The 288,358-nt window shown below is 38.3% G+C and overlaps 12 protein-coding genes across 28 annotated transcripts in view; 9 read left to right on the top strand and 3 right to left on the bottom strand.

The window, feature by feature from the left end:
- Positions 1-83,709, bottom strand: part of myt1b (myelin transcription factor 1b) — a 178,875-nt gene extending 95,166 nt beyond the window's left edge. For 4 of the 6 annotated variants that reach the window (XM_035957356.2, XM_035957359.2, XM_035957358.2 and 1 more), the window contains exon 1: positions 83,581-83,709. In XM_035957356.2, coding sequence (XP_035813249.2) covers positions 83,581-83,692 — 112 coding nt within the window. In that variant the 5' untranslated portion in view covers positions 83,693-83,709. The remainder of the gene's footprint in view (positions 1-83,580) is intronic. The other 2 variants (XM_035957355.2, XM_035957357.2) reach the window with 1 other exon arrangement.
- A 4,153-nt stretch (positions 83,710-87,862) lies between these two features.
- On the top strand, positions 87,863-113,376 carry tbc1d22b (TBC1 domain family, member 22B). 5 transcript variants are annotated; one of them, XM_055013253.1, is made up of 14 exons: positions 87,863-88,173; positions 93,231-93,287; positions 94,429-94,606; positions 94,713-94,884; positions 97,125-97,292; positions 98,611-98,681; positions 99,766-99,894; positions 99,983-100,048; positions 103,531-103,645; positions 103,762-103,868; positions 105,172-105,247; positions 105,340-105,467; positions 107,830-107,925; positions 108,317-113,376. In XM_055013253.1, the coding sequence occupies exons 1-14, from the start codon at positions 88,118-88,120 to the stop codon at positions 108,443-108,445; spliced, it is 1,548 nt and encodes a 515-aa protein (XP_054869228.1). In that variant the 5' UTR covers positions 87,863-88,117; the 3' UTR covers positions 108,446-113,376. The 5 variants fall into 5 exon arrangements, with proteins under 5 accessions (XP_054869228.1, XP_054869227.1, XP_035813256.2 ...); XM_055013252.1 differs by having other exon boundaries at positions 94,710-94,884; XM_035957363.2 differs by having other exon boundaries at positions 94,704-94,884.
- Positions 113,377-115,383: 2,007 nt separating this feature from the next.
- si:ch211-148l7.4 (uncharacterized protein LOC563603 homolog) lies at positions 115,384-120,883 on the top strand. 2 transcript variants are annotated; one of them, XM_023290488.3, is made up of 2 exons: positions 115,384-115,555; positions 117,573-120,883. In XM_023290488.3, the coding sequence occupies exon 2, from the start codon at positions 117,595-117,597 to the stop codon at positions 119,203-119,205; it is 1,611 nt and encodes a 536-aa protein (XP_023146256.2). In that variant the 5' UTR covers positions 115,384-115,555; positions 117,573-117,594; the 3' UTR covers positions 119,206-120,883. The 2 variants fall into 2 exon arrangements, with proteins under 2 accessions (XP_023146256.2, XP_023146257.2); XM_023290489.3 differs by having other exon boundaries at positions 117,570-120,883.
- A 1,352-nt stretch (positions 120,884-122,235) lies between these two features.
- Positions 122,236-128,896, top strand: snrpg (small nuclear ribonucleoprotein polypeptide G). The gene is made up of 4 exons (XM_023290490.3): positions 122,236-122,371; positions 122,569-122,591; positions 125,912-126,036; positions 128,660-128,896. The coding sequence occupies exons 1-4, from the start codon at positions 122,340-122,342 to the stop codon at positions 128,708-128,710; spliced, it is 231 nt and encodes a 76-aa protein (XP_023146258.1). The 5' UTR covers positions 122,236-122,339; the 3' UTR covers positions 128,711-128,896.
- A 1,425-nt stretch (positions 128,897-130,321) lies between these two features.
- Positions 130,322-140,139, top strand: plpbp (pyridoxal phosphate binding protein). The gene is made up of 8 exons (XM_023290481.3): positions 130,322-130,483; positions 133,649-133,756; positions 133,852-133,887; positions 133,974-134,049; positions 134,989-135,129; positions 135,208-135,350; positions 137,004-137,102; positions 139,386-140,139. The coding sequence occupies exons 1-8, from the start codon at positions 130,394-130,396 to the stop codon at positions 139,587-139,589; spliced, it is 897 nt and encodes a 298-aa protein (XP_023146249.2). The 5' UTR covers positions 130,322-130,393; the 3' UTR covers positions 139,590-140,139.
- A 466-nt stretch (positions 140,140-140,605) lies between these two features.
- tmed4 (transmembrane p24 trafficking protein 4) lies at positions 140,606-148,294 on the bottom strand. The gene is made up of 5 exons (XM_023290482.3): positions 148,100-148,294; positions 146,331-146,431; positions 146,115-146,240; positions 144,789-144,935; positions 140,606-144,677 (listed from the first exon to the last, which is right to left on the bottom strand). The coding sequence occupies exons 1-5, from the start codon at positions 148,236-148,238 to the stop codon at positions 144,528-144,530; spliced, it is 663 nt and encodes a 220-aa protein (XP_023146250.2). The 5' UTR covers positions 148,239-148,294; the 3' UTR covers positions 140,606-144,527.
- Positions 148,295-152,354: 4,060 nt separating this feature from the next.
- Positions 152,355-179,109, top strand: ikbkg (inhibitor of nuclear factor kappa B kinase regulatory subunit gamma). Of its 5 annotated transcripts, XM_023290476.3 has the most exons (16): positions 152,355-152,698; positions 155,364-155,504; positions 156,281-156,558; positions 158,716-158,790; positions 158,876-158,953; positions 161,388-161,573; positions 163,125-163,186; positions 163,424-163,471; positions 166,165-166,267; positions 166,363-166,478; positions 170,044-170,196; positions 171,774-171,846; positions 171,931-172,065; positions 173,827-173,963; positions 174,242-174,318; positions 177,935-179,109. In XM_023290476.3, exons 2-16 carry the CDS (start codon positions 155,366-155,368, stop codon positions 178,123-178,125), a joined length of 1,851 nt encoding a protein of 616 aa, XP_023146244.2. In that variant the 5' UTR covers positions 152,355-152,698; positions 155,364-155,365; the 3' UTR covers positions 178,126-179,109. The 5 variants fall into 5 exon arrangements, with proteins under 5 accessions (XP_023146244.2, XP_054868962.1, XP_023146245.2 ...); XM_055012987.1 differs by lacking the exon at positions 163,424-163,471 and having other exon boundaries at positions 156,281-156,549; XM_023290477.3 differs by lacking the exon at positions 163,424-163,471.
- Positions 179,110-179,635: 526 nt separating this feature from the next.
- Positions 179,636-193,655, top strand: sephs3 (selenophosphate synthetase 3). Its single transcript, XM_023290474.3, has 8 exons — positions 179,636-180,023; positions 184,088-184,191; positions 186,272-186,379; positions 186,524-186,678; positions 188,572-188,662; positions 190,010-190,109; positions 190,368-190,580; positions 192,605-193,655. Exons 1-8 carry the CDS (start codon positions 179,747-179,749, stop codon positions 192,853-192,855), a joined length of 1,299 nt encoding a protein of 432 aa, XP_023146242.2. The 5' UTR covers positions 179,636-179,746; the 3' UTR covers positions 192,856-193,655.
- A 3,130-nt stretch (positions 193,656-196,785) lies between these two features.
- On the top strand, positions 196,786-228,682 carry ap4b1 (adaptor related protein complex 4 subunit beta 1). Of its 2 annotated transcripts, none has more exons than XM_023290475.3 (14): positions 196,786-196,918; positions 197,087-197,221; positions 200,241-200,465; positions 200,540-200,670; positions 202,775-202,922; positions 208,634-208,919; positions 210,884-210,982; positions 212,844-212,955; positions 215,350-215,433; positions 216,677-216,780; positions 221,509-221,716; positions 222,379-222,693; positions 224,827-224,973; positions 226,598-228,682. In XM_023290475.3, the coding sequence occupies exons 2-14, from the start codon at positions 197,109-197,111 to the stop codon at positions 227,053-227,055; spliced, it is 2,430 nt and encodes an 809-aa protein (XP_023146243.2). In that variant the 5' UTR covers positions 196,786-196,918; positions 197,087-197,108; the 3' UTR covers positions 227,056-228,682. The 2 variants fall into 2 exon arrangements, with proteins under 2 accessions (XP_023146243.2, XP_054868738.1); XM_055012763.1 differs by having other exon boundaries at positions 224,827-225,099.
- A 135-nt stretch (positions 228,683-228,817) lies between these two features.
- zgc:101663 (alpha-1,3-mannosyl-glycoprotein 4-beta-N-acetylglucosaminyltransferase C) lies at positions 228,818-246,283 on the top strand. Of its 2 annotated transcripts, none has more exons than XM_023290485.3 (5): positions 228,818-228,925; positions 238,550-238,648; positions 238,936-239,086; positions 242,609-242,863; positions 242,950-246,283. In XM_023290485.3, exons 2-5 carry the CDS (start codon positions 238,553-238,555, stop codon positions 243,849-243,851), a joined length of 1,404 nt encoding a protein of 467 aa, XP_023146253.1. In that variant the 5' UTR covers positions 228,818-228,925; positions 238,550-238,552; the 3' UTR covers positions 243,852-246,283. The 2 variants fall into 2 exon arrangements, with proteins under 2 accessions (XP_023146253.1, XP_023146252.1); XM_023290484.3 differs by lacking the exon at positions 228,818-228,925 and adding an exon at positions 232,709-232,862.
- On the bottom strand, positions 245,467-259,291 carry cfap126 (cilia and flagella associated protein 126). The gene is made up of 5 exons (XM_023290487.3): positions 259,197-259,291; positions 255,561-255,623; positions 255,368-255,439; positions 255,076-255,279; positions 245,467-245,723 (listed from the first exon to the last, which is right to left on the bottom strand). Exons 1-5 carry the CDS (start codon positions 259,221-259,223, stop codon positions 245,529-245,531), a joined length of 561 nt encoding a protein of 186 aa, XP_023146255.1. The 5' UTR covers positions 259,224-259,291; the 3' UTR covers positions 245,467-245,528.
- Positions 259,292-260,418: 1,127 nt separating this feature from the next.
- Positions 260,419-272,908, top strand: ccnq (cyclin Q). Its single transcript, XM_023290483.3, has 5 exons — positions 260,419-260,731; positions 262,974-263,157; positions 264,701-264,833; positions 267,147-267,365; positions 271,346-272,908. Exons 1-5 carry the CDS (start codon positions 260,584-260,586, stop codon positions 271,433-271,435), a joined length of 774 nt encoding a protein of 257 aa, XP_023146251.1. The 5' UTR covers positions 260,419-260,583; the 3' UTR covers positions 271,436-272,908.
- The last annotated feature ends 15,450 nt before the right edge of the window (positions 272,909-288,358 follow it).

Here is a 288,358-nt window from a genome sequence, read left to right as displayed (position 1 = left end):
TTAATATAACTCCGCCGCATTCCTTGACAGAGTAATAATGCCAAAATATCCAGTACTGCACTCTTGGATTTTATTGTTTTTGCTGTTAAGCAAATCTCAGATTCTATTCTGAGAAAAAAAACAAAAAAACCCAAAGTGACTTCAAACATTTAACTAAAAACGTTGTGTTTTTGTTCTTTATTGAGAGAGTCTGTATGTGAACGCTGGTCTACGGTGTTAAAGCTGAGCGTTTCATGTGCCCACCCTCCACCTCAACCACCTCCTGCTGATTCTGTTCACAAATTCAGTTCTTAGATGTGTAGATGCATTCGTAAACATGATCCAGCCAGCAATCAGCACCTAAATGTCACCACAGTTCAACAGTAAATCAATATTAAATCAATTCCTGCTGTTTGCTGGGAACAGTCAGGTACAGATATGGATTCTCATTGAATGCTGCTATTTAATGATTTTTTTCCTGATGTGATATAGACAACAGACAAAATCCACGGTCATCCTGTGGAAAGAAAAAGCTTTATCAACACACAAGCTCAGTACCTTCTTATTTTGATTCTTTTCGCTGCACAATTTCCAAGTTATGTTGCTTTACTTCAGCTCAGCCTGTAAAAACTGTCTGTAGAAGCACAAATAGGGATTTTGACACCAAAGAAACAAGAATTTTTTATCATAACTGATAAATTTGCCTAAATGAGATTGTCTCATATCTTTTCAGGCTGAACTTGGACTGCATTTTAGCACAGAAAGAGCTCTGGGGGTTTTGTACCACACATCACATGCCTTTATTAATAAACAAAACCACTATCACAAGTTCAAATGGCATGTTGTGATTTTTTAAAAATCACCAAAAGTAGACAGTTTATCAGAGCCAGGAACTGTTGAAACAGAAATAATTGTTGGATTTTTCAACTTTCTGGAAGAAACTTTTGGACAGTTTACCCAAATTTAAGTCTAAAATTGGGATATTTCATAAAAATCACATTTTTTCTGATTGTTTTGTTTTAGAAATTGGCAAAAACATGTACTTTGCAACACATTCTGCACAAAAAGTAAGTAAATTCTGTGCTCCTCAGCTGTGACCAACAAGCACATAATGACTATTCAGAGGCTTTAGTTTGAACTGCAGGCTGTGTTTAAACAGAGGAGACAGGACACATGCATTTAGACAAATTAAGAATATATGTAGTTTGTATTTTTTCCATTATTGGTAACGCTTGTGGGAATTTGGGGATTGTTGTACATGCTGATTCCAGTTGTTTTTCCAGTTTTGTAAAACAGATAATGAAACAAATCAAACTTTTCTTCATTTTTTACTTCATTTTAAACGATTATTGATATTATAGCATTGTTATACTACATCTTGTCATCCAATTTATTAATTTATTTAAACTTTTTTTTTTTTTTTAAAGTCTCCCTAAACATTCAACTATTCTATTAAAGCTACTTTAAGGGCCTCTGAAGCTTCCTGACACAAAGTATCATTCAGGTAGTGGTATTTTTTGGGGGGAAATGGCACAGATTTCTAATGTAGTTTCCCCAATTTAAAATTCATATTTTAAGGTTTATCTGAAGTTTTTTTTTTGTAGATTTGGCAAAGGTACATCTATCTATCTATCTATCTATCTATCTATCTATCTATCTATCTATCTATCTATCTATCTATCTATCTATCTATCTATCTATCTATCTATCTATCTATATATATATATATATATATATATATAGATAGATAGATAGATAGATAGATATAAAAAAGTATATACAAGTATATATAAGTTTGGGGTCATTCATACGATTTCATGTTTTCATAACTGCACAAGGGTTTTCTAATCATCAATGAGCCTTTCAACACCATTAGCTAACACAATGTAGCACTAGAACACAGGAGTGATGGTTGCTGGAAATGTTCCTCTGTACCTCTATGGAGATATTCCATTAAAAATCAGCTGTTTCCAGCTGGAATAGTCATTTACCACATTAACAATATCTAGACTGGATTTATGACGCATTTAATGTTATATTCATTGGGAAAAAAACTGCTTTTCTTTCAAAATAAGGCCATTTCTAAGTGACCTCAAACTTTTGAACGGTAGTTTCTGTACATGCAGTAGCTTTATTTATATATATATATATATATATATATATATATATATATATATGTTTAGAAACACATGCATGTGTGCGTGTTTACATATCTGCAGATCCACTCGGTGTGCAGAGGGGGGTTGTGCGCTTGCAGACTGTAGTGTTCCTTATTAAGAGACACAAAGCCGTCGGCAGGTGCTCCCTCGCTGCCTTTGTCTCTCGTGCTCTCTGCTGTTTATTTGTTCAACTCTTAGAGAGAAGTCCCCTTTTGCTCAGCCCTCGGGGAAAACAAAGAGCCGAGACGCACAAAGACAGCGCTGCCCCTGAGTCCTGGCAGCAACAAAGCACAGATAGGCTTCAGGGATGGCATGGCATGGAATGGCAGGTGTTCTGTGGACGGAAGAACTGGGAGCCAACTTTTCTTTTTTTTGTTTGGTTTTTTCTTCCCTTTCTCTCGATGATGACGTAGAGAAGCAGTCGGTGCAGAGGTGTAACCATTAACCAGCACTGATAGATAAGGTGAAGAATGTGCAAGCATGCGCAGACGCATGTCACCGTGCACACATGCAGCAGCTGACTTATGTATTAGCTTTGGCACCTGTCCGGGCCTGTATTTATCAAACTGGGACAGGTACAAGCTTCACTCCTGCTTTCAAATATAGGAGTGAATTTAACCCTCTGAACCCCAAACCCTGCAGACAGGTTTGAAAAGCATGTTGTCTTCTTAACAAAATAGCAAAATGTAACTGTTTATCAGCCACAAACTATAAAGACAGAAAGAACAGTCAGATTTTCAATTTTTTTGACAGTCCTTAAATGAGTCATTTCTGTTAGCCAAATGCAAGTTTACAGGTTTGATATTTTATCAAAATCACCTTATTCTAGGTTTCATTTTAAAAAAATCATCAAAATACATAATTCGCACAACCCAGATTCCCAAAAAACCAAAAAATTCTGTGCTTTTCTGTCAAACCAAGAAACCACAACTGACTCTGCTGCGATGGACACTTAAGTAACAAGAATTCTGAGATTATTTACCTGAACTGGGCTGAACTGCAGGCTGTGTGCACACAGAACAAATTACAATGCAAGTGTTAAAATATCTCTGAAAAGGAGAGTTGGATTTTAAATTTTTGACAGTCCTTGAATGAGTTGAATGGCCTTTCTGTTAGCCAAATGTAAGCTTACAAGTTTGTGTTTTCTTGTTTTTTTTTTACTTTGAAACACTTTGGCCACCCTTTGGGCTGTTGTAAAGGGCTATAGAAATAATCTTTGATTGATTGATCAGCTGTGACCAACACTTCAGTAATAAGAATTCTGAGATTATTCACCTGAACTGAGCTGAACTGCAGGCTGTGTACACACAGACACAGAGCAAATTATAATGTAAGTAGTAAAATATCTACAGTATATAGAGCAAACATTTGTTTTTTCCCCAATATTGCTTAATCTTTATGTGAGAAAGAGTTGCAAAATGATAACAGAGACACAAAACATCCCAAGATGACACAAAAACACCACAAAAGTGCCACAGTGATATAAAATTACCACTGTTGACTTCTACAAACGCCAGGTGCTTTGCTTCAGCCACAGATATATGAATAGAAAATAAGAGGGAGACCTGTTTCGGTAGAGTTTTATACGCCATAAATAGAACATTATGCTGAATTCTTGGCATTGGTAGAGAGAAGTGTGTGTGTGTGTGTGTGTGTGTGTCAGTGTGTACCTAGTAAGGGTGGTGAGACAGAAATTGGCATGAATCTGTGTGTTTATATGTGATTTTGACTTTTGTGTTTGTTTGCTCTGCCTTTCCTGTGAGACGTGCAGATTGCGAACACAGATTTCTTATCCTTGGATGAGGAAGTCAGTCTGTCGGCTAACTCTCTATGAAAGAAAACACAAGGTAGAGCTCAGATAAACAGAGGAAAGTCGATGCATGGATTAAGCAGCCAAAGTAACTTTATGCAAGTATTTTACTATAAAATAACAGCTTCAAAAACATTTTAATGGTGCCTTGACTTGCAATAGAAGTTATCAGATTCATGTAATTGCACAAGTTAATTTGGATTGCAGACTGGTTTTAGTTGGTGGTGAGAGTTTTACAAAATAAAAAGCTGCAAGACACTGAGCTCGCTGTCTGACTGCTGTAAGTAATCTAAACCGGCTCGCTATGTCCTGTGACGCTTCATTTGCTTTTAGGTTTGTATTTGTTAAATTGTTGGCTGGCCAAATCAGCCAACTCTGACAGAGGTTAACCACCAGCTGGACTTCTCTGTGGGAAAACTGGCAGCTGCTTTACTCATCTGGCAATACAGCATGTAGCAGTGGCTAAATGCTGGTAAACTGTGTTCATTGCTGTGATTGAGTATCCTGAAGTTAGGAGGACAAATTATATAAAGTACACTCATTTTCTGTAAACCAATGAGTTTTATTCAGCTGAAGCACCCGTGGAGAGTAAAATATGTAGTTTGTATTGGGATGGTTATGCTGATTGTCCATGTTTTTGTCACCCCTCAGGAATTTAATCCACCAGAATCCTGTATTTACCACTTTTGGCCACAGAGGCCGCTGCTGTCATGTGCTTGGCAAAAAGTGACATTGTGCTTAGATAAAATCCTTTTTTGTTGTGTTGTGTGGTTGATATAAACCTAGAGGTGTAAAGTAAAAGCCCTTAAGATATGAGACGTTTACAAGGAACACGGTGGAGTTATGTGATGATCAGTGTTGGTTTGTCCGTCTGTCTGTCTGTCTGTCTGTCAGCAACATTACTCCAAAACAGACTAACGGATTTGGATGAAATTTTCAGGGAAGGTCAGAAATGACACAAGGACCAAGTGATTAGATTTTGGCAGTGATGCGGCTTATAGTTTGGATCCATACATTTGTTAAATATTTCTGTATCACTGCGAGATAGCGGCATGACGTCACTGTAACCATGACAAGTGAACACTATGTCAGCTGCCTGCTGATGATCACATGATTGTGATCCTACTACAAATCCACCGCTGCAGACTTATCGGAACTATTCCATTGGAAATGATAGGAGGAACAATTGATTAAATTGTGGGGGTTTTTCTGAGTCCCATCGATTCCCACCACCTGCTACATATTTAGGTCACATGATCCAGTATCCGTACATAACGTACACATGCATAACACACACCTGTGCTCAGCGCAAGGTCATTTTGTTTGTGGATACATCTATATTAAATGGCCACATTCTATGTTGCCGTGATTTCTGATTATCAATAACTAATAAACAAATGCTGCATTTAGGAAATAAACAATATAAATGCTGCATTTCTGACAATGCCATATGGGGAATGAACAGCCTTGGTGGAGTACTGTGCTCTCTGAGTGCTCTTCTTGTTTACTATATATTATCATTAAACTGTACTGGTATATTCAGTATCAACGTATTTGTGACTTGCCAAGTAGGTTAACTAACAATATTTATTTATTCCATCGACAGAAAAAGTAATCCAGTTAAAATTGTGTCTGTTGCTTTCAAAATATGGGATGGTATGGGAACTTAATGTCTCAGTTTCAATGTTATTTAGCAGAAATTTATTGAAGTAGTCCAAAAAAGGCACCAGTCAGTAACAGAAAATGGATGTAAAAGCAGTCCTGGATACAAAAATATTCAAAAATAAATATCAAAAGTGATATATCTGACCTGATGAAACCACACATAGCATCCCCATCATGTATGTTTCCTCAAACTACAAAAAAAGGATCTCTGGAGAGTTTTAACCTTCATGGAATGAATGTCTGCTAGTTCGCTGGTTCAGCCTCTTTAGTATATATTCACACTTGTTTAAACACTAAAGATTAGTTTGGCTGCAGATATGCTGTGTTGTAGTTTTGTTCCTATATTGTGCTTTTAGGCATTAGTTTTATATTTGATTTTGTACATTAAAAGAGGAGTTTAACTCTTTGAAAAATAGAACTCGCTAGTAGGTTTGAAAGACATGATTTTTTTTCAAAACATCACCAAAATTACACAATTTATCAGAGCCAGAAACTGTAAAACAGAAAAAACTTGAATTTTTAACTTTAAAACAGTCCATGAACTACTCATCTGTCACTTGAAAAAATTGGGATATTTCATCCAAATCATTTTATTCTACAGGCATCTAACCACATTCTGTAAAAAACAAAAAAGTTGTGTTCTTCTCGGTACAACTGGTAAACCATCAGTGAGCCAGATGGGAGCAATAATCCCCTGACAAAAATTCTGGAAGTTTTTGGCTGAACTGCACAGATTGCTCACAGAGCAGGGAAGTCAGATGTATAGAAACTAAATAAAAACGCAAACATCTATTGCACCTTTTTTCACCAGTATTGGAAACACCTGACCACACCTGAAAAAATTCTCATCACTTACAAATTCAACTTTCGCTCTTCTTTCTCGGTCATTATAAAATGGTAAGTGGTCCACACTTCTATAGCACCTTTTCATCCTTAGCTAGGTTCTAGGTTCTGCAAAGAGCTTTACATGGTTTTTCTCATTCACACATTCACACCCTAATGGCAGCAAAACTGCAATGGAAAATGCAGAATGGGGTTCAGTTTCTTCTCCAAGGACACTTTGGTGTCAACCACCTGATACCACTCCATTAGACGTAAAAAAGAGATTTCTCCGTACTTCTAGTCATGGTTTTGCTGTTTACATCGAAGATCTGGACTTTATATTTCAGTGTGTTTGTCTGATGCAGCTACAGAAAGTCACATGTTCTCTTTCTGCTTCTGTGTGTTTGAATATGTGCACGTTCTAACACATAGAGGAAGGCGGTATAGTTTTATGGCTGGATGGGACTGTCAGTCGTAAAAGTGTGGCAGCACTCATGTGAGACACATAAATGGAGATGGTCTCCTTCTCTGACATGTTCTTTATGGTGGCCCCTGAGGGCCAAGGCCACGCTAACACTGCCGTACCTGGAGAGCAGCAACGTGGGGACAGTCTGCCTTCATCTCATTCAGAGGGTGAAACAAAAGATTTATTGTGCGACGGTCGAGGAGGGAGGTAAGGAAACAGACAAATGAAGAAAGGAAAAAAGGTAAACAATAGAACAAAGCAGGGCATCGTGTTCATGGCCTGCACTGATCAAAATCCAAGAAAAGGATGTTTCTACTGAGGTGGAAACTTAACTCAAACTACGATTCTTAACACCCGAGGTGCAATTTTTCACACAGCTCCTATAGTCTTCCTTTCACACGCAGATGGAGCTCACATGTGTGAACAGAAGCTTCACGGGTGATCCTGAATAGCCGTAACATTACAGATAGAGCAAGCAGTGAGGATTTCTTCAATTACCAGCCCAGAGGTTCCACAAAGCTCAGATCAAATCTAAAGATATTTGGTATTAGATATTTAGATATTAACTGATTGGTAAAATTGATCCTCTGCATCAGGGGTGTCAAATATATGGCCCATGGGTCAAAACCGGCCCGCCAGAGGGTTCAATCCGGCCCGCGGGATGACTTAACTACAGAGATGACATCAACTGCAATCTTTCAATAAAAGTCACTGCTAATTTAAATTTGTCCACTGCACTGCCATAATTTTTATGTATATTTTTTGTACAAATTAGGGTTGGGACTTTAATGCATTAATTTCCATTAATTAGCTACAGAAAAAATAAAGCATTTAATCGCACCTGTCTCAGTTCCCTAATTTCTGGCACACCGGTAACACTGATGCACACTCCAGCCCAATAGGTGGCGGTAATGAACCTGAAGTCTGTTTTCCTGCCACAAAGAAGATAAACAGGAAGCACTGAGTGACGTCAGCACACAAGAAAGTTTGGTGAACGGTGAAGGAAAACAAAACTGCACTGAGTTTATTGGGTGGAAACTTTTCAAGCCGACGGTATCACCTCAATGCAAAACATGATGCTGTTAGCACGAGAGCTAACGTTAGCTACGATGGTCCTGGTGCCAGCACACAGTGTAGCCATCCCATAATAGACCACTTTTCAAGACACTGAAAGTGCTTGAGTTTACAAAAAGTCTTAAAATGTTGAATATAATCACTTTAATTGCACTTTGAGTTTACAGTAATCTGTGAATGTAGCAGACAGATGAAATATGCAGATAAACAGAAATGAAACATGAACATTTTTGTTGTTTAAGTTCACGTATATGTCTATTCATTGATTCTATCAAAATTTATTTGAATTGAAAAACTTTGCTTATTGTGTAAAACATTGCTATTGCTCATCACGATTAATTTATTAGAAAGCCTCTAATTGGATCAATTTTTTGAATCACAGCCCACCACTATTATAAATGTAATATATTTGCAAGGCAGGATGATAACTTAACCTTCTTCCTTAACAGTTCCCATTTAGTTTGTGTGGTGTGTCAGTTCAGGTGGTCAGAATTACTACACAGATGTGGAAATGAATGTAAATTTAAAATCATTTTAGATCTTAACAAGTTACTTTGATCATTCCAGATACCTGTGACTGAATGTTTTGTGCCTTTGTAGACATATCTCACCATGATCTTTAAGCTGTAGTGTGTAAATGATAAACTGAGGCATACTGTTGTTGAAACTGCACTTATTTTTCTTAAGAAATTTCAGTTTGTTCATAATGTCTTGCAAAAAAGATGGTCCATTAAGTGCGAACATTTTCAGAATGTACTTTGTTGCACTAAAACAAAGGAAAAATCTGGAGTTGTGGTTATTTAAAGGTTGCTATGTTCTGATTTTACTGGTCACTTGAGATCAAATTGGGCTGAATGTGGCCCCTGAACTAAAATGAGTTTGACACCTCTGGTCAGCATTCAATAGGCTCACTGATAGTTCCTCCTCTCACCACTGAACGTAATCTGGAGTTTTTCTCGAACATCGCCTCCTGAAGTGGTGCTTGTTGCTTCCAGCTGTTTGTATGTCGGATGAGTTTGTGCGAAGGATAAATCCCTGCAGCCATCACACAGCTGCATGTGAGTCTCTAAAGTGAGGGATGAGCTGTGTGCATTAACACACGTGGCCCCGCATCTGCTGCCTTATTAATTATTTATAATAATTAATTATCTGAACATGATGTGACCAGTGAGGACGTAGCGTAGCTGAACCTGTACTTATTTAGATATTTAGGTTTACGCTGCAGACAGATTCATTTTGATCTTAGTAAAATTCTAGAAAAACTGTGGTGTGTTGTGATTTTTCGAACTGTAGCTCACCTTAGAGCCGGTTAAATATGCAGCGCTCCTTTAAAACGCATCCATGTTTCTTGTCAGCACCTCAGACAGCTAACATTTAGAGGCTCTTAACCGTGTTCGCATGCACTCGCTCTTAATTGCTGTTTTGGGAAATGTGTGTGGAAATTTAAGAGCAATCGTAGAAAAGCTTGTAGAAAACCAAAATCAATTGTTATGGAGGAACCGAAAGCTGAGCAACTGAGCTGCACAACGAGGTCTGACCGCATGGCAACAAAAAACTACAGCGGACATGATTAAATAAATAAAAACAAAGCACTAAACGCAAGAATATAATGCAGGTCAAAAATCCATATCATAATCATTAAAAACACAACAAATCTGGTAGAGGAAGTGGACGTAATATTACAAAATATTAGATTTTTAAATACTGATGAGGGGGGAAAAGGAGCAAATCTGCAAGATTCTTTTGAGTCTGTTATAACAAGTGTCTAATATACTGTAGTTCTGATAAAAATTGGAGTTAAAAGAAAAAGGCTTTCCTCATTTCGTTCAAATTAGCAGTCTTGAAACGTGTTAAACAGGTCAAGGATTACGTTCTATTATTATCCTCAACTGGCCAGAGTATTTGGGAGCCTTATGGGAAATCCATATGTTATCATTTGACACAGTTTGTGAAGCAGTTTTCTTTCACAAGAAGGGATACTGGATGGTCCAGTCCCCAAAATATGTGTGTAAAGTTAGTAGTATTTGTTTTATATTTAAAGACAAGCTCTAGTCATTCATTAAAACTGCTAAAAATTCCTCTCTGTGCATCAAAGTTACACATTTAAAGCTATTTACATGGAAAACGCTGCATTAAATGGTGTAGAAGTAACTGTACGCCATTGTCTCTCCATTAAGTTCCTTAAGTTTGTCATGTACTAAACCCTGGAAGTCAGCCATGGCGTTAAGTTAAAAAAAAAAAAAAAAAAAACACCATATAGGATGTGTTAAGGTAAAAATACAAAAAAAAGCACAGATTTTCACTGGAAGCTCTTTAAGGCACAACAAAGACCCGGTGCTCCACAATTTACACTAAGATCTTTATGCTACTGGTATTATTCCAGAAATCATCCCACTAATCCTCTGTAGTCCTTACGCCCAGGCTCCTTTCTTAGATCTGCCCCCGCTATCGAGCACCACATGGAAGAAGCTGGTGTGTACATCGCTGATTAATGTGTGTCTAACCGTACAAAGGATCTGCTTTTAACATAACACACACTAAAACCAGTTAACAGAAAGAAACTGAAAGGTCGGACAGATCTGTTTGAAGGCTGCAGGTAACTCACTGAAGCCCCAACATTTGAAAACTGGATGTAAAATACTTCGGGGTTAACAACTGAAGTAATAGTGGATGTTGTTATAGATCTGTTATGGGCGACTGAAAGAATCTTTACCTTCTAATCTGATCCATTTTCTGATTTTACATCCCTACCAGCAGCAGGGTGAAAAAAAATACATATATTTTCACCTCTGAAAAATACCTTGGTTATGCTTGGATTACCAAAAACACCTGGTTAGGTCTACAGCGAGATCACAGCTTGGTTTAAAATAGACCACATGGTTGAGGTTATGGGACAGTAGGATTAAAAGAAACATTAGTCTGAAGCTACAAATGAACAGTAGTCTCTGCTGTTACAGTCCAATGTTTCGTTGACCCAGAAATCCACCCCAACCTCCTCCTGTGCTAATTTTGAGGCTCTAAAACAATAACATGGGTTCTAATAAGCCGCTTGCACAAACAATGGGGTTGTTTTGTTTATGGGAGGACAGTTGAAACAGATTTAGTTATTGTATTGTAATGTATTGCATTGTATTGTAATGTACTGTATTATAATGTACTGTCTATCGGTCTGTCTGTCTATCTATCTATCTAGATAATTAACTCTCTAATACCATATGTCATATATATCATACACTAGATCATATCTCACACACACACACACATATATATCAAATATCATATAATATCTCATACCATATCTCATATCGCATCATATCTCATGTCATATCATGCCATATCATATCATATCATATCATATCATATCATATCATATCATATCATATCATATCATATCATATCATATCATATATCATCTCATATCATATATTGTATCGCATCATATCGTATCATATCGTTTCATATCGTTTCATATTGTATCGTATCATATCGTATCATTTCATTGGATTTTTACCGTTCGGTTCTTGAACTACTCATCTGTAACATCCACTTCCAACAGGAAAGTTCATCAAATCTGAGCTTCACATTGCAATATTTCATCACAATCACTACATCTATATGCCTCCTTTAAAAATGTGCCAAAAATGAACCATTAGCTGGATCCATATTCTGCCTCTTGGTGCAACTGTGTGGTCATTAGTGAATCATCTGTAAATGACAGTCATGTAATAAAAATTCAGGGACTTTTCAGTTGAACTGAAAGGATGATATGTCTATAACTATGTAGACCAACATTTTTTTTCTAGCATTAATAATGCATATGTGCACTTGGAGAAACAGTTGCAAAGATTTTCTTCATGGTTGTTCTGCTTCCGCGGAGGTGCAGGACTTGAAAAATGAGCCGGCAGTGAGTAAAAATGTAACTTAAACAAAAAATGGCTTGGAGTTGAGAGGGTTAATAAAAAATTGTGGATAAAGACACTGACTAAATGTTGTCTTGTGACTGATTGGTGAACTATATGCATGCCAAACTTCCTGTCTGGCACTATACTGTTTACAATAAATGATAAATATGAAATTAGCCTGAATAGCGGCACATTTTACAGTTGCTCAATTGATGGATATGAGTCAATGAGAGTTGTAAACTTTGAATTTGGAGATTGTGGTGCATTTTAAACACACTCAGCAAGCACTCAATTTGCATCAAAGTAAGAATTGAAGACCGTATAATACATGTAGAAGAATTCAGCAGTATCTCCAAAATCAGCGAGTGTAACCCATCTCTGGATCCCATCAGCAGAACACCTCATAACTCGTCGGCCCTTTAGGCCTTCTCTCCTGCGAGGCTGTAAACTTGCGACACTATATGAATTCTTTACAGGAAAAGCCGAGCCAGAAGCCACAGATTAATAATGCAATTTTCTATCTAAATTCTTATTTATGTGAAGCAAAAAGTTCCCCTGAGATCACTGTATTATGAATAAGCATCAGAGACGAGGAGGAGGAGGAGGAGGAGGAAACAAATCATTTAGCACAACGTGAACATCCAAGTAAAAAGGAAAGTAAAGCGGCGTCGTGTGTGTCCCCCACATTGTAAAGGGATGAGCTTTAAATATGTGCATTTTTTTTTTCTGTGCATCTCCAAGAATGCTTTTGCCTCGTGTTTGCCGTGTTTGTGATATCTGTAGCCGCTGTGAGATTGAAGGGGAATTTGCATCTGTTTATGTGTGAATGCATGTATGTTTGTGCATTCAAGTGATTATCTGAGAGGGGAGGTATGTGTGAGCATGAATGTTAATACGGGTGTTGGTGAGTGACAAGCAGTCGGGTAATGGAATCAGGATGTATGTGTGCGCGATTGTGAGTAAGTGTCGCGTGCTTGTGGGGTGATTTGCGCGCGCCGCCTGCATGCACATACTGTACACGGCTATATGTTGCGTGCTCATACGAACATGCAGAACCACTTGGTATTCTGTGCAGCTCGTCTCTTGTCTGTCAAGTACGCGCAAAGGGATCGCAACTGGAGAGATTGAAAGTTTGAGGAGCTGGAAGGCCTGCATGCAAATGAGACAAATATACTTGTTTTCTCCTTCCAAATCCCCATCAGCCCTTCTTTCTTTTTTTTTATTGTCCACCCAATCATCTTCATCTGTATTTTCCTCCTGACCAGGTTGGAAGCCTCGCTGGAAACTTAGCATGTATGCAGAAGGATTTTTTTTCTTTTTTCAATGGTTCTGCTGCTCATCAAACCCTAAAAGCATCTGTGGGGTGAGGCGATGATTTCCATCTGTGATATAGTATTAATGGAAGTGTTAATAGGGGTGGTGGCTGCATGTGGAAGGACTGGGAGAGAAAAATCGCCAGAAGCGCTGGAAGCTCCTCTAAACCATCAACAAGACTGGCAAGATAAACAACCACTCAGAATACAGATACTGATCTCAGGATGCACACATGACCTGCAAAACACGTGCACACGAGGAGTTTGGCGCATATATGAACATATGCAGGGCGCACAGACACATAAATCTATAATATGCGTTCACAATTAAAGCTAAAGGCTTGAAATAATAATAATAATAATAATAATAAACAGCACAAACACATTTAAATTTCATGGCAATATACAAATTGCAGATGTAACATACATCATGTGCACTCAAACAATCACACGTGAACATATGCATATGTTACACAAACAGACACACCCCAGGGAGCGACAAATAAACAACATTACACTCGGAGCACTTGTAAACGGAAACAGATTTCACACACAAAGCACACACAGATGTACACACAGCGCGAGCATGCACAAACACAGATATGTGGGGGAATTACGGAGAAACTTAATTGCATGCTAAGAGGACACTAAATTGACATGCTTTCAGAATCTTGTGTGCGCATCTGCACAAAGCAAACATATAAACAGCAAACATATGATGCATGCCAATATTTAGACAACCATACAAGGCATGAAAAGAGAAAAGAAAGAAATCAGCTTATAAAGTAAATTACGCATGTGTGGCCAAGACTGCATATATGATTCAATATCTGGCCTTAATTTAGTCTTCAAAAAGCTCAGAAATATGTAGTTTTGACCAACTAATTGCCTAAAACAACTGGTTTAAACACAAGGGGATAATGAATTTAAGGAGGACTACTTTTAGCTGCGCATTAATTCACATTTTGTTGTTTTAGGGAGTTTTCCTAGCAGCAGGTTGAGGTATGTGGCATCAAGTCAAAACAAACTACAGCATGTACAACGATCAGCCACAACATTATGACCACTGACAGGTGAAGTGAAAAACATTGACCATATTGGTACTATGTGGTGTTCCGTGGATTTTGGGATCCATGTTGATGAGACTGGAACGTGTCCACCTGATCCGTCAATTTCCCGCATCCCATTCATTGTCTATGCAAAACGCACCGCGTTACGTGCTGGTTCCATTGCGGTGCGTTTCAAGCTGCGATCCGGTGTGTCTCTCTAGAGTAGGACGCAGCTCATTTGCATAAAATAGACTTGACTTCTACTTTATCCAAGTTCAATCGTGAAACTTTCGTCAAACGTCGGAACCAACTGTCGAACTAAAAAAAGGATAGATTTAGCAACTGCACAGCTTATTTCTCGCCTCAAATGCTTTCAAGAATACTTTTCACCGAAAGTTTGCGACCGAGCCGCCACATTGGTCCGACTCATCTGCCGGACTCAAGCTGAAAGCGCTGTCATGTGACCACGTAATGGACCACCCACATCGCAGATGCGATGTGTTTACATGCAAATGGAAATCCCAAATGTCACTGGCCTACCCCTGCAGGAAAATGCACCCCACCACATCGCAGAAACATCAAACAATCAGGAACATCTCGAGGAACATGACAATCACCCAAGATGCTGATTTGACCTCCAAACTTACTAGAGCCCATTCTGATCAAGCATCGACAGGATGCAGTGGAACAAGTTTGATTCCCAGAGGCCCCACTGTACAACCCAGAGTACCCAAAGGATCCACTGCCAACGTCCTGGTCCAGACCATATAAGACACCCTGAGAGGTCCTCATGTCCATGTCCAATGGTTCAGAGCATTTTGGACCACAGAAGGGGGACCAGCACAATATTAAGCATGTTGTATTGTTGTTGGTATATGTGTGTTTAAGGTAATAAAGAAACGTGTAACCCATTATCACATTGGTCTGGTTTACCGTTAGAGTGCAACCTAACGCTTCGTATTACAAGAGACTAACTCTGTGGGGTTACATTCAGAGTTTCCATTGACGCTTCTAATCATTAAATCAGAGATCAATCAATGTAAAACTTTTTGGGATTTATGGAAGTTTAAGTGAGATTATTTTGTTTAAGAAGATGTGTCTCATGGTTGTCATCTAAGGGTCACCTCCAACTTCCTTGGTGCTCCAAGAACTGACGTGCTGAACTCCGGATTGGAAGATCTAGTACTACTGGTGAATCTAAACTTATCAGGCTCATCCTCAATTATTGTGTTTGTGCAAGTGAAACAATCTCCCTTCCATTTTCTCCAGTTCCTCCAGGGGATCCCAAGGTGTTCCCAGGTCAGATGAGATAAATAATCCCTCCAGCAAGCTTGGGACCTCTCCCTCCTAATTGGACATTGCCGAAAAACCTCCAAAGGAAGTTGCTCAGGAGGCATCCGGATTAGATGACTGAATCTTCTGGGCTGGATTCTTTCGATGCACCTCTACTCCGAGCTTACTTCGGATGTCCGAGCTCCTCACGCTATCTCTAAACTAATTTTAGTCACTTGTATGCGTGATTTCATTCTTTCAGTCACTACCCAGAGATCATTACTACATGTGAGGGTTTTTAACATGGATCAACTGGTAAATCAGGAGTCCAGTTCAACATCTGGATTCCTGCTGATGTTGCACCAGTCTGTCTGTCCATCTCATGCTCAGTTTTCCCATCACTCATGAATAAGATCATGAGATATTTAAACTCCGTTGCTGGGGGAAGCAACTCAACCCCAACCCACAGGGATCAATCCACCAGTTTCCGGCAGAGAACTTTGGACTGCCGACACTGAACTAGGCTGCCTCGCATTCAGCTTAAAACCGAGAGAAAATACTTATGAAATCTAAAGGGGATTATATTAAAAAGAAATAACAATTGGATATTACTTTTTCCTTTATTATACTGTATTGCAACACAAAAAAATCCATGTTTTATCAATTGGTAAAGATGCTTATTAAAGACCAATCTGTACGGTTTTCAGTAAAGTGGAGACAGATGATAAAATATATGCGTCATTCCATCTTAAATCAACATCACATCTTTAGAACAATTTCTACTCAACCATCTCTGATTGCTTGTAAAATATGGATATTCATGAATATGTTTGTGAAGATTTAGATTCATATATTAAGTATTTTCCAAGATAAAATTGTTAAAAAACTTCCCACTTCTGTTGTTCACATTGAGAATTATTGCTGTGTTTAAACTACAATATCTCAAGAATGATTACAGATAAAAGCCTGAAATTTTCAGTGTTTACTAGAAAAACATGCACACATTAAAAACTGATTTTCATAGCTATGTTTGGAGACTGTATACCAATATTGATGTTTTTATGGTACAACTCATCATACCTGAAAATTCAAAAAAATCATTTTTGTGACCAAGTATTTCAAATTAAAAAGTATTTAATATGTTTTGTTTTGTACTATTGTGATCTGCTGCTACATATGGTTCAGAAAATATCACTCGTTGACTTCTGCTTTATCAATTTGATTTTGTTAATGTGCTTAATGATGATTTTTTCTGACAGATTTCAACTCATCCATAATTGTTTATAGAGATTATTTGATTAGTTCTTGGGATATTGTTGTTCCAACAGACTCAAATTTCAATGTACAAAAAAATGGTGCTGAAAGTGGTTTAACAGGCAATAAATAAAAATCCTTGAAAGTAATTGATATGTGAATCTGAAATCTCACAGACACCATTTTAAAACATCTGTAGTTTATGATAAAGAAGTTTTAAGCAAATCAGAGATGGTCTAACAGAAGAGCATTGATGATTTGAGATGGAAAATAATAATAATAATAATAATAAAATACACTTACTATGTTGACTGTGGTCATTGTAAAATGATAAACTCCATGTTAAATGATAAATCGGCAGCTTTTATCATATTTCACCACCTACGTAAAGTGCAGGATGTACTTCTAAAAGAGTCAGTTATTAAAACGCTAAATGCTAAAAAGCTTGCTAATTTGTTCATTTACAATCAGGAGAATTAAAAAATACTCAACGTGCTGATTTAAACCGACAAGTTCCCATAAAGTTGGTTCACTTACGTACAGTATGGTTTGTTTAAAGCGCGACAATCCTGCTGTTTGCATGGTGTGTTATTGTTTGTAGAAAATACAGCAGAAAGAAGCCTAAGTTTTAGTCAAACTGAAGTCTGACAGGTATGACAGGGGAGTAGATGTAAGATGATTTTCTACTGAGTGCTCGCCTTCAAGAATTTCTCTTCATATATAATTCATGCATTCAAAAACACCGGGCTTTGAGCGGCTGAGAAACGTTCGACACTAACCAGCACGCTGCACAGCAACCTGTTCACTAGCTGCAGGCTGATCCACATTTCTCCACATCCTCCTCTCAGTGCTTTGCATTTGTTGCTCGAGAGATCACAAGAACATCATCAGCAGTTTGCATGTTGCCGAGTGTCAGAGTCTTTTTAGAGCCCTCGTCGTTGTGAAGACGGAACTGGAATTAAAAATTAAATGAACTGACTGACGTGATGAAAGACAACAAAGGTGAAAGTGTGCTCTGCATCTTCCACCGCCTGCTCCCAAACCCACAGCGTACGACCCAGAGTCGGGGCTTTGCTCGGCCCTGAGCTGCAGAGTAAACACAGCAAGATGTTTTCCTCCACAGTGAAAATAAAGTTTAAAGTATTGAGTCAAACTTTGGTGGTGAAGCAAAAGATTCACAGCGGTCAAGCTCAAAACAAGCAAGAAAATATGGACACACACACTAATATTTGATTTTTACCCAACAACAGTGACGTCCAAACACACTATTCCCCTGATTATCACTGGTGACTATATGCTGTTAATTCAGTCCTGACTTGGCGCCGGGCTCCTCAGTTAAACCAAGATCAACAGCAGATGCACCGTCGAGGCAGCAGAACGTGGCACTGTGATATGACATCACACCCCCGCTAAGAGCGTGGCACAAACACGGCCGTCCGCTGCCAAACCGAGGGAGAAACATGGCACCGGCACAAACACAACGTAATGAGTAATGAGTGTTCCTGGCGATACGAGAAGGGGCCAAGAACAGGCGGGATTCAGGATCTCTCTGCTGAGACGAGTCATTGTCTCAACAAATTTCATTTCCTGATATTTAAATGTGTGCAAACATGTGAGATTAAGTAGAAAAACAAAAGGACCTAGGAGGATGCCAGTGACATCTCCAATTTATAAATTCTAGACACAGACTTGCTTTGCATTAAAAGAACCGCAGCTGATCCAGAACACTGCTGCGAAAATCCTCACCAAGACTGAAAAAGTCGATCACATAACTCCAGTTTTGAGGTCTTTGCACTGGCTTCCGCTCTCTCAGAGGAGACTTTAAAATATTGTTGTTAGTTTATAAAGCTCTGAATGGTTTAAGTATATCAGTGGCCATCTTTTACCATATAAACCATCCAGATCGCTGGTACAGGTCTGCTCTCTGTCCCCAGAGACAGAACCAAAAATGGAGAAGCAGCCTTCAGTTTCTATGCTCCACATATCTGGAACAAACTTCCAGAAAACTGCAGGTCTGCTGAAGCACATAGTTCATTTAAATCAAGGTTAAAGACTTATCTATTCACTGTTGCATTTGATTAATGACTGTCTTAATACCAGCACTGCACTGTTGCTCCTAACACGGCACTGATTCTTTTTATCTGAGTTTTAATTTCTTTGTTTTTACGATCATAAAATTTCATGTTGATTTGAATGCTTAAATTATGTTTTATTTCCATAATTTTAATTCATGCTTTTAATGCCTACCTTTTACATCATCTTTGTTATTTATTTTCTTTGCCATTGTAAAGCGTTTTGAATTGCCTTGTGCATGAAATGCGCTATATAAATAAACTAGCCTTGCCTTGCCATTATTTGCATTATTTTTAGATCAGGCGGGACATTATGACCACTGGCAGGTGAAGGTAATAACACTGATTATCTCTTCATCATGGCTCCTGTTAGTGGGTTGGATATAATAGGCAGCAGCTAAACATATTGTCCTCAAAGTTGATGTCAGAAGCAGGAAAAATGGGCAAACGTAAGGACTGAGGCCAGTTTGACAAGAGCCACATTGTGATGGCTAAATTAACGGTCTCCAACCTTTTTTGCACAACGGACTGGTTTGAAGCAAGACAATTTTCTGCAGACCGGTCATCATGCACATAATAAATAATAATCCTTTTTTCTTTTTTTAATAAAAAAGTGTCCTATGTTTTTGTTTGTTTTAAACTATCTCTTTATTTATTGATTTCTATTCTGAATTATTATTGTGGTTCTTACTGATCATTGTTTTTTTTTGTTCTTTTGCCTATATCTGTCTATACTTCTGTATATTTTATTATTCTCATGATTTAATATATAATATACATTTCATACGAGGAGACAGTCAATGGCGGTGCAGCAGACGAGCTGTAGGGACGGATGCGGGAACGAGGAGTGAGGGAAGGGAATAACAAAGGTTGACTACTGACTATCTCAGGACTTTGGATATGTATATTCTGTATATCTGTATATTTCACATGAGTCCATGGATATTGTCTGTTAAAACAATAAAAGCTTTTAAAACTAAAAAAGTGTCCTAAAAAATGAACATTACTTTTTATCGCTAAATATGCATGTACTTATTACTCAGTCTCTCCCTCTTTTCAAACAAGCGCTCCAGAGACGTTTGTTTTTTATTAATTTGGCAGGGGATAGATTGATGGATTCTTTTAACAGCCAGGCATGAAAACTGACAGAGTCAAGTGCAGAAAACAAGCACTGACGTATGTGACGGGATGACCTAGTCATTTTTAAAAAATCAAACGCCGTGTAGACTCCGCATGAACTAAAATGAAAAATAGTACGTTTTTATTCTTTCTATGCGGCCCTTTACCGGTCTGTCACCCGGTGGTTGGGGACCGCTGAGCTAGACGACTGGATCAGAGCATCTCAAAACTGCAGCTCTACGGGGCGCCCGTATAGCTCAACGCGTTAAGTGGGTGACCCATGTACAGGGGCTGGTCCCCAACGCAGCTGGCCCAGGTTCGATTCCCGCTTGCGGCCCTTTGCTGCATGTCTTCCCCGACTCTTCTCCCATTTCCTGTCTCTCTCTCTCACTGCACCTATCCAATAAAGCTGATAAAAGGCCAAAAAAGTAACTTTATAAAAAAAAAAAAAAAAAAAAAAAAAAAACTGCAGCTCTTGTTGGGTGTTCCTGGTCTGTAGTGGTCAGTATCTATCAAAAGTGGTCCAAGGAAATCACAGCGGTGAACTGGCGACAGGGTCATGGGCGGTCAAGGCTCCAGTAAAAGCTGCTGTTGCTTCTCTTGATGGTAGCTGCTGACCCACCTCTCATAAACCAGTGATGATCTCCCCCATATAGAGGGTGGATCAACTCAGTTGTTGACTGATACAGAGTGTGATGTTTGCTTCTTCTCCAGTTTAAAATTCATGAAGAAATCACAAATGTGCAACTACTAACTGTTATAAGAATATGTTAACACTAGTGGTGGGATGTGATTTAAAAAATGTATCTAATTAATTAGAGGCTTTGTAATTAATCAATCGTGATTAATCGCACTTTGTCAAATTGTAATATTTGACACAATAAGCAAAGTTTTTCAATTCAAATAAATTTTGGTTGATGACTGAATCGATGAATCGACATATACATGAACTTTAACAACAGAAATGTTTGCTTCATTTATATTTATCTGCATATTTCATCTGTCTGCTACATTCACAGATTACTGCAAACTCAAAGGCCAATTATAGCGATTATATTCAACATTTTAAGGCTTTTCGTAAACTTAAGCACTTTCATTGTCTTGAAAAGTGGTCTATTATGGGATGGTTACACTGTTTGCTGGTACCAGGACTATTGTAGCTAATGTTAGCTCTGGTGCTAACATCAACATGTTTTGCAATGAGGTGATACCATCGGCTTGAAAATTCTTTGTCGCACACTTTTCACACAATCACGCTTTTATCCAAGCTGCCATCAGGAAGATTTTAAAAAGAAAACTTCCCACCCAACAAGCTCAATGTGGTCTCATTTTCCATCACTGTTCACCAAACTTTCTTGTGTGCTGACATCATTTAGTGCATCCTGTGTATCTTCTTCACAGCTGGAAAACAGACTTTAGGTTCATTAGCACCACCTACTGGGCTGGAGTGTGCATCAGTGTTACTGGTGTGCCAGAAATTAGGGAACTGAAAAACGTGCGATGAAATGAGTTTGTTTTTTTAACGCGTTATTTTTTCTGTAATTAATTTACCAAAATTAATGCGTTAAAGTCGCAGCTTTAGTTAAAACCACTCCTGATGTTGAGAGGGCAATGTCACACAAGACCCTGACCAATGACAGCTACTGCTCACACATGTTGAAACACTGTCTGAATTTATCAGCTGTTAAAGGAAGCTGCACTAAAACCTGGAGGCACATGAAGATATGGTGTCAACTTCACTCAATCGTATGTCACTTTTTTGAACATGAACACCACTAAAGTATTATGTTTTTGAAACTGAATTCTTGCTTTGGTTAAGCAAAAGCATCCAGAATCAACTAGACAGAAGTCATCTTCATTCCAAAGTGTGTCAAGTGTCCACCTCATCATTATTTAACCAAAACAAAAGCAGCAGGAACGTGAAGCAGCACTCAGTGGAAACGTCAGCTGTAGGAACGGTATCCATTTGATTCAGTGCATATTTTTACTGTGTATAAAAGCATTGCGTGGATGTGAAAGTGTACTCAGGTACGGGCACGGATTAATTGGACCTAATCTGGAGGCGCACTAAGTGATATAATTGCCTTTGCATGCTTCTGGTCATTAAAAATGGAAAATGTAAATTGATGTTCATGATTGTATTAGGTCTCTTTATGGAAGAAGGACCGAAATGCCAAAATGTCACGACTTGCTGGAAGCAATTATTAACGTTGTTAGTAACATCTGGAAGTCAAAACATCAGCTATAGAAAGCCCTATTAGCTTAGCTTAGCATAAATAAAGGATTGCATGTGTTACTAATAGCTGACAGGCAGGAAGACAGATATAGCTCTAATAGCTTCTACTGAGTATGAAGCGACAGCCAGGAGACAAATAGTTTAACATAAAGACTGGGAGCAGAAGAAACGGGCGAGCCTGCGGCATTCCTGAAGCTAAGTGTGATGTTTGTTGTTGTACCTTCTTGGAATGAGCCAGAGGGACGTAATAAGCAGCACAACTAGTCAGTTAGTGAGTTATGTTGAGCCTAAAGTCAGAGTTTTCAGTGTTTACGTTCTCTAGAGGCAGTTCTGTTCAGAGTTTGGGATTTAAATCAGCTGCAAGAAGCACCATCTTTTATATATAGTATAAGCGATACAGATCCTCAGCTGAGGGAGTATGTTATATCTTTACATTTGCTGAGCTGTACACTGATAATCCCACTGAACAAAGCAGCGCAGCTACAGAGGCGCGATTGTATGTGACGGGAATTTACAAGCATTGAGTTGGTGGTGAACAAAACGCAAAAATATGCTTTCATGCTTGTTTCTGATTTGCTGCCAAGTCCTGTTTCATACTGCTGGTACTGCAGCTAATAATCATTGATCCCAGAAGGGAAACCAATTACAATACAGTTATTTCCATTCAAAGTCTTATAAGACTTTAAAATATAAGCTAAAAATAAGCATAAAAATATGTCCTAAAAATATAAACCTAAGTACAAAAATACAAGCATGTAATGTAAAAATGTCAAATGTGCAAAAATAGAAGTATACAGTGTAATAAATAATAACGGAATTATAATTGCACAGAGATGTAGTTAAATTAGTTAACACTTGTGTTGTCCTGTGAGTCAAAATTGACCCGTTTTAAAGTTTGAAAATGTGGAAAAAATATATATTTTCGCAGTGAAACTTCTGATTTCCACATTTTCAACATTTTTGGGAAATCTTTGAACATTTTTTGGTGGAAAAAAGAAATGTTAAAAATGTGTCTTAAGAACATTCACAAAAAATTCAACCAAAAACTAACGAATTTCACTGGATTTTGGTAGATTTTTTTTCTGATATATATGTAATCAGTTTGGATATTTTCAGGATTTTTTGGAAGATTTTTACTCATTTTTTGAAAATATTTACAAGAATTTTCTTGCCAAATTTGGGGGATTTTTTTTTATTTTTTTAAATAAAACATTTAATGGAAACTTTTAAGGAATTTTTGGAATTTTCTTCCTGAAGGTTTTGCAAATTTTTAGAAATTTGGGGAATTTTTTGCAGAATTTTAGGATTTTTTCCAGACAAGGAAACAATATTTTTTGGTGCCTGTAAATGAGGACAACAGGAGGGTTATCAGAACACAGTTTAGAAAATGGATTAGGTTATTGGTATTTATCTTAGAGAATACTCACTCACTGACATTAATTTCATTTTGATTTGGCCAAAAACTAAAATGAGTTCCTCATATTTTTTATTATGGGAAAATGCAGGATGTAAATGCACCTTTTGATTATTTAAATGTATGAAGTTTAAAGCTTAATGTCATGTTAGAAATAAACGGCTGCATTGAGAATGTATTGAGCAGTAAAATAATACATATTAACTTACAGGATTAACAATTATCTACCAGCATTCCTCTCTTGCATTAATTGCAATAACACTGCTTTTTACCATAATATTTTTTAAATATTCTTCATAGCTCTCAAGTATAACAGCCTGTTCATCTTGACTGAAGTGGGTTGTATGCGATCTGTACATTTTGTGCAGAAACAGTCAAATGACGCATCAAAAGCCCCTTTTTACGGGAGTGCATGCAGAATCTAATGACGAAAACCTGCTTAACAAAGAAACCAGCATCATCATAAGTATTATCTCTAAACTGAGGTTTTAGGTTTTGTTGATCCAGCTAACACAAAGTCTGACTATGTCTAAAATCCCTCTGTCTTCTAACTGACTGCCTACCTGTGGCCAAATCCAAACCACAAAGGCAGCATTTACAGCTCTATTCTTATTGAGTCCACATGTCTGCACAAGTAAAAGTCTGTGCAGCATAAGCGGACAACATTCAGCAACTGTTTGCACTTGATAATGGTGTCACTGATTGTATCCTGCCAGGTGGAGACTGAGTGTATATAGCAGGAGGCTGTATCTGATGAAGTGTTTTAAAGATCAACAAAACTGTATAATCAAAAGGGCTTAGTGTGCAATCAGCAATTTTTCCCCAAATTTACAAATATGTCAATCACCACATGATCTTAGATTGTAAATTTCCCTACTGTGGGAATAATGAAGGATTATCTACTCTTAGATTACAACTGCAGTTTCAGAAACAAGCAAAAGCGACACAATACGATACAATAAGATACGATAAGATACAAAAATGTACAATAAGATACGATAAGATAAGATACGATAAGATATGATAAGATACAATACAATGAGATACAATAAGATACGATAAGATGCGACACAATAAGATACCATACAACACGATAAGATACGAGAAGATACGACAAGATATGATACGATACGATACAGTAAGATACAATAAGATATAAGATACAATACAATAAAATAGGAGAAGATACGATAAGATACAATAAGATAAGATACAACAAGATAAGATACAACAAGACATGATACAGTATGATGTGATAACAAAAGATAACATATGATACAATAATATATGATAAGAAGCAATAAGACAAGATACAATACAATATGGTAAGATACGACAAGATATAATATGATACGACAAGACGAGATATGATAAGACACGATAAGGTAAGATATGATACAACTTTATAAATCTTTATAAGCCCCCAATAAGACTAATGACATAACATGAGAAATGCAGAGTGTAAAAGAAGGAAGCAATAATCACAATGTAAGTATGATACACAACTGAAATAAAAGAAGCTAAAACTAATAATAATGAGCTAAAATGAGGCTGGAACAGAACAGCAAAAAGTAATGCTGGCATTTATACTGAGGTTATCATGGCACCATTTGACAAATGATTTCTGGGAAAATCTGCAGTATGAAATGCTCCATAGCAAAGATGTTACAGCAGTAAAAAAAGAAAGAAAGAAAGAAAAGCAAATTAAAAAAATAACCAGATCAAGACATTGCAGTGCACCTAGCTTCAGAGCAACCCTGCTGAGCACCTGATAGTAAACGTGCATCTGTAGCATCTTCCTCTACTTTAAAGAAAAACATGACGAAGCTTCAGAGTGATGCATTGCTGCTGCTGCCACATACTGTTGGTTATAGAGCGGTGTGCAGTGATAATATGCCCCAGCAGTAGATCACACCACCTTAAAGTCTCTTTGTCTGCAGGCCTCCTCCACTCACTCCCCCACGTCCAGGCCCATTATCCCAGGCAGCTGGTTTCGGGGCCGGCTGGCCGGAGAGGAAGCTGAAAGTGGAGTCTAATTCACTTATTGATTCTTGTCCTGTGTTGCAGGATACTACTCAGCTTTAGTCAGTGGGTGGCTTTGGGCAACGAACGGGGGTGAAAATAAGGCTATGGGGCTACCAGATGCGGTGTTTGCAGGTGGGTCAAAATGAGTTTGCATTGTTTTCCTAGAGCCCAGCTGCTATAACTGATCACATGGTGTGCTGCAGTGAACACTTCAGAGGAATTACTAAACTGTGAAGTAATGTCAGCTGTGATGTTCTGGTTAGAAGATGAGGGAGGATGTTCCTTATAATTCTTCTCATGCAAGTGATGCAACAAATGTCAAAACAGAGAGAAAAAGATATGACTGGAGCTTTTTTTTGATAACTGTCCAAAAAAGACTGAACCAATAATGTGTTAAGACTTGGCCACTTCAATTCAAAATTAAAAAATAATCATTTAAGGGCAAAGTAAATCTTCGCTATGTTGCACCTTTCTCTCTTAACCCTATAAAACCCACTGTTGTGAAAATACATAATTTATACCATATATATATATATATATATACACACACACACATACACACACATAGGCATTGTGATTAATTAATCACAGTTAATTGCATTTTTGTCAAACAGCAATATTTGTCACAATAAGCAAAGTTCTTCAACTCAAATAAATTTTGGTTTACCACTGAATCGATGAATAGACAAATATGTAAACTTAAACAACAAAATGTTTTTCATTTATATTTATCATCGTTTTTAATCTGTCTACTACATTTACAGATTACTGCAAGCTCAAAGTGCAATTACAGCCATTATATTCAATATTTTAAGACTTTCTGAAAACTCAAGCACTTTCAATGTCTTGAAAAGTGGTCTATTATGGGCTGCCTACATCATTTGCCTGTACCAGCAATGCTGTAGCTAACGTACGGTGTGTCGCCCCAGAGCTCATTTGCATAAAGTAGTTTCATTTATGCAGAGCAGCGCAGAAGTCCGACGCATCGCGAAACTTTCGTTAAATATTGAAACTAGCCGTTGTTGAACTACGAGGACAGATTCAGCAGCATATTTCTCACTTCAAATGCTTTCAGAAATATTTTTACGACAAAAACAAGACAAAATACTGCAAAACCGGGGCACAAAAGAACAATGAACAATGTAGTATTTTACTTTGTGATCCAAACAACTTGTCATGGTCTATAAACTATTTTAAATTTACGGTTTTACAAATTTACAATTTGCAGCTAATGTCTTCTCTGTAATTCTTACACTTCACAAAGTCGTCCCTCGGACCGGATCGGACCCTCTGGTGGGCCTCTTTTGGCCGCGTGTCGCATGTTTGAACCCCTGATCTAGAGCAACACGACGTTGTATGAAGGACTGGATCAGAAAAACAGTGTGGCTCATTGATGTGTTTATAATAGTTTTTGGACATCAACTGTGATAATAAAATCCGAGGATATCACCAGATGTATCCCTTAAGGCTTCTGCATTCACCTCAGGCCCAACATTTGACTGAGACCAGAGCCAGAGATTACGAGTCAGTGCTGAATAATCTCGGCTATTTACTGTTCACTCAGTGCAGGACTCATGCTTCTATTAATCTTCAATTACAATGCTGAGAGGATGACAGAAAAAAAATAAAAAGGAAGAGCAGGAAACCGAAAGTAACATGCTGTGCAGCTACCGGATAAGAGACACAGCTGGGGAAATCACCTGGGAACATCAACACGACACTGCCTTGTGATTTTTTTTGCGATGTTGCACTCCAGATTCAAAAGCTGTGTGATGTGCCTCTCTAATCGCGGCGCTGAGATCAGAACCTAAGTCTCTGCTATTTGTTCGCATTTGATACAGCTTTACCTACGGATTTCTGAATGCATGACCCGCCGCTGCTTTGCCTTTCAAAGTAGCAGATTAGATTATTAGGTTATTAACGCGCATAAACACAGATGGTCGCAAATGTCCATTCATTAAAGGAATAAAAACACACTCCTCCTCACACACCCCTGCCAGCTTCTCTCTACTGACTTCAATCTATTCCCATCTGGCAGGTCTTTTTTAAAGAAACAGGAACAAAGAATATTTTACCCTCACAGCCACTTATCGCTGAAACTAAAAATCTGAAATTTGACATGCATTTTAAATACTGAATTCATTTGTGCAGAGGCTTTATGTGGATTCCCAGGATATGCAGTATCATGCTTCCATGTTTGTATTATGTATTTATTTTTACATACATTATATTCAGTTCTGCCTTAAACAAATGTTTCTTATGTGGTAATTTGCTGGCATGTTTTGAAGGTATGCTGTATGTTTTTAAAAATGACAAAATGATACAATTTGTCAGAGAAAAACAGAAAGAACTGTCAGATTGTCTATTTTCTAAAAAAAACACCTCAGAGTTCTGTCAGGGAACTTTTCAAAAAATCATTAATATCACTTTATTCTACATGTCTCATTCAACAAAAACACACCTGTTGTACAGATGGAAGTAAGTATTTTATTCTGCATGTCTCATTTAAAAATTCACCAAAAATGAACCACTTGCTCTAAACATCCAGCCATCCATTATCTATACACCGCTCAGTCCTCATTAAGGTGCTGGAGTCTATCCCAGCTGACTTCAGGTGAAGGCAGGGGACCCCCTGGACAGGTCACCAGTCTATCGTAGGGCTACATAAACAGACAAACAATCACACTGGCACTCACACCTATGGGCAATTTAGAATAATCAATTAACTGCAGCATATTTTTGGACTGTGAGAGGAAGCCGGAGAAAACCCATGCACAGGGGGAACATGCAAACTCCATGCAGAAAGATCCCAGGAAGGCCAGGACGTGGACTGGGGCTCTTCTAGCTGCAAAGTGAAAGTACTAACCACTGAGCCACTGTGCAGCCCCACTTGCTCTAAACAGATTCTTTGATATACAAAAGATTTTATGCTCCTTGCTGCAAGCGGGAAGCTATTAATAATCTAGCCGCGACCAACAGTCATGTGATAAAAATTCAGAGAATTTTCACCTGGAATGGGTTGAACTGCAGGCAGTGTTTAATAAAAGGCATGCATGGAGACAAGAAATGGAGTCAAATATCCATTTGTATGCACACTACCGTTCAAAAGTTTGGGGTCACTTACAATTGCCCTTATTTTTGAAAGAAAAGCATTTTTTATCAATGAAGACAGCATGAAATGAATCAGAAACACAATCTAGACATTGTTAATGTGGTAAATGACTGTTCTAGCTGGAAACAGCTGATTTTTAATGGAATATCTCCATAGGGACACAGAGGAACATTTCCAGCAACCATCACTCCTGTGTTCTGATGCTACATTGTGTTAGCTAATGGTGTTGAAAGGCTCATTGATGATTAGAAAACCCTTGTGCAATTATGTTAACACATGAATAAAAGTGTGAGTTTTCATGGAAAAGATAAAATTGTCTGGGTGACCCCAAACTTTTGAATGGTAGTGTAGATTCACAAAATGTTTTCTAGATTTGGTAACGCCTTTGCAAATGTGCTAATTCACCTGAAAAAGTAGCTAAATCTAAGCCTAAAATTGTGATATTTCATTTAAATTCCTCTATTCTACTCGTTTCATTTTTTTAAATGCCAAAAATATAATATATATACAAACCGTGAAGCTATTAGTGATTCAACTGCAACCAACAGACACATAATAAAAATTTAGGAACTTTTCAGCTGAACTGCAGGCAGTGTAGTGTAGCGTACAGAGTTAGCATTTTTTCCAGTATTGGTAACATTTGTAGGCACTTGTAAAATGTTCTACATGCTGATCCCAGTTTTTTTTCAATTATTGTATAATTTTTTATGATTTATGGCAGAGGTGTCAAACTCATTTTAGTTCAGGGGCCAATTTGATCTCAGGTAGGCTGGACAAGTAAAATCATAACATAATAACCAATGAATTACCACAATTTCAATTTTTTCCCTTTGTTTTAGTGCAAAAAAGTACATTTTGAAAATGTTCACATTTAAGGAACTATCTTTTTGCAAAACATTACGAACAACCTGAAATTTCTTCAGAAAAATAAGTCCAACTTAAAAAACCTTATGCCTCAGTGTATCATTTATACAACTTCCAGATCACAGACTGTCTACAAAGGCACAAAACATTTAGTCACAGCTATCTGGAAGGGAACGAAAGAGTATTTTACTTTATGATCAAATGACAAAGTCAGACAAAAAAAAGACAAAAAACAGCAAAAACAAGACACAAACAAAAATGGACACACGACACACGCCAGACAATAAAAAAGACACAAAACCAGACAAAAAACACAAAACATAAAATGATAAAAAATAAGACAAAAAACACAAACTAGACAAAAAGGAAAAATAAAACAACAAACGCGAGAAACAAAATGACAAAAGTCTGACAAAAAACAAGACAAAATACTACACAAATGAGACACAAAACAATATAAGAACAATGAGCAATCTATTATTTTACTTTATGATCAAAACAACTTGTCAAGGTCTACAAATTACTTTAAATTTATAGTTTTACAAATTTACAATTTCCAGTTAATGTCTGTAATTTTTACACTTTACTAAGTTGTCCCACAGGCCGGATTGGACCCCACGGCGGGCCGCTCTTGGCACGCGGGCCACATGTTTGACACCCCTGGTTAATGGCATCATAACTTCATCTTATTGCACAGAGGACCTCTGGGACTTTGTGTTGCAGTGAAAAATACTCACAGTGAATAAAATTGTAACAGGAGGAAGAAACTCTAAGAAACTCTAAACTGAGCACTTTAACACTGATGAAACTGCAGCAACTTCAAGAGCTAAAATGAAAAAGTAGCACGAGTTGTTTGGACTGGGAGCAACTATATACTATATATACTATACTATACTATACTATACTAATCCTGCCGGAAGCTGAGATGTAATTCCTGTTTAGGAGTTTAATCTCAGATTAAGTGACCCCACATGTCATCCGGAAATTGACAACTCCGCTGTTTGCCTGTGTGGAAGCTCTAAATAAAAGGTACCCAGGTCGACCTCCAGCAGGACGAGGTCAGGCACCCGATGACCTCTGAACCCGGCGACCTCTGACCTCCAACGCTTCAACAGTCGTCAGGTTATTGATCAAACACGTGCCGAAAAAGCCCGATTGTCAGGAGAAGAAGAAATTAGAAAAGAACAAAGTAGAATACACATTATGAAGAACTGCATTTGTTGTAGTCATTTTGAAATAATAGTTTTGTTTTATTCCCCTTGACAGCAAATCTCTGTGGGATGAAAAAAAAACGACCAAAGTGACAGTTTGGTTCAAAAGGAAATCAACAAATCAACCACAAACAAAACAGAAGAGCAGATGAGAAGAAACGATGGAAGAGGAGAGAAAAGAAAAGAACTGAGGCAGGAAACTGGCACATCACTTCAAGTCAGTTAAATATGTATCTGAATGGAAACAGATCTACACACACACACACATAGAGAGAGAAAAGTGGCACAATATATTCACATACATGAAATCACGATGCAAATCCTCTCCCCCATCAAACACAACAATTGCCGCCCCCCTCCCGCCTTCGCCTTTAGTTTTCTGCATGCAAAGTATTTTGACCGCGGCTCAATCTTCACACCTCTCCGACTGCCTCTCATTGATTTCCACGGTGTTAGATGGAGTGGCAGGCCCTGCGCAGGCCAATGAAAAGAAGGGGGCACATGTGGAAGACTTGTTATGGCAAAGATTATCTTCCACGTGCACATTCACATGCAAAGGGAAAAAACAAGCCCAGCTGGAGATGAGCCTCGGCTATAACGGCACCTGAATCCATAATACACATGCATTAAGACACAGATGTACACCTGTGACTCACTTTCTCCAGTAATAGTTCTCACAAGCTCCACCTATTACACACACACACACACACACACACACACGAGTGAGTGAGCAATCAAAGAAATGCAAATCTGATTGTGTGAAAAGCTAACAGCTATATGCAGGTGCACAAATACCGTCATATACTTGACAAACAGCGACACACTTGCGGCCGGAACGCACTTTTTTTCTGCAACACACGGCGTCTCGCGAACTAACAGGTTACAGCTTGCCCCGTGCATTTCAGTAAAGTGTGTTATTTTATCGCCTCTTTTCATCCTCTCCTCTCCCATTCTGCTCGGTGACAGGGGGGATATGTGCACCCTACTTTGTTGCCATGGATACCACAAACACCCCACATAGAAAATTCTACACAGAATAATAAGTGGCCAATTGCGTCTGTTTGCTCTCCAACAAACCTCAGGATTAGAGGCATTTTCTTGTCAGAGGCATAAACTATTTTTATGTTTGCAGGGGAAGAGAAGGAGGGGGAGGAAGGAAAAAAAGAAGAAGGAGGGAGAAAAAAGAGAGAGGCAAGAGGCACAAATATGAAAAGAGCATACTAATGCTGTGTGGTGACAGGTTTCTCCCTGCTCGGTGAGATGAGAGAGGTTGAGAACAGAGGAGGGAGAAAAAAGGAGGGGAAAAGAGATGCTCTTAAAAAGAAATCTCAGGTGCTCAGGGCACCCTTAACAAATGAAGGAGAACATGACAGAGAGAGGCAGGAGGAAGACGGGGGCAGATCATTTTAAGTCCAGTTAACTGGGAGCGCTGACATTTTTAACAGCTGAGCAGGCGAGGTGAAAAGTGAGGTGGCGTTTAGTGGAACAAACTGAAGCTAAATATTTTGAAAAGCTCTCTGGGTTTTTTTTTCTTTTCTCCACCCCGAGTCTCTTTTTAGATTAATTGACAAACACTCAACTGATGCCTCCTCCTAATTTCTTCCTCCTGCTCCCAGCCTCGGAGAACATAACCCTAGTGTGCAATGATGTCATTATGATACCATCTGTTTACCGCAATGGCAGACGCACACATTTACAGACACATGCACGAGATAGCCGCGGATCAGATAACACATGGAGGGAGAGAGAACCTATGACATTTACACAGCGCTCCGTACATCAGACCGCACATGTCAGATTCTTGCTGCATGTTTAATAGAATGAAGGTGATCGTCGACACGCTATAGGCAGCTTATGCGTCCAAGTCCAGACTCCTGTCGTCCCCCAGGACACAATGGGTTTCATTTTCTTGTCCAAAGACTTACATGTTGGCTGTAAGTACCGGGCTACACCACCATGCCTGTCAAGGTCACGAGGGGAGATGCTTGATGCGGATGACTGTCAATCCCATCCCCCATCAAGACAAGGACATGCTGCTTCACCCCCCCACTACAATTTTTACACCTTTATCATTTATTGTTGGGCGAGATCCAATATAAGTCAGAGGAGAATGAAAGTTATGACCAGTCAGCTGATACTAGTTGATGCGGCCTGTGCTCAGATTACAACGCAGGTTTGGTTTGAACACCAGTGGGGACATTTTTTTGTCTTTGTCAGATGCAAGGAAATACATACAAAGAAAGAAACAAAATACACAGAAAAAACGGACAATAAGAACAGAGACATAATCACCATTCCATATATCCGAGGGATAATGGAACTTATTAAACGAATAATGAACAAACACAACATCAACACAGCAGTAAAACCACATACAAAACTCCGACAGCTACTAGTACACATCAAAGAAACAACTGGACGACTCACAAGGACGCAAAAAGACAAAGTCGAAGAAGAAAACTCAGCCATCACAGACCACTGCAAAAGAAACAACCGCATTATGGACTGGGACAAGGGGGATATCATGACATCGGAGACTAGCAAATACAAACAGTGGACTAACGAGGCCATAGAGATCAGGAAGCGGGTGAGCAATTCCATGAACCAGGACGAGGAGACCGACACTCTCTCAGTCTCAGATTCTGACAGATCTGTCAGGCCGGCCACCTGATAAAAACGACACATAACCACACATCAGATGATGCTCTGAGGAAGGCTGCAGGTTCAAACATGTCAGCAAATAAAGATATAGAATAGAGCTACTTTTTAACCGACAACCGAGTAAGGAGTACATATATACATATATATATATATATATATATATATATATATATATATATATATATATATATATATAGATAGATAGATAGATAGATAGATAGATAGATAGATAGATAGATAGATAGATAGATAGATAGATAGATAGATAGATAGATAGATAGATAGATAGATAGATAGATAGATAGATGGATGGTTGGTTAAAAAGTAGCTCTACTCTATATCTCTATTTCAATTTTTTTTTCAATTTCTTTTAAAGAAACAAAACAGTTCCTTAATGCAGTATCTATTTACTTAATGCAGTGGTGGATGATGTTTGGTTAGCACTTTCTCCTTACAGCTACAAGATTCCTGGTTTGCGTACCAGCTTTTCCGGGATCTTTCTGCATGGAGTTTGCATGTTTTCCCTGTTTATGTGTGCATCTGGCTTCCTCCCACAGTCCAAAAACAAGCTGAGGTTAACTGGTGATTCTAAATTGTCTGTAGGTGTGAATGTGAGTGTGATTGTCTGTATAGCCCTGCGATAGACTAGTGACCTGTCCAAGGTGTCCCCTGCCTTCACCCTAAAGCTTGTTTGATGCTTGATGCATCTGTGAGGTCTGTGCGGCTCAGTGCGGATGTATTACGTAATTTAGGCAGCCACACTTCTAGAGAATTTCTCTATTAAACTCTTGTGTTCAAAATCTTACATAAATACCAGCAAGGACTTTTGATACCTAGAAGTGCACTTCAAGATATCAAAAGTCAATCTGCTCAATGATTCAGTGGAACTACATGTCGAGACCTCTTCATGAGGCCAGAAAGTGTTTCAGAGCATTCTCTACATCTTTATACCTTTCTGAAACCAGCAGGCAGGTTTGAAAGGCATATTATCTTTAAAAATCTATCAGAGTCAGAAACTATAAAAACAGAAATAATGGCTGGATTTTCAACTTTTCAATAGTCCTTGAACTGTTTTACGTGTGAAGTTCTATTCTACTTGACAACTTAACCAAGTCTAAGCTTAACATTGTGACATTTCATCAAAAAGAATGCATGAATGACAGTTTTTATTTTGGACATGTGGGGGGGGAAAAAGCCAAAAACAGTTTTGTGGGATGTGTATCGGACTATTTCTTAGTTGTCAAGTGAAGTCAACTTTATTTATATAGCACATCTTGTTTTCTTCTTTGTTTCAAAATAGAAAAAAAAGACCTAATCTGTAAGGCAGTACACAGAGCAAGATGAACAATGAAATGTATCACGGTGTCAGCGCTCAGCTACAATTAAAAGCCAGAGACTACATATATGTCTTCAGTAGGCACTTGAAGGTATTAAGACTCCGGGCAGTTCTAATTTGAACAGGTAAGCAATTCCACAGACTGGGTGCAGCCACAGAAAAGGCTAGGTCGCCTCTGTTTCTAAGTCTGGATCTGGGAACTTTAAGGGCCATCTGACTGGCTGACCTCAGAGCTAAAACAGGAGCATTAACATGAAAAGCCCAGATAAATAAGAAGGTGCCAACCTATTTAAAACCTTAAAAACAAGCAATAAAATCTTAAAAACAATTCTGACATAGACATGAAGCCAGCAGACTGAGGCTAAAACTGGAGTAATGTGCGCCTGTTTCTTTGTTCCTGTTAGAAGTCGGGCAGCAGAATGTTGCACCAGCTGGAGCCGACGAAGAGACATCTGATCACGAACGATATACAGAGTTACAATAATCTAGCCTAGATGTGATAAAGGTTGCTGTGGCAAAGATAGGGCTTTACTTTGGCCAACAGCCTCAACTGAAAGAATCCAGATTTGACAACAGAACAGATATGTTTGTCAAATTTAAAAGTGCTGTCAAAAATCATACCCAGATTTTTTAAGGAGGGTCGATTATAGATTTCCAGAGTGCCGAGAGCACCAACAGTCAACTAATTGATCTGGACGACTAAAAACAACAATCTCTGTTTTGGCTCCATTGAGAGAAAGAAAATTAATGTCCAACCATGATTTTAGATCCTCTAGGCAGTTAAGTAATGGATTGGATGAACCTGCAGTTTTGGGTGTAATTGGTAAGTAAACCTGGACATCATCTGCAAAACAGTGAAAGGAAATATTATGTTTCTTAAAAATGGACCCCGGAAATGTATGAATGCCACAGGCTCTTATCTTCGTCTTTTGTGGGATTGTCCTCTGGTCTTCCCTGTTCGGCAACAAGTCATTAAAACTATTGGAGATTGGTTAACCACACCACTACCAGAGTCTCCCCAGTTATGTCTAATTGGAGATAGAGCCCTGCTACCACCAGGGGTGTCTAAAGCAGAGTCTGCCCTGGCACTAGCTGGGTTTATCACTGCAGTAAGAATTATTCTTAGACACTGGAAGAGCCAAGTAAGGCCCAGTTTTACAGACTGGCTGAAGTTAATGACAGACACAGCCTCTTTTGAAGAGCTTGTTGCAAGACTAAATGATGGTAGGTGTAAATTTGACCAGGTTTGGTGTCACTTTCTACAGTTTATTCAATATGAACTGACTAGTGTCCCATAATTATTATTATTATTATTATTATTCTCATCATCGTTACTTGATCTAAATGCCCACCCCCACCCCCCTTATATATTTTGCTGTTTATTTGCTTTATTTTTGTTACTGTTGTATTTTTATTGTAGCAAAATGTTAGCATTACCTGGTAAATGGCTGTTGTATGTATTGTTGTGGTTGTTTCTGAATTAAAAATTCAGATAAAAAACTTTGATTACAAAAAAAAGGACCCCAGGGGTAGCATGTACAAAGAAAATAGTAAGGGGCCTAGAACAGACCCCAGTTGTAACTTGCAGGAGTCCCCACTGGTTGAGTCGCAAGAAATACTATGGTACATTGCATAAGTTTTCATGTTAAAAGTTCTCAGAGGTTTCTACATATCACTGCTACACCTGTAGTATCACAAAACTAAAGAAAAACACGTGGAAGTAACACATACCAGCTGATGTAAAGTCACATAAAGTCCCCTTGCTTCTGATTTCGATAATCAGATGCAGGTGCGCCAACATGTGTATTTGTGCGCGTTGCCGTGTCAGACTCGCCGTTTTGGCGTATGCATTAGACGTGGACTAACAGCAGGTACAAGCGGAGCCACATGGGCAGGGCTGGCGTGCGGCGCATGCATGAACAGGCAGAACCGACGTAGCAAATGAATTTGGAGGGGCGTAATGAGAGCCGGCGCTGGGCTCCGGCCTGATTTCACAGCCACATCATTAGGGCGAGGCGGCCCCAACCCTCCAACGAACACACACACGAACACACTCAGCGCAGCGGCCTGACGAAAGACGACCAAGGTCAGTCGCCATGCCGCAGTCTAATGAGAGGTGACAGGTGAGAAGAGGCGCTCCAGACTTTACCCATTAAACTTACATTTTTAGGTAGTGTTTGTGTGTTTCCCTGTGCGTGTGTGTGTGTGTGTTTTTGAATCACAACCAAATCCGTGCAGGACAGCGACTGTATGAACACACACGGACACAATACCCTCCCCGTGACCTTCTTGTGCTTCCTGGCAGGCAGGTGTTATGGCTGTAGGGGCTGAGTTGAGTGGCCAACAGGAGATGGTGCTGCGTTATTTATCAGCATGTACAGGCATCGTAAATGACTCTGTTCACTGCAGGTAACTCAACATGTGAACACACACGCACACACGCACGCACGCACGCACGCACGCACGCACACACACATGCTGTTGTGACTTCAGCTGTGTTGTTGTAGTACAGATAGTGGTGCCATGTGATCTGCTCTATGGTTCAATAAAATTACATGTTGTAATCCCCTCACGAGGCCAGAAAGTGTTTCAGAGCAGTTTCTACGTCTATTAACGCTCTGAATACCCAAAAACAGCAGGCAGGTTGGACGGGCATTTGATCTTTAAGAAAATGGACACAATTAGACCATTTATCAGTCAGAAGCTGTAAAAACATAATTGGATTTTCAACTTTTGAGCTTGAACTACTCACTTGCAAAGTACCATGCCACCTGACAACTTAACTAAATTTAAACTTACAATTATGATATTTTATCAAAATCACTTCATTCTACATGTCTCATTTGGAAATTTACCAAAAAACAACTGTTTGCTTTAAAGAGATTCTGTAAAAAACTAAAAATTCTGCACTACTAACTGGACCTGAGAAGCCATTAATGACTCATGTATGACAAAGAGTCCCATGACAAAAATTCAAGGACTTTTCAGCTAAACCAGGTAGATTTTGTGTTTACACAGAGCACATATGAGACAAATATGAAAACAAACTAAAAATGCAACTGGTAAAATGTCTACAGCAGGTACTTGGAAAAATGTGGTACATGTTGATTCGAGATTTCAGATAATTTTTTATAAGATTAAATTAAGACAGAAATTTAACTTTCATTTTTCCTTTTTGCATAGTGAGAAAAAAATGTATGATGTATCGTCTTGTTTAACAGCTTTGCTAAATCTACATTTAAAATTGTGATATTTCATCTGAAACATTCCAAAAATGAACTATTAGATCTAATTCTGTAAAAAATAAAAAATTCTGTGCTCCTTAGTGGAACCGAGAAGCCGTTAATGACTCGGCTACAACAAACAGTGACAAAAATTCAAGGATTTTTGAGCCAAAAGTGGCTGATTCTGTGTTTACACAGAGCACATACAAGACAAATATGAAAAAAAATTAAATTCAAGTAGTATAACTGAGCATTTTTTTTCCAGTGTTTGTAACACCTGTGGGCACTTGGAAAAATGTTGTGCTTGTTAATTTCAAGTTTGTAGAATTTTCTTACATTAAATAAACAAAACAAATTCAACTCTCATTTTTCTTTTTTAATGATTTATGGCAACATAATTGATATATAGCAAATAATTCTCTGAAGAGATTCAGTGAAAAAAAAAAATCTGCAATCATGAAACCAATAGTGACTGCGACCAATGTGACAAAGATTCAGAGATGTTTCGGCTGAACTGCAGGCTGTGTTTTACAAAGCAGAGAGGGGAAACAAATAGCAATAAATTAAAAATAATATAAGTACAGGGGGGTCTCAACTTACATCAGAATTCTGTTCCTATGGCCTGACGTAATGCGATTCTTGCTGGAACTCACATATGTACACAAGTACCTATGTCACTCACCTATGCTAACATAGCGGTAAAATCATAATCTAGGACATTAAAACACTGTACAGTAAAAAAAAAAAAAAAAAAAAATTAAAAAAGAGAACAATTGCCGATGATCATCGAGACAGTTGTGCAACTTAGGCCAAGCAACCAGCTGATGTTTGTCGGTGTTTTGCCCTTTTCCAAGCATTTTATGACATCTAATTTCACTTCCATGGAGATGGCTTTCCTTATCTTCAAAGCACTGCCATCAGAAGAGTCTGACCTACGCTTGGGAGCCATAATGAAGGGTAACAAGTTTCCAAAAAAAACAACACAAATGAAAGAAAGTGAATGTAGCACTATCCAATGTGGCGTATAACCAGCCAATGAAAAAAAGCCGTCTCCCTCATATAGCAGCAAGTGACGATGTATTCGTCCGCTCCGCTCACCAAATAGCTCCCACACAAAATTTGTTTGAACGTCGCAAATGCTGTATGTTGGAATGACAGGACAAGACATTCTTATTAAATTTATGTGAGATGACGACGTAACCACAAAACGCCGTAGGTTGAGAACGTTGTAAACTGAGGACCTGGTGTAGTAAAATATGTAAGTAAGTATTGGTAACACCTGTAACATAAACAAGCAACCTTTTTTATGATTTATGGCATTAGCACTTTGCCATGGCTGTGCTGTTTCCATAGAGGTGCAGGAGTATAATGCAGTGAAAAATGAGCCCACAGGTAGCAAAAATACCCAGAAACTCCTCAAGGTGTAGAGTCCAGAAAGCATTTGGCAGTTTTTGTATAAAAAAATGTAGAGCTGTGTCTATACAGAAGGCGTTTCTGCAGTAATTTTCAGTCTCAAAAACACAACAAATACTCAATCCAGGCTCCATCTTGAAACATTCAAGGATGTTCTTCAGTTCATCCTCTGAAGCAAATATTGTTTAAAGGGATAAACCGCACTTATTAACAGAAAAAAACATTTTGATCTGATGATGAACGATGTTAAAAGCCATCCTGAATGATAAGATTTATAAATTCTTGGACCCAAAGTGAGTCATAGTGTGTTATTGGTGCGAGAGCACTCAGAAGGCCAGAGCTACATCCAAAAGCTGCTTTGGCTTTCCATTCTGAAAGGGTAGATTATCAGGATTTACACAGAGCAGTTGAGCTTTAGGTGTACGGAGATGAAGCAGGTGGAGGATTTTAACTACATAGGGTCCAGAACAATGGAAAGTGTGGAAAAGAGGTGAAGAAACAAGCAGGTTGGAACGGGTGGAGAAAGGTGTCAGGTGTGATGTGCGATAAAAGAGTATCAGCAAGAATGACAGGAAAGGTGTAGAAAATGGTGGTGAGAACAGCAATGTGGTACGGTTTCTAGACACTGAGGGAAAGACAGGAGGCAGAGCTGGAGGTAGCAGAGGTTAAAATGTTGAGGTTCTCTCTGGGACTGACCAGGATGGATAGGATCAGGAATGAGGACATCAGAGGGACATCAGAGGGACATCAGAGGGACAGCGCATGGTAGATGTTTTGGAGATAAAGCTAGAGAGGTCAGACTGAGATGGTCTGAACGTGTAGAGAGGAGGGACAGTGAATATATCGGTAGAAGGACGCTAAGTTTTGACCCAGAGGAAGGCCAAGGAGGAGGTTTATGGATGTAGTGAAAGAGGACATGAAGACATGAAGGATGTACAGGACAGGGTTAGATGGAGGCAGATGATTCGCTGTGGTGACCCCTGAAGGGAAATGTCGAAAGGGAAAGAGGAAGAATTTGGGCTTCAGGTGTACTGCTCATACACATTAGGCTTTTAAACTCAAAGGAGTAACCCCCAGGGATACTTCTGGACAATTTTTCTTTTGGTCATACATGGGACAGTGCAGTACCAGAGTGTGTCTCAATGCCTCATTAATGTCAGAGGTCAGAGGAGAATGGACAGACTGGTTGGAGATGATAGAAAGGCAACAGTAACTCAAATAACCAAGGAATGCAGAATAACATCTCTGAACCACAACGCGTCCAACCTTGAAGAAGGCTACAGCAGCAGAAGACCACACCGGGTGCCACTCCTATCAGCTAAGAACAGGAAACCGACGCTACAAGTGGCACAGGGTCACCAAAACTTGACAACAGAAGATTGGAAAAATGTTGTCTGGTCTGATGAGTCTCCATTTCAGCTGCGACACACTGCATATTTGGGGCAGCACAGTGACTCGGTGGTTAGCACTGTGGCCTTGCAGCTAGAAGATCCCCGGGATCTTTCTGCATGGAGTTTACATGTTCTCCCTGTGCATGCGTGGGTCCCAGATCTCCAGCTTCCTCCCACAGTCCAAAAACATGCTGAGGTTAATTGGTGATTCTAAATTGACTGTAGGTGTGAATGTGAGTGTGTCTGTTTGTCTCTATATATAGCACTGTGATAGACTGGTGATCTGTCCAGGTGTCTCCTGCCTTCACCCTAAGTCAGCTGGGAGTCGAGGCAGCAAACATTTAATTAAAAAATAAGACATCATCATCTTACATCTGTTGTTTTAAAGCCACGTCAGTTAAATATGACGCTTATCGAAGCTGCGTCACTGTTCCATAGTTTTGTTATAACCTGTCACTGTGTTCTATGACTTCTGTCGGATGAGCAGAACAGAGTTATGAGAACTTACAGTATATATTTACTGACACTACCAGTCAAAAGTTTGGACACACCTTCTCATTTAATAGTTTTTATTTTCATGACTATTTACATGGTAGATTCTCACTGAAGACATTGGCAGTTGTCAAATAGGGCTGTCAACTGTGTACCAACCTGACCTCTGCACAACACAACTGATGGTCCCAACCCCATTTAGAAGGCAAGAAATTCCACAAATTAACCTCAAAAAGGCACAGCTGTGAAATGGAAACCATTTCAGGAGACTACCTCATGAAGTTCATCCAGAGAATGCCAAGAGTGTACAAAGCAGTAATCAAAGGGTGGCTGTTCAGAAGAATCAAAAATATAAAACGTGATTTGACTTATTTCACACTTTTTTGTTTCCTACATAATTCCATATGTGTTCATCCATAGTTGTGATGCCTTCAGTGAGAATCTACAATGTAAATAGTCATGAAAATAAAGAAAACCCATTAAATGAGAATGTGTGTCCAAACTTTTGACTGGTAGTGTCTAAATCAATAAACAGGCAGAATGTGACAATATCCAGGTGCCAATCATGTTTTTTTCTTTTGTTTTTCCAGCCCCCTGCGACCCTATTGTGGATGAAGTGGTGTATAGACAATGGATGGGTGGATATTGTAGATTTGTACTTTTTATGTGCATGACACGAAGATGATCCCACTAATTTTTGGGTACAATGACAATAAAGGCTATCCTATTCTATATCTGATTGTGTCTCGTTTTTTTTATCGTCGAGTCGCTTGATCTCACCTGGGTTTGATTGTAATTTGTCTCGTATCGTTAGCAGGCAGAGCGACTTGTTCCGCGTCCAGATGGCTAACCTGAAACACAGCAGTCTACAGCTGTCCTCTCCGCTGTAACTCTCCTGATAACTAGTAACACGGGGTGCATCTGACATTTCTGGTGACAGCCTCGAGCTTGACGAAGAAGCGGGGAATGCTTGATAATCGCCACAGTGACACCATTAAGGCGACGTTTAGGGACCTCCCTCAGACATATATCTGAAGATGAAAGAGATGAGTGAAAAGCCCACATCAGTGTTTCATCTCTGCAGCTAACAGACACTGTAAAGACGCCTCCATCGTGGTCATTGACAGCGTGTTGGCTGCAGCAGCATCACTCTGTTCCCAAACAAGACACTGACTAACACTTGTGATTGTCACTGTGAGTTATCTCGGTCTGAGCAGAACATTCTTGAGTGACTTCATCCACTCCTTTGCTCATATGTTACTCACCTCACATGTTTCTCTTTACTCACAAAGCATCATCCCAGAATAGACTTATTGTGGATGCATGCTTCATAGTCTCTCAAGAGCTTTTGTTATGTGACATTCTCACTTTCAGCGCTGAAAAAAAAAAGAACACTGTCCTGGAATAATGATACCATATGCAGTGTCCTTGAGGCTCTATGTGATCTGAAATCCAGCACAAAATCATTCTTTCTTCATCATTCCTGCCTTCCTCTTTTTTATTGGCAGTCTAGTAAAGTAGAGATGCAGTAAAAATAATCTTTAAAAAAATAATGAGAAATCGCATGGAGGTTTTTTAAAAGGGAAGAGCGAGGCAGTAATATAACTCTTTTATTTATTTATTTTTACCAGAGGTGCCCCTGAGTGACTTTCTTATCCTGTTAGTCTCCGTTGTAACATCATGTTCCCTTACTAAATGAAATTAAATCAATCACAACATGATCATCAGCTGCCTTAGTGTTTTCAGCCGTCCACTTTTCTATTTCCAACTGAGCCCCAAACTATATTAATAACTTATTAAATCGGATAATTGCATTACGGGCCTGCGTGCATTTATATATGTGAGCACATCATCTTCTCTCCGATGGATTTGCCCTGCAAATCAAGTTAATCACAGCATTGAAAGCAATAATGAGTGTGGCATGCTACTCAACAAACTAACAAACCCATTAGCTAGTCTGCCTGTCTCCAAATCCAAAACCTTATATTCATTAGACAGTAATTCAGAGCAGAAAATGAGATTGAGATCCTTGATGCTACAGAAAAACACATCCCCACCCGCATATGAAAAAACACAAGAAAACAAAACTGCGACGGACGAGACAAGATCGAAAAACAAATTTCTAATTTTGTCCATGAAGTGAAATAGGAGTTGATAATTAGTCTGGGATAAGAGGAGGACGTTACAGACGCAGCGGAATCAGTTTTCAATCCATTCCTCTGGCTGTCCAATCTAACGCAGCAGCTTCAGCCTACAGTACTGTATGTGCTTATGTAACTCCAGGAAGCACGGGTGTGAAAAATGGTGTCATGAATCTATTTTGCAGGTTTCCACACTTTGCTTTGGGGATTTAGCGGACTCCTGCCACGCAGTACCTCATGATGATCCAATTCATGCCGGTTCCTTCAGGTACAAAAGGCTGCTGGGTTAAAGCCACAACGGTGTCGAGCATCTCTATAAACCTGTCTTTCTACGAACATTCGCCTATATCCGCCGTATAAACAACACCAATATCTCTGCTGCTCTCCCTCCTTCGCCAACCAGACGTCAAGAATCAACAACCACCATCTCATCTCGGCACTCCATCACTGGCTCCACAGCACTCAACCCCCACCACAACCAATATCGTCTCCATCTCCCACTCTGTCATTTTAACTGTCAATCCATCTCCGCATCAACCCGCCACCCCAAGCCTCCATCACTCAGTATCTCCACTAGCAAACTTTTCAAGCCCTCTAGTCATCTGGCTTTTTCATGGTACCACATTTCTACATCTTTGTTAAGCGTAACCTGCGCTCGGCTCCACGGGGCCGGCCAGGGCAGCTGGTGGAGGAGGTTTAAGAGAGGATGGAAAGAGGTACAACGGCGGGCAAGGGGGTGAGCCCACAATGGCCGTGGGTTACGGCCGTTTTTCAACTCATTCAATTTTGTGAAATGTGGGTAATGTCGGAGGAGCTGCATGCGCTCGAATGGCGAGGAGCTAACTGGACTTAAAAAGGGGGAATTGAAGCAACGAAATAAATAACGGTAATGGTAATAATCATCAGCGTTAATGTCAGCGTAATGAGCATCATTCTCATCACCATCAAATTATCTCGAGTTATAAAGTATTCTAATGGAAGGCTGGGATGTAATTTAAACATATTTAACCACTATTCCAGGCACCGGACACCTCCAAGTGTGACGGTTTGTTTTTGACTTATCAGAGCAGCAACTGCACCTCTTAGATACACTGTAATAATTTGAATTTTCATAAGTAATTTCATTTTGAAGTCCTTTACTTTGAACAATAGAAGCCACTAAATTATAGCATCTCAATACAATCCTGTTTTCACAAAATGGCATTCCTGTGCAACCAAGACTGCATTCTCATTTACCTTTTGAGGGAAATATAAATTTCCTTTTGAAACCTTTCTCACCTGTGATGTGGTAGAAAAGGCTTCCAGTTTGTGAAAAGCTACAGAGTCTGTGTAAGGAGGTAGGAGACACGACTATAGTCCAAGATACCAGATTTAAGCATTATTTTCAGTCATTGTTTACTTTCAGTTTTTGTTTTTTACTTTCCCGACTTTTCCCCAGGAGACCAGGATTTGATTGACCTTTAGTAAGTTTCATGTTCACTCATTGTTTACTTTCAGTTTTCACTTGCCGTTTGTTAGTTTTAGGGAGATATCACACTATAACAATAACAACTATGTGTTAAAAGCTTGGTTAAGTTAAGGCACCAAAATCAGTTGGCTGGGTTTAGAAAATATTATGATTTAGGTTAAAATACAATAATTTTCCTCCATCTTCTGGGTTAATAAAGTGGCACGTCCTGCTCCATCTTATATATGATAGGCTGGCTATAAAGGAGTGTCATAAAAGCAATAAAAGAAACTGAAAAAATGAAAAGTATTTGAGATACCTTATAAATGTAGAGAACATATATTTTTAATTTAATTTAATTTAATTTAATTAAAAGGTAATTGAGAATAAACCTTAGCTGAGTAGGAACATAAGTTTGTGGAGACTGGGATGTACTGTTTTTGCTGATGTCAGAAATGTGTAAATTCAATTATATTCAATTAGCTAGGATGAAATGCAGTGAGTGTAAATGATAAAATAGTGGACTGATATTCAGATTAATTTCTTTTTAACTTTTTGTCCTTACTAGTTTGAGTTGAACCCAAAGTTACATATCCAAAAAATACTATATATATTTTAATTTATTATATATTATCATATGCTAAATATTAATTTGCAGTGAATTCTTAAATTTAAAGCTAAGTTATTTTACTAATTGGTCTCTTCTGGCTGGAAATGACTAAACAAGCCACAAAAGACACAAAGACATCGTGTTAGAGACATCAAAAATGATTCATGCCTTTTTTTGTATCACACAATACAAAAAATGAAAATACAACTATTTTTATCCGATCACTTGAAAAATTTTGCTAAGAATTCATCATTCTAGAATGATTGGGGGTGATTTTGTAGAAAGTGAGACTGCAAAGAATATTAAAAATGATTTCAAAAACGCTGAAAAGAAGTCTATTTGGAAGCTTTCACATATGGTCTAGCATAGATGCCAGCTAGGCGGCTGCGCACAGAAAAGCTTCTAGTCTCCACTTAGTTACTGCTAGACAGAAGTTTGATGAAAACTTATTTTGAAAAGAACAAAGTAAGGTGTTCTGATATCATATATATCCAAACTAAATGATGAGCGGAGCATGTTAAGTGTCTAAATCAAGGTCGATCGTGTTCATTTAATTGTGAGAAACCAAAATAATCATAATTGTGATCAATATTCCATTGATTGTGCAGCCCTCCAACCAAGGCTTCTCTTTTGAAAACAACAAACATGCATGTCAACAAACTCTGTGTGTGCTTCTTGTAAATAAAGCAAAGAAAACCCCACATAAAACATAAGTGTATCCAAAAACCCTTACATTGAAGTAAATTGTGTTTTGTCAGACAAACTTTTTTCTGTACATTTTGTAGTATGGATATTCAATAAGACAACACAGAATATTAGGGTATAAAACAAAGGTAAAGTAAAATAAGATTAAATAAAACTAGAAAAGCACTCCGAGAGCTCAGTACTCCGCCAAGGCTGTTCATTCCCCCATATGGCATAGTCAGAAATGCAGCTTTTTTCTTTGTTTTTTAGAAATGCAGCATTTGTTTATTAGTTATTAATGACCAGAAATCACGGCAACATCGAATGTGGCCATTTAATATAGATGTACCCACAAACAAAATGACCTTGCGCTGAGCACAGGCATGTGTTATGCATGTGCATATTATGTACGGATACCGTCTCGTGCGACCTAATTGATGGGACTCAGAAACACCCCCACAATTTAATCAATTGTTTCTTGCACGATTTCGACCGGTTTGTAGTTGGACCGCAATCATGTGATCGTCAGCAGGCAGCTGATGTAGTGTTCACTTATAGTCACAGTTACAGTGATGCCGCGCCGCTATCTCGCAATGATACAGAAATCTTTAACAAATCCCTGGATCCAGACCATATGCCACATCACTGCCATAATCTAATCAGGTGGTCCCTGTGTCATTTTGGACCTTCCCCGAAAATTCCATCCAAGTCCGTCAGTCCTTTTTTGTGTGATGTTGACAAAAGACAGACAGCCAGACAGACAAACCAACGCCGATCGTCACATAAGCCCACCTTGTTCCTTGGCAGAGTAATAAAGTAAAACAAAATAAAATATGATACGATAAAAATATCCTACATATAATATAGAGAAAAATCAAGAGTGTGCAAATGAGAATGTACAAATGACATAAGAAGGTGCAGATAAGTTTACAGATATAATTAATGACGTTTAGAATATAAAGCAAGCTTCTTTGCCATTTAAGAGGGTCCTGGTAGCTTCTTGGATGTTTTTGGAGCATTGTAATATGCTACAAATGGACAAGAGCTGATGCAGAAGCTCACGAGTTTTTAACTTGTCCCTTGCAAGTCGTGGCTAAAACCAAAACAGCTCAGTGAGAGAGACAGCGGCACATTTTATATAAACATTTCCAACCTATAAACTCAGTGTTATTTGATTTGTAACCGTAAGTATTCATTATTGGTTAAATTTCACAAACCAGTGCAGCTGTCTTCTTTCTTATTTTTATGTTTTCTTGTTTATATACACTTTTTTTTTCTCCTCCGGTCAGAAGAAGCTCCATCTTCATTGTACCGTTCACACTCTCCCATCACTGACATTCTGCTTGACATTCAGGTAGCATAGCAACATGACAACATGCCCCTACAGCCTGGTGTGAGAATATAGATGCTTTTTGAAAAGGTTGACAAGAGAGAGAGAGCGAGATGAAGAGGAGGAGGAGGAGGAGGAGGAGGAGGAGGAGGAGGATGGGTGGAGAGTGGTGTGAAGCCCTCCACAGATTTGCTTCTTCTTCTTCTCCTTTTCAACCCTTCCTCCACAATCCCATTTGAAATTTAAAGCAACTCTTTTTTGTGTCTGAAAACACCTTTACTGCCATAAATACCGCCCAAAGGGAGACGACTTCACTTCCCGCTGCCGACTTGCATGATTCAACAGGGGCGGCCGATTATAATGGAAGTCACACGTATGTATACATACTGCATGTGTATAAAACAACATTCATACATTATACAGCAAATATTTCCCCTCACAGCGCGCGCACAGTTTCTACAAATGTATGTATCACTCGTGCATTGTGAGCGGTTTCTGTGTTTTCTCTACTGTATATTTGAATACTACATAAAAACTCAGTGTCCACACTTTGTATTGATTCCGTATGCATAAGGGGAGAAATGTAAATTAACGCTTGAAAAATGATTCCCGTTGTAAAATGTGGTGAAGAAACACTACGCACATAAAACATGAAGCGCTGGTCAGAGGGGTTATGTAAATGTGGGTTTTTTCTTCTTCTTTTTTTTCTCTCCTTCCAACTACAGAATTCAATTCATAATTCATAAAGATTAAAGATGAATTTCATATGAGGCAGTGCAGCGTTCGATTGGCCCTTTCTCCCCGGTAGAAATACTATAACCCAAAGAGCTTCTCATTTCTCAGTGATTAGAAAGAGATCAGATCCTGTCCCTCCTGACCGAATCAATACATCTCCTGATTTGATACTGCCCGTTAGCCTCCAGTAGGTCGGAGGAAAATCAGCTCACTATGGAATTTCATAGCCTCCAATCACAGTCGGCTTCACTCTCTACTTGTAAGGGCGGATGAGGAGCAACTCTACGTTATTTCACTTTTCGGTGCATGGTATTTTACACACTGCAAAGAATTCGTTACCATTTTTGTAATGCAGTTTTGTGCATTCAGACGGCACAATATCAACTGAATAATAGCCTGACCTGAAAGACTCACTGTATGTTTGCACTAGACTCTCACTCTAGCAACTGTCATTTTCTTATTCTTATAATATTTCCCGCAAATATGAAAACAGACAAAGTTATTCCATTATATAAAAATGAAGATAAACATGTGTTTTGCAACTACAGGCCAGCATCCTTGACCGCAAGAATTTGTAGAAAAAATATCTGTTACCAGGTTGGAAATTCATAGACAGATACAATATTTTAAGCAATAGTCAGTACGGTTTTAGAAGCAATCACTCCACATCAATGGTACTTAAGCAGTTAACTGAAACATTATTTTGTAAGCATCTTTGTTGACCTTAAAAAGGCTTTCAATACAATAGATCACATTATACTTTTGAACAAACTGAGCAAATATGGCATCAGAGTGGTGGCCCATCAGTGGATTTCTAGTTACTTAGAAAAAAGGAAGCAGTACATGCAGATAGATAATGTCAAATCTGAATTATATCATATAAAATGTGGTGTGCCTCAGGGGTCGGACCAAAACTATTTATTTTATAGATCCATGACTTTATTTTTGTGTTGAAACGGCTCAAATGTATTCTCTTTGCAGATGATATACCTTTAATTTATTCTGGGGCTAATTTAACACAGGTGTTTAATGTGGTCAAAAAATTATTTAGTAAATTAAAAACATGGTTTGATGTCAATAAGTTGTCACTAAATATGGGAAAAACTAACTTTGTGATATTTAGTAACAGATGGAAATACATTGCTTGTTTAATTAATATAGAGCAGGGGTGTCATTTTAGTTCAGGTTCCACATTCAGCCCAATTTGATCTCCAGTGGTCCAGACCAGTTAAATCAGAGCATAATAACCGATAAATAACCACAACTCCAAATTTTTCCCTTTGCTTTAGTGCAAAAAAGTACATTCTGAAAATGTTCACAATCAAGAAATTATCTCTATACAAAACATCATGAAGAACCTGAAATTTCTTAAGAAAAATAAGTTCAATTTCAAAACCATTATGCTTCAGTTTATCATTTATACATTACAACTTCCAGATCACAGAGCGTCTACAAAGACACAAACATTTAGTCACAGGTATCTGGAACTCAGCAATATAGTATTTCACTTTATGATCAAAACAACGAGTCAGACAAAAAAACAAAAAAAAGAACAAAAAAAGACAAAATATTACAAAAAAGAGACACAAAGCAACAAAAAATAGACAAACAACACAAGCAAGACAAAAAGCAAACACAAACTGACAAAAATATGAGAAACAAAATGACAAAAGACAAAAAAGACAACAAATAACAAAAACAAGACAAAACATTACAAAAAAGAGACACAAAGCGACAAAAACTAGATAAACAACACAAGCAAGACAAAAAAGACATAAAACGACAAAAACAACAAATAAAGTGAAACACAAAATGACAAAAATAAGACAAAAAACACAAGTGAGACAAAAAGGAAACACAAAATGACAACAACATGAGAAACAAAACGACAAAAGTCAAACAAAAAAAGACCGAAAACAACGAAAACAAGACAAAAAAACCCAAAAATGAGATACAAAATGACAAAAACAACAATGTGTATTTTACTTTGCGATCAAAACAATTTGTCACGGTCTAGAAGTTATTTTAAATTTATAGCTTTACAAATTTACAATTTACAATTTACAGGGCCAGACTGGACCCTCTGGCGGGCCAGTTTTGGCCCGCGGGCCGCATGTTTGACTCCCCTGATATAGACAGTATTGAAATTAATAAAGTGAGGAAACCTCAGTTTTTGGGTGTCATGGTTGATGAGAATTTGAACTGGAAATCACATATAAATTATACAAAAGTACAAATATCAAAAACAATTGCTGTATTGCTTTGATAACAAAGCAGTGTACATGTTCTATAATTCTCTGAGTGTTCCATATCTGACCAACTGTGTCAAAGTTTGGGGAAATGCCTGTAAGACAAACATCCAGTCAATTTTTATTTTACAGAAAAGAGCCATAAGAAAAATCTGTCCAAAATACATAGAGAGATCCAGCAAACCCATTATTCCTTCAGTTGAAACTGCTGAAATTTCGCAACATAGTAGATTATAGGATTCTTCACATTATAAAGCTCATGAAGAAGCTTTACCAGTCAATGTCCAGAACAAATTTGCAAAATAAAGAGAAAGGAAGAAAAAAGAACAGAGATCTTCATAAAGCTAAGACTTACGACCAAATTAATCGAACGTTTCTGTAAAAGGGGTCAATTTATGGAACAATCTAAACAAGGAATCAAAAGAATCTAAATCACACACAAGATAATAAAATGAAATTAAAACCAGCATATTATTAAAATACAAATAAATGAATTTAAATTATTATAGTGTTTGTTATGAGAGAAAACTCTGATAGGACTGAGAGTGGCTGTGCTGGACTCTCAGGCTTTATATCATGTTGTTTGTTGTTTGTTTTTAGTGCTCATTTTAAACTGACTGTTTGCTACAAAGGGGCAGATTACATAAGTTTGTTGTTCTATCTGCTCCCTTTCATTCAGAAGTCTGGAAACTTTTGTTTTTGTATTGTATTGAATAGTTTTTTTTTCTTTGTTCAATGAATGAAATAAAAAATAAAACTAAACTAATCTGAAGTGTATTGGACGATCTGTGTGTTGAAAAAACAGCTTGTCAGATGTTTTCTTTTCAGATTCAGAAAACTTTATTTGTCCCCAGTGGGCAATTAAAAAGGCACATAGAGCAGGCAGTGCAACAATTTTTTGCATGCGTGACAACTTTCACCACAACCTTAAACATCCAGCGTACACAGGTTAACCCCACACATGGGCACACGGTCATTTTGGTCATATTTGTCAGGCTTTTTTTCTCGTATCACACAAATAGATCCAGACAGTAATTCCGTCTGTGACACTTCTTTCCCGGACGTTCTGTCTGTTGTGTCTCTCAGTGAGAATATGCGATTCCTCGAGCTCCTAATCTAATACAGCAACCATTTTATCAGACAAAAATGTTGTGTAGTCTGAGCTCGGCATGACTGCTGCCTGTAAATTCAATAAATAAATAAACACAACAACATATGCTCAAGTTAAATGCAGGGTTTTCCATTACTGGTTTCAGAAAAACTGACATTTTGGAGGTACATTGTGTTTCCATCTGCATTTGTATGTTCGAATATTAAATCTTTTGCAAATAAAAATTCTCATCTAAATCAAAAATCCATCCATCATCTAATGAAACTAATTTATCATGTTTTTACCAGCAACCGTCACAGATGTATAGTGAAGTACAGTAGCTTTAGAATCAGCTATATGACTTTACATTTATATTTAGACTGTTCAAACTTTAACAGTGTCCTCAACAGGCTGCATACCATGGGACTGTAACGTTGTTGCAGTTAAAACTCCAGAATTTAGATGGTTTGGCAGCTATACACCCATATCCAAACTCCTCGTTATTTATACCCTTGAAATAAAATTGAGCAGCATTGAGGGTACTTCAGCACAAGTTTGAGGTACTTGTACTTTACTGTTTTTAATTTTGCTACTTTAAATTAATTATAGTGCATGTCTGATTACATTTTTGTGCTTGTATCTATAGGACAGCTACAAATTCAAGACCTCTCCGGAGAAAATTAAGCTTTTTACCTTGCTAATGCGTCCATATGATATTTTAATGCGATCTAAGACAGATAAATAGTGAAATGAGAAGTTAATGCCATGGTTAAGCTCTCAAAAACACAGATTTGGACTTCCAGGGTGACAATCGAAGGACAAATCCTTTGAACTTAATGAGTTTTTACGGTTTAAATCACTGACTGTAGTGGGACCTTAACAAAAAACACCAAGTCAACGACATTCATCAGAACCAGAATCCCTGGATGTTAAAAGGGTTGAGAGCCTGAAGAAACAAAACATATGAGCACTTAAGATTAAATGAAATTACACTTAATTAAACTACCCAACAGTACATAAATCAGCTCCAACTGAGAAATACTGCTGAGAAAGTACAGTGTCAGTAATAATAAAAGAGTGAAATAAATTACGCCAAAATTAACAATCTGCAGTAAGTAGATTCTTTAAAAATAAAAAAAATATGTAATTATATAAGGTATAGCATAATATACAATCAAGCACTTTATTAGGGAGATGTAATTTAATCTAACAGCTCTGCCATAAATACTACTTTTACTAAACTTATATATTTTACTGTTGTGGTTTTTGTAAGAATGGTGATCATTTTAATTCATGTTTAATATTCAGGAAATGGGGGGTGACGGTGTCTCTAATATATTCTATTTGTTTTTATTTGACTTCTACCTGTAAAGTGTCTTTGAGTGTCCAGAAAAGTATAAAATGCATTATTATTACTGTTATTATGCAGTACATCATCACACCAGACTTAAAGCTCAATAAGAAATAGAGTTTCGTTCAACAAAAACTGAAAATGAATCAGCCTCGTAAAAGCAGAATTTATGGCAGAGCTGTTGTACTGGACTGCAGGGGACTTTTTGTTTGGATAAGTTTCACTTTCAGTCCATTTTTTCTGAGGTTTTTACAGTTTTCCTCAGTTATCAAATGAAAGTCACTGTATAAATAGCAGATCCCAACTGGAGAAGCCGCCTGTAAGCTAAGTCAAGTTTAACATCAATCCTGTGAGCACATCATTCGACCGTCTATACTCCAAACACACGCCATACTTTCCTCTCTACTGAGCCCGACCCTCTTTTTACATTGACTGTAAACCCATTAATGGCTTTCTCGTCAAACTTTAAGATGCAAAAAAAAAAAAAAAGACAAAAAGCTAAAAGGCCACAAAAAGTGCCTCATCTTTCCCAGAATGGAACAGCAGGCCACTCCAGACTTTATCACTGACTCCATGATGCAATTAGCCATCATGGTGGTGCAGCTGTGGTTCTGCTGATTGTATTAGAGAATCAGTGATGTCTTTCTGGACAAAACCCCAGAGACTGGAAGAGGGACGCTCGCGCAGCCCTAAAACACAATAAAGGCGAGTGGCAAAAGCCCGCAGCTCTCTGAGGATCTGCTCTTGTTGGTGCTAACCCTGAAAAATGAGAAAGTTTTATTTCTTCTTGTTGTGGTGGGTAGTTTTTTTGTGCTTTTTTGTGTGTTCTTGCTGTGGTTTTATGGCCCGGGGGTCGTTATCTCTCAAACACAGAGAGAGTCGACTCCAAACAATGCACACACGCATGCACCGCTGCACACACTAAACTTCCAGAAGGACGCCGCTGCGAGGAAGCCCCCCGGGGATGAAGTGACTTTTGACACGGACGGCAACATATCAAACCCCCCCTGAACACACCACACAGGGATCGAACGTCACAATCCTCACCCACCCCTGGGGGACGGTGAAAGAGTCCAGCGAAGGGAGATAAGCGGCCTGGCTTTTACCCCACCACTACCTTTCAGTTGGAAACCCACCCCTCCACTTCCTCCAAGAGTGTGTGCGTGTGTGTGTGTGTGTGTGTGTGTGTGTGTGTGTGTGTGTGTGTGTGTGTGTGCTCTATCTGATCAATCTGTGGCCGTGACACACACAGAGGTAAAAGCTATTACTGCCCCTGAAAGCCACTCCATCCAGGGACAACAGCCCCCCTCCGAGAGGCCACCGCTGAAGTTTTTACAACAATGGGCTCGGAGTAATTAGAAGGGAACTTGCCTTCTGGAGGAAATGCGGGGGGTTGGGGGGTTGGGGAGGAAGATGTAGGCTGACAAAGAGAGTGGCAGCAAAGTTGGAGAGAATAAATCCGAGGCAGAGAAGAAGGAAAAAAAGAAGATAGAGGAGGAGAGGAGGCCCCTGAGAGTCCGGCTATAACCCCGGCTTTTCACCGCGGAGGTTGTAAAGATGGAGGAACAATCAAGGTGCAGATACACTGAAAAAGATGGCCGGAGGGCAGTGAGAGATCAACTGCACGGCCAAGACACGCGAGAGGAAAGGTTTACTGCTACATCAGAATATTAGGGTCATTCCAGAACTGGAAGGCATTATACGTCCCACCCATCAAATTTCAAATAATTCATGTACAAAATACTAAAACATGCAGTGGTTGTGTAAATTTACTTGTCCTGAGACCAAATCTAAAAAAAAACAAATAGGAGAAAAGAATGTTTGAATATCCATCCATCCATCCATTATCTATACACCACTTAATCCTCACTAGGGTCATGGGGGGGGCTGGAGCCTATCCCAGCTGACTCAGGTGAAGGCAGGGGACACCCTAGACAGGTCACCAGTCTGTCACAGGGCTACATACAGAGACAAACAATCACTCTCACATTCACACCTACGGGCAATTTAGAATAATCAATTAACCTCAGCATATTTTTGGACTGTGGGAGGAAGCCGGAGTACCCGGAGAGAACCCACGCATGCACAGGGAGAACATGCAAACTCCATGCAGAAAGATCCCGGGAAAGCCGGGACGCGAACCAGGGATCTTCTAGCTGCAAGGCGAAAGTGCTAACCACTACGCCACTGTGCAGCCCTATGTTTGAATATAATATAGATAATAATATCAAACAAAATATATATATTAAAAAATTATGCAATATAAAAATATCTTTAAAAGTACCAAACAAGTCTGGAGTTCCCTCTAAAATGCCATTTTTTCTCTTGTCCCACTCCTAATGACCAAACTGAATCTCAAATAAAACTGTTTTCCATCAGTCAGTTTGTCCTCTTGGTCAGCAGTAACAGCAGCTAAATATCTAGCTTCTACTGCTGAGAAAAAGATCACATTAGCATGTATTAGCAACCCTGTTACTGTGATTAGAGTAGGGTTAGCAAACAGCACATAAAACATCTAATAAAAATTGTACCACTGATGTTTAGGCTAAGCCAATCAAGCCTTTGATAGTTTATAACCTATTACTGATGAATATGAAGCAGAAAACTGTAAAAGAGAAGGTGTATGTATCAAACATTTTGAAGCCCAAATGTGCTCCAATTAAATCAGAGAGACAGAGCTCTCCAAAGGCTCTGTAGGTCAATACTCGCCCTGAAAGATGCTGCTGAAACAAAGGATTTATCTGAATTCACTTTAGCTTTCACTTGATATTTTTGGATGCTTTTGCGGTGACAATTTCCCCCCAAAAAAACGGCTAAAATGTGTTTAAATTCATCTCCTCTCAATGTGACCAGGAAGCCGAAGATCAGATCTAATTACCGTAGTTGATCCCGGTGCTGTCAGCAGGACGAGGCTCAGATTAGAACCGGACCATATGGCTGGTTGGGCGATCGCAAGCTAGCATGTAGCACACACACACACACACACACACACACACACACACACTGACAGGAACTCTGGCTTAGCCACACCACACCAGGAGAACCAAGTTAACCCATGCTGTCAGTCCAATATGTCCACACGATAATGCCATAAGGAGGCGTTTTAAATTGACACACTTTTAAATCTGAATGTATGTTCACATACAAGAGGCCAGAATGAGTTGTTTTAATGGGATAAATAGGAATGAAGCTCCTTTTAAAGACTAAATTTTCATGAAAAATCCATCAGTGCTTCCTGTCTGACCTCCTCAGAATCAGCTGATTATTTATATGCAATATTTGTTGCGGTCATGCTAAAGTTTATCATTGTACTATGAATATTTTCCAAGTTACAGGCTGTTGAAGTGCATACATGCTACCGTTCAAAAGTTTGGGGTCACTCAGACAATTCCATGTTTTCCATGGAAACTCTCACTTTTATCTATGTGCTAACATAACTGCACAAGTGTTTTCTAATCATCAATTAGCCTTTCAACACCATTAGCTAACACAATGTAGCATTAGAACACAGGAGTGATGGTTGCTGGAAATGTTCCTCTGTATCCCTATGGAGATATTCCATTAAAAATCAGCTGTTTCCAGCTACAATAGTCATTTACCACATTAACAATGTCTACACTGGATTTTTGATTAATTTCATGTTGTCTTCATTGAAAAAAAAATTTTCTTTTAAAAATAAGGACATTTCCAATGGACCTCAAACTTTTGAAGGGTAGTGTTTAAGTGCGTTGAAAATGTGAATTTTTGAGCCTCAAAACTTCAACAGTACATTAGATTGTCACATGACATTTTTAGGGATGAAGAACACATTTGAGCTCTGTTAAAATATGTAGTCAAATCAATTTTACATTTAAAATTAGAGTTGCAATTAGACTGAGAAGCTCTACTGTGTGAGACAGCGAGGCACTCCCTGATCTACAAGAAGCCTTGCAAAATGTCTTTAAAGAGGAATTTACATATTCTAGGTGTCACAATCTGTTGTTTTTGTTCAGCACGATTTTTTCTATAAGCAGCCTCCAGCATCGATATCATTGTTTCAACAGCTAAACTGCAGCAGTTTAATATCTATGGCACAGAGTCACAAGATTTGTTTTCTGATAATCCACTGGAGAAATCGATCAAAAAAATGCAACTTTCAAGACATATATCAGCTTTTGTAATAGGTTGTTGGTTAAAACAAGCTATAGTGAATTAAAGGTCTAAAATTTACCTACATTTGATGCCAGACTCATTTTTTGATGATAAGAAAACAAGTAAGACATCCAGGATAGCGATGCCTGCTTCTATGATTCCATTTCATTAAATTGGCGAAGATTTCCTGTTTAAACTATATTCTCCATAATATTGATGCTCAAAGTTTGTCACATGAAAACTAGTCCTAAAAAGTCTTTAGATTGTGACACCTGAAGGGGATGTAAGGTTGATTTGGTTGCAGTTATTCACAGAACTTAAATGTTGTTTTTCAGCCCTGAAAATTCCATCCGTTTATCTCCTGCACTCATAAATCAAAAATGATGAAAAAACTAATGTGAATTGAAAAGTGTGACATTGCAAACCCACCTCTGTGTACCTCAATGGCTTGTAATTCTGAAAATATTCAGAGTATGAAGGTCAAACTTTGCATGGAGTCATTAAAAGTACCGAAGTTATTGTACAGAAAAATTCTACTGATTCTGAGGGGGTCAGGTGTGAACTCCTTCAGATTTGGTTGGTTTTATAAGGAATGACCCACGCATTTGTTTTCGCATTAACGACTGGATTGAATGAGCATATTGTAAAAGGCGTCACTCGTAGTAACAGACTCAAAGAATTTTTACCCAACTCTCGCTTTCACCGCTCTCATTATTTGCCATTTTTAGTCAAAACAAACCGTCGATTCCAGCATTTAAGGACGAAGCTAGCAAAAAGCTAGCCAGGTGTGTTTCTCAGGAGCTGACAAAGAATCAAAACAAAGGTGATGAGAGCAAAGGTTGAACTTCTGTCTAACAGAAGGGCATAAAAGCGCCTCAGAATGAACATTAGTGATTCTTTGTGTGAGCTCAATGTGCAAATAAGCCACAGTTTGTGAGCACATTTGCAATCATAGCTTTCTAAGGTGGCATTAATATGTTAGTCTTGTTTACAGCTCGTGCTGCCCCTTAGTGACCGAATTATCTATTCATGAAGCTCCGTTCTTTGGAAAGTAAGAAAATAAAATCACATTGAAGAAAACATGAATTAACCAACATAAAGCTAATCAGACAGTTTTCATGCCTCTGCTGTAAAAACATTATTTTTTTTGCCTTTCAGCTCTCGAAGGAGTAGAAATCAATGAAAACTGACCAGCTGTCTGTCTCGCTCTATTTAAAATTTTCATCCAAGACAATGGCACATAATATTTGCAAAGACAACTTTAAAGGTGAGTTCATGAAAGTCCTGCTAGGTTCAAGGCTGTGTTTCAACGTTCAACTACCATTTTATAGTAGGGGAGACTGAGGTAAGATGAGTCTGTGGGTTTGCTGAGCCATGTCTTGTTTCTAGAAAACCATGGAATAAATTGGTCGTGTGACCAAATATTTCTAAAGAGGTATCCATTATATCTTGTAGTGAAGAGAAGGAGCACATGGAGTATGAGGTGAGCACATTTTAGTTAACAAAACAAAGTCGACTTTTCATGTTTATGGTTTTATGAGTGTTGTGTCTGAACAATTATCGAAGCGTCTGAAACTCTTTCACACGTGTTAGTGCATCACTGAGCTACAATGTGAGGCTAAACTGTTAGCATTAAGTTAGTTCTGAACTGCCTTCTGTTAAAATCTCTCTTCATCATCGCCTTTGTTGCCACATTGCTATGTTTTACTGCCGAGACCTCTAGATTTGTAAAAAAAAAGAATGAAACCAGCATTAGGAATGTGCTACCAGTGTGCATCATTGTACGTGTCTATGATACAACCAAAACGAATACTTGTAAAAACTTTGCCCTGCAGCGTTCCACAGAAGACCGACCTAAGCCACTGTTGTGCTCAGGAAGGTCATTAATTAAACACAAAATAAGATGTGAAAATCCACCACTGATGCAAGTTGTGAGACTGAAAGCATCCCTTCTCTTTCATATGACTACTTTTCATACCAGGTGCCTGATGTCAGGCATTTCTTGAGTCGTGTCGTGTCTGAATGAAGCCATAATGAATGTTTTCCTCGCCGACACACACGTCTGAATGACAAAAAAGCCATTACCCTAACATACATGTCAGAGATGTTATACACCCACTGTCTGGAACCAAAGAGAATCTATGTGTTAGTATTGATTGTGTGAACAATCAGCTATCACATCAGGATTTGTCTACAAGTCACTAAGCTTTTAAGTAAGTCTAGACAACCTTGAAAGAACCTTGGCAGATCTTTTTCCTCCCCGCAGGTTCAAGTTGTTTTTTGATTGTGTTTACACCTGCACCAGAACTGAACAAGAGTTTGCCATGGTCCAACTGATAAATCATCTCCTTCGGCAAAAAGATATGGCAAGGCAGAAATATTGTTTTGCAGGAAAAGTTAGTGGCATAAATAATGAGTAAACCCCGGCTACGCCTGTTTGGCCCTGCAGTTGCAACAAGGCTAATTAGTCCTTAAGGGAGAAAAACACATTTTGAGGAAGAAAATGAATGATCCTGAACTAATACAATGCAGTGATAACAGAGAGAAGAGGGGGAGAAGAAAAAAAAACCTAGAGTGAAATGATCCAAACAACAAAAGACTGATGCAACAGTAGCTAATGCACTTCAGAGAGAGAACCCGGAGAAAAACTAAAGAACGGTAAAGTCCTCTTCATTTGCCAGATTTGTGTTATTGACGGGCAGCGTTTATGTCAAAGAGGAAGCAACGAGAAACAGATGCAGAGAGGAGAGATGGGGAATCCAGATCAATAGTAGGAGAGGGGTCGCACTCGCACACAAACACAGCCCCATTAATAATGTCTTTAAGGCCAGGAAGGAGCTGTTGAATTCTGCCACGACTTGACTCTTCAAACATATGCAGCCACATTAGTGAAAACTGGCACATAGACTGAAGCAAAGAGGTTCATTTCTGTTCACATTACAGATTACTAATCAGTATTTTGATTAAAACTGTGAGCAAATCAGCCCTAAATAGCATGTAATTGAATCAGTCTGGTTTTTCTGCTATATTCGATCTCAAATCATTAGTTTTTTCCAACGATTCCTGCTTGACTGTCTCTGATTTGCCTTAAATTTTATAACATAAAATATGATTATTAATCAAGATACATGTGGCACTTTTAATCGACATGTTAAATAATTTCTGAGAAAAAAAAGCCTCTCGACCCACTTTCAGCACATTTTTTTACATATCAAAATTTGAGGCAGTTTGAACAACAACATCTCAGGAACTATTAAAGATAAAAGTCTGAATATTTAAACGTTAATTTAAGTTATTTCTCATTGTGTAATTGATTCAGAATCTGGAATATTGAAGAGCAAACCATCTCTGATTATGAGTTGAAATATGGAGAAAAAAAATCAAGCTGCCACATAAAGTCCCATCTTTGAGCACATATTAACAAAAATAAATAAATGTAAAATACATAGAATACTTTATAACATGAAATATTCGGTCAGGTTATTTTTGTTTAACTTAATAACTAATTGTGCAGGTGAAACAAGCAATGCCATAAAAAAACTAAAATATTGCTAGATTTTCCGAACGATGTAGAGAATTTAGGTTGGCAGGCATTAACCATCACAGGAAACTTTGCCATAGTAGTAATTGAATTGCAACACTCCGCCAGTTCTCTCTGTTTGACAAAACAGGACTGCTGGTAGTCCAAGTGACCTCCTACATCCTCCTCTATCTATATATTCAAATATTACCTATATATTCTAGGCCTGGGACTTTAATACGTTAATTACGACTAATTAGTTACAGAAAAAATAACATGTTGAAAAAAGATAACACATTAAATCACACGGGTAACACTGATGCCCACTCCAGGCCAGTAGGTGGCGGTAATAAACCTAAAGTCTAAAGGAAAGCCTAAAGGAAAGTTGGACCCATACGGCGGCTCGGTCGCAAACTTTCTCTTTTATTACGAAAACTGTTCAGCAAAAAGTATTTCTGAAAGCATTTGAGGTGAGAAATAAGCTGCTGAATCTGTCCTCGTTTTAGTTCAACGACATTTAGTTTAGACGTCTAACGAAAGTTTTGCGATGCATTGGGCCTCCACTCCCCACACCACATTTGCAAAAATGAAACTACTTTATGCAAATAAGGTCTGGGGCGACACACCATATGTTAGCTATGACGGTCTTGGTACCGGCAAATGGTGTAGCCAGCCCATAATAGATCATTTTTCCAATTTTCAAGACATTGAAAGTGCTTGAGTCTTAAAAAAAGTTTTTAAAAAGCCTTAAAATGTTGAATATAATCAATATAATTGCACTTTGAGTTTGCAGTAATCTGTGAATGTAGTAGACAGACGAAAAATGCAGATAAATATAAATGAAACATAAACATTGTTGTTAAGATCACATATGATCAACCAAAATTTATTTGAATTGAAAAACTTATTGAGTCAATATTTCTATTTGACAAAAACGCCATTAATCATGATTAATTAATTACAAAGCCTCTAATTAATTTGATTAATTTTTTTAATCTAATATATTCATATATTAGTGTGTTCATATTAGTGTGTTCATAGCGCCCTGTCCATACTGTTTATACTGTAACATAACGTAAATAATGCACTTTACTGGTTGGATGCTAAACAGCATTTTGTTGTCTTAGTACTTGCACTGTGCAGTGACAATAATAAAGTTGAATCTAATCTAATCTGCAGGTCGTTATGGTATTAAATAGTAACAGTTTCCACCTGGTGGAACAAGCAGGTACTGCGGCTAATATATATTTTCTGACATGCATGTCCTTCATTGGGTAATATATTTTTAATCAGTTAAATTATTAATGCAGATTAACTGATTAATAAATCAATAACATCTGGAGTTTGTATATATGAAGGATTTAAATGGATACATATTGTAAACAATGAAAAAGTGAGAAACTAATTTTTTCCCGTCAAAAATGAAACTTAAAACATTGCTTGACGACATCATCCAAAGTTGGTTTATTCTAATTGCTGAGAGGCCTCTATTCATAGCGACCGTGCTCTGAGCCTTTTCGATATATGTGATAATAGGATTCATTGTTTCCCCCACCGCTTCCTTTATTCTCCACTCCCTCCTCCTGTCCTGCACGCCATCCATTTGAAAAGGAAGGCACTGCATTTAAATTACGTCGGCAGTTTACTGTAAGAGTCCACCGGGGATACCGAGACAGGCCGAGAGAGAGAGGGAGAGTGAAGGGGGGAGGGTATTAAACAGAGTTATGGGAAATAGCCGAGGCGATCTAAAGATGGGGAAAGATAGTGACGGAGATGTTGGGAAGAGGCTGAGTGGGCAGATGGGGAAGAAGCGACACAGTGAGTGACGTGGAGCAATAACGGAAGAAGTCAAGAAGGGCAAAAGGTCAAAGAAAAAAATGTAAATTTGAATGGAGAGGTGAGAGGCGGAGGTGTATAAACAGTCAGAGGTGCAGGAAGTGAGTTTAATGTCCGTCCTGTCCTTGATCTGTGCTGCTGAGGAAGGAGAGTCTATTTGTTCCTTTTCTCTCTCGCGTTGTTTACGTTGACCACGATGACCGCCGTCCTCTCCTCCTCATCACTGATGGATGACAAACAAGCCCAGGCAATTCCGCGATGCTCTTTGTCATCCCTGCAGCGGAGGACTGGTGTGTTTGGCTATTTACATGCAAATAGAGGCTGACCAACACACACGGCGCAAAACACACAGCCGCCACCCTCTGACTCTTATTCCTTCTGTCCTGCATTGTGTTCACTTTATTCCAGAGGTGTACTCACTGTGGTGCTCGTGTCACACATTGTTATTATGATTGCACTGCAACATGCTTAATTACACTTACACAAAGCCTTTTTTACGCTGTGCACACTTAACCATGTTATATATTTAACTTCAAAACCGTTTTTTATCAATTAATTCTACAGATTATAACAGCTAAAGCTAATAGTAATGCTAACTTATCAAAAAGCAGACACGGAGCTTTAATCCTTTCAAAGGTCAGACATGTTGAAAATCTGTTTTCATTATGTTTTGTATGTTTAATAACCTTAAAATGCTGTGAAAATGTAAAAATGCTTGAAGGCCATCAACTCGATGGCTTGTCATCTGTGTAATCAGTGGTCACTGATTAAAAATAACAATAAAAATTTGCTTTATACTATATTACTAAATTATAGAGGCTGTATTTTTAACTAATAAAGCCTAAATAGATACATAAATATTCTGTATTAGTAAATGAAATATGCTATATTGATAAATGATATAGCCCATATGCTATACTAGGTATTAAGACATCTCTATTAGTAAATAAAATGTCCTATATGACTAAATAATATAAAAATATTAGTGAACGATATGGGTTAATCCATCTCAAAAACAACAGGGGCCTTCTGCTTGTTCATTTCTGATTTTCCCGCAACGTTACTGGCACAAAAAATGGATAATTGTAAAGATATATGCAAAAAAAATGTAACTTGATATGTCGCATATTTTCTAGATAAAACATTTTTTCAGCAGGGTTATTCACACATTAAAGAGGACAATATCTGAGGACCTCCTAAAAATAAAAGTCAAAACTTTTCAGTCATTTTCACCTGAAAAACAAAAATATGGTTTTTTTTTTGTTTTTTTTTTTATCTATTTTGAAATTCAAGAACTTTTCTACTAGGATTAGACTCTCCCGTAATATTACAGTGTTAATTAACCCTCATGCAACCATAAGGGCATTTTTTCCATTTTCATATTAGATTTTATTAATTATTATTATCATTATTTTTGAAAACTCTGACTGTGTTAATGCATGAATATTTGGTAGTTGATTAAAAAATCCAACTCAGTTAAGGTGGAATCAACATTAATATTTATTTTTATAGCAGTTTTTGAGACAAGGACTTTTTTTTGTAACTTTTTAAAATGAACGCCTGAAGGTTAATGACTAACGACAAAATTATACAACTGTAACCATTAAAAAAAACTTCTAACCTTGATGGAATGTTTTTTCATATTTTACACATTTTTAAAGAAATATATTTAGTACTTACACTGATGTTCAAGAGTTTGGGGTCACTTGGAAATGTCCTTATTTTTGAAAGAAAAGCATTTTTTGAATGAAGATAACATTAAATGAATCAGAAATCCAGTGTAGATATAGTTAATGTGGTAAATGACTATTGTAGCTGGAAACAGCTGATTTTTAATGGAATATCTCCATAGAGGTACAGAGGAACATTTCCAGCAACCATCACTCCTGTGTTCTAATGCTACATTGTGTTAGCTAATGGTGTTGAAAGGCTCATTGATGATTAGAAAACCCTTGTGCAGTTATGTTAGCACATGGATAAAAGTGTGAGTTTTAATGGAAAACATGAAATTGTGTGGGTAACCCCAAACTTTTGAATGACAGTGTATTTATTTATGAATGCTTGTAATAATACAGGTTTATGAATGATTTAGACTCATGTATAAACAGGTAATAAAGGCTTTACAAGGATTTATGCTTGTGTATATTCATATATGATTGAACATGTTCTTATCCATTTATTAAATGTTAATACACTAGTTAGGGATGTAAGTTGACAAGTTACAAGTGCTGACAAATATGCTAAAACTTAAATGATCTGATGTATGCTTATATAGTGATTTTACACCATTTATTTAGTGTTAATTTACTGTTTATTGATGCTGAACAAGTGTAAAATTTTGCCCTGAAGGTGGGAAAAAAACTGGTGCACCACTGGATTCAACCCTTGTTGGTATTTACGTGCCAGTAGGCAGTGAAAGGAGGAAAGGTAGAAAGCTGCATTCACAGAAATCATAAATGATTCACACCGAGGAGTCCATTTCTACTCCAACAGTCCAGCCTGGGCCTCATAAAAGATTCGATCTCAGGAAACTAGCAGCAGCACTTCAGAGAGCGAGCAGAGAAAAGCGTGTGAACAGGCCTCTCTGGCATCGTACTTTACTCTACGTCCTACTTTTGCACACTGATAGTACTTAACTTGTAATTAGATTGTTTACCCCCTAAAACCCCAAAACACGTGTGGGGTTTAGAAAGTTTACTATCTTTAAAAAGTCACCAAAACTACACAATTTATCACAGCCAGACACTGTAAAAACAAGAAAAGCACCCAGAGAGACCAGTGTGGCGCCAAGGCTGCTCAGTCATCTGATTTCCAATTGAAATCTTTAAACAATTCGTAGTCCGCAGCGGTCCATTTGTAGTAGGATCATAATCATGTGATCGTCAGCAGGCAGCTGACGTAGTGTGTCACTTGTTGTCATAGTTACAGTGACGCTATCTCACAATGATACAGAAATCTTTAACAAATCTGTGGATCCAGACTATAAGCCGCATCACTGCTAAAATCTAATCACTTGGTCCTTGTCTCATTTCTGACCTTCTCTGAAAATTTCGTCCAAATCCATTAGTTTGTTTTTGAGTAATGTTGCGCACAGACAGACAGACAGACAAACCAATGCCAATCATCATATAACTCCGCCGCATTCCTTGTCAGAGTAACAAATGCAAAAGATCACATTTGACACTGATTTTACTTCTTCACTTACTACTTTCCACCCAACCAATCAGGACTCAAAAAATGGAGGAGAAGCTTCAAATTGTGTTGTCAAAAGTTGTATTTTCACCATAAGCAAGTATTATTTTAATTTGGTGCCAAAGCTTAGCCAAGTTTCTAACATGTAAAGTTGTGTAACGAAGCCTGACATGTTCCGAAATCTAACCACGTCTTTTCTGCACCTAAACCGAACAAGGAAGTGAGTGAAAACATATGATGAAAATCAGTTTTTATTATGTTTTGTATGTTTAATGACCTTAAAATGCTGTGGAAAATATGAAAATGCTTGAAACCCATCAACTAGATGGCTTGTCATCTGTGTAACTAGTGGTCACTGATTAAAAATTACATTAAAAAATTTGCATTATACTATATTAGTAAATTATAGAGGGTGTATTTTTAAATAATAAAGCCTATATAGATGCATAAGTGGGTCAAAAATGACCCGGTGAGGTTGTTTTCTGACAATATCTTTGTAATAATCATTTCATATTTCAGCTATTCCTCAAAAAACATGTTTTTGATACCATCCCATTTACATTTTGAAGTTACCCTTTATATTTTTGAATAAATTTTAATATTCGTATTACTACCCCAAGCTCTTTATCACTGATAATACATATAAGAGGTGATGAAGTGCACAAACTTGGAGGCATGGAGAGCAGCAACAGCTGGAGGAAAAGAGTGGAAAAATGTCTACAAAATGGACGTTGACATTCTTCTACTGCTGTTATGTGTAATATTATTCTTTTTCAATTATCAAAATGTTCAAAATCTGTTATACAGTGGAAAAAAACATATTTCAAATATTAAATCATTCTTGTGTGGACAGAAATATTATAAAAACAATAATACAAATGATTATTATTAATTAAAATGACAAAAATTGAATAAAAACACATTGATTCTTCACTGAGTAATTTTTGACCCACTTGTGGAAGAGTGTAGGGTCCAATCACTCATGCATCGAAGGGTTAAAGAGGATATACTACCATTCAAAAGTTTTGGGTCACACAGACAATTTTATCTTTTCCATGAAAATTCACATTTTTATTCATGTGCTAACATAACTGCACAAGGGTTTTCTAATCATTAATTAGCCTTTCAACACCATTAGCTAACATGATGTAGCATTAGAACACAGGAGTGATGGTTGCTGGAAATGTTCCTCTGTACCTCTATGGAGATATTCCATTAAAAATCAGCTGACATTTCTAAGTGATCGCAAACTTTTGAACGGTAGTGTATATTTTTAAATAACGAAACCTACATAAATATTCACAAATATTCTATATTAGTAAATGAAATATGCTAGGTTAGTAAATTATGAAGCTTATATTCTATATCAGCTATTAAGACAGCTATATTACTGAATAAAATATTAGATATGAGTAAAAATATAGGAATATTAGTGAACGATATGGGTTAATCCATTTCAAATCAACAAGGGCTTTCTGCTTGATCATCTGTTATTTCCCTGCAATGTTAATAGCATAAAAAATGAACATCAAAAACATAAAAACGAAACTTAATCCTAGGATTCGTGATGTACCTCTGGCCTTCTTTCAAGCCACATCACAGGTGACAAATTGTGTTCATTTGAAAACAAAATTAAGCTGCTTTAAAAATCCATTTTAGGGTGCAGTTTAGTTGTTTAGAAGCGTAATTTTGTGGAGACTATCGATTGCCAATGTGGTGGACTATTGATTTGAAAAGCGAGCTGTTAATGTTTTTTTACTGTACTTTCCAACAAGAGAGCGTGTTTTTCCAGAATGTCACACTATTCCTTTAAAGCTGAAAAAACGAACACTTGCACACGCCGTAACAGTAGTTTTTTTCTTCACTCTGCTGCTCCTTGTCTTTGCCTTTTCTCTCCTCCTTCCTTCAAACCATTACAGGAGCACAAACAGGCCATTATGCCAGACAGGCAGACATGATTCCTCTCTATCTGCCTCCCCCCTTCTCTCTCTCTCCCCCTTTTCTCTCACCCATGCAAGCACACAGCACCGCCGCTTCCTCTCCTGCTGAATGAAAGAGGAAGTGCAGAGCAGACTGAAGTGTAAAGAGTCCTCTGTCTCCTCCGTCTCTCTCAGACAGAAGTGACACCACAGCCGACAACAACAACAACAAGGACAGTGACAAGCGGCGCTTCCGAATTATTCATGAGGGCTGAAGAATGCAACCGCAAAGGAGCTCAGTGTCTGCAAAAAAAAAACTCCCTCACTCAGCAGCCTTCTTTCAAAGCCGTCCCGTTCATGAGTTACAACCCCAAACTTACGCCCTCCAAGAAGACATTTCCCTCTCAATGGCGCCCACCTGGTCCGAGAAAGGAAAAGAGGCTTCCAGTATCAAAGTGCCTATTCTCCAACTTGGTTGAAAAGTTTGCAGTTTTGTCACAAGCGGTGCTCTGTTGTGAAACAAGACAACTCTGTGTGACACCTGAGCCCGGCACAAAGAGTCTGTTAAAACGCTGCGAGCTGGTGGGAGATGCGCTTCACATCCGTAATGAGGTGATAAACAAACTTTGTCTCGAGTCACTTTTGACTCAGCGAGACTTTGGGAAAAGTTTGGAAACAACAGCCTCTCCCAGAAACTGCATTTTCATAAAAGGTGAGCCTGTGCTTGTGCAGAGAAAACACCCATTATCTCTCATCTTTAAAAGGCAACTGTGAATCCCTTATCGTAAAGCTGCATTTAAATGACTTGTTATTGCTCTCATTATGCTCCCCTGGTTTATTTGTTGGTTAAAGAAAGGTTTTTTGTGTTTTGCTGATGGGGGTTTTAAAAGCTACGGGCCTCAGCGGAGTCAGCAGGGCAAACTCTTTATTGCTGAAAGTATGTTTGTTTTGTTCTTTTTCACGTCGCCAGATAACAAACATCACAACCACCGCACATCCCTCCGCTGTAAAGTATCTAATCAAAGCAGCATCCCAAAATAATCTTAAAAAATTATCTTTACATTACTCCACCAGAGCAGACAAATAAATCACTCATATATACACACAGAACAATGTATTTATGTATTGATTCATTCCCACTTGACTCCTAGTGGTGCTTAGGAGGCACAGCAGCTCTATAGAACACACACTGTGCATTATTAAAAGGAGAAGTTTCTTTCAAGCATCAAACCCCATTCAAACGGGATTTACATCTCTGTGGAGGGAGGATTTCAACAATACCTGTACTGATCAGTTCATATATGTCAGCAGACAAACTACAGCTCCAGTTACCTGCTGTAATCGCGTTAGATCCCGTCTGGAAAGACACTTTGCAGGTTATAGTCATGATTGTTGGCCAGTCGACTGAAATTAGGTGCAGAAGTTCATCATTTCCACATAATAGTGTTGATTCCCTGACCTTTAATCCAACACATTAGTCTGGGTTTTACTGAATAATCCAATATTCATTTGTAAAAATTGTCTAAAAACAAAAAGATAAAAAAAAACATATTTTAGTTCTTTGTTTTCAAAACCAACAATGGATGTAGATGTCAAAATATTTAAAAAGTACAACAGCCTATTTTGGCTTTTTCTCTTAACCAACACTGTAGCATTTTTTTTTTTTTTTTTAAAGGTTTTGTTTGTTTTTGATTGAAACTGGTTTAGTTTTTCATCTCTGGCTTAAAATTAAAGCACAAAAGGACTTCTGTTTGTGCCTTCCAAACAAACTGTGTTTTTGTAATTGTGACATCTGAACAGTTTTTCTCCATTTTTTGTTTTGAAATAAAGAACAGAAACAAGTTGTCAGTTTTTGAATCACAGATAAATTACAGATCCACAGTCATCAGGCCACGGTTTAACTGACCAGAACTTTAATTCCAGACCGAACACTGGATTTTCATTGTAACTAGTGCAGCACCTGCAAAACATCCATGTTAGCATGCTAAAGTTAGCATGTAGCAACCCTCAGTCCCAAAAGTATGATGTTTGACATATCAATGGACTAAAACGTGTTGCCCGACAAGACACACAATTCAAAGCACCAAAGTAGGGAAATTCTTCATGTTAAAACGTTTAAACAGACAAATTAAATAATCTGTAATTGTTAGTTGTCTAAGTTTTTTTTTTTTTTTAAGTTATACTTTTTTATTCAGCCTTTATTTATACAGGTAATCTCATTGAGACACTGGTTCTCATTCTCAAGAGAGACCTGTCCTCAAATAACAGACCTGTCCTCAAATAAATAAACGCTGAAAAAAAAATGTTTACTGTGTTTTTGTTATCCCTCTAGAATATAGAATAATGGGATACAAATGCTTTATTGATCCAAGTGGGAAATTCTGTAAAAACAACACAAAAAAAATATTATTTTAAATTCTCTGATTAGATTCTCCAAGTGAGTACAAAAAACAGATTCTGTTTTTAAAAACAGGCAAAATAACACTATTTGTTAGAGTTAGTGAGGATCAATTCAAGGATTTTCAGAACTTGCTCGTCCAACCACGTCAGAAATCAACTGTGTTGATTAAAACAAGTCCAAGGAGGAGTGAAAAGTCAGCCGTGACAGACACAGAGGGACAACGTGTCTTTCAAACCCACCAGTGGGTTTTGGGGTTCAGAGGGTTGAAGGACACTTACTGTAAAAGTAGAACCTGCAAATGTTTGCAAGTATCTGTGCAAATATCTTTTGATATGTACACTACCGGTCAAAAGTTTGGGGTCTTAGGAATGTATTTATTTTTGAAAGAAAAGCAGCTTTTTTTTCAATGAAGGCCTTCATTAGTTTGTATTGTGCTAAAAGAAAAAATCCCCTTTAAATACACTACTGTTTAAAAGTTCGAGGTCACTTGGAAATGTCCTTATTTTTGAAAGAAAAGCAACTTTTTCAATGAATATAACATTAAATTAATCAGAAATCCAGTCTAGACATTGTTAATGTAGTAAATGACTATTGTAGCTGGAAACAGCTGATTTTTAATGGAATATCTCCATAGGGGTACAGAGGAACATTTCCAGCAACCATCACTCCTGTGTTCTAATGCTACATTGTGTTAGCTAATGGTGTTGAAAGGCTCATTGATGATTAGAAAACCCTTGTGCAGTTATGTTAGCATAAAAGTGTGATTTTTCATGGAAAACATGAAATTGTGTCGATGACTCCAAACTTTGGAATGGTAGTGTATGTGTTACAGGTGGACTACAGTTCGTTCGCAGTTCATTCTGACTAAAAACATTCATCCATCACCTATACACCGCTTAGTCCTCATTAGGGCCCCGGTGGGCTGAAGCCTATCCCAGCTGATTTAGGGTGAAGGCAAGGGACACCTGGACACCTCAGCATGTTCTTGGACTGTGGGAGGAAGCTGGAGAACCTGGAGAAAACCCACACATGCACAGGGACAACATGCAAACTCCATGCAGAAAGATCCCAGGTCCAGGCCAGGACATGAGATCTTCTAGCTGTGAGGCGACAGTGCTAACCACCAAGCCACTGTGCAGCCCCTCACTAAAAACAGTTAATTAAAAATGTTTGTGACAAAAATTCAAATCAATGAATAATATTAAACCAAAAACATGTAAGCTGATAAAACATTGTCACAGCTAATGACAGAAAACAGGCTCCAGATGTTTGGATCACAGCAGCTCTGATGCAGATGTGTTCAGTCAACCCCACCACTCCCTGATCTCATCGTCTCAATGGCAGCCTCCGTCAAAAGTGGAGCAGCAGGCATTGATAACTGCAGTCCCCCCGGACAGGATGGAAGCTCCGGGGTTCACATACCGCATATCTCAGAGTCAAGGCCTCACCACGGTGCACCACGCTGGGGGCACGACTCCCCTGAAGCTCCCCGGAGGCCCCACGGGGCTGGATCTGATGAATGTGGGTCACAGGGAGCTCCCTTCATATGTGTGTGTGTGTGTGTGTGTGTGTGTGGGTTTCAGTCCACTCTCAGACTGCCTTTGGGGTGATAATGAAGAATGGGCCTATTTCTCAGAGCAGGCAGCGGAGCGTAAAGACGACGCATACAAACACATCAACACACACACACACACAGAGGAGCATGTGTGCATAAAGACACGTTTATATTAAAAAAAAAACCTGAATCCTTAAATATGAAAATGATCTACACTTTGGGGAAAAGAAGCCGTTTCACTTCACAGGCCATGCAGCAAGCACAAAAACACACAGCGGATCTACGGTGCGTATTGTGTAACACTAACAGTGCCCCCGCTGAGCTGCTCGCAGCGCACTTCCACCGTGTTTGCCGTTTCTGCCATCCTGCCTCGCGGATCCCCGTGACTGAGCCATGAATACTGCATGGCTTTCCTGAAAGCACGAGGCCCTGTGGAACTAGCAGGCAAAGTGTGCGGGTTCCTCTGCAGGTCACTGTGCCACGCTGTCTCCGTTCTATATTTACTCTACATGAACCTGACTGCGAGTGTTTACGTGTGTGTGTGTGTGTGTGTGTGTGTGTGTGTGTGTGTGTGTGTGTGTGTGTGTGTGTGTGTGTGTGTGTGTGTGTGTGCGCGTATGGGTGGGTGGGTTCGTTCGAGTGGGTGGATGGGTGGCGAAACAGTGTTTATGTTTGCATGCAGGGAGGTGATGTTTGTGTGTATGCGCATATTGATGTGTTCATATGAGGAATCTTGTGTGCATTTGTGCACTCGTGAAGGTGCATGCAATTATAGGTGTGTTTATGGTTGTTTTATGAAGCTGGGAATTGGAGAGAGAGTGTGTGTGTGTGTGTGTGTGTGTGTGTGTGTGTGTGTGTGTGTGGGTGTGTGTGTGTGTGTCTGTGCTGGAAGGTGAAATAATGCTCTTTTCCTGGTAATGTCACATGTTTGCCTGCATGGACTTCAATGCTCAGACTGCATGGAGAATGTATTCAGTGTACCAGAAGAATCATGATGTCTCACACTGGGCAGGGGTGGGGGAAGGGTGTGTGTGTGTGTGTGTGTGTGTGTGTGCGTGCATACATGTGAGAAAGACAAAGATGACCAAACACTCGCTACAGACAATATGTGCAGCACATTTCCCATTTCCTTGTTGTTGGAAGGGGGGGGCTGCAGCTCTTTTGGTGATAATAGCAGGGAATACAGACAATGGTGAAGGTGATTCAATAAACAACCCAGATGCTTCATTTTGAAACAGAAAACACGCACACTCATCTACACACACACACACACACACACACACACACACACACACACACACACACACACACACACACACACACACACACACACACACACAATATAGGTGCACAATGAAAACCTCCTTTGCAGAACTTGACATATGGCGCGCACAATTTCCCTCTCAATTTCAGATCCAACTCCCACAGACGTCCTCACACGCCAGCAAATTGCCACACCCCCCCACCCCCACTCCATCCCTCCCCCCCGCCTCCCTCATCTCCCCCGTCTCTTCATCCCTTCCCTCCCAATTCGCTCCTCTTTCTGAAAGTCATCTGCTCACTAAGCAGTAAGCAACATCGCGGGCCGCTCGCAGAAATGAGAGTATACAAATGATTTGTGGCACAGGCGTCCCACCGGCGCCAGCCTCGATGGCTGTGAGGAGGAAAGGGGGGAGTCCAGGGTGGGGTTGTGAGTGTGGTGGTGGGTGAGGTGGAGTGGGGGGTAATGTCACTTTCACCTTGTGTTTCTGCAGCAGGCCCATGATGATCATTTTTCCCCATTTTCATCGCAAATTTGTTTCGGGCAAGGGGCTAGCGGGGGAAGAGAGAGAGAGCCCGAGAAAGGGGGAGATCGTGGGGGAGAGAGAGGGGTAAACAGAAGAGAAATGGGAGGAGGAGGGTATGTATAAGGGGGGATGGAGCAAAGAGGAAAGAGGTGGGGGGGCGCATCTGCACAGTGACCTTTTTCTGATCCAATCTCACTGATGAATCCTAATGAAGGATTTAATAAAATCACAGTTTACAATCTGTCTCTGCATCAAAGCGTGCAATCCAATTCAAAACACAGGCCCATCTACATTTCCAATATTGTTGCAAACCCATCAACCCCACCAAGCCCTTCCCAGAAAAAAAAAATAAGTGAGGCACATGTGTGTGTGTGTGTGTGTGTGTGTGTGTGTGTGTGTGTGTGTGTGTGTGTGTGTGTGTGTGTGTGTGTGTGTGTGTGTGTGTGTGTGTGTGTGTGTGTGTGTGCGTGCGCGAGAAATGGAGGGAGGAAAAATTGGCCGGGCTGGAGAGCGAGCGGCTGGCGCATTTGTTCCAGCTGTAGCCTAATGTCACAACTCGTCATATTCATTTGGCCTTCTAATGAGGCTAAAGTCAACAAGGAGCAGCATACATGAGTGGAATGGCTGCACCGCTAAATGAACAGAGACGAATAGACAAGAGAGTAAAAAGGCACAAAGGACGCGACGGTGAGAGAGAGCAGAACATGGGGAATCATTTCAAACTTGATAACGTACAGGCCCTGCCATGAGTTCACACAAACACACTCCTCACACACGTCGTCATCTGACATTTTCCCCGAAATCAAAAGGGCACACCTGTTACACTGTCAGTGAGTCGGAGTCTGCAGAGCAAACAAGACAGATGGATAGATCAATGCAGCCGTTTGAATGTCTGTAAGTTGATGCAGTGAAGTGAAGGAGAGGAGGCATTTAAAAAAAAATACTGAGGCCTCCAAAGCTTCGAGCTCCGGAAACACTCTGCAACAGTGACATCTGCTGGACTAATATTATTATAACAGGATCTACAGCCTGAACAAACCAATAAATCTACCAAACAAGTCTAAGTACGTGAAGACAATGTCATGTTTGATCTTCATGAGTCGATTTAATCAGTGTTATGCTTTCTGTGGTCCGGAGTTGGAAAAAAAATAAGCTTTTTTCTGAAACGTGCTTGATATTTGAAAATTTACCAGAGGTTTATCCTAAGAAACTGAAAGTATGGGGTTTGGTATATCGAGATTTTGATGTTGCACCCAACTAGAGAAATTTGTCTCATTTAAAACTTTAATTAAACAAATGAAATACAGTAATGTGTAATTGTTAGCTTCCTAAGATTAACTCAAATTAAATAAATTTTATAAATTTATAAGGCAGGGGGACAACTTAATCTTTTCCTTAGTAGTTTTAGTTTGTGGTCAGGATTACTACATAGATGTGGAAATGAATGTAAATTTTAAAAACTTTTTGTTTCTTAAGAAATCTCAGTTTGTTCATAATGTTCTGTAAAAAGATAGTTTATTAAATGTGAACATTGTCAGACTGTACTTTTTGCACTAAAACAAAGGAAAAAAATGGAATTGATGTTATTTATAGGTTATTATGTTCTGATTTTACTGATCCAGCCCACTTGAGATCAGATTGAGCTGAATGTGGCCCTTGAACTAAAATGAGTTTGACACTCCTGATCTAGAGTATAGAATAATAGAATAAAAAAAAGAAATACTTTTATTTTTAAAAAATAAAAAAAACTTTTAATTTCTCAGAGAAAAGTATGCAAAATTACACTATTTATTAGAGAGATTCTATAAAAACAGATTTAATCTTTCAACTGTGTGCGAGGATATGATGATCATCGATCTGTATTGGTGTTGCTCTAACTGGCACAGGCAGCTACTGTGTTAACAACAGTGGTGAAACGCAGTACTTTTAAACCTTCTGCGTACTGCGGGATTTATGCTTAAAAATGCGATCTTCTCGTGGAATGTGGAGGACACCTGCATGTGCTGTTCTGGAGTCCTGCAAATCTGTTCTTAAATTACAATGTTTAATCAATAATCTCTTTATTCTATCTGCCTCATTTTACAAAAGGCAAATACATACAAATATATAAGTACTTTTATATATTTTTTTCACCAAAACCAATAAGCCGGTTCCAGTTTAGCTGCAATCAACAACCTCGACAAAAATTCAGGAACCTTTCAGCTAAACTGTAGCTGTCTTTACACAGAGTGGAGAGAAGACAAGTATGGAAACACATCAAAAACTGAAGTAGTAAAATGTCAGCAGCACATTACCTGTAAAACATGTGGGCACTCGGGGAAAAAATGCTTTGTAACATAAATAACCAAAGAAATTCATCTTCGTTTTCATAATTAATGGCTTGACAACTGTGTCATTCTGCACAAAACACATTTCTGAGTTCTCTCTACTTCTTGTTGCTGTTTCCATGGAGGTGCAGGATTTCATATTGCAGTGATAAACAAACCCACAGTGAGTCAAAATGTAAGCAGAAGCCATCATGAAAAACTCACCAGCTGCCACTGGATCTAATAAAGGACACTTTGAAGCTGCATTATGGAAAATCTGTTAAGAGCTTGAGCCACGCTAGAGAGTAAAACTGAGAATATCTGTTGCTTAGGGTTTGACCATTAGTTTTAGGGGAAAGCACTTCTTTAAAACTGACAAAACAGTTTATTTGTGTGGCTTTTAAAAGTTATTTAAAGCAAACAGGAAGCTAGTTGGCTGGTTCTGTCTCAACAGGCAGAAATAAAGTGCAATAAATCTTCATTATCTCTTTAGTCTGTCAACCAACCACAATGTGTATCTGAACCACATATTCTTAAAGAGGAAGGAAGTATTTTCCAAGTTGACGTATCACACAAATTAAGGAGGTAACAGTGCAGACTTACTTCTAAGTCACTTTCTAGCATGAGGGGATTATTTTTCTTTGTAAAAAAAAAATACAGAAAATGTGTAACTTTGATACACAGAGATGAGCTTTTAGGAGCGTCATCAATGCAAGGAGAGGAAGTTTACAATGACAGAAAATCTCTGAAAGTTTGGCAAGTTGTAGAATTAACCCTTTGAGTAGTTTCTGGTCATTTTCTGGTCCTGTTTTTACTCACTGTGGGCTCATTTTAGACTGCAATATAAAGTCCTGCAGCACTATTGAAACAGCAGAACCATGGTTAGAAGCACAAAGAATTCAAAAATGTGTTTTTTACAGAATGAAAAAGTTATATCACCAAAAAGGAAAGCTGAATTTCTTTGATTAATGCTTTCACAATAGCAATTAACTAGGGCTGGCCCGAATAGCAGTTTCTGGGCTCCAGTTGCGTCAAGCAGTAGAGAATTTAAATTTTTTACATAATCTGGTTGGAGCAAACGGTTAATTTTTGGAAAAGTTTAAAAATGAGACATGTGGAACAAGAAAAGCACTCAGAGAGCGCAGTACTCCGCCAAGACTGCTCAATCATTGTATCATTTCTGACAAATAAGTCCCAATAAGTCCGCAGCGGTCTATTTGTAGTAGGATCGCAATCATGTGATCGTCAGCAGGCAGCTGACGTAGTGTTCACTTGTTGTCATAGTTACAGTGACGCTGTGCCGCTATCTCGCAATGATACAGAAATCTTTATCACTGCCAAAATCTAATCACTTGATCCTTGTGCCATTTCTGACCTTCCCTGAAAATTTCATCCAAATCCTTTTGTCTGTTTTTGAGTAATGTTGCAACAGACAAACAAACAGATGGACAAATGCATGCTGATCGTCAAATAACTCCGCCGCATGCCTTGGCAGAGTTATAAAGTTATTTGGATGAAATACCTCAATTGTACACCCAGATTTGGTTGACTTTTTCCAACAGAAGGGTGCATCACAAATTCTTTTGATTTCTGATAAATAGTGTGATTAGTGACGTAGTGAAACCCAGGGCTTAGGTTCAGAGAGTTCAAAGCTTATAATTTACCTTGTTATCACACATTAAACACTGTCAGCTCTTTCAGCAGTTAACAAAACGAAAGTTCTTCATGACCGAGACTAAACCTGCTCCAGATCCTGCACTCAGGCGAGGATTAAATTACCGAGCTTGCAATGCTTCACTGTTGTGATATGTTATTGATCCGCCATAGTCAAAATGGTTTTCCATTTCCCCATCCTCCCCCAACACCAAGAGTGCAGGTTGAGCTATAGAAGCTTTCAGCAGGACGGATGGCTTGGAAACAAGGAGGTTAGTTCTCTGGTTGCAACTTCCTGCTCCACCCTGACGCATCGAAGAGGACAACTCCATCTGCACTGTGTCCACAAAAAGAGGATCAAAGCCATACTACCGATAGCAGGTAATAGATCAGTGCTATCTCTGAGGAATAGGTGTATTGATTGGATATCAGATCTAATGTATGACCGCTGCCTGCATCTGAACAGCTGTAATTTCTGTCTGATTAGACTTCAGATTGCAATTACTTTCCGTATCGACAACACATTTTAATGAGACTGTTTGTGCCAGAATCCCAATCTACATGAACCGCACCGCGAGCGTATATGGTTTTAATACGGATGTTTTGGTGTGAGGTATGTGCTGGGCGTTTGCTAATTTTGTCCGTGCGTGTGTGTGTTTATGTGTGTGTGTGTGTGTGTGTGTGCCTGCAGAAGGCTCCAGAGCTGATCAGAGTGTGGAGCGACAGCTGTGCTACAAATCAGCGCCCATTTACTGGTGACAGAGTCATTAAAGCCGACTCATCTCATAAAACACAATGCACATGGTCAAATACCATTCACTCCATTCACGCTCATAACTCAGTTTACTGGGCGCAAACACACACGGGCCCCATGCACGCACACACTCGCAGATGCACATGCGAACACACAAACCCTCGCTAAGCTAAACCAAGTGTGTCAATTGGAATGAGTGCAGGGGGTGCGTTTTCCTACGTGTGTGTGTGTGTGTGTGTGTGTGTGTGTGTGTGTGTGTGTGTGTGTGTGTGTGTGTGTGTGTGTTGTTTGTGAATCCATAATAAGTAGGGTGATAACGACACAGAGGTATAGATGGAGATTTGCTAAAAGCACAGCAGCAGTAAACACCGTCACACTTTGTCTGAGGGTTATTTTACGATAAGTGCAACATACATGCAGCATCCTCCCTTCCTCTTCTCCCTCTCGGTTTGGCGCAATTACACAAATTACACAAAATACATGTACATTTATGCAAATCTGCGGTGCATTTCTGTGCAGCTATATCCTCCCACCACTGCCGAACAACCTGATTCAGGTACTATTAAACAGATTCATGAATCACTTATCACAAAGGTGACATTAGAGTGCCTTTGTGAAGACAGAAGCTGTATACTGAGTTCTACTTGCTACTATAGGAAAGTGTGGGTCAGCTTTCCCCTTTACAGATTTATATGCCGCGTTACAAAGTGCTTTCTGTGGATTAATGTGCCATAGGCAGGCAGTGAGGTGTAAAATGTCGCTAACCTCAATCTAATCTGGGGTCAGTTGCAAGACTGAGAAGGTCACTGCAACACCTGGGCCAACTCAATGCAGCCGGTATGGATGGAAATTTGCGTCAATAGTTGTGAGAAATGTGTGTTTCACTAGAAATAGAAACTATTTTAAAAATCTGTATCACTGTTTGAGCAGAGAATTGGCCCTTTAAGATCTACCATTGTGCAAGTCCACCATGATATATTTTTACATTTTCACATACTGTAGTGCAATTTGTTGGAGTATGTGTTTTTTTTTTGGCTTTACATCAATACAACCCTTATATCCCAAGTTCTAATATGTATTGACTTTTGTCTTAACTACTACAATAAATTGCTTAAAAGTGCAATAAACCTACAAAAATTCAAATCGTTTTTGTTTTTTTCCTATATATTTCAAAATACAGAAATAGCATAGCTGTATCTCTGAAATTTGTAAATGTAATAAAGTTGCACAATATGCCATGGTCTCGTTTGTTATGTGCACTTTATTGTGTATTTTTACAAACCCATCACTGCAACGAAAAAGCGCTCTGAGACACGGTGACTGTGTGAAATATTAGTCTAACTCCCCAGAATTTATATGCAAAGAGAATGATCGATCTATCTTATCTGGTTTTAAATCTACCGCCAATCAAAAATGAATATGCAATCATTGCGCCGGCACTACGCTGGCCTGTACAGGGTTAACAAATGTGCCTCACTACTCACAAACAAAGCACCTAATTTGAATAAAGTTAAACAGGTCTCGACATAAACAAAGCCAAGCATCAATAACTGTTTACATATTGTGACTTGAGGTTCACCAATCTAATAACATCTACTTTTGAAATGCTTCACAGTGTTTCCTCTAGGATTTTTTTCAGCAGCGCCGGCAGGCCGCTGCTGAATGAATGTAGAGGAAACCCTGCTTCATGTAGATAAAGTAGTCTTAGAATATTTGAGACATTTGTATGTTGAGTTTTCTGACATCCTGCTGCCTTTAGGTACTGATGGATTACTGGGACATCCAACCATTCAGCCATGTGTGGATTGGAAAATACATCCATGAGCACCATAATTTATTCTTAAGCCACAACAGCATCTAAACCTGCAAAATCAATTTTTTTTTTTTGCAATTTATTAACGCTTGTGGACAGTTGGTGGAGCAGCTGCTGCATCACTTTGCCTCCATTACAATCAATAAAAGCGGCTGAAGCAGACATGAGAGCAGTGTGTAAGTGGTGCTGCAAATGCATAAAGAGAAACTACTATTTATAGTTGTTTTATATGAAGTATGCATGTCGCTTTAATACAGAAACGGGGCATTTATTTGCCTGTAAAAGCTGACACTTGCTCAGATAATAGCATTGTTCTTTAGCAGGAAAGTGAAAAGAGCTGCAAGAACTGGTGTTTGTCTGAGATGTAGAACTGATATCCTATTCAAACCCAACTGAATTTATGACTCATTGGCTGGCCTGATGTCAATAAGACTGATAGAAGTCTCTGTCACAGTGCTTCTTTAATGACGCTCTCTGTTTTCTAACACAGAAATGCCCATCTTCTCTGGTTGTTGGAGTATTTAACAGTAAGAGGCTCCACCTGGTGGCACAATCAGGTAATACAGCTAATTTGCAATTCTTGAAGTGTATATTATCAAGGAAAATGGTTTCAGCGGAACCATTTTCCGCTAAATATTAAATGAAAACTAAAAAAAATGTTTGAGCTGGACATCCCTACTTAGTAACATGAGCCCTTACAGAGTCTACTGTAATTTATAGATGTTAACTGTTTATGCTAATTTAATGTGTTATTTGCAGATGATGGTTCATGCATTTGGCTGCACAGTGGCGTAGTGGTTAGCACTTTCGCCTTGCAGCAAGAAGGTCCCTGGTTCACGTCCCGGCTTTCCCGGGATCTTTCTGCATGGAGTTTGCATGTTCTCCCTGTGCATGTGTGGGTTTTCTCCGGGTACTCCGGCTTCCTCCCACAGTCCAAAAATATGCTGAGGTTAATTGATTATTCTAAATTGCCCGTAGGTGTGAATGTGAGAGTGATTGTTTGTCTCTATGTAGCCCTGTGACAGACTGGCGACCTGTCTAGGGTGTCCCCTGCCTTCGCCCGAGTCAGCTGGGATAGGCTCCAGCACCCCCCGCGACCCTAGTGAGGATTAAGCGGTGTATAGATAATGGATGGATGGATGGATGGTTCATGCATTTGAAGTTACTGCGCACATTAATCTGTGTGGCATATCATGACTTTACAGGATGATCCTGAATAGTTACAAGAGCTGCTGGGAGTAGTCGGCACACTCAGTGACTTATGCAAAAGACCACAGAATTTTTGTTCTTTGATTAAAGTATAGGGTATATTCTTGGATAATTTCTAAATGAAGCACATTAATGCTTAGAGTTAGCTTACAAGATGTCTGTTCATAAATATGAAGCTACAGCCAGTAGCAGTTTAGCTTAGCATGAACGCTGCAAACAACAATTCTGGCTATTTTAAAAGAAGTGCTAGCTGCCTTCTAGCCTTCATGCTAAGCTAAGTGAACTAGCTGATGGCTAGCTTCATGCTTACATAGAAGTAGAATCAATCTTTTCATCTAACCTTTGGGAAGAATGCAAATAATTTTGCTCAGAACACCAAACCATTTTTGAATCTTTCTTGCGGAGCCTTTAGCAAACCTAAAGCAACTTGGCAACGTTTCCTTTTTTCAAAAATGTTCAGTTTAAAATGGTTCTATTTCAATCGTATGTGATTCCAGCAGCTATCAGCAGCTTTCTTTAAGTGCCTTATGTTACATAATGGTCAAATGAACATGTGAAGGAAAGAACAAGTTAAAGGGGAAACCAAAATACTTAAATCTAATCATCTATGGTTGAATGTTGTGTTATTTGCAGATGATGGTTCATGCATTTGAAGTTACTGCTCACATTAATTTGTGTGGCATACCATGACTTTACAGGATGATCCTGAATAGTTACAAGAGCTGCTGGAAGTAGTCGGCACACTCAGCGACTTACGCAAAAGAGCGCATAGGTAGGTCCTCAACCTATGGCGTTTCGTCATTATGTCGGAACTGGTTACCTAGAACTAGTTGGCGAGTGTAAAAGCAGTGCAACATATTCTGTTATCTTCTTGTAAAATGACTTGTACATGCATGAAAGTGATTGGTATTCATGACTTTTCTGAAGAACTGATCAATATATCTTGATGCACGTAACGGCTTTGTTTGCATTTTTGCCGGAGTTCTGACTTAGTAGGAACGGAACTCCAAAGTAAGACGAGGACCCCCTGTTTAGAGTATATTCTTTAATCATTTGTAAATGAAGCACATAAAGTTATGTGACTTCATGAAATATCACAATTTTAAGCCTAAATTTGGATAATTTCCACGACAGAACAACACGTCAAGGATGATAAATTCAAAATTGAAAAATTGGACAGTTCTTCCTGTGCAATTTTGGTGATTCATAAACAACTAGAATGCCATTCAACCCCCTCCAGCAGGTTCTGGGGTTCAGAAGGTTAAATGGCGACGTGCTGTTTCCAGGCAACATGTGATGTCACAATATTGTGCCTCATTTCTCCTTCGTGAACTCACACAATCAGCCATTTCAGCTGCACATAGGTTTCATCAGTAAAGCCTGAAAGACTTCAGCAATTCTGCCTGAGTGTGCTCCAATGCCCATACTTCCATACTATATAGTACGTCATAAAAAGATTTAGTACATCACAGTACATACTATGTCAACTGTAGTATGCCAAAAACACCCAGATGCCCTTCTACACCTGATCAGATTGTGTAGTTTTGCGAGCCAGCTTACATTTCTGGCCATTCCAGCCCACAATCCTCAGTGCAGTTATGTCACATACGTCACCGTGATAGCACACAAACACATGACAGCTCATTTCACACTACAGGTCAAAGTTTAAGTTGCAATATTAGGGCGAAGTAGTATGTCCCAGTTGTACACACACTACACCTAAATACCTAAAGTACAAAGAAAAAGCATGCATTTGCAACGCAGCAAACCTTTTGTTGGATTCTACAACCGAAGTCACTTCCTCTGAAATCAACACAAAACAAACATTCTGCCTTAATATCACACACAACCTCCACTACAGACACAGATTGATGAATACTCCATCCCATTGGGGAAACTCAAGGAATCCAGTAGCTCAGATGCATTACTTGTCAAGAAAAATATGCAAATCAGGTGCAAATTGGATTAGTAGAGGAAGAAAGGTGTAAACAAAAAAGTGATGGCACAATTTATAAAAAAGGGTATTAAGAAAGATAAATACAGAATAACAGTAAAAATGATGAACATATATGGCGTGTTTAAGCCCTGGATTTTTGCATAGTTATTATATACAGTGTGTGTATGGGTTGTATTGAGCAAAACAAAACATCAAACATAATACTGCTGAATGAAAAGTTGTTTCAGACTTTATCTTTAGTCCCTATCATCTATTCCACTATGTTAGTCATCACTACCTTGTCCTTAACAGGTACTATTTGAACAGAAATCGCACTTGTACATCATAAACTCATAAGACATTGACTGAGGCTGTTTTCTGTTACCATGAAGCTCATTACATTTGACAACTATTTACTGGGGAAATGCGTAAGTGCCAGATGATCTGTAACTTGTGGTTCCACAATAATACACTGTTGTTTAAAGGTAACGATAGGAAAAGGGAAGATTGAAGCTTGTTTGGATAACGTGTGCTTGCACAAACATACAACCCTGCAAACACACACACACTTCCTCATATTAAGGCGTCTGTCTTACCTTTCTCAAAGAATTCACAGTCTTTCATGGCCTGGTCGCAGTCAGAGCGTCTGAGCACAGCTGTCGATGACCCACTGACCTTCAGATGAAGAACGTGGCTAAACATCACCATGTGCCTCAAGAGGAAATAAAAAAAAATTAGGGCCGGCGCTGTGTTGGCATTTCCCTCCACAAATCAAAATACATTTCATGGTCAGTTGTGTAAGCAAAGCATGGTAGAAGTGGGTGTGTTTTCTCCTATTCACACCAACAAAACAATGATCCTGAGTCACTTTAACAGCTGAACATTGAATTTAATTGTTTTGTGTGAAGGAAAAATGAATAAACTCACCTCTGCTGAGTAAGATCCCACTTTAAAGCTCCTTAAAAACCTCTCCAGTGGTTGAGTTTGTTCAGATACTTGTGGGTATAACTCCCTGACAGATCTCTAAACTTTGAAAATAACAGCACAGCTGAACACCACGCCACAATGACAGGACAACAAAAGAGGGGGGAAAAAAGTTCCTCTTTTCTTTAAAGAATGCTGTCGGGGTGGTTTTGTTGCCACTTAAGCATTCAGGAAGAGAAAGAGTCACAATGCTGTCCTTTCAGGGGTGAGAGAGAGCAAAACAAGGGGGTCACACAAAACAAAATATAGCTGGGGGCTTAAACTCCACTGAGCATGTGCCATGGAAAAGTAGATTATACATATATTCCAAAAAATATATCATCAGTGTTCTCTGGAGGAGCAGAAATAGCACTAAAGTGATTTATAGGGTTTGTAGTTGAACTTCTGGTTAGAAAAGAAACGTCTCCCATCTAAATGAAATTAAAAAGGCATCGTGGTCTGACAGGGAGAAGTTCAAAGTAAAAGCAGAGTGTCGTTTTGCCTCCAGCAGTCCTGCACACAGCTCCCCATTGTCCTGCCTTGTGACTCTATAAGTGTATCTCCTCTCAGCCTTCACGCCACTGTTTTCGGCCACAATGCAGCGCAACGCAATGGCAAAAAAGTCACAAGACTCCCTTGAGACAAAGTGTGAAATCCCTCCCTTAAAATATATTTTTTAAAAATATTACAAATGGTTAATCCTGGAAGATGTGTTAACTACGCCACTCTTTGTGTAATGACACGACACACGTTTGTTCCCAGCCTGTAAAAAAAAAAAAACCACAAAGGCACAGAGAGATCAACCCAAATTACAAACTCCCACCTGGATTTTGTCAGTTGAAGTCCGTTGGAGGCTGGAGGAGGTGAGGGCAGGTGGGTGGGGGTTGCAGTGATTTCCCTAAACAAACAGACAGACGAGAGCACCTGCGATTCAAATAAAAACCGGCTTGTAGAACGAGACCAAGTCCTCTCCACAAAACCTGCATTTGCTTGCATTTGAATACAGAAAAAGGCAACGTGATCTATATGTGAGTCACCGGGGCCCCATGAACAATGATGAAAATATGAAGACTTTTCATTTCATTTCCCACATCATTTAAGCAAGACAGGGCTGCTCTGTCATCTGCTGGTGATGTGGTATGTCATAAGCAGCCTAAATGGAAAACTCACTTTTCACACATTTACAGTAAATATGGGGTGGTTGAACTGGTTTCATTTTGATCAAAAAACTGTCACTGGAGCAGAAAATGTCTGCCCTCGTGTGGACAGAAGCTAAACATGCAGCATCTGGGGAAAGGAGAAGTATCACTGAGTATCAAATGAGGGTCAATCTGCAGAGGAAGTATTATGATTTGCGGTTTCTTGCAAGAACTAAAATACTTCAGCGGGTTACTAGTTCTGACTTCTCCATTGTCCTCTTCTTTTAAATCCTATCATGGTTGTGATTAGACGGGTGTACATCTGGATGTCTCCACTTAATTCAACGCATGATAGTGATGTATAGTCTTTTTACTTCCACATTGTACAACAAAATCTATAAATTTCTGGATTCCATGAGGATCACAACTATGGAAACATGAAAGGGTGAACCAAATATTCACAAGCCTTACTAATTTATAACCCACTCTTGGAGCCCCAAAACCATCAGTTCTACTCTATATCCTTTGTGACTACATAGTCTGACTCACCAGATTTAGACTTTGGTGTGTTACCATTTTCACAATCCCTGTCGCTATGGGAAACAACAACAACAACAACAACAACATCCAGGCAGCAACCTACCACAATGAAAATGTGAAGTTTTGCCGAGGATGTGAAATGTGTAATTATGCATCAGAATGACTAAGAATCAACTTTATACTCCCTCTGACCTTTTGAAAAATACAGATTGCGCATTGTTAAGGTGTGATGCCTTCATTATGTCAAAATGGGACACTTTTCCTTGTCTTTCTGAAAGGAAAAAAAATTTGACAACCACAAAATACATGCTGTGTCAAAAGAAAATACATTTCTGAGTTGAATCAAATGTAATTTCTATAAAATATGTTATCAGACAGCTTGCTGGACATAAGCTGAGAAGAGCTTACTTTAGCTATTTAGAAAAGAATTACCACAGCAATGACAGCTAGCTAGCAATTTGTAGCTATTATACACCTTCTCCTAACACGGATACAATAATATAAATTAATTTTAAAAATATTAGTGAGTGAATAAGTAGGTCTATGTGCCATGATCAAAATAATTTTGAAAAGCCCTGAAAAAAGAAAAACCCCAGAAAGGCAACAAAACTACTAACTACTTGTTTAAATTGTTCACATAAGTATTTATATGGTGCTGTTGTATTTGTATGGTTATTTGAAGACACTGAAATGTTTATATTACTTTTATCTTCTTTACATTCTCTTTTTATACAAAAAAATGTGTGTCCTATTTTAACAATGAAGGTGTCATATTTTGCCAGTAGTGCCTGTAAAATACAAAAGTGGACTTAGACAGTGAATTGATTATTGTTATTTTTTCTGTAACATGTGAAAAAATAAGAGTAGGGCTTTCAAGGTAAGAAGCCACTCATGGAAATCAAAGATTTTGAAAACTCTAGCCTTGCGAATATTAGATGAATGCTAAAATATGTACACAACCACCTAATATAAATAAAATTTAACCAGCACAAAAACATATCTGTCTCAAAGGCTAACTAGCATATTTATGGCTAAGTTAAAAAGGTTATGCTATATTAGCTTGCTTTAGTGCTAGCTAACTAGCTGACATTATGTTAAGCTAATAATGTTATGCTAAATTAGTTTTCTGTAGCACTAGTTAACCAGGCTCACTGTATGTTAAGCTAATAATGTAACACTGTATTAGCACTAGCTGACTAGCTGGCTTTGGGTTAAGCTAATAATGTTATACTATATTAGAAGTAGCCAACTAGCAGACTTTATATTAAGCTAATAATGTTATACTATACTAGCTTGCCGTAGCACTAGCTAATTCAGCTGAACGTATGTTAAGCTAGTAATGTTATACTATATTAGCTTACCATAGCACTAGCTAACTAGGCTGGCTTTATGTAAAACTAATTACGTTATGCTATATTAGCTTGCCAAAGCATTAACTATCTAGCTGACTGTATGTTAAGCTAATAATGTTATGCTATATTAGCTTGCCGCAGCACTAGCTAACTAGGCTGACTAAGTTAGCTAATAACGTTATACTATATTCGCTTGTTGTAGCACTAGCTAACTAGCTAACTTCAGGTTAAGCTAAAAATGCTAAGCTATATTAGCCTGCCGTAGCACTAGCTAACCTTCGGTTAATAATGTTTTGCTAAATTAGCTTGCCGTAGCGCAAAGAACTAGACAGCTTACTGTCGGCTAAGCATTCCTGCTGATTTGACATTATTTTTGTGTCGTGAATTTAAACATTAATGATATAAAGTTAAGTTATAACTTTTGCCTGACACCTCTGAATTAATTGTAAATTAAGGCGCTTCTTTACAAGATTTCACATTTAGCTTTACAATAACAAAGGGTAGTCTGGTAAGCATACTTCTTGAGTGCATATTATGTTGATATTTATGTTTTACATATATTTTTTAAAAGAGAATACACATTGTGCTTAAGGTGTGTGTCTAAGTCAGGTAACCGAATGTCATAGGGTGAAGAATTCAGTGTATAACCTCTGAGGGTTAAATTCATGCCCTGTGGCCATTTCAACGTTTAAGAGGTCAACGAAAACAAACTAACAACCTGCAGGCGTCAACATGGCTGTACTCCCAACAGCAGTGTTTCAGAGCCACAACAAACTTTCTCCTACCAGCATCAACTTCCCTTCTGTTCCCCCAGGTCTCGTTCGCCGGCGAGCATCCCTGACAGTCGCCGGCTCGTCCGATTGGCCGCCCGCCCTGCACCTGTTCTGCCCCGCCGCCAATCACACGCTGCGGTCGGTGCGCTCCAAGATGGCGGCTTCCAGGGATCTGTATCGCACATCAGCGCGTTCAAGAGCTGAGTATCTCTACCTCCCGACGGTTTAAACTCCCGGCGAGGCGGCCCAGGAACAACCGAGCGGGCTTGAATTGTCGCCGGTGAAACGCGGAAGCGGTTCCCCCCGCCTTCCATGGTTGGTTCGTGCGAGGAGCCGGTAATGGTGTAGGGGGTTGTGTTATCGAGTATGGCCACCGACAACCGGATCAATTTTTGGAGGAGAAACGTAAAGGTTCCCGGAAGGTGGGTACTTTTGTACTTTGATAAAGGACCACAATCCTTTAGTGACTGTTTTGGTGCCGTGGAAGCACCGTTAAAGATATTAAAATTCAATGCAGAAACATATTAGTTACAGCCTATTGTTGCTTGTGTTAACTCAGAGCTAAGTACAAACATTAGCTTACTGCTCCGCTCTATAGCTTAGTTTTATAGTTGTCATCAGCCGATTATGGTGTATTTGTGGTTTTTAATTCATTCATTTGGCCGCTTCTCTCGTGTCGTTTGAGTGTGTTATAACAATAGCCTCCAGTTGAGAGAGACACACCAACGTCTCCTTCGTCTCTGCGGTTTCCAGGCATCAAAGTGGGGGTGTCAGCTGTCACAGTGCGTCCATCAACCGCCATATGCTTTCTGTGTCTGTGCTCAGAAACAATGCACAGGGTAATGTAGGGAGAAGAAGGCTGCACTGTCATAACGAGGCCCACTGCAGATGGAGGTTGAAGTTAAATGTATACAAATCCTCCTTCTTTGGCAGTTTTATTACACCAATGATAGTATTGTGTTTTTAAAGTGGAAGAAAGCATGTAAAGCACGACTTTTCAAGGTTCCATGTGGTGAAAATCCATTTTTGTGTGTTTTTTGTCTGTTTTTGAAGCTGTGTTGCTGATTTCCCTTTAGCTAGATAGCCTCCCAGCAAAGTTTTATTCAGATTCAATGCAGAAGCTAAGTTACGAGGTTAGTGATCAAGCTCAAAGTTTGTATAATCCTGTCTCATCACTGTTTCAGGCGAGTCATTCAGTCTACCAGTTTTATTTACCTAAAGAGCTGCTTCTGCTAACTCTAAAATGACTCACCCGATGGCAAAACACAAAATAATCTGCTGTTGGAGTGAACACAATAATCTTCAAGCACTACCAGCATCTGAGGAACTGAACACCCAGTGGATTTGCATTTATTTACCAGAAACTAGGTAACCAGGTTAGTCATCTAGCTCAAACTTTACATAATCCCGCCCCATCCCCGCTTAAGATGAATCACTCAGTCCACCAGGTTTATTGACTTTCTACGTCTGCTAGCGCTAAAATGACTCAGCCAGCAGCAAAACACTAAATAACTTGCTGTTGGCAGCAAGAGTGAACACAGCAGTCTTCATGCACTACCAGAATCTGAAGAACTGAACATCCAGTGGATTACTTTTTTGTAGAAACTAGGTTACCAATAGTCTTCTAGCTCAAACTTTGCATAATCCTGCCCCGTCACCGCTTCAGATGAATCACTCAATCTGTCAGTTTTGTTTACCTAAAGAGCCGCTTCTGCTCACTCTAAAATGACTCAGCCAACAGGACAATACTAAATAATCTGTTGATGAAGTGAACACAATAGTCTTCATGCACTACCAGCATCCGAGGAACTAAAAAAATCAGCTGATTCTTTTTTTATTTTTGATGGTAATATAACCACAGTAATAGGAAGCTGTTTTTTGTTGGCACATTGTGTGGCCAATGTGGCTAACATTAGCATTAGCATTTGGCCTCGCATACATCATACGTTTGTCTTGTCAACTGTTTTGCTTTGTGGCATCAATAACAGATGCAGAGAGAGTTTTCTTCCTGTATTTAGCTACAGACACTGAAAAGTTTGTTTAGAACAAAAAGCATCATTGAAATATTTTCAGCTAAAAAAAATGTAAGACACAATCTAGAAACATGTGAGACGTTAGTTAATTTGCTAAATAAGGGTCACAAGATGGAACCTTTATTTTAGGCCTGAGAACAATGGTGCTCTGTATAACCATTCAGTACATGTGAGTCACAGCCGCAAAAAGCAGTCAATTGTTCTGAAAAATAAATACACAGGAAACCCTTATTTACTTATCTCTGTTTCGAGGGTATTTCTATACTGCTCAGTCTTCTAAAATTTTGATGTAAAGATATCTGATTCTCTGCACACAAAAAAAAACATCCTAACTCATAATACACTCTTAATGCTGGCAGTTTTAAACGATATATGTCACAACAAAAATGTACACATTCCTTTGCCTAGAAAATGTGAAAATATGTCAACGTGTCATTTCCAGCTGTTATCTGTCTTTGAATGAGGTCACTTGGTAAACAAAGTTAAAAATTTCTTGTTCAGCAAACAGTTGTCTGGGTTTTTCACACACTGCTGGGTAATTATTAGTAGAATGTCGGGGGAAAATATTGAAGCACCAACTGGGACTGGGCTCATCCTGGACTATAGTTTGCTCAATAGGCATCATGGTAATGGATTTTAATGGGCTCTGAGGCCTTCCAGGTGTTCTTGCACTCCTCTTATCTTCTAATCTTCTCTCCCTGCACACTTGTAGAAAAAGAAAACTCATCATTACTCATCGATAATACGTGACTGTTACATGTTTATATCTTTATTGACCCTGGGTGCTTTTATGACCATTACGACTGATAATCTTAGCAGTTGTCCTTCTCCGGCTCTGTGAAACTACCGGAGGGTGGAGCAGCAAAGGATGGGCTCGGTCTGTTTGGGAAATCTGAGAAGAGAGGATCTCCAAGGAGAGGGCGTTGCTGTCTTTGTCACATTCGCTGATCTTTCTCAAACAGTGGTGGGCGGAAGGCTGGAAACCCAAAACACAAACAGACGTTTGAGCAGGAAGCTAAGCAACTAGTCTTACTGCCCGTCCTTGAATCTCTCCTGATAAAAGAAGTGTGAGGCTGATAAACGAGAGACTCTGGCACTGGCAGATAATCAGCAGGCCCCGTTCTCAGCCACAAGGCTCACTGTCAGTTTTTTTTTTTTCATTCAGTCGACATAAATCAGGGTGGCGTCTTTTAGTCTTGAGCGTGAGAAGCCACGGTTTGACAGAATCCACAGACGACTCGTCATAAGTGTTGCTTTGTGACATACAAGCCTCTCAAATTCTTCGAATGAGGAGCTTTTCATGACTGACTGACAATACTTTGGATGAAAAGTGATATTACATTTACTGTGAGAATGCAACTGTGGGAAAAAAAAAGAAGTAATAAATAAAAAAGAATACTATAGCAAAGTGTTTATCCACTGCTATAGTTTTCTGATGTGCCCCACACTGTGTAACCTCAATTATACTCTCAAGCTGGACCGTTGAGTATTCAGTACTTAATCCAACAATTATTTATTTTAGAAAAGCCCAGGAGTTAGAACGATTCGGCTCTCTGGGAAGCGAAAGAAATAAAGAAAGGAGCTTTTTGGGCAATTGTGAGTCTGGCCCGGATCCCGTCCTACGTCTCTCTCTCCTCCAGGTCGCCAGAGAGTTGGACTGAAGCTGAGCATTAAGATTCTCGCATCCGCTGAACATACTGCCCACCACGGGGAGGCGGAGGACACGGGAGCTCTGCAAGCTGTTCGCTCACTACTAAAAACAGTCCGCTCTCTAAATAAGACTGAATGAAACGGACAAACTGTCATCTGTCAGTGGAAAGCAGAACGTGATGCTAAAGCTCCCCACTGAGTTTCAGGGAGCACAGAATCATTCAAAAACACTATAATTTCATTGACGAAATAAAAGCACATTCATAGGGATACTCCAGATATCAAGGAGACGTCAGCACTCAACCATCAGGGATTGTAGCTGACTGTACAAGTATTTTAGTGTTTCTCATACAGACTGAAGTAAATCTGTACATGTGATCAGCTGCAGAACCATTCGTGTCATTTATGTTCTTCTCTGCTACTGCGGTTACTGATAAGTCAAGGCTGATGCACCAACAGAACAAAACTGAGTGCAGCGCCACAGAAGGCTACTTACAGATTTGGTTGTTCTCAGTTTGTAATTTAATAAATGCATATCTATTTACCATACTGTATGCCTGGACCAAGGTTTCATTTCCATATACACAACCATTCAAAAGGTTGAGGTCACCCAGACAATTTCATGTTTTCCATGAAAACTCCTACTTTTATTCGTGTACTAACATAATTGCACAAGGGTTTTCTAATCATCAATGAGCCTTTCAACACCATTAGCTAACACAATGTAGCATTAGAACACAGGAGTGATGGTTGCTGGAAATGTTCCTCTGTATCCCTATGTAGTTATTCCATTAAAAATCAGCCATTTCCTGCTAGAATAGCCATTTACCGTTGACCATTATCAACCATTTTTATTTCTTTTGGATGTATTTTAGTGCTGTTTTATTGTATATTTTACAGGCTGCACAGTGGCATGGTGGTTAGCACTTTCGCCTTGCAGCTAGAAGATCGTTGTTTCACGGGGTCTTTCTTCGTAGAGTTGGCATGTTCTCCCTGTACATGCGTGGGTTTCCTCCGGGTACTCCGGTTTCCTCCCACGGTCCAAAAATGTGCTGAGGTTGATTGATTATTCTAAATTTGCCCAAAGGTGTGAGTGTGATTGATTGTTCTGTTTAAAGTTACTGTATTGTTTTTAACTTAATCTCTTGTTTTTCACCGTGAAACACTTTGGTCACCCTTTGGGCTGTTGTAAAGGGCTATAGAAATAAACTTTGATTGATTGATTGATTGATTGATTGATTTACCACATTAACAATGTCTAGAATGTATTTCTGATTCATTTGATTTTATCTACATTGAAAAAAGCTGCTTTTAAAACATTTCTAAGTGACTCCAATTAGTTAAAGTTGCTCGAACGGAGTTAAAGTTGGTCTGCACTGGTCAAGGTTGCTCCATATTAATTCATGTTGCTCTGTATTTTATAGATTTTATTATGTAGATATTCAATTACAAATCAGCCGTTTCCAGCTAGAATAGTCATTTACCACATTAACAAGGTCTACACTTGATTTCTGATTAATTTAATGTTATCCTCATTGAAAAAAATGTTTTTTTCAAAATTAAGCACACTTCTAAGTGACTCTAAACTTTTGAACGGTAGTGTGTGTTGTTTTTTTGTTTGATAAATGAACTGAATCTATACCATCTTACTGAAACTAGAGACACATACAAGGAGTTTTTGATGTTTCCCAACATTACAAACTGTGTGTCTTTGCCTGTTATGTGGGTCAAAGACGGGGAGCTGCATGTGTTTCTCTGCACAGAGGTGACAGCATTTCACATGTTATCTTCTGCAGCGTACAACCAGTTTATGGAGCACAGCATCCGCCTCTCGACCCCCGATTGCGACGCACGTAAGTGCTAAGTACCAGCTGGACTGCATGGACGCATTTTATTTGTCGCTGCCATTTTTAAACAGCTGCTCCTTGCTTCGAGCACTGAACATGTGTTAAATGCATGCACCAGTGCTGTACAAGTGTGACCAAAAATTTTCAGTATGTTGTGTCAGAACTGCATTTTTTTGTTTGTTTGTTTTGCTGTTGCTGCTGTTGTTGTTTCTTTGATATTGATGTTATCTCCTAAAGTTCTGTGTATGTTATCACTCTGAACCCCAGAACTCACTGGCAAGTTTGAAAAGCATGTTGTCTTTAAAAAATAACCCAAATCTAACCATTCACCAGCGCTAGAAATTCTAAACGTAGAAAGAATCGTCAACCATTCAACCATCCGACAGCTTCTCAACTGCTAATCTGTGACGTGCTGTTTTGTTGAAAAACTGAACCAAATCTAAGCCTGAAATTGTGAAATTCAATGAAAATCACTTCAAGCCATGTCTCATTTAAAACTCTCCTAAAAATACAACCTTTACAACAGGTTCTGTTAACAAAATGAAGGACTGTGAAGTTATTATTGACTCAACCAAGACCAACGGTCACTTGACAGAAATTCAGGAACTAAACAAGCCTGGAAGCAAATTCAATCACCATTTTACCTTTTTTTTCTTCCAGTGTTGGTAGCACCTCTGGGCACTGTGAAAAAAGTTGTACATGTTGATTCCAGGTTTTTCCATTTTTGTGATATAGTTTTTGTTTATGGTTTGTGACAGTACAGCTGGTCACGACTTGTTCCTGTGCAGCTTTTCAAACCCTAAAGATTTGTATCTTTATCTGTATATTTACTGGAAAGCTATGACAAGCTGTAGACACAGTAGGTAGATAACTTGTCTTTAATACATATCTGTTTTCCGGTTTATATTGCATTTTATTACTGCAAAAGGGCATTGAGTTCTGTCTACTTCTAGTCATGGTTGTTCTTTTCCCCAAGCGGTGCAGGACTTTATATTGCTGTTAAAGATGAGCCCACAGTGAGTAACAATGTGACAGAAGCTATAAAAAAGACACATAAAACCTGCTTGGGGTTCAGAGGGTTAGGTCCCAGTGCTGTGAGAAGTGAGATCATTCAGTTGTTGCATTTTCTTTTAATCCCCTTTTGCAGGTATCCCAAAGACACGAAGCCCAAGTTCAACAACCTGAAGTCTAAAAAGGCGTCTAGCTTCCACGAGTTTGCTCGCAGCACCAACGACGCCTGGGACATCGACGATGAGGAGGATGAGGACTTCCTCAGGAATCCCTCCCCGACTCCATTGGGCCTGCACTCGTCCACACAGAACCAGGTAGCTGCAAGACATCATTCATATCACTGAGCAGTTATCAGCTTTGAGCTGAAATAAAAGGAGATGTTCTCATGTATTTTTTTTGTCCACTCAGCAGCAGCAGCAGCAGCAGAACGAGGCAGGACACACAGAATCTGCAGTATCACACAAACCTTCATCACCCGTGACACAAGCCGGAAACCTCCAAAATGTGCAGGAGGAGGAGGATGCAGAGTGTGAGCATGTCAACGGGAAGGTTATCAAATCCAGCAGTGACGCGTACCTCAGCACGTCCTCAGGTATGTGGTGGATATGCTGCAGTCGTTGGTTCTGCTTTAAGAGCTACTGAGCAGCTTATCGGCTGATTCATAGTGAAGCTAATTACAGACTTTGTCAGGAGAGACTTCACACTGCAGTCGGGGCTGCTGGGATTACATCAGGCCTTTAGCACGTGCTTGTCAGGACACGTTACTCTACTGAAAATGTTATCCTAAATGCTCTCGTGGGTTTTTAGTGATACTGACAACATCGTAGTTGTGTGTGGAAATGATCGACGTCACCGCAGTTAAGGCCTTAAAGCGGTGGAATTAAAACTTACTCCTCCATAACATCTCTGTTTGATTCTGCATTTCACAACAGGCACTGAGCACTTGAAAGATCATTTTATTGATGACTATTTTGCATAATTTTAAAAACTTTATGGAAAATTCATCACTTTGTTTGGGTTTTTTGTTTTTTGTGGGGTTTTTTTAGGTTTTTTTTTATTGGGTTTTTCTTTCTTTTTTGTGGGGTTTTTGTTTAGATTTTTTTTCTTGTTGTGTTTTGGGTTTTTGTTAGTTTTTTGTTGTTTTTTTGTTTTGTTTTTGCATTCCTTTTTCAAAAGAACTCACTCCTTTTTTGTTTAGATTTTTTTGTTGTTTTTTGGGTTTTTTTGTTTTGTTTGGTTGATTTATAATTTTTGGGGTTTTTTGTTTAGATTTTTGGGGGGTTTTGAAGTTTTTGTTTAGATTTTTTTGCTTGTTTTTTGAAGTTTTTGTTTAGATTTTTTTGCTTGTTTTTTGAAGTTTTTGTTTAGATTTTTTTGCTTATTTTTTGGGGGCGGAGGGATTTGTTTTTGCATTTCATTTTCAAAAATGCTCGCTCTGTTTTTTTGTTTTCTTGCTTTTTGGGGGGGGGGTTTGATTGCTTTGTATTGTTTTTTTGGTTTGCTTTTTTTGTTCATTTTTGTTTTTATTTTTTTGTGTGTTCGTCACACCAAACACCCATTTTTATGCGCAGTCTGGACACTTTCTTCACTCTCAGATACCAAATTTCCCAGAAAAACCTTATAAGAACACGGCTTTCTTAGTTAAAACCCAAAGGCTTAGTGTCTGCTATCGACTGTAAGGTAGCAGCTGTAAGACTTGCCCCATCTCTGCAGAATTAAAACAGCCTGTGAGCAGAATTTAAACCTTACACTGTCGGACAATGTGTGGAATTCAGTCTTCAGTCTGGTTGGTTTATCTCCAAACTATCTTGTATTTATCCAAATGTAATCCCAGCAGATATCTTCTCCACATATTGGATGAAAAACAATGCATGAGCTGGAAGAACATCAGCGATAATTTCTTTTACACTGCAAAAATATACGTGGCTGCAGGTTTGAATAGTCCTCAGTGAATGTTTTCTCAGATCTTCGGTTTGGGTTTCTGGCTGTTCATACCTGTCTTGTGAATAGTCATGATGTTCATCAATCACCTGGATCTTTTATTCAGAAGTCACCTGGCTGCTGAATATTCAGCCTGTTGATAATTCACCCACACAATGTCAGGACAGAGTCAGACCAAATTAAACCAAATCAAACCGGCTCTTTTATTATAATAATACTACTGAGGAATACTGAGAAACACTGGGAATAGTGGAGCCTACTCATATGTATACACTGTATATTTCACTGTTTTATATTAGATTTTTGTTTTATTCTCTTTTACCCTTAATTTACCTATATATGGATTTATTTTATTTTTAATAAATTCAATAAATGTTATTTATTCATTTATTTATTCATTAAGTTACCTTATTATTATTATTTACTAATACATTATTTTTTTCATTTATTTATTCATTATTATTATTAATATTAAGAATAAGAACAGCAATTATAATATTACTATTAGTATTCTTGTTCTGTGACTTTACACTCTATTTTCTTTTATTCCGCTTGTTCTTTTCTTTTGGATTGGATATGACGTGTTTTTTGCATTTATTATTTTATCTGGTGTTGTTGTATTGATTTATTTTGTAAATCTTATAAATGTTACTATTTTTATTTATCTCTGGGAATTTTTGGCAAATATATTTCATCTGGTATGATAAGAATCAGCAACATGGCAAGTCTTAGGTTAAAGGTTTTATTATCTATTAAAAGTTAAATTAAACATTTCAATTGGAGACATTATTAAAAACGATCATGCGATGTGCACCTTTTTGGCCTGACTGTGAAGTCGTAGTTTTTCCTGCTACATCATTGAATTTTCTAATTTTTTTTCCTCCTCTGCAGTTCGCTCCACGTTGCAGAAGCAGCAGTCTCTCCCGGTTCGTCCCATCATCCCACTGGTGGCTCGTATCTCGGACCAGAACGCTTCCGGAGCTCCACCCATGACGGTGCGCGAGAAAAGCCGGCTGGACAAATTCAGGCAGCTGCTGGCGAGTCCCAACACTGACCTCGGTACGGCAGAATATTAAACCACACAAACACACATTTTGTTTCATTATTTACTTCTTTTGCAATTAATAAAAACAAACAAGATATGATAAGATAAAACTTTATTAAACCCAAAAGAAATTAATAATGCCAGATATTGCTGGAAAAAAAACAAATGGCGTAACATAAGAAATGCAGTATGTAAAAGTAAAAAGCGGTAAGATAGTGGAGTAGATTATTGAAATCAAATAAGTGAGCTAAACTGAGGCTAGAATAGAAGAGTAAAAGTAATACTGGCAATTATAAGGTGGTAATAAGAAATAATACACATGATAATGAAAAATTTAAATATCATATTGCACCTGAAAAATGAAATGAAAATGAAATATTTCTCAAAAGAGGATGTTAGAAAAAGCTGAATATTTTCTATCAGGTATTAAAGAAAATTAAAATGAAAAATATTCCTAGTTCATTAAATGCGAAGTGAAATATTTCAAGCCTTTATTTATTTTAATTTTGATGCTTATGGCTTATATCCCATTATAATTACAAATGGTATATCTCAAATTATTAGAATACTTTCTTATCTCAATCACAGAATTTACAACACAGAAATGTCCAGCTTCTGAAAAGAATGAAAGGTAAACCTAATAAGTAACTGGTTTTTCTAATTTTGAGATGCACCTGTTTATACTAAGGCACTATGAGAACATAGAGTCAAATGGAGTTTATTGTTAGACTTGATTACAAACATTTTCTGAAGTCAGAGCTCCCAAATGAAGTGTCTCCAATCGAAATAAAATATCAACTTGGAGAACTGTTATTGCAAAACTTTAAAGATCACAGAACTATTTGTGCATCTGTTCCATGAAACAGGCTTTCAATCAGACACTCACACTGTTTTAAGTTGCAAAAATGTATTTATTTGTAAAAACTTCAGTCTTGTCAAGATTTTAATGAAGCAGTAGTAGAGTTTTCAGTTACTAGGAAACCATAAATAAGTTACACTTTTAGTTATTTGGGCAGTTTGACAAGTTTATCAGTGCATTTTTATGTGTAATGCAACACTTCATGTTCAGTTTCGTGTGTAAATGAAGCTGTGAGAAACATTAGCATCGCAGTGACCTACGTGTGAATGACAGAATGGCGTCCTTTGAACAGATTGATGAAGCAGCGATGTTGCGTATCTCTGCTATGTCTGCTCAGGGCTTCACAGTGTTATATGATACAGAGTGTCGCTGACGCCTCAGTCTGGGCTGCAGCCAGCTGATATGTCTGTCTCTGTGTCTGTACAGGGCAGAAACAGTGTTGACTTTGGGTGTTTGTATCTGTGTTTTTACAGAAGAACTCCGGAAACACAGCTGGTCAGGGATACCGAGAGAAGTCCGGCCGATCACGTGGAGGCTTCTATCTGTAAGGCTTTGCACTCGTTCTTCCCTTTATTGTGGCTCTTTTTACACAGCGTTCTGTCTCTGTAATCTCAGCTGCATTTTTAGCCTCTGCACAGCTACATTCTACAATTCTACAGTTTCACTTTATCCAAAGTGATGTACGTCTTAGAGTAGATTCAGTGCAAACAAGGATGTAGTCAGGAGAAAACCTGGATAAGAGCCATAAAACAAGTTCAGTGTGATCATATTTAGATAGTATTTTTTTATTGCTTTTTTTGTTTAGTTTTTCTTCTTGTTTTTTTTGTGACTTTTTTGTTTAGATTGTTTTTGTTTTTTTTGTGGAGTTTTTTATTAGATTTTTTTGTATTTTGTTTGTTTTTTTTTCTTGTATTTGTTTTTGGTTGTTTTTTGTTGCTTTTTTGTTTGTTTTGGTTTAGTTTTTGTTTTGATTTTTTTTGCTTGTTTTGTTTTGATTTTTTGTTGTTTTTGGTTTTTGCATTACTTTTTCGAAACTTTTTCACTGTCTTTTTGTTTTGATTTTTTTTCTTTGTTTTGACTTTTTTGTATAGATTATTTTTTGGTTGTTTTTTGTTTTGTTTGTTTTTTTTTGTTGGATTTTTTGTTAGATTTTTTTTTGCTTTTTTATTTTTTTTTTATCTGTTTGTTTTTTCCCTTATTTGTTTTGTTTTATTTTTTGGTTGGGTTTTTTGGGGGGGTTTTGGTTTAGATTTTTTTTTTTTTGCTTTTTTTTCTTAGTTTTTTCATTGTTGGTTTATTTTTGTTTTGTTGTTCCATTCCTTTTTGAAAACACTCAGTCTCTTTTTTGTTTTGTTTTTTTTGTTTTTTTGGTTTTTTTTGGCTTTGTCTCATTTTGTTGTTGGTTTTTTGTTATTGTTTTTGTTTTTTTTGGGTTGGTTGGTTGTTTTTTTGGTTTTTTTTGTTTTGATTTTTTTGCATTCCTTTTTCAAAAACACTCGCATAATATCAAAAGCCTCATCTTCACAGCCAACCTTATCTCTTCTAGTTTTTCTTATCTCAAACGGCCAGTCCTCTGAAAATGTGATCTAAAAATAAGGAGTCCTTCTTCTGTGTTTCCACTCCTCCAGGGCTACCTGCCGGCCAACAAAGAGCGCAGAGAGCTGGTGTTAAAAAGAAAGCGAGACGAGTATTTCGGGTTCATAGAGCAGTATTACCACTCCAGAACAGATGAGCACTATAAAGACACGTACAGACAGGTACAAAAAACCCACAGGAAACACACAATCCAGTTATCTGCTCTAATTATCACTGCAGTAACATCTGTGTCATATTTGTTCTTGTTAGATTCACATCGACATTCCAAGAACCAACCCTCTGATTCCCTTGTTCCAGCAGCCGGCAGTACAAGAGGTAAGATTTGAACTACTGGAGCATGTGGGTAATTTTCTTTGAGGTTGCAGCACTAACTTTGTTGCATTTTTTAGTTTGTTTTGGCTCATCTGTTGTATTAAAAATGAAGCAGGAGTCTGCATCAGAGATTGTCCTGCTGCCTTTAGCTCAGTGAAGGCATCATGGAGCTGATTTAGTTCTAACCAGGTGATCACAAAGATCATCAGAGCCTGTTAAACCTGACTTCTGACCACTGAACTCACTGCAAAAACAATAGATTTAATTCCTGCAGAACTTATAGCAAACAGAGGCATTATAGTTTATCATACAGACCAGTGAGCGGTGATCATACGGCTGCAAATCATTCATGCAAATCAATTTTTGAAACATTGTAAACTGTATTTTTTCTTTACTGAGGCCTTTCCAGCTCCATTTTTACAACAGAAAAAGCCTGGCTGCAGAAAAAAAACCTAAATATTCAGTATCCACTGTGGAATTTAAGTGCTAATCTGGTGTTTTTATTGCTCACACTGGACTATTGAACATGATGAAAAGGACTCTGTCATGTTTAAAATGCCCTTTGGGTCATTCCAGCTCAAATCATCAAGTTACTAAACATTTCTGCTTCACCTCCTTGGTATGCTTGATAGTTTCATAGCATAAAAAAATGAATATATGTAGCTTTACCTTGGCATATCAAATATTTTGCAAGATAAGATTATGTTTTCGATGCACTTTCAGCAGTTGAAATTTGAGGCCGTTTGAACAATATCTCAGGAATTAATTAAGATAGAAGCCTGAAAGCGAGAGTGGGAGCCTGAAATTTTCAGTTATTTCTCATCATGTCATTAATTCATGTTATTGCAATATTGGACAAGTAGATCAAATAGTTATGGGTGAGTTTGAATCTGTAAAAAAAAAATTTGGAAGTTGTCATGAAAAGTCCCATCATAGAGCTCACATTGACTAAAAAGCTGATAATACAGAAGACAACTACTGGTGTAGCTTTATGTCACAATAATACAAAACATATAGAATACTTAATAATATGAAAGTTACTTTTGCTGAATTTTCATAACTGACTGAGCAGGAATGATAAGTTGTAACACTAAAAACAAAAACATTGCAGAGAGACAAAATCTGCAGTTTTCTGTGTAGTATAATAATAATCAATAATAGCTCAATAATTTTATTTATATAGCACCCTTAAGAACAGAATTCACAAGTTGCTTTGACAGTTAAAACATACAACACAGACAATGAAGCAAGACATAAGGAGACAAGTCAGAGCAGTCAATTAAACAAATGGTAAAAATAATAAGTTAAATGAATAGTTACATAGATTAGCATCAAAGAAGGAAATTAGGCAGTTTAAAAATGAAAGAATGAGATGGAGGATTAAAAGTCAGAAATTAAAAATAAAAAATTTAGAGAGTTAAAGACGACACCAAAGAGCCAGGCAAAAAGAAAAAGCAGAACTTGAATTTATCTGATTATTAATTTTACAAACAAGTAACTGACTGGCTGTGGATAGCACAGTGTTTTACTGTTTCATATTCAGCAGTCACTGAGGAAGAAGTTGCATCAGATTACTTCACTATGGAGGAACTTTGCAGTTAAAACGGAACTCGACAAAATACAGCTTGTTCCTCAAACATTGTGATTCTGGTTTTAAAACCTCAAAGACTTGTGTCCAGATTGACTGGAAACCTGTGACAAGATTTCATCACAGTATATGGATAATTAGTCTTTATCACTGCTTCTTTTTTTCATGATTTATGCATTAAAGCTGTGTCATACTGCACATAAGACATATTTGAATTCTCTCGACTTCTAGTTATAGATGTGCTGTTGCCATAGAGGTGCAGGAGTTTATATTTCAGTGAAAAATTAGCCCACAGTGAGTAAAAATGTGCCGAGATCACATTGGGTTTGGGGTTCAATATGTTGCAAGATTCATTTCATTTTCCTTCTCTGCTGCCACACATTCCAGGTGTATTACAGTAAAGGTGACGTAATTAACACTTACTTTGAACTCTTCGCCACCACAACAAACTCAAACTGGTGTGCACACGTAGTAATGAAACACTTTTTCGTTTTTTTGCGACTTTTTTGTTTAGATTTTTTTGTTCGTTTGGTTGGTTGGTTTTGATCGAAGGGTCGGTGGTTTGATTCCCTCTCTGTCCTAGTCATGTGCTGTTGTGTCCTTGGGCAAGACCCTTTACCCACCTGGCCTCCAGTGCTGCCACTCACACTGGAGTATGAATGTGTGTGAATGTTGGTGGTGGTCAGAGGTGTGGATTGTCAGCCACGCTTCCATCAGTCTGCCCCAGGCAGCTGTGGCTACAAATGTAGTTTACCACCACCAGAGTGAGAATGTGTGAGTGAATGAATAATGGATTTATTGTGAAGCGCTTTGAGTGCCTTGAAAAGCGCATTATAAATCTAATCCATTATTATTATTATTATTGGCTTTTTGGGGTTTTTGTGTTAGTTTTTTTGTTGCTTTTTTGTTTGTTTGTTTGTTTATTTTCTTTAATTTATTTTTGGCTTTTTTTGTTTTGTTTTTTTCTTGTATTCCTTTTGTAAAAACACCCACTCCATTTTGGTTAAGTTTTTTTTAATTTTTTTTTGCTTTTTGTTTTTTTGTTGTGTTTAGTTTAGTTTTTAGTTTAGATTGTTTGTTTTTGTTAGTTTATTTGTTGTTTTTTGTGGGGGGCATTGGGTTTTTTTGCTTTTTTGTTTGATTTTTTTTCTTGTATTTGTTTTGGGTTTTTTGGGTTGATTTTTTTTAGTTTTTGTGGCTTTTTTGTTTTTATATTTTTGCTGTTTTTGTGTTTTGTTTATTGTTAGTATTTTTCTTGTATTTTTTTTGTTTTGTTTTGTGGTTTTTATTTGGTTGGATTTTTTGTTTTTTGTAGGGGTTTTGTTTTGAATTTTTGGCTTGTTTTGTTTTGGGGTTTTTTTGGGGGGGTTTTGTGACAAGATTTCATCACGGTAGATAGATAAGTAGTCTTTATTACTTCTTTTTTTTATGATTCATGCAATTAAACTGTCATACTGCACATAAGACATATTTGAATTCTCTCTACTTCTAGCTATAGATGTGCTGTTGCCATAGAGGTGCAGGAGTTTATATTTCAGTGAAAAATTAGCCCACAGTGAGTACAAATCTTCCAAAAACACATGGGGATTGGGGTTCAATATGTTGCAAGATTCATTTCATTTTCCTTCTCTACTGCCACACATTCCAGGTGTATTACAGTAAAGGTGACAGAATTAGCACTTATTTTGAAATCCTCACCACAACAACAAACTCAAACTGCTGTGCACACGTAGTAATGAAACACGCTGAAAACCAGGGGAACTTACGGTGTCTGTATTCTTAGAATTGTGGTTTTGATTTTGTGTTTTGCTTGTTAAAGATAGGAATCTATGTACTTGCATCTTCGTTGTAAAATATTCAACAATCCGCTGCTTTGTTGCCGTCTTTCTCTCTTCAGGTGTTTGAGCGGATTCTCTTTATCTGGGCCATCCGTCACCCAGCTAGCGGTTACGTCCAGGGAATCAATGATCTGGTCACACCGTTTTTTGTCGTCTTCCTGTCCGAGTTTGTCAGTAAGTTGCCTGTGTGTTTGTTGAAAATGTCGTTGCAAGGCCTTAAACATGTCTTTAACCAGCCCCAGTTAAGCTCTTCATCCAGAAGTGTTGATGGAATGTATTTGTCATTCCAGCGGAGGATGTGGAGAACTTCGAGGTGGCAGCGCTGCCTCTGGACACCCAGAGAAACATCGAAGCCGACAGCTTCTGGTGCATGAGCAAGCTGCTGGACGGAATTCAGGTCTGACCTCATGTGCACATCTCAAGTTAACATTCATTACTACGCCACGGAAAATGGCGGAGTTATGTGATGATCGGTGGTGGTTTGTCCATCTGTGCAACATTGCTCAAAAACAGACCAAGTGATTAAATTTTGGCAGTGGTGCGGCTTTCAGTCTGGATCCACAGATTTGTTAAAGATTTCTGTATCATTGCTAGATAGCGGCACTGCGTCATTGTAACTATGACAACAAGTGAACACTACATCAGCTGCCTGCTGACAGTCACGACTGTGATCCTGCAACAAATGGACCACTGCGGACTTATCAGGACTTATCCGTCGGAAATCATACAACGACTGAGCAGCCTTGGCGGAGTACTGCACTCTCTGAGTGCTTTTCTTCTTGTATATGCAGTCAGTGTGTGCAGTGCGAACAGTCTGCAGTTAATTTTCTTGTCTAAGTTAGGAAATGAGAAATTTACAGTCTGGACTGTCACAAATTTTAGATTGCAGACCATCACAGGCTTTGGTTTAATGATGAGCTTTTTACCTAGACTTGTGCTTAGACTGACTTTATAAATCCCCAGAGTGAAATTCAGTTATTAGAGCAGCACGGATATTTAACAATGGGGTAAACAATAAGACAACACAGAATATTAGGGTAGGGTATAAAGTGAAGGTAAAAAATAAAATAAGACAAGATGATCACATGATTGTGATCCTACTACAAATCCACCACTGAGGACTTATCAGGACTTATCTGTCAGAAATGATACAACAACTGATTAAATTGTGGGGGTGTTTCTGAGTCCCATCAATTTCCACCACCCGCTACATATTTAGGTCACGTGATTCAGTACCTGTACATAACGTACACATGCATAACACACACCTGTGCTCAGCACAAGTTGTTGTGTTTGTGGGTACATCTATATTAAATGGTCACATTCTATGGTGCCATGATTTCTGATCATCAGTAACTAATAAACGAACACTGCATTTCTTTTAAAGTTTTGAGTTAGTTTTTTTTGGCCTTATTAGATAGGTTAGTGGAGAAGCAGACAGGAAAGTAGGGAGAAGAATGGGACGACGACCTGCAGTAAAAAGCTGTGAGCTGGAATTGAACCCAGGCTTCTGCATCGGGGACTATAGCCTCCGTTTATGGGTCGCATGCTTAACCAGTTGAGCTAACCCAACAAATGCTGCATTTCTGACAATGCCATATGGAGGAATGAACAGCCTTGGCGGAGTACTGCGCTCTCTGAGTGCTTTTCTGGTTTAAAACTGTAATTGTTCCAGTTTACTGAGTTGTATCTCGTTTCAGGACAACTACACCTTTGCTCAGCCTGGAATTCAGAACAAAGTGAAAGCTTTAGAGGAGCTGGTCAGCAGGATAGATGGTGAGTTTGTTCATGCATGTGGATGGAGAGACAAGCTAACAGCAGGAAATTTGCAGTTTTAACATGTCTTTTTATGTGTTGTTTGTGTACAGAGGACATTCACAATCATTTCAAGAGGTATGAAGTGGAGTACCTGCAGTTTGCCTTCCGGTGGATGAACAATCTTCTGATGAGGGAGCTGCCGCTTCGTTGCACTATTCGTCTCTGGGACACCTACCAGGTAGATCAGAGTGTCCACCATCATCTGTTTTGTAGTCAGTATAGACTGAAGTATCTCTTGTCTTGTTCATCTCTTATTCATTAGTAAAATGAAGTCATAGTAAGTCAGTGCAGCAGTGCAGTGAAAATGGAGGCAAAGCTGTACATTCACCAGTCCATCTACGTTCCAGGAGTCTGATTAGGATGACTCTTTGGAGCCCTACTTTGGAGGTTTTCCAGGTTTGTCCACCTTTGAGGCAACCCCAGAATCAAGTCAAGATTTTTTATTTTTTTTTTGCTATTTGTGCACAAACAGGGACACTGGACACATAGGAATTCTTGAGCAAGGCTCTCTGGGAGTTGAGTACAAAATAAAATAAACATCAGTCAAAATAGGAAATACAAAAATGTCCAAAACAAAACACACTATAAGAACCATAAAAGACAAAATACAAAAATCTGTTAAATATATCTGAATGCTAAAATCAGAACTCTTGGGATGGATTACTCATCTGACCTGGGAACACCTCAGGATCCCTCAGAAGGAGCTCAAAGACATTGTTGGCGAGAGATGTCTGGAAAGTAAAAAATAACATTTTTGAACATTAAAGCAGGGTAAAGAATTGTAAAAAATACCACTGGAAAAGTTTGCATGAGCAGAATATCAGCTCTTTAAGATAATCTTGTGACCCAGCGCCTGAAAAAAACCTGAAAGGTGGTTTTATATCATCACCCAATAATACTGTAATGCAAAGTCCAGTTGATTGTGCTGATTAATGCTCACTAGCAGTTGAATCAAGAGCAGGTGAGTCAAACATGCTGCCAGCGGGACGACTTTGTAAAGTGTAACAACTACAGAGAAGACATTCACTGCAAATTGTAAATTTGTAAAACTGTAAATTTAAAATATTTTCTAGACCATGACAAGTTGTTTTGACCATAAAGTAAAATACTAGATTGTTCATTGTTCTTTTGTCATATTTTTAGAATATTTTGTCTTGTTTTTGTTGGTTTTTGTCTGACTTTTGTCATTTGTCTCATGTTTTTGTTGTTTTGTTTCTCGCTTTTGTCACTTTTGGTTTCTTTTGTGTCATTTGTGTATTTACTTGTCTCGTTTTTGTCTTTCGTCCATTTTTTTGTCACTTTGTAACTTTTTTGTCTAATTTTTTGTCTTTTTTTTGTTTTGCTTTGCGTCGTTTGTGCCTCATTTTTATTTTTGGTGTTTTTTGTCTTCTTTTGTCTGACTTTTTGTTGTTTTGATCAGAAAGTAAAATATTACATCGTTCAGCTCCAGATGCCTGTGACTAAATGTTTTGTGCCTTTGTAGAAGTTGTAATGTGTAAATGATAAATTACGGCATAATGTTGCTGAAATTGAACTTGTTTTTCTTCGGAAATTGAGGTTGTTCATGATATTTTGTAAAAAGATAATTTCTTAAATGTGAATATTTTCAGAATGTACTTGTTTGCACTAAAACAAAGGGAAAATTTGGAGGTGTGGTTGTTTATCGGTTATTATGATCTGATTTTACTGCTCACTTGAGATCAAATTGGGCTGAATGTGGCCCATGAACTAAAATGAGTTTGACACCAATGACCTAGAGAGTGGTCCAGTGTGACTCCACAGAGTGCACGATATGTTCAATGTATTTGAAGGCAAAGTTTTTTTATTGTCAGTGTGAAGCTACCCAGCGTTTTTCACTGGTCTTTGAAGCAAAAGCTGTAATGATGAGGCTGAAATAGAACAAAACAAGTCGAAATATTCTTATTTAATAATCAACCGTTTGTCAGATTTGAGTTTGGAGGAGACGAATGTCTACCATTTTGCTAGTGAGACAACTTTTCTTCCTCTTTCTCATGCTAAAAACACACAATTCTTCTGTGCAGAGCCTCCCCAAAAGCCAGATCTTTAATTTAGTGTTGCACCCGACTGTGTTTCAAGGATTTCCTCCGTCCTTATATTTGTGAAGGTCACATTCCTCTTTCGCAGTCTGTGATTGTTCTCTAGCTCCCTGCTCCTCCTCCCAGCTGAAAGGGTCGGTGTTATCTGATGGAAGAGTCAGGTCATTTTGTTTGCTTTACCTCCCATCAGAAGTCAACTTGAAGTCAACATTGATTTATAAACATGGATGACAAGACTCGAAAGATAACACAAAAAAAGATGTACAATAAACTGTCTCAGCTTGAAGATGCTCCACATCTGGATATGAAAACTACAGCAAGAAAATGAGGTGTTTCAATAGAAAGTGATTCAAGGTGCAGAGAATCACAAACTGGTTCTACATTCCATAGGATTTGCTGTCAGTGCTGGAATCGACTTTCTTCTCTGCGTTGATTTACACTGCTGTCTTTTCATTGGCTGCGATATTGTTTGGTTTTCCACAGGCTGAAGCTGAGGGATTCTCCCACTTCCACCTGTACGTCTGTGCTGCTTTCCTCATAGAATGGCGCAAAGAAATCCTGTCCATGATCGACTTTCAGGTACCTGCACCTGTGTCGTTATTCACTCTCACCTGAGAAAGAACTCAGTAAATATTTATGGTTTTATGAAAGCAAAAAGATGTGATTATTTTACCATTTGACCCTCTGAACCAGTAAAATACATTAGGATCAAAATGTAGAAAATATAACATATAAAGAAAAAATCAACAAAATATACAAGTGTGATACAGAAATGTGCAAATGACATCAGTAGGTGCAGATGAGTTTACAGATAAAATGAGTGATGTTAGAATGTAAAGTGGTTTCATCAGACGCGTCACACACACTCAAGCATGAATTGTCCACTCTGTCTATGCTGGTGAGTTCTGTACACTCCCTCTTTTTAAAACATGGTGTCAGGCTCTGTAAGTGAATTCCTCTTCCTCTTCAGGGCCTCCTCATGCTACTGCAGAACCTTCCCACGATCCACTGGGGCAACGAGGAAGTGGGTCTCCTCCTGGCTGAAGCTTATAGACTCAAGTACATGTTTGCGGACGCACCGAGCCACTACAAGAGGTAGAGCTGAGGCTCAACGCTGTACGTTTAGACATTTACACTTAGACTGGAAGAAACCACAACGTCGGAGACTGTTGACTTTCTGCTGTGAAAATGAAGTCCAGTGAATGGATTTTGGCTTCGTGGTTCGACCCGTAGAGCTCAGTGATTACGGGACTCTCTGTATTAATGGACTGCTGCAGTATAACTAACCATAGCTGCGCCATCTTGGTTCACTTATGCTGTCTTTAAACGTCCATGCTGTGATACGAAAAGGGATGATGAATGTTTGTGAGATCATCCTTTTAGTGAAATGTGGAATCTACAGATTATATTTTTTGCAGATTTGTTTTAGCAGCTGTCTTACAAGGGAAGAAAAAGTATAAAAATATTAGATAATATAAACCAGGCAACTATAATGCTTTTTTTTCCCTTTAAAAACTAAAGGTAGTCTGACACTGTTTTTGCTGTTATAAATAATATCGGCTTTAGTCCTCTCCTCCTTGTTTGGGATTAAAGAGCTGATGCGTGAGTAGACTTACAGTTTAGTTCAGGCTCGATGAATCTGCACTGTACAATCAACTCCTTAAAGCCCGTAGTTTGAGGTTTAACTGGTGACTGTGGGTTGTATTTAGATCTAAGAGTAGCAAATAGTCGGTACTGTGATTCATTTCAGGTTGTGTTTAATATTGAAGGCGGAGGAACTGATTCCTTCTTTGGCGTTTTTTAAATCACTCCCAAATACAGACGGGTGACAAATTAAAGGAAAAACCAAGATTCAGTGTCTTGACAAGATACAAAACAGCCTCAGTGCTCTTTGGGATTAATTCTTCAAGTCTCTAGAACTCGAAACACCATTCTTTCAAAAGATATTCCCTCATTTGTTGTTTTGATGACGATACAGGTCCAAAATCTTTCATAAATGTTCAGTTGGGTTGAGATTTGTTAAGACTATAACGTAAAATTCACGTAGTTTTCATTATTCAGCGTGCCCTGAAGATGGAGATGATGTCGTTCTAGAACAGACGACGTAAATGTTGATCAGTCTGAACAACTTCCTATTGATTTGCAGCATCTCTTCCCTCTACAGGGAACAAAGCCGACCTTTATTCACTGGAGACATTTCATCTTTAGCAATCAAAAACAACAGTTCTACTAGAAAGTCCCTGAAACTCCCGACACAGATCATAGTAGATACTCCAAAACCATCAGTAATTTTAGATGGAGGATTGTCACTGACAAAAAGACCCTGACGACGAAGAACACTGGAAACAGAAAGGAGACTTTGCCAATAATAAATCTTTTTGCACCATTGCTTTAGATTCTTCAAGTCTCTAGAACTCGAAACACCATTCTTTCAACAGGTATTCCCTCATTTGGTGTTTTGATGACGATGCAGGTCCAAAATCTTCCATAAATGTTCAGTTGGGTTGAGATTTGTTCAGACTATAGTATAAAATTTGCATCATTTTCATTATTCAGCGTGCCCTGAAGATGGAGACGATGTCATTTTAGAAGAGACGACCTAAATGTTGATCAATCTGAACAACTTCGTATCGATGTGCAGCGACTCTTCCCTCTAAAGGGGACACCACTGACATTTATTCACTGGAGACATTTCATCTTTAGCAATCAAAAACAACAGCTGGGTTCTACCAGAAAGTCCCTGAAACTCCCAAAACAGACTACAGTAGTAGATACTCCATCATCTAAAGAAAAACCATCTATCACCATAGATGGAGGATTGTAACTGGTAGAAAGACTCTAAGGGGGAAGAACACTGGAACCAGAAAGGAGACTTTGCCAATAATATCAAATCTTTTTGCACAGTTGCTTCAGATCTTTTGTCAATAAACGAGATCTTGATAAAGTCTCTTCTCTTAGTAATTTTGGACCCAAACCTTGCCAACAAAATGCTCCCTACAGCACAAACAGAACCCCTTAATGTTGAGGTAAACCTCCACTGAACCTTCACAGGCTTAATCGATGTCGCCTCCTACAATTTTTGAGTTCATGAGGCTTTGAAATGGTACAAAATGTGCATCAACATTTTAAAAAAGGTATACTTGGACTAAAGACAGAAGAGATGCCAATTGTTGCCGGTCATGAAAGGCAGATAGCCGATATTTGGTACTGATATGTGTTAAATGTAATTTTTTAGTAGCGTGTGATGGCAGAGAACCTGTCATTCATAATTAGGCTTCTTCATAATAACAGGAATATGTAAAATAGAAACAGGAGCGATTAAATTAGGACTCTCTCGACTGAGATCGATCAGTTTGTCTCCTGCTGTTCTTCTCTATTTTCTTAATATTTCACTCTTCTATCACTTTTATTGTCCGCTAAGGTCCAGATCTTGAATTAATTATTGTTTTCCAGCTCTGTTTCAGGTTAATCTGCCTTCTAAGTTTGCCGCTAGCTGTTAGCGTAGCATTATCCGCTTTGAGAGAAGCTAACTTCCCGGTTTGTGTTTCTTGTTCAGACATTTCTGAGACCACAGAGAGAGGAAGCTTAATCAGACCTGAAACAGAGCATTTAATCTATTAGTAATCGGCTAATAAAAATACAGATTCCGATATTTAGGACAATGCAGTTCGTGGTTTGATCAACGTCTCAGTTGATTATCTCCATTTGTGACATTTCAGTATTTAAACGTCTGAGCAAACCACCAAACGTCAGTGAAGTAATCCTGTTAGACTGAAAATACAAACAACTAACAAAAAAAGCGTCCAATAATAAAAAAAAACACAACGGGCAGCTCTTTTCCACATTTTTCCACATTTCACAGAGAATAAGTGCTAATGACTTCATTCCTACCTTCCTGTGCAGCAAAGTTTGTCATTTATTTGGGTTTTTCCCTTTAATTTGTCACCCTGCGTCTCTGTTAACATTTGAATTTTAGACCTCGTAGTCGATGTTGCTTTTAAATTCCACTCGTCAGCTGACCCGGGTCGAATTTAATCCTGTAGCTTGTCTAAATTTTACGATGTTTTAGAGCAGGGGTGTCAAACTTATTTTAGTTCAGCGGCGACATTCAGCCCAATTTGATGGGTAATGACCAGTAAAATCACAGCATAATAACCTATAAATTACCACAACTACAATTTGTATTTGTTTTAGTGCAAAAATTTTCACATTTAAGGAATTAACTTTTTACAAAACATTATGAACAACCTGAAATTTCTTGAGAAAAATAAATTCAATTTTGGCAATATTATGCTTCAGTTCATCATTTACACATTACAACTTACAGATCACAGAGTGTCTACAAAGACACAAAACATTTAGTCACATGTATCTGGAACTGAATGATTTATTAATTTACTTTGTGATCAAAATGACTGAAGTCTGACAAAAATTGACAAAAAACAATGAAAACAAGACCAAATATTAGAAAAACAAAACACAAAATTACAAAAAATGAGACAGAAAGCAACAAAAAAATGGACAAATGATCAAAAAAATACACAAATGACACAAACGAGACAAAAAATAACAAAAGCAAGAAACAAAACGACAAAAAACACAAGCAAGACAAAAAAAACACCACAAAACAACCAGAAAAACAAAACACACAATGACAAAAAAAGACAAAAAACACAAGCGAGACACAAAGGAAACGCAAAATAACAAAAACAAGAAACAAAACGACATTAACATGAGACAAATGACAAAAGTCAGACAAAAAAAGACAACAAAGCAACAAAAACAAGACAAAATATTACAAAAACGAGACACAAAAGAACAATTCAGCAATTTAGTGTTTTACTTCATATTCAAAACAACTTGTCATGGTCTAGAAATTACTTTAAATTTATAGTTTTAAAAATTTACAATTTGCAGTTAATGTCTTCTCTGTAATTTTTACACTTTACTATGTCGTCCCACGGGCCGGATTGGACCCTCTGGTGGGCCGGTTTTGACCTGCGGGCCGCATGTTTGACACCCCTGCTTTAGACGATTGAAACACAGCTGTAGTTCGTTTTGACCTTATTATCATCTAAAAACCGTTTTATTCGACACCTGCAGTCACTGTAATAACCACATAGAATAAAAAGTAGTGGAAAATGAGGGATCGCCTCAGTCAAACAGGATAATTCCTTTAGCAGATGTGTTTAAATGAAGCCTGTTGGAAGTGAACGGTCGCTACATGTTGATGCCTTTTGTTATGAGCATTAACGCTTGTATTTTATGTTTGGTTCATGTTAGTTTGCTGTTGTATCTGTGTTATTATCCGGGTTTATTTTTACTTCAGTGTTGCTGTTTTTCTTTTTCTTTTTTAATATTCTCTCACCTACCTTCATTGCCAGTGATAATTGAAAGCACAGCGTGTGTTTGGAGGATGTGACAATCGTTAGCCTTTTAAAGTTTAATTTTTGGAACTGTTAGATGGAAGTTTTTTCAGTTTTGCTCATGTGTGAAAATGTGACCGTTTTTGAAGGAAATACTTTGGCTGCAGAAAATCTGGGTCTGAACCTGAATTTTGAGCTTCTTAACACCATTATGTTCTGTGGTACTTAAACTGAGTCAGTAAAGTAAGTTATCTTTCATTTAAAAGAGTTTGTGGCTCATTCATGGTCAGCTTTTGATAATCTTGCATTCTTCGGTCTTTAACAGCCACTTCTGAATGTTTTTAGCATCGACTCCTTCATCCAGGTGAGACGTCTGATTGTGTTTTTACCACGACAATGGTATTGATCACTCCATGCTGTTGTTTTTGTTTTTTTTTCATGTAAAGGTTGTGTGTTCTCTGAAATGTTAATAACTAAAGGCTGATTTGTTTCACGAGTGTTTCAACAACATGCCAAAACTTTAACAGGCCAATACAATCTGTTCTGTAGAGAGCTGCAGTAGTCGGCGCCGGCTTCAGCCTTAAACGAAGAATTATTAAATTATTGCAGTACCTGCTGTACATTCACCTTTTTTGGTTTATATTAAACGGATTGTTATTCTTCATTTTGCTGTGTGTGTGTTTCTTCTTTGGGAGGTTTTTAAGTTGTCTCGAGCAGATATTTATCACTGTTTTCATATTTAAAGTGAAAGTGAAATTTTAGGCCCACACAAACAGATAAACTAGTATTTTGATTGCAGCCAAACAAAACAAACACAACTGAGAGCTGTTTTGAAGTGGACACGTGACAGAAGACGAGGCTGAAGTCAGTTTCTCATTGGACAGTCGAGGGAAAAGTTAACCTGCAGCACTGAGGGACTGATTCTACACTTCTGTTTTTCCTCATTTTATGATGTAAAACTGTTAACATTTAAAACTTTTTGATATTTGAGGGAAAAAATTAAACTAAAGCCTCTCTAAAACCCACTTTTATGTTTGATTTGTGAAAATGCACATCAGGGAGATAGCTTTGTACGCATCTGGACCAGATTTAACTAAAGAAAAGTTCTGAAATCTGAATATTTTTTTTCACTTTCACAAATAGAATGAAGGGTTTACAAAGAAGAAATTAACATTTTGCTTATCTTTAGCATCTCAGGGAGAATTTAGTCTAGATTTGACCTATATACACTAAAAAAACAGTTTTTCTTTCAAAAATGAAGTTTGCTCTACATTAATTAAAGTTCCTCTATATTGCTTGAAGTTGCTCTATAGTAGCTAAAGTTTCTCCAATATTAGTTAAAGTTGCTCTAAATTAATTAAAGTTGCTCTATATTAATTAAAGTTGCTCTACATTAGTTGAAGTTGCTCTCTATTATTTAAAATTGCTCTATATTAGTTTAAGTTGCTCTATCATAGCTAAAGTTGCTCTACATTAGTTTAAGCTGCTCTAAATGAGTTAAAATCTCTTTATATTAGTCAAAGTTGCTCTATATTAGTTTAAGTTGCTCTCTATTATTTAAAGTTGTTTTAAATGAGTTAACGTTGCTTTATATTAGTTAAAGTTTCTCTTATTTAAAGTTGCTGTGCATTAGTCAAAGTTGCTCTATATTAGTCAAACTTGCTCTACATTAATTAAAGTTGCTCTATCACTGGTAAAGCTGCTCTATATTAGTTAAAGTTGGTCTAAATGAATTAAAAATTGCTCCATATTAGCTAAAGTTGTTCTGCATTACCATTGAAAAGTTTAGGGTCACTCAGACAATTTCATGTTCTCCATTAAAACTCACACTTTTATCCATGTGCTAACATAATTGCACAAGGGTTTTCTAGTCATCAATTAGCCTTCCAACACCATTAGCTAACACAATGTAGCATTAGAACACAGGAGTGATGGTTGCTGGAAATGGGCTTCGTCCACATGCAAAAAAAAGCTGTGAAATCACTCATATTTTAGTTCATTTTCACAATAGAATAAAGCATTTACTAATCAGAAATTGTGTTTTAAAAAATCTTTAGCTTCTCAGAGACGGTCCAGCTTTGACCCATTTATATAAAGTGGTTTTACAACCTGGGCTAATGTTGTCCAGATGTGAAAAAACAAGCAGTAAAATCGGAAACCCGTTATAATAACCTTTAGCCCCTAGTTTAAATTTACTAATATAGTGATGGATCGGGTCTAATGTGATCCAGAGACATCTGAGAGTATATGGTAGAGGATCTAGTCAGGAGAAAACAACCTGGATAAGTGCCATAAAACAAAACATTTATTCTATTTCATTTTAGTTTGTATTCTCAGAAATGGATTAAGGTAAAGGTAAAAGTGAATTATAATTATTATTATTACTACTATTATTATTATTACTAATATTATTATTATTATGATCGATATTATTATTATTATTATTATTATTATTATTATTATTATTATTATTATGATTGTTAATAATAATAATAATAATAATAATAATAATAATAATAATAATAATAATAATAATAATAATAATAATAATAATAATTTCTAAAATATCTAACACGGTTTTATGTTGTTAAAATGTGTTTTCAAAAAAAAGTGGAGAATCGGTCGCTCGGGGCTGAAGGTTAGGTTTTCCTGTCGAATCGGAAGCTGACTTCAGCGCCGTGTAGCTGCTGACAGTCGGTGGAGTAACCCAGAGGAACTTTCGCTTTAGCAGCCATGCCAGGGCGGTTTGTGGTGGGGATTCAGCGAGCTGTGGACACCGAACACCGTCGGAGTTTAACCGACTGTCAGTACAACAACCCCACCGCTTCTGTATGAGCGCCAAGGTAAGCTAACGCAGCTAACAGAAATGTGCATGTCTGACACGTTAGCGCAGCTAGCAGCGAGCTAACGTTAGCAAACACGGAACCCATGTCACGTTTTCCGACTTCACGGTAAATGGAGCTCTGGCTGCTTTACACACTGCAGGAATATTAGCTGAACGAGTAATAATTGAGGACGTTAGCAAGTTAGAAGCACAAGGTAACAGGAAGACACACTTCCCCTTTTGAACCATCGAAACATGACTTGCTGCTGGCTGCACTTTAACCCTCTGGCTTTGTTCAAAAACACTGTCCATTCTGAATGTTCGTCTGTAAACCGAGTCTGTAAATTTCGAGATTTTTTAAAATCTTTTTTGCTACTTTTACTGCATAAAGTTTTTTACTAACATCAGTTCTTGTCATACATATAAAATATTCATTCCTTTTAATTTTTTAACCCTTCAAATTCCTGTTTGTTTGCACAGTGCACTTGTTGAAAGACAACCTCAAAAATGACCATTATCTATATTCCCAGTGCTGCTGTTTTTTCTTGTTTTATTAATAGCACAGTCTCAGATATGTAGCTGATCAATAGCAACACTGATAATGATGCATTATTATTTTTGAGCAGAGAGAGCAAATTAGATAAAGCTCCCACGTAACGTGTTTGTGTCCAAAAACGGCCACCACCTGTTTGCATTCTCAAAATGCTTTAAAATTTTTATATATATATATATATATATATATATATATATATATATATATATATATATATATATATATATAAATAAAATTCCACTTTCAAGAGCTTGATTTTTCAAATTTGCATCAGTTCTGATCACGAAAACCATAATTTCATTTCAATTTCAGAGTTTTAACCCTTTAAATGCCTTTTAGATCACATAAGCTAATGATCTACAAGGGGAGAAAAGCATAAAATCATGTTTTTTAACCAAATAATACATGCTACCTGATTAATTTTTAATCATAATTGCAACTAAATGTTTGTCAATAATAAACAGTATCAATGATTTTTATGCATCATTATTTTTTTGTGCAGTGGCCAAAAAAAACCCAAAACCACTCTCACTCCCAATAATGTAGCCTGAGTCCCGACATTTTGCAGGCTCATCAATATGTACAATGTACATGTGGTCCTCAATGGTACAACTCTGCATTGATAGAATAATACAAACCAGTTGTATGATGGTCAAAAATATCCAAGGTTTTTTTCTCTTCCAATATTCAACCAACCATAAAACTTTTATTTTTCACCCTGAGAGGCTGATTTTTTTCCCCTGTGATTTACACCAATAGGAGCTTTAAAGTGTAGAGTATAGTGCCAGTCAGAGCCAGGCTTTGTCAGGTTTGTTTGCATTTATGGCCATTATTTGAACAAGCATTGAGCACATCTGATGGTGAAATCGCTCCAATAGTGTCCCAATAGGAGGAGGTCTATTATATTGTTACTGGGCAAAAGAAAACTCATGGTTTTCCATCCCATAGTGCTTCAAATAATTGAGTAGAAAGTAGTGCCATGAGCCTAGTTCACGTCCCAGCCTACTCAGAATCTTTCTGCATGGAGTTTCCATGTTCTCCCTGTGCATGTGTGGGTTTCCTCTGGGTTCTCCTGCTTCCTCCCACAGTCCAGAAACATGCTGAGGTTAACTGGTAACTTTAAATTGTCTGTAAGTGTGAATGTGAGTGTGATTGTTTGTCTCTATATGTGATAGACTGGTGACCTGTCCAGATGTCCTCTACCTTCACCTGAGTCAGCTGAGATAGACTCCAGCCCCCCCGCAACCCTAATGAGGATTAAGTGGTGTAAAGATAATGGATGAATGAATAGTACCATAAGCAGTTTTGTCCAATGAAAATTCATTTTGTGTATCTGATATATAGTGAAATTTGCCTTGATACATCCAGCACATCAGCTCACCTCATCTCATCCAGTGAATTGAGGTGGAATGACCCTTGTTTATGTGTTTGTCTGTGATTTGCAAGTTAGGGACTCAAACTCCTTCTGTCTCCACCAAAGCAGGAGCGAAGCTTGGTGACGGAGGATGGATGGAGTCAGCTGGAGCACCACCAGGTCCCAGGAGTCCTTCATCCGCTCCACGACGCCAACGGCCGACACTCTGTCCAGACTCGCGAGCTTCATTTCACAGGCCGAGGCCAAACATCACACCAGGAACCAGAGGCAGCTAGCGAACCACCTGCCCACGTATGCTTGTAAAGAATGTAGTAAGGGTTTCACCAGTGCAGCAGATCTGTTGCACCACCAGGAACTGAAACACACCTTACCCAAGCCTCACAGGTGCCCCTCCTGTGGGCAGGAGTTCTCCCTGAAGTCGTCCTTACAGCTGCACAAGTGCGATCATGAGTCCAGGCGATGTGAACTCTGTCATGGGGCGTCACGACTCGGTTCTCCGTGTTCTACATGCACGAATCGCGCATCAGATCCTGGCAGGTCGCAGGATAAGTCTGTCCACCGGCAGCCTCACCTCCTGGACAGCAGTCCGTATGCATGTGCTCCATGTGGGAGAGGCTTCAGCCACAAACAGGCCCTGCTGCACCACCAGCAGGCTGGTTGTAGTGAGCTGCCATCGGATGTAGCTGATGCTAGCAGCCTTCCAGATGATTCTCCTCCTGCCTCTGAGGGTGACTCCACTCGCTCTGATTCTCCGGACACACCAGGACCAAGCGGCAGAGCTGTCAATATGTGCCATCCTTGTTCCAGGACCTTCCGCACAGAAGCTGGACTGCAGCACCACAAACTGATCAACCATGCTGAGGAGGAACAAAACACCAAAGCAGACGGCACCGGTGGAGAGGCGAGGAAAGAAAGAAACGCCAAGATAGACAGAGATCCAAATAAAGGTCCTAAATCCCAAAAGAAGCTTCTGACTTGTCGTTCTTGTGACATGGTTTTCAGAAGCACTTCTAAACTGTACATGCACAGAACAGAGAAGCACAGCAGAGAGAAACAGATCAGGAGGGAATCGAGGCCGGTCATCAGTAGACGTAGGAGAGGAGGCACGTATCCATGTCAGATCTGCAGCAAAGTCTTCTTCCATCATTTATCACTGAGGGCACATTACAGACAGCACACAGCCTGGAGCTTCACCGCCATGAAGAACAAACAGTCTGTAAAATGTCCCACCAAAGACTCCAGATTATCAGAAAACACACCAAATAAAGTAGCAGGGAATAAGACAGTTAAGGCTGGACCAGGGAGGCCCAGGAAGGCGTCCAAGGCTGATGAATCACAGATGAGTAGAGAAGTGCCTGAAGTGAAAGAGGAGGAGGAGGAAGTAGAGGAAGAGAAGGAAGTTGAGGAAGAAGAAGAAGAGGAGGAGGAGGAAGAGGATGAGGAGGAGGAAGAGGAGGAGAGAGAGTTTCCATGCCCGTCCTGTGCAGAGGTTTTCTCTCTGCAGTGGCAGCTGAAGGAGCATGTGGAGCTCCACCAGTCCTCGGTGAAGAGGCGACACTGCAGCGTCTGCAAGAGCGACATGAACACCTGCAAATGGCCGAGCTCCAAGAGGCAGCGTCTGTACCACTGTGTTCCCTGCCAGCAGGGCTTCTCAGCTCTGGACTCCTTCCTAGAACACTGTCAGGAGCATCTGAGAGCCAGAGTGGAGGAGGACAGAATCCTGGAGGCCAGCAAAGCCTGAAGTTTCAGTTTGAATGTCATCAGTGGTTGCCTTTTCTGTTTTGTTTTTTTTGTTGTTGTTGTTTTTGTTTTAAAGGGTTCAATGGTTTAGAATGATGAAATCTCTGTGAAATTCTTGTCGAGTTACTGGTCCACTGATTCAGAACATCTTGTTTTATGCATCTGCTGTTGGCTTAATGACAACATATCAAGGGTTTAAGCGAATGGATTGGTAAAGAACCATACTGGAGTGTTTACAATTAATGACATTTCTAGAGAACACCACAGTTCCTGTCAGATTTACAGAGGTTTTCTACATTCTCTGCAGCCGCTTGATTGTTTTACTTCATAGTATTTGAGTGAAATCCATCGCAGTGGCCATCAGAGAGCAGCTTACTTTAAGATACATTTCAGTTTGATTACACCATAAAGATGACATAATGTTGATTAAAGCTGAAATGTGATCGTTTGCTAATGTCTGCAAGTTGATTTGCACACTTGAATAAAATGCACTGACGGCTATAAAAGCCTGAACTATCAGAGAAACCACACCCAGTATGATTCTTTTACAGAGTTTGGCCAATCTGTTGTTAATTTGCTACTACTGGCACGTCGTTATTTCATCCTGACAACAACCTCGTTTCCCACAAGCACCTTGTGAAACAAAGATGATCAGACTTTAAATTAATTTGTCTTAAAGGTGCCTTTTGGGAAACAAGCTACATTATAGCCAAACCACTGTCAAGCATCTTGTTTGCCGCAGTTCATTTTCACACCAGAAATCTGCAGTGCTTCATTTAGTTAAAGTCATACATGTTTTTGGCTGTATTTTACTAATTTTTCTTCCAGTTTTCGCAATAATTCTTCACAGATTGGCAGGAATTCCACAGTTTTTCTTGCTCACTCTTGTGTATTTGACCAGGGTATCTGCAGCACTGTTTGGAGTTGGTCTGACTCACCAGATGTGGACTTCAGGGCTGATATTTCTATTGTGCTTTTAAGTTAGCATTTGAATCATGTAGTTTTCTGTGTTTTGGGTGTTTTTGTTTTTTTTTTTTTTGTGAATTGGCCATTTTAAATGACAACCCCTGTGTGCAAATATTCCACCAGTTCAATCCTTCACTCTTTGGAACAGGCACTGTTGCTGTATCCTGGGCTCAGCACCAAACAATTCTAATTGGTTTAAAGTAATACAAATGAGCATTTTCCCTCGTAATATAAAATGCTAATCAGGTGAAGCCAGACCATTCTCCAGTCCCGACACAGTGCTGTAGAGATGCTTCTCCATACAGTGTTTTCAAGTGGGGTGGTTGTAGTTGTTGCCATAATCGATCAATGAACAAACTTGGCTTTCATGGATTTTTCTACCCAGTATAATGCCTTTTATTTAGGCCTGTCTTTTTGGCTGGTATGAACTCGGGTCATTTACTTGCTATGCAAACAGATGAATCAATAACAGCCGCTCGGTGTGACTGCGACGCTTGATAAATGCGCTTTGATGAGTGAACTAGAATCAACATGAGGTTTTTTGGTTTGTTTTTTAAATTCTAATCAATTTTCAGCTACTGTTTTCAAAGTGCTACTGTGAAAATGTGGATCATGATTTAACAGGTTTTGAAGCTTCCATTTTTCCAGGTCTTTTGTAAATTAGTATATGGCTCTTTGTAGATGACATAATTAAAACTTAACTGTTCTCAAGAGATGTTTTGTTTGCGTTCTTTCTGCCGATGGGATTTAATGAGCATTTTCATGCTGTTAAACTGGGCAGTAGATCTGATCCTGAGCATGTTTCATGTGGAATTCACCATGTGCATCAACATTTCTGAGGCAAATATTGTACATTACTTTTTGATAACTGTCTAGATTCAGATAAATAATGCCAACTCCCTTTTTAGTAGAATATTATTTATTTTACAGGTACATATGATAAGCTTCTTTAAAAAAAAAAAAAAAATCCAACAGTGAGGTAATTTGCAGTGTTACAGTAGAAAAGGGGATCATGCAAATGTGTAGGAAAGATCAGCAGATAAATAAAAACAGGCAGAAAATATACATAAGTACTATAGCTATTGTACAGATTCTTCTGGATGTAGAAAGTAATATTGCACATATCAAGATTAACAAAAATATTCCTTACGTGAGTAGAAATTCAGATTTAAATTAAACTGGTATCGCACAGATTTTATCTGTATTGCACAGATACAGTGCACGATACAGGGTTATTCAAAAAGAATGAACCGATTTCATTACGTAATATTTTAATAAGGAAAAGCAATAGAAAACTCCAGTCAAGTCACAAGTATTCTACTCACAATCATTTTTTATTTCCTTTCTTACAAGTGTTCAATGTGGCCACCACCTGCAGCAGGGCAACATCAATGCGATAAGAGAATTCCTCCGAAACGCGTATCAGCATCACGATCCACTGAGTTGATCGCTGTTATTGATCGCTGGCATTCAATGTCGTTCGATGACCTTAAGCATCAAATAAAAGTTGATTGTGAGTAGAATACTTGTGATTTGGCAGGAGTTTTCTACTGCTTTTCCTTATTAAAGTATTGCGTAATGAAATAGGTTCATTCTTTTTGAATAACCCTGTATGTAGCTAAAATATTTCCATGTATAGTGAAGGTGTCAATAGTAATGTATAAGCCTTTTTTCATATTTCACCTCCCCAATAATCAGAGACTATTTTATCTGCTTGTGCAATATCACCGATTCTGGATTAATACCATGATGAGAAATGAAGTGAAAATTTCAGGCTTTTATCTTGAATAGTTCCTGAAATATTGTTGTTCAATCAGCCTCACATTTCAATGTGTGATTAAAAAAAAAAAAAAAAAAAGTGCTGGAAGTGGGTCCGCAAATAGAAAGTAGTTTCACAGATATTTTTATAAATGTTCATATTTTATGCTGTAAATTTTTCAGGCAAATCATACACGGTCAAGCACAAATTTTATGAATTTTTTTTAGAGTATTTGCTCCCCAGCTGTAACGTCTCATCAGCTGACTGGCTGTACCTCCTCCCGGCCTCGGGGCGGCGCTGTGCGGACGCATGACGGAAGTCCGCTGCTCGACTTCCGGGTCTCCGTCGCACGCTTTCCTTCCGCGGGTTTGTGAAACGAAGAACGAACGCTTTCGGACAATACCGGCAAAATGAGTAAAGCACACCCGCCCGAGCTGAAGAAGTAAGTCTTATGTGTTAATTAAACGTTTAATTCTATTCTGTTTTGTGTTTGAAAGTATCTAAAATGCTACAAACACAGAAACTCTCCTAGGTTGTTTTGTAGTAGCATCAAGCTAACATTAGCTAGCGTCAATGACTGACTTTATGTTTCACCTGGGAGCCTCTGAGACCAAAACTAACGTGGTTTCTCTGTTTCAGGTTCATGGATAAGAAGCTTTCATGTGAGTATGACCAAAAACCCATATTTAAACATATCGAATATTAGAGTAAGATTGAAACCTGAATCTTATCTATTGTTTTAAAGTGTTTATGAGCCTTGAAACATTAGCTCCATCTGCTTTGTTTATTGAGCTTAAAGCAACGTCCAAGGTTTAAATTTAAAAAGCACATTTGCTCAACAGTTTTAAAGTCAACAATCCAACCAGTATCTGTGCTTTAAGCCTCCTATTGTGAACCATTTTAGTTAACACTTGGATATTTCTTAGGCCTATTTCAGACATGAGATGTGTAACATTGGTGGCTTTATTATTATGGGTTATTATTATTATTGGTTCTGTTAGATGCTCAACCTCGTCTCCATGTTGAGGATTATTTATAATTACAAGTGAATATTGAAGTTGTTGTGCTTTGGAGACACATGTTGTTGCTGCAGGTATTTAATGAATTCAGAGAAGAGACTCTTACAAACTGCTGAATGCAACAAACTGAACTTCTGTTCTGCTCCTGTTAATATTTAGTCAAATTCACATTCATTATTCGTGAGTCATTAATCTGAGGTGCTGATCTTTCTTCAGTTAATTTTTAGGGACATTTTGGTTGTAGTTTAAATCATGTGAAACTGTTGGGGAAAGCGAGTAAAAAAATGTACTTTTGGGAGTTTCGGGTTTACATGTTCAGTTTAAGATATCTGTGTAGGAATCAGAGTCTGTGCAAGTACAAAGGAAGATCCTTGATAACTGACTGAAAAGACTGAAATATATTTAATTTTATACATTTTAACAAACAGATTAAAGATTTACAGACAAGAACTGGTACTTTAAATATCTTTTAACCTCTATAGGACCACATTTGACTCATCTATCAAATATATGGTTATAAAAAATATCTCTTATCCTTTCCTTTTTCTCAAATAGAATTAATAAAAATGTGTTTTAAATCATTTTAAGCATCTATACGACAATCTAGACCAGATTTAGCCTGTCTAAATATATTGGTTTTAGATTTGGACCTGGTCTAATGTGGTGACATCTCTCTTATTTTTATACATTTTTGCATAAAAATAACAAGTTCACAAATCATACATTGTTCTTTAAGTAATATTTATCTCTTTTGACCCTTCTAATTAAATCAATTTTAAGATATCTCTTTGGGAATCAGAGTTTGCAATTAAAAAGGAAGACCCTTCCTTTTTAAGACCCAATTATATCATCTTAAATTCGATTTGTAATGATTTTTTTTCTATATATATCATTTGTTGCTGGCTAAAGAAATAATGGGTATGATTCACATTTAAGTAATTCTGTTTGATTTTAGCAACAAAAAAAGCCTTTTGAAACGCCTGACCTTATATAAAAGTGAAAAAATGATTAATTCAAGAAACTAATAGGAGTTGTTGTTGCTAACAGTTATTGTCTTTGTCGTTTAATTGCTGGAATATTTTCACGATCAATCAACAGATTATTTAGTCTGTGAAATGTCAAAAAAGGAGAGAGAAACATAAACATTGCCAGTCATAACTTTAGAGGAGCCAAGTTAATATGTAGAAATGCCTTTTTTTCATCTGACCAAAAGTCCAAACCACAAAAACCAACAATTCACTTTTAGGACAGAGGAGCAGCAAATGATCCTGGTTGAAATAATTCATCTACTACTTTGTTAATCCCACTAATATCTTTGCACGCCTTGAATTATTATTAGAACTGCAGCTGAATGATTGTTCTCACTGTCGGTTAATCATTTTCTCCAACATTAACTTTAAATTTACTGTGATGTCAAGACAATGAAGAGCAAAATGTTCTCATGTGAAAAGCTAGAACCATCAAATTGCTTTGCATTTTATTTGAACAGTGAAAAACTGATTTATTAAATTGTTTTATAGAAAAAGAAAGATTAATTAACTAACCAGTTGAACTCAAATAGCTTTACTGATCCTAAGTAGTACAGAAATATGATCTGAATTACTGATCTCCATACCTTCTTGCACGTGATTAGTAGGCCTTATCAGATATCAGTTTGGACAGCATGTTCATGAAACAGGTAGTAGTAGTATTGTGTGCCGTTTAAGAAAGGCCCTGAAAGGTTTGAAATAGGAATATGCATTTGATCCCCCACATCACCAGCCACCTGAACCGGTCTGAAACGGTAAACAGTGAAATAGTGAAATGCTAGCTTAGCATCATAATCTAGTGTTTACTATGCATGTACACTACTGTTCAAAAGTTTGTGGTCACCCAGACAATTCCATGTTTTCCATGAAAACTCACACTTTTATTCATGTGCTAACATAACTGCACAACGGTTTTCTAATCATCAATGAGCCTTTCAACATGATTAGCTAAAACAATGTAGCATTAGAACACAGGAGTGATGGTTGCTGGAAATGAGCCTCTGTACTTCCAGTGTTTCCTCTACATTCATTTAGGAGTGGTGGGACACCATTCCTAAATCCTAGCTGCCGCTCCTTCAAATTTCTCTGTCTTTTTTTTTTTTTTTTTTTTAAATTGTCACAAATACACCACCGCCGCATGTCTCCACCTTCACAGCAGAGTCCTGCACTGTGTCGGGTACTCACGAGTACTAAGGTAAACTACAGATAACTATCTTGTTCAGTATCTACTCTTTGATACGTCGTGTTAATACGACGTTAATTACTCGCGAGAGCGCAGCCTTTAAAGTGACGTCACGTCAAGCACCAGGTCAGAGTCAGAGGAGTGTCATCGTGGAAAATAGCGCAGCGACTTACTGGAGAAAAGTTATTAGCCGAAGATAACTCAGAATAGATTTAACAACTTAAATAGACATTCACAAAATATTGATGGCAAGCTAACATTACGTAACATAACGGTAGCTTCAGTTAATTGGGCCTGGTGCCAACTCAGTGTCGCTAATGTGAGTAAACTAATTGATAGTATTCAGCTAATATTTACACACCATGGTGTAACTGCTGACTTCATTTTCAGATGAGCTTCTTCAAATCTGCAGTCAAGTGCCATTTGTTTAAGCTTCCCAGAGAGCCTGCCACCACTGCTGAAAAAATTCTGACCCCTGTGTAGATATTCTATTAAAAATCAGCTGTTTTACCACGTTAACAATGTCTAGACTGTATTTCTGATTCTTCTAATGTTATCTTCATTGGAAAAAAAAAACTGCTTTTCTTTCAAAAATAAGAGCATTTCTTAGTGACCCCAAACTTTTGAACAGTAGTGTATGTTGGCATGTGAGGAACCAAACCTGCACCACAATCCCCTCAGCTCCAGGAAACCGAGCGACTAAACCCAACACACCATCTTCCTCAAAGAGATTTCTTTCCCGTCCTTTTCAGTGAAGCTGAACGGAGGCCGACACGTTCAGGGAATCCTGCGAGGGTTCGACCCCTTCATGAACCTGGTGGTGGACGACTGTCTGGAGATGGGTCCTGGAGGACAGCAGAACACCATCGGCATGGTGGTCAGTACTTCAGCTCGTGTCGTCTTAGTAAATTCAGTATTGTGAAGCAAGTTCAGGGCTTATTCTGAAATCTGTATTTACTCTCTGTCTACATATTTGATGGTCCATATTCAGATTTTGAACATTACTGTCTATGTTGTGTGCTCAAACGTTCCCGGAGTGGGATGAAAATTGCATTTGAGTGTACCAGAAATCACACTTTACTGCTCAGTGTGGAGTACAGTATTTATATAGAGTAGTAAATAAAGTAGTGATTAGCGCCTTCTAGTTTTTTATTTATTTTTTTTTATATTAAAGTGAAAGAACAGTCAGAGTGAAAGCAAACAGGGTCCCTAAGTCCTTATATAATCTCTTAATTCCATTAGGTTGTACATGTGTCAGCTCACAGCAGAGCAAACAGGAGGAAATGGTGCGTTTGTTGGACTATTTTCAGCTGTGCAGTAATCCATATTTGTGAAGTGGCAGGCCGTCCAACAGTGTGACTCACTGATGAGATTTTAATAGAATTTGAACCACAGTGGAGCTCAGCAGCACAGAGGAACAGGATTTATCAGGCTTTAGATGCACACACACCCACAGAGTCATACATCTGTTGGTATTTTTGGCCGTTTTATTGGATTTGTTGACAATAAGCATTGAAATATAACTTCTTACAGCCGCAGATATTTAGATTTCCAGCAGCGTGAGAAGTGCAGATATAACAGTAGAAATGACTCATTCGGTTTAATTTGTCATCTGAGCCTGACTGAACCGTGTCAGAGTGTCTGAAAGGAATACAGAGATTATTACATCGGTACTGGGGCTGCAGCAAAACTAAGGAAATTCAATAAAGTTATTGTTCACGGGGTAGAAATAAATCTGCACTATGAACCAGAGTGTTGTGATCCAAATGAAATGTAAGAAAAGAGTCATAAATAAGCATAAAAAAGCTGATATTTGCAGCATAATAATTCACGTTAACCTCATTATTTTGTACTAAAATAACAAGAGACCAGTGTGCCCCTCCCCGTATTCATATGATTTCTGAATGAACCGGTGACTCCAGCACTAAGAACTACTGAGGAACGTAATGACAAGTGAGCTGCTGCTTCTAGATTATGTTGGTTTTTGAGCTGCAATATGCAAAATGCTGTTTGTAAAGTTTACATTCATCTTTAAATCATTTGTTTAAACAAAAGCCCTGGTTAGGATTTTAAATACAGACACAGGTGGGGTGTTTTGAGAGTTCAATATTTAAAATTAATCTCAATTTTTAGCAAGTTTGGAATAAATGCTGTCTATTAAAGGAAACTAGTTTCCTGATGATAGTCTCACCAACACAGATTCAGAATTTTAGGGTTTTTTAAAATCTTTAATCTTGTCAGCTTGCAGGGTTTGGCTGTCTGGATTGTTATCCTTTTTCAGAATCTGTTGAATGTTCAAATATGTGACCGCGTTGATTTGCATGTTCATAGAAGCAAAGGTGTAGAGCAGGAGGTTCAAACTCATCTTAGTTCAGGTTCCACATTCAGCCTGATTTGATCTCAAGTGACCAGTAAAATCACAGCATAATAACCTATAAATAACCACAACTCCAAATTTTTCCTTTGTTTTAATGCAAAAAAGTACATTGTGAAAATGATCACATTTAAGGATTTTTTTTTTTTTTGCAAAACATTTTGAACAACCTGAAATTTCTTCACAAAAAAAGTTCAATTTCATCAACATTATGCCTCAGTTTATCATTTACACATTGCAACTTCCAGATCACAGAGTGTCTACAAAGCAACACAACATTTAGTCACAAGAGTATGGAACTGAGCGATATAGTATTTTACTTTTTGATCAAAATGACAAAAGTCAGAGAAAAAAAACAACAAAAACAAGACAAAATCTTCCAAAAATGAGACACAAAATGACAAAAGAACAATGAGCAATCTAGTATTTTACGATCAAAATAACAAACAAAAGGCAAAAAGAAGACAAAATATTACAAAAAAGAGACACAAAATGATGCAAGCGAGAGACAAAGCAACAAAAAACTGACAACACAAGTGAGACAAAGAGGAAACGCAAAACGACGAAAACGAGAAACAAGCGACAGAAGTTCAACCAAAAAACAAAAGACAAAATTTTATAAAACTGAGACACAAACGACACAAGTGAGAAACAAACCGACACAAAATATACAAAAAACAGAAGCGAGACAAAAAAACAAAACGACAAAAAAACCAAACAAGCAACAAAAATCAGACAAAAAAAGCCAAAAATCAACAAAAATGAGACACAAAATGACAAAACAACGAGCCATATAGTATTTTACTTTATGATCAAAACAACTTGTCATGGTCCAGAAATTGTTTTAAATTTACAGTTTTACAAATTTACCGTTTGCAGTTAATGTCTTCTCTGTAATTTTTACACTTTCAAAGTCAGGCCAGACTGGACCCTCTGGTGGGCCACTTTTGGCCCACGAGCCGTATGTTTGCCACCGCAAGTGTAGTGTTATTTCAAGGCATGAAATTATTACTTTCATGGAAAAAATGTTGTAAATGTGTGATTTTCAAGTACGGTGCTGATCTGTGGGGGGTTTGATCAATGCCAGGAGAAGAAGTCTGACTCAGTTTGACCTCGTTCCTTCCAGGTCATCAGGGGAAACAGCATCATCATGTTGGAGGCCCTGGAGAGAGTATGAGAGGAGGAGCAGAAGGAAAAGAAAACAATCCACAACTTTTTACATTCTGTTAACTGTTGTTTTTGTTTTTTTATTAAAGAGGCACAGTGGTTCTGTGTCTTCGAAAATGTCTGATTGTCACTGGCAAGGATGTTTTGTTTGTTTTTGAATTGTGCAACTTTGTGAATAAATTAGTTTTCCTTTGTATTTGTTTTTGTGCATTCAGTTCAGTGCATTACCATCATACAACTTCTAACCGACAACCAGGTCAAATGTTTGATTACTTTGGAGAGTTTTGGGTGGTGTTTTACATATTTCCCTCCACCAAAGTCTTTCTGCTTCACAGGCGGTTGATTTTCAGTTCCATAATCATTTAAAAAGAACATACTGATCCAATGTGCGGTGTGAGATTTCTGGGGGAGATTTACAAGCATATACAGGAAAGATCTGATTTACAGACGACCTTTCAAAAGTTTGGGGTCATCCAGACAATTTCATGTTTTCCATTAAAACTCACACTTTTATCCATGTGCTAACATAACTGCACAAGGGTTTTCTAATCATCAATGAGCCTTTCAACACCATTAGCTAACACAGTGTAGCATTAGAACACAGGAGTGATGGTTGCTGGAAATGTTCCTCTGTACCCCTCTGGAGATATTCCATTAAAAATCAGCAGTTTCCAGCTACAATAGTCATTTACCACATTAACAATGTCTACACTGGATTTCTGGTTCATTTAATGTTATCTTCATTGGAAAAAAACTGCTTTTCTTTCAAAAATTAGGACATTTCTAAGTGAAAATCATTATTTCCAACCTCGTCAGTGTCTTGACTATATTTTCTATTCATTTTGCAACACATTTGACGAATAAAAGTATGAGTTTTCATGGAAAACATGAAATTGTCCAGTTGACCCCAAGCTTTTCAACAGTAGTGTATATACAATCCTCCATATGAGAGCGAGTAAGAGTCAATTCCATCATTTTGAAGCAAAAAATGGTATGGTAGGCTGTTTTTTCATCAATATCCTTTTGCTGAGTGAAGCTGCTGCTAGGGATACAAAATAGTGCAAAGAAAAGCCCACAAGTGAGGAGTATCATCCTTAATGTAGAGTAGAACATAAAATACAATATGAAATGCAAACTAGTCTGCTTCCAGTTCAGATATATAATTCAGTTAATGTCTCACATATTAGAATATGTGTAAAATATATAAATATATGTTAAAAAAAATATGTTTATCCTTCATTTTGATGCAGGAAGTGGTATTGTAGGCTGTTTCTTTCATCTAATGCCCTTTTATTTTGCTAGGTGAAGCTGCTGCTTTATAAAGGTTAATAAAATCTAATTGAAAATATGTTAATATTTTCATATAAAGTAGAAGATAAGTAGGATAAGAGGAAATAGCGTCATTACACATGTCGTTAATTCAGATAATATATCAATATATATGTAATATTAATTTTTAATGAATAGATTCAAAGAATATCAGCCAATATATTAATATCAGATTTCTTACTACCAGACAATCGACAGAAACTTTAATGTTTAAACCGTTCTGATGAATATTCATGAGCTGCCCTGCAGAGTCCTGTCCGACAGGGGGCGCTGTCTCCGGACCCGCCGGCTGCTCCTCTTCCGGGCGGACTGACGTCACCGCGGTCACGTTTCTTTACGTTGAGTGTCGTCGCCGTTTGACGGTATGTGGAAAGTAGCAATGTCGGAGGAGGTTGGGAAGGCGCTACAGTCGGTAGTGGAGCGGGTGAACCAGGCGGCGGCACGGCGGCCAAAGGTAACTGCAGCCCGGGAGGCTCCGCTCGGCGACGCCGCCGTCGTTGCTCCTCAGCCGGGGCGTCTCTGAGCGACGGCGGCGGAGGCTCGTTATGTAAAAGACACCGAACACCTCAACCTTTGGATCGGAGACAGGCGGCTGCTGGCTGCACTTTCATAACACTGCATGGTCCACAGTAGCAGCGTGATGCGTGGGAGCAGCAGTCAGAGGCTGCATGTTGATGTGTGGAAGCAAAAGCCTGCAGAACGCTATTAGCACGATTTAATGTTTTAATTGTTAAAATGTGGCCTGTTTGTAAGCTCGGCCACGCTTTCTGTGCACGTCACAGCTCCACTAGTGTAGATGTCATTTTTATTAAAGTGCCCTTTCACTAAATTAGAATGTGGGTCACAGCATGCACTCTTTTAACTAATAATCTCAATAATACAGCATGTCTGATATATCTGTTGTCTTATTATAAATATTCTTTGATATGTGCCGGCATGAATGCATGTTATTATTGTTTGCATAACAGAATGTAGAAAAAGATGCCTGTGATAATTAAGAGATGGTGTCATCACATGTATAGTTAATTAACCAGAGCGACTCCATTGTTTACACTGCTGTCTGTAGCACATGTAGCAGAGAACACAATGGTGCGGAGTCAACAGGTGATTTAATGTTAAGTCTGTGGAAAGTTGTTTACCCACCCTATAATTTTCCAAAATTAACAAATCTCTAACATACTATGTGTATATCAGAATATCTGCCAATATAGCAATATCCGATTTATGTTACGGACCAGGTGCTGCTAAAAAATAATCATAATAATAAGCTGAATTAGAATGTGGGTCACAGCATGCACTCGTCTAACTAATAATCTCAATAATACAGCATGTCTGAGATATGTTGGCTTATTATAAATACAGAAATGTCTGCATTTATGTTTGATATGTGCCGGCATGAATGCATGTTTTTATTATTATTAGCATAACAACGTAGAAAAAGATGCCTGTGGTAATTAAGAGATGGTGTCATCACATGTATAGTTAATTAACCAGAGTGGCTCCATTGTTTATGTTGCTGTCTGTAGCACATGTAGCAGAGAACACAATGGTGCGGAGTCAACAGGTGATTTAATGTTAATTAAGTCTGTGGAAAGTTGTTTACCCACCCTATAATTTTCCAAAATTAACAAATCTCTAACATACTATGTGTATATCAGAATATCTGCCAATATAGCAATATCCGATTTATGTTACGGACCAGGTGCTGCTAAAAAATAATCATAATAATAAGCTGAATTAGAATGTGGGTCACAGCATGCACTCGTCTAACTAATAATCTCAATAATACAGCATGTCTGAGATATGTTGGCTTATTATAAATACAGAAATGTCTGCATTTATGTTTGATATGTGCCGGCATGAATGCATGTTTTTATTATTATTAGCATAACAACGTAGAAAAAGATGCCTGTGGTAATTAAGAGATGGTGTCATCACATGTATAGTTAATTAACCAGAGTGGCTCCATTGTTTATGTTGCTGTCTGTAGCACATGTAGCAGAGAACACAATGGTGCGGAGTCAACGGGTGGCTTAATGTTAATTAAGTTTGTGGAAAGTTATTTAATCACGCTATCATTTTCCAAAATTAATAAATCTCTAACATACTATGTGTATATATATATATCTATATAATGATACATGTAAAAAAAAGAAAAAAAAAATCGGCCAATATAGCAATATCCGATTTATGTTACCAGCCAGGTGCTGCTAAATAATAATAATCATAATAATTAGCTTAATTTTTATAGTACTTTTCAAAACTAAAGCTGCTTTGAAGAATAGAACAGCAATAAAACATTAGTATAGACAATAAATCAATAAAAAGGGTAGTGACAAAACATTAGAAAATACATTATAGCATATTGTACAAACACTGTTCTGCACAGGTGGGTTTTTTAACAGCATTTTGAGCTGTGGTACCAACTGAAATGTTCTGACAGTAAGGAGGAGCTTGTTCTAGGATGGTGGGACATAAATAGCCAAAGCATGGTCCCCCTTCGGTTTAATCCTGGACGGTGGAACCTTTAGAAGCCGCTCTGAGGGTGTCGATGCGGAAATAGGGGATAAAAGTTCAAGCAACGTTAGACCATGTAGAGATTTAAAAGTGATCAGGAGAATCTTAAATTCTGTAATTAATGGGGAGGCAGTGTAATTCAACCAGGACTGAAGTTATGTTTTCCCTGCATTGAGTTTTGCTGCTTTCTGTGTTTTGAATCCGCTGTAAATATGCAACTGGTAGGGGAATCGTGGTTTGTGGTTGCAATAGTCTGGGATAAACATAATCAGAATACAGGTGTGTTAGTGATACTCCTGATTTGTCGATGGCCAGATTGAACTAAAGTCCAAATGTGCTGATTGAGGTTGTGATCAAAAATTGGAGAGTTGAAATATAGCTTATTGATGTGAAAACACATATTTTACATATATAAATCAAAAAAAGTGAGACATTAACTGAATTATATATCTAAGATGGAGCCAGAATAATTTGTTTTGCGTATTGTGTTTTATCTTCTACTCTAAATAGCTTAATATCCACTAATGAAGAATAGAGCTTCATTTTATTTTTAGACATTTAGATACAGAACCGTTCAAAAGTTTTTGTTCGCACAGACAATTTCATGTTTTCCATGAAAACTCACACTTTTATTCATGAGCTAACATAACAGCACAAGGGTTTTCTAATCATCAATTAGCCTTTCAACACCATTAGCTAACACAATGTAGCATTAGAACACAGGAGTGATGGTTACTGGAAATGTTCCTCTGTACCCCTATGGAGATATTCCATTAAAAATCAGCTGTTTCCAGCTAGAATAGTGATTTACCTCATTAACAATGTCTAGACTGGATTTATCATTCATTTAATGTTATCTTCATTGAAAAAAAAATGCTTTTCTTTCAAAAATAAGTACATTTCTAAGTGACCCCAAACTTTTGTACATCCTAAAGCATCAACTTTATCTACTAAAAACATGATTTATCACAGCATCTTTACACAGCAGCAGCAGCCACAGTTTTATCATTGTTCTGTACGGTCCTGACAGGGCCGACTCACTGTTCTGTAAGAGCTAAAACTAGCTGCATCACACTGAGCTCCTCCGCTGTTTCCTCCTCAGACGCTACCGACTGTGCCGCCTCGCCTCGTCGCCGTCAGCAAGACAAAACCGCCGGAGATGGTGGTGGAGGCCTACAAACAAGGACAGCGCAACTTTGGAGAAAACTACGTACGTATAAAACTCTGGTGTCACTGCATGAACTCTTAGAGGAGTAAAGGTGGGAATTAATGTGGATGTTGATCTTGCCTTTTATCTTCACTCAGGTTAATGAACTTGTGGACAAAGCTTCAGATCCTCTGGTTGGTTCACATATCTGAAAATCTTAAATTAGATTTTTTTTTCTCCCATTTGAATTTTTACAATATTTCTTTCTCCCCTTGTGCAGATTTTAGAATCATGTCCAGAAATCAAGTGGCACTTTATCGGCCATCTACAGAAGAATAACGTCAACAAACTTTTGGGTGAGTGACTCTCAGCGCCATCGCCTTCAGGAAAAAGGTTTGACATATTCAGGCTTTCTTTGTGTCAACAAAAACTGAACCCGAGTGAGAGAAAACAGGCTTCACAAAGGTGGTTTTCAACTTTGTTAACTCAAGTTTTCTGCTTCAGACTCATAAAAGTAGGCATTTAGCACGTCATGGGATTCTTCTTCGGCACAAAATGAACCGATCGTGTTCAGCTGCTTCAGACAACAGGTTGTTTTAACGGAGAACTATGATGAATATAAGAAATTATGACGATAAAAAGTGCTTCTACTGAAAATGATGCAGGACAGGAATGCTGGTAGAATCGCATGTTGATCTATTTATTTATCGATCGATACAGCTGCACAGTGAGCTGTTAAACTTCATATATTCAGACATGATATTGTATTGAAGTGCATGTAGGTCTGACACTGACTCATAATCAAGGAAATCACTTTGATTTGGCCACAAATTAAACTGAACTAAAGTTACTGATTAAATATTCTCTGTAATCAATACTAATAAACTGATCAGTTTTCTTATTTGTGTTCTATCAGCTGCAGTAGCAGCAGTTTAAATGGACCAAACATTAAAACATATTTATGTGATTTCTGCATCACCAACTAAATACATGTGTAGGTTCCCATGTCAACACGACACATACAGTGTGTGATACTGTAACTACACAGCTTCATTCAGTGGCTTTAGTGACGTACAGATCGACATGTTTTCAGCTGAGAATCTGTATCAGTCAGAGAAAATTGTCAGGAAAGAGTTTTAAATCCAAAACTCTGAAGAGAACCGACCAGGTTAGCTCCACAGCATCAGTTACCATGGAGATCTAGCAGGTTAAAAGCCTTCATGACACTGAAAACTCAACATACCTGCTAACACTCTTCTTTACTTGCATGTTAAAATCCGTCCTGTGGCCTCCAGGTGTTCCCAACCTGTTCCTGGTGGAGACGGTGGACTCGGCCAAACTGGCTGATAAGGTCAACAGCTCGTGGCAGCGCATCAGAGGTTCCAGTACGCAGAGGCTAAAGGTGATGGTGCAGATCAACACCAGCGGAGAACAGAGTGAGTGACGAGCCGATCGCAAGGTAAAACGCTGCACCGACGGAGTTTCATGAACGGGATGTCAACTGTTTATCGCAGGCAAACACGGGCTTCCACCGGGGGACACGGTCAACACGGTGAAGCACATCGTGTCTCAGTGTCCCGCCCTGATCTTCTCAGGACTCATGACCATTGGACGCTACGGATACGACCTCACGCTGGGACCAAACCCAGACTTTCAGGTACAAAACACTCCCACAAGACTCCTTTTATTTCCTGTTGCCCCAACAAAACTACAATATGCAATGTGTCAAATGATGAATGAATGAGATGAAAATTGTGTCACCGTACAGTAAATGCATTACTTCTAAGTTGAACATGAGGGTATTTGCTCTCGTGTGAAATGAAACGGTGCCCATTTACAAAAAGAATATTTTTTTCTGCTGCTCTTTGCTGGAGGGGTCGTGTTGCTCTATCCTTATCTCTAAAATACCCCACAGATCTTCTATTGGATTCAAATCAGACAACGTACTTGTCCAATTCGTAGTTTTCACTTTGTTCTTCTGTAAAAACTCTCTTTGTGCTTTGGGTTTGTGCAGACTAGGAGTCATCTTGTGGTTTATCCACAGGTGTTCATCATAAATGTTGTCTCCTCAACATATTTTACATTTTTCATGCAACTCCACATCATCACACTCCCACCACTGCTTCACTGTCCAGACTCTACATTCACTTAGGCAGGAGTGTCAACTCATTTTAGTTCAGCCTGATTTGATCTCAAGTGTCAGTAAAATCAGAGCATGATAACCTATAAATAACCACAACTCTTTGTTTGAGTGCAAAAATTTACATTCTGAAAATGTTCACATTTAAGGAATTATCTTTTTACAAAACATCATGAACAACCTGAAATTTGTTATGAAAAATAAATTCAATTTTAGCAACATTATGCCTCAGTTTTTCATTTACACATTACAACTTCCAGATCACAGAGTGTCTACAAAGGAACACAATATTTAGTCACAGATATCTGGAACTGATGATATAGTATTTTACTTCATGATCAGAACGACAAAGGTCAGACAAAAAAAAGACAAAAAAATGACAAAAACAAGACAAAATATTCCAAAAATGAGACGCAAAATGACAAAAGCGAGAAACAAAAAGACAAAAAAACAAGACAAACAACATGAGACAAAACAAAAGAGCCAAAAAAATTAGACAAAAGAGTTACAAAGCGACAAAAAAAGGATAAACGACAAAAACAAGACAAAAAATTACACAAACGACAAAAACGATACACAAAACAATGAGTAAAGCACAAGAATAAGACAAAAAACACAAGCGAGGCAAAAAGGAAACAAAACGACAAAAACAGAAAACGTCAAAATCATGAAACAAACAACAAAAGTCAGACAAACAAGACAAAAACAAGACAAAAGTATTACAAAAGTGAGACACAAAATGGCAAAAGAACTTTTCATGTTCTTTAGCAAATTTTAATGGTGTAATTTTATCAGAGTTTGTTTTTTGTAGGGCGCCGTCCATAAAGGTCAACATTATAATGTGTCCATCACATGGTACACAATACAAAATAATATTTTGAATACACATTTCTGAAAAACTGTCCCCCACAAACTGGTGACACATGTACAAGTTTCAGCGTTCAGATTTCAGTGTGAGCCTGAAACATCGAGAATAATAGAATAATGTTTTGGGAAATTTTGTATTTGTATATGCATGAAAACATTGATTCAATCACACAAACAAAGACACAGGTGCACACAATTCATGGCAATTTTAAATACATCTTTCATAGAGGGTTTTGGTTTTTGTCCAACTGAATGTTAAATATCTAATGTCAGACTGTAGTTTGAACTGTGGACCTGTTGTAGATGCTGCTGAGTCGGAGGCAGGAGTTGTGCGACAGTCTGAAGCTGCCTCTGGAGGAGGTGGAGCTCAGCATGGGGATGTCGACAGACTTTGAACATGCGGTGAGTGTCGCTCATTATCAACATTTAGAAACATAAATATGGAAGCAGATGATGGCAGTGTGGGAGGTGATTGAATTTTTTTTGTTTAAATGTTGAAGGTTCTGAAGGGATATTAAGCTGTCCAGTATTGTAAAGGATACATGTAATCAAGTTTAGATTCATCTGAAATGATACAGTTTTGACTGAGAGGTGGTGGAGACGTTGAGGAACTAGCGGCAGCTTCATCTAGCAAAATAAAAGATATCAGATGAAAAAACAGCCTAAGATACAACTTTCTGCATCAAAATGAAGGAACTCAACTCCTTAACTAACCTTGAGGAGTATAAGAGTTAGTTCAGACGTATAGAGGATATTAAAATTCAGTGTTATTTCAACAGCAAACATGCAGCATTCCTTAAATCTCATAATTAAACCAATTCATTTCCCAACACAGCAAAGCTCAATTAGAATTCCTGATTTAAAATCTAGTTTGCCTTGTTTTCATTAATTAGATTTTTATTATTATTTATTTATCAAGTAAAATATGGAGAGGTGTTTCACTGAATTCAAGTTAATGTCTCGTCGTAATTAGCAATTTTTTGTCTTATTTGTTGTCATGTTAAGATACAAGGTCAGGCATGCATTGGCATCTATTTCTGCCCTTTGCTGGTTTACCCGTTTTAACAGCAGCACTGGCCTCCTTGCATTCAAACATTCAACCAGAACAATTCTTCCGTCGCTCTTTTCAAGAAATACATACTTGGCACCATCAAGGATGATTGTGAGATTGGTTTAAAGAAATATAAAGCAACTTTTAGTTTGTTTTTAACTCTATGGCAGCATTATAATGAAGTGCAGTCAGACCATTCCACACAACACTGTCACCACTAGAGAATGGTCTGACTGTGTGAGAGTATACTTCAGTAGAGATGCTAAAACAGTGGTTTCCAACCTTTTTTGCAGTCAGTTTTCTACGGACTGGTCATCGCGCACAAAACAAATAATAATCATTTTTTGTTTGACAAAAATTCTTAAATGAATAAAATTAGTTTTTATTGCTGAATATGTATTTACTTCTTACTTACTTCTGTCTCAGTCTCTCCCTCTTTTCACAGAAACTCTCCAGAGATGTTTGGTTGTTATTAGGGCTGGGACTTTAACGTGTTAATTTCGATGAATAAATTACAGAAAAAATAACGCGTTAAAAAAAAATAACGCATTTAATCGCATTAAATTGATGGTAGCACCAGAGCTAACGTTAGCTACGACAGTTGTCGTGCAGGCGGGTGTAACCATCCCATAATAGACCACTTTTCAAGACATTAAAGTGCTTGAGTTTACAAAAGGTCTTAAAATGTTGAATAAAATCGCTAGAATTGCACTTTGACTTTGCAGTAATCTGTGAATGTAGTAGACATGAAAAATGCAGATAAATATAAATGAAACAGACATTTTTGTTATTATAACTTAGCAAAATTATCTTTCTTTTAATGACTTAATCATAAACTTTTTGTTTATATATAAATAATTTATATTCCTAAAAAAAGAACCATCAAGTCACACCATTTATCAGACCCAGAAACTGTGAAAACAGTGCATGCATCTCTGGATTTTCAACTTTTTCAAGGTCCTTGAACTACTTATGCTGATGTTATGTCCCATACAGTGTAAAAAACAAACTAAATGCAGGCTTTAAATAATCAAAATCATTTTTTTCTATATGTCCCATTTGAAAATTTTGTGTAAATTTTTTGTGTAAAATTGTAAATTTTAAATTAAACACATATATGTCTACTCATTGATTTATCTGTCAATCACAGTTTTATTTGAATTGAAAAACTTTACTTATTGTGTCAAATAGCGCTATTTGAAAAAAAAAGAAGCGATTAATCGCGATTAATTACAAAGCCTCCAATTAATTAGATAATTTTTTTTAATCGCATCCCACCACTAGTTTTTATTAAGTTTGGAAGGGGTTAGATTGGCGAAGTTTTGAGTCAAGTGCAGGAAACAAGCACAAACGGAAGTGACAGGAAGGTGATCCGTTCATTTTTCTAAATAAAATGTGCTGCAGACTCCACCAGAAATGAAATAAAAAATAAAACTTTTTTGTCTTTCTGTTGGGGATCACTGTGCTAAAAGTCAGACAATCACTAAAGACCAATTCATGCTTTCTCCAAGTACGTATGTTGCTATTTGGTTCCATAAAAACAAAGTGATAAATGCGTGTAAATCAGACCTATCACTCTTGCTGTCTAATGCATTTTATCTGTCTTTTCCTGTGTTTTCATGTGCGTGTTGCAGATCGAGGTGGGCTCCACCAACGTGCGGGTGGGCAGCGTCATATTCGGCAACAGGGAGTATCCCAACAGCGCCGCCAACACTCCGAACCCCAGTCCGGCTCCCAGTCCGGCTCCCAGTCCGGCTCCCAGTCCGGAGAAAACCTCCAAGATGGTGTCGGAAGAAGCCGCCAAGAAGATGACGCACCTCACCGTGTCTGAACACTAAGACGAGCTTCTTCTCCTCTGAAATACCTTTAAGAAAATTCTAATAATAATATTAATAACGCTAATAAAAAAAAATCTCTTCACGTGCAAGATGAACAGACCATTTCCACCGAGTCGTATGGAGCTGGGGTTGCACAAATTCCTGCATCATTTCGAAGAGCTCTTGCCTAATCCTCTTCACTTTTTGTGTGCCCTTCTTGCTCTTTTAAGCATTTAAAAAGTGGCATTCAGTCCAGAGGTAGTTGAACCTTTTTTAACAGTAGTGTCTAACAGGTGTCATTAACCTTTAGTGCTCTGACTTCCTCCTCATGGAGAAACCTATTAGCCAAGATACGAGTCAAACACTGGCGACTTACGGAAGCTTGATTTCACAGCAGATGAGGTGAGGATTTGTCGTGCTGATGTGATATTTTCTACCTTTCCAACCCGACATGTGACAGTGCTGAAATGTGTCCCGGAGGTCAGGAGCTCCACACAGTACAAATGTACCGTTTTTGTTGTACAGTTGAAGCAAAGACTTGATTTAATAAATCATTTACCCTTTATAATGACGCATAGTATTGTGATATTGTTTCGTACGGTGTGCCAAATGTGTCAGATCTCTATTCTTGATATTAACAAACCCGAGCTCTTGTTTCTGTGTTCCAGTCCTGTGTCCGTGCCGTGGTGTTTGTTGGAGATTGAGAGTAAACCTATGCAAAGTGGTGTTTTTTTTTTTTTTTGTTTCCCAGTAGATTATTTGTTTTTTGCGCTGGTTTCCTCAAAGATGTCACAGGGTCGGTGTGTTTCTGTCTCCATGAAAAGTGCGCTGATTTGTCAGTGATTTTAAAAAAAACAAAACGAAAAAGGGTTGTGGTGAGATGTTTTCATGAGGCATTTGAGCGTTGTTTGGTTTGGAATCTAAGCTCTGAAAGGAAGCCAAAGCCAAGCAATAAATTTTACTGTTGAAAATATCTGCCATTTGCTGTGTATTTCTTCTCTTTAGAGCAAAGTGGCACCAAAAAAAAAAGACTGACACTAGTTTGGCCAGTTTCTTTATTAAGCACATGGAGATGACAGTAAAAATGTGAATATTTCCATTGGTAATTGAACTAAACATCTAAAGAACTGCACTGAAATCTAAACTTTGCATGTAAAAAATGAAGATCCTACTCATGATTGAATTAGAATGATTAAACCGCTGTCCTTCATTGACAAATTTAACCAGAAATAACAGCAAACGAGGCAACAAAACGCTCTGCGACCGCTCAATAAATAAGCTCCGGTTAAACACGACATGACAGAAAAACACTTTTATCTCATTCAATCTGTGTAAAAGGCATTAGAAAATGAACAGGACATTTATTTACAACATAAAATCCTGGTTTTAATATCACAAACTGTATCTACAGGCTTTTCTGGTGAGCTAGAAATTATACACAGTTTGCAGAAGAATGGATGGTGAATTAACACTTTAGTTTCACATTTAGAAGCAGCATACACACTTTAATGTAGTTCTTAGTGTTTATTATCAGTCAACAGATCTTCTGTGAAGCATCTAGAACAATATTATTTGAAAACAAAATAAGTAATTGCATGTTAATGACAATTTCAGTTTATTTTAACCCACTTTATTTCCAATTATTTTGGAAATGTGGTGAAATAAGTTGCACAAAAAAAACATATATTAGGGCAAAAAGTGCCAGTCCCCTGCAGGTATTCATTAAAATCTACTTTTGACATTTCAAATAATTTCTCTAGTTTGATCGAGACCTGAAACATACCTGAATTATGATGATTATTCCTTTATTAATGTATGACTTTTTGCAAATACTTCTCCCCCCTTCGTTCCATACGATGCAGCTGAAACCTTTGGGTAAAACTGTGAACGAACCTTAGAGCTCCAGGTGTATTTGCATGAGTTTTGAACAAACAACCATATGGAAAACTTTGGGGATCAAAATTCCCATTTAAAAAAAGACGATGGTATTCAACCAAAAACTGAAATGTAAATCTACATCTTAAAATAGCATTTCCTGTTTCAGTGACAGCTCTAAATCTACCAAAGCCTCCAAAACAAACCTCTCTTCTCTCGTCTTTGAAGCCTGTCATTTGTCCATATCTTCTTTGATTCCAATGTTTCACTTTAACGGAATATTAACTATATTATTCCTTTAGAGTGTAATTCTGTTTGAAAAACATTCTATAGCTGATACTGTTAATGATAGTTACACACCAGACTACGAAGAAAGCTTAAAATCACAAGAAATTTTATTTGCTGATGTTGTTACAGCAATTATAGACTGACACCAGAGTCTACTAAAATGATTTATACTTCAATAAATAAAGACCTGAAGTAAATATGTGGGGGGAAACTGCAGAAACATAAGCTGCCATGATAGCATGGTTAACTCCAAGAGTATAGACAACAGATGGAATACTAGCAGCTTGAAAATCAATAGTAGTTATTGACTCAACTAGCTGAAGGCAGTTGTGTTTAGTTTAATGCACACAAACAACTAGCAGATGAACAAAAAATGTCGCTGATGGTTGAGACCAAAAACGGAGCTAAAATAAGAATAAATATTTAGTCTTACATTATCAGGTGGACACAAATGTGACTCCAAATGGATGCTAATGTTGCTCCAAGTGTTGCACAAATATTGACCAAACTGTAGACAGTGAACACTCTTCATGAAGGTTATCCCTCACATTGTGATTTCATCGGCAATCCAGATTCTTCCTCGTCTTTAAGTCAGGGGTGTCAAACATGCGGCCCGCGGGCCAAAACCGGCCCACCAGAGGGTCCAATCCGGCCAGTGGGACAACTTTGTAAAGAGTAAAAATTACTGAGAAGATATCAACTGTAAATTCTAAATTTGTAAAACTATAAGTTTAAAATAATTTCTAGATCCTGACGAGTTGTTTCGATCATAAAGTAAAATACGACATGGCACATTGTTGTTTTTGTCATCTTGTTTCTCATTTTTGTGTTCCCTTTTTGTCTTGCGTTTTTTGTCTTGTTTTTGTCATTTTGTGTTTTGCTTTATTTGTGCTGTTTTGAGCATCATTTTTGTTGTTTTCTACTTTTAGTCCCACTTGCGTTGTCTATTTTTTTTGTCGTTTTCTCGCTTTTGTCATTTTTTTGTCTCGTTCTTTTAGCTTTGTAACTTTTTTGTCTCATTTTTGTAACATTTTGTGTCATTTTTGTTGTTTTTTTTGTCTGGCTTTTGTTGTTTTGATTATAAAGTAAAATACTACATTGTTCAGTTCCAGATAGCTGTGACTAAATGTTGTTTTCCTTTGTAGACACTGTGATCTGGAAGTTGTAATGTGTAAATGATAAACTGAGGCATAATTTTGTTGTTTTCTTCAGAAATTTCAAGTTGCTCATGACGTTTCGTAAAAAGATAACTCCTTAAATGTGAACTTTGCCAAAACGTACCTTTTTTTACACTAAAACAAAGGAAAAATCTGGAGCTGTGGTTATTTAGAGGTTATTATGCTGTGATTGTACTGGTGCGGGTCACTTGAGATCAAATTGGGCTGAATGTGGCCCCTGAATTAAAATGAGTTTGACATCCCTGCTTTAAGTGTTCATTCGACAGTTACAAACGCTTCATAAGAGGTTTATAATGTTGAAAAATACACTGTTAGATGCTTCAAAGTCTCCCTGATGCTGCGGTATCATCGGTTTTATAGCATTTATGAAGAGTTTCTATGCTGCTTGTAAATGTGAAATGTGGCCTTTGACCCTCTGAACCCCAAAACCTGCCGGCAGGTTTAAAAGGCATGTTATCTTAAAATAAAAAACAAACAAAACAAACAGACCTGCCAAAAGTAGACCCTTCGTGAAAGCCAGATAGCGTGGAAACAGAAACAACTATTGGATTTTTAGCTTTACAACAGTCCTCGAACAAATCCTTTCTGATGCGTTGTTCTGTCGTTATCCAAATCTGTGCTTAAAATTATGTCGTCAAAACCACTTTACATGCAGTGTTTAAAATCTTTGCAAAAACCAAACCATTTACAGTAACCAGATTCTGTAAAAAAATTTTAAAAAAAATTCTGACCTACTTGGCACAACTATGAAGCCAACAGTGACTCAGCTGTGAGCAACAGCCACAGGACAAAAATTCAGGGATTTCTTAGCTGAACTGCATTTACACAGAACAGAGAGGAGACAAATATGAAAAAATAAAAACGTAAATAATTATTTAGAATGTAACAAAAAAAAAAAATTCCAATGTGGGCACTTTGAAAAATGTTTTACATGTTGCTTCCATTTTTATTCAATTTTTTTAAAAATAAATAATCAAAGAAATTCAAGTTAAATGTTTTTATGATTTATTTTTGAGTTGTTTCTACTTCTAGTCATGGTTGTGATGTTTCCATGGAGCTGCAGGACTTTATATTAGAGTGAAAAATGAGCCAACGGTGAACAAATAAAGACACCCAGAAAGTGCTTGGGGTTCAGAGGGTTGAAGTGTTACTAAATTTAAATGGACACGTTAGCAATCAAGGCCAGTGTAATGTTTGCATAAGTGCTGAAAGCTTGATGGTTAGACTTTACAAAACCTATAAATAAAACTATATGTAACGCTAACCATGACCAAACAAATGTAAATAAACTAGTGGGTTCTTACTTGTAACAGCTTCAACATTCAACATAATCACAAAAAGCAGCTTTTTCCTGCACGTGAGGATGGAGAGATGACATGTCCAGTGTTGTCGAGAAACACAACCTAAAGGCGGCTGGAATGTTGTGCTACTGTGGAAAACCTAAAAAGTGTACAAGGGGGGAAAAAAACACATTGCCCAGGTTGGAAAACAGCATCTGTAGGTTTGCTAGTACCATTTATGGCTGACGGTAGGACCACGCGTCTTCATTTTCCGGCGAGTCGAGTCCGTCTGCTCGTGTTTGTGTCGTTTCCCGACGCTGCAGCTGCACAAACGGACGTTACACCAGTTTCTTGGCCTCGAAGAAGCTCTTCAGGTGCTTCATCTGCCAGATGCCGGTGACGATGAGGATGAGCGTCTGAGCGATGGACCACCAGAGGACGCGCTGGTTGGTGCTCTCGCTGGTCATTCTGAACCGCTCTTCACGATACTGCAGGAGAAACCAAACGCAGTGATGTTATTACAGCGGTTCAAGGACTTCAGCAGCCACCCTGAGCCTCACATCTCAGATATTACTGGTGACTTTACGTAGTTTACTGACCCTCTGGTAGTTTTGCTCCTTCTGGATCTGCTCCACTTGATCCAGCAGCTGTCGGACTCGTAGCTGCAGCTCGGTGAGTTTGTCCTTCGCTGCGATTTCAGGATAGTTGTTGGTGTGTTCTCCCACCTGAATGTCCAGATGCACTCGCTGTGGTAAAAGGAAACAGGCAGTTTAAAGTTTATTTTATCACACTTATCACATTAGATATTTAATCTGACAATTTTTCAGTATTTTCATGTCTGAAATTTCATTAGAATGAGCCAAAATAATGTGCCAATACCAAAAATCTACTGTATACTCAGCACAGTTTACCCCTTTATATCCTAATATCCTAGTTCAGTGGTGTCAAATGTGCCTGGGAGCCTTGATTATGAACTGAAAGCATCCTTGAATCATTTAGCACAACTCAATTAGTAATGGACTCAGATATTATTACAGTATCGATGGTTTAGGGTGGACAATTACAGAATCTCTCCAGTCAAATTAAATCAGCATCACAGAAATATGCCAGATTTTCTGCATTAAATGTACTGAGGTTATAATGGACACTGTGTTTGGAAGATCAAACTGACAGGAGAGCAAAGAAACACAGCAGGAAAAGATGATTTTTACAGAATATCCCAGTGGTTTTAACTAATTGTGTGTATTGTACCTACAAAATCACTACTTTATTAAACAAACAACTTTGTTTGGACAAGTTTAGAGGGGAAAAGTGCATTCTGGGTAAACTTTCAAGGCTCATATCAGCATGTGTGATAGGTGGTTAGTCAGAACAAGTTCTAGACAACGAAAGGATCAATTTTTAACCTACATTTTGATCAATTTTGACATTTTGGGTCAGTTTTATAGACGTTTTTGTCATTTTGGGAAAAAACTGAGTCATTTAGGAGAATTTTCTGATCATTTTGAGTGAGTTTTGGACATCTTTTGATTTATTTTGCACAATTTTTGATAGGTGGTTAGTCAAAACAATTATAGACAATGAAAGGATAATTTTTATTTTGAGAAAGCTCAATGCTCAAAAACAGAAATGATCCTTTCATTATCTATACCTAAAAGGAGTGTGGCCTATAAGCCCAGAAAGCACAGAACACTTGTAACAAACAGTAATATTAATTTTTAACATTTCTCATCGTTTTAAACCGTTTTCTAATACTTTAAGGTAGATTTTTTAATATAAATATCCAAATTAGTAGAGCTAATTTTGCTTCGAACCCTTGATTACTGCAGAAGTACATCCTGGGTTCCACAAGTGTTAAAACATTAAACATTAGAGAACATTCATTTTAAAATAAAAGTTTAAAAAAGCTACGGTTCTGTTCGTACCAGTTTCCCTCCTGCAAACAGAGCCATCTTGGTGGAGTTGGAGTGCAGACAGATCTGATGTTCTCCAGGAGTGTGGGAGGTAAAAGTGAAGCGTCCGTCTGACCCATACTGACGAGAAAGAATGATCTGACGGAGACGAAGGAGACAAATCATTAGGTTTCATGTGACTGTCTGGTTTGTGGGTGTGTTTTAGAATACCGCCTCCTCCTTGTTTACCTTCGTGTCCGGATCCTTGATCTCGACGTGCATGCCGAGGCCGGGGGTGGACGGGAGGAAGGAGCTGGTCTGTTTGTCCCACAGCTGAGTCCTGTACTTCCCTATCAGACAGGAAACACAAACAGATCACATGTGGACAGCAGGTTTGACTTAAAATTATAAGACGAATAGAATTAGCAGAAATATAAACATACAGTACCAAATTGAGGTATTTAACATATCATTCAAACTCAATGCATTGTAAAAACATTTAAAATGGAAAATTATAGCGCTTTGATTCAACTCTTCTTGTTTTAAATGTGCTTTATGACTAAACTTGAGTCTGATTTCAAAGTACTATGATGTGAGACATTTTAGAGTGAAAATGGAAAATTATAAAAAGTAAAATGCGAGCAAAAGTACGTATATGGAGAATAGTGTCTGAAAATATAACGTGAGAATACAAAACACGGCTCAAGTTGTGAAAATATCAAAATACTCATCTAACTTTGCAATGAGAGCAAACCTCAAACTTGCAAGTTTTGCAACTGGGAATGAAAGAATTTAGTCCTCTGACATTCTAAAACTCTTAATAGCCAAGTAATATTTAATTTTGCATGATTTTAGCTTTTATTGGAGTACTTTGTGGTATTGTATTAGCCTACCTTTAATTAGTAGGTAAAGGCTGTGAATGGTTTAGAACAATTTTACATGCAGTTCACTTTATTGCATTTCTATTCTTATGTTATCATCTTCCTTTAGATTTGTCTCCTTGTCCTTGTGTTTAGTTGTGTTTTATGACCTGCTAGTTCAGTCGCATAGCACTTTGGTTCAACTTTTGTTGTTCTTAATTAGCTTTAAATGATGCGAGACATTTTAAAGTGAAAATGAATTTTTTTTTTTTTTTAAAAAGTAAAATGTGAGTAAATGTACGCAGATGGACATCACAATACTCATACTTGCAAGTTTTGCAGTTGGTAATGCAAGAATTTACTTTTCTGACATTTCAAATAGCTCAATATCTTTACATCCTGTGCTCAAAAAATCTTTAAAAATTTTCCAAAAATTTTAAAGAAACTACATTGGTGTGCCTGACATTAGAAATAAATCAATGTAAGCCAACTGGTGGTAAGAAACTGGCGAACAGAAATGCAAATGGTAGGTTGCATATTACATATTTTGTCCATTAGTGAGCACTATTGAGTTCACATTTCCATTTAGTATGACTGAACAAGCGATGGATTTAAAATCAAAATCACAGTCTTTAGGATATGCATTATACAACGTGACCCAAAGTTAAAACTGGTCAAATAAAGTCATGCAATCCTTTATTGTCACCATCACATTTTTGCTAATATAAAGGATTTAAAGACTTTTATTGTCATATGCAGCAAAAAGCAAATTATCAGTGATTTTTAAAAGCAAGCAAACAAATAAAACTGCAGATGCAGGGCTACTGCCTCCTACTGGTTCTCCAGAAAGTTGCTTGTACCACAACATCACAGGTGAAGAGCAGCACCATCATCACTCGTTCATCCAGGAATTCTAGCTATTCTACATAAACAGGTGCATGCTAACGCTAACTGAGACAACCTGCCGGTGTAAAGAGGCTAACCAGCTTGTAAATCCCACAGAAAACTTACTAGTTGGTAGTTTTAAGGCTCAAATACTGTGACGAGTCTTTCTGTCGTGGCTGCTGTCACATTCAATGCAGTGTCTCCTCTCTGGCCAGCTGTTAGCGCTCGTTGCTAGTTAGCCGCTTCAAGCTAACGTGCTAGCTAGTAGCTTACCGATAACCATGGTCTCATCCGGGATTTCCTCAATGAAGCATTTCTTCTCCGTCTCTCCTATGTGGAAGTAGAGTCCGTCGCCTGGATGAATCCAAGCTAGCAGCAGAAGGACTCCAGCAGCGGAGACAGACAGCATCATGGAGCCGCTTTCACTTTTGCGCACATCAGCGGAGGAAGCTGCGGACCTGCGGCCGGCTGACGTCACCTCCTACTGCGGAAGAAGGAAGGGGATTTCCTGAGGGAGCTGCATGTATCCCCTGAGTTTAGGCTCTCAGGCAGAATTAGCTCAATTTCTAGCTTTTTATTACCAAAAAAATACACTATTTTCTCTCACGAAGGCTTAAAAGCAAATGTTATGTCCGACTGTTATGATAATCAATTTAATTCTTAAAAACAACTGGAATATTAAATGTTGTATTACTGTACTGTTGATGTAATTTATATAAAGACAATTTAAATCAAGATATTGCTTGTTTGTTCATTTTTTTTCCATGTGAATTACTTTCACGGTCCTTAATTTTATGCTCCTTAATTTATTTCAGGAGCATGAACTGTAATGACTTTAGTTAATTTAGTTTGTGTTTGTTTGTGTGGTTTTGTTGGGTTCCTTTGGCGCTTATAGGGCCAACATTATAGTCCATGGCAGTTGTCATGAAGTTTCAACTCATGTGTATATTCCATGAAGTTATTAACCATATTTTATCTGTTTTTTTTTTGTTGTTGTTGTTGTTGTTTTGTTTTGTTTTTTCTGTGTTTAAAATTTTAGCTATTTAGACTTTGGCAGCTGTCATTTATAGCATCTAAAAAACAAAAAAGAAAACAAAACAGCAATGTTCTGTTTAAAAATGTATGTCATCTGCATAATTTTGTTTGTGATCACATAAACATTCTACACATTGCAGGCTATCCTGTAAAACCCAAACATAGAAAATAATATATCAAAAATACTATATACAAATGTATAATATATAATAATATATAAATAACAATATAATATGTAAAATATATACGTGTGTGTGTGTGTGTGTGTGTGTGTGTGTGTGTGTGTGTGTGTGTGTGTGTGTGTGTGTGTGTATAGAATAGAATAGAATAGAATAGAATAGAATAGAATAGAATAGAATAGAATAGAATAGAAAAAATAGAATAGTTTTTTGTCACTTACAAAAAACAATGAAACTCAGTTTGGCACTCTGTATTAGCAGGATAAAAAGATAAATTATATAAAGCAATATTAAACACAGATTAAAAATATATACAACCGAAATACACACAAAAGAGCAAATATGGACCAGAGACATGAACATTATACAACCATTAATATTGCAATTAAGCATATATATGATAAGAAATAATTAAAAAAAATAAAACTTATGTATTTTTGCAATAGTGGGTATTACAGGGTTAATTACACCGTGTTCTGAGGCTTCTTCATGTTCAAAATGACTGATATGGAGTCCAAGATACACATTTTCACATTTTAAAAGGCCCTTTAATGGTTCATTAGTTGTTTAATCTCCCTGTACATACGTAGGTTGGAGCACTCCTCACTGCATTAGACTGCATATACAATATTGCACAGTGTGTTTCTGAACATTTTCTGTTCAGGCTGAACCAGATTTGCTTCAAGTCTGAAGTGCACCAGGATGTTGCATTTTGGTAAAATCCTTCAAAGTTTCTCAGAAATACCACTTTTACAAATATAGCACAACATCAGCCAGAAAACAAAAGACGAACAAAAACAACAACATTGTCATGTCCATCTATGTTAAACTGAAACAAACATTTCTAAATAGAAGACAAGGATCTCTAGCGCCACTTATCAGGTAGTTCTAATACAGTCCTGACATCCCTATGTAGACTGTTTCACAACCATTCCCTCCTCGAGCCATGTGAGCTGGAGCTGAAAAGAGATGCCTGGAACTCCACACCAGTAAGTAAGAACTGAAGACACGTCTTGGATGAAAAGTGAAGCATCTTCAAGAATTCAAAAAAGGAAGCTGCCTTTTGCTGAAGGCCATATATGAAAAAAAAAAAACACTAAAAAGATTAAAGAATTCACCAAACTGTTGTGACTTGTGTGAGTCCATTAGAAGTAATAACTGAATGAGCTAATGAAGAACAAATAGGAAAAATCTATGTAGTTGAAGTGAAAGTGTCCAAAAGACATTTAATCAAATATTAGAATTGCTGTATGTATATTTTAAACACAGGTTTTGTTATATTTCCAGAAGACCTATAAAAATAATGTATGAAAGAACCAAAATACATGATTGTTTTTGTAACAAACATGTATGTGTTTCAGCAATTCCATCATAGAAAATTTAGAGTTATAGGAGTCACTGGAAACTCAAAACTGCCATGATATACATGGCCTTTATAAGTGTAGGTAAACTTTTGTTCACAACTGTACTTCCTAATGGGCTATTTCATTGTGCCGGTTTATTTTGCTTTGTTCAACACCATAGAAAACAGCAAAACTAATTTAAAAGCAGTCTAAACTTTTGACTGGTGCTGCACACGTTGGCTGAGAGCAAGACAAGGAACAAATAACAAGAAATGCAGGTGCAGTTGAAGAACACTGTGACTAACACACTGACAAATAGATTTTTTTACACTGTAAAATGTCATGTTTAGTTTGGATCATGGTCACACTTCTTCAACATGGGCTGATATCAAGTTCTTAACAAATTTATTAGACCACCACCCAGTGTAAGGTGCTAAATTAACAGTATTGTTAATTACCAAGATATTTTTTTGTTTCTGTGATGGTTCATCTGTCAGTATGTGCAAGCTCTTTAACCAAAATTATATTTTTCATGCTAAAATATAATTATTGCTGCTACATGAATTTTCAAATGTACTGTTTTACAAAACAGCAGAAAAAAATAATAAGCACATTGTTGTTTTTTGATCGAGATGCCAAATTAAAATTATTTGCTTGCATTCCGGAACAGAAAAAAATGTTTTTAGTGGTTGTATGTTATTTTGGTTATATTTTAATTTATATTCCAGTGTCCTGGCTCAAATTTGGGTATTAAAAACTTGAATTCTATTTAAAATTCCTCACTTCTGTTCAAAATGGTAACGCATAGGGAACTATTTAGTTGTTCAAGTTTGTTATTTGCCTAATAAATAACAATAGAAATGACAGATTTCTTAAATATTTGTGTGTTATCGTTTTTATGACTAGGTGATCTAATAAATTTGTGAAGTACTGCATATTATTGTTGTATTTCAAACTTTCAAACACTGATTTCCATCCCCAAAACTGGTGAGACTATAATCTCAACACTTTTGTAGAAGCTTCTGAGTTAGAAGCAGAGGTTGTGTGCATTGCTGGATTATACAATTTAGAAAAATATATTTTAAAAAACAACAACAATAAACAAAATAAATAAAAAATAACCCTAGAAGACTCATTAGCTAAAATAGCATTAGCCAGTCTGATGTTAGCTAAACAACATTAGCGTACTAATAGTGTACATAAGTGACAGCTTTGGCTACATATATTTATAATGTTTTTTTTTAACAGTATATAACTATGCTTTGTGTAAAAAACTAATAAAATATCATATATACAAAAATAAATAAATAATAACCCTAGAAGGCTTATTAGCTAAAATAGCATTAGCTAGTCTGATGCTAGCTAAATAACGCTAGCTTACCAATAGTTTACTGCAGCTTTGGCTACATATATTTAGAATTTATCTGTTTTTTTTACAGTACATATCTATGCTCATGTGTACAAAAAACGATATCCAATTGCATTTCATTTTATATATTTGTTTTAACACATCATTAGCTAAAATAGTATTACCCAGTTTGATGCTAGCTAAATAACGTTAGCATACTAATAGTGTACATGAGTGACAGCTTTGGCTACATATATTTATAATGTATACATATTTTTTACAGTATATATCAATGCTTATGTGTAAAAAATTAATGAAATATCATATATACAATAATAAATATATAATAACCCTAGAAGGCTTATTAGCTAAAATAGCATTAGCTAGTCTAATGCTAGCTAAATAACGCTAGCTTACCAATCGTTTACTTGTGACAGCTTTGGCTACATATATTTATAATTTAAATTTTTTTATTGTATATATCTATTCTTATGTGTAAAAAAACTAATGAAATTACATATATACAATTGCATTCCATTTCATTTTATGTATTTGTCTTTAAACGTCTATGCCTGTGAGGAAGTGTTGCCTGAGAGCCAGAACTCAGGGTTTGCACCGCCTCCATTTCCTGAGCTAACAAGACTCGCCTCGGCTGTGACAGACACCCTCAGCCCATCTTTAACACTCTCACGGCGGCAGGAAAACGTCGCTAAAGTGGGAAAAAAATGCCTTTAGGAGGATATACGGCTTGTTGATGTCGCTCGGTGTTCATGTCAGCCAACGAGTGCCTTGAATTACCCGGCGACTATTAGGCTAACTTAGCCTTGCTAGCGCAATAGCTAAGACGCTAGCTGTTTAGCCTTAGCCAGCTTTCAGACGCTAGCTAAATAGCGTAAGCTACTAATAGTTTACATGTGAGGGACGGCTTTGGCTCCTGTTTTAACCGAACTACTAAACCGAGAAACGGGTAAGAGAAGTTTCACACCTGTACTGCGGAAACTTTGTGTGTCAGATTTATTTGTAATGAAGACATTTGAATTTCGCTTTGCTAAGTTGAAGAAAACAACGTCGTCTTATACAATCGAGGCGAGATCGTGTGTTTGTGATCATGTCATCAGTAAAATCTGAAATCTGGTGGTTTTGTTTGAGCCTTAAACAAAAGATGTGTGTCACTGGGGCTCTTTGCCTCATGGTACTGAGGATGACGTAATGTTTTCCTCCCGTTCATCGGTACCTGTGCGCAGGTGTTGGGATGCACAACGAGCCCACCGTTTACCACGATAACAGCTGACCTGCTCACTCACCAGGTGGAGCAGGGTTTGGATCAGGAATTTAGATGATTAAGTGAAAGTGAAAGTTTATCCGTTGAGTTGTGGTTTGCCATGTGTCAGTAGGTGATGGAATGCAGATGTTCACTGCTGCCTCCAGAGGTTTGTCAGAGGAGCCATGTGGGGACACTGAAAATGTTGGTGTGGTGCACGAAAACCAAAAGAATCAAATGAATTTCAGGAATTCTGTTATGCTGCTGTTGCGTGAAGGCGAGTTGAAAAGTATGCCACTATGAGAAACACTAATTTGCATGCTGATAATTTGTTTTCTTATTTTACAGTGAATTTTTACAAATTTTCTTATTTGCATAAACCAAATTCAGGTACTTGGGGCTTAATGATTTGAAGAAAATATCTGACTGCGATTTGCGATTTGTGCTGAACTAAAATCTAAATTCAGCATGTAATATATTATTAAATTCTAGCCTTTCTTTTTGATATTTTTTGCACCAACACGTGGCATCTCTACTACAGAACAGACATCTTGAAACAACCACAACAAGCCTGCGCTACACTGGAAATGATAATGGGCATGTGGAGAGTCTAGAAACCACAAGCCAGTAATGAGTCACACATCCGCGACAGAATCTTCTCGAAGTTGCTTGTCAAATGTCCTCCTGAAGATTTCAGTAAAGTTGGTGGACATTTTGGGGGACAGGATCATGTTGTAGGACATCCAGAGCATCGTATGGCAGATTGTCTGTCCAAATGCTACCGTGCTAACTGAAACTACGTCGTGGCACAAACCGACGTGCCAGCATTCAGCATGCCCACAGTTTGTTCTCACCTTTCTCTTGTCATCTGTGGCTTTTTGTAGGAATTTCTGGCCACGCTATATGATCTTCTTTGAAACATCTGACTATGGTGTAGATCAACTCCATGTTTGAGAATTTATCGCCAGTTGAACAGCTCAGATTTTTATTTGTGCACAATTTACTCAATTTAGCCCATAAAAACATATTTAACTTCTAAGTCAGAAAAAGACCAACATTTTGCATGCTAAATGTATGTTTTGATCAGTACGAGAGTAAATAATTTGATAAACTTTGGTTTCTCATTTCATATGTTTATTTATTGCGACGACACAGTGCATATTAGTGAACATACAATCTCATAAGTTTACACAAGGTTGCAGTGAAAAAGATGGATTTAGCGCAACACTGATTTCCATCCGTTGTCCCACACATAAAGAAAAAACATACACAGTTACAGACTTATAAAAACGCTATAGTAAAACAAAGACAATGATGATGAATTAATTCTGGCTGGGTTAAACCTCCCCTAAAGTATTATTGTTTTACTAAAGTGCTTTCTAGGAAAAGCCTGTCATAAAGTGCTAATAGTTTAAAGTGCTTGTTTTGAAAGTGCCTGATTTTCTCAAAATTTCTTACTTTACAGTGAGTATTTTTAATTGTCTGATGTGCTTGGACCAGAACAGGAGCACAGGGTCGAACGATAATCTAAGTGCAGATTTAATATTATTTAAACTTCTGTTCAATATTTGCCTTGTAATAGATTTAAAACATGTTGGAACATTACCATCAAGAGATGCCATCAGAAGTGTGTCTGTGGCACAAAGAGAGCAGCATTATTTCCTGAAATCGTTGACACAACAGTATAAACACATATAACTATATCCACATTGCAGACTTTTTTGTGATTTCAAGTTAAAATAAAGGCATTTTATTAGCCGTAATACTAGGTGGGTACTTTTACGTTTGAAAAATAAACTTTACAGTCAGTGCTCACAGATGGCCAAAATATGTAATATGCAACCTACTGTTGGCATTTCTGTACAATGGTTTCTTGCCAATTATTGGCCGACATCTAGATATATTTTTGATGTTGGTCCAGCTAATTTATTTGCCAGGTTTTCTTTAAAAACAGAGATTTTGTGAAACGTGTTGTAAAGATGTTGAGTTGATTGTGAAAAGCTTCATGCATGTATACTTTGTAGAATGTCACAAGACTAAACTGTTTTGCTACTGCGAAACTGCATTTAATATTTATTCATAATTTAAATGTTCTCCATCTCTGTATTTTTACATTGTACATTTTGCATTTCATATTTTTTCATTGTTTGTGTTTTTACAATGACTCTAGGTGACATTATGTTGGATACCGCCGTATGTTTCTACTGATTATATTCTTGTTAGCATTTTAATTCTCTCACTATGTTACTGGTGCAGAAGTCATAGATGCATGAAAGTGCTGCTGCAGACAGACTTATTGACAATAGTTTCATAGGATATGTATGTGTGTTTGTAAATCTAAAATAATAATGTTATTGATGTGTTTTTGTAGGGATGGTGCAGCCTCAACCTGATGGTCCGATGCAGTGGGACATGTCCGGAGAGGATAGTGGAGGGGCCCTCAGGGTCCCACCAGAGCTGGCTGCCAATGAAGTAGTGACCAGATTGCTGGGTGACAACCAGCAGCTTAGAGGTAAGAATAATCACAGAATAAAAGGAAAAAATGTAGAGCAGTATTTAATCCACTAAACGCTGAGACAATAAGCAAAAAATGACAAAACTTGATAACATACAGCATTTCTCCTGCAGATGTTTTCTTGCTAATAGTAAAATTTGGGTATGAATTCAACATTTTTTTTTTGTTAGAGGGACGGTTTTACAGTTGCACAATTTCAGTTTAAGCAGTGAAAATCACAATACTTAAGTTATATCATAAAATTCATATCATCTCCTACACCAGGGGTGTCAGACTCATTTTAGTTCAGGTGCCACATTCAGCTCAAATTGATCTGAAGTGGACTAGACCAGTAAAATCATAACATAATAACCAACAAATAATGTCAACTCCAAATGTTTTCCTTTGTTTTAGTGCAAAAAAAGCATATGTACATTCTGAAAATGTTCATATCTTTTTACACAACATTATGAACAACCTGGAATTTATTAGATAAAAATAAATTCCGGAGGTGGGGGTGGGCGGGGTCGGGGTGGGGTGTTCGATACCACCATCACGACCCAATATTCGGATATTCGGGTCCAGCCCTAGTATTTTCACAGTAAGTATTCATTTTCAGCTCTGTAATTTTTACACTTTACAAAGTCATTTAGCGGGCCAGATTTGGCCCACGGGCCTTATGTTTGACACCTCTGTCCTGCACTTATCTTCTCCTCACAGTATTAGTTTATCTACAGGCCCCATGTTTTTAATAAGCATCAGTCTCCTTTTACCGTCATCCTCCTGTCCTCCAGAGGCTCTGCGGCGGAGCAATCTAGCCTTGCGTCAGCGCTGCGAGGAGATGGAGGGATGGCAGCGGAGAACGAGAGAGGAGCGAGAGTTTCTCAGCTGTCGTTTCCAGGAGGCTAGGGCGCTGGTGGAGAGGCTGGCCCAGGAGAACCACTCCTTACAGGGCCTGGTGAACGGACCGGCGTCCTCCTCCTCCAATCACTGCTGCAGCTCCAGCCAGACTGAAGACCTGCAGGGACGTCCAGCCAGGAACGGGCCGGCGGACGGACCACAGGTGAGCCAGGTGAAAATTCATTCGTCTTGTCTTTGTGTTTCTATTAATTTGCTGAGATCTGTTGCTGCTGTAATCATGACTGAATATTGCTGTTCATTGTAATTTTACAGAAGCAAGCAGACATTCACTGTGCTCTCTGTGGCCTCATTTTTCACTGCAATATAAAGTTCTGCACCTCTATGCAAACAGAAAAACCATGACTAGAAGTAGAGAAAGCTCAGAAATATCTTTTGTGAAGTGTCACAAAGACTCTATAAAATATTAAAAAATGAGAAAGCAAAAGTTTAATTTCTTTGATTTGACAAAATTTGGAAAATCCTGGAGCCTGCATGCCCAAACCGTTTTGTGCATGCATGTGTTATATTACTGTAAAGGCTCCTGACTCTACATATAGGTGTTTTACTTCTTGCGTTTTTGATTTGTTCCCGTTGTCCAATCTGATTTGTGTACACACTGCCTGCAGTTCTGCCCAGATCAACCAAAAAGTCACAGAATTTTTGTCACATGACTGTTGGTCACTGTTGAGTCACTACTGTCTTCATTATTTTGCCAAGGAGTGTAAGCAATTTTTAAATTTTTGATAGATTCTGGTTAGCACAAACAGTTTATTTTAGCAAATATTTAAATGAGACATACAGAATTAAGTGATTTTCCGCTGATATCTCTACACTATGAAGATGTCAAACCTGAACTGTAGTGACCTCTGCTTCTAGTAGAGCTGGGAGACCATTGTTGTCTGTTGTTCCTGTCATTACCTGACACATCTTCCTGAGACTCGACCCATTCATTTATGTCCTCTGTGGTGGAAATTAGTTTTTGATCGTTATCTTTTGACTCATTTGAGCTGCCCTATTAAATCCTGTTTCCCATTTCCAAACATATCTCGTGATTTCGTGGGACGAGGGGAAACTTTGTTTTCATGCTGAGACAAAACGCAGGCCTCCTGACTGTTGAGAGTTTAATTTATGTTCAAGGTCAGTTTAATTTAGTTTCTTAACCCTCCTGTTAGGTTCATTTCTCAGGAACAGCAAAAATGTTCCTGGGTCATGTTTAATTATCCAAAAGTGTCAAAAACCAAAAAAAATCCCATTAAACAGTGTTTATATGTCATTATTAACTCCATTACTAAACATTTCTATCAATGTTTAGCGCAGTGGTGTTCTTTAGCTCTCACAGATCATGGTTCAATGAGGATAAGTCACTCGTTTTTAATTAAAAACGCACGGTAAAACTTTTTTTAATGTACATTGGAAAGACCTACACAATAATTTTACGTAACATTTTATTTTACATTTGAAATTTTTTGAAATTTTTTTCTTTTCATGGAGTTAATAAATTAACACAAGACAACTCTTCTGTTCAGGATGTGTTTCCAAATGTGTGAAATGAACCATTTTCAATTTATATGCTGATTACACTTATTAAGCCAAGCAGAAGTTTCATACTGAAAAAAATAATGTTAACAATTTATTTTTTTAGATTTTCTTGCTTTAAAATGGGTCATTTTGACCCGTAACATAACAGGAGGGTTAAAGTTTCATTAGGAAATGACTGACATTCTTGTTTTCTTGTAAGCCTGTTTTGATTTAGAAGTGTTGCTGTTGTTTTTTGTTTGTTTTTATTCGTTGTGTTGTCCACTACAGTGGACGTGCTGGAAAATCTAAAAAGTTAAAATGAAAGATCCTTTTATCCCTCGGTTCTCGGGAGGATATAATGAAAAAAAAACATGAATAGATAGATAGATAGATAGATAGATAGATAGATAGATAGATAGATAGATAGATAGATAGATAGATAGATAGATAGATAGATAGATAGATAGATAGATAGATAGATAGATAGATAGATAGATAGATAGTATAACAACAGGAATAATAATAAGCATATAGGAGAGGTGCTTGGGTGATGATGGACCAGGATTATTGAGTTTTATTTATACATATTAGTGTATTATTATTGGTCAAAGTGCCTCCCCTAATACACACTGTGAAAAACTGGCCAAGAAATGAAAGATATATCACAACTGGTGTTTTGTTTTGCGTTTTTGTGAATAATATTTTATGGGGTTCACGCAGCAATCAGAAGAATTTAGATGGAATCCTCCAATGCCAAAGGTGTAATAAATGCACCTCTAATATTATTTCTTTTTTCTCTCATGTGTTCCAGACTCTAGACCACTGGGACAGGAAGAGAGTTGAAGATACAGAACAATACACGCAAACCACACCTCCTCGCAGCCTGGTAAGACATGTGTCTGTGTATTGATCCTGTTTCTGTGTTACTGTGGTCACTTAAACTGTACATTTGTGTATCCCTGTGTATCTAGGATGACGCAAGTGTGAGTATATTCTTGAGTCATGCAGTCACCTCGTCCCCAACCTCATTTTCAGAGGAACAGGGAGATGTAAGTTAGTCTGCTCACTCCATCCCGTTTCCACCAATCAAATCTCTGATTTCCTCTGCATTGCTTAGTTTGATTTGCCACTTTGCTTATCTTTGATCACACCTTAAAACTCTCATTCCTTCTGATAAAAACATGGCATCGCCTGTAAAACGTTCCAAGAATAAACCTGACACCAGCTGAGGTTATGGGGGATGGTGTTTTACATTTGGCAGAATAAACAATGAGGTTATCTCTGTTTTTTCATTTGATTCCCGAGCAGGAAGACGGGCTTGAGTACAATTTGTACCACAGTGAAGCACAGCATTAACACACATGTGATTGTCATTAGTAACACCCTGAGCTTTTTCACTGCAGTATAAAGTCTTGCACCTCTGTGGAAACAGAACAACCATGATGAGAAAAAGAGAGAACTCAGACATGCCTTTTAGTTATAAAGCTATAATGACATAAGTATAAAAAAAGGCGACTCTACATACTAAAGATAGTCATGGAAAAAAATGATTGGACCACCCTTGTTTTCTTCAATTTCTTGTTCATTTTAATGCCTGGTACCACTAAAGGTATATGTTTGGACAAATATAATGATAACAACAAAAATAGCTCATAAGAGTTTAATTTAAGAGCTGATATCAGATATTTTCCATGGTTTTCTTGATAATAACCAAAATCACTTCAGTTCTTCCATCAATAGCTATTGCATTGTTCTGCCAAAAGCAGCTTTTAGGATTCCATGTTTTCTTTTCTGTCTGTTTTAGTCACATGATCCACACAGGAGTTAGTACTGATTCCTAACCATTGTTTCTGATGACTGCAGCCATGCTTCATGTTCTCCACCAGCTTCTGACATTGTTCTGCTGTCACAACAGCCCATTCCTGTTGCACTAATTCAAACATATTTAATTTGTTTTTGTGCTTGTGGTTCTCCATTTAGCGTTTAATGATTTTCCACAGGTTTTCAATTGGATTTAGATCTACTGATTGAGCAGCCAAGGCATGGTTCTAATGTTCTGATTCTCCATCCAGGCTTTAACTGACCTTGCTGTGTGGTAAGGGGCATTGTCTTGTTGGAAAATCCAGTCATTGGAGGCAGGAAAGAGTTTTCCAGCTGATGGAAGAAGACTGTTTTCAAGAGTAGTCCTGTACATGAACCTGGTTGATTGTCCCTGTTCCACCGAGACTGAAACTACCCCAGATGGTCACTGATCCACCCCCATGTTCTACTGTAGGCACAGACAGCCTGGTTTGTAGCTTCTCTAGGCTTCCTCCTAACCAGTAAGTTGGCTGGAGTGGACATCAACTGAAACCTGGATTCATCCCTGAAGAGAACCTTAGTCCAATCATCAGCAGTCCAATCCTTGTGATCCCAGCAAAGAGTAACCAGCTTTCCTCTGCCTTTCCTTGATGAAGGGCTTCTTTCTGCCCTGTGTGACTTCAGACCAGCTTCAAGAAGTCGGTTTCCAACTGTCCTTGCTGAACAAGTCAGATTTCTCCATAGTGCCCACTCATTTTTAAGGTCCCTGGAGGTCTGAGGACGATTCCTGACACAGGAACAGATGAGTGCACAGTCATCTGGTGGGTAGAAAGATTTTTTGTTGCGACCAGCTAGCAGTTTGGTAGCACCATGTTGGGCTTGTTTTTCTTGGTGTAATGAACGGCTGTCTTGTAGATCTTCAGTTTTTTAACTACCTGTCTCTCATTCATGCCAATTTCCAGCAGTGCCAAGACGTCTGCCTTTGAGGCTTCACATGATTCTTTAGTTTTCGGCGTTATGTGAGAGCTGACAACTTCTGAGTTGTGCTACTGCTTGGATGTCAGCAGGAAACCACTTTGCATGTGCTGCTGATGACATGAAATGGCCTCTTATTTACCCTGGGATACAGTGAAGCTGAAGCATGTCAAATAGGACATAAAGTATTATGGAATCAGCTGCATTTTTTTGTCATGTTCATTGTATTCTTCAGGGAGTATACCTTTAGTGGTCCCAGGCATTAAAATGAACAAGAAATTGAAGAAAACAAGGGTGGTCTAATAATTTTTCCATGACTGTGTTTTCCTACTTCTATTTGTTTCCATCCTTATCGCCTGTCTGCTTTGTGTAAATGCAGCCTGCAGTTCAGCCGAGAAGGCAGTGAATTTTTTGTCCGTCAGTCATAGCTGAGTCACTAATAGCTTCATTGTTGCACAAAGCAGTCCAGAATTTAGAATTTTTCCAGAGACTAGTTAATGAAAACTGTACATTTTTAGCAAATTTTATTATTTTTTTTTATTTCAAGCGATTTTAATCTTAGTTGAAAATTCAATGATTCTTCTCTTTTTGCAGCATCATTTTCTTTTTTTTCAAGCTGCTGGTAGGTTGTGGGGGTTCACAGAGTTCATCTCATTTCTGAATCCCTCTCACATCTCGGTTTCTACTTTGCGCATGTTTTCTCTGCAGCCTGTGGAAGGTGCAAACGATTTCCTGCAGCTGCTGAAGAGCCACAAAGAGAAGCTGGAAGAAGGTATGCGAGAGCTGAGGAGGAAGAACGAAGAGCTGGAGCGGGAGAAGGATGAAGGAGACGGAGAGAGAGAGCGAATGCGTCGCTGCATCGACCAGCTAAGAGCCAAACTGGCCCAGGCACAGGTAACACTGAGACCCACGCATCAAGAAACTATACTGAGGTGTCAGTAAGGCTAAACACATTTTAATTATTCTTATTGGAGCCTTGTGTACCACAGCTTGTGACTAATTTTATTGCTTCACACACCCGCTGTGAGTACTGATAATTGCTAAGAAACCTCCCTCCGCTAGCCTGACAACCTTGTGTGACGTCATCCTCTCTGTTACCGCAAGACTCTCATGTTCTGGACTTGTATTGACATATTTGAGAAATGTTAGAAAGAAAATTCCCGGCCGTAACAATTGCTTTTGTGTCTTAAGCTCCTCCTAAGTTCAACTTTGACAAATATTGTGTGCAAACTGATGACATCTGCTATAGTTTTCGTATGTTTATGCTCTTTGTAGATTATAAAACCATTTTAAAGTGGAATATGTGGAAACATCACTAGAAAATGACCAGTGCCTCTATGAGAGCTTTGATACAGAAACACATCAGAGATTTTAGGTTAAACATGACATGTAGTCTTAAAAAAAAAAAAAAAAAAAAAAAAAAGGTATTTTAATTCTTGTCAAAAAGGAGGAGTTGCTAGGATTTTTGGGATCTAAAAAATAGCCATCACCGACATGGTCTTTTCAGGGCAAATGCCGATTTTTGGTAATGAAGAAGGTCCAATTTGGAACCGATATACGTTATATGTTATAGTTTAACAGCATGTGATAACAGGGAACCTGTCATTCATAACTAGCTTTCTTCTTCAATGACAGTCACGAGAACTGAATACGTAGGATAGCAACAGAAATGATGGCTTTAGAGCAACACAGAACACGAGGACGCTCTTTTCTGTTTCCTGTCACATCATTAACAGTTTGTCTCCTGCAGTTATATTAACTGTTCTTCTCTGTTTTCTTAATGTGTCACTGTTCTGTCACTTTTATTGCCCACTGAAGTTTAGATCTTGAACCAGTATAAAGTTTTCAACATTCTGTTTCAGGTTAATCTGTGGCTGTCTAATAACTTAGCAGCTAGCTGTTAGTGTAACCTTAGGCACTGTGAGAGAAGCTAATTTCCTGGTTTGTGTTTCTTGTTCAGCTATCGCAGGTTGTGTTTCTGCTAGAGATATGTGTCTGTTAGTTAGAATAGACAGTTAAAGTTAATTTTAATTTAGAAAGGCGTTACATGTACTCCAGGTAGCATTAGCCACAGGCCTGATAGCTAGCCTCTTCGTGATAGTCTTAGCCTAGTGTTGTCGGCAAACATTCTCAGTGTAACGGGGAAACGGGCACATTTGTGGAAAATTGTGGTGTTTATTGCAACTTTAACAACTACTCTTCAAACACAGCTCCGGTCTGCATATATGCTTGTCTGTATACGGTAGCTTTCAGTGTTGATTTCCTGTTGCTCGTCACGTTTAACCAGTCAGATAGAACTATGGGCAGGACATCGATGACTATATAATCGGTCTATCCATAATAAAAAATAGTTTGATCAACTAATCGCCTAGCTCCTTGCTCCTCTCTGTTACATCTTGTTTTTAACTTATAGATGATATTTTCTGTGATGTGAATGTTTCACAGGCGAGCGGTGCTACTGAGGACGTTGTTCCACATCGCTCTGAGGCGCAGCACTCCTCCGACTGGTACGATGCATTTTCCTTTTCATATGAACTTCATTGCATTGTCTGAAACTAACAGCACTAAACTGACTTCCTGCTGAAGTTTTGAATGCTATTTCCTTCATATTAACTGTACAGTATATCCGCAGATAATTCTCCTCTGTGGCATAAGGACAACACTAGTGTGCTCTTTTTGATTTCTGCCTGACGTCTGGGATGTCTTCCTCCTCCTCCTGCCTCTCTTTCTGTTCCTTCTTCCAGCTCTAGCCTAGCTAAACTCACAGAGCAGCTTCAGGCCACACAGGGCAGGTGAGCACACAGCTCTGTGTGGCTTTATCTTTCTCACTGTGTGCATGTTGGCTTTATACACTCCTCTCTCCATCACTGTGGATCTGGCAGCACTTCTACCTGCCTGCCTTTTATGTTTAAACTCATTTTGTTTCCAGTGTAGCCCTTTTCAGACATGGGATATGTAAAACTGCTGCTTTGACAGTCCGTTAAAGTGATGGCAACATTCTGAAATTCAGACATGGGGTCACTTTTAATGTTTCTCACAGTAGATTAAACTGCACAGCCAGTACACTATAATGCATAATAATGCACTAAAGACTAAATCTTAACTAGAATAGATCTCTATTGTCATTGTTAAACAACGAAATCCAGGTTAGCAGCTTTTGGGGTTAGTAGCGTTCAAGAAAAGAGCAAGGAATCATTACAAAAAATACAATAAAAATAAAATTTCACTTTGTAAGAACAAAATTGCACTCCGTATAGTATAATTAAAAAGACAAGTTAGTGCACATCAGGTAGTACATACAAATAGTGACATAACAACAGTCTAGTTTATTTGTGATTTTGTAAACACAGAACATTCTATCCAGGCGTGATGATAAAATAATTACTACATAACGACCAGTAAAATAAAAACATGACATGAGGAAAGCTATTGTGTAAAAAATGATTTAACTACAGATGATAAACTGTGACTCTCACCTGTCTAAGGTTGTCTGCTGCTGTTGTCTGATGCTGCAGATATTTAATAAACTCAGAAGACTCCTATAAACAGCTGGAAGCAACAAACTAAATGTCCGCTCCTGTTAACATCTTATTAAAACCAGGATTTCATTTATTAACTAGAAAAGCGTGGGTGGAACGCACTGAATATTAGAATTGGTTCATATCGTAACGAGACGAATACCGGTCACACGACATCGTCCGACAGGGTGTGGGGGGAATCCGAATATTTGGATCTCAAAAAAAATATTCGGATAACATCGTCACGACCGAATATTCGGATATTCGGTTCCAGCTCTAACCTAAACCCTGGCGGGAATTGATGGGACTTGGAAACACCCCCACAGTTTAATCAATTGTTCCTTGTATCATTTCCAACGGATAAGTCCTGATAAGTCCACACCTGTGGATTTGTAGTAGGATCACAATCATGTGATCGTCAGCAGGCAGCTGATGTAGTGTTCACTTGTTGTCATGGTTACAGTGACGCCGTGCCGCTATCTCACAATGATACAGAAATCTTTAACAAATCCATGGATCCAGACTATAAGCTGCATCACTGCCAAAATCTAATCACTTGGTCCTTGTGTCATTTCTGACCTTCCCTGAAAATTTCATCCAAAGCCGTTAGTCCGTTTTTGAGTAATGTTGCTAACAGACAGACAGACAGACAAACCAACACTGATCGTAACATAGCACCGCCTCGTTCCCTGACGGAGTAATAATGAATCTCATTAGTCTGAGCTGTTGTGTCCTTTGCCATAAATCTTTATTTTCATGGACATTTGAGGTTGTAGCCTAACAGATGTAAAATTTTAGAGTAAAATGAGGGCACACTGTGATGCTTCTGGACCAATATTGGTGCTGAAGTGCATCCATGTCATGTTTAAAATGTAGAATACACAAATCTTACTAAGTCTGAACAATGAAATTGTGATTTTTGCGGAAAATCGAGCATTGTAGTTATTCAGACACCAAACCAACACGTTCGGATGCCATCAGATTAACGGACAGGAGCACATGTCTGCAAGGGGCTTCTGTTCTATAGGATCTTTTGTTTTTCTGTAAACAAGGCATTTTACAGATTATCTTCCATCCAGTGTGGTTTTATTTTTTCTTATGTTGTGAAAATCATGACATATTTTTGTGGAACTGAGGGATCTATCGATTTATCTTCCATTTAATTAAAGGTTTGTTTTGTTATATTTACACATCATTTTGACAGAAGGATTTCAGTAAAGCATGTATTTATAATTATTTGAATAACAGTTGCAATTATTTTTTTATGATTACTTGCTTAATGTAGTGTAGACTGTATTGAGCAAGGACTATACCAAGCATCGTCACAAAGGCTCTGCATCGTGTTTGAAAAGTTTGAAGGGAATCAAATTATGCAGTTTTTTGTTGCTCATCTCATTCCAGAGTTCCTCTTTCATTCCTCTATTCATTCAACTGTTCTACATTAAAATATGAGTATTATTTGTGGTTTACGTGAACTTCCTCATCAGTATTGAGATGTAATATTCTGCTAGCTACCTGCTGAAAATGGATGTGAAGGAAATTGACACCATGTTGGTCTTTTATGAAAAACAAAAAGGCGCTTCTTTGTTTTTCAATGTAAAAAAAATCACAGATACAAAGATAATATACAATGGTTTATGCTCTACAAAATCATCTTCATCCAAGCATCAATTGTACAGAATCTGATTCAAGAAAACCTTTTATTATAATATTTTTTTTTTTTTTTTTACAAGGAGACCTGAAGAATAATGTGATATTGATAAATATGTGCGACAAGCTTAGATTTGGTTAAATCTTCTGACGGAGTTCAAGGGCCGTCAGAAAATTGAAAATTGAAAATTGGCGTTGCTTGCTTCTTTTTTTTATTGTTTCTGGCTCTGATAGATGTTGTAATTTTGCTGACAAGACTTGGCATACTTTTCTATAACTGGACTTAGCTGGCAGTTACAATTCAGGTTTTTCTGTAGGTATCGGGAGCTGGAGGAGAAACTCGATTACCTGCAGAAGAGTTCGGCTCAGCGGGACAGAACTGAAGCTCTGCTCAAACAGAAGGACAAGGACTGTGCTCAGGTATGAAATACGACCAGCTGTGATTTTTGTTTAAATCTTTAGAGACTTTTATCCGCAGTCAGTCGGATGCCTTGAAGCTCTTTGTGCTTTTGCAGCTGGCCAAGGATTGCGAGGCCCTGAAAGCTCAGGCAACCTCCCTGTTAGGAGAATTGAAGGAGAGGCAGAGCTGCTTGGACAAGAGCGAGATGGAGCGCAAAATGTTGGAAGAGAAGTAAGTTGTCATGTCAGCACAAATATTTATGCAGATTCTTCGCTGTGTCCAACTACAAAGTGAGATTAGTGGGTTAGCGAAGTAAGTTGGGCCAAAAGTTATAATTTTCAGTGTCACAAAGGTGGCTCTCTTTTTACCTGGCTGGATCTCCATGGTAACATACACTGTGGAGCTAGATCTCCATGGTAACATACGCTGTGGAGCTAGATCTCCATGGTAACATACGCTGTGGAGCTAGATCTCCATGGTAACATACGCTGTGGAGCTAGATCTCCATGGCAACGTATGCTGTGGAGCTAGATCTCCATGGTAACATATGCTGTGGAGCTAGATCTCCATGGTAACATACGCTGTGGAGCTAGATCTCCATGGTAACATACGCTGTGGAGCTAGATCTCCATGGTATCATACGCTGTGGAGCTAGATCTCCATGGTAACGTATGCTGTGGAGCTAGATCTCCATAGTAACATACGGTATGGAGCTAGATCTCCATGGTAACATATGCTGTGGAACTAGATCTCCATGGTAACATACGCTGTGGAGCTAGATTTCCATGGTAACATACGCTGTGGAGCTAGAGCTCCATGGTAACGTATGCTGTGGAGCTAGATCTCCATAGTAACATACGCTGTGGAGCTAGAGCTCCATGGTAACATATGCTGTGGAGCTAGATCTCCATGCTAACATACGCTGTGGAGCTAGATCTCCATGGTAACATACGCTGTGGAGCTAGATCTCCATGGTAACGTATGCTGTGGAGCTAGATCTCCATAGTAACATACGGTATGGAGCTAGATCTCCATGGTAACATATGCTGTGGAACTAGATCTCCATGGTAACATATGCTGTGGAGCTAGATTTCCATGGTAACATACGCTGTGGAGCTAGAGCTCCATGGTAACATATGCTGTGGAGCTAGATCTCCATGGTAACATATGCTGTGGAGCTAGATCTCCATGGTAACATATGCTGTGGAGCTAGATCTCCATGGTAACATATGCTGTGGAGCTAGATCTCCATGGTAACATATGCTGTGGAGCTAGATCTCCATGGTAACATATGCTGAGGAGCTAGATCTCCATGGTAACATATGCTGTGGAGCTAACCTGTTCTGGTTCTGTTCAGAGTTTCTGATTTAAATCGGCTGGAAGAAGCGTCTCCCTTTAACCAAGACGTTTCCTGAAGTTTATTCATAAGTGATGCAGATTCTCAGCTGAGGGAAAATGTTTTATCTGCAAACACCATAAGCTGTAAAACCACTGAATGAAGCAGTTACAGTGTCACACACTGTCAGGGTTCCCATGCGTCCTGGAAAACCTGGAAAATGATTGACCAATTTTCCAGTCATGGAAACATATGGAAAATGAGAAAAAAGGTCAAATGTCCTGGAAACGGTTACCTTATCCTGGAAGAATATTTATCCTCCCCCTGTCAATGCAAACAGTTTAAAAGTTATGCACATGCATGTCTGTTGTCACCTTATCTTCTGGGCAACATTAAGGCATATAACATATATATATATAATAATATATATATAATAGCGCTTCTCTGCGTCTAGCCGGCGCAGCGCCCCCCGTGACGCTACCAGCCAATTAAAAAGGCATTTCCCCTTGAGCAGTTCTGCAACCCAGTTCTTCCAGTTGACTTTGTCACTACATTTAGTGACTTTTCAGACCCCTTTAAGGACTTATTGCCTAGAGACAAAACTAGTGACTGTAAGTTGAAAAGTGTCGCCAGTGTTGGTCCACCAGTGTGAGGGTTTTCTCTGCCGTAGGCGGCCACAGGCTCTTCTCTGTCCTCTGTGGAGTGACAGCAGAGCAGAGTTCTAGTGGGCGTGTCGGTTCCTGATTGGCTGGGAGCTGCGAGATGCAACATCTCTGATTTCAGCACAGTGAGAGTTAAACAGGTAATCTGAATGGACCACGTTTCACTCAGTAGTTCACATTTGTTTTTTTGTCTGACAAAAAGAAGTGAATGAAAACAACATTAGGAACTCTGTTGTATTACTATGTGCACAGATAGATGGAGAGAAGAAATTAGAGAGATTAACGACTTTTCATGTTGACTTAATCTCTTCAATTTCCAATATAATTAGTTGTCAACAGAGTGGGATGCGCACAGAGACCACAGGGAAGAGGGGCACCCTTACAATGAGAAGACTGGAACTATAATATGTTCATTTGAACCGCTAGCATGGGTCAAGAAGCTAAAATAACTGAGCAACTTTTTTAAGGAGCATTTTTGTTAGAATGACATTGCTTTGTTTTATATTGACCTTATTACACTGCAGGATAAAGTTTTATTTTGATATTTTAGTTATATTTATGACAATTTCTGATTTGCTTGGGTATTTTGGCAGTGATTTTGATTTTAATTATATTTGAGGAAGCAGGTGCCAGATGTGTAAAAAATCTGAGTTGTGCAGTAAACTGACATGAAACAAAGGAAATTGTTTTTCAGAGATTTATTGAAAATATACAAATATTTTTTAAAAAATTGCACCAGAGAAAGTAAGAGAGAAGAAAAAGTTGAGTTAGGAATTACCCAATTGAACACTGTGACTCCAGTTTGTCATGCTGGTGCTATGCTGTAATCTGTGGGTGTGTTTGCATTGTTCTATGATACATTTGTCATAATTATTTTCATAGATAAATTATAGTCATAGACTGCACATCAAATATCTGAGTAAATAATATAGAAACAATCTGGGTAAATGCAAGTTACAACTGTAGTAAAGAACACTTCCAAAGAATGAGGGGGATGGGAATGTATGAGTGTACGACGTGATAACGTGTGTCTGTACCGGCTGAAAATGTCCTGGAAAAGTCCTGGAAAATAATTTCAGGCAAAGAGTGGGAACCCTGACTGTATGTGTCGTGTTGTCATGGAAACCCCGCATGTATTTAGTTGGTGATGCAGAAATCATATAAATATGTTTTAAGTTTGGTTCTGATTTGCTGTCATGTCTGTTTACATGCTGGTCCTGCAGCTGACAGAACACGAGAACATTGATTATTCTACTGGTGTTTATTACAGAGAATATTCAATCAGTAGCTTTAGTTTCACTTTGACTTGTCCAAAAATTTCAGTGATTTCCTGCGTCATTCGACAGTGTCAGACCAACAACCACTATAATACAATATCATGTTTAAATATATGAAGTCTGAAGTTATGTATAGCTGTTACTTATCAATAATCGGCTGCATTGATCATAAAATAAGTACATTAACACACGTTTTACAGTTTTCTACTAACATTCTTGTCTTACATCATTTGCAATTGCAGCACTTTTTACTGTCATATTTTTATTTTCATCATTGTTCTCCATCAAAACAACCTGTTGACTGAAGCAGCTGTGTTCAACCCCCACTTTTATGTGAACAGTTTGAAGCAGAAAGTGTGAGCTGACAAAGACAGTTGAAAACCATCTTCATGGTACTCGTTAACTCTGACTGAGATTTTAGTTTTCGTAGAGCTAACTTACACAAAGAAAGCCTGACTATGTTGAACTGTCTTCAGCCCTCTGTAGTTGTGCTGAGGTGTTGCTCTTTGCTTTGTGTGCAGGCTGTGCAGTAAGGTGAAGGCCCTGCAGGTGGCAGAGCGAGAGCAGGAGCAGCAGAGGAAGCAGCATCATGTGGCCATGGACAAGCTGCTGCTGCAGACCCAGAGCCTGGAGCAGGCCTTGAAGACAGAAAGACATGTGGTCACAGAGGAGAAGTGGGTCCAACACACACACAGATAGCAGATACCAGTAGAGTAATGCTTTTCTGCAATGTTAGGATATTTAGGAAGAAGTATTTGCTCCAGAGAGAGAAATATTTCTCACCTATACTTTAAAAAGCAGTGGTAAAGTTGTATTAAACACCATATTAAACATTCAGCCTTTATTGCATTGTCAATTAGATTAGATTCAAGAGTTTTTGTTCGTCATATGCTCGTACAGCAGGGATGTCAAACTCATTTTAGTTCAGGGGCCACATTCGGCCTAATTTGATCTCCAGTGGGCCGGACCAGTAAAATCATAACATAATAACCTATGAATAGCCACAACTCCAGATTTTTCCTTTGTTTTAGTACAAAAAAGTACATCCTGATAATGTTCACATTTAAGGAATTATCTTTTTACAAAACGTCATGACCAACCTGAAATTTCTTAAGAAAAATAAGTTCAATTTCAACAAGATTATGTCTCAGTTTATCATTTACACATTACAACTTACAGATCACAGAGTGTCTACAAAGGCACAAAACATTTAATCACAGGTATCTGGAACTGAACGATACAGTATTTTACTTTACTTTTACTCAAAATGACAAAAGTCAGACAAAGAAAGACAAAAAACAAGACAAAAATGACACACAAAATGGCAAAAATGAGAAACAAACTGACATGAAACAAGAGACAAAAAATTGGACAAAAAAGTTACAAAGTAACAAAAATAAGGCAAAAATGACACCGAGAGAAAAAAATGACAAAAATGAGAAACAAAGTGACAAAAAATCGACCAACAATACAAGCTTGACAAAAAAAGACACAAAATGACAAATAACACCAAACACAAAATGACAAAAAGAAGACAAAAAACACAAGCAAGACAAAAAGGAAACAAAACGACAAAAACGAGAAACAAAACAACAAAAACAAGACAAATCCCAAATCAACAGAAGAACAATGAGCAATCTAGTATTTTACATTATGATCAAAACAACTTGTGAAGGTCTAGAAATTTTTTAAAATTTATAGTTTTACAAATTTACAATTTGCAGTTAATGTCTTCCGTGTAATTTTTACACTTTACAAAGTCGTCCTGCGGGCCGGATTGGAGCCACCGGTTTTGGCCTGCGGGCCGCATGTTTGACACTCCTGTCGTACAATGTGTGCAGTCAAATGCAGAGTGACTGTTCTCAAGGCTGTGAAATAACAATAAGACATAAAAGGACAACTCTTTAAAAAAAACAATGGAAAATTATAAAAATTTCATAATGAGGTAGAGCTCTTAAACTAAAGTGTAGTTGTGTTATTGTGTTGTAAATAAATTAATAACTGCGTGTAGACACCGAGGTCCTCATATCACACTTGAACTTGCTTTGTGGCTCTTATCCAGGTTGTTTTCTCCTGACTAGATCTTTGTTTGTGTTGTATCGACTCTCAGATGTATGTCGCTTTGGATAAAAGCATCTGCTGAATGAAACTGTAGAATTTTTAGCTGTTTCACTCAATTGGTCTTTTTTTCTGAACTGTTACCAGTATATTGTGTTAAAAATTCTGCTTTCCCATTTTATATTTTTCTCAGGAAAAAACTGACACAGCTGCAGCATGCCTACACATGCCTCTTCAGAGACTACGATTCCAAACTGAAGAGTGAGGTAAAAACCCATTCAAACTTGCTTTTACCCTCATTGTTTTTTGCTGTTTGGTTTTGAACATGATTTTGTATGTTCGTCTTCCAGGGAGGAGATCTGTGCAGCCGACTGGAGGAGGCGGAGCGAGCTTTGGCCTTGAAACAGGACCTGATTGATAAACTGAAGGAGGAAGTGGAGCAGCAGAAAGGCTCTCTGGAGACTGTTCCTGTCCTCACCGCTCAGGTACAGTCACGGATCTGTTGTGCTTGTTTGACAGGTTGGATGTAGATGTGAAAACCACAAATACCTGTTTACATCTGCAGTACTGTTTGCTTAATATCACAGTTGATGACATTTTGACTTCTTTCACTCAGTAACAATTTTGGTCTTGTTGCTGTCTTGTTCTAAGGGTGTAAAAATACATAAAATTTGCCATTCACTTAGTTTTTAGCACAATGGATGCCATATATAGTTAAAATATAAAATTTCACTCCAACACACCTACTATACTTAATATCTAGTCCGTTTGGCTTCTTCTTGTAACCCGAAGCCTCAGACCCAGTTATCAGGTGTTATCAGTGACTGGAGACACATTGAAGGATTACAGTGTGTGATTACAGAAAGATAAACACAACTGATATAATTCTGCCAACAAACAGAGTGGCAGCATTTTTTCAGCGTCTTCTTCCTCTCTCTTCTGTGTTGAAACGCGACCAAATTGACAATTTAGTTGCTTTGCTTCACATATTTCCCTGTTTGTGTTGTCAGGTAACAGAATAGGTGTGAAGTGATGCCTGTTTTTAGGTATTGAAAAGATCAATATTTTATGAAAATTAGATCCAGGAACTTGTCCCAGATGCAGGAGGACAGGTAACCAAAGGCTTGTGGGTCATGTTACATTAGAGTAGAGCTGGAGGTGTGATGTGTTCAACCTTGACACAAATCCAAGGTGTTTGTTGTCCCAAATGGCCACATGTTCAACGAGGGAAAACATGGGCCACCCGAAGGACCCGTCATTGATATACTTTCATATACAAGCCGATACTTGGACTACTGCCCACTTTCATTTGTTCCTAAACTGCACAGTAGAGCACTGATTTTTACTGTCTCTGTTCACAAGATCATTTGTTGCTTTCTATTCCATACGCACTTACTGAGTCGGTTAAAAAGAATTTTCTTTACTCCATCTGCACATTTTGCATGGAATACGTAGCAGAAAAACTGGAAACTGAGTTAGTCTCATTGAGCACTTTTAAATCCAAACTGCGAGTTCTTGCACTTGCTTTTCACAATTTGCTTGTAAATTTTATCTTTTTTTATTTGTTTTTTGCTAGCGTTTTAAGTGCAATTTTGTAACTGTGTTTTGTATTTGCTGTTGCCCATCTTGGCCATGACTCCTCTGAAAAAGGTTCTTAATCTCAATGGGATTTCTCCTGGTTAAATAAAGCTTAATAAATGAATTTTTAAAAAAAGTGTTATCCAAGGAGAAGATTAACTAAAACCTATAGTTTTAGTTAACTTTTTTTTGTAACTATTTTGAAAACTAAGGTTTAATTGCTTTTTGATTTCATTGCAAATGTAGGAAAAACATGATTGAGTGGTTAGGTAATATGAATGAAACTTCATTGGAAATGAGTTATTCTTGAATAATAAGACTGACTGAGGATTCTGAAGACAGACACTGACTGGTTTTATTGTAACATAAGACAACATGCGCGTGTTCTTCATAATTTGCTCATGAATTTGATCTCTTTTTATTTGTTTTTTTTGCTCGTGTTTTAACTGTAATTTTGTAACTGTGTTGTGTATTTGCTGTTGCCCATCTTGGCCACGACTCCCTTAATCTCAGTGGGATTTCTCTAACAAAAAAAAAAAAAAAAAATGGACATCGCACATCTGAATAAGCTGCATGTTAACATGTTTATGTAATGCAGAGATCCTGAAGTGAAGCTAAATGACTGCTGTGCAGTCACATCTCCCCTTTTTCTTTCTGTTTTTGCTCAGGCTGAGATCTACAAGGCAGATTTCCTGGCGGAGCGAGAAGCGAGAGAGAAGCTGAACCAGAAGAAGGAGGAACTGCAGGATCAGCTGAATCAGGCCATGACTGAGATCGAGAGACTCAAGCAAGAAGCCACATCACGGTAAAAAACTAAAGTTAATGTCATTTCTTATCCAGGGTGACATCGTATTGAATCTCTCACCCTCAATCTCAGTTGCTAATCAGATGTTGGTTCAGCATCTTTAGGCAACTTTAGCTTTTCTGCATGCGTCATCAAAGGCAGGACTGTTAATATCTGAAGTCAGCAGGATCAGCATTTGTCCTCTGCTACTACTTCTACTATTACACACAGATATTGCCTTTGAGATTTATTAAGATGCGATTACACATTAAAGCTGTCAACGTTCACCTCTGTTTCAGTGCACGTATGGAGCAAATGAAGCTGAGACACCTGGAAGACTTTCCTGCACGGCCACCGCACATTCCCCCTCCACCAGGTACATCACAACCAGTGCAAACACAAAAACGTTTGAAACAACATACACTTCAATGTGAAGTACTACTAATTATTTTTAGGCCTTTACAGCAAAAATCGAAGGCAAATGCATTAGTAAACTAAGTAATAAATAGTCAGTTATGTGAAAACGGATAGCTTTACTGTCACAACTGAAAAAAGAAAGTCCAGTCACGTGGGGCTGCAACTAAGTGTTTCCATTATTAATTAATCTGATGAATTTTCTTGATTAATACATTCAATACTTGGTCCAACACTCTTTAACATTTACATCAACAATACAACCCATGCTGTAACCAATTCGCACATCAATCTGTACGCCGATGACACCATTGTCTGTACACCTAGTTCCTCCCTCCACACTGCCCTGTCTGTGCTACAGATTAGCTTCAATAACTTCTTCCGGTCAACTTCTGACACTAAACATAACAAAATTAAATGTATGGTCTTCAACAGAAACCTCCCACAAATTGAATATCCAATCAAACTTCTCTGACTGAGAGAGAGAGCAGGTAGAAACTTAGCTCTGCAGGTGGATGAAATTTGAAGCTCTTGAGCTTCAAATTTCATCTTCCTGCCTCATCGGGCTCACAAGAATTTGAAGCTCAAGAGAGCCAGGGAATGTGTAAAAAAAAAAAAAAAAAACAGAAACCTTCAATGTTTCGATTCTCGGTCGAGGAAGATAAGAGATGCCATGATACAGGTGAACGGAATCCTCGTCAGCCCATCTCCGAATCTCTAAATGAGGCTTAGTCAACCGTAACTGGTTCCCTTGGGTGACTGTATGTGGTACTGAAAGACCCAGAACGCCTCACCGGGAAATATCACTGATGATGTGTTCAGGTGCATCCATATGATTGTTACAACACTTGCAATAGATATTCTACGATACAGGGAAGAAATAAATTAAAGCAAAAGACCTGAAAGTTGAGTTGTGAAGTTCTCTCTGCTGACTAAAAACACACAAACTGTTTCATTAGTTGTAGGATCTCTGCTGTAAATGATCTGGTTACGTGTAGAGGCAATGGAAGGATCTGTGTGGTAATGTTTCCTGTAGTAGTGATATGGGCTGAAACACCTGCAAATCGGTATCAGGGTCAGAAGACTGAGAGAAAAAACAGAAAATGTGCTGAGTCATGATATAATAAGCTCCCAGCTGAGACTTTTCTGCTCATTTTTCTTGGCTGGTTTAAGTTGACCTTGGTAGAAGAATTTTGGCCACATCATAAGTAATCGTAAACCTCCAGAACCTACAGAACCGACCCAAAGCTTTGTGTTCTCTGTTGTTTTATGTGCACAAACTATATGTACATTTGGGAAGTTTCTTTAGCAAACAGAATAAATGGAACAACAGACAGATCTATTGACAGGGTTCATAAAAGGAGGACATATTTAACATATTTTCTACTTCACAGTCAGGTTCATACACTCACTGGCTGCTGTGTAAGGTACACTTGTTCAATCACTTAACACAAATAGGTAATCAGCCAATCACATTGCTGCAACTCAATGCATTTAGGTGTGTGGACATGGTCAAGACAACTTGCTGGAGTTCCAACTGAGCATCAGAATGGGGAAGAAAGGGGACGTAAGTGACTGTGAACATGGCATGGTTGTTGGTGCCAGACGGGCTGGTCTTCAGAAACTACTGGTCTATTGGAATTTTGACACCCAACCATCTCTAGGGTTTACGGAGAATGGTCTGAAAAAAAGAAAATCCAGAAATCCAGTGAGCTGTGTGGTTTTGTTGATGTGAGAGGTCAGAGAAAAATGGGCAGACTAGTTGGAGATGATAGAAAGGCAACAGTAACTCAAATAACCACTTATTACAACCAAGGAATGCAGAATACCGTCTCTGAACCACAACACGTCCAACCTTGAAGAAGATGGACTATAGCAGCAGAAGACCACACCAGGTGTCACTCCTGTCAGCTAAGAACAGGAAACTGAGGCTACAGTTCACACATGCTCACCAAAACTGGACAATAGAAGATTGGAAAAACGTTGCCTGGTCTGCTGAGTCTCCATTTCAGCTGCAACATTCAGATGGTCAGAATTTGGCATAAACAACATGAAAGCATGGATCCATAAAATTAGAAAAATGAGACAAAAAACAACAAAAAGAGATTGAAAATGACAAAAAAATCAAACAAAAACAACAAAAAGGTTGAAAATGACAAAAAGTGAGAAAATAAAAAGATTGAAAATGGCAAAAAATAGTCAAAAAAAAAACAGACTGAAAATGAGAAAAAAAATCAAAGAGATTGAAAATGACCAAAAAATTGGCTAAAAGCAACAAAAAGAGATTGAAAATGAACAAACAAATGTGGTGTAAACAACATGAAAGCATGGATCCATCCTGCCTTGTATCAACGGTTCAGCTGCTGGTGTGGGGGATATTTTCTTGACACACTTTGGGCCCCGTATTACCAACTGATCATGGTTTAAACTCCACAGCCTACCTGAGTATTGTTGCTTACCATGTCCATCCCTTTATGACCACAGTGGACCATCTTCTGATGCTACTTCCACCAGGATAATGCTTTATGTCACAAGGATCAAATCATCTCAGACTGGTTTCTTGAACATGACGATGAGTTCACTATACTCCAGTGACCTCCACAGTCACCAGATCTCGATCCAATAGAACCTTTGAGATGTGGTGGAATGGGAGATTGGCATCATGGACGTGCAGCAACTGCATGATGCTATCATGTCAATATGGACCAAAATCCCTGAGGAATGTTTCCAACACCCTGTTGAAAGTAGACATGAAGAATTAATGCAGTTCTGAAGATAAAAGAGGGTTCAACCTTTTACTAGCAAGGTGGACCTAATAAAGTGGCCAGTGAGTGTATTAGTATTTCCTCAGTGCTGAAGGGGAAACAGCCCTGCTACCAAATACTACATAATTGCATCTTAGCACCGAGTATTGTCCACTTTTGTACCTGTGACCTGCTTGTACAACAAAATTTCCTTTAATACAATACAATACAATACAATAACTTTATTAATCCCCGAAGGGAAATCCAATTGTCTGGAGTCTCATCTGTTTACTTTAAAATTAAATAGTCCATTTGCTGATGGTAAGAAAGATTTTCTGAGTCTTTCTGTCCTGCAGCGCAGGGATAACAGCCGTCCACCACCGATGTTTCGTTGCTCATTGAGGCAGATATGAAGTGGATGATCCATGTTTGTCAGAATGGCCTCCATCTTGCTCAGTGCATGTCTCTCCACCTCATCCTCCAATGAGTTCAGTCTGATTCCAACCACAGAGCCAGCTTTTTTAATCAGTTTGTTCAAACGCCTTGCATCCTTGTTTTTTATACTGCCTCCCCAGCAGACTGCAGCATAAACCAGGACACTTGCTACCACAGACTGATAAAACATCTGCAGCATCTTACTGCAGATGTCTAATGATCGAAGTCTTCTGAGGCAAAAAAGTCGGCTCTGGCCCTTTTTGTATTACTATTACTTTATATTACTTTAAATAGCGGGCTGTTGTAGATAACAGTTTGCACGGAAGAAATAAAATATTTCTCAAAATGTTTGTCTGCTAAGAAGCTGTTTTGACATTCTTTCTTCCTCTTTCGTCTCAGGTGTGTTCCCTGGTGCAGCTTTCAACACGGTGCCTCCTGCCTCCTCATTCCGCCATCAGGGTCCGATACCAGTTGGCGATCAAGGAGCTGCCGGAGTCGAGGACCTGCCAGATTTATGTTGTCCTAAGTGCCAGTACCTGGCTCCAGATATGGACACGCTGCAGATTCACGTCATGGACTGTATACAGTAACACGAGCCTAGTTCAGTGCACCGTGACACCACGGATATACTGTATATGGTATATTTACGTTCAGTGTGTCTACTCCCAGTTTTGGGCACAACCTGGGGAAAAAAACATGTCTGGTGTTTGCACTTTACTCTCTCTCTGCCATGCAAACACACATACACAAACCTGAACACATATTGTGGATGCCACCGTTTTAGAAATTGAATATGTTGGAATACAGACAAGTCATGTCAAGGCAATCGGATGACAGTAACCAGCATGATATTATCCCACAACTGCGCCGTGGATTCAGTTTCTGCTTCAGCTTTTTCCATCCTTTGCATCCTTTCCAGCACCTTTTTATTTCCTTTCCTGTGCCTTGCCAATGAGTCGGCACACTATCATCAATCAGTATTTAAACACGATCCCTGATCTCTCGCCTCAGTTCTGTTTTTCATGCAGCTACACGCTGTGGAGTGCATGTGTACACTTTTGACTGCATCACCCATCGACACATCTACAATCATCGGACCTACGGGATGACGCCATGTCAAAAAAAAGAAGAGACAATTCAGAGGAGTTTCTTTTCCCCACGAAAAGGAGAAAAACATGAATAATCTAGTGAGCTTTAAATAATATTCAAGTATGTTTTGGTTGTAAATGTAGCCGTCTGCATTACCTCAAAACATGTATTATTATGTATTAGAGATGGAGTTACTCTTGTTGAAAAAAAGTAGCCATTCTCTGTGTTCTGTGCCTGTGTACACGTTTTACCGCTTTATCTCTGATGCTAGACTTGACCCTGAACCCACCACTGCCTCCCCTTTGTGCCCCTTTATTCCGTCTCTTCCTTACCTGTGCCACCTTAGCTATTTATCTATCTGAATGTAAACACATTGAGGTTCCGTCACAGTTTGTGTGACTGTTGTCTGTAATTACATATCCTTCGTTGCTAAGAATATAGCTTCAAACTGTCGGAGATTTACGAAATAAACCAGTTATTCATTAGCCCTCGTGTGATTCATAGAGCGAGTGTAGTACAACTTGGGAGAAACCATTTGCGACTATTCGGGGGGAAGTGTTTTATTTGTATTGCCTTTAACGTTGACTGACAATATTAATAATAATTTATGCAGATACAGTGTAGATGTTAAAATATACTTTAAATGCTTGAATTTTGAGCTCAGCGCAGATAAACACATCGATTATTGGGAAGAATACACCTGACAGCGGGAGAAGATGGTACCGCTCTAACCGCCCTGTGCTGCGTCAAGTTCAACCTCAACAGCCAAATACAGAGAGGATCCGGAAAAATCATCACTTTCAAAATAAAGCGTCTTGCACCTACATTTGTAACACTAGTTCTTATTTGAATTATGGTGCCGATACAATCCAAATTCAGAGTAGTTCTATAAATGTAATGTTTGGAATCTGTAATTCCTAAATAGGCCCACGCAAATTGAAAATATATATTTTTACAGTGAAAATTCCACTCGGAAGTTGTATCGGTTTTATTTCCGCTACCTTAACGTTGGTCTCCCGTTTCACGCAGCGCTCCCCAGACACGCTCCATTCATCTCTGCGTCTTTATTTACCGGTGGAAACGCCGCGGCAGGCATTGTGTGTACGCGGTTTCCGGGCGGGCATGTCGGGCTCAACTTCCCCGCCTCCCTCGGTGGAGGTTGCGGGCACCGAGGGGTGTTTTCCCCCTGGATACAAGCCTTTTAAACCCGAAGAGCACGGCCTGGAGCGCGGGTTCCGTCTCACATCCTTCTCGGACCTGAAGGGATGAGGCTGCAAGGTCCCGCAGGAGGCTCTGCTCAAACTCCTGGCGGGACTCGAGTCGGACCGGGCCGACGGGACGGGGAAGGCCGGGGACCAAGCTTCGGAATTCGGCCAACAGTTACCTGGCCCAAGACTCGGTAAGGAGCAAATTGAAGTTAGCAACGCTAGCCTCCATTCTCCCCCAAACACCGGCGGTTTAACGTCTGTCAGCTAGCGCAACTGTTGCTAACTTAGCTAGCATGTGGTAACTCATTTGACAGGTGGAGAGCCAGCGGCGAATAAAATTAGCTTGTTTTAATAGCACCTGGCTGTTAAATTTACACACTCGTATCCTACTAACCGCCGTAAATTATCACTTTACTACATCGCCGAGGCGTAAAACAGATAACGGCTAGCTAACACTGTTTTACACAAGTTCCGCGAGCTGTCAAATTACCTGACGTCGGTATGATTCAGCAGAAATATTCCACAGGAGTGCGAAGTTCAGGCTCTTACTCAAACATTTTCTGTCATAAATGAGTCTCGCAATCCCCAGTGAAAGTACTTTGCTTCCTCTATAGCAGCCCGTGTATGTGGAAAGCTTTGTGCGTAGTTACACAAAGTGACCACAAACCTAGAAAACACTTATGTCAGTGCTTGGTACAGCAATCCCACTAAACCAGGATGTCAAACTCATTTTAGTTCAGGGGCCACATTCAGCCCAATTTGATCTCAAGTGGGTCGGACCAGAAAATACAGAGCATAATAACCTATAAATTGCCACAACTCAAAATTTTGAAAGTACGCTCTGAAAATGTTCACATTTAAGGAGTTTTCTTTTTACAAATCATCATGAAAAACCTGAATCTGAAAAACCAGTGTATCTACAAAAAGACAAAAAACATTTAGTCACAGGTATTTGGAACTGAACAATATAGTGTTTTACTTCATTATCAAAATGACAAAAATCAGACCAAAAAAACAACAAAACAAGACAAAATATTACACAAAGTGACAAAAAATGGACAAATGACAAAAGCGAGACAAAAAAGACAAAATGACAGAAACGAGACAAAAAACAAGTAAAGCGAAACACAAAATGACAAAAATAAGAAAACGCAAGTGAGACAAAAAGGAAACACAAAACGATAATATAATGAAAAGAATCAAACTGCAAATAAAAAGACTCAACATTTCACATAGAATAAATAAACTGGTAATCGGATATTGCACACTTCCAGCAGGACAATATTATTGCACTTAGCTTAGATGTTACATAGTTTCTAGTAAGAGTTCAGTTGTTTTTTGGCACATGGGTGAAAACTGTTCAAGAGTCTGGAGATGCAGGTGTTTATAGCCCTATAGCGCCATCCTGAGGGCAGCAGAGCAAACAGGTGGCTGCCTGCATGAGATCAGTCCTGGATCATGTTTGATTACTGGTAATCTAGAAGACTGATAATAAATACTTAGTACTGATATATAATAGCTAATGTCCTGATTTGTGGTGACAGATTGAGTCTCTTGTTTAGTTTTTGTGTCTCAGTTGCAGATGCAGAGAGAGGATTTGTTCTAATACCACGAGAGATTCAAAATTCAAGATTATTATTTGCGATTTGTTCGCAAACAGACAGTCTAGGTGCATAGGAATTCTTGTGCAGGGCTCTCTTGGAGTAGAGTAAATAAAATAAAAAATAAAATAAACACCAATGGAAATAGGAAGTACAAAATAAAACACACTACAAAAAATTGATGAATAAATATGAATGCTACAAGGAATTAGTAATACAGTAACAATAGAACTGTCCAATATACTGTAGAATCTTCATTTGCAATGTCCATTACTTACTGTGTGGACACCCCATGTATTTGCATGTATGTTGCATTAAGAATCACTCTTAGGTCTTCAAGTGCAATTTCTTTTAATACAGTCACAGCCATAATACTAAATAAATCCTTAAAAAAGCCATTAAAACTTAAAATTGACTGGTTCCATAAAAATAAGAAGCTTTGAGTTTTGAGTCATTTTGGTTGAATTTAGTTTTGTTAGTTTTTCTAGTAAACAATACACAAAAAATATCAGTTTTATTTGTTTGTGTCTGTCTAATGCAGCCACACCTTTTGAAACCCAAAAAAGATTTTTCCACAAATATTTCATGATAGCTTTTGAGATTGTGTAAAATTTTAATTTTTTTTCCACCACTCTGTATAATAGATCAATAGTTATTATATATATAGAGTGATAGTTATTACAATATACTGCAAAATCTTGTAGCATTTCTATACATGTAATATCCTTTTTTATTGTTTAGATATCATTCATAATCTCTGCTTCTAGTTGTTTATGGCCTTCATTCCACGCATCCTTTACTTGTATTATTTTTTATTTAATCTTTACTTAACCAGATAGAACTCATTGAGATCAGGACCTCTTTCACAAGAGTCACCTGGCCAAGAGGTCAGCAGCACACGTCATAAAAACAATTACAAGGAGGTGACAGTATAAGTTAAAGCATGCAGTACTGAAGGTGCAAAAGTGTTCTAAAACAACAAGTGCGGGAGCTGTAACACAGACAACAAACAGCAATTTAAAATGTAAAAACACAAGCACTGTTCAATGGTCTCACGCTGTCTATCCCCCAGGATACAACGAAAGGCTCTAAGTGGAATAAATTCAGACAGTTTCAGTTCAGTCTGTAAAGTATTCCATGCTGAGGGGGCAACAAAGCTGAAAACTCTTTTTCCAAATTCAGTCCTTACATGAGGACCAGATAAAACAAGAGTAGTGCAGGAACGTAAGGCATAGCAGCTGTTTATTCTTTGTAATAAAATGCACAAATAGGGAGGATTTAAGCCTAAAAGAGACTTATAAATTAGTCAGCCAGTATGTGTATCTGTGTGCACTCAAGGAAGGCAAGTCTGATTTAAATTTAATTGAAATTAGATTTACTGTGTGTTTTTATCCATCTGTTATTACTTAATGACAGTGAAGGAGTCTGAATCTGTGAAATCAAAGGCGCAGATACTTAACCTGTTAAAAAGAGCAGCGAAAGTCATTGGTAGTCCAGCACCTCTAACCCCTCAAGAGCTGTTCGAACAAATGGCCCTCAGACAAGCAGAAAATATTTTATCAGACACCTCTCATGCACTGCACCCTGAATACATTTTACTAAAATCAGGAAGGTGGTACAGGATCCCACTATGCAAACACAACCGGTACAAACATTCATTCATCCCTCTGTCAGTGAAGCTCATCAATGAGCAGATAGTCTGAGACGAACAGGACAGGAAGCCAATCAGGTCATCCAGATAACTGTGTGTAGCTGTATAAGGGGTGTATCTGGAGTATTTTTATATACATAATGCTCGGTTTGCACATCGCCCTTTTGTTTGTTTTTAACCAATGTGATAATGTATTGTGCTTTTATTTTACTTTTTTTTATTATGGATATTTATTTTACCCAGATGTTTATTTTATCTGGTTGTTTATTTTATTGTATGAGTGGTATGTGTTGTCTGTGCAGCAGACCCCTCTGTCTAAGACAGATTTCTCCCAAGGGAGACCAATAAAGACACCTTGACCTTGACCTTGAATCATCCAGGAATATGCAGGGGATATTGCACACTGCACCATAATACCATACTATGATATAACTAAAATACTATGATAATCCAAAACTAGCATGTCAAATCCATCACAACAGAAATAACAGGAGTTCCGACTGCAGTTGGTCAGATTTTACATTTTTCAAATCTTCAAAACAACATGCTTTTCTAGTCATTCTCAAGTGTTGAGTCTAATCAAGCTCATTTTGCACAGCAGACAGCAGCAGATGTAAAAGGAAGGTGCAACATTTCAACAAATATTGCAGTTGGTGCTTTGTAAAGGCAGGTGTAGTACAAATGTGCTACTTGGAAAGCAGCCAGAGTCTTATTCCTGAATTGGGCGAGGACAGCAGCAGCTCAACTGTATTTAAAGCTACAGACACTAAAACAGCTCATTTAGATCAGGATTAAAACCATATGTTATACAGTCGTGGTGAAAAGAACCATCTTTGGAGTATTTTATAGTGGGAATTTTAAAGGCACACTGGAAGAACGTGAGAGTTTGTTTAACTGCTGATGAAAGGCCCAAACCTTTAAATGAAGTTAAGATTTATTGCAGGTATTGTTTTGCTGAATGCTGCAGCCTCGTCTCTAAGTCATCGCTGTGCTGTGTTTCCAGGTGTTGGGATGGACTGCTGCGTGATTCCTCTGAGGCATGGAGGGCTGTCACTCGTCCAGACCACAGATTTCTTTTACCCTCTGGTGGAAGATCCTTACATGATGGTGAGTCACCGCCAGGAGTTTCTCTCCACATTTGTGTTTATCATGTTATAATTGTTGGAAAGCTATCCAGGAAGTGAGGCTGTAAAAAAAACACAGAAACATGGGTGGTGACCATTTAAATACATGACAACGGGCAGTTGCACATTATTACCTGAGTGAGCCTGTAGGGTTTATTATGAGTTATTTATGATGTGTAAAAACCATCATGCTCTGGACACAATTTCTGAAATGTCCACATAGTATTTTGTGGAGGTGCAATATTCTGCCTTTGACAGTGTTTTTATGCTTACTATAGCACCATTCAACATCTGTGTACTGTTGTAATCCTGAAGCTGTTCTATCAGCAAAAGTATAAATGTACAGTAACTTTTCATATAAGATCTACTCTTAAGTTACAAACGATGGCAAATATTCTTCTACTGAAGATTGGATAAAATGGCATTAGCCTCCCAGTTTTGCAAGCTAAAAAGATGAGTTAATATTCATCTAGCGTAAACTTCATATAATCCTGCGCATTCACTGCTGACTGAGTGACTAAAACCGTTTAACATAAACAGTTATTGTAATAATAAAAATATATTGGGGATTTTGTCACAATTAGGGCTGCAGCTATTGATTATTTTAGTAATCGAGTATTTTATCGAGTATTCTGCCGGTTAATTGAGTACTCGGATTTCTATCTTGGCATGCGCGTTACAGCATCAACAACAGAAGTGGGTGCTCTGTGCAACACAAATAACCGTCTTGATGGAAGACGGTCGAACATGTGCGGTGTATTGTACGTATATAGTATAGCACAGATGTATTGTACATATATAGTATAGTACAGGGGTATTATACGTATATAGTATAGTACAGGGGTATTGTACTACTACTACTACTACTACTACTACCACTGCCTACATGTATTTAGTTGTTGATACAGAAATCCCATAAATATGTTTTTATGTTTAGTCCATTTAAACTGCTGCTACTGCAGCTGATAGAACACAAATAAGAAAATTGATCAGTTTATTAGTATTGATTACAGAGAATATTCAATCAGTAACTTTAATTTCACTTTGATTTGGCCACAAATTAAAGTGATTTCCTTCATTATGAGTCAGTGTCAGACCTAAATGTACTTCAATACAATATCATATTTAACTATATAAAGTCTGATAGTTTTATTGTGCAGCTGTCTGTTATCAGCTGCATTGATCACTAAAATAAATACATTAACACACATTTAACAGTTTTCTACCAGCATTCCTGTCTTACATCATTTCCAGTCACAGCTTTTTACTGTCATAAATTTTTATGTTCCTCATTGTTCTCCATTAAAACAACCTGTTCATGATCGGTTCATTTAGTGCAGAAAATGAGTCAAATGATTGTTAAACGCTCCTGTTTGTGTGACGAGTTTGAAGCAGAAAGTCTGAGTTAACAAAGAAAGTTGGAAACCACCTTCATACCTGTTAACTCTGATGGAGGTTTTAGTTTTTGTCGACTCACACAAAGAAAGCCCGGCTATATTAAACTAGCTTCATAGTTCAGTCCTCTGATCTGATAAATGCCAGAAACATTAGAAAAGCTGCACCGGTTAAAATAGAAGTGTCACGTCTAAATCTAAAATCTCCTTATAGTTTATTGATTATAGATCTGGGTCCATAATGGATGAAGTCTGGGTCTGGACTAGTTCATGATCTGGGGTCTAGTATATAGTGGATTAAATGAAGCCTCCATTCAGAGAATTTTGCCTCGAGGAATTGTAGAAATTGAAAATTACTCGAATTCCTCGAGGAATCGTTTCAGCCTTAATGACAGTTAGGCCTTTTTTCAATTAGTAAAAATATTTGTGTCTGCTTTTCTCTATTTGCTTTGCAGGCAGATTGAAATAATTGAATCAAACGCTGACACACAGATCTGCATGTACCGTTTGTTTATTTTGTTGTATTAGTTTATGAATTTAAAAAAAAAAAGGTTTCCTAATTGGTAGTACCCGACTAGGAAGTGATGCTCCTGTGTTTGATGATGATGCAGTTATTACAAAACAGCACTGACATAATTTTAAAGTTGCATATCTGGTTCTTGTCCTTAGGGCAGGATAGCTTGTGCTAACGTCCTCAGTGACCTCTACGCCATGGGCATCACCGAGTGTGACAACATGCTGATGCTGCTGAGCGTCAGCCAGAAGATGAATGACAAGGTAGTCCCAGAGCTTTACACTAAACACTAATCGGTTAACGTCACAATTGCTGTCCCTCTTCTGCATTATTGTTCAGTTTCTATCTAGTGGTGGAAAAATATTCTGTGTGATTCGGCATCGTCTGTCATCATGTTTGTACGACAGGACCGTGAGAAGGTCATGCCTCTGATGATCCGAGGGTTTCGTGATGCTGCGGAGGAAGGAGGGACTTCAGTGACGGGTGGCCAGACGGTGATCAACCCCTGGATCATCGTAGGAGGTGTAGCTTCGGTCGTCTGTCAGCCCAACGAGTTCATCATGTGAGTGGGTTAAAAACGATGCTGCTTCTCTGCATTGTTTTCATTCTAGAATATTCATTAAGTGATGTTTAGAATCTGTTTGTTGTGCATCCACTTGTCTTCATACCTGACCTTCTCTTACAGCATTTTTTGAGTTTCCACCTTGTTAATTTCAGTCATCAGGGGATGTACAGTGCCATGGAAAAGTATTTGCCCCCTTTTCAAATTCTTATTTTTTGCCATATTTTCCCCACTTTAACATTTAAGATCATCAAACAAATGTAAATATCAGACAAAGATAACCAAAGTAAACACTGTGTGGCCCTGTGTGAAAAAGTAATTGCCCCCAAACCAAATAACTGTTTGGGCCACCATCAGCAGCAACAACTCAAATCAAGTGTTTTCTATACCTGGCAATCAGTCTTTCACATCTCTGTGGAGATATTTTGGACCACTCTTCTTTGCAGGATTGTTTTAATTCAGCAACACTGGAGGGTTTTCGAACATCGGCCTTTTTAAGGTCATGCCACAGCATTTCAGTCGGATTCACGTCGCGACTTTGACTAGGCCACTCCAAAAAAAATGGTCTGGAGGTAATCAGTCTTGGGTGTGGTCAGTGAATCTGAACTCAGTTTCCAAAAAATGTGATTAGCCACAGTTAATTCATGATTTAGCAATTACTTTTTCACACAGGGCCAGGTAGGTTTGGATAGCTTTTTTCCCTTAAAACATTAAATCATCATTTAAAAACTGCATTTTGTGTTTACTTTGGTTATCTTTGTCTAATATTTAAATTAGTTTGATGGACCGAAACGTTTAAGTGGGGGAAATATTCAAAAAAAAAAATAAGAATTAGAGAATTGGGCAAATGCTTTTTCATGGCACTGTTTAGGAGTTACAGCTTTGCTTTTGAGCTGCTGTTTAACCTCTGAACCCCAATAGGTTCTGGGTGTTTTTTTCCTCATTTTCTAACTGCAGTTTGAAATCCAGCAACTCGGAAACACAACAATCATGACTAGAAGTAGAAAGAACTCCAAAATACCTGCTGTGTAGTACAGGAAGGTTTTAATGCCATAAATTATTCCTATTACTTTGATTATTTATTGGACAAAAATGTTTAAAAAATGGAATTATCATGTACAATATTTTATCCCCACGTGTTACCGACATTACCAAAAACAATGGGAGACTCTACACATAATAGATATTTTAATACTAAGACTCTTAGCTTATTTCCATACTTGTGTCTGGAGTTCAACTGAAATCTTTGTGAATTTTTGCCACATGATTGTTGGTCACAGCTGACTGAGTCATCTCCTCATGATCATGCAGAATTCTTGGGAGGGTTTTTCTGTTTGTTTTTTACAGATTTTGTTATTTTGGCATTATTTATTAATAAAACCTTCAAAATAAAGTTTTACGGTTAGATTTGATTAGTTTATCCGACAAAACATTACACGTGAAAAGTTCAAGGACCGTCAGAAAGTTCAATATCTGACTATTCTTTCTGTTTTTACAGTTTTTGGTACTAACAAAAGGTGTAATGTTCAGTATTATTTTTAGAAGATGACATTCCTTTCAATCCCGCCAACAGAGCTGCTGCAGCCTCAACACAAAACAGCAGTTTGTTGTTGCACAGCTTTTACCTGCTGTCATGTTTTTATAGCCATGAATATATTGAAACGCAGGGAAAACAAAATTACAAGTAACACAACCAACACATTTTAAAAAGCCTGTTTTTTTTTTTTTTTTTACAAAATAGTATCTTTTCATGTCTATATCTCTGTTAACCTTCTGCTCTTCCTCCTGGAGCACAGGTGCATGTAATTTGCTTTATCTCATAGATAAAAAAGTGTTTTAGAGTTCAGTTTTCCTTAAAAGGTGGAACTCACTGAATATTTTTGATTATTCCAGGCCCGACGGTGCTGTACCAGGCGACGTTTTGGTTCTGACTAAACCTCTGGGGACTCAGGTGGCTGTAAATGCTCACCAGTGGCTCGAACAGGTCAGTAGTAACATTATTTGTAATGTCATCATACTGATACACTTCTCTTCTATTAACCCTCAATGCATAGTTTGAGTCATTAAAGCAGTACGGAGCTGGAATTTATTTCAGAAAAGCACTCTTTAGCAATATACTACCGGTAAAATAATGAAAGCAATGTTATTTTAAGTACTTTCTCCATAGATTCTAAGTTAATAACATAGATCCGAGTAAACCCAGCCACAAAATCAGACTGGAGAATCACAGGAAGTTACTTTTGCAGGTGTCTAGGTCAGATATTTAAATTAGCAATCCAGAATATCTCACAAACCGTCCTGGAAAACATTCCTGTGGCCGTAAAAAGCTGCAGAAAAGAAAAGAGTAGCTACAACTTCCAAAGGCTGACGGAGGCTCAAAAATTTTTTTGTTTATTCAGACCACAAAATGGTGCTGCTTTGTGCCATAGAAAGGTTACTACAGGCATGTGACAGTAATTAATCATTACTGTGTGAATTATGTTGGTTTGGTAAATGTTAATTCTGTGAGTAAGAACATGAAATAAATACCACAAGATCTATTAATTCTCCAACAGCTTTATATGAATACAAAACATTTCAGAAATGCCATAAACGTTACATACAGGAACACATTTTGCATTTGAAGGTGCCGTCTGTTTTTTTTTTTTCACTGAACTTAGAAAATCCAGTTTTATTCACTGCAGCATTGAAAAAATAAACGACTCGTTTTTAAGTGTTGTGCACATCCAGGTCTTAATTTCATCCTATGGGACTTCATACTGCTCTTGCTTTAGATGATAAATTTGTTTTTAAAACTTCAATGCACCAATTAATGTGTTGATTTGACTAATTTTGCCTTTAGATATTTAATTATCTGAGTTTATTTGAGTGCCGACGTCTCTTGACTACACACTTCTGTTCAAAAGTTTCAGTCATCCAGGTAATTTCATATTTTCCATGAAAACTCATACTTTTATTCATGTGCTAACATAACTGCACAAGGGTTTTCTAATCATCAATGAGCCTTTCAACACCATTAGCTAACACAATGTAGCATTAGAACACAGGAGTGATGGTTGCTGGAAATGTTCCTCTGTACCTCTATGGAGATATTCCATTAAAAATCAGCTGTTTCCAGCTACAATAGTCATTTACCACATTAACAATGTCTAGACTGGATTTCTGATTCGTTTAATGTTATCTTCAGAGAAAAAACTGCTTTTCTTTCAAAAATAAGGACATTTCTAAGTGACCCCAAACTTTTGAATGGTAGTGTATTCCACCTTGATGTAGTCTGAGTTAAAATTTTTTTATTTTTTTTTTTGCTCTTTTTACATTTGTGTCTCACCAGCCTGAAAGATGGAACAAGATCAAGCTAGTTGTCACCAAAGAGGAAGTTAAAGAGGCCTATCAGGAAGCCATGTTCTCCATGGCAACGTTAAACCGCACAGGTACACTCCCTTCATTATGCACTTAGTTATACCTTGTCAATGAAATGCTTTTAGTGTTTGAGTTACAGCTGAGATCCTGTATTATCTGCCTTCATGTGGTTCCACTGATGTCGCTTGTTTACTCTCACAATAGAATTAACCAATATGTCTTGTCTTTTGTTGCTTCTTAACAGTTTGTGGTCCAGCTGAAGTCTTTCTGTGACTTGCTGTAGTTACGTTGGCTGTTAAAGTTTGTAACTCATTGGTGTTTTGTTGCAGCGGCCGGCCTAATGCACAAGTTCCAGGCCCACGCTGCCACAGACGTTACAGGTTTCGGGTTGCTGGGACACGCCAACAACCTGGCAGCACAGCAGCGAAACGAGGTGGCCTTTGTTATCCACAACCTACCAATCATAGCCAAGATGACGGCCATCAGCAAAGCATGTGGAAACCTGTTCAACCTGGTCCAGGGCACGTCGGCAGAGACATCTGGTAGGAACAGAGATTAACGTAGAGGGGACTGGGTGTTTTTATTTATCAAGATAAAATGCTTCAATTCAGTCCATAATGATATTAACCCTTGGATGCACGAGTGATTAGACCCTACACTCTTCCATAAGCAGGTCAAAAATGACCCATATTAGAATCAATGTGTTTTTATGCCATTTTTGTCATTTTGGTTAACAATAATTTTTATTATTGTTTGTATTCTATTTTTGTCCACACGTGAATGATTTCATATTTTAAATATGTTTATTTTTGACTTAATAGCAGATTTTGATAATTGAAAAAGAAGAATATTACACAGAACAGCAATAGAAGAATGTCAATGTCGGTTTTGTTGACATTTTCTACTCTTTTTCTCCAACTATTGCTACTCTGTCCCTCCAAATTTGTGCACTGCATCACCTCTTATATGCTGTTATGAGTGATAAAGAGCTTTGGGTAGTAATACAAGTATTGCAATTTCTTTAAAAGTATAAAAGATAACTTAAAAAACTAAATGGAATGATATCAAAAACATGTTTTTTGAGGAATATCTGGAATATTAAATGTTAAAAACTTTTCATTACAAATGTATTACAAGAAAATGACCTCACTGGGTCATTTTTGACCCACTTATGCATCTAAGGGTTAGTAACTACACAGTCACAGTCTGCAGCTTGCTCTCTCTGCTGCAGCTGTGTTACTTAAAGTCAGTATTGTGTGGTTTTTTTTTGTTTGTTCTTTATATTTCTCTTATGCTATAGTTTGCTCTTTCCTTCACAAAATTTGCTGCTTTGGTGACATATTTTCCCCCCCATGTATCCACTTATTTCATGTGAACACGCTCATGTCCAGGTTCAGAAACTCTGGATTGACTCACAGATTGATAACCAGCTTCATTAGACCGGTTATCGTGACTGTGGGTGTCAGGTTAAGTAAAAATAGAGAATGAAAAGACACCCTGGGTAGGCTGAACAAGAGGCTGCAGGCGAAGTACAGGGAAATATAGGGAAAGCTATGAAAAGTAGCACACTCCATTGAGCCAGAGGAAACAGACTTAGAGTCTGATATGCAAAGATTGGGTGCTTAAACACAGTTTTGTCATTGCTGTTGCCATGGTGTTATCGTTCAGGCCTACATTGACACAGAATAAATGTCTGCACTACCATTCAAAGGTTTGGGGTCACACAGACAATTTCATGTTTTCCATGACAAGTCACACTTTTATTCATGTGCTAACATAATTGCACAGGAGTTTTATAGTCATCAGTTAGCCTTTCAACCCCATTAGCTAACTGATGTAGTGCTCACTTGTTGTCATGGTTACAGTGACGCAGTGCCGCTATCTTACAATGATACAGAAATCTTTAACAGATCTGTGGATCCAGACTATAAGCTGCATCACTGCCAAAATCTAATCACTTGGTCCTTGTGTCATTTCTGACCTTCCCTGAAAATTTCATCCAAATCTGTTTTTGAGTGATGTTGCAGACAGACAGACAGACAGACAGACAGACAGACAGACAGACAGACAGACAGACAGACAGACAGACAGACAGACAGACAGACAGACAGACAGACAGACAGACAGACAGACAGACAGACAGACAGACAGACAGACAGACAGACAGACAGACAGATCAGCAGCAATCGTCACAGAACTCCGCCGCATTCCTTGTCGGGGTAACAAATGCAAAAGATCACATTTGACTCTGATTTTATTTCTTCACTTACTACTTTCCACCCAATCGATCATATGTGAGACGGGGTCAGACCTATGAAAATGGAGGAGGAGCTTCAAGTTGTGTTGTCAAAAGTTGTATTTTCAGATTTTTACTCATTTTTTGAAAATATTTACAAGAATTTTCTTGCCAAATTTGGGGGATTTTTTTTAAATAAAACTTTTAAGGGAAACTTTTAAGGAATTACTGGAATATTACCCTATGTAGATATTCCAATAAAAGTCAGGAGTTTCCAGGTAGAATAGTCATTTACCACATTAACAATTCCCTCGTCTTCCTCCCCTCCAGGCGGCCTGCTGGTGTGTTTGCCCAGAGAGCAGGCGGCGAAGTTTTGCTCGGAGATGAAGAGCCAGAGCTCCGGAGCAGGAGGCCAGGGGGCTTCGGGAGGAGCGTGGATAATCGGCATCGTGGAGAAGGGCGACCGGCGCGCTCGCATCATCGACAAGCCCCGCATCATCGAGGTTCCACCGAGAGGAAGCCAGGCGGCAAATCAGGACAACAGCTCCACCAGTCCTGATCAAAACCCCAACCTGTCATAGACACTGCCGCCCCAACGACACTGTGTATGAGTGTGTGTTTGTTTGTGTGCTGTATGCTTGATGTCCATCTGATTTGTTAAAATGCTGAGAGCACACAGACAAAAATCGTTGTCTGATCTGACATTACAGGGAATGGAAAGCATATTATTCACGATTGGAAGAAGCAAAAGAACCAACCTGTCAGCTTTACATTTTAACTTGAGGTTAGCATGTCTCACTTCATCCTCTTTTTATTTAGACCTGCATTCCTTATAATCCATACAGACGACTGGCTTCATGTAGTTTATCTGACAGAAGTTCAGGAAATGAATTGGTGATTTATGCTAAACTTTCTATATCATTCTCTCCAAATTCAGCAAATGAGTGTGTTTGAGTATTTTATCATTTAATTTTGGGTAATTTCCTTTTTTTTCTTTTTTACTTTCGTTTCGGATGGATGATGTTACATGTGCTTTAGTTGGTGAATGTATAGCGTGGTAAAGAACCGGTTCATGGACCCCGACACCTGGCTCCGCCCACCAGCCCGGAGGAAGGCTTGAGCAGCTTCCTGTTTTGGGCAGAGCTGGGCAGAGCTCAGAATGTCCACCTGTGTCAGCTGATTGGCCGTCCAGCACCAAGTCCCTCCCACTCTTCCTTTTTTAATGAAGCGCTGCCTTTTAAACCCCAACCAGCGGGGCGAGGCAGGGCGGATGTACGCCTTCTGGATCGGAGGGTCGGACTTGGAGCATCGGAGGTATAAAGCTATATGTGTTTGTAGATTTATTGCTTTTCACAATCAATAAAACCTGCATGAACTCAGATTGAAATACTGTGTTAGTGTTATGTTGGTACAATGTGAACCATTCATTCATCCGTTATCTTTACACCACTTAATCCTCATCAGGGTCATGGGGGGCTGGAGTCTATCCCAGCTGACTTAGGGTGAAGGCAGGGGACACCTGGACAGGTAACAGTCCATCACAGGGCTACATATAGAGACAAACAATCATTCACACCTACAGACAATTTAGAGTTACCAATTAACCTCAGCGTGTTTTTGGGAAAACATGAAAACTCCAGAAAGATCCTAAGAAGGCCAGGATGCAAACTGGGGATGTTCTAGCTGCAAGGCGAAAGTGCTAACCACCAAGCTACTGTGTCGCCCCAATGTGAACCAATGCTCCAGTAATAGGCATAGATTATAACAAAGCCTTTTGGCTAAAACTGACTGAAGGAATCATTAATAAAAATAGTTTTTATGTTCAATGTAGACTTTAAAATCGACATAAAATTGTTTGCCGCTTGACAACCAGAGTAAGAGGATGATAAAGTCCCAGTGTTTTAGCTCTAAAACAAGTGTTTGCAGCACTGAACCTCAATATTGTTCACGGTGGTGATAGTGCCTTGGACAACTCCTCCATTATATACATAAATATCACTTCAGCAGTTATGAAAAGTATTACTCAGCCAATATAAACAGCTGTATACTGTTTTCTGTGGGTCTTAGGACTGATACACACCCGGTAACAAAATTATATTTGTATCTAGATAATGAATTCTGATCTATTAGTTTTTCCTTTGGATGATGAGCAAGTCAAGGCAGCTTTTTAACTGATTGGTATTGGCACAAGCTTAAATCCTTTTCCTTTGTTTATGTCAGCTGTCACGCAGATGTCCATTAGATGAATAATTTTGTTTAAAATGAAGCATTTCAATCTATTATTACGCAAGTAAGATTACAAACTGAACACCCTAAACATCTGTTATTCGCTGATTTTTGTTGTTTAAAGCAATAGACGCATTGAAAAAACAGCTGTTGAATATGAAATTGAGATACATGAACTATATCCTTGAAGACCCCAGCGTGAAATAACAGAAGTGTGCCAGCCAGATGTCATTAAATGGTACAGAAAACTTTATCATGGTGCCCCTTTATGAGCTAAACCAACTTGCTCTTAGCCATTCTGAAACTGCCTCCCTTCTCCGGTAACAACTGTGTTATACAGTATGAGGCTCTACTTGTTTCCACAACCAGGTACTACAGCTAATCTACAATATTTGAACTGCGTGTCGGCTCGAAAAATGCAGAAAATGCTAAATGTTAAAGGACACAGCCTGCTGCTACTGAAACCTGACCTTTTGTATTTCCTCATGGTGGATCCCCAGGCGTTCTCAGGACAGATGAGTGATCCCTCCAGCAGGTCCAAATGCAAGAGCACCAAGGGGTAGACAGTAAACTCGTTAGAGGTATTATAGAGTGTATCTCATCTGGCCTGGGAACACCGTGGGTTCCACCATTAGAAACTGGAGAATGTCAGGTTGTGGTAGCAGCAGGTTAAGCAGGCCATTCCAGATGTCCCTGTTTCCAGCAATTTTCTCCAGCTGTTACCAGTTCCCAAAGTGTTCTCAGGTCAGATAAAATCTGTAGTCTCTCCAGTATGGGATGATATATCTCATCGACCTGGGAACACTTTAAGGTCCACCAAGAGAAACTGGAGAATGTTGGCTTGCAGTAGCAGCAGGCTAAGCAGACCATTCCTGATTTTCCTCTTCTCTCCTGCAACATTCTTCAGTTCCTCCTGGTGGATCCCAGAACATTCACAGGCCAGATGAGATATGTAATCCCTCCAGGAAACCTGCTGCCACCTCGACCTAACCCTGAATAACTCATTTTAGTTCAGGGGCCACATTCAGCTCAGTTTGATCTCAAGTGGGTTGGACCAGTATAATCACAGCATAATAACCTATAAAAAAAAAACACAACTCCAAATTTTCCCTTTGTTTTAGTACAAAAATGTTAATATTTAATGAACTGTCTTTTTACAAAACATTACAAACAACATGAATTTTTTTTAAGAAAAATAAATTTCAACAACATTATGCCTCAGTTTATTATTTACATATTTCAACTTATAGATCCCAGAGTGTCTATAAAGGAACAAAACATTTAGTCACAGGTATGTGGAACTGAATGATGTAGTATTTTACTTTATGATCAAAATGAAAAAAGTCTGACAAAAAACTGCAAAAACAAGACAAAATATCACAAAAATGAGACACAAAATGACAAAAACAAAACACAAAACGAGAAAAAGCGAGAAACAAAATGACATGAAACAAAAAAGAGACAAAAAATTTGACAAAAAAGTTACAAAGCAATAAAAATGGAAAAATAACAAAAACGAGAAAAAAAACTACATATATGACACAAACGACAAAAAATGACAAACGTGAAAAACAAAAAGAATAAAAATAGACAAAACAAAAATGAGACAAAAAAACACAAAATGGCAAAAACAATGCTCAAAACCATGAATAAAGCAAACCACAAAATGACCACAATTAGACAAAAAATACAAGCAAGACAAAAAGGAAACAAAACGACAGAAACGAGACAAACAACAAAATTCAGACAAAAAACAACAAAAACAAGACAAAATATTACAATAAATGAGACACAAAATGACAAAATTACAATGAGCAATCTAGTTTTTTACTTTATGATCAAAACAACTTGTCACGGTCTCGAAATTATTTTAAATTTATAGTTTTACAAATTTACAATTTGTAGTTAGTGTCTTCACTGTTATTTTTACACTTTACAAAGTCGTCCCACAGGCTGGATTGGAGCCTCTGGTGGGCCGGTTTTGTCCCGCAGGCTGCATGTTTGACACCCCTGCTCTATAGGATGAATGTAATGGTCTATTGTAGGACAATATTTCCTACGCAATACGTAAATTAAGTAACATAAAAGTGATGAAGTAACATGAAAGTACAAGTGCCCTACATATGAGTTTTAGGGATAAGTTTGCATATTGGTTGAGAGTCTTTGCTTCAGAAATAAACATATTATATTTTGTACTTTCTAAAGTGTCAGGTCTGTGCTACTTTGAAGTCCGAAATAAGACTTTTTGAAGTTGAGAAACTGCCTGCATGATGTAATTCCCACCTCCGGCCAGCAGAGGGCGGCGCAGGACTAAACTGAGCAGCTGAGCGCAGAAGCGGAAACGCGGAAGTGAGCTGGGTGTAAACAATCCAGTCATCTGTGGTGTGTTATTACAAGTGAAAACCCCTAAGTTTGAAGGTAATTTTTAAATGAATTCATGTGTTGATGGTGTTATGTAGTAGATGATGCTTTCAGTTTGGTTTTCCGGCTTTGTCGTGTTGCCTGTCACCGGTATTTGACAACAAGCTAACGGTTAACTTTATGTGAGACTGAGAACCAGTGTTGTTTGTTTGTTTTGGCCGTCAGTGGCTCCCTGTGTGCGGCCAACATGCCTTATCTGGGCGGCGAGGAGACGGTGAGGGAGCTGAGGAGGGCTCTGTCCAACCCCAACGTCCAGTCCGACCAGCTCCGGTACAGAAACACTATCCTGAAAGTCATCAGGTAGGCTGCTGTCCTCCCCCCGCACTCCCATCAGCCACTGCGCTTCATCTGCATCCATCCATCAGGCTGCTGGGGCTCCTCCAACAGCCTCTCCAAGTGATTTTGAGGAGGCCTAAGAATACTCCACACTGAACACTGATTAAGTACAAAACAACGTGCAGCATCACCTAAATGTCCAAATCATTCAAACCTGCATCACCTCTCAATGACTGCAGACAGTACAGTCATAGAGAAATGATTAGACCACCCTTGTTTTCTTCAATTTCTTGTTCATTCTAATGCCTGGTACAACTACAGGTACGTTTGTTTGGACAAATATAACGAGAACAACAAAAATAACTCATAAGATTTTAATTTAAGAGCTGATATCTAGACATTTTCCATGTGTTTCTTGATAATAACCAAAATCACTTAAGTTCTTCCATCAATAACTATGACATTGTACTGCCAAAAACAGTTTTTAGGCGTTCCATGTTTTCTTTTCTGTCTGTTTTAGTCACGTGATGCACACAGGAGTTAGTACCTGACTGCGTAACCATTGTTTCTGATGACTGCAGCCATGTCAGGTATACTCCCTGAAGAATACAATGAACATGACAAAAAAATGCAGCTGATTCCATAATACTTTATGTCCTATTTGACATGCTTCAGCTTCATTGTATCCCAGGGTAAATAAGAGGCCATTTCATGTCATCAGCAGCACATGCAAAGTGGTTTCCTGCTGACATCCAAGCAGTAGCACAACTCAGAAGTTGTCAGCTCTCACATAACGCCGAAAACTAAAGAATCAAGTGAAGCCTCAAAGGCAGACGTCTTGGCACTGCTGGAAATTGGCATGAATGAGAGACAGGTAGCGAAAAAACTGAAGATCTACAAGACAGCCGTTCATTACACCAAGGAAAAACAAGCCCAACATGGTTCTACCAAACTGCTACCTGGTTGCGACAGAAAATGTCTTTCTACTCACCAGATGACCGTCACTCATCCATTCCTGTGCCAGGAACATCATCAGACCTCCAGGGACCTTAAAAATGAGTGGGCACTGTGGAGAAATCTGACTTGTTCAGCAACAACAGTTGGAAACCGACTTCTTGAAGCTGGTCTGAAGTCACACAGGGCAGAAAGAAGCCCTTCATCAAGGAAAGGCAGAGGAAAGCTGGTTACTCTTTGCTGGGATCACAAGGATTGGACTGTTGATGATTGGGCTAAGGTTCTCTTCAGGGATGAATCCAGGTTTCACTTGATGTCCACTCCAGCCAACTTACTGCTTAGGAGGAAGCCTGGAGAAGCTACAAACCAGGCTGTCTGTGCCTACAGTAGAACATGGGGGTGGATCAGTGACCATCTGGGGTAGTTTCAGTCTGGGTGGAACAGGGACAATCAACCAGGTTCATGTACAGGACTACTCTTGAAAACAGTCTTCTTCCATCAGCTGGAAAAGTCTTTCCTGCCTCCAATGACTGGATTTTCCAACAAGACAAGGTCAGTTAAAGCCTGGATGGAGAATCAGAACATTAGAACCATGCTTTGGCTGCTCAATCATCAGATCTAAATCCAACTGAAAACCTGTGGAAAATCATTAAACGCTAAATGGAGAACCACAAGCACAAAAACAAATTAAATATGTTTGAATTAGTGCAACAGGAATGGGCTGTTGTGACAGCAGAACAATGTCAGAAGCTGGTGGAGAACATGAAGCATGGCTGCAGTCATCAGAAACAATGGATATGAATCAGTACTAACTCCTGTGTGGATCATGTGACTAAAACAGACAGAAAAGAAAACATGGAATCCTAAAAGCTGCTTTTGGCAGAACAATGCAATAGCTATTGATGGAAGAACTGAAGTGATTTTGGTTATTATCAAGAAAACCATGGAAAATGTCTGATATCAGCTCTTAAATTAAACTCTTATGAGCTATCTTTGTTGTTCTCATTATATTTGTGCAAACAAATATACCTTTAGTTGTACCAGACATTGAAATGAACAAGAAATTGAAGAAAACAAGGGTGGTCTGATCATTTTTTCCATGACTGTATTTCCTCTTATTAACAATCAAAACAAATACTTTAGAATGACTGTATTAAAAATTCAGGCCCTTAAGTGGAAATGCTGCAAAGTGAATATATCTGAGCTGTGAACACCGTTTTGGACTTCCAGATTGTATTTCATTTTTCAGAGTAGGTGCTGGAAGTGTGACTGTGGGATTCGAAATGGAATCTTTTTTTCTGGCACCAGCACAGTTTAACAAAGTCTGGCCTTCTTCATAGTGAGACAGTGGAATCCTTGGACAGGTCACTTCTTGTGTCTTATTTATGTCTTTTTCACCTTCTAGCAATTTATTCTACCTACAGTGCCATTCAAAAGTTTGGGATCACTTAGAAATGTCCTTATTTTTGAAAGAAAAACTGTTTTTTTTCAATGAAGATAACATTAAATGAATGATAAATCCAGTGTAGACATTGTTAATGTGGTAAATGACTATTCTAGCTGGAAACAGCTGATTTTTAATGGAATATCTCCATAGGGGTACAGAGGAACATTTCCAGCAACCATCACTCCTGTGTTCTAATGCTACATTGTGTTAGCTAATGGTGTTGAAAGGCTCATTGAAAATAATAATAAATTTTTTTTGAAGGCGCCTCTCTTGGCACTCAAGGACACCGTACAAACATTTCCATATATACACATTACAAATGAAACACATTAAAAACAATAGAGATATGCATTTTGAATGGATGTGTTTTGAGTTGTGATTAGAAAACCCTTGTGCAATTATGTTAGCGCATGATCAGAGTGTGAGTTTTCATGGAAAACATGAAATTGAGTGACCCCAAACTTTTAAACAGTAGTGTTTGTGCTATCCTCTGTTTTCTCCTTTTGCCCTGTTCATCTCTTACTTTCTGCTGTTTCCCCATTTTCATAACCTTCACTGTCTTCTCTCCCCACATCTTTCTTTTACCTATTCCCTACTCTTTCTCTTCTTACTCTTTCCCTCTTTCTTCTGTCTCATCCTCAGGGCGATGTCACAAGGCGTGGACATGTCAGGCCTGTTCAGTGAGATGGTAAAAGCCTGTGCCACAGTGGATGTGGTCCAGAAGAAGCTGGTCTACGTGTTCCTGTGTTCCTACGCCGCCTTAAACCCGGAGCTGTCCCTGCTGGTCATCAACACGCTGAGGAAAGACTGTCAGGATCCGAACCCGATGGTCCGCAGCCTGGCTCTGAGGAACATGACCAACCTCAGGTGAGCTGAAGCCTGGTGTAAGCCGTCGTATCGGCCCGTGATTTGGTTTCTGACTGTGTTTCTGTGCGTTCCAGGTTACCCAGCTTGGTGGAGTACGTGGAGCAGCCGTTAGCAGCAGGGCTCAGAGACAGAGCGGCTTGTGTGCGACGAGTGGCGGTACTCGGCTGGGCTAAACTTCACAATCTCCAGGCCAGCTCTGAGATAGGTATGATTTCATCATCGATCATCGATCTTTCTGTCTGTCCTTGTCATCCAGTGACACTTTCAGGGTGTTAACACAAATTCTGCTTGTAAGGGGCATAGAGAAAGGAGACAGTCTTGAAGAATTAGTTTATTGTGAGATAATGTAAATCCATCCATCATCTATACGCCACTAAATCGTCATTAGAGGGGGCTGGAGTCTGTTCCAGCTGACTTAGAGTGAAGGCAGGAGACACCCTGGACAGGTCACCAGTCTATCACAGGACTACATATAGAGACAAACAGTCACACTCACATTCACACCTACAGACAGTTTAGAGTCACTGATTAACCTCAGCATGTTTTCGGATGTGGGAGGAAGCCGGAGAAAACCCACAGGGAGAACATGCAAACTTCATGCAGAAAGATCTCAGGAAGGCCGGGACATGAACCGGGGATCTTCTAGCTGCAAGGCGAAAGTGCTGACTACCAAGCCACTGTGCAGCCCCCAGAGATAATGTGCACACATAAATTAAAAAAACAAGCCATAGTGGATAAGAGCTTCTGTGAAAATTGATTTGAAGTGTTGTGTTATTTTAAAGGTCCCATATTCTGCTGGTTTTCTGCAAATTAGTGAAAGCATCACGTCTCCAAAACATGGCTTTCCATTTTTCAGTTGAAAATATTTCAAAGATGGTTCATTTCACCATTACTGTATAATCCTGTTTTTTTACAAACTACAAAATAAACTTGAAGAACATTCAAATGTAGCTTTTCACAAGTATTCAGCATATAGAGCACAACTTGACTCTCTTTTCTTCTCTGTATCCTTTTTTTCATGATATAATTTCAAACAAGTCATAAAAACTATTTTTACAAAGTCAACAAGGGGATGTGCATTGATTAAAGTGCTTAGAAACAGGGTGTTTGTATTGCTTCATCTATTATGAGAAAGAAAAATGAATAAACTAATAATAATTGAAAATCTGAATTGTTTGTATAATCCTGGTTTTATTTCTGTTATAAACAGGCTGTTTTGGTGTCTGTAGCTTTAAATGCAGTTGAGCTTGTGCTATAAATGCCCCCCTTCAGGAAGAAGACTCTCTCTGTGTTCGTGATTCACAGCACGGAGAAAAACAGTTGACCACATGGCAGCTGATGTAGACATAAATGATTTTCTTTTGGCAGGAGGCAGGATTATACAAATCTTTGGCTGAAGCGTAGCTGCTCAGTAAAAGTCTTACTGGCTTTTAAAGTTGGGATTCTGTCTAGTTGTGTGGGTTACTGGAGGAATCATTTCTCAATAGCTTTTACACCAGGCGACTCCAGCACTGGCTTTTACTCATCTGCAAGAGCCTATGAGGAGAGACCCCTCAGTCCCTCTCCAACCTCCTACAACCCTCCTATAACAACGACCACCTGAGGTCCAGTGATTTCTTAACACTTTCTGTCCCCACGGTTCGCACTGTCTTTGGCCAGAATTCCTTTCGCTTTGCTGCAGCGATCGATTGGAATTCCCTCCAAAATTCTCAGAAACTGCCATCTCTTCCATCACCTTACGTTTCTAAACAGAAGCTGCAGCAGACCCTAGCTGACCACTGCACATGCTGAATGTTTTCATTGAATTTCTAGCATTAATTTAGGGTGTTTTTAATCTTTGTTTAAACACTTGTGTGCCATTTTTGTGTATGTTTTTGTTTATTTGTTATCTTTCTTCCTGCTGGGGCCTCTTGCCAGGTCATCATTGTAAATGAGAAATTGTTCTCAACTGATCTTACCTGGTAAAATAAAGAATAGAAATAACAACAACAACAACAACAAAAAAACAACTTTACGCCTCCAAGTTTAGACCAACCACAAAACACAATAAAAATGTATTTTCACCATATGGGGCCTATAAACCGCAGTTAAACTTGCATTATATTGTTTTATCACAGAAACAAATAGTCCATATGGAATGTTTTTCTTGCTGGTCACCGCTCATGCTACAAAAGAATAAAGGGGTTCAATAAAGAACTGCTTTGCTAAATGCTGCCTTTTGCAATAGGCTCAGATTCCAACTGAAGAATAAAATTTCTTTTCCCTCCACATGTCCATCGACACAAACCTCCTGTTTCCGGTTCTTCCAGACGCCGCGGTGGTGAACGAGCTCTACAGCCTGCTGAGGGACCCGGACCCGGTGGTGATGGTGAACTGCCTCCGAGCTCTGGAGGAGATCCTGAAGGACGAAGGAGGAGTCGCTATCAACAAACCCATCACCCATCACCTCCTCAACAGGTGGGTCCAGAGTTAGATCATCTGCAGCTGAATGAAACCTGACAAAACCAGCAAGTTTACACGTGGTTTGGTTGTGTGATAAGGTTGAATTTTTGATGTTTTGAGCTGTTGTAAGCATAGTGTTGTGGGTAGAGAGGAGGAGTGAAATGAATGGAAATGCGTTCTATTTTATCCTGATTTAACCCCGAGGAGTTTATGGGCGATTTTTACTCCTGTGGCATTTTTCAGTCACTGCGGACTCATTTTTCACTGCAATATAATCTCCTGCATCTCTAAGGAAACAGCACAAGTATGACTAGAAGCTGAGAGAACTCAAAAATGTGTCTTTTTTGCAGTGGGGTAGATATAAAGCTACAAATTCTAACAAAAAAACCTTGAGTTTATTTGATTATTTATTTTACAAAAGTGGTTAAAAAATTAGACAACATTTTTCCAAGTGCTGTTACCAACACTGGAAATAAAGTAATGGCTCTACATACTATAGATATTTAACATTTTAATTTGTTTCCTCATCTATGGTCATGAGCTCTGAGTAGTGAGATTGCGGATACAAGCGGCTGAAATGAGCTTCCTCTGTAGGGTGTCTGGACTCAGCCTTAGAGATAGGGGGAGAAGCTCAGACATCCAGAGGGAGCTCAGAGTAGAGCTGCTGATCCTTCACCTCTAAAGGAACCAGTTTAGGTGGTTTGGACATCTGATTCAGATCCTCCAGGGAGACTTCCTTTGGAGGTTTTCTGAACACATCTGCCTGGGAGGAGACCCCAAGGCACACCCAGAACTCGCTGGAGGGATTATGTATCTCATCTGGCCTGGGAACACCTCGGGATCCCCCAGGAAGAACTGGAAAGCATTGCCGGGTTAAGGGACGCCTGGAATGACCTGCTTCATCTGCTGCCTCAGCGACCCGGCCCCAGATAAGCAGAAGAAAATGGATAGAATTTGTTTCCATACATGTCTCATATCTGCTCTGTGTAAACACTGCCTGCAGATCAGCTGAAAAGCCCCTGAATCTTTGCCACATAACTGTTGGTTGCTGTTGAGCCACTAATGGCTTCACATTTGTGCAGAGGAGTGCAAAATTTTTCATTTTTGACAGGATGTATTTAGCGCAAATGGTTTATTTTTGGTGAATTTTTAAATTAGACGTGTAGATTAAAATAGGGCTGCACATTGGCTTGGTGGTTAGCACTTTCACCTTGCAGCTAGAAGATCCCTGGTTCACGTCCCAGCTTTCCTGGGATTTTTCTGCATGGAGTTTGCATGTTCTCCCTGTACATGCGTGGGTTTTCTCCAGGTTCACCAGCTTCCTCCCACAGTCCAAGAACATGCTGAGGTTAACTGGTAACTCCAAACTGTCCGTAGACATGAATGTGATTGTTTGTCTGTATATGTAGCTGTCGTGTCGTCATTCGGATCTCAAAATTAATATCCGGATACCACCTTCGGGACTGAATATTCGGATATTTGGGTCCAGCCCTACAAATCTGCTGCTGAATTTTGGGGACCAGAGAGTTACTCTGAAAAGGACTAGATCAAGTAAAATTCTGCCACTTGTTCTTGTTTTTCTTTACTCAGTAAGTGCATTTCAAACTTTTTTTTTCACAGAAGAATAATGTCTTGTTTCTTTCTAGTTATTTGTATTCATTCCGTGTCTGACAGAAGCCCTAATGCGCAGCACTGAGCCTGTCTGTCTGTCTGTGTGTAACCATCAACCCTTCATCTACACAGCTAATCAAATGAGCTCCGGCAAATTGCTTCCTGATAGATTTCTCTCTAAGCATCACTGGCAGAAGCAGCTCAATGGGCAGATATGAGAACCGGCTTTGCATCATGAAGACGAAGCCACTAAATATTTCCCGAAATGCTGAAGTATTCTATTAAGGGATAAGGTTGGCGGTATCTTATGTTTTATTATTATTATCTTTACTCTGTCTGTAGTTCAGAGCGCATTTATTGCTAATCTTGAAATCTGTAATTTCCTAAAACACCTGCTGACTGTAGATTAATCACACGTGCTCGAACAGGAGGAAACGGTGCATTTGTTAGGGGCTATTTTCAGCAGCAGATTAATCTACATTTGGTGTCGTACTGAATAATTCCAGACGCAGATGGGTCTGAATCAAAATTAATTGCAGTTTGAGCGTCATGGAGATGAAAGAATGTGTCGGACAGTGAAACAGTCCAGGTACCGTGAAAATATTCAGACCTCCTTAAATTTTTCACTCTTTGTTATATTGCACCCATTTGCAAAAATCACTCAAGTTAATTTTTTCCCTCATTAATATACACACAACACCACATATTGACAGAAAAACACAGGATTGAAGACATTGTTGCAGATTTATTAAAAAAGAACAACTGAAATATCACATGACCATAAGTATTCAGACCCTCTGCTCTGACACTCTGTGCTGTCCATTTCTTCCGATCATCCTTGAGATGGTTCTACTTCTTCATTGGAGTCCAGCTGTGTTTAATTAAACTGATTGGACTTGATTAGGAAAGGCACACACCTGTCTATATAAGACCTGACAGCTCACAGTGCATGTCAGAGCAAATGAGAATCATGAGGTCGAAGGAACTGCCCAAGGAGCTCAGAGACAGAATTGTGGCGAGGCACAGATCTGGCCAAGGTCACTAAAGAGTTTCTGCTGCACTTAAGGTTCCTAGGATCACAGCGGCCTCCTTAATCCTTAAATGGAAGACGTTTGGGGCGACCAGAACTCTTCCTAGACCTGGCCGTCCAACAAAACTGAACAATCGAGGGAAAGGAGCCTTAGTGAGAGAGGCAAAGAAGAACCCAAAGATCACTGTGGATGAGCTCCAGAGATGCAGCAGGGAGATGGGAGAAAGTTCTAGAAAGTCAACTATCACTGCAGCCCTCCACCAGTCAGGCCTTTATGGCAGAGTGGCCCGACGGAAGCCTCTCCTCAGTGCAAGACATATAAAATCCTGCATAGAATTTGCCAAAAAACACATGAAGGACTCCTAGACCATGAGAAATAGGAGTCTCTGGTCTGACGAGACCAAGATGGAACCTTTTGGCCTTAATTCTAAGCAGTATGTGTGGAGAAAACCAGGCCCTGCTCATCACCTACTCAATGCAATCCCAACAGTGAAGCATGGTGGTGGCAGCATCATGCTGTGGGGGTGTTTTTAAGCTGCAGGGGAGAGGACGACTGGTTACAGTTGAAGGAAAGATGAATGTGGCCAAGTGCAGAGATATCCTGGATGAAACCTTTTCCCAAGTGCCTTCCAACAAGACAATGACCCAAAGCACACGGCTAAAATAATGAAGAAGTGGTTATGGGAACCATTCCGTGACTGTTCTTGACTGGCCCAGCCAGAGCCCTGACTTAAACCCAATTGAGCATCTCTGGAGAGATCTGAAAATGGCTGTCCACCAACGTTCATCATCCAAGAACTGGAGAGGATCTGCAAGGAAGAATGGCAGAGGATCCCCAAATCCAGGTGTGAACAACTTGTTGCATTGTTCCCAAGAAGACTGATACCTGTACTAGCTCCAAAGGGTGCTTCTACTCTATACTGAGCAAAGGGTCGGAATACTTATGGCCATGTGATATTTCCATTTTTCTTTTTTAATAAATCTGCAAATATGTCTGCAATTCTGTGTTTTTCTGTCAGTATGGGTGCTGTGTGTACATTGAGGACAAAAAATTAACAAAGAATTTTAGCAAATAACTGCAATATAGCAAAGAGTAAAAAACTTAAGGGGGTCTAAATACTTTCCGTACCCACCGTAGCTGATAGTCTTTGAACAACACGGAGCTCCGTGTATGTCAGGCTTTGGATGCCCACACAGTATTTCGTTGTAGATACATGTATTGTTGGTTTTCGGCTCAACGAATCAGCCACGGACTCCGCAAACAATTTGTCCAATAGCAATATGCAAGTAGAGGCCAAAGTGACATGAAGGATTAACCATAAAACCCTGAAACCAACCGGCGGGTTTGAAAGGAATGCTATCTTTAAAAAAAACTGACAAAATGACACCATTTACCAGAGCAAGACACTGTAAACACAGAAAGAAGCACTGGACTTTTACCTTTCTGATGGTCCCTGATGTAATCATGTGTGAATTCCACTCGGAGATTTAGCCAAATCTGTGCTTAAATTGTGATATTTTTTATCTCAAAATCACTTTATTCTACATGCCTCATTTAAAAACTTGTCAAAAAAGAATTGTCAACTCTAAACAAAATCTGTTAAAAACTAAAAATTCTGCTTTCCTCGGCGCAACTAAGAAGCTAGAAGTGACTCTGCTGTGACCAACAGTCACGGGACAAAAATTCAATAACTTTATCACTTTTTGGCTTAACTGGGATGAAATGCAGGTTGTGTTTACACAGAGCAGCGAGGAGACAACTTAAAGCAACTTCCAAATGTAAATAGTAAAATATTTACATCGTGTGGAATCACTACATTTTTTCCAGTATTAGTACCACTTGTTTTTTTTTTTTAATTATTATTTTATTTAGCCTCTGTTTAACCAGGTCAGTCCTGTTGAGATACAACCTCTTTTTCAAGGGAAGCCTGGCCAAGACACCAGCCTGAGAAACATTAAAATTGCAACAATTAAAAACAGACAACACTAACTCAATCAACAAAAGAAAAAAAGGTCAGAAATGACACAAGGACCAAGTGATTAGATTTTGGCAGTGATGCAGCTTATAGTCTGGATCCACGGATTTGTTAAAGATTTCTACTTCATTGCAAGATAGCGGCACGGTGTCACTGTAACTATGACAACAAGTGAACACTACGTCAGCTGCCTGCTGATGATCACATGATTGTGATCCTACTACAAATCCACTGCTCTGGACTTATCAGGACTTATCCATTGGAAATGATACAAGGAACAATTGATTAAATTGTGGGGGTGTTTCTGAGTCACATAGATTCCTGCTGCCCGCTACATATTTAGGTCATGTGATTCGGTATCCGTACATAACGTACACATGCATAACACATGCCTGTGCTCAGTGTAAGGTCATTTTGTTTGTAGGTACATCTATATTAAATGGACACATTCTATGTTGTCGTGATTTCTGCCACAAATTTTTTCAAGATTTCATCCGTCAGAAATGATACAATGACTGAGCAGCCTTGGCAGAGTGCTGCCCTCTCTGAGTGCTTTTCTTGTTTATGATATATGACATTATGCTTAGAATACTGCACAAAAGACACTGAAAAATGAAACATTCTGCTTTCCCGTTTGCAAATGCTAAGCCATTAGTAGCTCAACAACAATCACGTGACAAAGGTTGAGAGACTTTTCGGCTGAACCGCAGGCTGTGGTTGGTAACAGCTGTGTGCAATTGATTCGAGTTTTTACCCCCTATTTTTGTAAAATACATAATCAAAAAAAATTTAAGTTTTCCTTTTGTAATTTTTCGACACAGTTTTCGTTTTGTAATTTGTGTCATTATAAATGTGCCCTACTGCCAAAAACACTCCAAGCTGTGGTTGTGCTGTTTCTATAGAGGTGCAGGACCTTATATTGAAGAGAAAAATGAGCCCACAGTGAGCAGAAAATGTGACAGGAGCAGCAGATATTATTTATTTATTTCTAACCAACAACCGTGTTCGCTGAAGGTTTTTCAGTGTTGTTGTCTTACACAGGTGTGCAGCAGCGTTTAGCAGACGGAGTCATACTGTTGCGTTAATATCTGCGTGTTTGTCCTGCCAAGGCTGAAGGAGTGCGACATCTGGGGTCAGTGCCAGGTGCTGAGGGTCCTCCAGCGCTACAGGCCCCAGTCGGAGGACGAGCTCTTCGACATCCTGTCCCTGCTGGATGCCTCCCTGGTCAGCCCACATCCGCCCATCATGGCCGCCACCCTCAGCCTCTTCCTCAGCCTCTGCTCCGGCCAGCCTGCCGTCAGTCTGGCCGCCCTCGAGCGAGTTCGTGGACCGCTGCTGGCTGCATGTGGGAGCGGATCCAGAGAGATGAGGTTTACTGCCCTCTGCCACATACAGGTTAGTGGGAATAATCCCAGTATCAAGGTGACAGTATAGAAGCGTGGGTACATCACATTACTCACTCAAGGCTTTTTCCTGTACAATGAACAGGAGGATAATGCACCTGACAATGGTTGTATGTTTGTAGGCTGGTGGGTAGGGGATGACAGTGCAAACTGTAATTCAGTTCAGTTGTGGCTCTGGGGAAAGAACTAAAGCTTTCCAAACAACATCAAGTTTTTTTTCCAAAGACATTCAGATTGCTGTCGCATATGTGACAGAAAATCCTCACAACTAAAAAATGTCTTCTGTCTTCTGCACAATAAAACTAAATTACAATGCTGTAAATCACAAAAATGAAAAGACAAAATTGAAGTTTCTCTGTAAAATAAATAATAGAAATTGAAAAAAACTGTAATCAACATGTTCAACATTTTCTCACCATGCCTTGAAATGTGTAAATACTGTATATTGAATTGTAATTGCATTTAGTATTCTATAGATTTTAAAATTAGAAGTGTTTTTTATAGTATTGTACAGCAAGATTTTCAGAGTATATACTAACCTTCAATGTTAATGTTACTAACCTGACCTAACCCTTATCTATCTATCTGTCTGTCTGTCTGTCTGTCTGTCTGTCTGTCTGTCTGTCTGTCTGTCTGTCTGTCTGTCTGTCTGTCTGTCTGTCTGTCTGTCAAAAGCTCAAATCGCAAAGTTATTTTCCAAAGATGTTCAGATTGCTCTCGCATATGTGAAAGAAAATCCTCACAACTTAGGAGCAATATTTTGGTATAAAAACGGCACAAAAACTTTGACTGTCTGAATGTATTTTCTGACCAAATGCCCCGTTTTATATGTACACACATAACAAATGAAGATTAGTGTAGCATACAAGCATTCTGTTCTCCAATCTGACAAAGGCACCACTCAGAATATATTTGTTAAAAGTCTGATGATTCACTTTATATATAGTATGTATTTATAACATATTGTTTTTAGATGAGATTCAACTTTATTGTCATTGTACAGAGTACAATACTAAGACAGCGAAAAGCAGTTTAGCATCTGAACAGAAGTGCAAAAGCAGCAGTAAAATGCATTATAAACAGAATGTTTCAGTATAAATAGTATAGAAAGAATGCTATATACACACTAATATATAAATATGTAGATATAAAATAGATAAGTATACAGGTAGACATAAATAGTGTAAACTGTATGAACAGTGTAAATGTATTAATGCTCTAATATATATGTAATATATATACGCTACCGTTCAAAAGTTTGGGGTCACTTAGCAGTGTCCTAATTTTTGAAAGAGAAGCATTTTTTTTTCAATGAAGATAACATTAAATGAATCAGAAATCCAGTGTAGACATTGTTAATGTGGTAAATGACTATTCTAGCTGGAAACAGCTGATTTTTAATAGAATATCTCCATAGAGGTACAGAGGAACATTTCCAGCAACCATCACTCCTGTGTTCTAATGCTACATTGTGTTAGCTAATGGTGTTGAAAGGCTGATTGATGATTAGAAAACCTTTGTGCAGTTATGTTAGCACAAGTGTCAGTTTTCATGGAAAACATGAAATTGTCTGAGTGACCCCAAACGTTTGAACGGTAGTATGTGTGTGTATATATATATATATACATATATATGTGTGCGTGTGTTGCAGTAGCTGTTATTGAAAGGCAAATGAAAACAAATGTAAAAATGTTTCCAGATATTTCCAAGCAACTCAAAGCTTTCAACATGTTTATCTAATACTCCTTTGTTCTTGCAGCCCGCAAACACGTACTGCATATATGTTTATTTTAAATTAAATTCTTGCTATTTATTCTAATTGTTGTGTGAATTAACACAGCGGTATTTTCTGCACTACTGTCTTTAATTAGTTCATTAGTTCAGTGGAAATCTCGTGAAATATGTGCATGGAAACATTTTGTGAAATAAAAAACATGTGCTTTTGTCTTTTTGAAGCTTTTGTTGCGTTCCATCCCTGGCCTGATGGGGGCGCACTACAAACGCTTCTTCTGTGGCTACGCCGAGCCGGCCTACATCAAGCAACGGAAGATGCAGGTGAGACCAGTTTGATTCAGTGTTGCATGTTTTTGTTCTTGTAAACAAACAGTGGCGTGAACGTCCCTGTTTCCCAGACTGAACATGTCAGCGTGCACCTGTTCAAAAATGTCTTCTGTGCAGTAAAACTAAATTATAATGCCATAAATAATAAAAATGAAAAACAAAAATGGGATTTTTCTGTAAAATAAATTACAGAAATTAAAAACAAGAACTGTAATCAACATGTACAACATTTTTCCAGGTTCCTCTGTGTGACAAATACTGGAAAACTGTGACTACATACTATTTGTTTGCAGTTCAGCTGAAAAGTTGATTGTTTTTTTACAGAATGTGGTTAAAGCCAGTCCTTCATTTTTATTGAATAATTTACTTCCATCCATCTATCATCCATCCTCTTCCATTCATCCATCCATCCATCCATCATCTGTCCATCCTCTCCCATCCATCCATCCATCTATCATCCATCCATCATCTATCATCCATCCATCATCTATCATCCATCCATCTGTCCATCCATCCATCCATCCATCATCTATCTTCCATCCATCCTCTTCCATCCATCCATCATCCATCCATCCATCCATCTGTCATCCAATCATCCATCTATCATCCATCCATCCATCTATCCGTCCATCCATCCATCCATCATCCATCATCCATCCATCCATCCATCCATCCATCCATCCATCAGTGCATCATCTATCTTCCATCCATCTTCTTCCATCCATCCATCATCTATCCATCCTCTTCCATCCATCCATCTTTCCTCATCCTTCCATCTGTCATCCAATCATCCATCATCCAGCCATCCATCCATCCATCCATTTGTCATCCATTCATCCATCCATCCATTCTGGGTTTCTATCTGGATAAACATCCCTGGAAAATCTCCAATATAAGGTGCCAATTGAATCATTCTCCTCCAGAGAAGCAGCGATTCTGTATCCTGTAGAAGAAACGCTTTTTGGCTGCTTGTCTTCGTCACGTCATTGTTGTAATCACCACCTAAACCTCACAATCATAGGTGCAGTTAGGAATGACTAATAGATTGAATGCTTAGCCTTCTGACTCAGTTACCTTTGCTGCTGAAGGAGCACAAATTTGACCGTCAGTTGCATTTCACTGATATTGTGAACAACATGCTGAGATTCTTAAACTACACTTGGAACAGCAACTGACTCCCAACCCAGAGGAGCAATTTCTGGCTTTCCAGCAGAGAATCGTGGTCTCAGACTTGGCGATCTTGACTTTCATCCCAGCTGCTTCACACTCAGACCTCCCCAGTACCAGCTGAAGGTCAGAAGTAACAGAAGCGCATCATCTGCAAAGACTTGAGAGGCATACCTGAGGTCCTCAATATCGGATTTATACAAAAAGAAATCTAAAGTCAACAACTGAAACTGTGAATTTTGTGCAAAGATCTGTATTTCTGTCTCAATAATTTTAAAGTGTTCCCTCCTTTTCGCTTGAGGTCCTTGCTGACACTGTATAAATGTAGCTTTTTTGGGTAATTTCATCAAACATTAAATGTGTTTTTTGCACAAATATCAGCAGATCTGTTACAGCATCTGCTCTTGACTTCATTTTTCTAAATTTTAGCATCAGTTTGGTACCAAAGTAACATTTTTACCCCAAATCCAAACCTGTTCTCTCCCCGATTGCACCAAAGTAGTTTTTTTGTTCACATAATGGTGACATCAACTGATTAATTGACTCTCTCAATATTCACCAACTGGTGGCGCTTTTTAGTACTTAAATCGTGCTAAATCGCTAAAGTACCTCTGTAGTTTCTGCCCAGATGTAGCAGCAACAGTCCAATATTTTGACAGTGCTAAAGCTTGTGCTGTTGTGTTTGCAGGTGCTGGTGGAACTGGTAAATGATGAGAACGTAGCGATGTTACTGGATGAGTTGAAGGGATACTGCACGGACGTCAACGCTGAGACTGCACAGGCAGCAATCACAGCTATAGGTAAACATACTCGCACCATTATGTGGCAGTATAATATGATTACCTGCAGACACTGTCTTGTATCTTGTGTCTCTAATTAGTGACACTTTACACTTCCATTTATAAGCAGGTCAAAAGTTTGGACTTCTCATTCTGTGGTTTTTATTTAATTGTTTTGTACATTGTAGATTGATGCTGAAGACATCAAAACTGTAAAAGAATAAATATGAATTATGGTGTAAACAAAAAAGTGTTAATCTTTAGTATTAATCTACAATGTAGAAAATAATATAAATAAATTAAAAGCATGGAATGAGAAGGTGTGTCCAAACTTTTGACTGGTAGTGTATATTGCACTATAATGTAGTGCAAAATAGATCTAAGTGTTTGTTAAAGTTCCATATTGAGCCCCTCCTCAGCAAATTAATGAAAGTCTCACATGTTCCCAAAATGTTTTCAGCTCAAAATCAAGCACAGGTGATTCTTTTCACCATGACTCTCAGTTTCAATCCTGTTCTAAATTGGCTGTTTTAGTGTCTGTTGCTTTAAATGAGCTGCTTCCCTTTCAGGAAGAAGACTTTCTCTGCGTCTGTGACGGGTGTGTCACATCAGGACTTGTTACTGCTTTTAACTTCCTGTCTGATTGATCATTAACATATAAATATTGCCAAATTCTCAGCACAGTCGTTTTTAACTCAAGTGTGGTTAGAAATGACTCGACTGCTAATTGATAAGCTTTGTTTTAGTCTCTATTCTATGCTTGTTCTGTTGTTTGGCAACAGAAACAGAAAAATATGTAAATGACAATAGCTTTGTTGGGGATTTAACTGTGTTAACATATAGTATGCATGAGCACAGAGAGCAGGAGAGAAGGTAGCAGATGTGAACAGCAGCTCAGTTTTGGTTGAACTGAAGCACATTAAAACACTGTAACCCACTCAGTCTTTGTTCATTGCTTACAAATTGATGTTTCTAGCATCTCTGAGTGTCCTTCGCCCTGTGAGCATATCATCAAAGCTAAAGGTAACATTAGCCACATTAGCTGCACAACATGCTAACGACTGCTGCGATGACAGTTATAGATAATAACAGTAATCCACTGGATCTACCGTTCCTTGGTTGCTGGGGGTGCATGAAGGTATTTGTGTTCACCATTGCAGCCAACAGCAGAATATTTGGTGAGCTGAATTAGTTCAGAGTTAGCGGCAATAGCTCTAGAAAGTAAATAAACCTGGTGGCCTGTGAGGCAGTTGGTTAAACATTACCAGTGTTGTCAGACAGTTATCATTTTACAGCTTGTATTTTTAGCCAGCTCATAATAACACACTCTTATTCTAACATGCACCTTTAGAAAAATCACATTTTACTCATACTAATAGGTAGGTTTTACTCCTTAAACTTTTATTGGACACTGTGTTCCTTTAGCTCAGGTGTATTATGACTAGTGCCTCTGTTCACTCCACACTTTATTCTCTTTTCAACCTCCCTGTAATGCAAAGGTCAACATAATTTTCATCACACTTGTTGATCAGTAACTAGAGGGTGGTAAGGAAAACAATAGTGTCCTCGCCTTTGACAAATTCTGGTACTATAACCTTTTAAACCTTAAGCAGTTTCTGGGGATTTTATAGTTTCTGTGAGCTCATTTTCACTGTAATATCAAGTCCTGCACCTCAGCACAACCATGACTAGAAGTTGGGGGAAATAAGTGCATCATGACACACTTGTAATGTAAGAAATCATAAAGAAATGAAAACTAAATTTCTTTCTTTACTTGTTTTGCAGAAATTTAGAGAAAAAATTGAAATCAATATGCTAAACATTTTCCAAGTGTCCACATGTGTTCCCAATACTGGGGAAAAGGTGACTGTACGTACTATAGATATTGTGCTGTTTCCATTTTTATTTTGTTTCCATACTTGACTCAGATCAGTCAGATATTCAGAGAATTTTTTTTTCAAATGCCACTTGGTTGCAGCTGACTGACTAATGGCTTCTTGGTTGCTCTGAGGAGTGCAGAAACTTCTTCTTTTTTTTTTTTTTTTAAACAGAATCTTGTGAGACTAAATGGTTTATTTTTGGCTAGTTTTTAACTGAGATGTGAATTAAGTGATTTAGTTAGAGGACTGTTGGAAAATTGAAAATCCAAAGATTCTTACCTGACAAATGATGTAATTTTTAAAAAACACAATGTTCTTTTCAAACCCCCTGGTGTGCTTTGCGGTTCAGAGCATGAAGATCCTCTAATTAGATTGTTTAAGGGCAGGACGTGAGTGTACGATGCAGTAAGTCTGCAGAAGATATGTAGGTTTTGAAATGTCATCACCCAGCAATGTGGAGGTGTTAGACTTCCTGTGATTAGAATCAAACTGTTGAGTTTTGTTTTGTTTTATCAGTCTGTTTGATTTGCTGCAGGTCGAATTGGACGCAGCTACAGTGACAGATGTCTAGAGATCCTCACCGGACTGCTCGGCCTCAAACAAGATCACATTACTTCTGGTAAAGCTCAGTCCTACAGCTCCCACAAATATGTATTCAAATGTAGCTGTGTCATTCTGTCACAGGGTAATTCCAGAATTGGAGGAAATGTTATGTCCCACCCATCAAAATTCAAATAATTCATGTACAAAATACTAAAATATGCAGTAGTTGTGTAAATGTTCTTGTCCTGAGACCAAATCTAAAACAACTAGGAGAAAAGAATGTTTGAAAATATTCTTAAAATACCAAATAAGTCTGGAGTTCCCCCTAAAATACCATTTTTCTCTTGTCCCAACCCCCTGATGACCAAGTTGAATCTCAAATAAAACTCTTAAAATGAAATTCAAATCTCCTTTATTTGCGGGCGCTCGTATAGCTCAACGCGTTGAGCAGGCGACCCATGTACAGGGCTGGTCCCCGACGCAGCTGGCCCGGGTTCGATTCCCGCTCGCGGCCCTTTGCTGCATGTCTTCCCCTGACTCTTCTCCTGTTTCCTGTCTCTCTCTCACTGCACCTGTCCAATAAAGCTGATAAAAGGCCAAAAAAAATAACTTTAAAAATCTCCTTTATTTGCTATTATTTTTTCATTGATGTATCTTGTAATTGTGGGAACATTTTTTTAATCAACGTAATATTTTAAATAGTAATTATTATGCATGGAACGTGTGTCCTTCAACAACCCTATTAGCATAACCTTTGTAGCTGGTAGAAGAAAACAGTGAATCACATGAAACACTGGAACTAACATCATCAAACAGTTTTCCTAAAGAATGTGTAGAGCAAAGCTATGTCCTCTCTTCTATTTTTCATATTTTCATAACACTGTCAGCCTTGATTGAATGTCTCCTTCTACCTCATATTATCAGGATCAGACTAATTCTTTGGACTGTTTTCCATCAGTCAGTTTGTCCTCTTGGTCAGCAGTAACAGCAGCTAAATATCTAGCTTCTACTGCTGAGAAAAAGATCACATTAGCATGGATTAGCAACCCTGTTACTGTGATTAGAGTAGGGTTAGCAAACAACACAGAAAACATGGAATAAAAATGGTACCATTGATGTGTGAGCTGAGCCAATCAAGCCTTTGATACTTTATTACCTATTATTGATGAATATGGAGCAGAAAATTGTAAAAGAGAAGGTTTACGTTCAAAAATTTTGAATTCTAAATGTCCTCCAACTCTGGAATACTCTGCAGTTGCATCTACTGTGGTTTTCCACCGCATCTTCCTCCACAACAACCCTCTCTCTTTTTTCCTCAGCGGTGGTGCAGACGATGCGTGATCTGGTCTGGGTGTGTCCCCAGTGCAGCGACACCGTTTGCTTTGCTCTTGAGGGCTGCGAGGAGACGCTGCAGGACAGTCAGGTCAGATGATGGCGCCGTCACACCTGCACACACTTTGCATGTCTTAAACTAGTCACAGACTTAGCAAGGTAGCAAATCTGCTACGTTACGATAAAAACACCTGCAATCACCTTGTTGCTTGGTAAAGTATCATCAGCATTCTTTAGACTGATTTGTTTATTGTATAAGGTCAAGGTTAAAGGCCCTGAAAATACACATCTGCTCAGCCAACTTCTGTAATGAGTAATGGAACCTTGTATGACTGTTTTGAAAGATTTATTTTAGTCATCACAAGTTTTATGGAGAAAATTCCATCTGCCAAAGTCATATTTCTTTATCAGTCACATTTACACAGCGACCACAAGACGATTCTGGAAAAAGAACCATAAAATAGTGAAGAATAAAAGATACAACACAATAAGGGATGAAACCTGGTTGTCGAGCTCTACTTTGATCAAAGCTAAACAGCACCTGCACTCCTCCCTGCTTTTTACCAAAGGCTCCTGCTATTCCAACTGCTCTTGCCACACTTTATGTCATTTTAGAAAGAGTTTTTTTGTCTGACGGCATGGGAATATTCCTACACACTGTCTACTCCTATTGTTTCTACCTCCGGCCTTTTTTTTAAACATGTGATAACATGCCTCTGCATGCTTTTGTTCTTTTGTTTTGCTTTAATCTTTCCAAACTCGACATGTATACATGTACATAATTACTTGATTACTAAAGGACTGTAGTAAAAACTTTAATGTCGATGAATAAACCAATTACTGCTAGCTATAAATAAAGAAGCTGTCTTCCAGAAAACTAAAAATCAAACACTCTTCCCTCCACTGCTGCCATGCCATGCCTTTATTTGCATGTGGAAACCCAGCTTTGTATTTGGTTTGCAACTTGGTGACTTTTGTGATGCAGATCCAGGAAACCACACTAAAATATGTCTGTTAATCTTTTACACTGACCTGAATATAAAAATATCACATTGCAGGTTAGAGTTACCCCAGTGAAAGTATAGTCATCAAAATGTAATTATTGCCTCTGTTGCGTCAATGGAAAGGAGTACAAAGAGCATTATCTGCTGTCAAAAAAATGGAGTAGTAGTTGACAGTAGTGCAAGAGTACACACACCTCAGAATTATAAGTAGATGGAGTACACGATAATATATAGTTACTTAAATTTCAATGCTTTGCCTCCACCAGATTCCTGTAAGACAATATATCATCTTGTGGTGTCAGTTATTGGAGCTTTAACATACCCAGTTGATTTGCCTGTGAATGTCTCTTCTCCTGACTTTATATGTTGTCTTTACTCAGGTGACCCTTCTGAGAACAATGTGGCACCTGTCAGGGTGGGATGATTTAAAGGATCATTCCAGTTTATTTCAGTTTGATGTGTTTCTTACTATCGTAGCGATTGTGTCTCCTGGCTAAATCTGAAATGTAGAGAGTTAAGTTAAGTAGGTGCTGCTTGTGGGATGTTTTTTTCACTCTTCCTGAGGGATTTGGAGAAATTGACAGACATTTTGAGGGGTGGGAACACATTGTCGTGCATCCAGAGCATCACGTGGTAGACTTTCTGTTGTACCATACTGTCTAAAACTATTTTTCAGATGACAGATGGCTGAGTTTTAACATTTAAGTCCCAAACTGAGCTGCTCCTGGAGGACTTGGTGAAGTTGACAGACATTTTAGCGGATAGGGTCATGCTGTCGGACATCCAGCGAGTCATGTAGCAGATTGTCTGTTGTATCATACTGTCTGAAATTATATCTTAGACAGCAAATGGTGGACTTATGAGCAATTAAGTGCATTGCTACAGCCCAAACTAAGCTGTTCCTGGACTTGGTGAAGTTGACAGACATTTTAGGGGACAAGATCATGTTGTAGGACATCCAGAGAATCTTGTAGCAGATTGTCTCTTGTATCATACTGTCTTGAACTACACTGCCTGTCAAAAACAAAAAGTCGCCACATGGATTTTACTAAGCAAATAGGTAAGAGCCTTCCGTTGAATAATTACTGCAGTGATGAATATGTTTCAGCTGCAACAACTTATTTAACCCGAGCTGATGCAGTGAGGAGCTTCTCATTTCCTAAGCAACCATCTTGGAAGACATACCCTGTGGTTATGGAAAGGATGTTAATCTGTCTCAGAAGAGTCAAATTATTGGCCTGCATCAACTACGGAGATTTCTGAAACTACTAAAATCAGGTTAAGAACTGTCCAATGCATTATTAAAACCTGAAGGATAGTGGTGAACCATCATCTTTGAGGAACAAATGTGGTCGGTCATGTGGTGTGATGAGTCTAGATTTCCTCTGTCCAAAGTGATGGGGGCATCAGGGTAAGAAGAGAGGCAGATGAAGTGATGCCCTCATCATGGCTAGTGCCTACCAGCCTGTGGGGGTTAGAGTTATGATCTGGGGTTGGTCAGGTTCAGCAACATTATGTTCCCAAAGAATGAGGTCAGCTGACTACCTACGTATACTAAAAAATAGCAGGTCTTTCCATCAATGGAGTTTTTCTTCCCTGATGGCACGGGAACATTCATGGGGTTCACATTGTGAATGAGTGGATCAGGGAGCATGAGATATCATTTCCACACATGGATTGTCCTCCACAGAGTCCAGACCTCAGCCCCACTGAGAATCTTTGGAATGTTCTGGACAAGACTTTGTGCAGCAGTCCGACTCTCCCATCATCAATATAAAATCTTGGCAGAAAATTAATCTAACTCTGGACGGAAATAAATGCTGTGACATTGCAGAAGCTTATCGAAATGATGCCACGACGAATGTGTGCCGTACTCAAAGCTAAAGGCGGTCCAATGAAATATTAGAGTGTGCGACTTTTTTTTGGACAGGCATTGTATTTCTTGGACAACAGTGGTGGACTTATGGACATTTAAGTGCATTGCTACAGCCCAAGCTGAGCTGTTCCTGGACTTGGTGAAGTTGACAGATGTTGTAGGGGACAGGGTCATGTTGTCGGACATTCAGAGAATCAAGCATCAAGCTAAATTGAACTTTTTGTAACCACAACAATAGATACAAGATATTTAACCTTTTCTCCAAATCAGAAAATAAAACCATATGCATGCCGTGTTTACATTTTTGTTATTCATCATATGTTCATGGGTTAGGGTTATGGTTAGGGTTAGAAGCAGCTCTAACTATAATGCAGTCCAGCTCAACATCACTGCAAGGTAGAGCAGCATAGTAAATATCATAGTAAGACAACTTAGAAAACAGTCTACATATATTACAATTGGCTGGACTTGTTTTCCTAATGGTCAACTTATATAGACGACATTGATTTTTGCTGTGGTGGTCAGTATGTTACATCATAAGGGCACCTTAGGGCTCAGTATCTCATGCTTTTCACTGGATGAACACTTTGCAGTACTTTTCTTAGCATATAGTGACTTTATAGACTGCTTCATCATGTTTTTTGTTCAGCGAAAGGGCATTCTTAATAGCATCATTTTCTCTCATGCAGGGGCAACATAGAGGGCACTAATTGTGTTTTATCGAACAGAAAGGGCAACCATTTCTGCACCTCAGTATGTTAGACTTAGGGGCACCCAAATGACACCATACAGAACAGTAGCATGTCAGAAATCATCATTTGAAGACATTTTATCACATTTTCTCACTTTCACTTGGTGCTCATTATTTTCCACTCAAAGGGCGTCCATGAGTGCACTAGACTGTCACATATAGAGACAGTTTATAGCAAGTTTGATCCTGATTTAACCACAACTACAATGGACATTACAGAATTTGATACATTTTCTTCTTCCTGGCCACACCTTTTTATTTTGTCATATTTGCACTGTTGTGGGATTACCTCAGAGGGCACTTTTAGAAGCCTAAGGAGCTCCTACAGGTTCGAGTAAAGCTCTATAAAGTCATTTGCAATAAAAACCAGAGTAAAAGATGTACTCACTCATTTTAGTGACAAGTATAGGATCTAGCGGATCTAAGAAGTACCCAAACCTGACAGACTGGATAAAATTCTCCAAAATTTGTTGAACTTTGTCAAAACTTGTTGTTCTTTCGTGAGCGATTCAAGAACCCCAGATGAAAAGTGTTTTTCGTTCTTTTTTATTACTTCGATGCATTAACTGCAGCAATACCTACCTGAACTCTCTCATTCAGGTCTACACTCTTTCCCGCTCACTACGCTCGACCAACAAAAGGTTCAACCACCACATCAGGGCCGGCCCATAGCTAGACTCTTCTCCTCTGTGGTTCCCCGGTGGTGGAACAAGTTACCAAACTCTGTTCGATCTGCAGAGTCTCTCTCAGTCTTTAAGAAAAGATTTTTTGAAAAAAGCTCTTCACTGAACACCTTTACACTTGACAGACTTCAAAAAAATAAAGCATAAAAAAATCCTATTACGTCTGCACTGCTTGTAGACACCACGGTCCTATTATCATACTTGAACTTGTTTTATGGATCTTATCCAGGTTGTTTTCTCCTGACTAGATCCTTGCTTGTGTTGTATCGACTCTCAGATGTACGTTACTTTGGATAGAAGTGTCTGCTAAATGAAACTGTAGAATTGTAGCAATACACATTCCATGTTAGTTTGTTGTAATGATCATGGAAATGTTCTGCGTAGCTTTGACTAGCCTGAACTGGTTCCTGAAGGATCCACTAGTATGCTAATTGGGGTCAAGCTAGGCATTTTAATTTGCAATTAGGGACCTAAACGTTCCATATATTCCCTGATCCTCCACTAGGGCAGGCAGGCTTTGCTGTGGCTGCTGGGCGTATACGGCGAGCGAGTCTCCAGCGCCCCCTACACTCTGGAAGTGTTCATCGATGGAGTGAGGAGTGAAGCCTCTCTAGGAGTCAAGATGGAGCTGCTAACAGCCACCATGAGACTGTTTCTATGCCGACCTGCTGAGACTCAGGACATGCTTGGAAGACTGCTGCACTACTGCATAGGTGTGTGTTTGTTACGCTGCCAAGGAACAGCAGAGTTCTGTGACGATCGGCGTACATTTGTCCGTCTGTTTGTTTGTCTGTCTGTCTCTGTTAGCAACATTACTCAAAAATGGACTAACAGATTTGGATGAAACTTTCAGGGAAGGTCAAAAATGAGACAACGACCAACTGGTTAGATTTTGGCAGTGATGCAGCTTATAGTCTGGATCCACGCCAGATCCATTGCCAGATAGTGACACAGCATCACTGTAACTATGACAACAAGTGAACACTACGTCAGCTGCCTGTTGACGATCACATGTTGCGATCCTGCTACAAATCGACCGCTGTGGACTTATCGGGACTTACCCATCAGAAATGATACAAGGAACAATTGAATAAATTGTGGGGGTGTTTCTGAGTCTCATCAATTCCTGCCACCCGCTACATGTATAGGTCACGCAATTTGGTATCCGTACATAATGTACACATGCATAACACACGCCTGTGCACAGCGCAAGGTCATTTTGTTTGTGGGTACATCTATACTAAATGGCTACATTCTATGTTGCCGTGATTTCTGCCACAATTTTTTTCTGTACTGTGGTGTCTGAGTGCTTTTCTTGTTTATCAGAGAGATTAAACTAAAAAGAGATAACTGTTAGTGCTGTTTTATTTTCCAGAGGAGGAGACGGACATGTGTGTTCGGGACCAGGCGCTCCTCTACTACCGACTGTTGCATTGTGGGATAGAGGAGACACGAAAGGTCCTTCAGGGTCGGAGGTCGGACCCTTCCCTGGGTGTTTTGATTGGCCGCCCCGCTGAGCCCGTCAGCCAATGGGCGCGCAGCTTTAACACCCTGGAGCCTCTGAGGCAGGGCTCCATAGAGACGGAGTCGGTCAGCAGGGGAAGCCCTGAACACACCATGTTTGACCCAAAGCCAAACGCTGACCTCTCCAACACACTAGACTGTAGCCGCATTGAGAAGGTTCATTCAGGTAAGTGATGACATTAGAATCTTTCTGTTGCGTATTTAGTCAGTGGCAAGCAATTAAATGCCCCATGTTGTTTACCTTTTCAGCAAATTAATCGAAGTCTCACAAAATTTGTCTTTCAAATTTTTCAGTTTCAACTACCACAAAGATGAAGTTTAATTTCATCACAGTAGTATAACTCCTGCTTCTAGTGGTGCTCTAAACAGACTGAAACAGTGACGGTAGCTTTAAAAACAGCTGAGCCACTGCTGTACAAGCCCCCTTCAGGAAGAAAACTCTCTCTGCATCTGTGATTGATAGCTGAGTCGACTGTAGCCAACTTTCAGTGCTTCCTTTAGCAATTATGCAGCTCCATATTATCACACCTCCACCTCTGTGCTTCTCTATCAGGACTATGCATGCGCCGTAGTAGTCCTGACCAGGTTCACACTAAACATGCTGGGCTCCATCTGAACCTGACAAATTTATCTGGGTCTGTTCTGACCAAAGAATGTCCTTCCAATATTCATCAGGCTTCTTTTAATGTTCTTTTGATAAGTTTTATCTTTTAGTTTTGTGATGAAGATTGAGCAAGAGTTATTTTCTTGGCTGTCATCCATAGATGTGGACATTATGCGATGTTCTTTGCACTATGTGAGCTGCCACAGAAACTCTTATTGCCATTGACAATCTCCGTGCCAAGTCTGGGCCACTTGCTGAAGTCAAAGTAGTGTACTGCCTGTTGTAAGGACGCCCACTGCAGCCCTGGTTAGTGCTGCTAGCCTTCATTCTGTACCTCCTGATAACAGCTGCAACTGTGTTTTCACTGATTTTTATTTGGCTACCACTCTTCCTGTATCCTTTTCCATCTTTGTAGAGTCTCACAATCAAATTTTTCAGATTCTCTGGCATTTCTTTTCCACATGTAGCCATAATGCAGACATGCAGATAGACACAGCCCATAGGTCCAACGTGGAGAAATGTCTGATGTTCATGGGTCATTTTATAAGCATTGTGTTTCAGAGATCACATTTTTTCTAATTTGTGTGTCAGTGATCATTTGCCTTCAACTTTGCAGCGTGTATTTTCAATATAGCATTACTAAAGTATTAGTTTTTGATTGTTAAGAAGAACTTCTCTCATCACCTTAGAAATAATGCACTTTTTGAGGGTTCTGCTTACATCTGTTTTATACTGTACTTGAATTTAAATGTCCTGAGGCAGCATTTTACTGTATTGTGATGCAGCACATCGTACGTATAGCATGTACATTGTGTGTCAATACTGTAAATTCTCAGTGACACACACTTCACCACTAATCTTCATTGTGCTCTAACAGGTATTTTGAAATACATTTCCATAGCGAATTAATCTGCAGAAACAAGCTTGTTTAACAGTGAATTTCCCTGATTCGGAGGCTGTCAGCTGCTTGTGTTTCTGGTTTTCATAACCTGCTTTTTTTGACCTGCAGTTTCGTTGTGGGAACAGAATGTCTTCCCCTAATGGAATGAGGAACAGCATTAGAGGAATGGCAGCTACAGAAACAGTAAAGTCTTGTACTCAAGCCAAAAGAGGTATTACCATAATTGGACCGGAGTATTTGGATGGCACCACCTCTTCCCTCGACATGCAGTAGAAAATATTCTGAGCCTTCGCTATGACTCTTCAAACTGAGCTCAGGTCTGCTTTGTGGCATGTCCCCAGTATAGTTCAATAAAAACTCTTCTGTAATCTCATTGCTTCAAGATATAGATATGGGAAATGATATAAAGCCATTATAAGAGCTTTGAATGTGAGCTCCGTCACTGGACTTTCTGGACAAAGTCAGCAGCCTTGGTCATGAAGGTTACTGACGGTCACAAATATCTACATGCCACTTTAAACAGATCCTAATGCATCAAGCTTACATACCAAGTTGTGCTGTTTTGGTCAGAGACTGACAAATCTTTGGGTTCTCGAAGTTAGGGTTCATTTCTGGGAATGCAGGCCCATTTTTAAATCACAAATCTCTTCCCCTGGCACTCATCCTAACTCCCTTTCTCCCTCCTACTTCACTATTCGGCTCCCTGTTGCTGCATCTTTTTCTTCCTTCTCTTATTTCCCCTGCATTCACTTTTCACTACATCCTCCCCTCCTCTTTGTCCTCTCCATGCTCAGACGGTGATGGTCGGTGTTCAGACTCCTCCGCTGATATTCTGGCTTCCAGCGTTGCCGCCCCCCTCAGCTTGTCCCTCTTCCCAGCCCTCAGCCCAGAGGAGTTTGAGCGCCTGTGGCTACAGCAACTGGCTCTGCATGCTGAACAAGGTAATGAAATGGAAAAAGGCTATATTGTAAACAACACATCCCAGAGATTCTCTCTCTCCAGGAGCTTCCCCTTCATTGGGCAGGACTTGTGGTTGACAAGAGCTCGTAGGCCTGCTGAAAAAGATGGTATGAAATTTCCTCTAGTGGAGTACACTCACCCAAGCACTGTATTTAAGTAAAAACATGAAGTTCTGTTAACTGCTCTGCATTTATTTGACAGCTTTACCTAGTGGGCACTATAAAAATTAAGATTTTTGAATGAAACATATGAAGGCTTAATCAACTGTGATGCGTTCTTATGAACTGAAACTTCAGATAGACGTTCACCTCAGGAAGTATTCTTTCTCTTAATGCGTTTTTATTGTGTTTCATTTGATTTCATCAATTCCCAATAATGACAAGCAAATGCAAATGTATTCAGTGAAAAATTCAACTTGATATATGTCCAGAACTTCAGTGAATTTCACCTGAGTTTTTAAGATTGTAGAATTTTTACTGCATATAAGGACAAACCCTAAGCCATGAAGTGCAAGGACTGTCTGTAGGCCTCCACAATAAAACTGTGGTGAGACACAGATCAAGGCAAAGGTATAAAATACTTCCCAGAGTTTTAAATGCTCTCTGGCCCACGGTGGCTCCAGTAACTCTGAAATTGAAAAAGCTTTGACTTCTGGGACCCAGTGCTCCCAGAAAGCTTTCATAGACATGGAGCACCTGCCAGAAGGATGAGCATCTCAACAAGACTTCCTCAAATGGAAGTCACTCTGAGCAAAAGACACACAACAGCTTGCTTAGAGTTTGCTAAATTACGTATAAATCACGCCGAGAAAACTAGAAAGAAAATTCCCTAGTCCAGTGAGACAAAAACTGAACTCTTGGGCCAAACTCTGTTCATCACTTGCTGCTGCCGCCCTTATAGTGAAGCATGGTGGTGGCAGCATCATGCCATTGGGATGCTTTTTCAAGGCAGAGACAGGGACACTGGTCAGAACTGATGGGTTGGGTTAATAATCTGGACAAAGTGTTTTTCCTGCACTTAAATTGACCCCTAATATAATACATGTTACTGTTCTTGATAACAGAACTTGTTTTTCATTTCAAATGTTATAGATAACAAAAATATGTACTTAGAAAGAATAGACAGCCATTAAAACACCAGAAAGAGATTTCTTTCCAATTTTAGAGCAATTAGTGAGATTTTATAGTGATCTCAAATTGACCCTAAGGATAAAAGATGTTAGTAGATTGGAAGGTAATAGGAGGGCTAATTATATTTACATGCTTTTACTTATAGACCCATTTCAGTGTAGACCTTCTTGTAATTGATTATTTTTACAGTGTGGTTTAAATATTTTTACTTGAGGATCTCAGTATTATTGGAAATCTCAAGACCTGTATTAATTATATGTACTTTTTGTTTTGCGATACCTTAATGTCCACTCTTACCAGTGTTTTCTTACCATGATCAACCTTTCTTTAAGGTAGATTTGATCAGAAAACAGGATACAAGCAGTGCTGAGATGTTCCTTGTTTCATGAAGTACAGTCACAGATGACATTTCCATTGTCTCCTGACATTTTAAAGCCTTGGTTGTGACACTGCCTCTCGTTTTGTGGTGCCGCAGAAGAGGCAGGGAAGGAGGATTTTGTGTGGATGGAAGAATGTGTCCGGTGCCCGACGATACCTCGCTGCTCCCCGCAAAGCCTCCAGGCTGCCATGCAGTTGGTCAACATCCAGACGTTGGCCTTCACGCCGCCGCAGACGCTTCCATGGAGGGTTTACCTGTACACGCACACCTGTTTGGACGACGCACCCCACAGCACGCTCATACTGGGGGAACTGCTGTACACCGGAGAGGAGCCTCAGAAAGCAGAAGTACATAAAGGCTCGGCTGATGGAGGAGTCGGCGCGGAGGGCATTGAAGACGAGCAGGCGAGACAGGGAATGGAAGCAACAGCTGACGGAGGACAGGAAGCTGTAAAAGTGACTCTTAGGCAGCAGCCAAGAGATGACAAAGCTCTGAAGGGCTTCCTGTCAATCCTTACCACTGTGCTGCACACACTGTCCTCAGAGAGAGCCTAAATATACATCAGCCACACATACTGATACACATTATTTGATTTACTGTGTATTCTTTCAAATATACACCCAACCAAGAGTTATTTTCTTGGGCGTCATCCATAAATGTTGACATTATGTGATCTTCTTTGTGCTATCTGAGCTGCTACAAAAAACTCTAATTGCCACTGATAACCTTCATTTAGGAGGATGCCCACTGCAGCCCTGATTAGTGGTACTATCCCTTGTTCTGCACCTCCTGATAACTGCTGCAACTGTGTTTCCACGGATTTTTATTTGGCTACCACTCTTCCTGTATCCTTTCGATTTTTGTACAGTCTCACAATCAGATTTTTCAGTTTCTCTGGCATTTCTTTTCCATGTGGAGCCATGATGCAGACATGCAGATAGACACAGCCCATTGGTCCGACATGGAGAAAGTTGTTGTTATATTCAATTTTGTTTAGTTTCTTCTAATTTGTATGTCAATGATCATTTGCCTTCTACTTTGGAGTGTGTATTTTAAACATAGTATTACTAAAGTGTTAGTTTTTGATTGTTCAAAAGAAGACACACATACAAATACACATTATTTAATGTGTGTTCTTTCAAATATACGCCCATCCCGAAGGATTTCCCAGTTATTTTTACATTTATTTTTTGCCCCCAATTCAGTCTATTGTAATACAAAATATCTGCCCATGCCAAATCCCAATCCGATAGTATTTTCCTAAATAATACACACTTCAAGTAGTACTGTTAGCTACTATAGCAACCAGAAGAGGTGGTTCCACAAGCAGAGAGCATTGCGGGGGTTTAGCTTGTAAAAGGGGCAGCATGACGAGGCCTGGTGTACTCAGTCAAGCCAGGATCAACCAGAATAGCGTTCCTGTATCCCAGTGACACGTGTTGCAGTCGCCTTTACAGCATGTAGCACGTGTTTGTGACGACTGTCAACACAGGACAATACTAATGATGGACTATCTAAGACATAGACTGGAGGTAAACTGCATTACTGCCTCTTAGCTGACAGATAAAAAAGGATCGAATGTCCATTTATGTTGTAAATTAGGCAATTATTTATTGACAGTGCTGCAAGACAAGTGTTTATGACACCTGTGTGACAGTGGACATAACAAAGGATCTGGCTTAGGTTCATGCTGATACCATTTGGATAACATTTGCCCTTATCTACCCCGGGATCGGGACGTACCTGCCCTTCCCCTACATGTAAGTGTAAAACATCACCTCGAGCACAATGTTATACATTAGAACTACAGGAAACCACATACAGAGTAAACACAGATAGCAGAAGTTGTGTCCATGGGTAGTAAAACTATATAGACTTCCTTTTTTTATTTGGAGTAAAATATAAACGAATATTGATCGCCTCTGTGTTTATTCAGAGCTCGCCATGATAAGCAGATTAAAGAATAGTTCACTTTGAGCCATGTCCTGATGTTGGCGCTACATCATGAAAGCAGAATTTTCCATCTGGGGCCTGAAAGGTGATAATGCAGTTCACGATAAGCTCAATCTCACGCACCCATTCATTCTGAAGTATGATCATACTGTAGGTGGCTGCAGGACATTTCAGACACTGTGAATAATAATAATACATGTGTTCAAATAATAAAATATTTAAACTGCATCGTTCTGACCGTGTCTGTTTGAATAAGTCAGGACGTTTGTCATTGTCAGCCATCGGATATCATTCAGTCATGATGACACACCTGCTTTTTACAACCTCCATGCAAACCTTTCTCCTCGTTCACGCCCATTCAGTGAGCTCAAACAAACGCAAGATTGTGGCAGTACTGTTTGTTCCACACAGCCTTGAATCCTCTCCGTTGGGCTCGTTCCGTTATTTTTATTGGCTACTCCGCTAATACAGGTAATTATAATCAGAGCTTCTCTTTGATGCTTGCTTTTTTTTTATTGGTATGCCAATACTAATTATACAAAATGCAATATTAGCTTACATTAACCGGCTGGTTTGGTTGCAGTAATGTGTACAGATCATGTTGGGACCTACACTACCGTTCAAAAGTTTAGGGTCACCCAGGCAATTTCATGTTTGTTGATATTCCTTTAAAAATCAGCTGTTTCTGGCTAGAATAGTCATTTACCACATTAACAATGTCTACACTGGATTTCTGATTCATTTAATATTATCTTCATTGAAAAAAAAGCTTTTCCTTCAAAAATAAGGACATTTCTAGGTGACCCCAAACTTTTGAATGGTGGTATACATGAATTAAAGTTGCTTTGTGTTAGCCAGAATTGTTCTATATTAGCTAGAGTTGATATTATTAGTTAAAGTTGCTCAAAATAAGTTAAGGTTGACCTACACTAGCATTCAAAAGTTTGGGGTCACCCAGACAATTTCATGTTTTCCATGAAAACTCCCACTTTAATTCATGTGCTAGCATAACTGCACAAGGGTTTTCTAATCATCAATGAGCCTTTCAACACCATTAGCTAACACAATGTAGCATTAGAACACAGGAGTGATGGTTGCTGGAAATGTTCCTCTGTACCCCTATAGAGATATTCCATTAAAAATCAGCTGTTTCCAGCTAGAATAGTCATTTACTACATTAATGATGTCTAGACTGTATTTCTGATTAATGTTATCTTCATTGAAAAAACTGCTTTTCTTTCAAATATAAGGACATTTCTAAGCGACCCCAAACTTTTATGTACATGTCAGCTGATGGATTTGATTGGCTCAGGTGCTGCAGCAATCGTCCAGTCAGTCATTATGCAGCTTAAGTACAAAATGTTTTTATTTAAAAAAAAAAAAAAAAAAAAAGACCTAATGGCACCCCTACAACAGCAGTATTCTTGCACGGATCCCCAGGAAAAACTGTACAGAGCCGAATCTGTGGTTTAAGGAATCTGCCGGATGTAAAAAGGGCAAATATTTCAGAATTTGTCAAAGAATTTGTCAGATAAAAGCCTTCCACAAAGTTGGAGAAGTTTCTCCAACAACTCACAAAATTTATTTATTCAAAAGCTCTCACAGCAGATTAAGTTGTGGTTACTATTTTAGTACAATTTTATACACACTACCAGTCAAAAGTTTGGACACACCTTCTTATTCAACGTTTTTTATTTATTTGTATTATTTTCTACATTAATACTGAAGATTAACACTTTCTTGTTTACAACATAATTCCATATGTATTCTTTTCTGATGTCTTCAGCATTAATCTACAATGTATAAAATGATGAACTAAAAGCCACTGAATGAGAAGGTGTGTCCAAACTTTTGACTGGTAGTGTATATATTTTGAAACAATATGTTCTATTATGCCCACGGTTTGATCTCTAAGTTGCTTTGTTCGGTGGTTATCACAAGTATTCTGGCTGCAGCCTGGTTTAAATGTTGAATTTGGGCAGAGTCAAATGTCGGTTTTATCATTTTTCGCAGGATTGAACAATAGTTGAACAAATAAAGACATATTAAGGCCAATTCATGGTTTACATGTGACTGATGCTGAGAATCGATGTATACGTGGTTTTATTTAAACTGCAACACGCCCAATCAAACATTAACAGGAATACAATATGGTTTCTAAAAAGTAATGCTTGAGTTTTGAAAAGAAAAAGAAAGATCAGCTTACACTGTGGAGAAGGACAGAACTTATAGGGCACAAAGGGGATATATTCTATATATTTGACGTTATTTTACATTGTTTTGACCTGTTTTTTATGATTAATCTTTAATTTTTACTTTCTGTAATTTAACAAAACAAGGAAAATCTGTAAAAATTAACCATTTCCTTGTTTTGTTAAATAGTAAACAAGAAAAGCACTCAGAGAGCGCAGTACTCGGCCAAGGCTGCTCAGTCGTGTGATTCCAATGAACAAGTCCCGATAAGTCAGCAGCGGTGGATTTGTAGTAGGATCGCAATCATGTGATCGTTGTCATAGTTACAGTGACAGTGCTGCTATCTCACAATGATATGGAAATCCTCAACAAATCCATGGATCCAGACTATAAGCTGCATCACTGCCAAAATCTAATCACTTGGTCCTTGTGTCATTTCTGACCTTCCCTGAAAATTTCATCCAAATCCGTTTGTCCAATTTTGAGTAATGTTGCTAACAGTCAGGCAGACAAACGTACACCGATCGTCACATAACTCTGCCAAGGAACGCGGCAGAGTAAAAATACTATTTTATAAATATGTATATTGAAAATGGCAGATAGTCTTTGGAAAACCATGTAAATGGTTTTTCAGAGATTATGTATTTTGCTGTAGGATGAACCCCTGACCAGCTAGGAACATACCAGAGGGTTCTGCATGGTGCTGCAGAATGCTGTGGTAGTGGTTTAGGTTCAGGGTTCCTCTCACTCTGTACAAGTCACTGACCCTGGATCCAGCAGAACAGTTCCAGATCGTCACACTTCCTCCTCCATGTTGTACAGTTGATGTTCCACACTGAGGAACCATCCTTTCTCCTACTGGACAACGTACAAAAATCCTGCATGATGAACCAAAGATTTGATCCATCAGTCCATAATACCTTCTTCCAGTCGTTAGTAGTCCATTGGTGGTATTTCATGCCCAGGCAAACCTCTTTTTCTTATTCACACATCTTAGCAACAGCTTTCTTGCTGCAACTCCACCTCTCCTACCTGCAACTCCAAGTCTTCTCCTTACAGTTGAAACTGAGACTTCCTACAACAACCACTATTAAGCTGTGCTTGAAGCTGTTGACTCTCAGAAACTTGTCTTCTGATTCTGTTGTGGCTTTGGGTCTTCCAGACCTCTTCCTGTCAGAGTTTCCTCCAGTTTCTGAGTGTCTTATGATGGTGAAGAAAACTGTCACTGACACCTTGATTTTCTTTGCTATTTCTCTGAAAGAAAGACCTACATGTTTAAGTGTTATGATGGTCTGTCTCTCTTCTATTGTTAATTGCCTTTTCTTCTCCATTTTTATAGCAACACACTACTTTCTGTAGTACAGTACTGTTCAAATAACGTTCTGGAGGGTTTGGTGCTATGGTGTGTTCCACCACTGCTTTATGCAGACAGAGGGGGTTGTAAGTAATCAAGAAAAGTTGGGACACCTGTAGGATGTAGTAGCACCAACTTTCTAGGCTTGATCAGCCTGCATTGCTGCAGAACAGCTTTCAGTTGTTCACCCATTCCTTGTTCCCTGAAAAAGGACTGTTTGTGTAATTCTGAAATGTACATTATTTTTCAGTTTTGGGTAACCTTACCTTTTGTTTTAAACCTCTGGCAGTTCACCAGTTAGCTTTGTACCATTTCAGGCTATTCATTGGAAAACTGGGGCGTTCTGAAACTTGTGACTGCTAGTGTATAGTTTATATTATATTGCTATATCATATCTTATTTATTACATATATAAATAACAGCAAAAACAATGGCATGTTGAGCGCTTTCATTTTCCTACTTTAAGCACATCTTTGTTAAGAACATTTACATTCTTTCAGTTAAACTAAGAACTCAAACGCATAGCTTATATTCATATATGCACACATATTGATCCCGAACTGTATTCTTGTGGCAGATATTGCTAAAAAGAATAATAATAAAATAAAATTCAAAAAAACAATTATTATAAACACATCAAAATGCGGTGTCTGAAAATATAAATTACTGGAGGAAAGAACAGTTTTTCAAAATAAAATCAATCTGTTGTGAACCGGTGACACTCCCCGGTCAGGTGTGGCCTCAGCTCCGGAGGGTCGAGCTCTTCCTCCGGTTCTCCGCCGCCTTTAAGAGCCGCAGCAGCAGCCGCCGGGTGTCGGTGTGGGTCGGGCCGCGGAGCTGAGGTGAAACCGGCCGGAGGAGGTGAGTGGACGCTTTCGGCGAAATAACGGCAGTTTACCGGCTGTTTCTCGGTACACGGCTGCCTTTTATCGGTGCGTTTAGGGAAGTTTTAATTCTGCCGATCGGTGCCGGTTCTAACGGTGAAGTCTGAGTTCGGTTTGCGGCTGAAGCGACGTCTGAGTCGGGCTGCAGGCGGACGGTTCCCCGGTGAGCCAACGGTCCGGTAATAATAATAAGTTTAACGGTCGCTGTGTGTGCGTGGAACGGCTGCTTTTCTCTCAGAACTGTTATTTTAAAAACACCTCAAACACACCTGTTCTGGCTGTAAACTGCCGGTTGTGTGATTTTATTGTTGATTTTCCAGAAGTCAGAGGACAAACTAATTATAGATGAGCAGCTCGGAGCTATAATTAGGCTCCCGAGATGGAGACTCGATATTCTACTTGACAAAACAAAAGGGCCTCGGTGTTGAAGCTTCACACTCTACCTGTAGTCTGCTCAGCACCGAAATAAATAAATAAATGAATAAAACATGTACTTCTACTGCATTTTTCCCCAGGCGACATGAAATCAGGTCCAGCAGAAACAACCACTACATGTTGACAGTTATTCTGGGATCAAATTTGTCGCCACTTGCACTGAGGACAACAAAAAGTAGTAGAAATGCAGTGCAATGTGAAATATTCAAGTGGAACAGCTTTAAAAGTAGTACGAATATCCTAAAATATATACAGTGTGAGCAGTATAAGATACAGTGACATGAAAAAGTATTTGCCCCCTTCTCAAATTCTTTTTTTAAATGTTTCCCCACTTAAACGTTTAAGATCAATCAAATGTAAATATTAGACAAAGATAACCAAAGTAAACACAAAATGCAGTTTTTAAATGATGATTTAATGTTTTAAAGGGAAAAAAGCTGGTCAAAGCTACCTGAACCTGTGGAAAAAAGTAATTGCCTCCTAACCCTAATAACTGGTTGGACCACCCTCAGCAGCAACAGCTGAAACCAAGTGTTTTCTAGAACTAGCAATCAGTCTTTCATGTCTCTGTGGAGGTATTTTAGCAGAATTGTTTTAATTCAACGACACTGGAGGGTTGAGCCTGAACAGCCTTTTTAAGGTCATACCAGCATTTCAATCGGGTTCAAGCCCAGACTTTGACTCGGCCACTCCAAAACCTTCATTTAGTTTTTTTAAACCATTCAGAAGTCGACTTGCTGCTGTGCTTTGGGTCGTTGTCCTGCTGCAGAACCCAAGTGCGCTTCAGCTTGAGGTCACTAACTGATGGTGGAACATTCTCCTTCAGGATTTTCTGGTAGAGCAGAATTCATGGTTCCATCAATCACAGCAAGTCGTCCAGGTCCTCAAACCATCACACAACCACCACCATGTTTGACTGTTGCTATGATGTTCTTCTTCTGAAATGCAGATGTATGGGGACAAACACCTTCCAAAAAGTTCAACTTTCGTCTCGTCAGTCCATAGAATATTCTGCCAAAAGTCTTGGGGATCATTCAGATGTTTGTTTGCAAAAGTAAGACGAGTCTTTGTTGTTTTTGGTCAGCAGTGGTTTTTGCCTTGGAACTCTGCCATGGATCCATTTTTGTCCAGTCTCTTCCTTACTGTCGTCGTTGTGCTCTTGGGGTAATGTTGGTAGGAAGGTTCACCACTGTTCCATGTTTTCTCCATTAGTGGATAATGGCTCTCACCCTGGTTCTCTGGAGTACTAAAGCTTTCAGAATGGCTTTGCAACCCTTTCCAAACTAATAGATGTCAGTTACTTTATTTCTCATCTGTTCTTGAATTTCTTTGGATCACGACTTTTTGTCGCAACCTTTTCAAATCTTCGGCCAACTTCGTTTCGTCAGACACGTTCTATTGAAGTAATTAATTGATTGAACAGGTCTGGAGGTCATCAGGCTTAGGTGTGGTCTGTGAAATTGAACTCACTTTCCAAAGAATGTGATTAGCCACAGTTAATTCATGATTTAACAAGGGGGGCAATTACTTTTTCACACAGGGCCAGGTAGGTTTTGATAGCTTTGTTCCCTTAAAACATTAAATCATCATTTAAAAACTGCATTTTGTGTTTACTTTGGTTATCTTTGTCTAATATTTACATTTGTTTGATGGTCTTAAACATTTAAGTGGGGAAATATTTTAAAAAATAAGAATTCAAGAAGGGGGCAAATACTTTTTCACGGCACTGTATATGATGTATAAATGATGTATATGTAGTATGTTAAATATAATGAGCTGCAGGTAGTATATGAGATAAATAATGATATAAAGATAGAAATACTTCATCTAAATATATCACAAGTGTCGTAATTGTAATCATAATTTAATGGGAGTTGTAAGATAATAGTCGATTAATTACCCCTATGAAATCCAAGCAGTCTGGCTCATTTTCCCCCTAAAATCTAAAGTCCAGCACCTCTGTTGAAACAGAAACAACCACAACTAGTGTCACAAAGAACTCAAACGTATCTCCTGTGCAGTTTAGCACAGTTATAATGCCTAAATAATATATTTTTAAACAGCAAACATGCAATTTCTTTCATAGTTTAGCAAAAATTGTAAAACAAAAAAAAAGAAAAAATGGAATCAACTTGTTCATTTTTTTTTCATAGAATCTTATTAAATTGTTTACATAATACAAATTATTATGTAGGGTAATATTTCATGAGTTTTTCTTATTTTTTCTCACTTTTTTATTCACTTTATGCTCATTTTTCACTGCAATATTAAGTCCAGCATCTCTATGGAAACAGAATAACCATAGCTAATGTCAAAAGGTACTCAAACATACATTACATGCAGTATAGCAAAGTTATAAAGCATAAATCATAAAAAGAGAAAAAATGGATTTCTTTCATTATTTATTTTCCAAAAATTAAAAAAAAAAAAACCTGAATCAACATGTACAGTTAATGGTCCCACGTGTTATCAATACTCAAAAAATGACAATTCTACATGCAATAGTATTTCACTACTTACATTTTGAGTTTGTTCCCATATTGCTGCCTGATTTGTGTGAACACTGTCTGCAGTTCAACCTAAGTAAGCTAAAAAAAATCCCTGAATTTTGTTCACGTGACTGTTGGTCGCAGTGAAATCATTAATATCTTCTTATTCGTGCTGAGAAACACCAAATTTTTATGTTTTTTCAGAAACTTATTAGATCAAATGCTTTATTTTTAGTGATTTTTTTAAGTGAGCCATAAGGAATATAGTGATTTTAATTAAATATTGCAATTTTAATCTCAAATTTGGTTCCTAAACAAACAGCATGCCACAGATGAGTAGTTCAGGGACTGTCAGAAAGCTGAAAATAAATAGGATTATTCTTTGCATTTTTGCAGTTTGTTGCTGATAAATGGTGTATTTTGGGCTTTTTTTTTTTTTTTTAAAAGACAATCTGCTTTGTGTAAACCCAGCCTGCAGTTCAGTGAAAAATCCCTGAATTTTTGTCATGTTTCTTTTCTCCGCATCTGAATCATGAATGTCTTCAGGCTTAAGCCAAAGAGCGCAGAATCTTATTTATTTTACATAATCATGTCAGGAGAAACACTTTATTTTTGGCCAATTTTTAAGTGATTTTGATGAAATGTCACAAATTCACATTTAGATTTGGTTAATTTTCTTGACAGAACTTCACGTCACACATGATTAGTTTAATGAAAATGAAATCTCATAAATGTTCCTGTTTTTACAGTTTCCTGCTCTGATAAATGCTGTTAATTTTGGGGATTTGTTACAGTTTGGATCTATTATCCAACTCAGTGCCACAGGATCTTTTTTATATCTGTGTAATATTTCTGATTTGATCAGTTAAAGCAGTTTTATCCAGATTTGAAATTTAAGAATGTGTATCTGGACAGTTATATATATCCTTTATAAGTTCATGATTTTAACCTATGAGCTCATCTATTATAGGGATGTTTGCCATCTTACATTGTACTTTTCTTCCTTATTTATGATCTTAGGAGGTTCTGGTCTCTCTGCAGTGAGTGTTCATGTGTCATTTGTTGTTACAGCCTCAAAGAAATAACCAGGAACTAATGGTAACCAATACATTAACAAATTTGAAGTACATATTTCTGCATATTCCTGTATTACTCTGCTGATTTCATTACTTTTTTTTACCTGCATGACTCTTAATGAGAAGAACCTTTCAGTAAACACTTCTTGTTTAACCCTCACACTGCCTGAATAATCCCTAGGCGGTTTCTGATGCATTTTTATTCACTGTGGGCTCACTTTTCACTGCAGTAATAAGCTCTGCAACTACATGGAAACAGCAAAATTAACAACCAACCAACACAACCAAAAGTTGAATTATTTATTATTTATTATACAAAAAAAGAAAAATACAATGAACACATACAACATTCTTCCAAGTGTCCACAATTGTTGCCAGTCCTGGGAAAATAATGTTGACTCTACCTAGAATAAATATTTAACTATTTACATTTTCAAATTGTCTCCTGTTTGTTCAGCCTGCAGCTCAGCTCAGTTCAGTGGAAAATTACCTGAAATTTTGCATCACAGCTGAGCCACTATCGGCTTCATGGTTGCACATGGTTATTTATTTTACAGATTGTGATTAAAGTAAGTGAAGTAAAATTTATTTATATAGCACCTTTCACTGGGACAAAATCACAAAGTGCTAGGTCGGAGTTATGTGACGATTGGCGTATGTTTGTCTGTCTGTTAGCATCATTACTCAAAAACAGACTAACAGATTTGGATGAAATTTTCAGGGAAGGTCAGAAATGACACAAGGACCAACTGATTAGATTTTAGCAGTGATGCGGCTTATAGTCTGGATCCACGGATTTGTTAAAGATTTCTGTATCATTGCGAGATCGTGGCATGGCGTCACTGTAACCATGACAACAAGTGAACACTACGTCAGCTGCCTGCTGACGATCACATGATTGTGATCCTACTACAAATCCATCACTGTGGACTTATCAGGACTTATCCGTCTGAAATGATCCAAGGAACAATTGATTAAATTGTGGGGGTGTTTCTGAGTCCCATCAATTCCTGCTGCCCGCTACATATTTAGGTCACGTGATTCGGTATCCGTACATAACGTACACATGCAGAACACATGCCTGTGCTCAGTCTAAGGTCATTTTTTATTAAAGATTTCATCCATCGGAAATGATACAACGACTGAGCAGCCTTAGTGGAGTACTGCGCTCTCTGAGTGGTTTTCTTTGTTCTTATTTTATTTTCTTAACTTATTTATCTCGTGTGTTTAAAAGCTTTCTTACCGTATCTTCTAAAGACACTTAATTAAATGTGAACATTTTCAGAATGCACATTTTTTTTCCTGTGCAAAACACAGGAAAAAAATCTGTAATTGTGTTTTCTTTTATCGGTTATTATGCTCTGATTTTACTGGTCACTTGAGATCAAATTGGACTACATGTGGCTCTGAACTAAGATGAGTTTGACACCCTGGTCTACACTGTGGGTCTGAACGTGTCTAAACTGAACTTTAAGCAGCAGAAAATTGTTCATTCAATGATTTTCACAACAAACCGTCCCGTCTAAGCTGCGTCCGAGCCTCCTGAAACATTCATTAACTGTTAGCTGAATTATTTACAGTTGCACTGACTGAGTTACGTGGCAGCATAATGAACGGAGTATCGTGTTTGTTTGTGTGTGTTTGTGTACATGGGACTGTGACAGGAAATGCGACTGCTTTTAAAGAAGAAGAGCATCGTTCTGGCAGTGCTGCTCCTTGTCGGGGGATTGTACTTCATCAGCCACTCCAACTTCCTCATGGCTGTAAGAACGAACCCAACACACACGCAAACACACACACAGGTTTAACGTCACACTTACAAAATGCGACACTTCATTTTCATGGCTTAGAGCAAAGGCAACACACACCCAGTTCAAATCTAGGTGAGGCTGCGACCTGCACGAAACAGCAGCAACTTTAACTGTACCTGCAAAACTTCAAAGGCTGCACTTTGTTTTCTTGCTCTCCACAGTGTGTGACGATAACAAATCTGGTTTCATATTCACATTATTGTATCGTCTAACAATAAATGTGTGTGTTTGTTTTAAAGGGCCTGTCAAGGTCACCTGAAGCACATCCAAATGAGCTGAGCTGGCAAGGAGAGCTGCTGGTTAGTAAGGAGTCCTGGGTCGACCGGGGACAGTACCTGCCTTTAAATGTGTCCTATCAGCTGCTAGCTGGAGCGCCGGCAACTCAACAGAGTGAGTGAGTCCTGCATTTTATATACAGATCTAGAATCACAAAGCCATCTACAGGAGCAATAACAACACTTCTGAGTGTGGTTTTGTATATATTTTTAAGGAAAGTGTGGCATGGCATTTATTTTCAAGAATAGCCTATCATTTGAAGCACCACTGTAACGCTATATTTGGGTTGTGGGTTAGACCACTTTGTCACTAAAATCAAGACCATAAAATATTACAGAAATTATATAGCACTCAGTTCAATTTTTTGTGGGTTAGACCACTGTGCTTCTAACCTCATTCGTTGGCCCCAAAGTTCTCATATGCATACTTATTTAAATAATAATTGCTCCGCCAAGGGACGCAGCGGAGTTATGTGACGATCGGCGTACGTTCGTCTGTTTGTTGTCTGTTCACAACATTCCTCAAAAACGGACTGACGGATTTGGATGAAATTTTCAGGGAAGGTCAGAAATGACACAAGGACCAAGTGATTAGATTTTGGCAGTGATGCAGCGTATAGTCTGGATCCACGGATTTGTTAAAGATTTCTGGATCATTGCAAGATAGCGGCATGGAATCACTGTAACCATGACAACAAGTGAACACTACGTCAGCTGCCTGCTGATGATCACATGATTGTGATCCTACTACAAATCCACCACTGAGGACTTATCAGGACTTATCCATCGGAAATGATACAAGGAACAATTAATTAAATTGTGGGGGTGTTTCTGAGTCCCATCAATTCCCACCTCCCGCTACATATTTAGGTCACGTGATTCGGTATCTGTACATAATGTACACATGCATAACACACACCTTTGCTCAGCGCAAGGTCACTTAGTTTGTGAGTACATCTGTATTAAATGACCACATTTTATGTTGCCGTGATATCTGCTCATCAATAACTAATAAACAAATGCTGCATTTCTAATAATGCCATATGTAGGAATGAACAGCTTTGGTGGAGGACTGCGCTCTCTGAGTTCTAGTTAATACCTAAATTCATAATAATAATCTTGAACACATTTTATCTGCTCCCTGTAAATGAAGTCATGAAGAAATAACACACACCTGGTCCATGGAACAGCTGAGCAGTCAATTGTCAAAATTACTTTTGGTCCCTTAAAAAGGTGGAGGGCACATCTAAAATGTGATGTAAGTCCTGATTTGGATGTAAAAATCCTTGAATTCAAGCTGAAAGTTTGCACTTTCATATCAGATCCATTGTGGTGGTGTACAGAGCTGAAATGCTGAAAACTGTGTCAGTGTCCAAATATGTGTGGACCTGACTGCACGTTTAATACGTGTATTTAAATTTCTTTCTTGCTTTTTTTTTCTTATACATATTTTTGGTCTTAACCCTTTGAAACCCAAAACCCACCAGCATGTTTGAAAGGAATGTTTTTGAATAAATTACACCATTTTTCAGAAGCACAAACTGTAAAAACAGAAAGAATCATCAGATTTGTAATTTTCCAACAGTCCTTGAACTGCCCATCTGTGATGTGACATTTTGTCAGGAAACTTAAACCAACCTAAGCTTAAAATCACTTTACTCTCCATGATTTATTTAAAAATTTGCCATTAGTAGCTAATTTCAGGTGCTGCTACTAGCATTGCCTTGTCAGTTTACTGATGTTATGGCCTACTGCGCTAATGCTACATGCTACATTTTGAGGAAGCTGAACATTTCAGTGGTTTCATCACAAAAATTAACCCTAAAGGGCTTGTTGTCTTTAATCCTCCTGTTGTCCTCATTTACGGGCACCAAAAAGTATTGTTTCCTTGCCTGAAAACAATCCAAAAATTCTGAAAAAAAATTCCCCAAATTTCTGAAAATATGCAAAACCTTCAGGAAGAAAATTCCAATAATTCCTTAAAAATTTTGTTTTAAAAAAATCCCCCAAATTTGGCAAGAAAATTCTTGAAAATGTTTTCAAAAAATGAGTAAAAATCTTCCAAAAAATCCTAAAAATACAATACAATACAATAACTTTATTAATCCCTGAAGGGAAATTCAATATATATATCATACATATATATCAGTAAAACTTCTAATATTCTCTTAAGAACATTCTCATAAAATCAACCAAAATCCAGCGAAGTTTGCTGGATTTTTGTTGATTTTTTTGTGAATGTTCTTTAACATTTTTAACATTTCTTTTTTTCCACCAAAAAATGTTCAAAGGTTTCCCAAAAATGTTTACAATGTGGACATCAGAAGTTTCACTGTGAAAATATAATTTTTTCCCCACATTTTCAAACTTTAAAATGGGTCAATTTGACCCGCAGGACGACACGAGGGTTAAGAGATCAACAAAATTACACAATTCATCTGAGCTTGAAACCGTACAAACTGAGAAAATGTTTGGATTTTCCATTTTCCGACAGGCCTAAGCCTTTGAAAATTAACTAAATTCAAGCTCAAGGATTCCAGATTCTTTACAAAATAAAAAAACTCTGTGCATGTCAAGCAACTATGAAGCCATGAGTGACTCATCTGTGACCAACACAAGTCACGTGACAAAAATTCAGGTTGAACGGGGCTGAACTGCAGGCAGTGTTTACACAGAGCAGAGAGAGTGAGAGTCACCATTATTTTTTTAGTATCTGTAACACCTGTGGGCACTTGGAAAAATGCTGAAAGGATGTTGATTCCAGTTTTTTTTTTTAATTTTTGTAAAATAAATAATAATGTTTTATGGCATTAAAACTGTGTCATACTACAGAGGACACATTTCTGAGTTCTCTCTACTTCTAACCATGGTTGTGCTGTTTCCATAGAGGTGCAGGACTTTATAATACAATGAAAAGCAGCTCCTAGAAACTAGCCATTTTTCGCACTACTCCTCAAATGAACTCTATTTCACCATGCTGTATGTATCTTCCATCCACTTCCTGATAGCTTGCTCCTCTGAATATTGTCTTGAGCCATGCTACATTTGTTTTATCTGTCAGGAATGTTTTATTTTGTGGTCAATCCTTCTATTTTTTCCCACGCTTGCACACTTTCTTTATCCTCCTATCTGGATTTGCAAACACAGCCTGCAGTTCAACCCAAAAACTGGTCACAAACATCACAAATTTAAGCTGAGATTTGGTTAATTTTCCCCACAGAATGGAATGTGACACACGATTAGTTCAAGGACCGTTGGAAAGTTGAAAATTTGAGGATTTTTTTCTGCTTTTACAGTTTCTAGTTCTAATGAATGGTGTAATTTTGGTGGCTTTAAATTTGTTTTTTAAAAGAAAACATGCAGCTGTGTGTTTTGGGGGTTTTAGAGCATTTGTAAGAATGCCTATCCAACTCATTGCACAATACATCATGTGTGAGGGCTTTAATATAAGTCATTCAGCCTCTTCAGAACTACGTTTGATGCCAGATATTTCAAGTGCAGCCCTCCCAGACAAATGACTGATTGCAATGTTTTGAATTTTTATGATATATCTCATAACAGTGATACACTTTAGACTGGTTTTAAATGAGCTATAAAGAAACAGAACCTTTTCCATTTCTGTCTCGACATGTCTCAGGGTATCTGTCTATTGGGATATCCTCGGTGCAAAGGAAGAAGGACAGCTATCTCATCTCCACCCTGCAGTCTCTTTTCTCGAGGTCGTCTTCAACAGAGCGAGACTCCATGGTGGTGGTCGTGCTGCTGGCAGATTTCGACACCAGCTGGAGAGTCGCTACGCTGACGGAGATCAAAACCACATTTGCCTTGGAGCTGGAACAAGGCCAGCTCGTGGTCATCCATGTTCCTCAGGAGTTCTACCCTCCCATCACAGGTAAAGTGGACGTGTGATGCTCTGGTTTGCAGCTCGTTCCATGTCATGAGCGTTTTGTTTGAGACGCCTCTCCGCTTCCCCCGCAGGTCTAAAGAGGAATTACAACGACGCTCCTGAACGGGTAACCTTCCGCTCCAAGCAAAACCTGGATTACGCCTTCCTGATTCACTACTGCGCAGGGCTCGGGCAGTTTTACCTGCAGCTGGAGGACGACATCGCTTGTGCAAAAAACTTTTTCAGCAGCATGAAAAGCCGCATAGAGGAGCAGAAAACGAAAAAGACCACCTGGGCCACGTTGGAATTCTCGTCCCTCGGCTACATCGGGAAGCTCTACAAGTCGGCCCACCTTCCTCTCCTGGCCCGTTTCCTCTTCCTCTTCTACCAGGAGATGCCCTGCGACTGGTTACTGACTCACTTCAAGCTGGTGATGACCCAAAAAGAGACAATCCTCTTTAAACCATCGCTGTTCCAACACATGGGAACTTTCTCCTCGTTCAAAGGGCTTCACAACAAGCTAAAGGACAAGGACTTTGAGGACAGTTTCTACACCAATCCTTTAGCTGAAGTTTACTCCGACATGTCCCCCTACCAGAAAAACTACCCCAACCTGGCCTGGGACGCCGGGGAGGGATACTTCTGGGGATACGCTCCACACAAAGGAAATCACTTGACAGTAGTGTTCAAGGACCCTACAGTGGTGACGGGGATATCTGTAGAAACGGGATCAGGATTGAAAGACCTGCTGCATTCGGCTCAGGTGGATCTCGGCCATGACGTCGTCACTGCAAATAAGGACAAGAGCTGTAAAGAGTTCCAGAAAGTGGGAGCGATCGAAAACGGGAAGTTTGAGATGGAGGGGGTAGACAAAAAGTACAGCTCTGCCTCCTCATGTCTGAGGATACTAGTCACGGCTGAACAGAAAGACTGGGTCATCATTCAGAAAATCAGGATCACAACGAAGAAGAGTGAAGCTCCACGCCAGGAATAGGCCTTCAGTTTTCTTCCTGCCAGATCATTAATTAAGTATTGATTGGCTGGACCTTGTATGCAAACAGACAGTGTGACTTTTGTGCCTTATTGAACTGTTTCTTTAATCAAACTAGTGCTTGATGACTGTGATGCTGCTGTGAAGAAAATGTTTGACTAAACTCTGTGATGATGTGTTACCTCTTCGACACAATGCAGAGATTTGCAATAAGTCAGCCATAAACCAAAACCTGTCAGTTTAACCCTCTGAACCCCAAAAACCCGCTGGTGGGTTTGAAAGGCATGTTGTCTTTTTAAAAGAAATGCCAAAATTGCACCATTTATCAGAGCCAGAGACTGTAAAACAACTTACCTGTGGCATTCTGTTTGGAAAATTAACCAAATCTAAACTTATATTTGGGATATTTTATCAAAACACTTTATTTGACATGTCTCATTTAAAAGATGGTCAAAAATAAATAATTTGTACTGACAAGATTCTGTTAAAAAAAAAGAAAAATTCTGCGTTCGTCGGCTTAACCGTGAAGCCATTAGTGATTCAGGTGCGACCAAAAATTCAGGGACTTTTTGACTGAACTGCAGGCTGGGTTTACACAAAGCAGGTTGTCTTTTTTTTCTTAAAAATAGCAAAAAAAATACACCATTTATCAGCAACAAACTGTAAATATGGAAAGAATCATCTCATCTGTGACATGATGATGGTTTAGGAACCAAATATATGCGTAAAATTGTAATATTTCATCAAAAATAATTATATTCCTCATGTCTCACTTAAAAAAATCCACCAAAAATAAACTATTTACTCTAATAATATTCTGTAAAAAAATTTAAATTTGGTGTTTCTTGGCCCAAATGGGAAGCTATTAGTGATATGACTGCAACCAACAGTCATGTGACAAAAATTCTGGATCATTTCAGCTGAAATCAGTTGAACTGCAGGCAGTGTTTACACAGGCCAGACAGGAGTTTGGAAACAAATTCAACATGTAAGTAGTAAAATATCTACGGTATGTAGAGTCACCATTTTTTTCAGTATAGATAAAACCTGGGAGCACTTTGAAACATGTACATTACCAGTTTCAGTCTGTTTGTTTTTTTGTTTTTTTTTAATAATTTATGGCATTATAACTGTGTCATACAGTACAGAAGCTGTTTTGAGTTCTTTTTGATTGTAGTCATGTTTGTGCTGTTTCCATACAGGCGCAGGACTTTATATTCCAGTTAAAGTATGTCCACAGTGAGTAAAAATGTGGGGTTCAGAGGGTTAAGACACTTGAGGTGGTTATTTTTGTTTGCTGCCTTTAAATGTTGTATATGTGGCCCTTCATGCTGCCAAACGTTGCTGCCATCCCAAAGTCTGAGTAACCACCGACTAACAAATGTCTGCTAACCGCCTGCTTGTGTGTCCTCGTGAAGAGAACAATACCTTTTATTCTTTTCGGTGATGCTGGAACTCATTACGCCGGTCAGCTGGCAGAACAGTAAGACATTCTGGACTCTAGTGACAGCTGACAACACGAGGCAAACATGCATAAGAGAGAGATATTTTGAGGAAATCTTTGTATATTTATTTGATTATACACTGACGTGCTGGAAAACTGATTCTGTACAATCACTGAGAGACGGCACTGTTTATTTTTATAGCTTTTTTTGTGATGTATGAAGGATCTAATTACGTTCACAGGTCTCCGCTCGGAGGATGCTGGTGTTGGCCGGCTGCTTCCTCGACAGGCCTTGGAGCTGGCTGGTCTTCGGCTGCAGAGCTCCGGCTGGCAGCTCTCTGGCCGACAGTGACGAGGTGGTTTTGAGACGCCAGCCGTGCGTCAGCTGCTGAGGACGGAGCTGCGACGTCCTGCTGTACATCCTCGCTGGTCTGAAACAAGTGAAAATAGACAATGAAGTCACTCAACAGACCTGAATTTTCTTCCTCTTGCGAATGAAAAGTTGAATTCCTAACCAGTAGCCACGCTGATGCCTTTCCTACCACTCGTTTAAATTTCTTTGTGTGTGGGTGGAGAGCAGTTGTTCCTTCAGCCGCCAGAACATTCAGCTGCTCGTCTTCTAACAAGGAAAAATCCAAGTGTGATCACTTCAGACCAGCGTTGGCCTCCCTCCACTGGCTGAACGTCTGGTTTGATGATTTTGTTGTGTTTTTATGGTTGTAACTTCAACTTTTATTGTGTTGTAACTTTTTATTGTTTTATTTTTTTACTATCTTTGAGATTTAGATTTGTCTACCAGTGCTGCAGTTTTATCTAATGTGGTAAGACTGGTAGCTTCTGGTGGCTAATGTTAACCAGGGAACTTGAACACTGCTTTGTCTGGCTGTTCTGCTGTTATTATTTGACTTGATGCTAGTCTGAATTTGTGACAAAGTTGAAAGATTTCCCTGCAAAGTCTCCAAAAATAAACAGGCTTCAAATCCTTGTTTCATTATGAAGTATTTAACACTCATCTGTTGCTACAGCTTCATTAGGAACTAGAAAAGCACTCAGAGAGCTCAGTACTCCTCCAAGGCTGCTCGTTCATTATGTGATTTCCGACAGATGAAATCTTTAATAGAAAATTACCTTGCGGTGAGCACAGGCGTGTGTTATGCATGTGTACATTATGTATGGATACCGAGTCACGTGGCCTAAATATGTAGCGAAAAAAATCCTTGTATAAAATACATTTGTAAGGGGGAAAAAAAGAATCTACACCAGAGTTGAGGGAGTTTAGGAGTGCAATTCTCATTTACATGAGAATGATGGATTCAGTCAGTAAAACTCTGCAATGTTCACACTAAAGCCTCGAACACATTTTATGAATAAGTTCAAGAAGGTAACAAAAAAGTTAAATAGCGACAAAACAATAGGCAAATGTCAAAAACAAGAAAAAATTACACAAACGAGACAAAAAATGACAAGCGAGAAACAAATCAACAAAAAAATAGACAACACGTGTCAAAAAAACAATGACAAAAACGATGCTCAAAACAAAGTGAAACACAAAATGACAAAAATAAGACTAACAATGCAAGCGAGACAAAGAGGAAACAAAAACATGAGACAAGTGACAAGTCAGACAAAAAAAGACAAAAAACAAGAAAATATTACAAAACACAAAATTGCAACAGAACAATGAGCAATCTAGTATTTTACTGTAAGATCAAAACAACTTGTCATGGTCTAGAAAGTATTTTAAAATTATAGTTTTACAAATTTACAATTTGCAGTTAATATTTGTCTTGCTTGTGTTTTTTGTCTTATTTGTCATTTTGTGTTTTGCTTTGTTCGTTGTTTTGTGTATCATTTGTGTCATTTTGTGTTTTTATGTCTGTGTGTTTGTCTTTCTTTGTAGTTTTATTTCTCGCTTTTGTCATTTTTGGTCTCGTTTGTGTCATTTTTTGTCTCGTTTTTGTCATTTCTTCATTTTGTTGTCACTTTGTAACTTTTTTGTCTAATTTTTTGTCTCTTTTTTGTTTTGTTTCATGTCTCTGTAATATCTCTGTAATTTTTACTTGTTACAAAGTCATCCCACAGGCCAGATCAGACCCTCTGGTGGGCCGGTTTTGGCCCGTGGGCCACATGTTTGACACCCCTGCTTTAAAACATAAGAGCAGTTTTTATAGATGTACTCATCTCAGTGTGAAACACACCAGCAGGTTTAGCTTTGTCTTTGGCACAGTGTTTATATTCTAAGCTACTGCAGCCACCAGAGAATCATAAATGCTGTGAAAGTGTGCAGCAGTAGCAGCACATGTAAACAATTGTCATAAGGTCAACAGACCCAATCAGTAGTGAGTGTTATACAGCAGTAACTATATCATGAATGTGCCAGCTCACATTAGTCACCACAAGCCACTGATTTGATAATAAGTCCTTTTTTAAAAAACGTGTCAGGGTGTTTGCTTATCAACGTGAATTTTCATTTGTAAGAAGAGAAATGTTATACGTCTTCAAAATTCATAAATTTAAACATGACACTCAACAAGCGTATTTAGGTTAGATATCGCCTCACAATGAAAGATACATGCAAATTGTTTTAGTTTTTAGTCCAATCAAAGTAAATTAATGTTACTGATTGCATATTTTATGAGATAAATACCAATATGCTAATCTATTTTCTAATCTGTGCTTGATTAATCGATTAATCTTTCAGTTGGAGGAAGCCCTCAAAACATGGAGGCAACATGTGGGACCTGTCGTCCAATGAGGAGGATCACAGTGACTCAGAAGACGGCATGAGTGACCTCTACCCTCCTTCTATCTTCTATGTTCAGTTCATAAAGTCCAGCAGAAGAAAGTATGGAGGGTGAAAAGGATGGGGAGTGGAATCATAGGTATTTAACACTGAGGAGGCAAAACCCTCCTTATATGTCATTAAATCTCCTCCATAACCAGTCACAACACACACACATATATATATATATATATATATATATATATATATATATATATATATATATATATATATATATATATATATATATATATATATATATATATATATATTCTATATCAGACAAAGACACACTACAGCCTTCTGGACTCAGCTATAGCACCACACACACTCACACAGAGACGCACAAACAAGACGTTTAAACAGACAAAAACCCCAACAACACTTGATCCCCAATTTTAAAGTCGACACAATCAGAAATGTCCCCTATATTTATCTATGTATTCATTATTTGTTTACCCATTTTTTATTAACCCTCTTACTTTGGCAGAGATCTCCCACACACAGTCGCTGCAGCATACGCACACACAGAGAGACAGACACACACACAGAGACAGACACACACAGAGAGAGACAGACACACACACACAGAGACAGACACACACACAGAGACAGACACACACACACAGAGACAGACACACACAGAGAGAGACAGACACACACACACAGAGACAGACACACACACAGAGACAGACACACACACACAGAGACAGACACACACACACAGAGACAGACACACACACACAGAGACAGACACACACAGAGAGACAGACACACACACACAGAGACAGACACACACACAGAGACAGACACACACACACAGAGACAGACACACACACACAGAGACAGACACACACACACAGAGACAGACACACACAGAGAGACAGACACACATGGCGTACACTCCAGACCCAGAGACAGATGCAGATCAAACTCACACAATAAAGCACACACACTCAACACACTATCAAACTCACACAATAAAGCACACACACTCAACACACTATCAAACTCACACAATAAAGCACACACACTCAACACACTATCAAACTCACACAATAAAACACATAGGCCTATTCAACCTCATCCACAACACTCTCAGCATCCAACCCCAGGATCAAGCCATTCATACGTATCCTAATAGCACGCTTCAGCCTCCCCTTGCGTCTCTTTCACCTATCATCTAAATTTATGCTACCGTTCCGGGATATAAATCATTCAATCGAGAAGCTGCATCAGACACCGTGACGTCTTTCGGTGGGAGCTCGAGAGAGAACTTATTTATGTTTGAATATAATCATTTATATCCCCAGTTCCTTGAACTGACCGGCTACATGTGCTCACACATAACAGGGTTTGTGGCCAGTACTCTACACTGCCTCCCAGAGGGCTTTGTCCAAATCTGCGGCTTCCCTTATTATCCTCATTCCTCTTTTCCTCAAACTCTATTTTCCTTTAGGCCTTTTTCTCTTTTTCACTTATTCTCTCTATATTTCATCTCTTCTTCTCTATATTTTCATTTTGCCAATTGACCTGTGGGCCCAAAGGTAAAATCTACTCTATCCTCTTTTTTTCTAAGCACAGATTTGACTACTCAGAAGCCAATTTCACATAAAGCGTCTGATTAACACGTCTTACCGTTAAGAAGATGTGGGCCATTTCTTCATTAATCTTGCATGGTTGTTCAGCTTGCTTCATCCTTACTAGTTCTGCTATTCTACATTTACCTCTTTAACTTCCGTTTATCTCACTTCAACTTTTATTTCTCTTCTCTACTCTATTGCTGCAGCATCATTTCTCTTTACTTTTAAACTCTCTTCTCTCTTTAACTCTATAAACTCCTTTGTCTTGTAACTCAACTTTTATCTATGCACAATAAACCCCCAATTTAGACCAAACGCTATTCTAAACCTCAACACATCCTGGAATATGCACGTATGATCCTTTACAGTGCAGCCAACCAAAATAAACACTCCCAGCTTCCACACAATAACCAGCGCCCCACATTGTGAGAGAAACATGCTCACTTCTGACTGGTCCTTTTCCTCTTTTCTCTCTCTCCCTCTGAAGCGGTGGAAAAGAGTGTTGGAGCTGTCGGTGAAGCGGCTTCCTACAAACTGATCCCATCCCCGTCGCCACTAATTGTCGTAGTTTCTCTTAGACCTCAAAGATGTGCAGATGTTGAAGAAAACGTCTGTTGACACTGTTGCTTTTATACAGTGATTTTATTATATAATAAAGACAGCATCTGAACAGGCACCATGGTCTACCTGTGGAGAGTTTCCCAGCCAATATGAATCTCCCATTTGAACAAAGAAATCAAGTTGATTTATACCCTCTGGTAAAGGATAGAATTACAACATCTGGTTAATATTTGAAGACCCTTACTCAAAAACAAGACCCCCTCAGACGGAGCCCCTCGACTCTGTATGTCCCTAAGGGCCACAAGTCAGCTCTGGCTAGACAGTGGACCCCGAAGTCAACACAGCATTTAGTGGTGGAAGATGAGTTCCACACAGATGAGGAAGAGGAGGAAATGGAGGTGGAGAACCAGGTGGTGCAGAAACGCAAAAAGGTTCAAAGTAGTGGTTTTCTGAAGAAATTCTGAAATAACAATTGGAAATCAGGGCACAAGAAACAAGGAAAAATGTGAAACAGAAAATATGCTGATTTCCCTGAGATTTCACTGTTTCTTGTGCATGCAGATCGCATTAGGTTAAATCCAGATCTAAAACCCCTATGAAGTCTGATGGCCAAAACTAAACTAGCTCATCATCATCATTATCATTGCAAAATTTTCCTGAGGATGTGAAGCAACACAAAGATCCTTCTTTACAGTCACATTGCAAGCCTTTACTGGGAAAATTGTGGGTGTTACACAAGAACTCTGATTCAGTCACACTCAGAACAACACAGGCTTCTAAAACAGAGCTTGTGCAAACATGAAGAAGGGCAGGGAAGCTTTCTGTGTACCTTCATGAAAAACAGCTACATACACTACACTCTAAGAAATTTCCAGGTAAATTTACAATAAAGTGCTGGCAGCAAAAGTTGCCAGCAGGACACTGTTATTCTACAGTAAATCTACCGTATTCTACAACAACAGTTTATTACTGTGAAAAATATTACAGTATTATGATGTTCAGAGTTTATGCTTACAGTATATTACTGTCAGTATTTTGGTGCCATTATACTGTTATTTTACTGTTGATACTGTAATCTTCATAAATAGTTTACTACTATAAAACTGATATCAGAGAATGTGATGATATAAAGTGATAACATTGCTAAAAAACTAATGATTTAAAAATGTCACATCTCAAAATGAAAGCCCCAGGAAATAGCATAGCATAGAAATGGCTCAGACAAGAGATGACTTTTTAACATTAAGCTTTTATTAAAGCCAATTCTGTATCAAACATAGTTCAAAAACTGACTTATTTAACCCATTAAATTTTAGTAACATACAATCATTTCCTCATGCTGAACAGGTTCTCATTGTGCATGTTATAGTTCAGGTACACTGAGTTTGGTTTCCATTTCTCCTGAACTGTAACAAAAGATACCTATATATCACTTAAATTATTTAACTACTGCATTTAACACATTCAGCTGCTAACAAACTTCAAGTAATTCAAGTCTTGTAAAATAAAATCTATAAAAACAATGATGTTTAACAGATTGTCAACAATCTGTTTAAAAATTGCATATCATATTTCAGGTACCCTGCCTTTAGAATCAATCTTTCATAACTCTTGATCATGTTCAATAAACACCTAGGAACAAGTCAAGGAACAAACCTGGAACTACAAAACTGAGACACCCAGACTGAAGTATTTTACACTGAACCCAACACAATACTGAGACTTGTTACCTTAAAATGACAACATGAACATCTGGTTGCAGACTGGTATTTGCTTTGTGAAAGTGAGGTTCTGTGTGGAGAGGTTCTGTGGGTTTACATGAAGTCCCACTCAGAGTCCATCAGTCTTTTTATAAAGGAGGCTACATGGGGATTTACAGTAGATGTCTTTTTCTGGAGCAGCTTCCTGACCTCTGGAACATCACCTTCTCCTGGCTGCCCTTTGTTCCCCTCTCAGGGTTGATACCAAGAAAGAGCCTACAATGAAATGACAAAGAAAGAATATATTAGGTGTGGTAGGCAAAGATCCCTTAAACTCAATATGGAACTCTGTCACATTCATCAAAAAACTAACAAACAAAAAAAAAACAGGAAACTCAAATTATTAAGCAAAACAGAGGCTTCCACTTATAACAGCTATTTAGTTCAATACACATTTAAATCAAATTTTTGCAGCCGTTTGCAGAACACACAAATATACCTTTTCTAAGTGGAGAGAAAAGCAACATGACACATCCTACAAACCTTTTTAAAACTGGAAATTACCTCAATGGTCGGATGCAGACAAGTACATGTGGAGATGTGATAACAGATCAGTGGAGCATCACATTGTATAGTTGATCAAAAATTACATGAAAGACAGAGATAGATAACCTAACCTAGCTGGATCTGGTTGCTTAGAAATTCATTTTCCTGGTCTGGTTTAAAAGAAAGACCCAAAGTTTTGTCCACTCTGCAGCCAAAGGGGAGGATGCTAGCTGCTAGCTAACTAACAGTGTGGGAAACGTTAGCATTCATGCTAGCTGCTAGCTAACAGTGTGGGAAACGTTAGCGTTCATGCTAGCTGGTAGCTAACAGTGTGGGAAACGTTAGCGTTCATGCTAGCTGCTAGCTAACTAACAGTGTGGGAAACGTTAGCATTCATGCTAGCTGCTAGCTAACAGTGTGGGAATCGTTAGCATTCATGCTAGCAATTCGTGGCTAACACCAAGCAGTAACTAACTGGCTATGTTTATGTTACTGTCACAGAATAAAACATAAAATAGACTGACAGAATTAAAAGTAAGGCTGACTTTTTAATAATCACAGTTACCTTGTTCAGTGAACCACAGGAGCAGGATGGATCAGCTACAGATGGTCCCTGCAGGTCTGAGGGCCGAAAATCGTCGTCCTCACTTCTTCCTTTTCCCCTAATTCTTCCCTCAGTAATGAGTATAATCACTGATACATACTATTTTAAACCTATTTCGTCACTTCTTTGTGTTGACTGTTTGCTAACTAACCCTAACCCAAACCAGAAAAATACTGTAATCTGCTGTAAGATTGTATGGTAACTTGCTGTTAATATTTTGTTCTTTCAAAACACATGAATTTACAGTATTCAGCTATATTTACAAAGAACAGTATATTACTGTACAAAATATGCTGTATTTTTACAGCAATTTGTTACAGTGTACCATTCAAAAATTAAAGGTCAACCAGACAATTTCATGTTTTCCATGAAAGTTCACACTTTTATCCATGTGCTAACATAATTGCAGAAGTGTTTTCTAATCATCAATGAGCCTTTCAACACCATTAGTTAACACAATGTAGCATTAGAACACAGGAGTGATGGTTGCTGGAAATGTTCCTCTGTACCCCTATGGAGATATTCCATTAAAAATCAGCTGTTTCCAGCTAGAATAGTCATTTACCACATTAACAATGTCTAGACTGGATTTCTGATGCAATTAATGTTATCTTCAATTAAAAAAATGCTTTTTTTTCAGAAATATGGACATTTCTAGGTGACCCCAAACTTTTGAATGGTAGCGTATGTTTGTGTGACCACAGTTATCAGTCCTGGGTTCGAGTCTGGGATCTGTCTGTGTGGAGTCTGCATGTTCTCCCTGTGTAGCGTGAGTTTTCATCTACGGCTTCCTCCCACAGTCCGAAGACATGCTGAGGTTAACTGGTGATTCTAATTTGTCTGTAGGTGTGAATGTGAGTGTGACTGGCTGTCTTTCTGTGATAGGCTGGCGACCTGTCCAAGTCAGCTGGGACAGACTCCAGCTCCCCACGACCCTACAGAGGATAAAATGGTATATAGGTATTGGATAGATCAGGGCTGTGAAACATGCAGCCTGCAGACCAAAGGCAGCCCACGGGACGACTTCGTAAAGTGTAAAAATTACAGAGAGGACATTAACTGCAAATTGTTAATTTTAAAACTATAAATTTAAAAAATAGTTTCTAGTCCATGACAAGTTGTTTTAATCATAAAGTAAAATACTAGATTGTTCATTGTTGTTTTGTCATTTTGTGTCTCATTTTTGTAATATTTTGTCTTGTTTTTGTTGTTTTATGTCTGACTTTTGTCGTTTGTATCATGTTTTTGTTGTTGTATTTCTCATTTTTGTCGCTTTGTGTTTCCTTTTTGTCTCGCTTGTGCTTTTTGTCTTATTTTTGTCAATTTGTGTTTCGCTTTTTTCATTGTTTTGTGTATCATTTGTGTCGTTTTGTGTTTTTCTCTCTCACTTGTGTTGTCTGTTTTTTTGTCATTTTGTTTCTCGCTTTTGTCATTTTTGGTCTCGTTTATGTCATTTTTTGTCTCGTTTTTGTCATTTGTTCATTTTGTTGTCGCTTTGTAATTTTTTGTCTAATTTTTGGTCTCTTTTTTTGTTTTGTTTCATGCTTTGTGTCTCATTTTTGTAAAATTTTGTCTTGTTTTTGTTGTTTTTGTCTCTTTTTTGTCTGACTTTTGTCATTTTGATCATAAAGTAAAACACTATATCATTCAGTTCCGGATACATGTGACTAAATGTTTTGTGTCTTTGTAGACACTCTGTGATCTGTAAGTTGTAATGTGTAAATGATAAACTGAGCATAATACTGTTGAAATTGAACTTAGTTTTCTCAAGAAATTTCAAGTTGTTCATTATGTTTTGTAAAAAGATAATTCCTTAAATATGAACATTTTCAGAATGTACTTTTTTGCACCTAAACAAAGGAAAAATTTGGAGTTGTGGTTATTTATAGGTTATCATGCTGTGATTTTACTGGTCACTTGAGATCAAATTGGGCTGAATGTGGAACCTGAACTGAGATGAGTTTGACACCCCTGGGATAGATGCATGGATTTCTGTGTATGCCTGACCTGCTCGCCAGCATCCTGCAGTATATCTGTGCTTTTGCTGCCTCTGTGTGGTTGAGACCAGGCACTGTTCTGTGGGTAAAATCCCCACGACTGGAGCCTGTTGATGCCCTCCTCAGTGCGAGCCGTGGGGTTGAGCGGCCTCTGGAGGGGGATGCGAGCAGGTAGATCCCAGGTGCCCTTAAAGTCTGACCAGGAACTGCCTCTCTGTGGCAAAACACACAGCGAGTAATTCACAATGACAGAGAGGCTGCTGTTAACGAAGAGACAAAACAGAGGATTGATCTGTTCTCACCTTCACTCCAGGGAGCAGATATCCTTTATCATCCGCTATGAAGGCGGTGTGACCGAGCCGTGCAGTGGGTCTCTGCCAACACACAGTCAGATAAAGTCACTCATCAAATTTTCAGATGAACACGCGTCCAGGCAATAAGAAACACAGCTGCTGTAATCCAGCAGGCAAGGGCTGCTGATAAAACATCCACTACCTCTTTGACGTGTTTAGTCTGACCCCAGTTCTGCATCGTCTGCCGTTTGAAGGTGTCGTCATACTGAGGATAGAAAGTAGAAAGGGTAAGCTGGGTTATGTCAAAACGCAAAAGACAGCCTCTTTAAAAAATATTTGTTTATTATTTGTTTACTATTCTTTATTATTCTTATTTAAGAACATGTGTAAGTGACCCCTAACTCTTGAACGGTAGTGTATATATTTTTAAACTTTATTTAACAGGTTTGTAACTTTTTGATGAAGCAGTTGAATGATGCTTGATGCATCCATCCATCCATTATCTATACACCACTTAATCCTCACTAGGGTCGCGGGGGGGGCTGGAGCCTATCCCAGCTGACTCAGGTGAAGGCAGGGGACACCCTAGACAGGTCACCAGTCTGTCACAGGGCTACATACAGAGACAAACAATCACTCTCACATTCACACCTACGGGCAATTTAGAATAATCAATTAACCTCAGCATATTTTTGGACTGTGGGAGGAAGCCGGAGTACCCGGAGAAAACCCACGCATGCACAGGGAGAACATGCAAACTCCATGCAGAAAGATCCCGGGAAAGCCGGGACGCGAACCAGGGATCTTCTCGCTGCAAGGCGAAAGTGCTAACCACTACACCACTGTGCAGCCCTGCTTGATGCATATTTGCTTTTTTTTTGGTTTAAATGAACCTGCAATGGGATAAATTTCAACTTTCTGCAGAAGATTAAGATTCAAATGGAGCTTTCTCTATTGATAAAATTATAATTATATACTATAATTGGCACCAAATGACAGATGAAATCAGTAAATTAGCTTGAAATTGTCAAATATCAATATATAAAAAGGCATTTTAAAGGTTTCACTGTGCTTCTGCAGTGTTTTTATAAATGTTATATGGAGGCGTTTTTACCTAAATGGTTTTTCAAGAGTCTTTTTAGGTTAAACAAAAAGCTCTTTTTTTAAAAAAAAATTATACATTTTACCACATTTTCCACATTATTTAACATTAGACATGAAATATCCTACATTTCTGTTATTCATGAACAATCAAACGCACTAAAACCTTTAGCCAGAAATGTTCAGAAATTGATTTAAGTAGTGTACAAAAACATGTGTTTTCACTGTTTTCAATAATTAGTATTAATTTATCAATATCAGTAATTCCATAATTTCACGTGACCAAATGTAATGACTTTGCGAGTTCAATTTTTTAAAAAAACGAGTATTGATATCGGTCAAATATGTACACTACTGTTCAAAAGTTTGGGGTCACCCAGACAATTTCATGTTTTCCATGAAAACTCACACTTTTATTCATGTGCTAACATAACTGCACAAGGGTTTTTTAATCATCAATGAGCCTTTCAACACCATTAACTAACATAATGTAGCATTAGAACACAGGAGTGATGGTTGCTGGAAATGTTCCTCTGTACCTCTATGGAGATATTCCATTAAAAATCAGCTGTTTCCAGCTACAATAGTCATTTACAACATTAACAACGTCTGGACTGGATTTATGATTCATTTCATGCTGTCTTCATTGAAAAAACTGCCTTTCTTTAAAAAAATTAGGACATTTTTAAGTGAACTTTTGAATTGTAGTGTATATTTATATTGACATGAATACACAAGAAATATGCACAAGTGAACAGATATTCAAAGGGTCATTAAACCACAACAGATTTCAACTTTGTGATTGTGAAACAAAATGGAAAATCTCTAAAAAGGGGCATCTTGCCTCATGAATAAAAACTTGTTTTTTTATGCATACAATTAACTTCAGATTTAAAATTTTGATGTTACATTCAATTTAACTGCAGCATAAATGTTTCACAACACATCTAGACATGAGTTTTTTTTCCAAAACAATTGTAGTTTCTCAGACATTGAGGATGTGCAGATGTTGAAGAAAACCTCCGTTGACACTGACTTGCTTAATAATAATAATTTAATTACAAAGAACACAGCATCTCATCAGGCACCATGGTCTGCCTGATGGAGAATTCAAAGCCAATATGAACCTCTCAGAAGGACAATATGTGCTCACTTATAAAGGTTTGGTTGTGTATGAAATCTTCACATATGGTCTCTGTTGAAACAGGAGCCCCACTGTCTGAACAAAGAGCCCAAATCCATCAACACCCTGAACATAGGGACGCCTTTGAAAACAACATCAATTGTTCAAGAACTGACAAAACACATTACAATCTATTGATGATCTAAATAACAGGCCTCAGGTCAGATACTACACGATTAAAGTAGCATCACATGTAGTGAAATAATACTGCTATTGCATCGTTATTAGGACAGAAATTTAGTTTACTGACAATGTCAAATCACCAATCAACAGCGATGTTTAGCCGAGAGTAGCAAAGAACTCAAGCTAGTTAGCTAGTGCTAAAGCAAGCTAGTATAGCGAAATGGTTATTAGCTTAATGTTAGGATTTATTGTTTTTATTATTTCTATTAAATATACTGCTGGCTTAATACTGATTTACACATTGTTTAAGTGCTAATAAAAGAGTTGTGTTGACCTGTATATGACTGGAGGGTCTCCAGCATTATCCCACACTATGTGAATTGGGGTAAATCAAAGAAGATAGGTCAACAGAGGGCAAAACACAGCTGCCTATACTCACTCTACACACCAACATGCATGGCTGGCACACATACCAATGCACACACACATACTACCCCCCCCCCCCCACACACACACACACACTCTCAAGTATGAAGTCAACTCCAGATAATAAGAACATCAAGGGAGAACAAAAGCTACTGTGTTAAGAACTGACAAATAACCATGACTGAACTGGAGATGGTGCATCACCAGAAACTGTGATAATCTCATATGAATGTGGCAGAAGTCCGCAGTTGATGATGGAGGTACAATACATTTTGTTAATTATAATAAACACATCAATCACAACAGGGATCTGGAACCGTCTGATTGGAGGGATCGTGTGCCAAGAGGCTATGGACAGGCCTTTACACCAACAAGAGAAGGCTGACAGAGTGGTTCCTCTCCATCAGTTTTTGACCAATGAGATTGTTGCATATTTTCATAAACACAGTCTGTACACTGTGAATTCCATCCATTCCGGGGAGGACAGCTACAGATTAACATTTTGTTAACAATAGTCCTGATATCAAGCTACTTGGTATTTCAGAATAAACAACTCCAACTGAGAGAAGTTGTTTGTCTTCCATGTCAAAAAACGAACATGCTCAACATTAACATAAAGTCAGCTAGTTGGCCTTTTACACTGATAATGGTACTCTTTTAAAGTTCATTAGCTATTATCTTGCTGTGCTAGATGATGTAAACAGGGAAAAAACAAGTGTGTCTGTGCATTCATATAAAAACACAATGGTTTACTTTGGACTGTCAAAATATTACATGAGCATGTGATTTCTTTTGATTTCCTTAGGCCAGTTAAATATTTTAAATGCTCTTTAAAGATTAGCCGCCATCATCTAAGAAACGCGTTGAAATGAAAACTGACTGTATCTAAAAATCAGGAGAGGAAGTTTATGTCTGAAGGATTTTACAAAAATCTGCGTGTAACTTGGAGCAGAACAGAAAATAGCTAAAGTTTAGGGTTTTTATCTGGTCAGATATTTAGTTTACCTGGTTTGCTGAGAAATTTGATGACATTTCTAAGACCACAGCAGCTTCCGTGTCTGTTTATGTTGGTGACTGGTTGCATAGCAACGCAGTAACGGTGCTGCTCCGTCGCTAGGACTCATGGGAAAAAATACACACCAATACTGAGCATAACGCATAAATAAATAAACAAATAAATAAATTCATCAATTAATAAAAAATAAATCATGTGTTTAATAGACATGAAAACAACAAGTATGTGTCGCGTTTTTTCTGTCTGTATCTTTGGCAATATATATTTTAAAAACACATTTTGATACACAATTTTTTGAATTAATACACAAATTAATTTGGGCTGTATCAATGCACAAAGTGGGTGAATTTGGCAGATTAAAAAAAAAAAAAATTAACAGCAGTGACCATAAAACATCACAAGAACCTTCAAGACAAAATGTCCCAACATTAAAGCAGCTGTTTTCCACTCATTTATCATTACACGAAATTATTTATGTTATTAGGCTTTCATTCTGAAGGCGTGACTTCAAAATGGTCATTTTCTGTGTTTTTCCCCCTTTTTTGTTTTGTTTATATTGCCAAGCTATGTTCCTCATAAAGCATGCTACGGGGAATACAATTCATTTTTTTGTGTCTTTTTTTGCATCAACAATCCAAGCATGATATAAACAAACTGTTACTTGAAGGATTGAAGTCCTGAAAATGAATGAATGCTTAGTAGTTTTGATCAGCGCTGATGCGCATTTTAGCAGTCTAATTCAGTGAAACATATTAGTGGAAAAATAATATTTGTATATCAAATTTGTAATTCAGTATGTGACTCTAACATTTTGTCCTCTAACGTTCTGAATGTGAAGTTTTATCATTAATCTGCCACTGCAAGGAAATATGAATGCATATTTTTGCTAATCACTGACACATCTCGGAATAGTAAAATTAATTAAAAAAATATTTACCACTCGTGTAAAAAATCATTCCTTGATTGTATGTAGGGTTTTTGTTTGTATGTTTTTCATAAAAATCAGCTGTCAGACCGGTATTTAAAGATGTGAATGTTTACGAATTTTTTTTCTTTTCCCACCGACGTTCCATTTGTATATTTTTTGCCATAAGCACAATAATCATTGTCAATTTTTTAAAATATATTGGCAAAAGATATTTATTTTGAAATTGCTAACTGGGAGTCCCACTGTATTTGGTCCGGCAGCTTCCGTTTCCCGGAACCATGCATGTCTGCTGTGTAGCTGGTTAAAATGTCCGGCTAACAGCAACGTCCTGCATCTTCTGTGTTTATTTTGTTTTCAAAGTTACAAACCTAAACCTACTTTAACTTCACTTGTCTTCAGTTCATCTTTTCCAGACGTTAAATATTTCTTCTTCCCGTGGTCCAGCAGACATGGAGGGTCCGTCCTCTCGACTATCTGCTGCCCCGGACGGAGCGCTGCGGCTGGCGGCCCGGAGAGACTCCGGTGGGGAGGCAGAAACTGACCTCGGCCGGGACATGAAAACACACTTTCGCGTCTGTCGCTTCATCATGGAGACAGGTAACACAGAAACATTGTATGGTAACACATAAACACTGTATGGTAACACAGAAACACTGTATGGTAACACAAAACAATGTATAGTGGCACAAAAACACTGTATGGTAATACAAAAACACTGCATGGTAGCACAAAAATACTGTATTTTAACACAAAAACATTATGGTAACACAAAGACACTGCATGGTAACACAAAACCACCGTATGGTAACACAGAAACACTGTATGGTAACACATAAACACTGTATGGTAACACAGAAACACTGTATGGTAACACAAAACAATGTATAGTGGCACAAAAACACTGTATGGTAATACAAAAACACTGCATGGTAGCACAAAAATACTGTATTTTAACACAAAAACATTATGGTAACACAAAGACACTGCATGGTAACACAAAACCACCGTATGGTAACACAGAAACACTGTATGGTAACACATAAACACTGTATGGTAACACAAAGACACTGCATGGTAACACAAAACCACCGTATGGTAACATGAAAACACTGTCCAATAACACACAGGGAGGAAACCTACAGCATTGAGTGACTGATTGTCATTTTTTTGCCACATTTTGTTGATGTGAAACCACATTGAACATTTCTGTAAACCCTTGATTTAGTCTAAAACCTACTTTAAAATGAGTAAAACCTATATTCTAGGGGTAAATAGGCATAAAAATGGAGATGTCTCTGTTTTTTGCACATCTAAACCACGTTAGATTAGGTCCAGATCCCAAACCCATGCATATAGAGTAGTCAGATCTAAACTGGTTTGTCCTACAAAAATGAAAGAGTCTTTAAAAGACACTTTCTGAGGAGCTACAGATTATTTAAAACACAGTTTGTCATTGGAAACCTTGATACTATTTGTGAAAATGCCAAAAAATGGAAGATTTTGATGCTTTTTGCACATGTGGACCACATTAGATCAGGTCTAGATCCCAGACCACAATATGTAGAGTGATCAAATGAAACTAGCTTGTCCTACATTGACTAAATACTCTTTAAAACACAGTTTATGACTTGTGAACTTTGACTTAATTTATGAGAATGCAAAAAAATGATTGAAGAGCTACAATTTTTTTTAAAGCACAGTTTCTGATTAGAGATCTTTATTTGTGAAGATGCAAAAAAAGGGGGGAAATTTCACTGCTTTTTGCCCATGTGAACCACATTGGATTAGACCCAAATCTAAAATAACTATATATTGGGTGGTCAAATCTAGACTATATTGGTTTGCAGAGACTAAAGACTTTTTAAAAGACCGTGTCTGTTTTGTGAAACCTTTATTCTGTCTGTAAAAATGCAGAAAATAGAATCAAAAAATGAAATTATGTGTACTTTCTACAGATCTGGACCTGGTCTAATGAGATCCATGTGCAAAACAAAGCAGTGGAAGTTCTTTTATTTGCATTTCTGCAAGTAGAATTAAAATTTAAAAGTAAGTTTTAGAGAGCATTGAAATGTCTTGTGTGATTTTATGTCATGAAAATGTGGAAACAACAGAATCGGTTTAAGTTTAGTTTCCCTTAATTTTCCTTTAACTGTGGAAGCTGAAGCTAACTTCAACATTGTTTCATTTGTTTCAGGATGAATTAAGTACTATGGAAGCCTTTTATGCCAGGAACAAAAATATAATTCATGCGTTACAAAGATATTTTTAGATAGTTATTAAAAGTTGATTTTGCTTTGTGACAAAATTATGACTTGCTATCATATAATTTACTTGGGAAGTTAAAGTGTTGATTTTGAATAACTTTTATTGTGTTCATTTAGACTCAGTAGGTGTAACTTATTTTGCATATTGGTATTTTTATGTCATTTCGCCCCTTGTTCAGGTTGAAATGGGCTTCCATAGTCGTAAGATACATGGTAGAACTTAAAGAAAGACTACTCAGCCTTTACTCTGAAGTGTTATTTTCATTCTAAGACAGAGAGACATTTAACTGAATTTAACACGTGTTTGTTGTTAATCATCGAGGCTTGACATTAAATTTAGGGTTTTGCTTGTGCAGAAATTATTTACCGTTTTATATTTTGATGGAAGAAGGCTGTGGTTCTAAATAAAAGTCAGAAATCCACATTTTAAGTGCTCTTAATTCGTGCGCATTAACTGATGGTTCATTCCTCATCAAATAATCAGCGCCACAGCAGATGGAAATATGTGAGTTTATGGAAACGGATTTGTGGGAGATGATTAAAACCTCATCATCCGTCCGTCCTCCGCTGTTTAGGAGTGAAGCTCGGGATGCGCTCGGTGCCCGTCGCCACAGCCTGTGTGTTGTATCACCGCTTCTTCGAGCGAGTCAACGTCCAGGCGTACGAACCCTACCTGGTGGCCATGAGCTGCGTTTACCTCGCTGGGAAGGTGGAGGAGCAGCACATCAGGACCCGGGACATCATCAACGTGAGCCACAGGTGAATTATGTGAAGAGTGGATAGCACGACACTGAATCAGTCTGTAAGGAAAGAAAAAAGAGAATCAGTTGTTAAATTTAGAGCCTGCAGGTGTCCTGAATGGTCCCTGAATTTTTACAATATTATCGTTGCTCATACGTGAGTCATTCATGGCTTTATTGTTGCACCGAGGAGTGCAGAATTTTAATTTTTTTACTGGATTTGTGTTGAGCAAACAGTTTGTTTTTAGCAAATATTTAAATGTAGAACAAAGTGACTTATATTTGATTCATTTTTCTGCTCTAACTGCACATCACACGTGTAGTCCAAGGAATGTCGTCCAACGTTAAAAATGACTGTTAGTCACAGTTTAAAATAAAATGTGTAAAATAATGTGATTTTCTAATGAGATATTAAAATTCTAAGCTCAGATTTGCTTAATTTTCATGACGAAACCACACGTCATGCATGAGTAGTTCGTTGAGAATCTAATGGTTCTTTCTGTTTTTACAGTTTCCGTCTTTGATAAGATTTTTTTAGAAAAGATAACAAATCTGCGTGAGGGTTTTGGGGTACCCTAATAATTAATTTACTTATTTCATCACTGTAACAGTTACACAAATGATAATTAATATATATTTTACAGTAGCACATATCAGACAACATTAAAATGATACCCGTTTGTCTGTTGCAGATAAATATTAGCTGATCAGTTTATCAGTTGGGTTTTTGTAAATGAACTTGTCTATGAGAGAAAACGGAACATTTCAAACTAAACTCTTCATCTGATTATGTCAACTTGGGCTTTAAAAAATTGTAATGCCTGTTCTTTTCCGCTATTTTCTGGCATTTTGTAGTTCAAATTATTCATTTTGTAGTCCAAAACATGTTAGGCAGATTACTTAACTAACTAAAATGATTATTTAGTCGTCATAATATTTAATCATTTCACTGGTTTAAATAAACTGTCTGGTTCTAAACAAAAAAAGTGCCTTTCCACTCAATTATTGTACACTACCGTTCAAAAGTTTGGGGTCACTCAGAAATGTTCTTATTTCTGAAAGAAAAGCTGTTTTTTTTTCAATGAAGATAACATTAAATGAATCATAAATCCAGTCTAGATATTGTTAATGTGCTAAATGACTGTTCTAGCTGGAAAAGACAGATTTTTAATGGAATATATGTATATATATATATATATATATATATATATATATATATATATATATATATATATATATATATATATTTTATATATATATATATATATATATTTTATATATATATAGTGTTTAGGTTGCTCTGCCAGAGGGGAGGAAGGGAGAAGGGTTTATGTCAGGGTGAGTGGGGTCTCTGATGATGTTCCCTGCCCTCTTCCTGTGACTGGAGCAAAAAAAAAAAAAAAGCCCAGAAACATCTTGGAGTTCAGAGGGTTAATTGATAAATTAATTGGCAGATTAACCATTAATCAGACTAACCTCAAGCTGCTGTCATTCCTACTTTTGTTTTTCTCTCATTGCAGTTTGTTGTCGTTCTGCCGTTAATCCTCTCCTTCCGCCGGCAGGTACTTCAACAGCGGCAGCGCTCCTCTGGAATGTGACAAGGAGTTCTGGGAGCTGAGGGACAGCGTGGTGCAGTGTGAGCTCCTCATCCTGCGACAGCTCAACTTCCACGTCTCCTTCGAACACCCTCACCAGGTAGGTGTCTCTGAGCAGGCCGCTGTCCCGACTGTTCAGCATCCAGCCTCCCTGTCGGCCTCGGTTACCGTCTGCTGTCGTCCCGGTTGTCCCGCTGTGTTGGTGTGTGCAGCTGCTGCACGATCTGGGCTCAAGAACTTTTCAGTTTGTAGCAGAAAAATGCTGCTTCCCTTTCCTCAGCTGACCTGATACCTTTTTCCATTATTCTGTATTTCATTACTTGACAATTGCATGCAGTCTTCAAGCTGCAAGTCCTTCAAAAGTACTTCATGTACTTGTAATGGATCTTGTGTAATCTAGATAACATAAATGCATAATGGCTTGTTCTATCTCAGTTTTCACATTTTTACAACAACCTATCATATTTGCAAATTCAACAAATGTAATTTCATTTTTCATTGTTGCGATCATAATATTTCACATTTAAAAGTATTCTATATGGTCATTCCACCTAAAATGATCAGATTTTTACAACAATTTCTGCTCCGCCAATCTCTGATTTGCCTAAAATTTTAATAGCATAAAATTCAGAATATTTATAAAGATATTTTGGAAATTTTGGCTTGATTTATCAAACACTTTCGAAGATGGAAATTCAAAAAGAGTTATTCACTGTTGTTCTTCATCGTGTCGTTGATTCAGAATTTTTTGAAGAACTCATCAAATTGGCTCAATCAGTTATGAAAATTCAACAAACATACAGTATATATTCATGTTTTAATTTTTGTGATCAAACATCAAGAAGTATTCTATATACATTCTTTTATAAACAGTTTCTGCTTGACCAATCTCTGATTTGCCTGAAATTTTAATGGCATAAAATACAGATATTTCTTTAAAAAAAAAAAAAAAAAAAAAAAAAAAAAAATTGTATAATTTTAGTTTGATATATCAAATACTTTCCAAGATTTGTTTTTTAAAATTGTGCGTCGAGGAGGTTTTTTTGGCCATTAATAGGATCAAAATATACTGTCTTTACTTTTTGTTCCACTGGGAATAAACTTCAAGACCAAAGTCACAGCTGGATTCTGTTGAAGTGTAAGAATATTAATATTAATGTTAATATTAACAAAATAATAATAATACTTTCTAAAACTTTCAATAAGTTTATGAATTCAGTAAGTATATTAGGTAACAGTTCACTCTTTCTAAAGCCTATAAAGTGGGATCTGAAATTGAGAAATATGCCCATTGAAAAAACTGAAGGAATTCGTGGTTATATTTGGAGAACCACTTTGAAACTCCAGATCTCTGTTCTACTTGGATTAAACTGTTTAACAATATTTTAGTTTTTGTAACATCGGTCAATGTTGTTTTCTCTTTTTTGCCTACCATGAAAACTGATAAAATAATGCCTGAATTTCGCCAGCAGTTACCGGACTCATAGAGGGAGAGAAGGAGAGTGTGAACTGTTGTTTGAGACCATTTTTTTAAAAAAAGGCATAAATATGGCATTTTTTCCGTAACTTAAATTGAAATAGTTTTCTTATTTTGCACAGACAATGTTTACATTTATTGCATTAGAGAACACATCCAATGGGGCATCACAATGAAATTAGGCATGATGTGTTAATTCCACGACAGGAGATATGTGATGTTAACTAAAATTAGTTAAATATCCCCCACATATATCGGTATCAGAAATTGAGAGTTGGACAATATCGGCTATTGGCCAAAAAGCCAATGTTGGACATCCCTAGTTTTTGTGCTTCAACTTGTCAAACCTGCTCAATCAGTTATGAAAGTTCAATGGAAAAAACTCTTTTCTTCCCCTAATTTTTGTGCCCAAGTATTTATATTAACAGCATTCTGTGTGTTTGGTTTTGTATTACTGTGAAATGCAGCTACATGTGGTTCAGAAAATATCACTAGCTGATTTACGTATTATTTTTTTCTTTCGTTCATGTGAGCTCAAAGATGGAACTTTTCACGACAGCTTCGATTTTTGTTTGTATTTCAACTCACTCATAATCAGGGATTATTTGATCAACTTGTGCAATATTACAGATTCTGAATCAATGACATGATGACAAATACTAGTGAAAATTTTAAGGTTTTATCTTTAATAGTTCCTGAGATTTTGTTGCTTAAACAGCATTCAATTTCAGTGCGCAAGAACACCTGCTGAAAGTGGAAGGATGGGCAATTTATAAATATGTGTACAGAAATCTTGCAAAGTATTTGATAGAGCAAACTAAATCTTCACAGATAACATTTCAAATATCTGTAACTTATGATAATAATGTTTCCAGTAAATCAGAGGTGGTTGTTTAAAGATGGACTAATTCTAATGACTGGACGTCTTCTCTCCAGTATTTACTGCACTACCTGCTGTCCGTGAAGTCGCTGGTCAACCGACACGCTTGGTCTCGAACCCCCGTGGCTGAGACTTCCTGGGCGTTGCTGAGAGACTGTTACCACGGAGCCATGTGCATCCGCCACACGCCCCAACACATCGCCATAGCAACCCTGTACCTGGCTCTGAACAGCTACGGAGCGGAGCTCGCCGTCGGGGAGAAAGAGTGGTGGCAGGTGAGTGGAAAGTGTGCGACTGCGAGGTTAAGAATGGAGGCGGGATCGCTGAAATAAATGGAAATGTAACAAACATGTTAGCAAACAGCTGATACGTCCAGCAGATCATCTTCCATGAGTGTAATTTCAAAATGCACTCAGTTCAAATGTGATTTTGCAAGCACTGGCGGACTCTCGGTTAAAGTGTAATGAATAAAAGCATTCAAAATGGCATTTATAGAAGGTTAAAACTGGAATTTCTGTGGAAGGTGAAGCACAATGATGTAAAGATGCCAGATTGTCATCAGTGTGTCAGTTGATGGGTGGAAACTGGAACCAGCTGAATTATTAGCTGTTGAAATGTCAGATTACAAAATTGATAAAATCCAGGCGGTTGAGTGTAAGGTTTAAGCTGAAAGATGGTTCACGTGACAACAAATGTTAAATCTTCATAGTGAGACACAACGATTCTCATTTTCCATAATTAAGTCACAAGAGAAATCTGTCAGAAAAAAATTAATTCAAGCTGATTTACACAAATGCATAATGACTTGTTCTATCTCAGTCGTCACATTTTTAAAACAACCTATCATATCTGCAAATTCAACAAAAATTATTTCATTTTCACTTTTGTGATCATAATATTTCACATTAAAAGTATTCTATGGGGTCATTCCACCTAAAATGATCAGATTGTCATGTCGTTGATTCCAATTTTTTTGGAACAATTTATCAAACCTGCTCTCTCAATTATGAAAATTCAGCAAAAAATAGTATATCATATTTTTATTTCTCATTTTCATGGTCAAGCATTTAATATTAATAAATATTCTTAATAAATCTAGAAACATTTTCTGCTTGACCAATATCTGATTTGCCTGAAATTTTAATAGCATAAAATACACATATTTCTAAAGATATTTGGGAAATTTTAGGTTGATTCATCAAGTACTTGTCCAGATAAAAATTTTGTAAAAATTGTGTGCTGACTCACTTTCAGCAGGTTGTTTTAAAACAACATTTCTGGAACTATTAAAGACTAAAGCTTGAAATTTCACTGTTTTTCTTCATCATGTCATTGATTCAGAATTTTTTTGAACAACTTATCAAGCCTGCTCAATCAATTCTGAAAATTCAGCAAAAATGTTTTCGTTTTTGATTTAAAGCCTCTTGGATACACAGATGTTTTTTTTCTTTAAACGCTATTTATTCAAGCCTCACATGTACACGGCAAAATGAGCCGAGGAACTGGAGAAAACACTGAAAAGGAAGATTTGGTTGCAAAAATAGAAACACAAGGTCAGTTGTATGGGATGCACAATTAATTAGAAATTAATCCTGATAATTATTTTACCTTCCTACAATTAAATGAACATGATTGACTGTGATATTGTTTAAAATGTGTTCTGCTTGTTTTCTCTTTTTAAAGTTATTTTTCACTGACCTGAAGACAATATCCATGCATGATGAATTGCATATGGATATGTACAGATATTTGAGATAGATGTCTTTTTTAGAATATTTTTTAATCATATTGTCATTATTTATAGCATAGATTATTATATTTATACGTTTTTTCCACTTCTGATCCAGAACATAAAAGAAATGTGACTGAAATGAGCTGTTCTCAACATGTCAGTCGATTGTACAGTTAATTCAGTTAACTGTCGCTTCAGGAACTTTTCCTACCAACAAATGGCGATTTGAACTTGAAAAGCAAATTAGTTTGTCGGGTTTCGCAGCAGCCAAACTGTCTCAAATTTCCTTTTGAGGGTCGTCGTCCGACACCACAGACCGACAAAAAAGCCCAAACTTTGATGAAAGCATGAACTGATCTTTGATAAGGTAAGATAAACTTTATTAACCCTTTAATGGGGAAATTCTCCCAGCAGCTGGATACAGGCTGACATGATGAATCTACGTATATACAGGCACGGCATGGAGGATAATTTACCCACAATTCTGTTATTGCAGTCAAAAAAACATTAATGATCCTGAAGACCAAATGCAGATGAAAACTTCTCATTAAAATTAATACTTCTGTTGTAGCTCTGTAGGTCTTGGCAGCTCTGCATGCACCTCTTTCTGTTAATCTGACAGCAACTAAAGATGCTGACTTTATGTCTGAAAACACATCCTGCTCAGTTTCCTGTAAAATTCATGCTGGCAGTCTTACTTAGTTGACAGGAACACACAAGCTACAGTGTTTCGTGTTGTGAGAAGCGTTTTAGGAAAGGTTGTTTTCCACATTTCAGCAAAAATATTTGTTCAAAAACATCACCCAGAGCACCAGAGACATAGCTTTTAAGATTATTGTTACCTGAGTCATTTCAATCACTTTTTTTTTTGAGTCTGACTGGAAGGAAACATCAGAAATGAGCAGCTCGGAACAGACATCTTGCTAACTGCATTAGAGATTTCCATCTGGGACAACTTCTTGCTGTCTAACCTAATTAATGGCATATTCACATGCATGCACTGCTTTGTTTACATGTGTGAGGACGTGCATAGCTTTGTGCTGTTAGTTTCTCTCTCTCGTCCCTGCAGGAAACAAAAGCAACATTAATGGGAAATACAGCAGGTTTTGCAGTGAGGCTGGAGATCAGAAAGACAGAGTTTAGAGGAAAGAAAGGAAATCTGGACCTTTTGTCAACCCTCTAAACTCTATTTTTTATTTTTTTTTTGGCTGCTGTCACATTTTTACTCACTATGGGCTTATTTTTAACTGCATTATAAAGTCCTGCACCTCTATGGAAACACCATGACTAGAAATAGAGAGAACTCCAAAATGTCTTCTTTGCTGTATGACACCATTTTTATGACATAAATCAGAAAGAAAACAACAAATGAAAGTTTAATTTCTTTGACTATTTGTTTTACAGAAATTAAAAAAATGAATAAAATCAACTTGTTCAGCATTTTCTCAAATGCCAATATGTGTTGTCAAAAATGGAAATAAAAATAGTGACTCCATATATGCTAGATATTTTACTATTTACATTTTTTGTTTGTTACTGTATTCTGTCTCCGATCCGTTCTGTGTAAACACTGCCTGCAGTTCAGCCGACAAATCAAATAATTTTTGGCACGTGATTGTTGGTCACAGCTAAATCAATAATATTTTCACAGCTTTGCAGAAAACCATGGAATTTTTTGCTTTTTACAGAATCTGTATGGAGCAAACATTTTATTTTTGGCAAATTTTCAAATAAAACATTAAAGGGATTTTAATGAAATACAATTTTAATTTAGTGTGTGTCACACGACACGTTCAAGCAAATGATTTTCTATATTATAAAGATATAAGATATACGGAATAGAGTGATTTTCTTGAAAAATCTGGATTTTCAGTTTAATTTTGGTTATTATTTTTAATTGAGTGGCATGTCACAGATGAGTAGTTCAAGGACTGTTTGAAATTCGAATATCGTTTTTTTTTTCTGCTTTTAAAGTTCCTTGCTGTAATAATTGGTGTAATTTTTGTGATTTTTCTAACATCCTTTCAAACCTACAGGCAGGTTTTTTGGGGCTCAATGATTGGAGAAGCCATCTGAATGGAGAATCTGCCCTTATGTTGAGGTTCTGTGTGACATTTATTGTACCCGAGTGCATCTTCAGTTTCCACATCGGTCAGTATCGCTGTGCAGCAGCTTTTACTGAAGTGACACTGGCACCAAACCGTCCAGCTGCATCCGGTCTTCAAAGGCACAAACACCTCTTCTGAGTGTTAATTGAAGGGTGGCTGTAGTTATAGTTTTTCATTGTCAAACAATCCCACAAATGAGGTCTCTGGCCGCTGCTTTGATTTCGCAAGTCACCGTGTCCAAATGCAAATGGAGAAAAGTCAGGATTTGTTACGGTTTTCTGCTTCAGTCCTCGAGGCGATAGAATGTAAGTGGTTAGAAATGATGTGTGGACCTTTGATGTCCACTTTTTATTGAGGCCGGATGTGCAGCTGAAGCCTGTTGTGTGTGTGTGTGTGTGTGTGTGTGCGTGTGCAGGTGCTGAGTGAGGACGTGACCAAAGCCGACATCGACGCCGTGATCTCAGACCTTCTGCAGCTCTACGACATGGAGGCCAAGTGTATCTGAAGGACGCCAGACCTGCACACGTCGCCGTCCGTCCTGCGTTATTCTGCACAATCAAGTGTCAAGGTTCAGGTGTGTTTTTTGTGTTTTTTTGTGAGGCAGAAGAACACTTTGCTTTGCCCCAGTTAGTCTCTGATCTGTGACAAAAAAACACACCTGCAGTACCGATTCCTGCCACCGCGGGGAGACATTTCTCGCCGTCTGGTCTCTGATCTCTCGGCACTGCAGAATACTGATGTGCTCTGAAATACAGCACCAGAAGCATCCCAGCCTTCAGTGATCAGTTCACACTTTACATGTTTGAACTGCAAATACTGATGTGAGGATTTAACGGGGAGATCCAATAAGTAACCCCAACAAATCCATTAAAAATGCATGGGAATGGTGACCTCAGTTGTTATTTAATGGCATTATTCTGACACATTCCTGCTTTGGGATAGTACCAGACAGTAATAAACATGTAGTTAAGCTAAAGTCTTATTAGAATCCAGAGCGCCTCGCTGCATAAATCTGCATATTAACAAGGACAATTGGATTTTCCACACTGGATACCATTATAGATCCCTCATGTTGAAGCTCAACTTACCCTGACAATGCATATTACATTAAAATGTATATTTACATGTGAATGCGCTAATTGACCTAATGATCTCGTCAAATGAAGCGTGAATATTTCATGATTATAGCCGGGATACTTAGCAGCATGAGTGACTTTCTCGAGTTCATTTGAAGATGGTGATTTTATTTTGCTTTTACCAAGTGGATGGGAGAAAAATGTGGGTTCTTCTTCTGCTGCTAAAATGACAATATAGTTTTAATGTGCATGGTGAATTTTTTACAATGAGACTGTCCTACTCTGTTTCTAGGATATTTCTGGTGATATTTTTTATGCTGTTCTCCTAATTTAACCTCATAAAAAGACCAAAGCCAACTATGACTTGATAATATGAATTAAATAATGTATTCTGTGTATTTAAACTGGATATATCTCAGTCCTCAGAGTCACGGAGCTCCAGGAAAATCTATTAAATCCGTATCAGAGAGTCTCAGTGTTGCACTGAGTGTCACATTTCTTTATTACTATGAACAGAAACAATCAAAATACTCATCAGAGCATCAGGTGTGTATTAAATAGTCCCCAAGATATTTGATATTTCTTTCAGTCTGAGTAACATCCTCTAAAAACTACAGCTGTTTGGAACTTATGGAGCCTTTTAACCTGCACATATATTACATATTTATAATCTGCAAACTTGGTTGAAAATGTTGTGTTCTTATTATTGTGTCCCAAGTTTTGTGTTTGTATGGAATATTTTTCTCTTGTGTGTAACTGAAGAAACGAGATGGAAAAGATGATTTATTTTTATATCCACAAGCCAAATGTACAGTTCAACTGCTGTACCTCAGTTTTGCTATCATTAAAAAAATTTAAAAAATCGACATTCACAATAAAAGCAAAGTCCAAGGACTGGGAAACGCTGTCTCATTTCTGGTCCCTGAAAAGCTTTAGAGGAAGAAGAAGCAGTTCATAATATTACTTAAATGAGGTTTCCACATGTGAATGAAGAAAAACTGCACTTAAATCTCCTTTGCAATTTTCTAAAGTCAGTATATGGATGATAATTGCTCACACGGGGTGTCCTCGGTTTACGACGTCCTCGACCTACAGCGTTACGTCGGAACTGGTTATGTGGAAGTAGTTTGTGAGCGGAGCGGAGGAATACTTCGTCACAGGGCGCTATAAAGACAGCTTCGTTTACATTCGTCGGTTGTACGCCATCTTGGATTGTGCTACATTCGCTGACTTTTCTTTTGTTATTTTTTTGGCCTTTTGTTGGCTTTATTTGATAGGTATAGTCGAGAGGCAGACAGGAAAGCAGGGAGAAGAATGGGGGGAATCAAACCCAGGCTGCTGCATACATGGGTCGCTCGCTCAACCAGTTGAGCTATCTGGGCGCCACACTATTCACTAACTTTTAGCCCTTCATTGTGGCTATCAAGCGTAAGTCAGACTCTTCTGATGGCAGCGCTTCGAAGAAAAGGAAAGCCATCTCCATGGAAGGGAAATTAGAATAAAACTCTCAAGTTGTAAAAACTGCAGTGCATTCTGTTTTCTTCTTGTAAAGTAACTCATACGTGCATGAAAATCGTTGGTATTCATGACTTTTCCGAAGAACTGATCGATATCTTGATGCACGTAGCGGCTTTGTTTACATTTTCGCCGGAGTTCCAACTTACAGCGAAAATCGATTTACGTTGATCTGTATGAATGGAACTCCGATGTAAGTCAAGGACCCCCTGTGGTTGTTATTGGCGTAATTCATCCATTCATCCGTTCATTCATCCACAAGACACAATTGTCTTGTGGATGAGTACGAACATGGACATGCGTCAGTGGGAACGAGAGGAATGGTAAATCTGACCCATGATAACAAGCTACATATGGTAATAGATCTCAACAGTTTTTCTTCAGAATTACGGACTCCACCTTTAATTTCTACAGAAACCCAGTTGAAAAGATGTGAAGATTTTTCATTACTTCCTGGAAAACAGTCCTAGCACCCCCCCGAGTGCTCCTCGTTATCATCCCAGCTTTAGGCAAAATAAAAAGCTCTGGCTAGTTTATATTTTTAAAACCAATCACATTGGTTTTGGACAATGCTTAGCCCAGATGCAGCTACAGTGTCCACTCAAAATAATGATGAGGGAATTGTTTTGGTAGAACATTTGCACGCAGGAAGACTAGAACTGTGATTAGAATGGCTAATTCACAGAAGAGGAAAAAAATAGCAAGAAATAAGTTGCACAGGTTGTTGGTATTTAAAATAAAGGTGCAACATTTCTGGTATTTACAATAATAAAAGAGAAAAAGTCTAAGTACAGTGTAAAAATATAACTAATAATAAGAATATAAATGTCCCTGTCACTAATTTAAGGGGACACTGTTGCTGTATCCTGGGCTTAGCTCTGTCCAAGACAAATGTGATTGGTTTAGAGATATACAAACAAGCCACAGCTTTTTATTTCATTAAGTTAGACTAATGTGTAGTCTAATGTAAGACAAAATTCTTTAAAACCACATCGTCTTTTCTTGAGATTCATTGAAAATAAGAAGAACATAGAACATCTTACACTCTCTGTGAGTTGTGCAGCTTCAGCCGTAATTTAAAGAATGACTTTGACACGGCTGCCACTATGACATTGTGAATACTATTAAAGTCTGCTTTAATTTCCTTCTCTTTACTGTACAAAGCTGCTCACACTTGTTATTTTTAGGCGACAAGCGTTTGGCTGACCTACCTTTTTCTCTCCTTTTTTTGCATTTATCTTGTAAAATCAGGTCTGTGTGTCTCTTGTGTGTGTCTGTTTGTGTTTATATAACTACTGGCTAAAAGCTTTAGAACACTCTAAATTTTCCTTTTTTTTTTTTTTAATTCAAGTAGTTTAAGTCCAATGAATAGCCTGAAATGGTACAAAGCTAAGTGGTGAACTGCCAGAGGCTAAAAAAAAGGTAAGGTTACCTAAAACTGAAAAATAATGTACATTTCAGAATTATACGAAAAGGCCTTTTTTAGGGAACAAGAAATGGGTTCACAATTTAAAGCTGTTCTGCAGCAATGGAGGTTGAGCAAGCCTTGAAAGTTGGTTCTACCAAATCCTACAGGTGTCCCAACTTTTCTTCATTCCTTACAACCCCCTCTATCTGCATAAAGTAGTGGTGGAACACACCGTGACACCAAACCCTCCAGAGCATCATTAGAACAGTATTTTACTGCAGGAAGTAGCGTGTTGCTATAAAAACGGAGAGGAAAAGGCAATAATAGAAGAGAGACAGACCATCGCAACACTTAAAAATGTAGGTCTTTCCTACAGAGAAATTGAGAAGAAAGTTAAGATGTCAGTGAGTACAGTTTTCTTGACCATCAAAAGGCTCAGAAACTGGAGGAAACTCTGACAAGAAGAGATCTGGAAGACCCAAAGCCACAACAGAACCAGAAGACACGTTTGTGAGGCATATCGACCATCATCTACTGTCAGTAATAACCAACTGTGCATAAGTACATCATGAAGCTGTATTTATGCTGCTATGTTGAATCTACCATGTGGAATACACTGCTGTGAGTATTTACACTTCTACTGTTGTGTTGCTGTGCCACCGTGTTGGGTTTCTTTGCGTACTTCAAAAAATGGTGACTGAGGTGGAGCAGATCATAATGGAGTGAATTAATGTTGAACAACAGTTACTTTTACTAAGAGTAACTGAAGTCGTCCGCTTCAAGCACAGCTTAATAGTGGTCAGAGTGAGCAAGTCTCAGTTTCAGCTGTGAAGAGAAGACCTGGAGTTGCAGGTTTAACAGGTGGAGGTGCAGCAAGACAGGCATTGCTAAGATGTCAGAATAAGAAAAGAGACTTGCCACCAATGGACTACTAAAGACTGGAAGAAAGTATTATGGACTGATGAATCAAAATTAGAAATCTTTGGTTCATAACGCAAGATTTTTGTACGCCGTCGAGTAGGAGAAAGGTTGTTTCCTCAGTGTGGAACATCAACTGTACAACATGGAGGAGGAAGCGTGATGATCTGGGGCTGTTTTGCTGGATCCAGGGTCAGTGACTTGTACAGAGTCAGAGGAACCCTGAACCTAAACCACTACCACAGCATTCTGCAGCACCATGCAGAACCCTCTGGTATGTTCCTAGTTGGTCAGGGATTCATCCTGCAGCAAGATAATGACCAAAAACATAACTCCAAGCAATGCTAGAACCACCTTAGGTAAAAGGAACAAGATGGTGAGCTTGAAAACATGGAGTGGCAGCACAGTCTCCAGACCTAAACCCCATGGAGCTGGTTTGGGATGAACTGGACAGAAGAGTGAAAGCAAAGAACCTACAAGTTGGGAAGAACTTTCTGAAGAATATTTGATTTTTATTGTGGAAAGAATGCGTTGAATGTGTTCAGCTGTTATATCTGCCAAAGGTGGTACTTTGACGAGTCAAAAGTTTAGAATATATTTTGGTTTCTAAATTGATTTTTTTTTTAGTTTCATTTGTTTATTTGTTCTGTGCTTTCATTTCAGAGCACGATGAGACTTTAACATGCATAGTTTCCAATGAAAAACTTGAAAATTTGGGGTGTTCTAAAACATTTGACCGGTACTGCATACATGTGTGTGTATATGTATGAGTGTGTATATGTGTATATGTATGAGTGTGTCCAGGAGTCCTAGTCACATGATGAATCCTGACACATCTGAGTCTCTGTTTCTGTCTTTGCTCTTCCCTCCTCCTGCTGCTGCTGCCTCCCTTCGCGGGACGAGACACATTGCGTGCATCCTAATAAGATCACGTGTCGCACAGTATTCCTCTTCCTGACACATCCTCTCCCTTCTCGTCTGTCACTCGTCCAGTTTTTTTAAACATTTTTTTTTGGTGTGTTTTTCCTCGTCCCTCGTGGGTCTGCTCGGGGAGAAAAATCTGGCTGCCTTTCTCTTCGTTTGCTCCATTCCCTGACATCCTCTCCATCCATCTCACCCTAATTCCTTGACTTCCCTTTTTCTTTTTCCGTCGTCTGTCCTCGTCCCACATCTTTGAGTCTCCTCCCTCCTCCTCCCTCTGTCTCCCTAATGTTATATTAATAATGGAGAGGGTGCGTGTTCAGCCAGGCTCCATGAATTAACCATCAGATGGGAAAGGAGTCGGAGTAGTCGGGAAAAGGAGAGTAACATGGATGGGGCAAGGAGAGGGGAATCGAAGGGAAAAATGTCAAACAGAAGGAGGGGAGCTTATCTTTTCTATCGCACTTCAACACTCTCCGGCCTGCTTCTGATCGCCTCTCGTCTCTTCTGTATGCTTCTGATCTGCTTACACATCACTTCAGCCTTTACTCTGGGCTTGAGGGGAAGTCAGAAGGTCACTTTTGCACATACACACACACAACCAGCTGTGTGCATCTCCGTGTGCACGTGTGTTTACATGGAAATGACAGTTCGGGATGTTAATGTTACATCAGGCCTGCAGTCATGGAGCTGAGTGTCCTTGAACTGATAAAAGCTCTGCAGCCTCAGACCTATTAGACGTCAACCGAGCGCTTCTAAACACTCTAAATGCCTAATGCATAGACAATAGATTTAAAAGGAGAAGTTTGTGTGTGTGTGTGTGTGTGTGTGTGTGTGCATGCTCTTAGCATGGAGGGGTGGAGGGGGAAGGGCAATCTGTATGATTCATTATCCGTGTAAACAGCGAGATGATGAAAAGATGGATGGACCAGCAGGCAGATGAAGCCATCAAACCGTCAGTCACGGGGCAATCGAGGTCTTCCGAGATGCACCAGGAGCTTTAATACAGACATCAGCTGTTAGAGTTGACGTTGGGAGCAGTAAAAACCCCCGAAGATTGGTTCAAATCTCCGAGTATGCCGAACAAAAACGTAAATGCGTCATCGTAAAAATCTCACTGCTGCTGTTTGTGGTTAAATTTAGCTGAGTGTGGACGAAAAGCTCAACTGTGACTAATTCTTGGTCATTTGGTTTATACAGATGTAGTCAGATTTAACTTCAATGGCCAACGTCTGTAAAAGTCCTCCTTAAAATGCAGCTTTCTTAAGCCGACACAATGCCACAAGAGAAAGAAGGGAACTGGATGTTGACATGTCAGTTAGACACTTGAATCTCAACAACTAAAACCATTTGTCACCTAAGAAATCACTTCAGAGAGACAATCCACCAAACTAAGCTTGAGGTTTTGAAACTGCTGTCCACAAACCAATGAGTGACGTCACAGTACCTATGTCCATCTTAGAGACAAGGGTGCTTCAAAAAAATCACCCAGAAACAAGGGGTGTAACTCCCTTTTTAAGGAAAGGCCAGTGTAGCATAAAGCCTTTTCTCACTGTTCACAAAAATGTAAATGTTTGAAGCAATCAACAAAAACAGTTGAGGAAAGCTTGGAGTTGACTGCTGGCTGAAGCAGCTAAATGTGGTTTTGAACTGTTACTCCATGAACCTTAGTCACCTATCCTGCACCGTCTGACTTCTATCTGCCTCCCAAACTTTCTTGGTCGCCATTTTCAGAGCGATGATGAGGTCATGCATGCTGTTGAGGAGAATCTGGAGGCTCAAGATGTGACCTTCCGTGAAGGTATAGCGAAGCTTGAAGATCAGTGGACCAAGTGCACCGAAGTTTGTGTCTTTTCCGTAGTTTGTGTTTGTTCTCTCTGCAGGTTTTTCTTCATCTGGAGCTACAAGTCTCTGATCTGAAGTGACTGGCATCACCAATCTATCAAAATGTTCATTGTTCCGCCCCACCCACCTCATCTCCACCCTCACCCGAACTGGTCGGGGCAGATGGCTGCCTTCCCTGAACCTGGTTCTATCTGAGGTATTTTTTCCCGTTGCCGGTAAAGGGGAGTTTTTTTTGGTTCCTTTCCACTCTCGCCAAGTGCTTGCTTTAACGGAATTCCAAGGAACGTCCGATTGTTGGGTTCTCAATGACATATGTTGTGAATTGGAGATATATAAATAAAATATAATTGAATTGAAGTTAAAGGAGACTATCTTGAAAAATAATGCAAGAACAGTCTTTCTGGTGAGGTCGAGAACTTTTTTGAAGTACCCTCGAATACAGTCTAAAAACACTAAAATGCTAATCTGGTTCTTCTAGACTGTGTGGCTCTGTCACCACATTTAATTCAAATGTTTTGCTATGTTGATGGATGCGTTTTTGTAGATGAGCCCAAGAGCAAAGACAACACAGCCACAGCGACAAAATCACGAAATTGCCTCTTACTTTGGTAGAAGATTTTGAAGCCTATCACTGATTGGAAGACTCGTCTGAGTAAATATATTTTAGGGTTTTTAGTTTTTCCAGAAAATGCTAATTTATGACATTTAAGGAGAGTAGAAAGATATGTCCGGCCTTGCTAGATTTGCATGCTAGTTTTCTTGGAAATAAACATGCTGTCTAAGCTGCGCCCAATCAAATGTAATGAATATGATTACAGTGGTTATCAGCTTTCTTTGGTAGCCAGATTTGAGCATGTTCTAATAATGAGACATCATTTGACTCTTCTTCTTTATAAGTTGGACTGATTGCATGTGTGGCAGCAAATCAGGACCAATCAGATCAACAGATTTATGGATTTTCCTCATGACCAACTAAGTGCATGTTGGTTCTCAGAGCAATGTGACTCATATAGTTTGTGCTACTCTAATTGCACAGCTTCAATTTGCTGCATTACTAATGTACAGCTTCACAATTTAGCAGATATGTCAGCTGAGAACCCATATTGTTCATAGAGAATGTAGAAGAATTAGTGAAATGGTGGCGCTTCTTGCAGCTAATTAAAATCCCAAACTCTGAACAAAACCTCCTGTGGAGCAGGTTAGCTGTGCAGCATCAGTTCCCATGGTGATCAGGCAGGTTAAAAGAGAGCTTTATCTCAATATAACTTGCTATCTCATTAATCTCACTTCTTAGTACAGGCCTCAGGCGGAAGTGTGCATACTGAGTTTACACTGGTAGATTTTTGGGTCTTTTTAATGTTTCTTGGGGTATTTTTTTCTGCATTGGGTAGTATAAGTTGAGATACAAACAGGAAATTAGACAGAGAAAGTGATTGTAGTGGTTTGGTGATTGAGGCTCTGGATTAACTGATCAGAAGGTTGATGGTTCAAGTCCCAGCGCTGGATACGTGAAAACAGAATTTCACAGTACTGTAATGTATTGATGACAAGGGAAAAAAAAGGAAAATGTGTGAAATAGCATTTATAAAATGGTATTTTCAGTCCTTAGAACATATGATTTTTCTTTTAAATAATGGCAAAAATCAGAGATCAGAAAATCTGTGCTTTGGTCTGATGAGTCCAAATTTGAGATCTTTGGTTCCACCTGCCGTGTCTTTGTGAGACCAGAAAAGGTGAAGGGATGATTTCTACATGCATGGTTCCACCGTGAAGCATGGAGGAGGAGGTATGATGGTGTGGGGGTGCTTTGCTGGTGACACTGTTGGGGATTTATTCCAAACTGAAGGAACTCTGAACCAGCATGGTTCTACCACAGCATCCTGCAGCGACATGACATCCCATCTGGTTTGTATTTAGTTGGACCATCATTTATTCTCCAGCAGGACAATGACCCCAAACACACCTCCAGGCTGTGGAGGGACTATCTGACCAATAAGGAGATGATGGAGATGACCTGGCCTCCACAGTCACCTGACCTAAACCCAATCCAGATGGTTTGGATGAGATGGACCTCAGAGTGAAGGAAAAAGGACCAACAAGTGCTCAGCATCTCTGGAACTCCTTCAAGACTGTTGGAAACCATTTCAGGTTCTGCCTCATGAAGCTCATGGAGAGAATGCAAAGAGTGTGTAAAGCAGTAATCAAAGCAAAGGGTGGCTGTTTAGAAGAATCTAAAATATAAAACATGTTTGACTTATTTCATACTTTGTTGTTACTACATAATTCTGTATGTGTTCATTCATAGTTTTGATGCCTTCAATAAGAATCTACAATGTAAATAGTCATGAAAATAACGAAAAACCATTAAATGAGAAGGTGTGTCCAAACCTATGACTGGTTGTGTATATCACTGCAGCAAGCTAAAAAAAACAAACAGTTGCCGTTCAACATTAAAGCTTCTATAAAGAGCTGACAGCCTGTGGTTCAGTCTGGTAAAGCAGCACTCGAGGTCTGCTGGGTCAGAACACCAGCTCTCCATCCTGAACACTGCAATTACTGCTGCTTCACTGAGTCCAATCTTCATGTAATTTGAGTCGGAGAGAAGCTTCAGTCTGACTGGCTTCTTCACAGAGAATTTTTCTACACACTGAGATTCAACGCTTTCCTGGAATTTTTAGACTGAAAACTTCTTGACTCCAGAGGAAAATGGGTGCAGCAGCGTGACGCCAAGAAGAGAAATGCAGGTGTGAAGTTCACTGGATTAGTTCACTGCTTTGATCTGCAATTTACCAAAAAAACAAGGAAAATCTGTGAAATAACAATTAACATTTCTATTTTCAATCCTTAATACATCAGATTTTTCTTTTAAATCATGATCAAATCTGTAAAATAATGAAATTTTTGCCAATTAAAATAAAGTTTAAAAAAATGTGATTTTACTGTCAAGCATTTGTATTCAAATTCCCATTTATAAAAATAAAGATTACTGACATGAACACTATTCAATTTTATCATTTTTTTTCAGTGATTATATGAGATATTTTCTGCAATTTTCCAAAACAGGGAAAATCTGTGAAAAAACACTTTAAAAAAACGGTTTTCAATCCTTAATAGATATGATTTTTTTTAATTATGAAAAAACAGTAAAATAATGATAATTTTTCTGTTTAAAAAAAGACATGAACATGAACAAATTTCCATTTTTAAAAATTCCGATTATTGATGTGGACATTTTGCACAGTTTTAGCCTTTTTTTTGTCAACATTGACTTTTTTAAGATTTTAAAAAACATTTGCGATTCACCTAAACAAGTAAAGTCTGTGACATAACAGTTGAAAGTTCTGTTTTCAATCTTTAATAAATGTAATTTTTCTTTTAAATCGTGATAAAATCAGTACAATAATGATATTTTTGTTGATTAAAATAAAGTTAAAATAAAACAAAAAGTGTAATTTTATGATCAAACATGAACAAATTCCCATTTGGAAAAATTCTGATTATTGTCATGGACATTATGTGGTTTTTATCCATTATTTTAAATCAACATTGACTTTTTTTTAGTGATTTTAAGAGATATTATCTGCAATTTACCAAAACAGGGAAAATCTGTGAATTGACGCTTTAAAAATACAATTTTCAAACCTTAATATATGTGATTTTTTTAAGAATGACAAAATCTGTAAAATAACGATACTTTTGCTGATTTAAATGAAGTTTTTCTAAGTGTAATTTTATGGTCAAACTTGGTAAAAGGACAAATTCACATTTGCAAAAATGCAGATTTTTAGTATGGAAATATATTTTTTTAATGATATGATGTAAATAATTATTACTTTCTTTTACTAGTTATTTTCTGTTATTAAACAAAACTAGGAAAATCTGAAAAATAACAATAAATTGTTTGAAAATTGAAAAGACTTTTCTTAAGCTGCATGTGACTACAAGATAAAGTGGCTACAGCTAATTTAGGAATATGTGACTGCTTTAAAATATTTAGGATGCCACTAATCAGTGCTAATTAGACTTGATGATTTTTAAGTCAGCGTGTGAAAGCAGTTTGTGTGTATAAAGTATAAAAGTATAAAAGTGTCGCTTCATGCAGCACAATATCTACAGCATGTGATTTGTTCGTCTTCTTCTCCTGACGTGGTGTTTGAAAGCAGGACGTTTTTAGTGTATGTTTGTGGAAATATTAAAACAGATTAGTGCTCGTCTACAATGAAAGCATGTCTGATTTTTTTTTTTTTTAAAATGCATTTGCCTCTGGGAGATGTGTGGAACGGTCGAAGATAAGAGGAAGAAGAGATAAAATCAGCAGCGAAGCTTTTCATCAGGATGTGAGTGTGTCTGCATGAGTCTGTGGTCCATCTCCCTGCAGTGTGGAGGATATCTATTAATAAGTTCATCTGATTCATCTATAAATACATTTCTCCTCGTTCTCCTCACACTGGCTCGCTGCATAACAAGCTTTGACAGTAGCCGGTTGGGTTTAGTGTGTGTGTGTGTGTGTGTGTGTGTGTGTGTGTGTGTGTGTGTGTGTGTGTGTGTGTGTGTGTGTGTGTGTGTGTGTGTGTGTGTGTGTGTGTGTGTGTGTGTGTGTGTGTGTGTGTGTGAGAGAATGTATGCTACATGTTGTTCAGCACTATGGTGTGCTAGCTTTCAGCACCATGGACAGCGCCTCGGGCCTCGGCTTTGTTTAGTCACTCTGAGCACGAGAGGAAGCGTCCTCGGCTCCAAACTGGCTTAACCCATAACTCCTAGAACCACAAGCCCGACCTAGAACTCCCCAGTGTTCGGATCAGAACCTCCAGGGCTTCTGTTTCTCAGCATTTTTGTGCTTCACGTCTCGGAGTTCACCCATCAAGTCAACGCTTCGCTTCTTCCATTGACCTCTACATCGCTGAACTTCTACTGCTGCCTCCAGAAATGTACGAGTGAACTCCTCCTGAGCCTCTGAGGCTTTTTCCTTTTCCAGAGATGCACAGCAAACGGTTAAGACAGCAAACGGTTAAGACAGCTAGTGGAGGCGCTCTGATTAAGTGGATACACCACGGATCACAAGTGTGTTCACCAGTTAGGAATAAAAGCACAACAAACACTCATCTGAACCACAGTCAATCTCAGACCATCAGGTTCCTTCTGCTCAGCAGTCTGTGATTTGCTTCAGGCTTTTTTTTAATCCTAAATGATGGATCTTTATATAAAAGAATAAATTATTTTTAAAACCTGTCTTCAACATGTTTTTTTTTTAACAACAATATCTCAGGAACTATTAATGATAAAAGCCTGACATTTTTGCTGTTATTTCTCATCATGTTATTGATTTTGAATCTGCAATATCATACATCAAATAATCTCTGATGATCTCTGGAAATTACAATATGGAAAGCCCCAATCTTGAGCACAAATTAACCAAAAAATTGATCATCTAGAAGTCAAGTAGTGATACTTTCTGATCCACATCAGCTCCATTTGAGTCTTTACCTTCTGTCTTTACTCTGTAGAAAGTTGGAATTTATCCCATACCAGGTTCATTTAAAGCAAAAAACAGCAAAAATGCATCAAATGTCACTCAACTGCTTAACTAAAAAAAAAGACAAACCTGTTAAAATTTTAAAATATATACACTACTGTTCAAAAATTTGGGGTCACTTAGAAATGTCCTTTATTTTTGAAAGAAAATTATTTTCATTGAAGATAACATTAAATGAATGATAAATCCAGTCTAGACATTCTTAATGTGGTAAATGACTATTGTAGCTGGAAACAGCTGATTTTTAATGGAATATCTCCATAGAGGTACAGAGGAACATTTCCAGCAACCATCACTCCTGTGTTCTAATGCTACATTGTGTTAGCTAATGGTGTTGAAAGGCTCATTGATGATTAAAAAACCCTTGTGCAGTTATGTTAGCACATGGATAAATGTGGGAGTTTTCATGGAAAAACATGAAATTGAGTCACACCAAACTTTTGAACGGTAGTGTAAATCAAATCCTTTCTGAGATAAATTATTTCTAAAACTGCCCTCTGACACGTCTTCAACGTTTTTTTTCACGTATTGAATATCTCAGGAAAGATAAAATGCTGAGGTTTTCGCTGTTATTTCTCATCATGTCATTGATTGTGAATCTGCAGTTCTGTAAATTAAATAATCTCTGATGATCTCTGGAAATTACGATATGTAAAGTCCAAATTGTGAGCACAAATATACTGAAAAATTGATCATGTAGAAGCCAGGTAGTGATATTTTCTGATCTACATGTAGCTGCATGTCACAACAATAATTTAAAAAAAGCATATAGAATACTTTTTAAATGAAATATTTCATCACAACAATTCAAAAAATAATTTTGTTTGTAGTTGCATGTCACAGTAATACTCAGAAATAGCTTTTCATTTTTGTGATCTTAGAAAGTATTCTACATGTTTTGTGTTACATGTGCTACATGTGGATTAGAAAATATCACTAGTTTAGATATGAAATATCAGCTTTTTTTGTTCATTTGATTCAAGATTTTTTTTATTTGCCTTTTCCCTCTTGGAATTGAGAAAAAAAATTTAGATAAAATTAATACCAATCAAAATAGCAAATACAAAACTTCCAAAACAGGAATATGTCGGGGATAGTACACGTCAATTTGTGCTCAAAGATGAGACCTTTCATCACTTTTGTCTTAGATTTCAACTCACCCATAGTCAGAGACTATTTAATCTACTTAATACAGCTACAGCTATTATTATTAATACTACAATATTAATAATAATAATAAGTAGATTCTGAATCAATGACATGATGAGAAATAACAGTGAAAATGTCAGTTTTCTATCTTTAATAATTCCTGAAATGTTGTTGTTCAAACAGCCACGAATTTCAAGGTGTGGAAACACTTGCTGAAAGTGGGTCGATGGGCAATTTTAAATTTAATTTAAAACATCATTAAAATCTCAAACAAAATGTTAAGTGAACATGTCACAAACATCTTTATACAAATCTATAGTTTAAGACAAAAACCAGCCCACCACAGGGTCCAATTCGCCCCGCAGGACGACTTCAGAATTACAGAGAAGACATCAACTGCAATTTGTAAATTTGTAAATCTGTAAATTTAAAATAATTTCTAGACAAGTTGTTTTGATAATAAAGTAAAATACTATATTCATTGCTGTTTTGTTGCTTTGTGTTTTCTCCTGCTTTTTTGTCTTTTTTTTGTCTAACTTTTTTCATTTGTCTCATGTTTTGGTTGTTTTGTTTCATGCGTTTGTCATTTTTTGTCTTGTTTGTGTAATTTGTTGCCTCTTTTTAGTTTAGTTTCATGTTGTTTGTCTCATTTTTGTCATTTTATTTCTCGCTTTTGTCATTTTATGTCTCATTTTTGGAATATTTTGTCTTGTTTTTGTTGTTTTTTTTGTCTTTTTTTGTCTGATTTTTGTCATTTGTCTCATGTTTTTGTCATTTTGTTTCCTTTTTGTCTCGCTTGTGTGTTCAAGCAGCAGATTGAGGTGAAGTTAATGTTCAGTCCAGTGGTTCCCAATCTAGGGGTTGCGGCCCTTGACAAGGTCACAAGATGAATTTTAAAGGCCTTAGATGATTAATTGGTGCAGAAATGTGTCTTTGCAAACAGCTACTAGGCTTCTGAAACATGACAAGTGACAAAACTGGACACTTTTAATGTTTAGCAACGCAATCTGGTCAGAATGTTTGTGCAAAATATGAATGTAAAGAGGAACCAGTCTCTAAAAGTGTAATGTTTCCCTCTGAAACTCAACAAAAGTTGGAAGAAGCACTAAAATGAAATGCACAGTGCTTGAATAAATGTACTTTGCTGAGACCAATTCATGCTTTACAAGAACAAACCTGACGTAAATTTCCTAAAGTTTGTGATTGTATGGACTCTGCTCTGCTCATGCACCAGGAGAACAGATTAAAACAAAATGCTGGTTTAAAGAAGATGCTGTGTGAGGAGATTTTTCATCATCCTCAATTTTAGAAGTGATTATTAGACCAGACTTTGGAGGTACAACAAACCAGCTACATGTAGGTGAACTTGTACGTCGGCTATCTGCGTGTGAGGATGCATAAAATAGAAAACACAAACTGACCGCTACTTTACACCACTTTTAGCCTCAAAGTTAAAAACGAGTCATTCCATCTGAGATCATCACATTTTTAGACTAATTTCTGCTCGACTGTCTCTGATTTGTTTTATCCTAAACTATAGATTTGTAAAAAGATATTTGTGAAATGTTCGCTTAATATGTCAAATATGGTTCGAGGTGTAAAAAATGTTTTAAATTAAATTAAAAATTCCCGTCGACACACTTTCAGCACTGAAATTTGGGGCTGTTTGAATAACAACGTCTCATGAATTATTAAAGATAAAAAACTGAAATTTTCACTGTTATTTTTCATCATATTTTAAATTCAGAATCTACAATAGTGGACAAGTAGATTAAATAGTCTCTGATTATGGGTGAGTTGAAATCTAAGAGAAAAGTGATGAAAGGTCTCATCTTTGAGAACAAATTGACATATGTGTAATGTTATTTATTTTGGTTTCTCGCTGATGTTTGCATGTTGTGAAGTTTTTGTTGTAGTTTTTTAACAGTTGAAAATAATAATAAATATTTTTTTTTTAAAATGTGGAACATGTTGCATAAAAAGTAGGATGTTTTGTTTAGTTTATTTTTTGTTATAGTGTAGGCTAATGTCCCAGTGTCTCATCATTCTAACAGCCCTACTGCTGTATGCAAGGAAACCAAGCAGAATATATCAGAGAAGTTACGCTTGAGATCAATAGGATAGTTTTCACTGATGAAAGGCGATCCTACATGAAAACATACACTGTAAAAAAAATTACAGTTAAAAAATAATAAAACTTTAAGAAATACAATGTGTGCTAAGGTCACAACACTAACAGCACCTCTGGCAAAAACAAACAAACAAACAAACAAACAAACAGACAAACAAACAAAAAGACTGCATGTAAGAAATTATGAAATAATACATTTAAAAAAACAAAAAACAACAAATATATAGTAGGATAGTTAGTAAGGTAAGTTTGAGATCAGTGCAAGTGTTTTCAAAGGACAGCTGAAGATGCCAGTTTAAAAAATTCTCCCTTACGCCTGTTAAAAAAATAAAGAAAATGCAAAAAAAAGCTTATAAGAATGAGTTTTTTTCATTCAAATGGCCGCAGTGTTTCAACAAGCCCAAAAAGGCCACAACTAAATAAATAAATAAGTAAATAAATCAGCAAACAGAATCTATGAATACATCAGCACTAGTATTCAAACCCCAGCTCCAGATCCCAGGTGATAAAAAGCTGCCCTACACAAAAAGCATGCACTGTAAAAAAAAGTTAAAAAAATTTTATTTTAAAATAAAAAAGGATAAAATTGCTTTTATTTTTTTTTTTTAAACAATGTGTGCCTCAACATCCTACTGTGACTCTGAAAAATATGCTGCATGTAAGAAATTGTGAAAAAAAATTTAAAAAATCCACAACAACAATGAAACAAACAACAAACAAACAAAAACAAGCAGAATGCATCAGGCTAATTTATAAGATAAGTCTGGGATCAATACCAGTGTTTTCAAAGACAGTTCCAGATCCCAGTCTGCCATACAAACAAATAAATAAATAAATAAATAAATAAATAAAAATTTTAAATTCCATTTATTATTTTTTAATGGGCCTCAGTGTTTCAACAAGTCGAAAAAAACGAAAAAAGGAACAGCTGT

This window comes from Amphiprion ocellaris, chromosome 8, assembly GCF_022539595.1.
Source record: "Amphiprion ocellaris isolate individual 3 ecotype Okinawa chromosome 8, ASM2253959v1, whole genome shotgun sequence".
Classification (NCBI taxonomy): Eukaryota; Metazoa; Chordata; class Actinopteri; family Pomacentridae; genus Amphiprion; species Amphiprion ocellaris.
This window is presented reverse-complemented; position numbering and strand designations above follow the sequence as displayed.

What these genes read in the sequence shown, in the direction of transcription:
- tbc1d22b (XM_023290493.3), top strand. Translation starts at nt 88,118, where the DNA reads ATGGCCACCGACAACCGGATCAATTTTTGGAGGAGAAACGTAAAGGTT. An exon ending in AACGTAAAGGTTCCCGGAAG is followed by an intron (nt 88,174 to 93,230) that starts GTGGGTACTTTT and finishes TATCTTCTGCAG; the next exon opens with CGTACAACCAGTTTATGGAG. An exon ending in ACTCGTCCACACAGAACCAG is followed by an intron (nt 94,607 to 94,700) that starts GTAGCTGCAAGA and finishes TTGTCCACTCAG; the next exon opens with CAGCAGCAGCAGCAGCAGAA.
- si:ch211-148l7.4 (XM_023290488.3), top strand. Translation starts at nt 117,595, where the DNA reads ATGGATGGAGTCAGCTGGAGCACCACCAGGTCCCAGGAGTCCTTCATC.
- snrpg (XM_023290490.3), top strand. Translation starts at nt 122,340, where the DNA reads ATGAGTAAAGCACACCCGCCCGAGCTGAAGAA. An exon ending in CATGGATAAGAAGCTTTCAT is followed by an intron (nt 122,592 to 125,911) that starts GTGAGTATGACC and finishes CGTCCTTTTCAG; the next exon opens with TGAAGCTGAACGGAGGCCGA. An exon ending in AGAACACCATCGGCATGGTG is followed by an intron (nt 126,037 to 128,659) that starts GTCAGTACTTCA and finishes CGTTCCTTCCAG; the next exon opens with GTCATCAGGGGAAACAGCAT.
- plpbp (XM_023290481.3), top strand. Translation starts at nt 130,394, where the DNA reads ATGTGGAAAGTAGCAATGTCGGAGGAGGTTGGGAAGGCGCTACAGTCG. An exon ending in TAACGTCAACAAACTTTTGG is followed by an intron (nt 134,050 to 134,988) that starts GTGAGTGACTCT and finishes TGTGGCCTCCAG; the next exon opens with GTGTTCCCAACCTGTTCCTG. An exon ending in CGACAGACTTTGAACATGCG is followed by an intron (nt 137,103 to 139,385) that starts GTGAGTGTCGCT and finishes TGCGTGTTGCAG; the next exon opens with ATCGAGGTGGGCTCCACCAA.
- tmed4 (XM_023290482.3), bottom strand. Translation starts at nt 148,238, where the DNA reads ATGATGCTGTCTGTCTCCGCTGCTGGAGTCCTTCTGCTGCTAGCTTGG. An exon ending in TCAAGGATCCGGACACGAAG is followed by an intron (nt 146,241 to 146,330) that starts GTAAACAAGGAG and finishes CGTCTCCGTCAG; the next exon opens with ATCATTCTTTCTCGTCAGTA. An exon ending in AGGAGCAAAACTACCAGAGG is followed by an intron (nt 144,678 to 144,788) that starts GTCAGTAAACTA and finishes TTTCTCCTGCAG; the next exon opens with TATCGTGAAGAGCGGTTCAG.
- ikbkg (XM_023290476.3), top strand. Translation starts at nt 155,366, where the DNA reads ATGGTGCAGCCTCAACCTGATGGTCCGATGCAGTGGGACATGTCCGGA. An exon ending in TGACAACCAGCAGCTTAGAG is followed by an intron (nt 155,505 to 156,280) that starts GTAAGAATAATC and finishes CCTGTCCTCCAG; the next exon opens with AGGCTCTGCGGCGGAGCAAT. An exon ending in CGCAAAATGTTGGAAGAGAA is followed by an intron (nt 166,479 to 170,043) that starts GTAAGTTGTCAT and finishes CTTTGTGTGCAG; the next exon opens with GCTGTGCAGTAAGGTGAAGG.
- ap4b1 (XM_055012763.1), top strand. Translation starts at nt 197,109, where the DNA reads ATGCCTTATCTGGGCGGCGAGGAGACGGTGAGGGAGCTGAGGAGGGCT. An exon ending in ACCCATCACCTCCTCAACAG is followed by an intron (nt 202,923 to 208,633) that starts GTGGGTCCAGAG and finishes TGTCCTGCCAAG; the next exon opens with GCTGAAGGAGTGCGACATCT. An exon ending in ACAAGATCACATTACTTCTG is followed by an intron (nt 215,434 to 216,676) that starts GTAAAGCTCAGT and finishes TTTTTTCCTCAG; the next exon opens with CGGTGGTGCAGACGATGCGT.
- zgc:101663 (XM_023290485.3), top strand. Translation starts at nt 238,553, where the DNA reads ATGCGACTGCTTTTAAAGAAGAAGAGCATCGTTCTGGCAGTGCTGCTC. An exon ending in ACTCCAACTTCCTCATGGCT is followed by an intron (nt 238,649 to 238,935) that starts GTAAGAACGAAC and finishes TTTGTTTTAAAG; the next exon opens with GGCCTGTCAAGGTCACCTGA. An exon ending in AGCGCCGGCAACTCAACAGA is followed by an intron (nt 239,087 to 242,608) that starts GTGAGTGAGTCC and finishes GACATGTCTCAG; the next exon opens with GGTATCTGTCTATTGGGATA.
- cfap126 (XM_023290487.3), bottom strand. Translation starts at nt 259,223, where the DNA reads ATGTCATCAAATTTCTCAGCAAACCAG. An exon ending in AGACTAAACACGTCAAAGAG is followed by an intron (nt 255,440 to 255,560) that starts GTAGTGGATGTT and finishes GTGTGTTGGCAG; the next exon opens with AGACCCACTGCACGGCTCGG. An exon ending in ATCTGCTCCCTGGAGTGAAG is followed by an intron (nt 255,280 to 255,367) that starts GTGAGAACAGAT and finishes GTTTTGCCACAG; the next exon opens with AGAGGCAGTTCCTGGTCAGA.
- ccnq (XM_023290483.3), top strand. Translation starts at nt 260,584, where the DNA reads ATGGAGGGTCCGTCCTCTCGACTATCTGCTGCCCCGGACGGAGCGCTG. An exon ending in ATCATCAACGTGAGCCACAG is followed by an intron (nt 263,158 to 264,700) that starts GTGAATTATGTG and finishes TTCCGCCGGCAG; the next exon opens with GTACTTCAACAGCGGCAGCG. An exon ending in GGGAGAAAGAGTGGTGGCAG is followed by an intron (nt 267,366 to 271,345) that starts GTGAGTGGAAAG and finishes GTGCGTGTGCAG; the next exon opens with GTGCTGAGTGAGGACGTGAC.